The sequence below is a fragment of the Citrus sinensis genome, chromosome 9 (genome assembly GCF_022201045.2).
Source record: "Citrus sinensis cultivar Valencia sweet orange chromosome 9, DVS_A1.0, whole genome shotgun sequence".
In the NCBI taxonomy this organism is placed as follows: Eukaryota; Viridiplantae; Streptophyta; class Magnoliopsida; order Sapindales; family Rutaceae; genus Citrus; species Citrus sinensis.
The window spans coordinates 3,241,164-3,520,947 of record NC_068564.1 but is presented as its reverse complement, the minus strand read 5'-3'; the positions used below and the strand labels follow the sequence as shown (position 1 = coordinate 3,520,947).

Below are 279,784 nucleotides of genomic sequence, written 5' to 3'. Positions count from 1 at the left end.
AATAAGAGTTATCCTAGTGTAATACTCTAATTGTCCTTATAAGTCATCTTGGCTGTAACAAAAACTTATTGATGATGTTCTAAGCTTAAGTCATCTTCATCGTAATTTAGACAGAACATATCATAAAACGACTGTAGCAGTGGAGAAGGCAAGACAGGAGGCAAATGGCAATGACGATCTTGTCATGTAAGGCCCGATAGATGGTTAGATCCATTGAGCATAAGAGGTGTTTTATTTATCTTATTTGCTAATTTTTGTTAGGAAATTCATAATTGGGTGATCATGATATTGGAACTCTGATCGTTTACCTAAAAGAAACAGTTTTTTTTTTCTTTTTCTCTTTTTTTTGGTTTTTTTTTCAAACCATTTAAATATCTAACTTATTCTTGATTTTTAATATTTCCTCTTAATACCAAAATTCTCCAATAATTTTTCTTTAACAGAAACTGTACCGTGTACTGTGTCACAAAAAAAAAATCAAATTAATTACAAAAGAACGATGACAAAAGAGATGAGAGATGTGATCAACTAAAATTTGAGAGCTTGGATAGCAGGTGAGAAGACGGCAGTCCCCGGCCAACGAAAATTCAACAAATATATGTATGCATGCACGAAGTTTTCCGGTAGCTAGAAAAGAGCTTGAGATCACAATGTTCATACATAGTTAGAGTTAACACTTTCGTACACTATGAGGTTCCTGGGTCTGTTCTCTGTGGCATTAATGCCCGTTTTGTAAGTCCTCTTGGGGCCAAATGCAAGGCAATTTTTGAGCTAGTGCAAGTAAATTAACTTTTTTAATTAAAAAAAATTCTCCATACACATGAGAGATTTTAATGTACCTTTGTTGGTCTAAACTCGCTTAATGCATGCATGATATATATGTATTTATTTTAAAAAATCGCCGTGTAGTTTATAGTAGTATTTAATTAATGTACACATGTTATACGTATATTAACTGGATGTAATCTTTATAATCACTCCATATACATGCAGGCAAATTGCCCAAATTATCAACAGCACCATATATTGAGGCTCTGTACCAATGTGCAATCTCTGGGGCCGTTAGGCGACGAAATTGCGGTTGATTATCAGTGCCACCGACATCTTTCTTACTGCGTGTTCCCAAATGTTTACAGGGCTTTTAAATGTGGTTGGCAAGTTTGATTATTTGGAATGTCGAAATACTTATGTCATTGACAAAGGTAGTTGTATAATCAGCATTTTTTTTAGCCTTTTTTTCTTTATTTTTCAATGAGCATATAAATTTTATTAAATTATATATAGGCCTGAAAAATCTGACGGTGTTATAAGAAATCGTGCTTTTTTGTGTTATGTCATTATTGATTACTCCCACTAAAATCACATGCAATTCTCCATAGAAAATGAATAATCAGTGCATAAAACATTAAAATTATAAGTCCAATGCACCACCAAGCTTTTCAAGACCAATAAATATATTTGATGTGAATTTTTTTACTAATGCATTATACTATAAATCCTAAATTAAAAAATGTTTTTCATTGCAAATAATAGTCTTCTCAACAAATTGTCTTCAAATAAAGGTGAGAATGTAAAACAATAAGAAACTAAAAGCTCGCTTAGTTCCTATATTACGACATCTATGCTCTTTTAGTCCTTGTATTTTTAAAAATATTTCTAAACATTCTTAACGTTAAATTATTGATATGCTTGTTGTTACTTTTTGTTCCTTTTAACTTGCTTTTACAATATTATCCTCTTACAATAATGTTTCTTTTTTTTAGACAAAATAAAAAATTAAATTACCAATTTAACCTCCAAAAAATAAAATAAAAATAATTTATATTAATTTTAGTGGAATCTCACGTATGTAAAAAAAATTAATATTGTAAAAAATCAAATTACCACTTTTTTTGACACTAATAAAAGAAAACTAATATATTAACTTCTCAACCGAGTGTTCCATAAAAATTCATATATATATTCTTTTTGTTTCTTTTTTTTGGGTTAAATTGGTAATTTAATTTTTTATTTTTATTACTATTCTAAAAAAAGAAATATTATTGTAAGAGAGTAATATTATAAAAGCAAACTAACATGAACAAAAAGTAATGACAAAAATGTCAATAATTTAGATGTTTTGAAATATTTTTAAAAAATATAAGAACTGAACAGACCTTTTACTCAAAATATAAGGACTAAGCAAGATTTCACCTCAATAAGGAATGCTATTTTTTTTTCATAATTTTACCATCACCTAATTATTTTCAAATGGGTTCATTGAATAATGTGATAAAACAATCAAATCCAATTCAACAAGATTTGCTAACTTCAAATTAAGACTTTGTTGGAACTCTTGAGAACATTCCTTCAAAAATAGAAAATATTTTATATACTGAGAGTAGAATCAAAATAGATTAAATTTTAAAGATTGATACTCAAATATTCACGATAAATTAAATTGAAATAATGGAAAAAAAAATTGGTGTAGAAAAAACTACCTATCATTACAACTTTCTTTTATCAAATTTCATATGTAATTTTTTGAATTAGAAACAATATTCATTCATTTTCTTTAGGGTAATTTTGTCCATACATACCTTATCACAAGTCTCACACTCTCTATTCCCTTATCCATTAGATATGATTATATATGTAAAAGTTTTAAAATGTACGTACTGTATCAATTTTCTCCAATATCCTAAATGAATTATTTTTATTACAAAATAAATAATCATACCATTTATAGTTAAAAAGTAAAAGTAAAAATTAAATTAAATTAAATTGCAAGATGGAGAGGATAGGAGGAAATTGTATGAACACAATGAAGGTGCTTAACGGTTGAACTATTTAATTCTTTCATTCATTCTTTGTTTAGGGACAGTGGAAAGTGAAATTTACATGAGTGGAAAAAAAAAAACAATTCTGAGAAGATGATAATGTTTTAGAGAACTTATTGAAAATCATTTTCTTCTTTGTTGGGTTCCGAAAAACAATAACTGGAGATAATGCTTCTCTTTGTCATAAAACAATCCTGCAAGGTAAATACAATTTAAAACTACTTATACGTTTTCTCAACATCTGCTGTAATAAGGCCCTTCCATAAATACTTAAAAATTATTTCCTTCCTCATATTCCATTATTTAATTTTATGAGGATGCATTGATTTCATTAATTAATTGAAACTAAAAAGGAAAATAGGTTCGGTAGAAGTTGAAATTCTTGAATAAAATTCAATGAATCATCTAAGAAAAACATTCAAATCAACGACCTTCAAAGATCAAATGAATGTTCATATAGTTGTATACTGAATAGCTTAATAATTTTCATGAAAATTTATGTTAATTAATATTTAAGCTCAAGAGAATAAATAAATAAATAAATGTTGCATCTATATATGAATAGAACATAAAAAAATTCATATACTCATAATTCTTTAAGGGTGCGTTTGGCACACTGTATTGTATTATGTTGTATTACATTATTTTAATGTTGGTGTATTATATTATATTGTATTGCATTAGCATTGTATTATAATAATAATGTATAATGTTTGGTACTATACAGTATTGTAATAATTTTTTGTGATTAATTTAAATTAAATATTATATTATGTTAATATTTATATTATATTAATATATTTAAATTATATAAATATTTTATATTATTATTAATTTTAAATTAATATTATTCAAATTTAAATATTTATTATTAGTTATAATAAATTATAATGTAAAATAAAAATATAATATAATAATATTGAATAATAAATTACATATTTATTAATTTATAATTCTAATGTAAAAATAAAAAAAAATATTATACAATATTATATTAAATTAAAAGTTTTATTATTGTTATTAATACTATTATTATTATTATTACTATTACTATTACTATTATTACTATTACTATTACTATTAGTATTACTATTACTATTACTATTACTATTATTATTACTATTATTATTATTACTATTACTATTACTATTACTATTATTACTATTATTACTATTACTATTACTATTATTATGTCAAAGCAAAAGTCAAAAAGTAAAAGCAAAGTCAAGCGAAAGGGAGGAGAAAAAAAAAAAAACAAGTGGCAGTTGCCGCATTAGTTCACCTTTTTAATGCAATGATGTGTGTGTTGGTTTTGGTGTCAAACATGAGTGTGCATTTATTTAATACAAAACAATATTTTTATGCAGCCTTACGCGGGCCACCAAAACGCGCCCTAAGTGATGAACACTCATAAATTCATCATTAGCAGCTTGTATCAGTTGTTTGATTAAACAAACAAGTAACGACATGTTTAATTGATATGATATTAGTCTCACTTTTTCTTTTAACTCTATTGCATTGAATTTCAACTAAACTTAATTTTTCATATAAAGTTGGCCTTTACCCAAGGGCAAGCCCTTATCTCTTTGTTTTGATGAACCTGACTTTTTAAAATGACTCTCGTGTGTAGTAAGGAGTACTGGTATTGGATTATAGGTGTGTTTGGGAATAAAATACTATAAATTTTAAGCTGCAACAGCTGTAGAGTAAAAAATACAGTTGTAGAGTATAAGTTATAGCTGTGGAGTAGAAGTTGGAAAAAAAATTTAGTTAGCTACCAAAGTCTAGCTACCACTGTTACCAAACACCTTAGTAGCTAGGTTTTGGCAGTCCAGCAACCTCACCACACTTTCAAACAGGCTATATAACAATAAAATATAATCATGCAACTTGTCCCATTGGATAAGTCGATCACTTGATTAAGATTATGACTTGATTGTGTGAACTCTTGCAGAGAAATAAAATTAACAAAAGAATTTTTATTAAAATTATCAAAATCTCTTTGAGACTATAGTTCTATTCATATCTAGATATAAAGTAAATGAGTCCAAATTGTAGTGAAATTGAAATATCTAACTCAAAATAAAAGAAACTTAAAGACTTTATATATTATTATTTATTTGTGTACACCATTGTAAACTTATAAACTAAAGTAACTAATCACTTGTTCAATAAGAATAAGCATAACTTAAAGCCACCAAGGCAGGCAGTTATTATCTCCTCGAGATTTATATATAATATTTAAATGGTAAATTTTATTAATAGCATATCAGTTGGGACAGTAAGTATAGCATTACTTAATAATAAATTTTGATAACTTATCCTTAGAGTTTAATTTTGGATTGCTAAATCCGTAAGAAGGATATTTATTTGAATTCTTGACCATACAAAGATAAATAATCTAGCACAAAGTTAAAAAGAGGATTTTTATTGAAAATTAAATATCGAAATATTAAAAAGATAATAAAGTAATAATCTTATTATGATCTAAATCCCAACCCAGATAAGCAAATGCGTTCAAATTTTAATAAAATTGAAATAATTAATTAACTCAAGTCGGTTTTACTTATTCGATAAGAGTATGTAAGGGCTCTTTTACTCTTCATATATAATTGCAAATTGCAAAAACGAATGACATGATGATTACATAACAGACATATAGACGATATATACAAGACATGTCATCTTGAAGTAAAAATGAACAATAATATATTCAGAGTATGCATCAGCGCGTACTATGTATGACAAGTCATTTACATCTAAATAAAATACGACACATCATACTTGATAAATATAATTAGAAATATATATCAAATATCTAACTTTATCAAAATTTCATCAATTAAATACTATGGTACAAGATTTTTTTTTAAAAAAAAAAACTCCAAGCTACAACCTTTTTAAATATGATGTTTAAGCTATATTACAAAAACAAAGGAGGATGGGAATTGAAAATTGAAAACTAATTCATTGTGAATATGTCATACCTTTAATCTTTTCTTACTAAGCGTCTTGAATGAAATATAAAAACATTTTAATGAAGAAATTTTATGGCTTTTAAAAAAATAGACATTGAAAATAAGACAAGCTTCAAACAATGTGGAAGTGAAAAACTTTTTTTTAACTTATAAATTGTGTTAACTTTGGTTATATATAATGAAAATTCGTAAGTTCTCTTAATGTACATTTTCTCATCAGCTGAATTTTTGTCCAACCTCTAACTTTAGTGAAAAATATCAATTGTTGTGTGTTTACTAATAAGTAATCTAAATGAGTTGGAATCGAAATGAACTACAATCAAAATGGACTGAAATCGAAATATGGAATGTAAATTACAATAAATTATTTCAATGAAGGAAGTTTATAGTTGTTTATAGATATGGGCGAATGAAAAAAATTGAACCATCACTCCTTGGGGAATCATACTCCCCTTTCTAATTCCGAATTTGATGTGCGATTCATCAAAATGAATCTCATTCATTCTCTTATTTCATTAAGTAAACAAAAATTTCATATCAATTATGAATTTTCATTCTCAAATTCAGAAAGTAAACGTAGAATTAATGTTATTTATTTGAAGCGATTAATGGTTGGTATGTTAATTGCATGATCTCTTCTTATTCATTTTTGTTCTTTGATATTTGACTTCATGGACTTTTGCGGTGCCGATTTGACATCCTCATTATCTCTCTTTCTCTATGTAGCTTTTGTCTGGATGTGATTTGATCAAATTTTATTCGGCTTGCGTTGACTGTTGGATGCGCGGTGAATGATGAGGCTGTAGTACAAGCCCAAAAATAGCATATCGGCTCTCAACTATGATAGAGCTCCGGCCCATCTATTCATCTTCGATTGGGCTCATTTTGTGTCCAGCATATGACGTTCTTTTACAGGTGCACTATTTTGTATATCTGGCCCATCTATTCATCTTCAATTTGTATGTATGAGAACACTTGTACTTCTACTAAAATCAGTCCTAAGAGCATCTCCAAAAGACTCTATAAATATTATTTTTTAAATATTCATTTACTTATTTATGTGATAAATAAATGAGTGAAAAAAGATATTGTTCTCCAAAAGACTCTTCAAATATAAATGAATTAATATTATTTTAATTAAATAACTATTTTTTTAAAGGAAAAGTCAATAGTAATTAAAGTATATTTCTCTTTTTCTTAAATAAAAAATAATAAAATATAAATTGAAGAGGGAGAAAGGAACTCTTTAAATTTGAAGAGAGATGATCATTTCTTATTTGAAGAATCTTAATTGAAGTGTCTTTTGGAGCCTTAAATGTTGACATAGCTTTTCAAATAAGTAATAAAATCTTATTTGAAGAGTCTTTTGGTGATGCTCTAATTCAATCTCGTTCCAATAAATCGCTTGAACAAATTCTCTTTCTTTCTTTCTTTTGTTTTTAAATTAATACCTCATTTTAATGAATTTAGGAACGTTAAAAAAAAAAGTGAATTATGTTTTTATCAAAAATAAACTAATAAGACCGAACAGCATCACAGACGAGAAATTGTTTAAAAGAAGAATGAAGAAGACAGAAGCGTTGATGTTTAGGAACGAGCTTCTTGGGATGACGAACACGGTGGCCACACATCTCGTAAAGGGCTCTTCATCGATGGTGCAAAACATCGAGGCTTCTTTTTTGTCAATGGATCTTGGCCTTCTTAGTTACTATCATTATTGTCTAGCTCTCTAATTCAACTTGCTTTGATTCGAAACAAAATTTAAAAAAAAAATTAAAGGAAAAAAAAAACTTGTTTGTCATTGATTCTTTAATGTCAATTTAATTGCTACAGAAACAAATAACTTAGTTTGCTACAGAAATAGAGAAAGAAAAGAGATTATAATTGGAGAGAGAAAAAGATGAGAGAATAAAGATAATGAGTTCTAGAATAAGTGAAAAGAGATTGAATTAGGGGTAATTTTGGAAGAATATAAATGTATAAATTATTTTACTCAATTAATGAGAAATTTTTTAAAAGAGGTGTTTTACCGTGACTTTAGGGGGTGTCAATCGTCCAACTTAATAATTTTTTGAAAATAATATATAAAGAAGATAAAATTTTATTAGCTAATAAATTCATGACCATAAAGACTAAATTCATACAAATATTTAAAATATGAAAAAAAAAAAGAAATTTTGCAATTAACGGAATTTGAGAATAATGATTGATGAGTAAAAATTGAGTTAATCGGCCTTTATGTTGATTAACAATTAATCTTTCTTAATCACTAATTAATATGAAGATTTGATTGATTGTTTTCACTCTATCACAACTCTTTGGATTGATAAACATGAATAATTTGATTGATCGCTGGCTAACAATGTGTGTCGAAAACGCAATATTTTAGCAGTATGAAAGAAGTGCACCTTTTCTTAGCAATTTTCCAACATTATGCATGAATTAATATATTACCCCACCAATCCGGAATCATGATTCATGAGTTTCCTTTTACGTAGGGCTCACTCACTCTTATGGTTACCAGCTGCTTCCTCCTAGCTGTATTGAGCATCCTGGGGATGAACCAAAAGAGAGAATTATTCTTTACAAGTCAGATGCTCACTCAAATATTATAGCCACAGCTATTTGGTAGCTAGCTTTCTATCCGAAGAGCTGACAATGCGCCGGCTGAGAGATTATGGAACTGTTAAATTTAGCATAATTCGTTAGTTATTATTACTAATTAGGCTCAGCTTGTTAATTACTGTTATTGTTCAGCATCTAATTATTAAGCATGCATGCATGCTGAAAGTGATGCCTTTGACCACTTTAATTACTTCCTTCAATTGGAAGATCCAACAAAAAGATGCAAAGCTATTCATAATGCTGTGATAAAGGAGTCTTAAAAGGTAAGCTATAAAGGAACTCGGAGCCTTAATTAAAATTCCACAGCCACCCATGTCCCTCTTTTTCTTTTTTTCTTTTTTTCTTTTTTCCACTCCTTTTTATTAGAAGCAATTAGTCGTTTCCTAGCTACATAGATTGATTAATTAACTTCATTATTCTAATTCACAGCTGCTTTTCAAATGAAGCTCTAATAACTAACTATCAAATGAAAATTGATGGGTGTTTAAGCACCATTAGACGTCAAATGAAAGCTGTTTTGCATCATTTTCGAGCTTATGTATCTTTAAATAAACAATTCGTAAAAAAAATAAAAAATTCAATTAGTACTTCCAAGAATTCGTTTATTTAAACATGTTGATAACTATATTTCTGCACGTAGCAGCACAACTGTCAAACAGCAGAAACAAAACGAATCCTAAATTTGGGTGTACTTTTGCTTCTTAAGGAAGTTTAAAGCCAGAGTCAAATGCATTTAGCTACATAATCCGCATTATATCACTGGTATAATTTGTACTAATTCGCCTCAAATTGACATACTTGATTATCTATAACATGCATGCAAGTTGTAAAAACCTAAATAGATATGTAGTTATAAGGAGTCTTTTTTTTTTTTTATTACATGAGATTATTCTTCAAATTACAATTCATATTACATGAGACTATAACTGATATTTATAAATCAAACTATTATTGGAACCAACTTACATTAATATTAATGAAGTTCTACCTAAATTTTTAATTCTCACAAATATTCGAGAGATGTCTATTCTTTACTCTTGAGTAAAAAAAAAAACTACATTCACTTAATTTTAATTGAAAAAAAAAGTACCCCACAATGTATTTGCTTGGGTTCGAATTTGATAAAGGCCCTATCCCCATCATGGAGCATAAAGTTATTAATGATGCCAATCAGACACCCATGCATGAAAATTCTTTTTTCTTTTCCCCCCTTCTTCTTTTTGCTAGATCGTATTCCAGCCACCCATAGGCCTCTGTACGCCTTTCTTTAATTGTCTCCTTACAAAAGAGATGCTCTTCAATTCGATGTTGACCCCTGTTAGTCGTCCCCAGCAGTACAGTTTCCAACTATTTAAGTAAATCCAGCTAACTGTCAACACTTGCATTCCCCAGTACATAGAAATAATGCATGTCAACATCTGTTTTACGCGTAGCATAACAGTTATTAAATTTTCTCCCTTATATATATATATATCTATATATATATATGGGGATTGTGAGGTTTTAACTTAAGATTTCTTGTATATGTAAGAGATTTATTGGTGAAACTAATTTCTCAATAGATAGATTTAATCAAATAATCACTAAACATAGTGGATTTTTATAATAAAATTTTAAGGGTAAAAGCTCATTTAGTCCCTGTATTTTAAGATTAGTGGGCATTTACTCAATTTAGTCCTCATATTTTTAAAAATACCTCGAAACATCCCTGCTGTTAAAGTATTGATACCCCTACCGTTACTTTTTATTTATTTTGGCTTACTTTTATAATATTACCCTTTTATCATATTTTTTGGACATTGATAAAAAGAAAATAATTAAATTACTAATTTAATCTTAAAAAATAAAAAATTTATATTAATTTTTTTGCAAGCACCATTTGGGTAGTTTGCATACAATTTTTGACAATTAAAAATTAATATAATTTTTTTAGGATTAAATTGGTAATTTAATTATTTTATTTTTATTAATGTCCAAACAAAAAAATTATTATAAAAGAGTAATATTATAAAAGTAAGCCAAAAAAATAAAAAGAAATGGTAGGGGTATCAATACTTTAACGGCAGAGATATTTCGAGGTATTTTTAAAAATACGAGGACTAAATAAACACTAATCTTAAAATATAGGGACTAAATAGGTTTTTACCCAAATTTTAAATTCAAAATTAATATTTTTTCTCTCCTAAAAGACCAAAAAAGCATCTAAGAGTCCATACGAATAATCTAGTAATCTCAACTTATACAGAATTTATTAATTCAAAAATCATCATTCAATCAATGAATGCTAATCACATAACTCCCTTTAAAAATAATAAAAATAATAACATAACACACAACATCTCATTTGAATACACATTTTGGAATAGCTTTGGAATCTGAAGCATTATACATTGTTTATTTAGAAAATGAAGTCAACAATATTGCATGCATAAATTTGCATTTCTTGCAATAGTTTGGTGAAAGAGAGAAACGTTCAGATTGGTGAATCGAATTTCTGTAAGTACTACAAACGAAGACCCAATTAGGAATTATCGCAATGGATTATATATACTAATTAGAATAATGAGTTGTTTTTATATAATTTTGCTCGGTGATTGAAAAGTGAGTCATGCACCATGCATGGCATTTTCCAAAGAAGAGATGCCTTGTCCCTCAGCAAAGTAACTGGGAAAAAGCTGCTTTCATAAAGGGTTGAAGCATGCATTGAATTGATCCTCCAAAGCACTTTTCATATAGAAAAAAAAAATTCTGAAAATTAATATATAGTAAGCCTTATTGTAACACCATGTTGGCTAAGAAATTAAAATTTTTGGCACAACCCCACAAAATCTGATCACTATCATATTTAAAATGCAGCAACGGGAGCTAGGGGCGTGGTCTATAATGGATAGGACTGACCGACTTATTGGCGGACCAAGATCTATAAGCACCTAAAAAGCATCACCAGTAGAATTATAAAATGTTTCATTTTTTTTTTCTTGGATTCATATAAAATGTTCCATTAAAACTTCTTTTTGTGTGATTCTGGTTAATTTATCTGCGTTGTTTAGTTTAAACCAACAAGGAGTGATAGCTTCTCTTTTCTGCCAAAATATGTTGTGAGTTACAGCCACGTAGTTGTGAAACCCTAGATATTCTCAAGTGATCTTGAAAGCACTTTTCATATGTCAAAGCTGAGACTTGTCTTTGTAGAGGAATCTAATCCTTCTATGCAACTCTACTTTGCAATAGAATAATTAATTTAAGTCTTCGGGTTGCGCTCTATAGTTCGAGTTTCGAATACTTGTAGACAAGTTTTCTTATAAATATTTGGAGGTAGATTCATCTCCATCCAAATATTTTTATATGCATTGTTACTTAATTGAGCAGCGTTTATCAGTGGAGATTTTTTTTTTTGTTTTTATAATTTTTGGATTGCATTATCAGCAGTTGATTTAACTTATAGTTGATGGCATGGGTTCATTATTAATCTCTATGTGGTAATGTTAAGGAGTGGTCCTCCACTATAAGGTATATTTTTCTACCCATTGTTGTGTTAATTTGCTATCAAAATTTTATACAAACAAAAAAAGACAAGTTACAATGTTAGATACCATCATTGTCTTCTGTTTATATTTGTTATCCACAAACCCTAAAGGACAAATAGCATCAAGTCATCAATGCATTGGTAACACTAATCTTTCTTTTGTCCTATGTAATGTATATACATTGATTATTCAACTTAGGTCATTACATCAACTAAAAGGATATAGGTGGATTAGATTGCTTGTATATAACTGAATCAAATCAACAGTGAATCCATTTTTCATATGATTTGACTATTCGAGTGTCCCGATCAAAGGGTACCCCGCCTTTGCGAAATACAAGGACCACTTTCTTTTACTTTCCTTCTTAATTTAATTTAAACTTCTGATGAGATATTGAGATTGGAGAAGTGACGAAGTTTAGAAAAAGAAAACAAGTTATGTATACAGCAGTTTTCATTCTTGTTTCAAGAAAATAATAATAGTCAGTTCTTGGGAAGCACCCAATATTGAAATGCTAATTAAATTATTTCAATTCTCACTTGTTGTTAGTAAGGATTCTTAATTTAACGGTATACTATTTTCCTTCACATTCTTGTAAATAGTCAATGTGTGCATATTTCTGTATTAGTGAAGCTATTTAACGTTCTTTCAAATATTTACCACAGATACGATTCGATTTTTTTTAGAGACTCAATAATTTCATCTCTTAAATCATAAGTATATTGGATGGAACCACTAGACTAAAAAGGTAATGGATTTGAGTCCCCATAATGTATTGTGGGAATTTAATTTATTTTCTCAATTTGAGTGAAGACAGTATTCTTCCTTTTGAAATGTGAGTTATAATCTCATATAATATAAGTTATACTCTTAAGTTATAGTCTCACGTAATTAAAAATATATATATATATATATATTGGATGAAAATATATAAACACTTTCTTCATTAAATTTAAACATTAGAAAGATGGAGAAAATTTTCTTCACGATCTGATTTTTTTAAAAATAAATACACATAGTAATTAGTAATTAATATATTAAAATATAAAATATTCAATCTCCACCATATAGAATTTAAAACAAAAAAATAAAATAACTCAGATCACGAAAAAGAAAAGAAATACTAGTTTCTAATCTGAAATTATTTTAAAAAAAAATGGAAGAAGACATGAACTACAAATTCAAAAGAGTAATGATACAGCCACAAACTCTTGTACAAACTTATTCTGTACAAACTGATGTGGCATGATAAGATTGGTTGAATTAAATATCACTTGGCCCACATGATTTGTTTTTATTAATTTATATTTTCATTCAACTAATGAATTAATGTCATGTCAGTTTGTACAAAATAAGTTTGTATAAGAATTTGTGACTGTATCATTACTCAATTAAAAAATAGAATAAAGGAATTCTAAAAGGACATCAGGGCGAGGACAGTAGAGTGGAGGCAGGCAGTCGGCAGTGTCAGGCCTGACACAGCACAAGCTCGGCAGCTTGGGGCTGGATTGGACCCAGCTTTTATTAAAATAAAGGCCGTAAATAGTCCAACTGTTTGCTAATCAAAATCAATTTCAAAGGCCTCGTTGATTTTTTTTTTATATTTTTTGTGTTCCAAATTTGTCTCCGTTACATACACTCGAGTCCACGCAAAGTCATCCTTTGCTCAAAAAATCAACGGCTTCCGATAAACAACTCATCAAACTTACAACGGACGTGTCTGTGATCGGCCGTGGCGTAGAATGAGACTGTATGCATATGATCATGCCCCCCTTTGAATTCGACCTATTTTGAGTATTTTCCTATGCATCTCGCCTCGATGTTTATGCAGCGGAGTATTCAAAATAGACCACGTGGCAACCGTTGCGTCCTTTAACAGATTTATTTGAAGTTTGAAACGGTTCATTGGCTGATTATTTCTCCTCAAATTTTGGGGGAATTATTACAACAATTTTCTCCATTTATTTTAGGGTTGTAATACAGTCCTTGTGGTATCTTACCTCGCAACCTGAGCTGCAAGTAACAAATTAATAAGATTTATATTTAATTTTATCCTTTAAAACTTGAATGAAACTAAATTTATCTGATTAGTAGTTTATAAATCAACTCTTAGGATTTTATCAATCAACTAATAGGATAGTAAAGAAGCGAAAATGTAAGAGGTCAAAGAAATTAAAAAAATAAAAAAATAACACGAGGAATGCGAAAATAAAGTACCGTAAGGGATCAAAATAATTAAATCTTAATTAATGTAACATTTATCTTATAGATGATAGAATATTAATTTTATCTATTATAAAATTTACTATTTAATAGATACATGCCACATTATAGTTAGAAAACTTAAGTTAGAATTCATTCTAAATTCCTAATCATTATAGCTAATGTTTTGGTTGGTTTTGCTTAATAAATAATTAGAGTATTTTTTTATATTTTTAATAAAAAATTTACTAAATCCTTTAAATGAATGGTCTAATCTAGTTTTATATGCTCAAAATCACAGTATAGCTCCAACTATTTATAATTGAATTTTTTTTAATTTTTTACTAAAATTATAAGTAAAGTTCTACTTATAAATCTAAAGATTTTTTAAAAAAAATTAAAAACCTTATTTTGAAGTTAGTTTAGAATTATATTCCTATTTAATTTAATATTAAAAACACTTTCATAGAAGTACGAGCCGACGTGGAGTGAAACTATTAATGGTCAAACTTAAACAACAGTATCCACTTCGCCACCTCCTGAACTAAACCACCCACTAACATGCATCTAGCCTCCATCAAACCCCACGCTGATTCACAAAAGTCATCAAATCCGACGGTCAGGAATCCTCGTAACACGTACCAACAAAGAAAAACAAAAATCATAACAAATTTCTTCTCTTTTTGAGCTTTTCCGTGTAGCTAGCTGAGTACTTGCACACTCCCACTGTAAAAGAGAAGAAGCATGGACATCTCTGCATCTTTGTCTCCTTCTCAGCACTAAGACAAATAAAAGCAATAGCAAGAACCAGCAACTGGAATCATTCTCGATACAAAAACGAAACATGGGTTTCAAGTTTTTCCCCTTTTCTTTGCTTGTATTATTCACTTGGGCTAATGCAGATACAGAGCTAAGGGCACTCATGGACATGAAAGCAGCTTTAGACCCAGAAGAGAGGTACCTGTCTTCATGGACCATCAATGGTGACCCATGTGATGGTTCATTTGAAGGAATAGCATGCAATGAGAAAGGACAGGTGGCTAATATTTCTTTGCAAGGGAAGGGTTTGAATGGGAAGGTATCTCCAGCCATTGCTGGGCTCAAGCATTTGACTGGGTTGTACTTGCATTACAACTCTTTGTATGGGCAGATACCGAGAGAAATAGCTAACTTGACTGAGCTTAGTGATCTCTACTTGAATGTGAACAATCTTTCTGGCGATATTCCTCCTGAGATCGGTTACATGGGTAGCTTGCAAGGTTTGTCCTGATTTTGTTGAATAATTATTTCAGATTTTTTAAATACTTCTCGTGTTGAAAGTGGAATGCGTGCAAAAAGTTCTGAACTCGGTTACTTGTTTCTTGTCTTTGCACGGTCTTAAATATTGCTGTTTAGATACTGAGAAAATATGACTTGACAGTGTTAGATCTCCAGGTTGGGTGTGAAAGTTGTAGAAATTTATATGCTCTGCATTTTACCACTCATTTTTGAACTCCTGCACTAATTTGCTGATTTTTGTTTTCTGCAGACGGATTGAAATTTGCTTTGGATTTTTTGCTTTCTAGTTTTAATTTGTTTTCTTTTCTTTAGTACTATGAAACCAGGCTGTGCTTATTTGGGGTATTTCATATGTTTTGTAGTGTTGCAGCTTTGTTATAACCAGTTAACAGGAAGCATCCCCACACAGCTGGGTTCTTTGAGAAAGCTCAGTGTTCTTGCGCTGCAATCTAATCAACTAACCGGTGCAATCCCTGCGAATTTAGGGGATTTGGGGATGTTAATGAGGTTAGATTTGAGCTTCAATCACCTCTTTGGTTCAATCCCCAGAAAGTTAGCCGATGCTCCTCTACTGGAAGTTCTAGACATTCGAAACAATACTCTATCCGGCAGTGTGCCCCCAGGTAATCATGTTTCTACAACTTAAATTTCTTTATTTTTTTAGTTCTATCTTGGTTAGTAGTCATTTTGATTTGTTATCTTTAATTTTTTGGTTAAAGCTTTGAAGAGACTGAATGAGGGATTCCTGTATGAAAACAATTTGGAGTTATGTGGAGTTGGGTTTTCCGCATTGAAAACTTGCAGTGCTTCAAGTAACATCAACCCCAGTAGACCTGAACCGTATGGAGCAGCCACAACTCATTCCACAAGAAACATCCCTGAGACAGCAAATGTGAATTTGCCTTGCAACCAAACTCAATGTTCAAGTTCATCGAAATCCCATCAAGCATCTGTTGTTGCCGGCATAATTGTGGTTGTCGTAGCATTGTCAGCTATAGGAATCCTGGCCTTCACTCAATATCGTCGCCGAAAGCAGAAACTTGGGAGCTCATTTAATGCTGCTGATAGTCGTCTTAGTACTGATCAGGCCAAGGGGGTCTATCGGAAAAATGGATCTCCTCTTATCAGCCTTGAGTATGGCAATGGATGGGATCCATTGGCGGATGGTAGGAACCTCAATGTGTTTGCCCAAGAAGTCTTCCAGAGCTTTAGGTTCAATCTCGAAGAGGTCGAGACTGCCACTCAGTACTTCTCAGAGGTTAACTTGTTGGGCAAGAGTAACTTTTCAGCTACCTACAAAGGGATTTTAAGAGATGGGTCTGTTGTTGCAATAAAGAGCATCAGTAAAACTAGCTGCAAGTCAGATGAATCAGAGTTTTTGAAGGGACTGAATATCTTGACCTCCTTGATGCATGAGAACATAGTTAGATTAAGAGGATTTTGCTGTTCCAAGGGCAGGGGCGAGTGCTTCCTTGTTTATGACTTTGTTCCCAACGGAAATCTGCTTCACTATCTTGATTTGAAGGATGGTGATGGCCATGTCCTTGAATGGTCAACCAGAGTTTCTATTGTCAAGGGAATTGCCAAAGGTCAGTTTAGCCTTCTAATTATTGTCATTTAAGACTTCCTTTTTCGATTAAGGCTTCTGATTTGCAAGGAAATTTTATATATTTAAATTTTGTTCGTAATAACAATGATACCTTTACATTCAGTTGTGTTCAGGTGGCCTAATTATTTTCTTCTTTTCAACTATTCCTGAGCAGGTATAGCTTATCTTCACAAGCACACAGCAAATAAGCCAGCTCTAGTTCACCAGAACATTTCGGCTGAGAATGTTCTCACTGACCAGCGCTACAATCCATTGCTCTCAGATTCTGGCTTGCAAAACCTCCTTACCAACGACATTGTCTTCTCAGCACTGAAGGCTAGTGCTGCCATGGGTTACCTAGCTCCTGAATACACCACCACTGGTCGATTCACGGAGAAAAGTGATGTTTATGCTTTTGGGGTGCTGGTTTTACAAGTCCTCTCGGGGAAGCGGAAAGTCACTAACTTGGTCCGACTTGGAGCAGAGTCAAACAGGTTCCAAGAATTTATTGACCCAAACCTCCATGGCAGGTTCTTTGAATACGAAGCAGCTAAACTTGCTAGCATTGCTTCACTTTGCACTCATGAGTCTCCTACAGAGCGACCACCCATGGAAGCAATTGTCCAAGAGCTTGGTAACTGTAGTAGTTGTCTCTAATTTCCCGTACTTCACTTCCTCAGCACCATTACCTGAAGAGTTTTCATGTGGGCAAATGACAAGCCAGGGATGAGTGTGGCACTAACTACTCACTAATGATGGACCTTTTATAATTTATTGTATTAACATGTTATGTGCTTTTGTCCTTTGGCCAAGGACTAAGCTCTGTAGTTAATGCCATCGAAACACAAGTTTTCTGTACCCTCAGGATGAGGTTTTCATGGGGGATTATCCTCTGTAATCACTGATATTCGATGAATATTTTATGCAGGGAAGTGGGTTTTCTCTGTGCTTTTATCAATGTGCGTTAACTTGATAAACTAATCACTGTTCAAGTAGTTGTAGACTTCCATTATGTTTATCTCTGCAAATCTTACGAACCTGCACCTACTGGCACTATTTTACATTTTCCGTGCGTTGACTACGTGAATGCCTCAGGAGTATTTAGCAACAATATGATGGAAAGATTAATTATTATCCTCGTTTGCTGTTAGATGATTTAGGCTCCTTTTTATCACATCACTTGTTATACAAGTAAAATGGACACGTTTAGTTTGTTGCATATGAGCCTACGCCAATTGGGAGACACAATTATTTTAATACAAATCCAAATGGATCTTTCTACTAATGTGATCCATTCTGTCACACCAAGTATTTATGATTAGGCTTCTAATCAATGGTCTCTAAGCTGGATTCATTTCTATACCTTGGATTCTAAGCACTGTTCACTGTGAGATGTGATTACAATGATTAAATTCTTAGCTGGCATGTGTTTCTGTTCTCTGCTAGGGCACCAAGTTGAATCGCAAGTTGTAACCTAATTACTATGAAAATGACTAGGTTGGAAAAAAGCACCGTCAGGTTGAATCATTCCAAAGTACGCTAATTGTGCTTCTGTGTGTATTGTTCGGAAGTGGTGCCGGGTGCGCGCTACACAGACTAGCTGCAGGTGCGGCCTCAAATTTGCTTTTGAAGACCCAACCCAACGTTGTTCTGGGCCTGAAGGGTGCCGGGACTGTATATTTGGTTATTGTCCCCCGTCTACGTTGACTTGTTGCCACCAAATGAATGAAATTTCCATTTTGGTATATGGTTTGTCACAATACTCACAAATCCTTCCTTAACGGACACACCATAAAGAGAGATGTTGGGAATAAAAGAATGGCCATGGTTACCTTGAAATTACTTTAAGGTAGAGGACGAATCATAATTATACATGTAAAGTGAGAAATAATAAAAAAATCATTATAACTTTAATCGTATGGTCATAAAAGAGTGTTTCACCTTAGAGCAGTTTTAACATAACCGAACCCTAAAAGAATTTGTTGAAAGTTATAAAACAATTTGTTGGACTTGGCAATGGTCAAGGTGCAGAATCGTCTGCAAGCCAGTACTTTGCACATGCAAAAACCAGTAGTTGTGCATTATTGCCAAGGAAATTAATACAGCTTCATGGATGCTAGATTTAAGAATTATTGAGAGATTTGTAACTCAAGTCTCTATTTTGAAGAAACTTGATTCATAAATCCATGGTTTGTGCCATTTCCTAAGTAGGAATCAATTAGTTGTTTTGTCCTCAATTTGAAGGACATTAACTTGTAGAGTGGGACTATTGGCACACCTCCAAATGCCTCTTAAAACCTCTTTAATTATTTTATGATTTTAACCTTTATTAAAATTACATAATAGAATAATTTCTAATTAAACCCCACTCAAAAGTCGAATAACTTTTTCTTAAAAAAATCTAACATTTTAGAAACTAAATATGTTGCATTTTCCTCTAGTTTTCAGGTGAAAATTTTATCACCGATAACTATAATAGAGAGAGTGAAAACCCATTGTTTTTTTTTCTTTTAAATGAAATAAATTTCGTTGTTGAAATGGAGTTTAATAATAAAAATTAGAGAATGAGGTTTACACAATAAGTTTTAATGAAGGACATTTTTGTCATTGATGGAGGTTAAAAAATTTTTAAAATTTTTTAAAATATTTTAATGGGGTTGATTAAGAAAAGGGGTGTTAAGAGATATTTAGAGGGGTGCTAACCATGTGAAATTATGAATAAAATCTGATACAGTTACATTACCTCTGCTAACTCCAAGTTCTTACTGCACAGAAACTTTATCGCTAAATAATTGACATTTGATTTTACATATTGCATAATTGGTAATGTGTAAAATCTACTTGGTCCTTTAATTCTGAGCTGTTTTAATATCATTAAAACATATGCAGTTAGATTGAGTCTTCTCTCTCGTCTAGGCATTATAAAATATTGAAAATCTCCAGAAAACTCAATCCATCAGGAAAACAGAAGTGGGTGAACTCAATCCATTAATATTTTGTTTTGACTTGATTTTGCAATTTGCTCATATACTTAAACACAATACATATTATCACTCAAAAAATTTAATTCATTACAATATTATAGTGTATATATAGCTTGCTATTTACATTTAGGACTCCAAAATTAAGGCTTTAAATCTTAATACCCTCCAGTGATCTAAATTAGTAGTACTAACCCCATTTGCTCCTTTCAGCCAGCAAGAAAAAGGAGCATTAATTTGCTTTTGTAGAAATTAATCAATCTAAGCTTGAATTTGTTTCCCTTGTGGAAACCTGACTCTGAACACATGCTCTTCACCAGTGCATTTATCAACTTTAACTATCCAGTGACTCTTCTTATTAGCACTTGCTGCTGCTATTCTTGTCACTAGCAGCCCTTCACCTATAGGCAACAGCTGAGACTTAGATCCGCTGGACCGCCATGACCCTTTGCAAAATGCATTGTAGCCAACAACAACAGCACCGTTTGGCTTGTTCCCTGCTTGCACTGCTCTCAGGACACCTTCATGGTTCTCGAGGTTACAATCGATAAGCACAAAATCTGCTTCCCTGAAGTGGCTTAACATTAGACTTTGAGCATCACCAATGACAAACTCGACGTGGGATGCATCAAGGCCCAGGATTTTTTTGGATAATTTGTACTCTTCGACGCTGCGAAGAATGCAAACTACGCGGCCACCGGTTTGATGAGCAGCAGCTGCCAGGCCTAGAGTTGTGGCATTGGCAACATTGGCGCATGCCACAACCATTAGCTGTGCATTGTTGCCAGCAGCTAGTGCTGATATGAACTCTGCTTCATTTGGTTCCTTCGCCTTTTGGCCCTGCACAAAGATCACATAATAAAACAAGTCAGGAAAAAAATTGAAACATATATGTGAAATATTAATATTAATTATCATGAAGATGTGAAATATTACATGATGCTTACCATTTTGAGGGTTTTGAGGTAGGCTTTTGTGGCATTTTCAGCAGACCAGCAAGCCATTTTATTTATTTATTTTTTTGTATTGAATTTGATTTTGAGAGAAGAAGCAAAGTCTTTTTCTTTCAAATTTCAAGCTTATGCCAAATGAATTGATGCCTTTGGTCTAGGCTGATGGAGCTTATATATACTAACAACCTAAGGAGAATAATTATTGAAGAGAGGCCATGTCATAACAAGTGGCTAATAATAATAATAATAATAATAATAATAATGCAAGTACAATAAAAAGACTTCAATTGTTTCGTTTGGGTGGACCATTTTTAATCAATTCTAAATTATTGCACAAATCTAAGAAAATAATTCCATGTTTCCATAGTTTTATTTTCCAATGTATCAGGTTTTCACACAATTTTCAGTTTTTACAAATTGGGGAGAAAAAAAAAAGTAAAAAAGTAAAAACGTAAAATAATTCATAAACATCGTCTGTAATACTCCTCCAATTTCCATCTTTTAACCTTAGATGTTTTAAATTTTAGTGATAAAAGATTTTATTTCAAAAACCCCACCCCCACTTTCCCAAATCTTAACCAATTTCTCAGGTGATTAAAAAAAAGATTAGTTTCATATAAATGGACTGCAAATCTTTCAATTGATCACAAATTAACAAGCTTGAGTAAGTTTCCTGGATAGCAGCTTAATAATTATTAAATCAAATTCAACAGATGATTCATATAATTAAAGGGGCTTGCATGATTCATTAAGGCATCACACAGTTTCCTAAATATTCATCAATGAATTAGCTGTGATGTCCTTTGCTGGAGAGACATTATGTTAAGGAAATATTGAAAAGAAATTATGAGATTCTTAAGGCAAAGCATTAAATTATGTTGATATATTAGGGACAAGCAAAGCAATGGTGAATGGTCCATGTTAACTCTGGCAGCAAAGCAACAAATTTGTGGTTATTATACATGGTTTTGAGATTTAATATTAAAATTAAGCTTAAAAATTGAACAATTTGTTCACTGTCCTTTTATGTACGGGCTGTCCAAGAACTCCAAAAAAAAAAAATATTTAACTTTGATTTAAGTTAAATAGATAATCGAATTAGAATCTTAACCTCTCATGAAGTGTACTGGCAGCTCATCGTCAATTAATTTTTATCCCTTTTATTTCCAAGAGTAACAAGTGTGATAGTTAAGATTTAATTAGTTCTTTAATCACTCAAGATTAAGGGCAGTCTAATAATATTATAGTTTTTAAAATAATTATTATTATATGTGATGTATAAATAATTAGCTGCGAAGTAAATTAGTTAAATGTTTTATATATATATATAATTTATAACTAACTAAATGTTTTTATTTTATTATTTCAATACAATTGATAATAATAATAATAGTAGTAGTAGTAGTAGTAGTAGTCTTCTTCAATTTAACAATTTTATTTCCTGAAGATAATTTTTTATTTTTATAATATATGTGAGGTTATATGTGAACTTGTATTAAGTGCCGGTTTGGAATTACTTTTGATAGACTCAAAAGTGATTTGAAAAGTTAAAAGCTAATTTTGATATTTGGTAAATTTTTTAAAAAAATTATTTTTGTTATAATCACATCTTACAAAGTAGGTAAGGACTAACTTTTCAAAATATGGTTTTAAAAACTACTCATTTACTGCTTTTTAAAATCCACAGTAAGATGGGCAGTTTTTTTAGAAATTAACTTTGATATAGGTTATAAGAATCTTTGTCTTATAGATTGATTCTATGACGCATAATTAATTCTTCCATGAGAAACTTTTTAGCAAAGTTAAAAATTATAATAATAATGTTATAAATCCCAATATTTGAATTTCCAACTTGAATGCTATTGTCAAATATCACTTATCTATTAGATGATGTATTTTACAATTTATAAAATTACTTAAATATTATCCAACGGTGAATGCCAAATCAGTTGAGACTCGAATTTAAAGTTAAATGTTGGGATACCTATCATTGTTCAAATTGTTTATAAAATTTTGGCTATTTTCACAAGTTCCCAACCTTTTATGCTAACTGAATGATGCGTTGTATTTGTCCAAAATCGGCCATATACAGCGATAAGTACAACCATATATACCCAGAAAAATCTGAGAAATTTTTTTCATTATTCACCAATTTTCCACAAAATCAATCAAATCTCTTCAATTCTATTATCTATTACACTTAAGCATTCAAATGAGACAAGAATAACATGTAAAGGAAGCATTTGAAGAATTATTAAGTGATAATTAAGTCATGTAATAATTAAATGCAAGAAATTCCACTAAAATGAGCTGGCTATACCTTTGAATAAAATTAATCTTCTTTGTGCACCCCAAAGGCTGAACACAGATCCAAATCAAGATCAAGCTGTTTCCTTCCCAATCGCAGTGATAACAAATGAAGCCCCATTGAAAATGCTTTTATGTCTGCTTGTCTCTCTGGCAAAACTGACATGCCCCATTTGTCTGATTCTTCAGAAGAGATGATACAAACCCTTTGCAGCAAAATTTGCATAAGCTCTTTAATACAGTCATGGGCCTTGCCTGCAGCATGATCAGTATCTAGCATTTTCTTCACTATTCTATGAACTTATTTTTCATTTTCTTTGGCTGCAGTTGGATTCCAGGAAAGCCGAAAGATAACAAAGGTAACGTGCATGGGAGTCATAAAATTATTAAAAAAAAGTGATGAGAAATGGGGAGTGTGTGATATCAATTAATTAAACGAGTTGTGGCCTCAAGATTCTGAAGAATTTTTAATGCATCCTTTGAAGAAACATGTCTGCATGGGTCGACACTATCAGGTTTTTTTTTTTTTTTTAATTTTAATGGTATTTACGATTGCATGCATACGTGTGTGTATGTGCGCGTGTAGGCTGATTGCAACAGCCAACAGCCCCATACATATTTTTACTGTGGCAATCACTTAAAGGCAAATGCTATGTTACATTTCATGTAACATACACACTCCACAACAACCATATAAATTATGGGCCCTCTCACTTAAAATATTTTAGGATTGCTATGCTGCCACATCATAGCAGTCCCAAAACGAGACTCGAATAATTTTATGGAAAATATTTGGTGAAGAGAAGCACGAGAGAAAGACGAAAGAAATAAAGAAGAAAATGGTAAAGAGAGAGTGAGTGTGTAGAGAGAGAAAAGATAAAATTCTCTCGTCTTTCTCTCGTGCTTCTCTACACCTAGCACTACTCTAATTTTACAAATGCGTACATTCAAAATTATTAAGACAAATCGGTCCAAATTTATCTCTTTATTTGTTTAGGTATTCTCGGTTAGTTTAGATTAAGTCATTATAATTGTGCAAGCGGATTCAGCGCATGTATAATGTACACATTAATTCTATACTTGTTGGGTACGTATTATGTACCTCAGTACTTGTCGCTGCACGAATAATAATGGTTTATATATTTAACTAATTAGCATAGTTTGATACTCTTGCAAAGTTAATACAATAATTAACCATAGGAATACAAACTCGAGTACATAATTCTACACGACGATATAAAGAATTCAATTAAAAAAAGAAGAAGCAGTGGACCAAGACTATGTCTATATTACTATTGGTTTTAAAGAATCGTATTGTTTGATGATGATTGCTTGTCATCACGTGGCACGTGGCGATGCCTTCGGTCAATTGTGACATGCAATGCGTCTAAGGTATTTTTAGAGGATCAAGATTCTCTCATGATCTGATCATATCCTGAGTAAATAATTTTATTTTTGATTGGTAATTAATAAATAAAAAAGTAAAAGAAGTTGAATGTTATCTATACACTATCACTAAATGACACATAACAAAAAATCTTTAAAAATTCAATAAAACTCAGAAAAATGATCATATTCCATTTTTGGAATACCGTATCTCATAATCTGAATATTATTAAATAGTAAAAACTTATAAAATATGATTATTAAAGGTACCCAAACTGTGGGGATATGATTTGGTACCCTCACGGCACCGTAGCCACTGTCAATGCAATGATGCTAATGTTTTGTCTCCCATTTAATTTTCTCTCCTTCGCAACTTCTAACTAGTCTGCTCGGGCTTCAATTCAGGCTTTCTGAGTGGAGCCGCAGAGGCATCTGGGCTCAATCTGTTCGAAATCAACAAGTTGGCATTCAATGGTTTTGAGTTTGAAATTGGGCCTTTTTGGTTCAGTACTTAGGCCCATAGCCCTTGTGCTCAAAGTTTCTCCGATATCCTTGAGATTATTCCAAATCCTTAAAAAATTATGTCATTTTCTACATTATCTTCCGAATCAGAGTAATAACTAATTTTATATTTATCACTCCCATAAATAAATGATATATATCATTTGAGTCTGTTAAATTTCTAGCATTATTGATTCAAACAAAATCTCACAATTTTCATATCATTTTCTAATAACGCCACTTCATATATGCATTTCTACATTTTTAAGAAATCACTCTATATTTTATATTGCCCAATAAGTATATATATCTAATTTGAAAGCACTGCAAAGTGTTTTTTTTTTTAAATAAGGTTATTTACCAAAACTTAAAGAAAGAAAAATAAATTATGTTTTTCCGTTGAAAATCCATTGATCGAATTAAGATCTTATTTGGTATTGAGATGCCATAACTTTTAAACTATAGATGTTGAGGAAAAAAGTTATAATTATAAAATAAAAGTTACTAATTTATAGTAAAGATAATTTTTAAATAATAACTTTGACAAAATTAATAAAAATATGATGAATTTTTTTATTGTACAAATATAAAATCATATAAACTTAACTTTTAAGTTATAACAATTAGTGCTTCTTAAAAAAAAAATACAATGATTAATATTTACTAAACACTTTAATATATTAATTTTTGAGATATAACTATCCAATTTTAATTCTAAACCAATCATAAATAAAGCAAACAAAAGATGAAAATATCCAAGTGTTTGATTTCGTCTAGTCAAAATCCAAATAAAATATAGTGATATGATTCAATGGAAAAAGATTAGACTGATCACACGGTCAGAGAAGTGAGATCAAATTGTGTGATTCGCATATACACACAACACGCGTACTCCTCACCAGCTGACAAGTATTCATCAACGCACACGCATGCGTAAACATCTCCTGCTTCCAGTTCAACCCCATGGTAACCACTTTACGCTCGCACCCCGTCATTATCCATTCGTACATTTAAAAACAAGTGAAAAAAAAAATAACTTCAAAAACGAAAACAAAGAGAAGAAGAAAAAACGAGAGTGAGAGAGACATGGGGAATTCGTTTTGCATGTTGTGTGGGTGCATCGACCAGGCGAGTGTCGGCATCGTCGAGAGGTGGGGCCGGTTCGAGAAGTTGGCTGAACCGGGTCTACACTTTTTCAACCCTTGCGCCGGCCAGTGGCTCGCTGGTATCCTCTCCACCAGGATCAATTCCCTCGATGTCCGTATCGAGACCAAAACCAAGGTATCTTTTTTATTTACTTTTGTTTATCATTTTTTTTTAATTTTGTGCATGTTTACGATTGCTTAAGCCCTAAGTTTCGATCCTGACTTTTATTTTAGTTAATGATATGTCGTTCTTTTATTTTTGCTATGGATTTTGTGAGTAAATTCTTGTTTGTTAGTTTAATTGAAAGATGTGTTTGATGATAAGCGTTCATTAAGGTTAGCCCAAAGTTGATAGAAACTTTAAAGATGAAAGAAAGGTTTGTGGTGGTGTTGATACCATGATGTGCATGATGAGTAATGGTATGTTTGGTTGTGTAAGCATGTACACTTGCGTTCCATATCTTGATTCGTTTATCAATTCTTTCTAGTTGGGTAAAATCCATTTGGAAAGTGATGATTATGACTTTGTTGGCTGTGAGAGGGTAGAGCTGTTTGAAAATGGAGATTTGGATATCACTTAGTTGGAGTGTGCTTAAGATTTAAATTATATGCATAAATTTGGTGTAGTTGTAGACCATGGAAGGCTAGCTTATTTGATGTTTTGCACTTTTTACTTGAATTGCCTTATATCACAAATCGGTCTGGAAGAGCACGTCCAATGCTCCTATCTATTTTGTCAGATACGAGGTATCAAAGCTAAAGAAGCAATTCCGATATTAAGGAATATTTCTACCGTTCCCCTAGGAAGACAGCCCCAACCATGTTTTTCTGTCAGCATGTCCGTGAGTTGAGATGTTGTGGCTTTGTGAGTATTAATACTTGTCGTCCGCTTGCAGGACAATGTCTTTGTGCAACTGCTGTGTTCAATTCAGTACCGGATTGTCAGAGCAAATGCTGATGATGCATTTTATGAGTTGCAGAACCCCAAAGAGCAGATCCAGGCTTATGTGTTTGATGGTATATATTTATATTATTTTTCTAGGCTATAATCATTCTGCTTACTTCTTGGTGTAACTTGTTTTTCTTTTTAGTGGTTCGTGCTCTTGTTCCAAGAATGACATTGGATGAGCTCTTTGAACAAAAAGGCGAAGTTGCTAAGGCTGTTTTGGAGGAACTTGAGAAGGTAAGTGGATTACTATTGTGTAGTATTTTCTGTTAATGTTACCTCCATGTTAATAAAAAGTGCATATTTGTAGCCATTTTTGCCTTCTATTTTACCTTTCATTCCATGAAAATTTGTTGTTTTCTTGTTTTCCTTTACATTGAACTGCTTGTTTACTGTTTTGTTGGGCTTTGATGCTCAGGTTTTCAGGATTTTAAAAATACTGTTTTGATGGCTTGAATCAGTTGAACTTTTTGTGGGTTTCCAGACATCTGTTTCCATATGATAGTAGTTATTCCTTCTCACTAATATCTGTTTTGAGCTTCAGTTATTGGATAATGTTTTTGATAGTCTATGATGAAATCATGGGTCAGGTGATGGGTGCATATGGATATAGCATTGAGCACATATTGATGGTAGACATTATACCTGATCCTGCTGTGCGCAAGGCAATGAATGAGATCAATGCGGGTAATGAACTAATACAAACTATCTTGCTGTTGTAACTGCATTCAGATGTATTTTCTTGTTTTGATATCAGTGGGAATGGGGGGGTTAGCTGCATTTGTAAACTGGATGTGTCAGAGGGCTCATTTCATGCAGTCCCTGAATTTGAGTAGGAGACTGGATGTTGTTTAAAAGGCTAATGTTATGTCCAGTGTTGAAATTGAATTATAAAGAAAATTTGAGCAGTTTGAAATCTCAATTCATGCAACCATTTGCAGTAATTGTATGCCTCATGCACTTGCAGAATGAGGCAGGTACATTTATCATTAAAACCTTGACACTTAGCGTAGATTGTCGTTGAACAACTTTTACCAATAATTCTTGATTCTCTCATTCTGTCAGAGCACAAGATTTCTGTAACTATTGTTGCTAATGACTAGCAATTACGGAAGATATAGTGGTCACAATCATACTTGTATTGTACAATGACTGAACTATTATTATTATTGTTTTTATTACAGCTCAAAGGCTTCAGCTTGCTAGTGTATATAAAGGGGAAGCTGAGAAGATTCTCCAAGTTAAAAGAGCAGAAGCTGAAGCTGAAGCCAAGTACCTTGGTGGCGTAGGTGTGGCCAGGCAACGGCAGGCAATAACAGATGGTTTGCGAGAGAACATTTTGAACTTCTCTCATAAGGTAGAAGGCGCCTCAGCTAAGGAGGTTATGGATCTCATCATGATCACTCAGTACTTTGACACAATCAAGGACCTTGGGAACTCATCAAATAACACAACTGTCTTTCTACCCCATGGTCCTGGTCATGTTCGGGATATCAGCGATCAGATACGCAATGGGCTGATGGAGGCATCTGCTGCTCAAGTAGAGGGTTGAGTGATTTTTACCCGCTATTGTCAATACTCTTGCAGTTCTTTCTACAGCATATGATTGCTTAAGTTGCATTGAATTTACAGAGATGCTGATAATATAGGATGGTATTCATACTTCGTTGTATAGTTGTTTTTCCCTGCCGCCAAGCGCTACGAATAAACAGGATTATAATGTTTTTATTTGGAAATATCTTTTTCATGTTCAATTGTTTCCTTTTGCCTAGTGTTATCTGCAAGGATGGTTTATAGTTTACTTGGCTTTATTTTGCCTTCGTCGTCTTCATCTTCTGCATGTAACATCACAAGAACCTCACTCGATAGATTTCGGTTATGCTTGCACTTTAATTATTCAGTTTCTTCATCTTGAGAAAGAGAGGGAACAAATAGATTTTTCGTTAGAGCTCATAGATTTGTAATGTGGTGTTGAAAGAGAAAAATTGGTTGATTGCAGAAAGATTATAGTCGAAATAATTTCGCAATTGTTCCCAAAAGACAATGCAAAAGGGGGGTCATTGTAAACGAACAAGGGGCCGTCAAAAGCAAAAGTGGGCCAATGGCAAAATCCGCCTGTTTCAATAGATATATTTTTCGGTTCCAATTTGCCAATTCTCTTGCGTTTGTAGAGAAAACCAATCATATCATTAAATAGGAGAAAAAGATAAAACTAGGGGATCATAATTAGATGCTTCTATAATCATCATAAACCATGATTATTTTAATAAGTTATGGGTCCTAGAGTACTTTAAATTTCAAAATTACGTGGTGAACAAAAGTGATTTCGGTGAGACGGGATAATTCAACCTTCAGGTAACGTTGCTATAAGTACTTCTTTTGAAATGGGTAAAATCATAATCATGGTGTAATTTTTTTATACCTAATAAGTAGTTTTCATCAATGAAAATAATTGATTGCTTCGTTTACTTTTCCTTAAGGTGCTTCCCGGAGACATTTCTTAAAAGAATTTGCCATAAAATGGAAATTTCACAAAGCAAACAAGAAATTACTATATTCAGCCGTCTCTTCAAAATATCACTTCTCTATTCTAAACTCTTGCACTTCTGCAGCTTCATCAAAATTAAAGCTTCTCTCATAATTTTTAGCACTTTCTTGCCAATACATCATTCGAAGAACTATTAAAACTGTAAAAGAAATAAAGCAAAAACTGAACAATGAAATGAGAACAGAGAACTAGTCAATATAAGTGGGCCTAAGAGAAAAGGAAAATGATAAACAACAGATAAGGAAGTATGTGGTTGGTATCAAAAAAAAAAAAAATTAATAGCAGGCAGCAATATTCACATATCATTTTTTACTAATGATTCAGCACAATCATAATCTTTCTCAAAAAGTAACTTTTTTTTTTTTTTTCTGTTGATAGTTTTTACTCAATCATCAAACTCGTCATCCCCTCCAGCAACCCAGAAAAGAAATTAAAAAGGGAAAAGAAAGTCCCCAGTACTTTATCATATACATTTAAAAGTCAAACGGTTAGTATTTTATTTCTACACAAAATAATCCCTAACCAATATACTGAAAAAAAGTTGAACACACAAGAACTTCCTTTTTTTTTTTCACCCTGGTGTAATCATTGTCATTTAAAAAAAAAAAAAACCGTATAGTAATTATGATCAGATATGCATTATCTTGTTATGTATACTTTATTCTACTTTGAAATTCCTGATGTAAAAGATTTAGGTACATGATGTGCATGATCTGACATATCTTTAACATAAAGAAAAAGATAGATAGCTTGTTATTTCAAATTAGAAAGTCAGAAAAAAAATTGCAGACGCTAAACAGGGCCAGAAGCAGTAAAGCAAAGCAATTCATTTCAAATTTTTCAACTTACTCCTACAGATCCAGCATGTAGGACTCCAATTTCAAGTACCACCAAGAGCTGTATAAGTGAAAGTTAAAATAGAGATGATGAAAAAGAACATTAATCATAAGGGATCATTGAAAGTGGTAAGATTCTTGTAGAAAGAGAGTCCTGTCCTTACTAATGATTGTACATCCTTCCCTTTAACAATAACATGAGTGGAGTGAGAAATGAAGCCATACCATACCGGTAAAAGAGCTTCCCTTTCTGGTTGGTGAGCAGTCGGCATTACTGCCCCTAACTGACAGAGTCCTGCATTTCTTCACCAAATTGATTAGCAAAGGTAAACCAAAGATAAATACATTCACTCTACCAAAGAGAACCGTAAAAAGTAAGGAGCCCACTGATTTTCACATTTAACTCAACTGCACAAGAAAATTCACTTTTACTGATCACAATGGGTTTCCTATGATAAGTGGAAACGATAGGATATGGTTTTCCGAAGGAAGGAGGAAAAAAAAAAAATACTAAACTACAATTTAGAGATGTGACATGAATCATGATGAGCAAACTAGAGCACAGCCTTGCTACTATGGGAAAAGGACAGTGATTAGCTGCTATATTGTCATGCATTTTTTATTTTATTTCATTTTTCCTTTTCTCCCATTACCTCCAAACTATTGTTAGTGCATCTCTAATTTTGTAGCATGTACTGTAGATTTGACTGTTTTTACCTGTCAGAAACGGCATCTCATGCATTCCATCCCCAAAGTGCTGCGAGTGTTAGGAAAAGAAAAAAGAAAAGAGTCATTACATGTATGTGTCACCTCATTTTTTCTATGTTTTTCTAACTTGTATTTTTTATCTTTGGTGATATTTACACAACATATTCGAAGCATGAATAAACAACAATGCTCACAACATAGTTCAACAACCGGCCTACATCATTTACCAAAACATTATCATTATGGGTTAAATCCATTTTACAGTAAATAAAGGCAAAGAGCTTGGACATAGATAAATGGCTTTACTTTGTAAACACATACACATGACTGCAAGGCATTTGAAAATGTAACTTAAAATTATACCCACCAACCTGCTGAGTTAGGTCAAAAACACTTGCTGAAACGTTGAAACTGCAAAACAATTCAAGGTTGTTGCAGTATGAATATCAGCTATGTGTATGTGCCTCCTCATGGCAATAAGGCTAGTTGCTTTTGCTTTGCTTGATGCTCTTTAGTAATCATGGTACCCTAACTGATAGCTCTCAAATACTTAATTTTCAACTTTGAATCAAAAGTTTGAAAAAAGGTCCCACCAAGAGAGTAGAAACATCCTGATAATTTGCAATGTTAAAAAAGTCACTGGAAATGATGGGTTATAAGCTTTGCAAAAACAAAAAACAAATAGATAAACTGAGGGGAAAGAAGGCCCATTTGCTTTTACTTTCCTTTGACAGGGACAGTTAAAGCACTGAGATGGACATCCACTCCTTATAGTGGGGCTCCACGTATTCAAGAAACAGACACCTTAGGTGATTCATGAGTTAGATAGCAAGAAGTGCTGCTTCTGCAACAAAGATCTTCTCTCGAGTTCTTCCAAGGTTGACTCACGATCAACTCTGATTTCCATTTACCCAACCAGTTCACAGAAACCCTAATCTGCAGCCAAAAAATAAATAAATAAATAAATACTTTCAGATATTTGCCATTTTGTTGTCTTTCTGCGACAACTTCTATCCAGAATCTTATAGTAGTGGCTACTCCAGTCCAAAAGTTAATTGGTCTATCATCTAATCATCAAAATGCAACATGGCATACTCCGAATTTCCTATAGTATTCAACAACAAAATCAAGGATTCCCCAAACATGGAAAGATTCTGTTTCATTTCTTAGTTAACGCTGTTACATCACGGATCATGAAGCAGAACCAGTAGCCATTCAAGCATTAATTCTTTAGAGGGATGTTGGACCCAGAATTTTTAAATGGGTTCTAATTTTTGCAACAGATATGGGGTGTGTCTACAGGTACTGAAATCTTCAAATTCTCAATGGATATCAGAAGATGGCTGATCAGGTGCTAAGACATGAGTGTATCACACTTAAAGTCTGGGAGCCCATAGGCGACAGAGAGAGTCTATGAGAAGAACCAGAAAATCCTTTCTACAGTCAGGCAAGCCAATGGGCAGTGATTCTGTGCCCAAGAAGTATTCATGCATTTAAATGTGAGAATAACACAGCATCAAATGCATATAGAACATCCTCCCAACAAAAAATAAAGGAGTTTTACAATGGACAGTACAAGCGAATCGGTTAAACATCTTGTCTTCTGGTCATCTCAATAGGATTTGTACCAACTAAAAGCCAAAATCTGGGGTACTAATGAGGACCAAAAATGAATTAATACAGCCGGTAAAAACAACAGTAAATTTTCCTATTGGCTAAGATTTCAGAAAATATGGCAAGAGAAGAAGAAAAATATGATTTTAGTCATGGCATAATCAGCCATGCCCTTAATATTTATTGTTGTAAGTTAAGATCTGATAATAACTTAGGTGGGAGTAAATGGAGGTCATAAACTTCAAATAATGGGCAATTATCTTGAAGTTGTGACTATATTTGTTAAAAACTTCCGTCAATGAAGAATATCAATGTTTGGACCATGTTTTGATCCTCTAGAAATAAAGAAAACAAATGGCATCCTATCCACATAATTCTTTCACAGGTCACGATAGCAAAACTGTTGTTTCCTTCAAGTTACATACAACACAGAAATTACTTATGAAATTAATCCGTATATGTCATGGCACCAGTTTAGAATCCTACTTTAAATCAGGATTTGCGGTGCTAATGATATATGGATCCTTGTCTAGGATAATAATTCCAATCCACGTGATGACTACAACATCCAATCATCTATAGCTCCAATTTAGCTACTGTTACCTTTTGGTTTATATCATTCCTTTCCTTTTTCTCTTTCTATTTATCCAAACAATTGGATATGTATTTCTGCCAGTCACCATTTTGGACATTAGAAGTTATAATAAAGTTCAATTCTTTTCAGAATAAACTATGTTAGCAGCTAGTACAAAATTTAAACATCCATGATAAATGCTTATATCATTATTCCATCAATTGTCTGAACAAAGGAAAAATTAGTCATCGATTTATAAATCATAAACAATAAAAATTTCTGAAGAAGGCATCCACAAGCAGTCCGTAAAAGCAGCAGATATGCCAGAAAACATCAGCAAATGATTCATTCTGGTCGCTATTCACAAATAAATATTCATTTTGAGCTTGTAAACACAAAAGCAAAACATCATGATACAATACATATCTAGTAATGCTAGAAGTAGTTAAAACATTCCTCTTTACGTTTCAAGGGCCTGCAGATGTTTATGTTTATAAACAAGAAAGGGTCTCTTCTCCGCGAACCATACTGCAGGAGATCAATCATTCATTCCAATAATGCAGTTCTTCGATTCTAGTATAGAGCGGTTGAATCGCTTCCCTATATATCTATGTCCCAGCATACCTTTCTAAATCTTGGACTATGCAAAAATGGACAAAGAGAAAAGAGTAGTGGCCAAAAGAATTCAGTAAATCCTACAGTTTCAAAAGTTTACAGGAGTTCAAAAGAAAAACATTACATTGATGATGCATCGGCAAAGACTTCATTGAGCATGTCATCTTCGCAGCCTGATGTAGCAAACAGCTCTGCATCCTTTTCTTCCTCATTAGAAAAATCTCGTTTTTCAAGCTTGGCATGAGCTGCAACAAATATCATCTTCTGAGCCCTTTCAAGGCTTGCCCGAGAGTGTCTCTGCACACAGTACCACTTCATAAAGGACCAGTTACACTTAAATCCAAATGAGGTTGCATGAAGGAAAATTAACCTCACTGCAACTTTCCCTAATGACTTGTATTCACTAAGGCAAGTTTCCCAGACAAGCCTACTGCTCTGGGGATTTGCAATTCTCAACTTTCCAGTTATAGGATCTCTCTGTTTGACCTGAACAGCCTGAGCATAGAGGGGGTCAAGCCCTTCGGATCTCCATTTCATGAGCTCCATCAATGCAAAATGAGCTTCTTCCCTAGAAACAAGCCTGGTTATGAGCTTATCCACATCCTTTTCCTGCTCTTCTGTCAAGCATTTGAACGGGGGAAGGTATTTTCCACTGTTGTCCTTTATCAAGTAAAGAGGATCGAGTATAAAGGCAGCTGACCATGCCGGGTGATAATTTTTTCTGAATCTCTTTTCAACTATTTTCTCAACATTTTCTCCCGGAATACTGAATTTGGCACACCAATTCTTCACCTTTGATCTCAGCTCCTCCCAAAGAGGGAGGCATTGTCCAATTAGCGGTCTCTCGGCTTCAATCTCCTGAGTCATCCCTTTTATGAGCTTCACAAGGGAATAAACTGCTTCCAATTCATTCCAAAACACCTCACTTTGAATGATCGCCACAACTTCCCGAGAAACCGGATCATCCATACAACTTACCTTTATCGAATCATCCAACACAGCCATTTGGAGCACACGGGCAGAGCTCCATACATCCTCCAGCATCCCAAACAAATGCACAAAGTTATTTCTGCAGTCACATTTGTTTGAAGGAACTCGAATCAACTCAACATACTCAAGCCCCACCATCTTGTGCTTTCTTAAACTACTCCTAATCTGCGGTTTATTATTTACAAAATTTCCAATCTTCAAACAAGTCTCCCTAACACTCGTAAACACCGGAAGCTCTTTACCAAAATCTTTAAGTAAACGCAAAAACCCTTGAAGTTGACAAGACACATTCACCATCCACTGATTCTGAGTCTCCAAATTTCTCAACGCCTTTGCTTTATACTTATCAGCAACTATCCCTACGCACCTTTGAACACCATTACCACATATTCCCATCACTGTTTCCCAGAAAACATCCTCCGCCAACTTAGACGAAACTGACCCTCCAGTAATCAAAGCCTTCTGGTACACACTAGTCCCATTAGGCAAATTAACCGTAAACTTAACTAGATTATCATCATCACCATCACCACAACAAGTTCTAATCTTCCACCCATCAGAAGCAACTTGAAAAAACATTGCCTCTCTAATTCTAATCTCCGACTCAGTCTTTGCCTCAACAAACTTTCTATCAAGCCTAGCATCTAAAACCTCCTTACGCGACACAACTGGCAACCCCACTTGGCTAAGAAAGGCTCTAAACTTAGGATGATCGAAACTCGAAAACGAGACCGACCCACATGAGTCATAGAACCAATCAGTCAATAACTCAACAGCTGAATCGATTTGGTCCTTGCTTAACACAGGACCAGGCCTGGTTTTAGGACTCTTAAGCTTCTTAACACTATCTTCTAGCATCGCTAGCGCCCCCAAATCTTCTCTCCCGCCAGACAAAACCAAATGTGGCGACTGCGTTGACTCAACTATCGCTAACGAGTTGTTGTTGATGTTGCCCGTTCGTGCTTGTGTTTGGTTCTTACTCCGCTTTCTGTTACCGTTACCGTTGCCGTTATTGGTGACGTGGACTGGCGGCGGGGATGCTGCGAAGGAGGACAGCGGCAACGGAGAGAGGGAATGCGGTTTCAAAACGGCGGCGAAATTGGGGCAGGTGCCGCGTTTGAGGTGCTCGGAGGCGGTCCTCGAAGGGTTGGAGGCGGAGAAAACGGCGTCGCACAAGGAGCATTTGAGCTTGACGGCTTTCGGGAGGTTGGTTTCGGGGTGCTTAACGAGGATCGGTTCTAAGTGCACCCAGTACCACGCGCCTTTGCCTTTAATGGCTTTGGTCCGGACCATCATCAGGCCTTCGTATCGCTTGTTCACGGCCTTCGATGCCACGTCGTCTGTCGTCGCAGTGGCAGTTGTCGCTAGAGATGATGACACGTCAGTTTGTGGTGGCAGGAGTGGCGACGGCGTCGTATTTGCAGAAGCCATTTTTGAGTACTTATGTTTAAAATCTTAATTAACCAAGAAGAAAAAAAAAGAAACAAGGGCAGCGTTTGGATGTGATACTCTTACATGTGATGTGATCAGCCAAACGCGACGTAAGTTGAGTGTGTTCGTAGGGTGTTTGTGGAAATGTTTAGCTTCAGTTGACTGGCATTGAAGGGGAGAAGACACAGAGAGAGAAAGAGAGAGAGAGAGAGTGACAAGGAGGTGTTTGTTTGTTAATGTTTGTGTGTTTTTTTTTTATTTTCTTCTTCGGAAGGAATGAATGTAATTTGCTAATACGTGCAACTCGTGGCTAATTATTATTATTATTATTATATATAATAATAATGTTTTTTTTTTCAACCGTTTGGGGATTGCATCACGTTGAGGTAGTCCTACTATTTATTGTGATAAGTAAATATTATAAAATAAAATAAAATAAAAAAAACATGGGCCTGATGAGACGAGACTAGATCTATCCTCTCTATCTATCTATCTATCTTATGTCTGATTATAATTGAAAGATTCTTGCTTAGACTCCCAGTAAACTCACGCCAGTGTCTCTAATGTGTTAAATGCCTTAAAGGTCTCGTGCCGTGATTATTGCTTATTTTACACTGAAAACGCTAGCTTAACTCTCAACCTTTTTCATTTTTAATTTAATTTAATGAATCAAAAACAACCTATCTAAATAGTTTATTTATTTTTATTAAATTGCATTTCTAGTTGTTGAATTTAATAATTAATATACAAAATTATTATAAAATGAATAATTTTATGTTTTGTATTAAGTAATAATTTATATAAATTATTGAAGCAGATTTTTTTTTATATTTAATCTTAAACCAAATGCAAGTTAAAATAAATTATTAAATAAAAATTTTAATTATTCTTTTCAAGTTTGGTTTAAACTAAGATATCAGAATTAATCCTATCTAAACCCATGAGTCCCAAAATTCTTGGCCTAAGAGTTGGACTAATTTCTTAATGCAGACAGCCAGATGTAGTCTTGGACTAAAATTTAAAAAATTTTGTCCTGAAAATTAATCTACTCCTATCTTTATCTTTATTCCAACAACCAAACGTAGCTTAAAGGCACTTGGGTTATTGATCTTTTACGAGGAATCAAATATCTTTCCTCGTAAATGTGGGTATAAGTAAATATCTCTGTAAAAATTAATAATTTCAACTACATATGATTCATTTGAATGCTCAAATTTAAAGAGATGCTTCAATTTCGAGTAGAAAAAAAGGGATGGGTGCAACATAAGTTAACCCCCCCCCCCTCCCCCCAAAAAAAAAATTGTAATTAAATGTTGTTAAGTGCTACTTGAACTCAAATCTTAACAAGTTTGCAAAGAGTTTGTTAAAAAAAGGAAGAATTAACTGTGACTACACCTCGAATCCGAATTAGTTGGGACCCAATACGGTAGCTGAAAATCGAGTGGTTTAAAAAAAAAAAGAAAAGGAAGAATTGGATTCCAGCAATTCCGAGGAGACAAGACAAAGATGAGGATACCATAATAATATAATCAATTTTGAAAAATATTAAATTTTGAAAAAATAAAAATCATTGGTTATGTAGAAAGTAGAAACGCATTTAGGTGGATTGTCACTAGCTACATGATAAAATGTTCAATAATGATTGCTCCTATTGTACAGAGGGATATGATGAGCACAAATGAGCATGATTGGGTGTAACTATAAGCAATTTTAAAAGCATATTTAACAAGTGCTTTACTGTTTCTTTTGTGATGGTGATGGCTAAATCATACTACACGTTTGGTGGAAGTAGTTGCAAACACAGACTATTGTATCTTAAATTTTTATTATGTGCGAGCATTACTAGCTACTAATCCACACAGGTTCAGGTTTCCTCATAAATCTAATTGATTATTTTCAATTAGGTAAATCAATAATTTAAACCGCAATCAAAGGTAGGACATTTCTCATTCTTATAGGAATTGAAAATAATTGTATCCCCAATTATAGCCCCTCTGAGATGTAAAATATTTATCTAATCTAACATTACCTTACTTAAGAGACTTAATCTCGAACTCAATCAACATTAAGAGTACCCTTTTGTTTAGAATTCTAAAATGAAAAGATAAAAAAATAGGGAGTAGGAAGTCTCTCACATTTCAGATCGCATTGTTTTCCATTGAGTTAATTTTTCATTACCGACAATCTTCAAAATACCTTTAAATTAGAATAAACCTTAACTTACTTTTATCAACACACCATCATTTTTTTTTCTTAAATAAAAATAAAAGGTAATTAAAGTTTACAATAATTAAGAGGATAATTTAAAGATTACTGAAACTTACTTATTTTCTATTCAAAATATCAACTTAAGTTTAGAGCATAACAATTGATTTAACAAATAAGGTTTCGTCTTTAGACGCCCCTCTGCCCTCCAATGCAAACTTTAATATAATTTCAATCCACTTTGGAACTCTTTATCTCTTGCAAGGGTCTTAACTAACAAATAAAGGTTTCACCCCCTCCCTCAGAATGCAAACTTTAATATTAATTTTTACATTCTCAATCCATTCTCGGATTCTTATCTCGTAAAATACATTTCATGTAAGGGGGGGCATATTGGGATTTATAGTCAATATTATGGTAAGATTCGCTCTTTAACTCATTAGTTTAAGCTTTTGAGGGTTCAATTTAACTAAAAATCTCAATGCTTGAGTAAAATTTTCAGCTTATATGTTAGAATTTTATGTCACTACATATTTCAAGCAAATCAAGTTTTTGGACTATATGAACAATTGCAAAATGAATCATTACGCGGACTTGAATTTTATAATTTGATGACTTTTTTTCTTTTTGAGAATATAATTTGATGAAATTAACAAAACATAATGAAAGTTATGATTTATAAACTTGATTATGCGTGTATTAGTGTTGTGAATTTTGATTAAAATATAAATGTTCATAAATGTTCATAGTATCACAACATTAGTGTTGTGAATTTTGATTAAAATATAAATGTTCATGATTTACTAGGATGATGGAGGCAATAATCATCCATGATCTATTTTCATAAAATATGAAAAAAAAATACAAAAATATGAAGTACAGGCCGGTAATATGTGGGGTGGGAAAAAGAGAGAAAAAAAAAAAAGAAAATGAAAAGTCAAAAAGTTGGCGGTTTTGTAAGGATGAGAATTGAGAGGTGATTGGCATTTTCACCTAAAACTTTATAATTAATTTCTGCAAGGTCATTCTCACTTTAATTAATTGGAGGTGAGATTTTCAGTAATGATTCTAAAGTTTGAAAGGTAGAGAAAATTGGACCCATCGGGATTTATATTCTCATTATAGTGACAAAGATTCCCCAACATAATTTTCTCGGAAAATCTTTCATTGATCTCTATCTTAACCTCTCAAATTTGTCAATTAACATTATACCAGATCCCATCATCAACCTGATTTTGATAACTTTAATTGATTGTATAAGTTTCGAGAAAAAAAATCGATTTGATTTTTTTTTTTTTTTTTTTGTGGGGGGTAAAAATATTCAACAATTTCGGCTAGTATATAGATTTTGTTGTAAACGATGGGTTGTTGGTAATGGGATATTAATTAATATAAAATATGTAAAAAAATATAATAAAATTCTATCATCATTAATAATCATCATCATGAGATGAGATTGAAAGAATACAAAAAGGCAATGTAACAACAATAATAATAATAATAATACACGTATTTTGTGCACGTGTTTTAATTGTGCGATGTATGTGTGTATTCCTTGAGCGGCGCGGTAGTTATGGTGGAATCCAACGCAAGTCACATACGAAAAATTAATTAAATTAAATTAGATAGTTGGATTATCTTTTACTCCACCTAAATTTACTTTTAATTAAGTGACTAAAATTAACTTGTGATTTCTTGAGGTAATGATCAGATCATAGTTTATTTATTTGAATAATTGCGCGTTCATTGTTACTTTTGTTAGTTATGATTAATGTTTGAGCTATTAAGACGAGCAAGAATTTTTATTTCAAATAAATTAACATTTTATTTATAATTTTTAATCTCGATTAAATATTTAGTCTACCCAAATGGGGATGACTTCCAATTGAAAGCATACAATTTTGTCGTTTACATTTTTTTCCATCTTATATTTACAAAAAAAAAAAATTTAACCACATCGATTCAGTATTTTTGGACCCACCACGAACTTTGAAAAGAAATTACAGCTTAATTTTCATAATTGTTTCCAAGACAAAATTATGATATGAATGCGCGTTCACTCTCAAATAACAAATGGGCCAGGCCTACCCAAAAATTTTCACCAAAACAACAATGTGAGAGAGCCCATTAGCCTAACTGAAATTATATTTGTGGTCCGTCAAAAAATAAATTATTTAAAATTGTGGGGGTTGTATTTGTTATATTGCTAGATTGCACATGACGTTCAAGGGCAATGTAATTTGTGGACAAGTAGAAAATTATTACACTAGACACCAATTTAACAAACCTTTTTTGAGGGACGTCACGCTTATCGGAGCATGTTCTCTCTATAAAGCCCTTTACAAGTCTAAAGCAAGAGTTCAAAGGTGAAGGGTATTATGGAACAAAAAAAGTGAGAGAGTTCGAGGATGTCTCCTACTTAGTGTCGAAGTATGTGGCGATATCTCCCACGGGGACTATAGTAACAATGATAGGACTGCCATTAGAATTAATATATGTTAGCATGAATCCCACAAGGACCAGCCCAAATCCTTCTTAACAATTACACACCTTGATATAAAAGAGAAAGGATCACACCAAACAAAAGTAAAGCCAACCAATAGAGATAGAAACGACTTTGAAGCCCAATTCGCTCATTCAAAATGAGCCAATTAAAGGATAACACCTATTGTTACTAAAGACAATCTCTTGACCTAAAAATGGATACCCTTACACATACCAATCCCAAAAAGTTTAATGACTTAAGTTAAAAAATTATATCATTTAAAAACTCGTACCTTAGAAGGGGTATAGTTTATTGTAGTTTGCCACGTATCTAAGAAGGATAAAAGATGCTCTTAAAGTATTTCTGTACAAAATGTTAAGTACCTCTCATCACAAAAGAAAATTCTTTTTCACTCTTTCATCCCTTCTCCATATATTTTTTTAAGGGTTTCATAGAATCTTACCTTCCTCTCTATAGTAACCTAACCATCATAATTGACGATGTTTTTTACTTTAATTTCCCTCAAGTCTTTCTCTAAAAACTAAAGAAATCATCCCAACAATAAATCCTTAAATATTTTAAGTAAGATAATGGCTAAATGAGAACAAAACATATTAATCATATTCAAATTCTAGTTTTAACTTTTTATTTAATACTATCTAGCCAAAGAGGAAAAAGAAGAAAAAATCATTTGAAATTAATAATGTTGAAAAAATAGCATAACATGCTATTTTGAGTGGGTCCCACTTAACGAAAGTGAAAAATATTGTGAAATTCGAATTCTACTCCGTTCATACTTCAAAAGTATAATCTTATTTTCTCAAAATGGTGCTTGGATGAATGAGAAATTGTCTCTCAAAGTTCAGCCTTGAAATTGAGAATTTGAAAAGAAATTAGGCTTATCCCACATGGGAAAAAGAAGCCTAGGAATTAATGTTTAAATATAAACACTTAACCATGCATGAGTAAGAATTGTAAGGATAGAGGCTCTTTCCACATGCGCGTGCGCAGGGGGGGTGCAAATCCAAGACCGATTTGGTTGAACTCGTGTGTGCCCGCGCGGCCTGCGTACACGAATGTCGGCCCAAAATCATCCATGCAAGCTTGGCACATTTTAATTTCCTTTTGAATTTTTGTAACAGTTTAATGTTTTGAATTCAAAGAAATTTGAAACAGCTTTTACAATTAATTTGTAGTTGTTATTCACGTTTTTCTTTTATTCAAGTTTGAAATCAATTCATGGCTGTTATAGCAATTGATTAAAACATATTGAATTCGGAAATTCAATACCAAAGCAGCTGTTACATCCTCCCTTGAGTATAAAAAGGCATCTTCACTTCTGTTTTTACACACTCGAAAAAAAAAAAACAAGCGCAGAGCATACTTGCTGTTTGTCCTTCATCCTTTTTCGTTTTTAATGATCGAGTTTATTGGATTGATACCTAGCACATGATAGGTAAGTGTTATCCTTTGAACCTTCCCTTGTAATAGTATAATTACTTTACTAGCTGATCAGTAGACGCGATGTCTTTGAACTGTTCTGCCATTAGTGTAAACGATCATATACTACACATATGTATTTCTCATAACATTGTTGAGTTCTCATGATTATGTTCGTTTTGGCCTTGAACATCTGCCTGGTTCTGCAAGAGTTTCTAAGAGCTGAACCCTTTATAGCTCCATTTGAAGCGGCCCCACTTCTCTCTCACATATGTGATATCTTAATTAAGAGTAACCCGCATTACTCCGCTCGAATTTTCGACACATAAGAATCATTAAGAGCCTAGCTCAACTTTATTCCCCACGGGCATCACTGTTTCATCATAGGAATGGTCAATGAGGTAATCATCTCAAGAGAATGACCCCCACAGTGATCCATCTTTAATCTTTAACAAATAGGTTGTCCAATTGAACCTAGATCTTGGGATCTCCAGTCTACTAGGTTATGTTTTCCTTCGTTATTGACTAATCAATCTATAGGTTTTAATCTCATCCCCCTTGATGATTTTTCTACTAGTTCTCTATTTAACCCTTTGGTTAGCGGATCCGCTATGTTATCTTTTGACCTTACATAGTCAATAGAAATAACTCTAGTAGAAATAAGTTGTCTAATAATATTATGTCTACGACGTATGTGTCTAGACTTACCATTATACATATTACTTTGTGCCCTACCGATAGCTGATTGACTATCGCAATGTATACAAATCGTAGGCACAGGCTTTGGCCATTTTGGAATACCTTCTAAAAAATTGCGTAACCATTCTGCTTCTTCACCACATTTATCTAATGCAATAAATTCAGATTCCATTGTAGATCTAGCAATTACTATCTGTTTAGAAGATCTCCATGATACAGCTGCACTTGCTAGTGTAAACACATAGCCGTTAGTAGATTTTGAATCTTTTACATCTGATATCCAGTTAGCATCACTAAATCCTTCTAATACTTCTGAATACCTAGTATAGTGCAGTCCATAATTACGAGTGTATCAAAGATACCTAAGTACTCTTACGATAGCTTTCCAGTGATCAGTTCCTGGATTACTCGTATATCTACTAAGTTTGCTTATTGTATAAGATAGATCTGGTCTGGTACAATTTGTTAAGTACATCATACTACCTATTATTCTAGCATATTCAACTTGAGAAATACCATCTCCTCTGTTTTTTGATAGATGAATACTAGTATCTAATGGAGTTTTAGACATAGTATTATCATCTTTATTAAATTTTCCAAGAATTTTATCTACATAATGATGTTGACTTAAAATAAGTCCATTAGAAGCCCTTGAAATTTTAATTCCCAAAATGACATTTGCAAGACTCATGTCTTTCATGTCAAACTTAGACTTCAACATATTCTTGCTAGATTTAATCATGTCATCATTACCCCTAACAATGAGCATGTCATCAACATATAAACATAAAATGACTTAGTCATTTTTTGTTTCTTTGACATAAACACATTTGTCACACTCGTTGATCTTAAAGCCACTTGTGATCATCGTATGATCAAATTTCTCATGCCACTATTTTAGTGCTTGTTTCAAGCCATATAATGACTTAACCAATTTACAAACTTTCTTTTCTTGTCCTGGAGCTATAAAACCTTCAGATTGCTCCATGTAGATTTCTTCATCTAAATCTCTATTTAGAAAAGCTGTCTTTACATCCATTTGATGTATCTTGAGATTGCGCAAAGCTGTAATGGCTATTATCATCTGTATGGAATTTATTCTCGTAACAGGAGAATAAGTATCAAAATAATCAAGGTCTTCTCGTTGTCTATAACCTTTAATTACAAGCCTTGCCTTTTACTTATCGATTGATCCATCAGCTTTCATTTTCCTTTTGAAAATCCACTTATACCCCAAAGGTTTACATCCTGGAGGAAGATCTACTAGCTCCCAAATATGATTTTGTAAAATGAATTCAACTTCACTGTTAATGGCTTCTTCCCATAAAGTGCCTTCAGCTGAAGTTACAGCCTCTTTGAAGCTTTGAGGTTCATTTTCTAGCAAATACGTCAAAAAGTCTAGACCAAAAGACTTTTCTATTCTAGCTCTTTTGCTACGTCTAACCTCAATTTCTTGTTCTTCTTCTTCTTCTGGTGCTTGATCATTTTTTTCATTTTCAAGTGTTGTTTCATGAAATTGTTCAAATTCTCTCGATTCCACTCTAGAATTGCAAGGAAACACATGTTCGAAAAACGATGCATTTCTTGATTCTATTATTGTGTTTTTGTGGACATCTAGAATTTTATACTCATGCACCAAAAATCGATATGCACTACTGTTTTGTGCATAACCAATGAAAATGCAGTCAACAGTTTTTGGTCCTATTTTCACTTTTTTATTTAAATGAACCACTACTTTAGCAAGACACCCCCACACTCGTAAGAATTTATATGAAGGTGATCTACCTTTCCATAGCTTATACGGGGTTGTATCTTCTTGCTTTCGGGGTATCTTATTTAATAAATAAGTAGCTGACAAAACAGCTTCTCCCCACATATTCTGGGGTAACCCAGAACTTATCAACATTGCATTCATCATTTCCTTTAAAGTTCGATTCTTTCGTTCTGCAATCCCATTAGATTGAGGTGAATAGGGAGCCGTGACTTGATGTATGATTCCACTTTGTTCACACAGTGACATAAACGGAACAACATACTCACCACCACGGTCACTCCTTAATTTTTTAATTTTTCTATTAAGTTGATTCTCAACTTCATTTTTGTAAAGAATAAACTTATCTAAAGCTTCATCTTTACTTTTCAATAAATATACATAGCAATATTTTGTGCAATCATCTATAAAGATAAGAAAATATTTATTACCACCTCTTATTTGAATGGATTTAAAGTCACAAATATCACTATGTATTAAATCAAGTGGTTCGGTGTTTCTTTGAATTATTTGGAAAGATGACCTAGTTAGTTTTGCCTCAACACAAGTTTCACACTTATGTTTCAAATCAATTTGAAAATTGGGAATATGCTTCATGTTAATTAATTTACGCAAAGAATTAAAATTAACATGTCCTAATTTACCATGCCAAAGATTAGAAGACTCAAGCAAATAAGCAGAAGAAGTAGCTTTATTATTAATTGTTGGTTTCAGAGTCATTACATTGAGCTTAAATAGCCCATCATTAACATAACCCTTTCCCACATACATCCCATTTTTAGACAAAACTACCCTATTTGACTCAAACACCATTCGGAAACCATGTTTGTTTAGCAGTGATCTAGACACCAAGTTCTTCCGAATTTCTGGCACATAAAGCACATTGTTCAGAGTCAGTTCTTTCCCAGACGTCATCTTCAAAATCACCTTCCCTTGACCCTCAATCTCAGACGTAGCCGAATTCCTCATGAATAGCTTCTCTCCATTGTTAATCGCTTCAAATGAAGTGAACAACCCTTTGTCCGAGCAAACATGTCTGGTTGCTCCTATATCAATCCACCATTCTCTTGGATTATAGCCAACCATATTCACTTCTGATACCACTGCAGAGAGGTTTATGTCTTAAACATGTTGAGTGATGTTTTCCACCACATTCGCTTCTCGCTTCTTTTTAGACAATCTACAATCCGAAGCCTTGTGACCCATCTTATCACAATTATAACATTTTCCTTGAAACTTTGTTTGTTTCTTGGAAATTCCTCCTTTTGGGCCCAATTTTTTTTTTTATTTTTCGGTCCATGTTCAATGAAATTTGCCTTTGCCATAGAAATAACCCCTCTTCTTTCTGCATTTCTGTTGTCTTCCTCAATTATGAGCTTAACAACTAGCCCTTCAATATTCATCTATTTTCGTTTATACTTCAAATAGCTCTTGAAATCTTTCCACGCAGGAGGCAAATTTTCAATAATTGCGGCAACTTGAAAAGTTTCACTTAGATGCATCCCTTCCGCAAGGATTTCAGATAATATAATTTGAAGTTCTTGTACTTGACTTATTACAATTTTAGAACCCACTATTTTATAATCTAGGAAGCAACCAACAACAAACTTTTTGGTACCCGCATCCTCGGTTTTATATTTCCGATTAGGCTTGGCAATTTAGCCCGGCCCTAATTTTAGCCCGATTGACCCGACCCTAATTATTAGGGCTTTGGCCCGAATTTTTGGATTTCGGGTCGGGTTTGGGCCACAATTTTAAAGCCCGAACAAATTTAGGGTTAGGGTCGGGCTTAAAGCCAACCCGACCCGACCCGACCCTATTTATAAAAAAAAAATGCTCACATCACACACGTTGCACGCTCACATCAGACATCACAAACAGCTGCATCACACAAGACACAATCACACAACACGCGCACGGCACAACTCTCAAATTCTCAAAAACCCTAAGCCACTAAGCCAGCCACCCAGCCCGCCGCCGAATCAGCCAGCAGCATCGTGACTGTCAACGCACGCCAGCCAATCAGCCGCGTCTCGCCGTCGTGTTGTCTCGTCGTTGTATCTCGCTGTCGTGTCTCACTGTCGCGTTTCTCTCCATCGTGACCCGCCATCGTGAACCGCCATCGTGATCATCCGCGACGCCGCTAGGTGAGTAAGTTGAATTCATGAATTGGCAATTTGTTCTGTAATTATTTCCGACCAATTTGTTATGTAATTACCCATAAAACCAGCAGCCTGCAGCCTTGATCGGTCCTGTTGAACTTTTAAGTTGTAATTATAAATTGTAATTATAATCCAATTCACTGCTTTTTAAGTTGTAATTACATGAATTTTTGTCATTAGATGCATTCCGCTAGATTGAATTTTTATTTTATTTTTGTGGTGATGGAAAGAATTTGTTATAGATTAGTAATTATATATTAATTAACGATTAAAAAGAGTAGTCCAGTGGATGCTATACCAGCTTAGGGATTGATTTCTTTGTACTCACGAATTTAATAATTTGTCCCGCTGTATGTTGTAAATTGATTTCTTTGTACTCACGAATTTTCTTTTCTTTTACTTGAGGCTTGTTGCTGCATTTTTACTTCAAAGTCATGGTACTTTTACATGCCCTTACCCCTTTGTTTCTTGAAGATTCAAAGACGTCTTCAGCTAAAATTTTAACTAGTTTGCAAAAAATTTCTTACTGCATCATGTGAACTAGTCAATTGTTATAAATATAATAAATTTCACATACAGCTCAATTTAATTTATTTATCTAGACATTCAAACACACACACACACAATGGCCAATAAAACTTGTTATATTCATAATGATTATGTAGTTACCATAAATATTATATTTTAATTGCAACTTGTTACACATTTAATTTAGGTCATTATGTCAAATTCACTTGAGAATTCTCATGTTGGCGAAGAGGATACAAATTATGACATTCCTCTTGAAGGGGTCCAAGAAGTTGAAGGAGTTGAAGAGGCATCCCGTGATGATGATGGGGGTAGAACAAAGTAGTAATAAAAAAAAGCGAGGTATGCGAGAACCTTCTTAGGTTTGGGGACACTTTACCAAGGTAACCATTAATGGTGAATTGAAGGCGAAATGGAATCATTCTCAAGCTAAGTTGGTAGCATCCGGTCATAATGGAACCTCACATTTGGATAGACATTTGAAAAAATCATGTAAGGCAAAGGGTGTTCCCTCAGTTCTTGATAGCTTACAAAAAACTCTTAGCGTGACGAGGAAAGATGATGGAACAAGTTGTATTGAGACGAGAGAATTTGATCCAATTTTTGCTCAGCAAAAGATAGCAACCTTAGTTGTAAAGCATGAGCTACCACTTAATTTTGTGGAATATGAGGCATTTAGGGATTTGATGTCTTATGCCAACCCTTTGGTGAAGAATTTGAGTAGAAACACTTTAAAGAGAGATTTTTAAATTGTATCAAACTGAAAAGGCAAAAGCAATGGCTTTGTTGGAGAATAATGATAGTAGGGTGGCAATTACTACAGACATGTGGACTGCGAGTAATCAAAAGAAGGGGTACATGGTTGTTACGGGACATTTTGTGGACAAGTCTTGGCGGTTACAAAGTCGAATTTTAAGGTACTTTTCTTGTTACTTGATATTTATTTAAATTCAATTTAATTAATTCTAAAATTTAATTTTTTGGTAATGAATAGGTTTATATATTTGCAAAATCGATATTATGTTTACTTATTTCTAATTCAATTTAATTAATTCTAAAATTTAAATTTTTGGTGATGAATAGATTCATATATTTGCAAAATCAATATTATGTTTACTTATTTCTAATTCAATTTAATTAATTCTAAAATTTAATTTTTTGGTAATGAATAGGTTTGTATATTTGCAAATCGATATTATGTTTACTTATTTCTAATTCAATTTAATTAATTCTAAAATTTAAATTTTTGGTGATGAATAGATTCATATATTTGCAAAATCGATATTATGTTTACTTATTTCTAATTCAATTTAATTAATTCTAAAATTTAAATTTTTGGTGATGAATAGATTCATATATTTGCAAAATCGATATTATGTTTACTTATTTCTAATTCAATTTAATTAATTCTAAAATTTAAATTTTTGGTGATGAATAGATTCATATATTTGCAAAATCGATATTATGTTTACTTATTTCTAATTCAATTTAATTAATTCTAAAATTTAATTTTTTGGTAATGAATAGGTTTATATATTTGCAAAATCGATATTATGTTTACTTATTTCTAATTCAATTTAATTAATTCTTAAATTTAAATTTTTGGTGATGAGTAGATTCATATATTTGCAAAATCGATATTATGTTTACTTATTTCTAATTCAATTTAATTAATTCTAAAATTTAATTTTTGGGTAATGAATAGGTTTATATATTTGCCGGCTCCACATACCGCTGAATTTCTTTCTGAAGCATTTTTTAAATGTATGTTGGATTGGAATGTGGATAGAAAGATATCGGTTGTAACTTTAGATAATTGTTCCACCAATGATGCTATGGTTGATAGGTTGATGGGATTGATTCCAGTTGATTCTATGTTAATGGGTGGGAATTTTTTTCATATGAGGTGTGTGGCTCATATTTTAAACCTAATTGTGAAGGATGGGATGAAAGTGATTGAGGACTGGATTAAAAAAGATTAGGGATAATGTGGCTTATTGGACGGGCACACCAAAGAGGGTAGAAACTTTTGAAATGGTTGCGCGGCAATTACAAGTTAAGTGTGAGAAAAAGTTGGTACTTGATTGTGTAACTAGATGGAATTCTACATATGTTATGCTTGATGTTGTTGTGAAATATAAAATAGTCCTTTCGAGACTGCAGCAGCGCGACAAACACTACACCTTTTTGCCAACAGATGAGGAATGGGAGATGGCTGAAAAGATGTTGGAATATTTGCTGCCGTTTTACTCTATGACAGAGTTATTTTCAGGTACACAATATCCCACATCTAATCTTTTTTTTCCAATGATATGTGAAATGAGGATTAATTTGGATGAATGGGATCTTTCTAGTGTGCCTATGGTTAGAGAAATGGCTGGTCAAATGATTATGAAATTTGATAAATATTGGGCCCAAATTCATGGGATTTTGGTGATGGCAGTTATTCTTGATCCGAGGTTTAAGATGCAATTGGTTAATTATTATTTTCCACAACTTTATGGTGAGGGTGCTGCAAATGAGATTCAAAGGGTGCGCAATTTAAGTAATGATTTGGTTAAGTTTTATGAAATTAAGAGTGGGAATGTGAGTGATGCGGTTGTTGGTGAATCTTCTTCGGCCGATGTTCGTTTTAATTTTAACTTAGGAACTGGCCGTAAATTTTCTGATATAAAGAAGTTTGAGGCATTTGCAAGCCAAAACAGTGAGACCATTGTATCGAAGTCCGACCTTGAAGGGTATTTAGAAGAGCCTTTAATCAAATCCACTTCGGACTTTGATATTCTGAATTGGTGGAAAGTGAACCAAGGCAAATACCCTATTTTGGCTCAAATGGCTAAGGATATCTTAGCCATTCCCGTGACAACTGTTGCCTCTGAATCGGCATTTAGCACTGGAGGTAGAGTCTTGAACCCACATCGGAGTAGACTTCATCCTATGACATTGGAAGCGCTTATGTGCACTCAACATTGGCTATGGGCAAACTCCAAAGGTATGAATATAAATAATGTACAAAATAATTGGTTTAGTAATAATTTTATAAACTTGAATTATTTTCTCATTTTCTTTTTTTTTATAGGTAAAATTCTCGAAAGTGAAATTTTTAATGGAGAGGAATTTGTGGATGAAGATGAAAGTGGCCCGCAAGTGTTGGAGTAGTTCTTTTTTTTTTAAAAAAAAAAGTTTGGTTATGGAATTGAATTATGAGTTTTTATTTGTATTATTGTATAAGACTTTTTTTTTATGTTGGGTTATGGAATTGATTTGGTTAGAATTGTTGAAAAATTACATTGTGTGTTTTTAATTTAATTGTATTATGTATTTTTAATGTTGGGTTTTGGAATTGATTTGTGTGTGAAATGGTTTTGGAAATGATTGTGGAATTGAGAATTGAATTGTGACTGCATATCAGCCTTATTGTTATTTATGTTTAAGTTAGTCATGTGCTTCTCGTGTGACCTTCAAATTGATTCCATTGTGGAATTTCCATAAGCATCAAAACGGCATAGCATTTTAGTGCTTTGGTGGTTAATTAATTGAGGCATGTGGACAGCACATGAGCAGCTTGGAGCCTTGGACAGCAATCTGGAAATGCAAGCTTAAGCAATCTGGAAATGTAAGTTGCAATCTGGAAATGCAAGCTTAAGCAATCTGGAAATGCAAGTTGCAATCTGGAAATGCAAGCTTAAGCAATCTTGAAATGCAAAGTTGCAATCTTGAAATGCAAAGTTGCAATCTGGAAATGCAAGTTGCAGCTGCATTTCAGCATTTGGAAAATGGTTTAGTTAGGGTCAGGCTTAGCCTGACCTGATGTTGGCCCGATTCGGGTCGGGCCCGACCTGACCCTAAATAGATAGGGCTTTTTTAGGGTCGGACTTTAGTTGTTTTCTTTCCTATGTATACGTTATACAAGGAGTCACTAAGGTCATTCATTACATAATTTTTACACAAAAAATCTGAATAGTGCCATGCATCAATTGCACTTGCAATTTGAATATCTGTTTCACCCTCTTTGGGCTTAGGAGCATCCTCGGTCAAGAACCTCGCAAGGTTCAATGTGGTCAAGTAAAAGAATATCTTTTGCTGCCACCGTTTGAAATTATGGCCATTGAATTTTTCAGGCCTTTCTGCATGATTGGCAGGAATTGCCACAGAGGCTGGTTCTTTCACAACAGTGGGTGCAGCAATGGGGACATATGGAATATCATCAACGATTTCAGTTGTCATCTCAATGATAATTATAAATCGCCTATGTGAGAGAGAAGTGGGGCCGCTTCAAAGGGAGCTATAAAGGGTTCAACTCTTAGAAACTCTTGCAGAACCAGACAGATGTTCAAGGCCAAAACGAACATAATCATGAGAACTCAACAGTGTTAGGAGAAATACCTATGTGTAGTATATGATCGTTTACACTAATGGCAGAACAATTCAAAGACATCGCGTCTACTGATCAGTTAGTAAAGTAATTATACTATTACAAGGGAAGATTCAAAGGATAACACCTACATATCTTGTGCTAGGTATCAATCCAATAAACTCGATCATTAAAAGTCAAAAATAGTTTTGATGTCAAAATTTAGCGGTTTTCCTGTTTTTATTGCCAATTTTCATTCATGTGGGGGATTGTTGAAAAAATAGCATAACATGCTATTTTGAGGGCACATTTTGAGTGGGTCCCACTTAACGAAAGTGGAAAATATTGTGAGATTCGGATTCTACTCCGTTCATACTTCAAAAGTATAATCTTATTTTCTCAAAATGGTGCTTGGGTGAATGAGAAATTGTCTCTTAAAGTTCACCCTTGAAGTTGAGAATTTGAAAGGAAATGAGGCTTATCCCACATGGGAAAAAGAAGCATGGGAATTAGTGTTTAAATATAAACACTTAACCATGCATGAGTAAGAATTATAAGGATAGAGGCTCTCTCCACACGAGTGTGCGCAAGGGGGGTACAAATCCAAGACCGATTTGGTTGAACTCGTGTGCGCCCGCGCATCCTGCGTACACGAATGTCGGCCCAAAATCATCTATGCAAACTTGGCACATTTTAATTTCCTTTTGAATTTTTGTAACAGTTTAATGTTTTGAATTCAAAGAAATTTGAAACAGCTTTTGCAATTAATTTGTAGCTGTTATTCACGTTTTTTTTTATTCAAGTTTGAAATCAATTCATGGCTGTTATAACAATTGATTAAAACATATTGAATTCGGAAATTCAATACCAAAGCAACTGTTACATCCTCCCTTGAGTATAAAAAGGCATATTCACTTCTGTTTTTACACACTCAAAAAAAAAAAAAAACAAGCTTAAAGCATACTTGCTGTTTGTCCTTCATCCTTCTTCGTTTTTCTCTAATTGAGTTTACTGTGGTGGTTCGCCGGAATTTTCAGCCAATGCTTGACTGAAAATTCGTATCCGTTGTATCCTGGGAAGCAGATACCAGCATACCTTAAGCACTCCAAATAGGCGGTAAATCTGTTTTAAGGAGATTGTTTTGTGCAGGCCTCGGTTCCATTGCATTTTCTATTTTTGGTTTCTTCTCTCTTCTGTTACGCTTTCTGTTTCTCATTTGAAACTTTCAGTACCTTGTTTTCGTTGCTTAGCTAATATATAATTTGTTATCTCACTGTTTTGTGTTTTTCTAACAAATAAATATTTCAAACACGCTTGTAAAGATAATATTTTAAAGAAACTATTGTCAACGAGAAAAGACAAAGCATCATCCTTCATTGTCAAAGTAGCATGACAATCGAGAAACAAATAGATTCCAGCAATAGGATAATAAATCCTTCTTAATTTTTTTATTAACCATAAATTAAAAAAAATTATTAACGATAATAAAAAACAAAATTATTTTTTATTTTTTCCTATTATATCGCTCAATGCAATTGATATTTTTTTTTCTAAATTTTATTTAGACACATTTAAAATGCAACTTAAAGGAAAATTACAACAAGAGATGAATTGTCTAGAAAGTTCATGACCCTGTTAGTTTGCACGTCGGGGTGTGAGACTTGTGACACTATGTTCTTCCCCTAAAGCGTGGATAGTAAAAATTCCTACTCGAACTTTGGCTCAATCAACCCAACCCGAATTTAAGGATTATGAGTTAGGTTCGGTCCTAAATATTAGGGATCAATTAAATTCCAATCAAGATTCGGGTCTTATTTGAGTTGATCCAACCCAACCTTAAATTTTGGAAAAAAAAAAAAGACACGAGATTTATTTATATTTATTTTATGATTTATTTAATTATATGGTTGAGACCTTGAGTAATTTTTATATTTATGTTAAATTTTAATATATATGAGCAGTTATGTTCATTTTTTAAATTTTAAATTATTTAAATATAAAAAAATCTTTTAAAAAAATTATGGTCGGGCTCGACAAAGCCTGACCCAATTTGAGGACAAAAAATTTAAGGTTGGGTTTGACTGGTTTTTTTTTTTTTTTAATAGTCGGGCTTTTGTTTAAGTGATCGGGTCGAGCGAAGCCCAAGCCCGAGCCCGATCCATTGGCATCCGCACTCGAAAGTAGCATTGTGGTAACAGGCGTTTTCCATGCTACTACGAGCACCCAAATAAAACCCTACTTTATGTTAGGGTTTATCAGCCAATGCGAGGAGTGGTTTGGGGTTTTAGAGAAAAGCTGTCAATTTTACACCATTCCTGAACCAATTTTCACTGAGAAAAAATGGGTTTTTGGGGTCAGTTTCTCTCTTTAAGTCCCTCTAATTAATTTAATTTATTTCAACATACATTCTTTTATAATAATGATTTCTCTGTTCAACTTGTTTGATTTGTGAGAATTCATAATGGGTATTTTGTAAAACCCAAGTTTAATTTAAATAATTCAACTTTGGTCTTACCTTTTTTTCCCCCAATTAGGGATTGAAGTGAAACCAGGAAAAGCTCATCCTTATCATTCGGACAATGTGCCTGGAAAGCTTCATGTAACTCAGGTATGTTTACTTTGTCACTTGTGTTAGAATGTTACACTTTCAGCTTTTGTTTTTAATTTTTATTTTGGTGTTTATATGCATGCTGCAGTTTTCATAAGATGGGGCTTAAGATATGTATAACAGGGTCTCTGATATTTTTGATATACGGGCAACAATACACTAGATAAAGTTGGATGACGTAGGAGGGTTTATGTGGCCGTGGTTAAGGTTTAGGGTTGTTAGTTTGTCTTAGGTGATACATTATGTGTGTCAGGTTTTTGTGGCTATGTAGATTTTATTAAATGATTTAGACGTTTGATATTCTGTTAAGTTGGATTAACACCCTGATTGTTTCTACATTGTCACTTGAATGCTTATGTTTCTTGAACGTGTTAAAACCTACATTTGGAAACTTTTTGTTTTATGTTGTATTGAATTCAGGCAACCTTAGGCCTTGGTTCATCGACTGAGAAGAGCATACTTCAATGTTCTGTCGGAGATAGAAGCCCAATTTTCTTGTGTTCTTTGTTACCAAATAAGAATGAGTCTTGCCCCTTGAAACTTGAATTTGATGAGGATGATGTGGTGGTCTTCTCAGTAAAGGGTCCACAAAGCATCCATCTTGCTGGCTACTTTGAGGCTGAGAGTGGAGATCACCTTCGAGATGAATATGATTCGTATCCTTTTTAATTAATTAAATTGGAATAATAAATTCTCAAAATTAAAGTATTTGTTTACTTAATCGTAGTTTTCAAATTTGCATCCGTTCCGTGGTATTCTTGTAATCCATTACCTTAATGCAAAGTGATTCTTATGGGGAGGACATTGCAGAGACTGAAACAGATGAGTCATCGGGATTTGATACTGAGGATGAATATGGGGATGACTTCATTGACGACGACGACAATGAAGAATTCTACTCATCTGTTCCCAATAGTGGAGGTAATTTACCATTCTCTCTCTCTTTCTTTTTTCCCCCTCCCTTTTCTTTTGTTGTAAATTTTAACTAATTGGAGCTGGAAGATTCCTTTTGTTGTTATTGATATGGTGTTCAGCCTTTCAACATAATCTAATGATGTTTCAAATGTTAATAAGATCCTAAATGTGCTTTTGTTCTACTTACAAATTTCTTCAAGATGATTGCTGGAGGTAAGTTACTCTACTGAATGTATGGAACTTATGGAGCTTCTTTAACTAAAATATTATAAGTTAAACTGGCAGTATAGAATTCATTGCTTTTTTTTTTCCTTCTTTTGTGTACTAGCAGTTCTCTATTGTTCCATTGTAGCGGTATTTTTAGTTTATTACGTGCGCAATGTTTTTGCCTCATGTATTCATTTTTTAATGTTTGTTTACTGGATTTTTATCATATTGTGGAATATTCTAATGTTTTGATTTGCAATTGCTCGAGTCCCTAATATGTTTGCATTTTGTTTTTTTTTCTTTCTTTTCTGGCAGTTGTAATTGAGGAGATAGAGGATGATAAACCAATGAATGGAAATGATCAACCAAAACGCCTAAAGAAGAAGGATGTATCAAGTGAGTCTGAGCGACAAATTGTTGTCAAGAATGCTACTGGTGTGCCAGAACTTGAAAGTGAAGATGAAGATGGCTTTCCTATATCTACCTCACATAAAAGCAAGGTAACTTCTCGAGAGGCCCAAGTGATGGCAGATGAAGAGAATGGTGAGAAAACTAGTGAAGACTCTGAGAAGAAGAAAGCAAGCAGTGATCAAGATACAGGCAAAAAGAGAAAAGTTAAAAGTGCGGGCCAAGATGGGCAGCAAGAAAGGTGAGATAAGAGGCCATTGAGGGGGAGTATATGTGCAATCAATTCCTAATTATATTGGACTTTCAATTTTGTCATCGGGTTTCCTGTTTGGGTAACTCAGAGGCGTGGTAATTCTGGATTCAGTAAGCAGGGATGCTTGCTGAATACTGGATTAATCATACTGAAGTGGCTTCTAAAATTGATTTCAGGAAAAAGAAGAAGAAGAAGAAACAAAAGGAAAAGGGTGAAGACGAACAAGTTTACAAAGGCATCACTGATGATGAGACCAATGCTGTTTTAGATGGTGAAAATAAGCATGACTTGAAGAGCCAGAATGTGAACCAGATGTGAGATTTGCCATCTTCCATTCTGTAGTATAGTATATTCACGCTTACATGGCGATGTATGAGTAATAGGAATGTGTTCTGACTCCAGTTCTATTTCTGCTCTCATTGTTTTACTATTTGATATCCAAATTGATTGGATGAGATGTTTTCTCCTGCATGAGATTTTTTAGACTTCACCTACTAACACGTTTCAATGTATAGCATGAATAAAATATTGTGGACTTTAAGGTACATACAATATTATTTTCTCTCAGATATGCCCATTCACATTGTTGGTTGGAGATTTATATGTTACATATGTTTATATACTACTGTTGCTCATAATTTACTGGGAATTAAATTGAGCATGAGTGCTTTATGCATAGCAGGGACCTTGACAATAAAGCAGATGATGCACCTGGTGACAATCTCTCTGAGAAGAAAAAGAGGAAAAGGAAGAAGAAGAAGGCCCAGGAAAATGAAGGCAACACAAGAACAGATCAAACTATTTCAGCTGTGAAAGAAAAGAAGGAGCCTGCTTCAGCAACTGAGCAGGTGCAATCTGAAGCTAAATCTTCTCAAGTGAGAACCTTTCCAAATGGATTGGTTATTGAGGAGGTTGCGATGGGCAAACCTGATGGCAAAAGAGCTTCTCCTGGAAAGCAGGTTATTATAAGTTCATCAATTTTCAGATTACTTGACTACCTATGTTCTGACTCAAGTATTTTGTCCCATCGATGATGATATTTTTTCAGTTCTTGCTTTTGTTTGTCTGGGCTCTAAATGTTCCCTTATTTTCATCATGTACTTACAAGCTAACCAATATGAGAACACTAAAAACAGATATGTTGTTGGATAATAGAAGAATCAATATACATAAAATCTAACGAGGTTCGCTGCAATAATTGGAAATTAGCGGACGTACATTGCACTTCTAATTTCTGAATGTGTTGTTTGCTTTCAGGTCAGTGTCCGATACATTGGCAAACTAAAGAAGAATGGAAAAATATTTGACTCTAATGTGGGACGAGCACCCTTTAAGTTCCGCCTTGGTAATGTCTTATCAATACTCTAGAAGGTGGATAGTTTACTTGTTTATTTGTTTATTTAGGTATTTTCTTTCAATCTTGCAGGTGTTGGGGAAGTTATAAAGGGATGGGATGTTGGGGTCAATGGTATTCCCTTCATCTAGACTTTTCTCGTTGTTTGTATTTAAATTACATTTAATGCATTTATGTGCTTTTCTGTTCCAAAATCCTCAGGCATGCGTGTTGGAGACAAACGGAGACTTACAATTCCTCCATCAATGGGGTATGCAAAGTCAATATTTCAGCATATTTAATTTATCATATCCTTTTTATCATCCAACCTTGTTCCTTATTTTGGTGAATCATAAAAGTTACTGCATTTCTTAAGGAATCTTTTGTTTGTCCTTTGTCCTTGATATTTTCAGTGTGGCCAAACTGGGTTTTGTTTTTATTTTTACTTATTCAACTTATTTGGCTAAGTGTTTTTTTTTTTCCCTCTTCTCTGGTTACTTCCAGTTATGGGGCTGAAGGTGCTGGTGGAAAGATACCGCCAAACTCCTGGCTTGTGTTTGACGTGGAGTTGATAGACGTTCGTTGATTGGACTGTTTATGTGTTCCTCATCAGTTTTGGAGTTATTATTTACTGCTAAATGGCCAGTGGACAAGATGGATCCAGGAGTTTTGATGTGTTAAAAAGAGATTATCGGTTTCTTTTTGCAATTGTACAAGTTCACCGTCATCATATGTCCCAATATTGAGTAGTTTGATGTTTGCCATGTGAGAAAAAATTGTGTTTTATCATTGAAAAATTAAAAACGTGTTGAAATAGTGCTATGTTCCCTCAGTTGAAAGAAAGAAATGACAAAAATTTTGGCAACTTAAACATTGTTGCATGCTTTTTGGTCTGCACTTTGATATGTCTCATCTAAAAGTAGATTGCTCGTATTCGTGTTCATATCTAAAAACACTCATAATGAATAACTGGGATTCTAATGGTGGTACTCTAATTTTGGTAAAGCCAAAATTAAGTGCATTTTTTCAACTCTCCTTGTGGGTATTAGATGATGTTGAAGAAAGGTCATACTCATTTCACTGAATAATTGCAGGATCATTGATAAATATGTCATGAGAATTCTGATACGTGAATGTGCAAAAGTGATGCCATGAACAGAATTGTGAGGAACAGGGGCTTTTGTGAATTTGAGTTGCCGTTGATGATCTTACATAAAATTCAGGGGTTATTTTTACTTTCCTCCCCTCAGCTTTGGGCTTTTTGCACTTAGATGGTCAAGATCCATTTATTAGTAAAGACTCCCCTACCGTCAGTTAATTTTGTAGTTGACTGTTAGTTGAATTCAAAAAGACTGAAATACCCCCAATTGGATTTTCAAGACTGAACATGCTATACATTTGGCGCGAAAACTATAACAACCATAATATTACCATTATACCCCTTTAAATTGGGTTATTTACAATTGCATTCAACAAATAAAATGATAATTCTATTTGGGTAATTTTCACTGTTGCAATTTGACCGTTGGATCCCAACGGTCACATTGCCACAGATTTGCCTATTTAAAGGCTTAAATACAGAGCTTTGTTCACAAGCATCTCTACCTCTTCTTAACACTTTGCAAACTCAACTACATTTCTCTCAATCTTTCAATCTCAACAACATGGATTCAGAGGGCTCAAGTGCAGTAACTAACAAGAAGAATAGATATAATAAAGGCAGTATGAAATGGAGGAGTCAAGTTAATGGAAATCTGATCAAGTTCAGGAACTTGAAATGCGATTGCAGAGTACGTGCTGCTATTCGAATTTCAGAGACTGAAGATAATCCAAACAAGCTATTCTACAACTGTCCTTATGATGCCTGTGACTTTTTCCAGTGGTGGTGTCCAGAACCAAGTGATTTCGACAATGGTGCATTCTTTGAAGGTCATAGAAGTTTTACAATAGCACAACAACAAGTGCAGGTAGAACTTGAAGAAATACTAAGTGCCCTGAATGAAGTGAAGATTATACTGAAAAAAACTTATCAAACTCAAAATGTTTGTGACCAAGACTTAAGTGATGTGCATAAACTCACTTCAAAGAAAACCAAACAAGGTGGGGTGATATGTGGGCTGCTGAAGGCTGTGCTCTGTTTGAATGCCTTTTTTTTTTTACTGAGTGTTCTTGTGGTTATTTTCCTGAAGTGATTAACCTAAATTACTAGCATGAATTTTGTAATAAGTTGTACTCTAACTACTGGAATGAGTAATGATAAGATGAAAATTTAATGAACTTGTAATGCTCTATTTTCAGAATGCTTATCTTTGCTAACTAAGTGTATATAATGTGAAGTATCCTGTTTGATTTGAGCATATGGCCTAGTCTTCAATACTGCATTTCCTATGTAATAACTTAACATAAGCATTCTGCACATATAGCTAAAAATTAAAGGGATTACAATACTTTAGTTATAATAATATCTATTAACAGTAGCAAAATTAACTTGTGAGTTAAACTTTAACAGCAACAAGCAAACCAATCCAGAACGAGTGAGAAGAGAATCCATTAATTGCATTCCAGCATTAAAATTCTTAAGCAGTATCATACATAGTTACATTCAAGTAGCTGTCACAAAGCATGAAGCAGTTGAATATAAATAGTTTCTGGTAAACTCATGTATAATTTGCAGGTATTAACCAAGCAAGCTTATCATATTACTTGTCTTTGGCATCACAATAATATCATGTACAAAAAACAAAATAACAAAAGGCTCAAACCTATAGTCAGTCTGAGTAAAAGATGATACACCAGCTCCATTCTTCTGCCCATGACAAGATGTTGTATCATTTGATCCCTTCAAAAAATTAGTTAGTGGGAATAGTCTTGATCTGCTTCTCATGCTGGATGCTATCACTTTAATGGTTTCATTCTTGAGTAACATGTCCTGGCATGAATAAAACAAACACTTACATATGAAAATTAAAAAAAATAGATGATGATTACTAAAATTATTTAAAGAATCGTGAATAAAACTCACCATTGTCATGGACAGTATGCTGAGATAGTGCACTGCAAGCAACCCTTTGAGTTATAGGCTGATTAGAATTAGAAGTGCCTTCACCATTCACAACCTATGCCACACCCATTACATCATAAGCAATTAAATTAATTAAATTTAACTACTAAATGAAAGAGAGATGATAATTAACCTGTTTGCTAGATACTTTTGTTCTTTTGCAGGTTCTCTTGTTATGACCCCAATGCTCACACTTAGAACATTTGACACTTGAACTCCTCTTGAATGTAGCTGGTTCATTAGCTTCTTTCCTCCTCTTGATCTGTGGCCGGCCAACAGACTTGATAATTATAGGTGGCTGCAAATTATCATGTAGAACCAGTGGCCACATCTTCTCATCAGGTAAAGGAAAGTATTGATACTTGTAGGTGTTGATAAAAGCTGGACATTTCAGATAATTATGGATATAATCTTCAATGTTGAGCCTTTTTGCATCAATGGAACAAATACTATGCTTACAAGGTAAGCCGGATATCTGCCATTCCCCACAATTACAAGTTTTTTTACCTAAATCTACTACGAATACTTTACAGAGATCTTCCATCACTTCGAAGGTGTTTTCATGACCAAATATCACTGTTAAACCTCTCGCTGCAGCTCTTGCTTCCACAATCTTTCTCCTAACAAGAGGTGGTAGATGTCCATTCCATTTCTTTGCATCCTCATTCCTTTTATGAATGAGTTTCATAATCTTTCTCCTTATCTCTTCGAGCATCCTAACAATAGGCATGCCTCTAAAACTGTTAATCCAGTTATTGAATGATTCAGTCATGTTATTGGTCACATGATTGCACTTGGTGTGGTTAGGAAAAGTGTGTTTAGCCCAATATACAGTTGGAATGTTCATGAGCCACCGGTGAGCTGCATCGCTGATTTTCTTCAATTCCTCAATGCTTTCACTGAATTCTGAGTAGTTTGGACTTCTACATGCCTTCCAAAAGACCTTTTTCAACAAAGTGCCAGGAAACTTTTGCTTGAAATTGGCATAAATATGCCTACAACAGTATCTTTTGATTGCATTAGGAAACACTCTATCAATTGCATTGATCACTCCTTTTTGTCGATCACTCATGAAACATAGGCCTTGTCCACCATTACAACCAATCTGGTCATATAGCTTTTCCATGAAAAACTCCCAAGAGTAAGTGTTTTCACTCTCTACTACACATAAGGCTAGTGGATATATACCATAATTAGCATCAATCCCAACTGCAGTCAATAAAACTCCTTTATATGGCCCTTTTAGATGGCAGCCATCAACCCCTACAAACTGTCTACAGCCTTCAAAAAAACCTCTCCTACTTGCATCAAGCATCATGAAAAATCTTTTAAATACTGGGTGAGCTGTATCTCCATTCAATTCCCTCTCAATAGCTACTGTGGATCCAGGGTTATACTTTATCAAAGCTTGTTGGTATCTACTCAGTTTGCTGTAACTTTTCTTGTGATCTTGGCCAAGTAACTCAAGTGCTTTTTGTTTTGCTCTGTATAACCTATGCACACTGCACTCAATGCCATACTTTTTCAAAAGCTCAGCTGCTATTAACTTGACACTGACTTCGGGAGTTGACTTGAAGATATGAAGATAAGTGGCTGCAATCCAGGTTGAAGTAGCTTCTCTGTTATCATCATCAATCCCACCACATGTATGAACATCACATAGGGTCTTAATTTGAAATGAGTTGCTGTTCCAGTTTGGACTAGCATGAATTCTCCATGTACATCCTGACTTAGCACATCTAGCTGTCACTCTGGCTTTTTCATTTTTAAGTCTATACAATCTGAAGCCATTTCTGATGGCATATACCCTCAACACCTTCCTAAACTCATAAACATCTACAAACAACTGACCAGGCCGTAGAACAAGGTTATCTCCATCTTGTGTGAACTCAAATCCACCTGAATTGGTGTCATATCTCACACAAGCAGCAATTTCCTCATCAAACGAATCAAATTCATCACCAGTCTCATCACCTGACTGATAATCATCAAGAACATAGTCACTTTCTTCACCATCTGATCTTGCATTCTCTTCATCACTTTCTTCACCATCTGATTTAGAAGTATAAATTGTGTCAGTTGAACCTTTGCCATTTTTCCCAGAATTCTCAGAGCTAAAGTGTACTGTCATATCATCTTCGAGTAAATAACCACTCCGAATACTGAATTGCGTCATATTATTCTCGTTGTTAATTTCTTCAACATCATCTAGTTCATTCCAATTAATTTCAGGATCGGCATTGAGGTTGACAGAAAACTGATTTTCAGGAGTTATCTCAGTCACCTTGCCATCAACTACTGCTTCAACATCATAATGCACAACACTGTAATGCAATAAAACAACATAAATAAATGCTATTAATGTTAAAGAAAAAGCTAAAATTTAGTAAATAGAAAATGCAAAGTGTAGTTGACTGGTAGTAGCACAAAAATGCAGCACATCATCTATTTCAAGCTTATTAAAACTCACTTTAAAAATTACATAATGAATATTACCATATGCTTGCAAATGCATAATCAACCGTAACATAAGCTAAAACCATATGCTTGCAAAATACCCAAAATGGCGTTGGAAAATTTATTCTCGGTTTTATGTTTCATAGTTCCATAAACATTATCAAAGATGTGTCAATGAACAAATAATGAAGCATAAACTTGACATTTACAAACAACTCACCATAATATCAATACGCTCTAAATGGAGCAAAAAAAAAAAGCTTGATTCAAAACTAACCTATAATTAATTTCAACATACCGATTCAAATCTTTCGAGCATCGGTGAAATTCAGAGCGGGACATGATGCGGATTTAGTATTTCTTCTTCACTTCACCCAAATAATAGATACTGCTTTGCTAGAAATTAAAAAAAAATTTGCCTTCTCAACAGAGCTTTCGTCGTCTGAGCTTCATGAAACTCAGCTTCATGAAAGAGAAACGTGCAGTTTCAGAGAAAAGAGAAAAAGTTTTTAAGCTTTGATTTTTTTACAATTTTTTATTTATAGCAATTATCACAAGGCACGATTTTTTTCACAATGATTTGACAATTCACTGGGCTCATGTCAACTAAAATGTGAAAAAGTTAGCTTGTCAAATTAAATTACTAAATTGCCCATAACTAACCATATGAGATTTACCGTTTGCATTCCGTAAGGGGGTTTTTACTAATAAATGAATCTTGGCCATTTAAGTGCAAAAGACCCAAAGCTCAAGGGAGGAAAGTAAAAATAACCCTAAAATTCAGATCAAATCCGGCTCCAATATTAACATTTCTTATCAGCATAATCTGTTCATCATCTTCAAAGATAATCATCCATGAAAGCATGTGGTACTGATTTTCCATCTACCAGAAAAATGCGACCGACATTTGAAGTTGGCTCACGAACATGATGATACATACAACGAAATGTTACGGTTGAGGCATTGCTATAAACGTGTATGTCTATATTAGAATTTCATCTATGAAAACTGTTCCCAGTAAAGCATTCCAACCTCCAAAAACACGTCGAAGTGCCATTGGTCACAGGCAGATAATGGATCCTACTTTAATGCGATGTCAACATTTACCCCTAAATAAGTGCTTCCAATTGCAATTGGTTTGAACAACACCTTATGCTTCGCACTCAAAATACATAAATGTCATGGCTTAGTATGGCTCCACTGGTGCCCTGAACTTTGTCCCAGCATAAATGGCTGCAGGTCCAAGCTCTTCCTCTATCCTGAGGAGCTGCAATTCAGAAAATGATAGTTGAGTATATGACTCCTGGATATTGAGCTCCCATAGATAGAATGCAAGACCAGATTACTATGGTTTTAAGTGCAAAGATGGAGATGAAGAGATGGAGCTCTAAAAATATCTTCTCGAGCAAAGAGCAAGACATTGCTTATACCTGATTGTACTTAGCAAGGCGTTCTGATCTGCAAGGAGCTCCCGTCTTAATTTGGCCCTGTTTCAAACATTAGCAAATATTGGGACAAATTAGCTCGGGCAACAGAAAACTTTAAAATGCCTACAGAAAAACTAAAAACCTTGAAGCCACTTCAAAAGGTAGTTTATGTGAAGAGTAAAGGCTTTTCACACTCTATATCTATTAGCTTACTTCAGGGTACGTTATGTCCTAAGACTCATTTTTAATTAATCCAATGTATTTATAATAATAATAAAAAAAACTTTTCGCAAAATATAAATATAATTTTGAGCATGAACACAACATATTAGAGTAACCCACATGTCCACCCTTGAAAAACCAATCTTGAAAGTGGAGTTTCTGAACCAACCAAATAAATTCAATGATAAAACAAAGAAACACACCCTTGACTTGGAAAGAACACTTACGGTTGCCAACCCAACAGAAAGGTCTGCTATGAAGGTATCCTCAGTTTCACCACTGCATTGAACAAGAGAATCACATAAATAATGAAATGGTATATCCCATTAATTTTTGTGCCAGAAAACAAAACCATGCCATACCTTCTATGGCTTGCCATAACACCCCAACCAGCACGTTTGGACATTTTCACAGCTTCAATACTTTCAGTTACAGAACCAATTTGGTTTACCTTCCCAGTGAGAAATAGGAAGTCAATTGCAGTGATCCAAAAGCTACAGATAAATAAACCTCAAAACATCATGTAGAAAGAAATTCTAGATCCACTTGAGGATGGCAAAGGCTGCTGGTACTACCTTCAATAAAAGAGCATTACAAGTCTTCTCCTTAATAGCCTTCTCCACACGCTGCAGCAACCATAATATTTTATGTTAGATCTCGCAAGACAGCTAATTAGATATTTGTTCCACAGTAAAGAGGTCATCACCTTCGGATTTGTGACAAGGAGGTCATCACCAACTATCTGCACATGCCTTCCAATTTTACCTGTCAGCTCTGCATGGTGCTCCCAGTCATCCTGATCAAATGGATCTTCAATGGACACAATTGGATGGTCAGATATGAATGACCTGTACACATTCTTCAAACCGTCTCCTGATACTTTTTGTGATCCATCATTGTTCTGCATGAAGAAATAGTCATTTTCTCAGCTATTATAAGAAAATCATATATTTCAGCATGCACTAAAAAAAATCAGAAGTAATGTCAAAATTTGCATATCATCGTGCAATAAAAAATGGATATAAACCATTGACAAAAGTAAGATCAATACCTCTTCCTTGAAGTTCAAGTCATAGGTCTTATCCTTGCTGTCATAAAATTCTGAAGCAGCAACATCCATCCCAATCACAATCTGCAAACAACGACAAGAATCAGATAGCAAGCTAGCACCATGTATAGAACAGGTCAAGCAATGCAAGATTTGATTCTGTATATGAGAGGTATAACGAGGAAATCACACTAACCTTCCCAATGTATCCACCTTTTGCTATGGCAGTCTTCAGCAGTTCAAAGCCCTCATAGCTTTCCTGAAAATTAGACATAGTAAGTCTTCAGTCCAGTGTCAACGCACATATAATATTAAAAGGAAATTCCATACTTATCACAAACAATTACTTAGAAAGTAATTGTAACTACTGGTTAAACCAAAAAAAAGAAAAAATAAATAAATAAAACGACCAATTATAAACCTGTATGTTCGGAGCAAAGCCCCCTTCATCACCAACATTTGTGGCATCTTGTCCGTACTTCTTCTTGATCACAGCCTGCAAGAACATACAAGTAGCAACTTTCACATGATATGCGTGAAGATAATGCACCTCAAACAGTAGCACAAAAGTGAAGAAGCGAAAAGAGCGGAACAAACACCTTCAGATGATGGTACACTTCAACACCCATCTTCATTGCTTCCTTGAAAGTAGATGCCCCAATAGGGAGAATCATAAACTCCTAAAGACGAGGGAAAAAAGGAAATTGTAAAAACTTCAATTATAAAAGGGATTTTGACATAGTGACAGAAGTTCTTAGAGCAACATTACCTGCATTGCCAGCTTATTGCCTGCATGTGAACCTCCATTGATGACATTAAAAGCAGGAACAGGCAAGACCAGAGTCTTGTTTCCAGCAAGATTGGCAATGTGCTGCAAGTAAAGAGATAGAAGCTTAATGGATGTCTATAAAATCTGACAAATCAGCCAACCGCTTGCATACCTGGTAAAGAGGGATCTTCTTCACCATAGCACCTGCTTTGCAAACAGCAAGTGACACTGCCAATATAGCATTAGCTCCAAGCTGAATAAATCAAAAGAAGAACAACATGTCATTAATCCTTAAAAAATTGAAACATCACGGAAAGCCATAATCAGGAGAATAATATTGAAAGAATGACATACTTTCTGTTTGCACCAGCCCCATTCATTAACTGTACCGTCAAGCTGTTGCACCATGAAATTGTCAATCTGAGTCTGCTGTGTTGGGTCCTGTATATGCAACAACAACAGCAACATACTAACATAAGCATCGCTAGCTACAATCTAACTATGAATTCTTTAAAGAATATATCAAATGTAGAAGTTTCATAAAATACCTTGCCGACCAAGGCAGGACCAATGATTGAGTTCACATTCTGCACAGCCTGCAAAAAACAAACATAAATAATCTACTTAGGCTGCACAGAGCTTAAGACCGAGAGTTTTTTTTTTTTTTTTTTTAAGCATAAATCAAATACCTTGAGAACACCCCTTCCATGGTAATCCCACCCCCCATCTCTCAACTCTAATGCTTCGTAGATACCTTTTATGATTAAATCAGACAAGCGTAAACAAGAAAACAGCAAGTTATAAATTTATCTGTAAAACAACAGTAGACTTCCCAAGTAATATTTCAATATTTTCATCTCAAGTCGTGGCACTCATCTGTTGGATGATCAATATTGTAACTTACAAAATTACCTATTACTCCTTTCCTCTATAGTTATGGCATTCTACTCAATAATTTATTAAATCTAAAACTGAAAAAGAAAGACCATCGTATGAGTGACTGAATCAGTCACTGATTCATCCATGTTCATTGTCCAATACTAACACAACAGAACAATCAAAACCGTCATCATTATTTATTTAAATACCAGTTGAAGCACCACTTGGGACGGCAGCCCTGGCCAAGGTTCCATCAGAGAGACTCACATCAACCTGTTTAAAAAATTGCCTCGTACATATATATTATTATCATCGTTATCAAAGAATAAAAGAGTACTTGTTTTTTTCTCTTATTTTATGATAGATAAACGATCACATTGGCGAAAAAAGGAATAACACTTACTTCAACGGTGGGATTTCCGCGACTGTCGAAGATCTGACGAGCTTTGACGGCGTTGATCGTCGCCATTTGTTTTCTATTTCTTCGCTGCTTCAACGAGGATTACTAGCGAACTGGCTCGTCTTTGTTTGGAGAGTTGTACATTTAACGAGGTCTAGTGGCAATAGCATGCAAGCGTCCGTCGCCGAGTGATTGAATCTCTGCCGTTCATTTTGGCATTGGGAGGGTCACGTGGATGCTCGTGATTGGCTTTACCTTGTACGCACATAGCGGGCCGCTAGTGGAGCGAAAGTGTAGAAGTTAGAACTGAAGGGATATGCGTGTTAATAAAAGCAATCTCTCCCTTTGCTTGCTTTTTTTCAAAACCTTGAGGGTGAGACGTGTTAATTACCAATTTCAACACTTAAGTGATTAAGTTGGGCTTCTTTGTGGTTTGGGCTTAGTGCTATTATTTGAACACTCATTAAGCCCGATTCGTTTATACACCCCCGATCTCACCCGGCCCGTCAATAGCCTCAATTTTACTCACCCAAGTCTCTTCTTTGTATGGTATCACATTGCAGAGTCATCGTATAGTACGGCGCTGTATGCAATGCAGCTGCTTCAACAGTAAAAAAAAAAACTTGAACAACCGGTATTTTACCGGTTGTTCATCTAATAATTTTTAAAAAATTATTTTTAATGTAAAAAAATAAAATAAACTAAAAAAAGGAAATTTATAAAAAATTAACATTAACAATATTTGAGTGAGAAAAATATTTTTAATTTAAAAGAAAGTTAAAAAAGAGTAAAATATTATATTTCAATTATTTTGGTTAACCATCAATATATTGATAGACATTTCAAATTAATTTCACATGTCTCCTAATTTTTGTTAAACTTTCTCAATAATTGGTTTATTTGTTTTCACTTCTCAATCCACTAGTTTTATGTATAATATTCCTATTAAATTTGTTAAATATGAATATTTTAGGTTAGATTCCAAGTAAATTCATCTCTCATTGAATGAGTTCCTAAATTTGATTACATTTTCTCCCTTTTTGATTTATATGTTTCAACTATTATTCCACAAATTTTGCATTTAATATTTCAATTCACTTGGTAAGTATTCAATTATTTTGGTTAAATACCAAAACTACTTTTTTTTTATTAGATTAGTTCCTGATTTTGGTTAAATTTTTTCATATTTAGGTTCACATATCTCGAATTATTAGTCCACTAGGTTTGTGTTTGATATTCCTACTAAGTTCGTTCAATACCAATATTTTAGTTTAGATTCCAAGTAACTTTTATTTCTCATTGGATAAGTTCCTAATTTTCGTTACATTTTCTCTCTTATTGGTTCAAATATTTCATTTAATTATTCCTCTAGTTTTATGTTAAATATTCCCATTAACTTGGACAGATTCCAATTATTTGGGTTAAGTACCAACTTTACTTTTCATGATTTTATTTGTGGTTAAATAAGTCCCTAATTTTAGTTATATTTTCTCTCTTGTGGGTTTATATATTTCAATTATTATTCCACTAGTTTTGCATTCAATATTCTAATTAACTTAGTAAGATTTCATTTATTTGGGTTAAATACCAAAATAACTTTTTTTATTAAATTAGTTCATGATTTTGGTTAAGATTTTTCATTTATATATTCACATGTTTCAACTTATTAGTCTGCTAATTTTTTATTTGATATTTCTACAAAATTCGTCAAATATCAATATTTTGGGTTAAATTCCATGTAACTTTCATTTTTCTATTGAATGAATTTCTAATTTTCATTATGATTTCTCTCTAATTGGTTCATGTGTTTCAGTTAATTATTCCTCTAGTCTTGTGTTGAGTATTCCCATTAACTTGGTAAGATTTCACTTATTTAAGTTAGGTACAAATTCATTTTTTTGTAATTTTATTGTTGGTTAGGCAAGTCCCTAGTTTGGGTTATACTTTCTCTCATTTGTGTTTGCATGCTTCAGCTATTATTCCATAAGTTTTGCATTCAATATTCTAATTAACTTCGTAAGATTTCAGTTATTTGGGTTAAATACTAAAATTACTTTTTTGGTTAAATTAGTTTCTAATTTTGGTTAAGTCTTTTCATTTATAGGTTCTCATATTTCAACTTATTAGTCACTAGTTTTGTGTTTACCATTCTTACTGAATTCGTTAAAACTAATATTTTAAGTTATATTTCAAGTACTCTTATTAACCGTTGGATGAGTTCCTAATTTTCATTATATTTTCTCTCTCTTATTGGTTCATGTGTTTCAACCAACAATTCCTCTAGTTTTGTGTTGATTATTTCCATTAATTTAGTGAGATTTCAATTATTTGGGTTAGTTACCAAATTTATTATTAATAATTTTGTTTTTGGTTAGGTAAGTCTCTAATTCATGTTATTCTTTCTCACATATGTGTTTATATGTTTCAACTATTATTCCATTAGTTTTGCGTTCAATATTCTAATTAACTTCGTAATATTTCAGTTATTTGGGTTAAACACCAAAAAGTACTTTTTTTTGTTAAATTAATTTCTAATTTTGTTTAAGTTTTTTTATTTATAGGTTTACATGTTTCAACTTATTAGTCACTAGTTTTGTATTTGATGTTCATCCTAAATTCGTTAAGCACTAATATTTTAAGTTAGATTCCAAGTAATTTTCATTTCCTATTGAATAAATTCTTAATTTTCGTTACACTTTCTCTCTTATTGGTTCCTACATTTCAGCTAATTATTCTTCTTGTTTTGTGTTGAATATTCCCATTAACTTAGTGAGATTCCACTTATTTGGGTTAGTTACCAAATTTTTTTTTTGTATTTTTATTTTTAGTTAGGTAAGTTCTTAATTTAGGTTATACTTTCTCATATATGTATTTATATATTTCAGCTATTATTCCACTAGTTTTGCGTTTAGTATTCCAATCAACTTGATAAGATTCCAATTATTTGAGTTAAATACCAAATTTACTTGTTACGAAAAACAATAACATTAACAAGGTGAGTTATTTTGGACCCCTTAGTATTTTAGTAAATATTAACTTACCATATAATATTGTAAAAATCTTTATTACAACCCCTTAATCTTTTCTAATATTTTGGGTCCATAATCTAAGTCCCCTTTTTTTTTTCATTATTTCATGAGATCCATTGAACTTGATTGTATATATAATTGAGCTTTTAGTTTTTATACATATTTAGTCTCATTTAATTATTTTAATTGATTATTTTTAGTAATCATTAAAATGAATTAATGGATTTATTTTCTTCTTTCTCTTTACTTTTTAAAATAATTTCTTTAATTTTTGGAAACTTTGACAGTAAATAAAAAATAACATGTAAGAGTGCATGCGCTTGCTATGCTTCTCAAAAAAGTTATTTTAGAAGTTGCGACAACATAAGTTATAAAAATATTTAAACTTACAAAAATTAAAAATTTCTTAATCTATTTGTATTGAATTATCTTCTTCTTCTTTTTTTTTTCATTTTGCAATCAATTGACTTCATGAGATTTCTTAAACTTAAATTTATTTATACTTAACTTCTGATTTTTGTAAACGTTTTGCCCATTTTAACGTTCAATTAATTATATATATTTATTTTAACTTACAAAATTGAAGTTTATTTAATCTATTTGTGCTGAAACTTATTTATTTATTTAGGATAGCTCATTTTATCATTTCAATTAATTCTAATCATTTATATTTTAAAAAATTCATAAAAAATTAATTCATATAAAATTTTTACCGCTCTATTTTCTTTTCAAAATAGTTTCTTTAGTTTCTCATGACTTCAACAAAAAATTTACGTTATTATAAGTAGTATTATTATTTTATTTGTATTTCTTCTACTACTATTATTTATTTATAATGTTACTACAATTATTATTATTACTATCATGCCTCATGAGATTTATAGTTGAATATAATAAAAATGTATATGTTTGTGTTTAGCGCTATTTTTGTACCCTTTTAGATTACTAAGATATTCTTTAAAAAAATTTGATTATACAATTGATTTCTACAAGTAACAAAACTTAAGGCATTGATTTTTGTTTTTTAGTTAAAACCATTATTTATTCCTTTAGGAGATTTGATCATGAATTTGAATCTATTTATATTGAATTTTCTTTTGCCTTTTCTTTTCTGGGCTCCGTTGACTTCACGAGATTTTTTGAACTTGAATTTATTTAGAGTTAACTTTTGATCATTAAGAACTTTTTGTCCATTTTATCATTCACTTAATTATATTTATTTATCTTTGAACTAAAATAAATCAAGAATTAAGATTTTTTCAATTCAAATTAAAATTTTACCTCTCTATTTTCTTTTCAAATTAGTTTTCTTAGTTTATCATTACTGTAACAAAAAATTTACGTCATTAATTATGAATATTATATTATACTTAAATTATTATCACTATTATTATTTTTTTTTTACTCTTACAATGATCATTATTGCGATCTTACCTCATGAGATTTTTTAACAACATGTTATTTTTAAAATGAGTATCCTTCTTTTTCGTTTTTAAGCATGTATATCATTTGCATAAAAAGTATATATAATGATATATATATATATATATATATATATATAATTTTAAATTTATAAAATAAGTTCTTTAATTTTCAAGATTTAGCTAAAATAATTTTTAGAAGTTTATTATAGCCACTGACATTATGAAAATCTAACACTACAGTAACAACCAACATTTTTTAACATGATTTTACATGTTTAATTAACTTATGTTTTTCAAATGGTCCTTTATTCTTAAATTTGTTGGCATTTATTTACAAATAAAATTATAGTGTCCTATTATTTTGTCCAATGTACTTAAAGATTAATGAAATAAAAAAATTTCAATACAAGACTTTCACTTAAGCAGTTAATGACTATAGTGAACCGATATGTGGACTACTAAAAAGTTAGAATTGTTTTCTTCTTCTTTTCAAAAAAACAAAAAGCTAGAATTGCCAAGGAAGAAGAGCCTAAAACCACTTTTATTGAGAAATTATTTTACAAACTCACAAGAAAATAACTCTTTAAAAACTTTTAATATTAATAAACTAATACAAAATTAAATCAATTTATAACTTTTAACATCAATAAGTTTGATCATACAAAATTAAACTTCATATGTTGCTGCTAATTTGAGATTTAGATTTCATGGGTCTCTGCATTAAAAAAAAAACCAAATGATATTAGAAAAAAGGGCTGCAAAAAAATAAACAATATTCAAATTTCAAATGCATGGTCTAAATTCTAAGGCAGGATCAGTCATATATTATATTAATAGAAAAATTAAAACTTAAAAATAAAATAAACACATAACTACATTCTAATTTTAACAACATATTTTTTTATGAATTTTTTAACAGCAATATTCAGAATATAAAAAATATTATGAAATGGCATACTCATTCTTTGTAACTTTTATGTTTACTTTCATTTAACAACAAATTGATCATGGCGATAAAGATAGAGGAGAATACATCCAACTAAACAAGAATAAAATTTCAGCACTACTGATTCGTGATTGCATGAATAATATAAATTATGAAATAGCATCCGTATGAAAAACTCATAAAAAGCAATAGAAACTAAGCACCTAAAAATAACTGGCAAAAATTTATAAGCATATTAAATTCATTCATGAGTAAAATGCATCCAAAATAAAGCCTTGTTTATTTGTTTATTATAGTTTCGACAATTCTTATAATTTATTAGCATACCCAGACACTGTTCAAGTAGCCAAAATACTTAAAAATGACTAGATTACTAATTACCAAAGCATTTGAAATGTAGGAATATCAATACCACAACAGTTGAAAAACCCACCAAAAAAAAAAGCAACTTAAATCAAGGAATTGGTGCCATCCTGCTAAAATAGAAAAATAAACCATACCTAGAAAGCAAACAATTAAAGCCATTCAATATTTTTACGAAGATGTCTGCTTTGTTGTCTTGAATCACTTTTTGTACTTCCTCCAAGATATTCCATGAGCTAGATACGCCATTTTCCGATTCAGTATCCATCACTACATCAGTTCATGGGCTTATTCCCATCAATATAACCTAAACATTTCACCATTACAAACTTATCATTCTAGAAGCAATGAGACTATTATCAGACTTTTAACTTTCACTTAGCATACAAATTCCCTTACCCATGCAGTCATTCTCAATATGTGCATGTAGCCATCCTCACTTTTCTGGTTTTTAAGAAGCCTTACCAAGCTTTCACAGCTTGAGCAAGTTGTCATTTTTTCATTCTAAGACAATAAATATAGCATGAAGATAAAACTCTTTTTTCATAACTGAACAATGTTAAGATCCACAGTATTTTGTGCAGAAAAAATGATCAAATAATGTCCCTTATCACCTTCATTTTACTCAATTCAATCGTAATTTAATTCAAGTCAATCAATAATTAAGTAAATCCCTAATTGAATTGAAAGAAAAGCCAAAAAGGCAAGACTTATCATATTCGTACAATAGTTTTTACTTTTTCTTTTCAAGTTGGAATAGTTGTAAGATTCAATATGAAATCAAAATACTATCAAACTCAGCATCATAAAAATTCATAAAAAATTAGAATTCAATAGGAAAGTAGAACATGATCAAATTAAGGACCAATATTAGAAGTATTAGAGATTTTAACATCTGAAATGTGCAATTTGATTAAATTTTGCGTTGCAATCCATAGAAATTAAGCAACGACAAACGTTGACAAAAAAACAAAATCCCTAATCTGATAATAGACGTCTAATGTTGATAATAAGTATAGTAAATAAGTTTAGTTTAATCAAATTGAAATTGATTAACAATTATGGCTATTAACAATATAATAAAGTTTAATGTTATAAGATCATTAATCACAAATACCACTAATAGCAATAGATCAAAAATTAACAGTACATATGTAATTGTCCATTTTAAGTATTTATAGAAATTGTTGTGACTTGAAAATAGTGAATAAATGTAACCATAAAAGATAAAGGAATAAATAAAGTAATTAATTTCATATATATATTCGCATGAATTAATTTGCACAAGAGGTTGTTTGTGAGTATTATTTAAACAGCTTATAGAAGATTAGAAACTTTATATTTGTCTACTATACAAATATTTCGTCATAGGGTATATAATAACATATTAATATTAGCAACTATCATTAATAAAAAATAATATTTTACATTTAATTATAATGGACTATCAACAAGATAATTGTTTCATAATTATCCGATAGTTGGATAAAAACTATCTTTAGATTGGTAGGTAGATATTTGAGTCATTTTGCGTATTCTAGGATTGATTTGTTCTAATTATTTGAAAATAAATATGATTAATTATGGATTCAGATATTCAAACTACACTGTACTATAAAAAAAAATTATGATAATTTTTATCTAAAATATAGTTAAATTTATAATGTAATATTAAAATAATTTAATTATTTACAATCAACTTTATTAGCCGATACTTAAATATTATTCCCAGTAGTATAGGGGTCTCATATTTTAAGTATATTTTCATGTTATTAAAAAAATAAAAAAAGTATATTTTCATGTAAAGTTGAGGGGGTCTTTGGTAGCTTTCTAGTTTGATTGGATTAGTTTGATATTTGCTTGAAATAAGGGTAAATATATGATAATTACCTTTAGTATTTTCCCTTATATTTACTTGTATAACCGTTACTCTAGGTGGCCGGTTGTATGCACAAATAAAAATAAATAAAAATAAAAAGCGGCTGTATTATAGCAAAGTTTAGCTAGGGTTTTGCAGAGGTTTTGTTTTCAGTCTTCAGGAGCCGCATCAAAAAGGTGTTAATTTTTTGTTTCCTCGCAATTTCTGCTTTATTTATTTTATACTAATTTCAACTCATTATTTAGTCTAGACCTAAGAGAACAGTTAACGAATATCTTGAGATTTTATTGATAATTATGTTTCTATTCTTTTAATCGGTTTGTCGGGAGCCAAATAGAGAGCTAAATTTCGTCTCTTTCTGGGATAAAAAAATTTAACTCATTTGTCAGTGCAGGATGCTATATGTTTAGGTGAGTTGTTGATATTAGGAGTTTAATGGCTTATGTGCTAATAAATAGATGGATTTTTTCTTAGAAATTTCCCTAAGGAAGCAATGCTAGAGTTGAATAATCTTGAGCTCTTGAGGGTCCAGGTGTTGATATTGTTTCTTTTAATTTTTCTTTTTGACAGGTTTGTTATAATGGGGCTTGCTCGTAAAGAATCAACCTTTTCTGATGAGGATGGATTTGAAGATGAAGATGTGAGTGAGCTCAATGAGGAAGTTTCTGAATCTGAATCAGATTCAGAAGGGGAGGAAGATGTGAAATTGGCCGAGCCTTCAAAACAGGCCGTGTACAACAGAGATGGTCTTGAGGAGAAACTTCAAGATATTAGTTGGCCGGAAAATGCTGGGTGGATACATAAGCTTACCATTGATATTGATCAAGAGCAAGAGGTGGATGTGAATGATGATCTGAAAAGGGAGGCTTCTTTCTATACACAGGCATTAGAGGGGACAAGGCAGGCCTTTGAGAAGCTTCAATCGATGGGGCTGCCTTTTCTTAGACCGGCTGATTATTATGCAGAGATGGTTAAGTCGGATGCTCACATGGAAAAGGTGAAGCGCCGACTTTTGTCTGAGCAGAAAGAGATTGAGGAGGCTGCGGAGAGAAAGAAGGCTAGAGAGGCTAAGAAACTAGCTAAAGAGATTCAGGTCCAAAAGACAAAGGAGAGAGCGAAGCAGAAAAAAGAGGAAATAGAATCTGTTAAGAAGTGGAGGAAGCAGAGGCAACAAAGTGGGTTTGCCGGGGAAGTCGACAAGGGTGAATTGGATTTGGCCTTTGAAGGTGGGAAGTCATTTGAGAGGTCAAATAAGAAGAGACCAGGGGTGTCTCCAGGAGATCGGTCTGGTGGGAAGGCAAGAAAAAGTGGTGGTGGTGATAGTGGAAAGGGAAAAAAGAAGAAGAATAGAGATTTTAGAAATTCCAAGTTTGGCTTTGGAGGGAAGAAAAGTATGAAGAAACAAAACACATCTGATACCACTGATGATTTAAGAGGCTTCAGTAAAGGTGATGGTGCTGGAAATAAGAGAAGGAAGAGGTAATACGGGTTCTGCTTGTTGTAGCCTGTTGGGAAATTTTGGTTCTTTTGGTCTATGTAATCTTTTATGTGCTAGATACTTGCAGTGTTTGTCCTTAAAGGAAAATTGCTAGTTGCTTAATGTTATTCTGTTTGATTAATCTTAGTCAGTCACAATTCTGCCAGTCTGCCAGTCACAATTCTGCCAGTCTAAACTTGGCATTTGATTGTTCTTGCTGGTTATCCGTGCATTTTATTTCAGAATTATTGTTAGATGGAGCTAGCAATTATCCCCTGTTATATTTGGCCGTGCAATGCTGCACTAGCGGTTAACATTGATTAGCCTTCTTTCTTTTTGGCTTCAACTATCATTAGTGTTCTGATTCTTTTGTTTTTTCCTAATAAGCTATCATAATTAGGACAGATTCATATATATAGAGACGCATGGTCACATTTTTTTTTCCTCTTGAGTTAGATTTTGGATGAATGCACATACCCCCTTTCACAAACCTGATCTATTAATCAAATAAAAACCGAATCCATTCGTAATTAAACTGTTGACTCTGTAATTTGTACACGTGGGGTTTAATTTTAGGCTTGTTAATTTGTAACTTTAAGTGTGTTTTTAATATTGGATACTATACACAATATAATGTGCTTCACTGATAAAATTATTATCACTTATCGATGTCAACTCCAGTACTGAGCAATATCTAACTTTAAATTTTTTTATTATTATTATATGAGATTATTGCTCAGATTACAACTTATATTATATGAGACTATAACTGATATTTACAAATCAGACTATTACTAGGATTAACTTACATCAATGCTAATGGAGTTCTGCTCAGATTTTAACCCTCACAAATATTCGAGGGATGTCTATTCTTCACTCATGGGTAAGAAAGAAGACTACCTTCACTCAATTAATTGAGGAAAAAAATACCCCCACAATGCTTTTGTGGGGTTCGAACTACAAGCAGCTTCAAATTTTCATTTCCTTATTGTTGTACCAAACTTTTAGCATCTTTTTTTGTCCAAATATGAACCCGAATAATATTTGACAGAACATTTTTCCAACTTATAGAGCAAATCGACATGAAACACACATCCCATTTATTTTTTAGCAGCTCTTTCTTACAATTTGTGAAACAAAATCAAAAGAAGCGATAGCAACGTCCTCACTTGATTTATTCTTAGCCATTAGATTTTAGGCTACTAATGACAGTAATCAAGTTTTCGGGAAAAAAAAGGAAGAAAAAGTAAAATTAATTAAGAAATGGTTGATGCAATTTGATGACATGTGATGCTTTCGTATGGTACATTAGACTTTTGATTAAATTAATGAAGAGAAAGGTCCACACCAGTTGGCCGGAAGCTTCTTTCATTGCATATGATACATCAAAATGATTAAACAAAGCATATCATATATTATTGACCCATTAGCTTTCACATTACACGTCAATTTTAATTTCAAGCCCCTTGAACTTCTGCTACAAAGAGCTTCCCATGCACACTTTTTTCAACTATATTAATATATAAGGCTCTTTAAAACGCTTAGTGTCATCACATTCTGCTCATAGAGTTCAATTCCACAACCTTTCTTCATATTTCGTCTTTGCAATTTTTTTGAACAGAAAAAATGCTGGATTCAGCAGTGGATTGGATCACAGAAGCTGCTTCTAACTCTATATTCATCTTCTGTTTCTGCAACTTGATCATTGTTATGATTCTCATGGGGTCCAAATACAGCTCGGGCTTTGATCAAGAAAGTGAAGAACATGCCCCGGTGCTGAGCATCAATTCATGTGCATATAGTAACAAACAGGAAACAATCTCTATACATTCATTTGATGGCAACAAAAAGTCAATGGCTGCCCGCGAATTGTCAACTGATCTCCAGGAAGAGCATGCCGATGATCAAGAAGAAGAAAGAAATTTTGAAAATAGTGAAAGCAAAGACGATGATGATGAGTTGAGGAGAAGATTTGAAGAGTTTATTGAGAAGGTTAACAGGGGATGGAAGGAAGAAAAACTGAGGACATATGGTTTAGTCTAAGCATGCATATTTTACACTACCAACTAGGCTTCACTTTTGACCACCCATTTCAGAGACTGTTTGGCTGTTACGCTACTTGTGCAACCCAGATTACTGTATATATGCGATTATGATGTTGCTTTAATGAGAATTATTTGGGTATTTTCACTAATAATTGCTGCAGTCAGGAGTTTTTTTTATTATTATTTTTTTTTCATATAGTCAAAGTCTTGTACTCTTGTTAGTCTATTCAAAAGTGGTTTGGAAGTGCTTTCTGATCTGGTGAAACATCTTTCATATTCTTTTTCAAAAGCTGCAAATGATATATTATTTTAGAGGGCAGTTAGTTGTGTGGAAAATGCAAACACATTTTACAAAGACTATAAGTTTGATATCATTTAAAGTTATAAAGTTGACTTGGGCTCTCGTCCACATGGATAAGGAGGCAAATCGAAGCAACAAACAAGTGGAATAAATGGTCCAAAGGGCATGCTTGGAAGTGGCAGTATATGCTTTTAATCTCTGCTTTGGTTTTCTTTATTTCCAACCAATGGATATGGTTCTTCTGTTCTACATGCTGATGTATATACTTTTCAATTCTCAAGCTCTGGTTTTTCTCTTGGCTGCGTGCATGCTTTTCAATCGACTTTTAAGTACAGCATGTTGCAATGATCCATCTATCATCACCCACTATCCTCTTGCAATTGTCAATATTGTTAATGTCACCCCCGGTTTTGATACTAAAGTATTATAGTTGCAAGTGAAAATGCGAAAAATGGTAATCCAGTTCTTATGAATTTCTCAAAATGGTTAATTCTGAAAACGATCTAGATTGATTGGTCATTCTGGGAAAAGAGTGCTGCAATTTTTCATGATGCTTCAAAACAGTGCAATGCTTCAAGACTCAAAATCATTCATGAATAAAACATCCAGATGAAATCAATTTTTCAGATACAGAGTACCAAAACATCCACCATTAAAACTGAATATTTGAATACAAACTATCAAATCAGCCGAATGACACACCAATTACATGCATTTGAAATGCTACACCAATAAGATAACATTAGGAAATACACGATGACAACAACCAGACTCGGAATGCTCCTACTAATTAGAAGTCCTACCTAAGCCTAAGAAGGGTACAATTCTAGGTTAAAAACAGCATAGCACTAAACCCTATTTGCCCCTAATAGATGGCCGTTGGGGTTTAATTTGGTTTCTGACAAGTCGGGAGAACCTAAACGAAGTCGTGTCTGCAGAAAGACACTGAAGTCACAGCAAGTATACAGACTTGCAACATGATCAACAGGAGACTTCACAGTTCGATTGGCCGGGACCTTTCGAATCATCATCAAGGGAAGATGTTTTATTGTCAAAAGACAAGGTCCTTGAACCGTGCATAGTGTTCAAGGAAGCTGAATTGTCTCCAGGGAAAATCGCAGAAGATGTGACAATTGGCTTTATTCCACTGTATCCCCCCTTGATTTCTTCTGCAGAGAGTACGCTGACAGATATGGGGGTGACAATTGGTGCAAGCTCAGTCCTCTGCTTCTTGTGCTTCTGCTCCAGCTGGTGACCTGGCAGGAAACTTCCCACAACAACCTGACATAATCAAAACAATTCAGAAATGAATACACTTGTAAACCAAGTAATTACAAATGGCAAAAGGCCTAAACATGACTTGAGTGTATAAGAGGCAGGTGTTTGTCTTGTTTGTCATTTACTCATAATATAAGATAATCACTTATTATGATATTGCTATGTAGTGGTTGTTTAATATTTTTACTTAGGTAATATCAAAACAATATTGACAGCATATAATTGAGATATTGGTACCTGCACAGGACCGGCAGCTATCAGAAAGCCAGCCAGTCCTCCCCCTACAACACGACCATCTGGGCCTGCCAAAGAGACACTCATCCCACCAGATCTGCTCTTTGTTCCTCCATTATCAGAGGGCATGTAAGATCCAGACAAGGAAAGTATCTCAAAACGACCCTGAAAAAGGTCGTAACAAAAGAATTGATGATGCCATGAAATAGAGCAGCAGTTATGCTCTTAGAAAGTCAAATATGAAAAGCTGAATGGTCAGAAAGTCAGAAGTAGCATGCTATTGCTCAAACTTAAGAATATGATGCATGTTAGCCGCTATAATTTTACATTCCAAGTCCTTGTTTAATTTTTGTTAAATGTATCACTCACGGGCAGTAAACAGAGAATATTACACAGTTTTTTTTTTTTGATAAAATATTACACACATAGTTGACTGGTGTATATAAAGTACAATTAATTGTTTCTTTTACATATGTTTCATACTTTCATATTGCTTTTATATACAGTAACTACTGACAATCACTTACAGTGATGGCCAAAAACAAAGTCCATGGACCACATATGACACCATAAAGTCTAGAATGTATCTTCTTTAGGGCTTTAGCATGGCCATTTTAACCAAGCACAATTTCTGGTGTTGTATCTTAAGAAAATTCATTGGTCCCTCATATAGCAAAACATTTTCAAAGAAAAGTAATAGGAAAAAGGACCGCACCTCATACGTCAGGGTCCCCCCAGAAGAGGTAGGCTGACGAAGTGTAACGTTTGAAATTGTACCGTTTGCAGAGAGAATGCATATAGCACGAGATCCTTGTTGGGAAAATGACATAACCTTCATTGTAACATCCTATATAACAAAGCTAATAAAATTAAAATCTACAGAAATAGAGAATAAAGAAAACTAAAATAGAAGCTACAAGTCAGTCCTACAAAAATTTTAAAGGAATTTCTCAATCCACAGGATTAATAAAACTTCCTAACTCCAGATATGATACATTATGAAGAAAAAATAGTAATTCGCATGAAATTTCTCTGCTGGAGGCATCCAAGTAAGAAAGCACCCGTCTAATATATATATATATATTGATATATAATCAAATAAAGTTATTACAATAAAGTCACCAGGGATAACCAAAGTGAAAAACTTCTGATTTATCTATAATCATCTACATTTTTGCTGTTTAGAAAACTGGAGCAAATGCAATTTTCTTTTTTTGGGTCTTATTTCCCTTGCATAGAAATAAATACAGCACATACGGCAGCTATTATGCTACTGGTTTCACTACTTGTCATGCTTTCAGCTTTTCTTTCCTAGATAAAAGAGTTCCAAGCAAAGGCCTAACTATCGTGGCCCTCACTCGAAATAAAATGAGAATACGTTTTAGGTCCTCTGCTTCATAGGCAGATCATACGCAAGCAAGTAAACCAGGGTTTTTATGCAAGCTTTAAAAAAAGTGACAGACTGTTACTTTTATTTAAGCTTAATTTTTAAACTAAGATAAGAGAGAGCAAAAGTCAATAAAGGTGTGCTTAAGAACTCCAGTATAGAAGGACAAAGAAACAGGATACAACAGCACAATGATAGTAAGAACCCACTGATTGCACCAACTTTTACTAGACACATAGCTGAAGGCATACCTCGCCAGCATTAACAGTGAGAACATGGGGTGTGAAATTTGCACCAACAAAGTATGCAATTTTCTCACCTGCATAATAATATTTGCAAAAATAAATCAGTATAAGAAAAAGGGAAGAACCACATGTTTGCATTTGCATGATTATCCTTGAAACATACAAATCAAAATTCAAGGTGCCATGCCTGAGATAATTTAACTGTAAAACAAGCAAGCAATCAAACAGAGAACATCGCTCTAGGTACTTACAAGTTTCCGTGAAATGCCTAAGCAAACAGAACAGAACATAAAAATTGACCATCACTGAGCAAATGATTAATTGGTTATTCAATAAAACACTATGATAATATAACAAGAAAACTTATCTGCCCCAACTTTCTTCCCCACAATTTTGACATAATTGAACATTAGCACACAATTAGGTTCTGATGTTTAATCTCTCATAACACAAGTATGCATTTCTCATGCCAAGAAAACGAAGTCTACAGAGTGAGATGGAGAGAAATAGGGAAATTCCACACGAATGTTTTAAAAAATTAAGTTTAATACTACAGAAATGCTGTCACAAGGTTCCTTTTCCCGGCAGCAACTGGATCCATGATTCCCATTCCACCTAAGACATCTTCGTTAACTTCCCATTCTTATATTTGAACAATACAGCAAAGGCAGCCATTGCCAGGATCCTGTTCTAATATTCGACCACGGACTTCTGAAATTCATTCAATTTCTACGTATAAATAGCTGTGTTCTTTTTCATTTTATTTCTCATAGCATATCTCATGCAACTCAAATTGATGATTCTAATAATTCCTTAGAACGGTCAGCTTGTCTAAGAATTATTATAATTAAATTAAGTTAGATTTGGACCAGTCACATCAGCTAATGAGCATATAAAACAGCAGCAACTTTAACAATCCTCCCTTTCTAAAACGACTCTGCAATCCTTCCATCACGAAAGGCAGCAAGACATGTGTTTCAGCCAGAAGAGAGAGATTCCCTCATTTTACAGAATCATCACCAAATCAAACCCCATCTCACAATAACCATTAATTCAAGATATGGGTAAGAATCAGATATAATGGTCCCACTCCAAGATCAAACCCCACAAATATCCTCTTAAAATTCAACTATAAAACTCAAAATCAGAACCAACACCTCACCCCACATAACCAAACAACCACCCACCCCTAGCTTTTCATAACCAACTCCTCGAGATTTTCAATAATTGTACAAAATTTTAACTTAACTTAGTTATAGCAACAGATCATGACATCCAATGCAACAGTAGCATCTAAAACACATATAAACGACAACAATATCTATAACCTCGAATATATTTCAATGAATATATTAAAAAATAATCCCTTTACCTGGGGTTTCATGTTCATACTTATATGACTTCTTTGTGTTATCAACTGGCCGCCCTCTACCCCGTTTCCAAGCGGAATATTCTCCAGTCAGTGGAATCGATGCCGAAATCGGCATGGGTGACAATGCCGTTGTTAATTTCCCATCTGGGCCATACTTTCTAGGCCTTCCTCTCTTCTTCTTCCCCTCAGTGCCTGTGCCTGTCCCCGGGCCCGTAACCAGGGTTGGTACTGCCGTGCTTACCGGTGCCGGAGAAACCTCGGCAGCTGATGTTACAGCCGGCGCCGGAAATGGGACCGGATTTTCAGTTCTAGGAGCCGTTTGGAAGCCATCTGTAGCTTCATTTACTTTTACTGACACCCCTGAAGTTATATTATTCTCTTCTTTTGCCTCCATTCATAGATCAAGAAACTAAAAATCCCAAAAAAATTATCAGCCTCTAAAACCCTTAAAACCCAAGAATTATAAAATACTAAGCATTAAAAAAAAAAAAAGGCTTTTGGTGAGCAAAAACACTAGAACAACTAAGGGTTTATTTTACAACAGTAATTAACCAAAAAAATTTAAACTTTTTTGCAAAAATTAGCTGAAATACAAACTGAAATAATTATACAACATAAATTAAGAGAACCACCTTAAAAATTTTTAAAGAAATTAATACAAAAAAAAAAACTTGTTTGAGACTGAAAGATCACAAAATACAGTTATACATATACAATTCTGTGGCTTAAATCTCCACCATTGTAGAAAATGCACAGAGCTTGAATGTTGACTAAAAATTTGACCAAAAAAAATAATGAACTTGCAAGAAATGAAGAAATTTTTTTGTGAGATTACTGAATTTGTTCAGGAGAGATGAATTTAGGGTTTTGCAGGAAAAGGAGGAGAAATAAATAAAGTAGAAAAAATGGAAAAATAAAATAATAATAATTAATATACATATATGAATTAATTATTGAGGAATTTAATTTATAATTAATATTTTAATTACAAAATTCAAAGTATGAATTTTGGTTAAGAAAATGGTTCACGTCCGTCTTGGAAATTTAATAAAGGTCAATTAATAAATGGGAGAGATGAGAAATTTGAAATAAAAAAATAAAGAAATTTGGGAAAAGAAAAAGCTTTTTTTTTTAATTTTAAAATTGGCAATATATTTGTTTAAAGCAAAAAAGAAATAATTTAAAGCTGTAAAGCTAACGTTAGAGGCATGCCAATTTTCCAACCACTGACACCTTCTTTGTCTTTTCGGTGTAATTAAAGTTGACTATTCACAAATTTAAATTAAATGCCCTTTTATTTTGTAGAATCTACAGTTAATGCCACTTTAATCAGCTCTACGATTACCATTTTTTGTTTCTCTCCCTTTGAGGGGATCAGCTCTCCAATTTAGCACAAGCCAAAACGCACCAAAATCTACTTCTCTGATGAATCTAAAAGAAAAGAAAAAATAATCATAATCTACTTCTCTGAAAAGCACTTCTGCAGCTTCTGCTTTTCTTGTTCTAAAAGACATTATCCTTAAACCCACAAATTCCACAATGGAAAACATTGAAAAGACTGAAACTCTTGACTTATTTGTTCAGATTTTCATTGATTTGTTGTTCAAAGACAAAAATATCAAGTTGCAATTTACAAGTCATCTTGTGTATATTTTATTTTGGTCAATAGTGTTGTTGAATGAAATCAGAGATCCTTTTTCTTTTAAATTAAAAAATAAAAACTCAAACTACGGCTTAGATTGAGACTCTGAATCTAAAATTGTCCGGTCCTATAATCATTTGTTAAATGAAAATTTAGGACGTCAAAAACACTCCTAATAATGCATGAAAGTCATCATCTGAATTGAATACAGTGGAAGAAACCTTTGATTCCCTAAAGCACATTTAAGAGAAAAAATTTCACATCAAGCAGTCAACAACTTGGTCCACGTTCAGAGCTTGTAGACAATGTTCACAAACCGGAAAAAGCCAATTATGATTGACTTATTCCAGACTCAAGATGCAAGAGAAATAAAATCATATATGGGTTCAGCCCTGCAGTAACCAACAATTGATTCAAGTTGACCTAAAGAAACTGAAACAATCAAACTTGTATCAATGGCTTTACGTGAGTTTTCGGTAGCACGAAACCTGCCCTTCTTTCCTCGAATGAGTACTCAATCTCTTCCGCAGTTTCCTCAACTTGAGTAGTGCCATAAGGGATTGGAGCAGATGCATGTGCGGGAGTGATAGCTGTCTGCATTGGCACCGACACTGTTGAAGGTGTTGAGGGAACTGGAATTGGCATTGCCTTCGGAGTCCTGTTCTCTTCATCCACGAGAGTATTTGTCTTTGAAGGAGTAGTAAATGACTCAATAGGTGGAGCTGCTTTCTGCATTGTTGTCTCTCCATGTGAATTCAAATCTTCCAACCAATTAATGATATTAGATTTTGATGATGCAGTGGAAGAGATGGGAGAAAAGGGTTTCCGTATCATTGGTGACTGTGGTTCACAAGCACCTAAGGAGTGTTTTTTTATCGGGAAACCAGCAATGTCCAAACCTCTCCTACCTGCAAAACAGTGGACAGAAATGAGAAAAATAATGGGATCCAAAGAACAGGAAGATCAAAAAGGCTGAAACCAATTTATTTCTTAGGCCATCAGTTATCAGCCGATTTTGAAAATTACTTATCAGTGAATCATACAAGATTCATGAAACCTGGAAGGGATCTCTAGGAATGCCCTACACTAAAGATGTTTGAGCAGTATTTTGCCAAGATCAATACCACCTGAGTTTTTTTCATTTTTTATTTTTTTTCTTTTAAACTAAAGGCTAGTGAGATCTGCTTTTTTTTCTAGTTACTACTATAAAATATAGAAGCATAAAATGTGTGCTTCAATAAGCTGATATGATAGTTCTTTCAGAGAAATAGAATTAGAGATAAAGCATTTGCCAAGTTTGTACGAGGTATAAGGTAAGTGCCTGTAATATTTATAAAAATTTTAGAAGTGATGTTCCAAGAAATTACCAGCTGATAAAGCTGCAAAACCATCATCCATACGGATATTTGTATGGTCATTTTGGAGTATACGGTCAATTTTCTTGACAGTTCGTGGATGTGGAGTAGCTTTTGTGGTAGGTAATTCAGGTTTCGGAGTCTGAAGCATTGCTCCTCCTACAGAAAGTCTTCTATGACTTACACTTCCTGTTGAAACTCTAGGGGCTTTCTTCACACTCTGGGTTTTTGAAGGGCTTGGTTTTGACCCATAAAGAGCTTCTTGCTCCGCTATAAGTTGACCTTGAAGTTTCTTCTGGTCCTAAAAAGACAATTGTAAACAGATCATAATTTGCAAAATATCAACAAAGAAAAGCACCATGGTAATTGGAAAAATAAACACGGTATTAGGTATAGAATGAGTGAAAAGATTCATACTCGCTGCCTACGGCGTTCTTGCTCTTTCTCTTGCCGTAGTATCGTGTACTCTTCAAGCATAGAAAGTAGACGAACCTGAAAAGTGCAAAGGAAAGAGTTCAGATGATTTTGGAGAAGTAACCAAACATTTATACAAGGACAAAATTGGAACCAGTCAGGGATCTAATTCCCAACAAAAATAGAAGAAAAGTACTTACACCATCATATAAGAACTCAACGCCTCTCTCTTTTTCCCATGCAATGGTTTTTGAAGCCAATGCTTCTACCATCCCCGGAAGTTTATTCACCAGTGAACGAGCTTTCTCAGCACGCTTGAGAGTTAGATGGGCACCTTTTCCAGCATTGTATCGGTTATCGTCCTGCATAACCACCACAGGTGAAAAATTAAGCAAAGAAATTAAGATATTATTTAAGAAAATATAAATATAAAGAGATGGTTCTAACTGCCAACCCTGTTATATTCTTCAAGCCAGCACTCCTCTTCACATGCTCCCAACCATTTCTCAACCCTTTCGAGTATTTCTTTCCTGCTAAAAGCTTCCTCTTTAACCTTAGCTATTTGAAGTTCAATCTGTTCAAGCACATTAGCTGTGTCCATGGCTCCTGCGGTCATAGAAATAGACAAATATTCAGTGATCATTTGAGATAAAAGTAAGTTCACTAATGAAGTATATATAAGCGCAGCAGATACCAGACTCGATGGCTTCAATAGCATATTCGATAGAATGATCATTTTCTGGAACCATATGTGTATTTCTGCAGATCTCCTCTAGCTCTAACCTCTTCTTCAGAACAAGCTCTTTCATTTTGCTTGTCTTCAATTCTTCCAACCGAGACACTTCTGTCTCTACCTGAAAAATGTATTTACTACTTTAGCACACCCAAAAGCAAATGCATGCTGACTTTAAAATTACACAAACCAAAAGACCTGAGAAAAGCTTAGAGTAACCAGTTTTCATATGCTAATGACTTACATAACTAATGAAGTCCACAGAGAGAGTGTTGGGTTCAGTTATTTCATGTTCAGAAGCAGCTATATTACAGGTAACACTCTGAAATGCTTGCTGCTCTTCCACAGGAGTATCCATCAAATTCCATAGCTCTAACATAGTAGTTGCAAGATCTTGGAGCTGCCATGGCCCAAAGTTTCATTATGCTCAAAGAGAAAGTAGAGAATTTAAGGACTCATCAGAATAAAATTACCATCATCTTATGGATAGATAATTAAAACTGCTATTTACCTTTTGCATTCTCTGTATCTTAACCTCCCGCAGCTTGTGTATTGCTATAGTCAACCGTTCTATTGCATCATTACTTATACTCATTGATCCTTCATTCTCGCAGAAGCTAGGATGAATATCACTAACTGTGTGCTTGAAATCAATTCCAAGCACTGAGCAAAGAGAACTCAAAGTGTTTAGGTGGTCCTGAACCTGCTTCAGCCTATTGCTCTGCATAGAAAGAATGAAGATCACTAAGTTCAAAATCGTAGAAAGATGACACCTGATGTTTAATCACATAAGAGCACAAATAAAACAGAAGAGAAAGTCGTTTCAACCTTCTCTTTCTGAAGTTCATGGAGCTCTCTGTGAAATTCTTCAAGCTTTCTCAAAGACAAATCTGCATCATCCACGACTGTTTTAGAAGAAATATATACTGTTGACCCAAGGATCTCACTTTTGATCATCTCTATTTGCTCTAATACATCTACAAATTGTTTTTTTCGGTCGGATTTCCTTTTCCGCATTTCCTCCACTTGTGGAAGAATTCTCCTGAGCTCTTCCTTCAAGCTTTCTGCAGTTTGATCAGACTGAAAGTACAGGCCATAGACCATAAGCAAAGAGTTTCAAGTAGGTACTAAACATGCTAAACTTCAGACAAATGTATTTTCAGAAAACCAAAATAGTGAAAAGGGGACTAGAAACTTATCTAAATATCCAAGCAATAACTTCACTGCTTACAAATTGAAATCAAACTTTTAGATTTCGCAGGTCTTTGCTACCTTTACAATTTCTTCTCCCAAATTGCTTTCCAAGTTAATTTAACCTAACTTTTGAAAACTTAACACAAACATAATACCGTGGTTTGCCATTTATTCAAATAAAATCCAGCCAAAATATTCATTCTCACATTTTCGATCTCCAATCAAACCAACAATGGTTGGCATTGAGAATATCATTTCCTAGTTTACATAATGCTTTCACAACTTGCACAGATATTAACTTGAACTCCCAGATATGGTTATCAAAATATGACCAATTTATGTAAATAAAAACTCAACAATTGACTTGACTCCCCATTATTATTTGCAAAATGATCCAATCTAGATGAGATATAATTAAATTCTAACCTGCCTAATATGCACTGGTCGCTCCCCCATAGCAGAGCAGATAGCAGCAAGATCGGCTTCAGAGTCAGCAATTGCCTGCCTCAGCTGTGCTCGACATCGATTGGCTTGATCCACCTTTCTTCTGTATACTTCAAGGCACTCTTGTTCAAGCTCGAGCAACATTTTATCCCTGTCAGTGTCTGTCTCCCCAACTTCATCCCAAATTATCTGATCATCACAGGAAACCAAATTATCAGTTTAAAAAAAAAAATGAAAAGATTATCCCAAAAAGGAAGATTTAAGGCACTTTTTGTCCAAGGGTTCGTGAGTAAATAAGTAACCTGAAGTTCATAAAGAAGTGATCCGCATGTAGTCTCCACTTGCAGCAGCGGATCGTTATGATTAGCCATGTTGTTGAACTATTCTGAACTGTAATAACAATTATCTTAGTAAGGCACATTAAAAAATAATAATAATTTTTTTTAGAAAAAAAATCCTAAATTCCTGAAAACCTAACTAGTAAATATTTGTTCAAATTTATCTTCTTTTCGTCGTATTCGTGATTACTTATTCATCACTTTAATTAACTATAAGCTTAATTAAAAAAAAAAAAACTATAAGCTTACTTCTTTTCTGCACTTTCTCGCCAGCCAAACGGGGGATTGAGATAACAAGAGGAAGAAAGAGAGAGTGGAAATGGAGATCTGAAGATAAATCTGAAGAAAAGAGAATTGCCTGAGCGATTTTGCTTTCAAATTATCTTCTCTTTTTTTTTTTGTTCCCTTAGCAGAAGTGGGATTTTGTTTTTGTGTGTTTGTTTTCCTGAAAATTATTTTCCTTTTTCCCGGAAAATGAGTTTTGTAATGAACTGTGCGAGAAATGAGGTTTGAATTTTTTTGATGCAAAAGAAGTTAAGGGGGAGAGAGAAAGGTAGCCGTTTGGGGAAATATGACCGTTAAACAGCGCTTGTTAAGGATGTGTTTTTAAATGGTGGCGGAGATTTGATTCGCCTGGGACCAATATGGGGCTTCAATTTCAAATTCCTCAGGGGCAAGGTCTCAGATCCTGTGTGTTTGTTTCTATGCTTGTGCTTCGATCTGGCCGTTCATTTTCATTTATGTACGGTACGGACGGTCTATAAATCCGGGATTAATTAATTAGGATAAAGAGGAGGGGGTTTCTATCAAGTACTACTGGGTGTATGGGTACATTTGACTCTACCAATCAAAAATTAAACACGTCACACTTATGGCCATTGGGGACCTTTTCTTTTATTCTTGTGCTGCATGGACGCGCTTTTATGTCTTTATCGTACGTCTGATAGGAAGTTTCGCAAATTGTACAAACAAAAAACAAACTATCATCGGCCGTTTGATGGAAATGAAATTTCGTAAGAAGCGTTATGTTCAAAGGTGATGGGATGTTGGTGTTCGAATATTGATTTTTAAAATTTTACTTATTGTTTCCTCATATTTCAAAGTAATTCAAAAATTTTTAATTTGTTTAACAGGACTTTATCCATTAATTTGTCAAAGTGCATCAATCTCTCATCTTTCCAATAATAGACATTAACCCTTCTACAAAATATTAGAAATAGATAAATAGGATTTTATAATTATTTAAAAATGCATATAGAATAGAGCTGTTTTGAATTTTCCTGCTCTGATATCTCTTCTTTACTTGTATTACAATTATATTCGGTGGATAATTGAATTGAAAATAGAACATTTTAATTCCTCCAAAATATAAGTTTTCACCCACTACTTGGAAATAAGTCACCTGGGGCTGGTTATTTAGCAGCAGAACTTGGTACAACTGTACAAGTAGATGGAAAACAACAGATCATTTCTTTCAAAAAGGCATTGAAATTCAGTAGTAGATTTTACTTTATATTGAAAGTGTCTAGAATTACAGCTACTAGCTGCTGATACCCACCACCCCCAATCTCTTACAACAGACATTTTCTCTACAAATTTTCTGTTCCTATCAAACTGTATACTGAATAAACAAAAAGAATAAGCTCGTGTCATGTCAGGCTAATCATAAACTCAACTTACCCTTCACATGAAATGGACATTTTCCAACCAATACACATCAATCTCATGATAAAGAACTTTGGTTGCCTTCGAACTCTCTCCTTATGATCTCAAGCACAAGTTCATTCCAGGTATCAACTGGTCCCGGCATGCACCAGTGTAAGCAATCTTGTGGTGGAGGCCTTCCATCTGGGCCGCGTTTTGTGATCTTGTTTGGGTCAGGATTTCGATAAGGGCCTGGATGCCCATCATGGCGGTACCCAAAGGCTTCAGTGATATCCATCAACCTCAACTTTGATTTATTCGTTGCCTTCTTGATTGCATTGTTGAAACCTGCCACTTGCTTTTCATGCATTACTTCTGTAAATCCATTTTTCACTAACTCACCAACTGCAAGAGGCTTTTCCTTTCCTGTGCACGAACCACCTGTATTCCATGTGCCACCCTCATAATGATCGGGCGAATAGGAACGCACAATGGTCAGACCTGTGTAATTTGGATGTGTAGCAATAGCAGTCATAATTGTTTCAACAGAGATTCCAAATGCATCGACGTTGTTAACCTTCATGGGCCGAGACTTGTCTGGCCACCATAACTGTCCTCCCACAATCTCATTGTTCAAGATATAGACTGACTGCTTGGCAAACCAGTGGCCCGAAGAAAGAACAATCACGTCAAAAGTCGGTACGAATTCCATGAAGTTCTCATCTGGCGCATCAAGATGGAGCTTGTCAACACCCGCTGGAGTAAAATCAAATGGTTCATTAATTTTTTTTACAAGCCAAGATGACCATATCCGAACAATCGTAACAGACGTTGACTTGAAGTACCATCGTTGCATTCTTCGGTTCCCTCGGTTTTTTGGTACTTCTACCTGAAATTTTCCAATGATCTTTATTTACTTTTTCTGAAGGAACTTGATACCAAATTAACATAATGAGTAATAGAGAAGCAAAGAGAACACTTCCTTTTCAATGAAAATCACGCCACATCCCAATAGGAATTACAATTAACCACAGCGACCTAAAACTAACATGGTAGGCAAACTCTTGTCAGCCTGGAATATGAAAAGGTGAAGAAAATAAGAGAGAAAATTTTTCCACTATATATTTTCCAGGCCCAAAAAAGTAATAAGACGTGAGATTTGATAACAAATACAAAAGACATAGGTTCTCGCAACATTATAGACTAATTGCATATTTTTTGACCAGTTAAATTAACCGCACCGAATTTCAGGTTTCAACTAGGCAGTGGAGATAGGTCTAAGACTCTAACATGAGACTTGCAAGCCTATATGCCATCCACCCAAACTATAATTAGCGTTTATCTTATCGGGCCAGAGATAGGTGAGTGGATGGGAGAATGAACTTTAATATCTGAATTGCTGCCGTAGATGACTACCAGTTGTCTATAAGTCAAGGTGCATACAATCATCAGGGAAAAAAATTGTTTGATAATTTCAGCTCTCTATGTAATTGTTGAGTTTTAGAGTTTGTTAAGTAAAAACACCAAAGGAAAAAATAAATAAAAAAAGAGAGTATATACAGAGCGAATACCATCAAGGCTATAAATCCGTCCGCTAAGCATTAATGCAAAAAAAAACCTCCAGTGAAGTAACTAAAAATATAAGAACATAGCTTCATCTACCACATTGTAATATATAAGTAGATGCGAGTAGATTTGGGGTAAAATTTTGCACACAAAGTAATAACACAGTGAGAATTTTAGATACCTGCCAGAGAAGGCACAACATTGATTCCATCTGATTTCGAGCAACTGAGTCCCCAATGAAAGCTAGTGTCTTCCCCCTCATCAACTCCAGAAATTTCTTACCATCAAATCGAGGGAGGTCGCATTCAGCAGGCCTCCACCGCCAATTCTCATATTCCTTGTCGGGTCTTCCATTTCCTTGGCAGTTCTGCATCTGTGTTATGACAGGACATGTGTTGTTGGTGTACACTGGTCCTGAAGAATCATAAAACCAACTTCCGTGGTATAGATCACAACCTGCAAAAAAACATAATCAAGTTACAGATTAGAGACTCTAGAAAATGAGTATGGAGGATCGGAATTAGACGTTAAAAAGAAATTTATAAGTATGCAAAATTATGAATTCTGCTTCTACTTCAGAAATGATATATTAGTGACTGATCAACTGCATCCATATCTTAATAATGCTTTTCAATTTCTAACTGTATTATTTACTTAGCATGTTATAGTCACTTAATTTATTTCCATCAGTATGTATTATTTACTTAGCATGTTATAGTCACTTAATTTATTTCCATCAGTATACCATCAAGGCTAATCTTATACAGCTTAGCAAGTTGCATCATCAATAAATGCAGAACATTCTTTCAGCTAGTTACACACTCCTAAACCATATTTGGCTGATGATAAGCCACAAAAATGGTAGGCAGATGCAGCATCTCAAGGAAACTTTTCCCTCTTTTGGCTCTCTACTGGAAGAATTTTGTACCCATATAAAGGCAATGATAAAACTGTGCTCGTTAGTCACTTGAGAAGTACATTGTTGTTACATATAATAAGTGTTATGGCAAGTTACCATATTTGAGACTTTACTAAAGAGGTAAACATAATGAATCAATATCCTCATATACAAGTTGTCAGAAAAGAAAGTTTCCAAAATTGAAGCAAATCCAAACACAACTGGAACAATAATCATATCCTAAAAACAAGTAAGATTATCACAATAAGTTCAATAGATATACCTGATGCAACAAAATCAATCTGGGTGTTATTGTTGGAGGGAGGTGGAGAAGGTAAAGCAGGCATTGCCAATTTTGCTAAGTTATTGGTATTGTTCGATCCTATATATATGCTGCCAGAGTTTTCTGATGATCCCAGATGACCTTCTTTCCCAATTTCAACATCTTTTGCATAACTGAAGGCAACGCTACCATTTCTGGCCTCCTCTTCTTTTCTTGAACCAAATGACAAATCAACCGAAGAGCTATTTGACTTCTCGGCATCTTTTAAACTGGACTCCAATGGTAAAACATCGTTATCAATGAAACTCCGATTATTAGGAGAGATAGGAAAATCTAACTTTTTATCAAAACCGGTAAAGTATACACGAACTGTAGAACCAATTGGGCTTGAAACTAAAAGTAGAGAAGCAAAAACCAAGAACATGGCCAGTCCTCCTACTGAAACTAGGATGGACGAAAGTGATCGGGGAAAAGCAGCCATCGGAGAAGGCCCCCTGGGCGAATGTGCTAAAGTCATAGCTTGGTGTTAACTATCTACCACAACCAATCAAACATCCTTATATCAGAATATCTTGCTAAAACTGAAAATCACAAAATATTGATCTCTAAAACGGCAAAATTTCTTCCAGGATTTGGACAAAACCACTAATCTGCAGAGCTTCAATCTTGAAATTATCTTCAAAATTGCATCTCCAGTGAGAAATTCAATGTTGCCTTATCTGGACTTAAGATCAGGTTGTTCAATCTCCTTCAATAAACCTAAGAAAATAATAATAATAATAATAAGTATCACGTGCAATAAACAAATTTAGCAGTAATTTACGGACATTAAAAAGATTACAATTTTGGGAAACAAAAGAGTTACTCATTCACACTAACGACGCGGCAAAAGAGGAGTATTTACGGAAATTTTTTCAATTGCCTTTTATACAAAAATTTTAAAAAAATTAACTTGAGTTTTCATAATCGAAAAATAGGAACATTGTTATCCAGGAACATTGAATAACAGGGAAAAAGAAGAAAAAATATGAAGGTAAAGTTAGATACCGAGATGAAGCTTCCAGAATCTTCAAATTTGTTCAGTTTCGAGTTCGCTCGGTGTGAAATTGAATTACGATTTCGGTCAACGGAGAGAGTCTAAGCTTGCGCCGCGAAATTGGCGAGTGGCGACAACAATGCGTGATATACAAGGAAGGGGGATGGATCTCGGATCGCGAGATAAATTTAAATTAGATAAGACTAATGGCGTTAGGGATTGGCGAATTGGCGAGGGAAGTTTTGTTAAATAAATATTTTCGATATATTTAGGATTTACACAGGCGAGATTTTTCGATTATCGGAGACTGTAACAAGGATTTGGCCTTTTAATCCTCAGAGACAAAGGAAAGAGACGGCCAGAGTAAGTGTGTGTGGTGTGGGAGAGAGAAGGAGTGTGTCTGAGATTACCGGAATGCCCCTGATTTATTACAATGCGTCTGTAATCGGTTTTCTTGTCTTAGAAACACGACAATTAATGCTCAACTAATAACCACTCTAATTGGTTGCGTGTCTGAGTCTCGACTCCATCCACTTTTTTTTTTTTTATTTTGGTAATTTTTTTATAACGTGTTGTAAAAAATATAGTATTCTTTACAGTTGCTTAATTAGGCTGTAATTAATTATTGTTGAAGTAAATAATAGTGTTATATTTCAAAAAGTAAATTTATTTTAGAAGTATTGAACATTATTATGTGTAAAATAATAAAAAAATAAAAAATATTAAAAATTAGCTGAGAAAATGGAAGAAATTAATATTTTTGTTTTTATTATTTGACATTGAATAAATATTATGGGAGAATGTAATAAAAGTTGCTTTAAATAATTGGTAGGTTCGTGATTAAAATATTTCATATATGGAATAAAATTAATTGAAATAAATGGTATCGTAATAATTAATTATCAGACATAAATAGTGGGAGCCAAATAGGGTAATGAAATTAAAACTCATGTACAAAAACGTAATTGTACTTAGTCTGCACTTCACCGTCACACCACCTAAAAGTGGGGTGGGGTCTCACTCTCCCGCACAAAATCAAAAAGCAACATTTAAAGTTACTTATGAACCGTGAAAGTGACGTGGGTAAATTAATTTAATTATTAGCAGGATATTACCGTATGGCCATGGGAGGGCGTGTGAAGAGCAGAAGACAAAAAACGCCAATCGAAAAGGAATCAATCAATGTGCCTGAAAACTCTTATTTTACCTTGCGGTAAAAAAATCAATTATTTAAAAAAATAAAAAAAGGTGAAAAAACATACTTCATTGAGGTTGGGACCGTTTGGACTTTAGCGGCATACTGGTTCCGTCTTCCGTGGGCTTGTCGCCGTACTGAAAAGTGTGCAGCTTTGATTTGGTTTCCAAATTCAAGTGCGGCGGGTGTGGGGTCCACGCGGCAAGGTCACACGGAAATATGGAATGGAGCTGGATTGGGCTGGATTCGCTTTAGCCACTCGGAATACGGCAGAAGCAACCTACGCCGGTAGGGTTTGCTTTTGAATATTAAGTGAGAATTTGAAAGTGTGGAGTGAAAATCAGAGCAGAAGTGTGAAATAAGAATCAAATTTAATTATATGTTTTTTTTTTAAATTTTGAATTAGTAGTGAATTATTTTAAATTATAGTTTTATTTTTATTTAAAGAATTATAATTTTTAATTATAAAATAAATAAAAAAATATTTTTAAAATAAATTATTTATTTTATAATTAATTTTAATCATATAAGTTAATAATAATTATTAATATTCTTAATTATTTTAATTATAACTTGTTTATATTAGGTAAAATAAAAAGAATATTTATTAACCAACATTGTAATTGATAAAATAAAAATTAAAAAATATTCATATATAATGAGGATCAAGGTGGGGGTGGGGGTAGGGTGGAAGTATAAAACTAAATCTCATCCCATTAAGAATTTGGGAATTATTTTTCTCATATTCTCTATCACATTCCCCCAAAAATTATTCAAAATTCACCTCATTTAGGGTAAGGCCTCATGAGACTCTGTTGAGCGGTGTCCCACATTGGCTAGTAAATGAGAGATACTTGCGTTTATAAGAAGGTACGTCACTCCACTTAAAAAACTAATTTGGGGTTTGATACCTATAAATCTTAAACCTAGCCCCCCAACAAGTAGTATTAAAGATAAACCCTAGTAGATAAATTGTGGTGGTGGAACAACTAAGGTGTGTCGGACGAAAGGACAGGAGTCTGACAATGGTTTCATCCGGGGAAAATTATTGAGGTGTGTCCCGTATTGGATAGTAAAGGAGAAATACTTGAGTTTATAAGAAGGGTAAGTCACTTCACCCAATAAGCTAGTTTTTTGAGTTGGATATTTAGAAATCTTATTTTAAGTCCCCTCAACAGGCTCCAAACTCATAGAGGATTTTGCCATTCCAAATACACCTCATTCATGCCAAAATACCTCACTATACCTTGACTTAGTTGACTCCTTACATTTATGCACGTATACTTATAAATATTGAGAAAATATTAAAATATTCTTAAATCATATATTATTACTCAATTTTGTACTAAGTTTCTCAACTTTGTACTCAACCTTTTCGACTTCACACTGGACTTTGCACTTAACTTCTTAGTCTCACACGTACTTGACTTTTTGGACCTTATACTCAACTCAGTAGACTGTTTGATCTCATATTGGACTCACTCAACTCACTCAAGTTACTGGACCAAATAATCAACTTCGTACTCGACTGACTCGACTCGCTTCTAAATTCTCTTAGGTCACTAAAACTAAGGGAAAAAAGAAACCAAAGAAAATAGTCTTAAATCACTACATTCGATGGAGTAGTGTGTGTGTATGAGTTATTTTATGAGTTTATGTTGGCTAGAACTTATCTTTAAAGTGTGAATGAAACGGTGAGACATAATATACTGTCAGAAAGATAGAAGAAATGAGCAATACTGAAGGAGAGATGATTTATTTAACTTTTCTCTCCTCCTTTGGCCGGGTGTATGTAATGAGATATAAATATAAAAATTTCTGGCCAAATAGGATATAAAAAAACAAAAAAAAAAAATTACAAATTACAAATTATAAAAGCGTAGAGGACATGAGAGTTTTCCTTCACATCAAAAGAGATTTGTGCGAGACGAGTGTACTGCCTTATTTGCAAGCGTCTACTACAGTTTCAGTAATACTTACAATGCTTTCTGTGGGAGATTTTGTACATGGACAGTTTCACTTGCATGAAATTTCTTTAAAATTTACTTGTTCCAAGTGTACTGTTACTCATACAATTTTGATTCAATGGTGTTTTGTTTATAGCATTTACATAAAATATTTTGTGTCCCAATAGAATTGACAAATAAAAGGCATTATCACATATTTTTTTTGTATCAATTAGTAATTATTGTCTCTTTCTAAGGCAAGAGGCAAACAAAGTCCTAAGTTATTACTTATCTTTTTTTTTTTCACTTTATCGTGCGATAATTTGAATAAAGCTCGCGCCTAAGTAACCTCAATTGAGAGCTACATCGTAAATTAGCATTATTCTTGATACTTTTATGTCATTTAGTAGACAAAAAAAATTATTAATAATGATAAGTAATACTTAGTAATTTTTTTAAAAAGAGACAAAACATAATTTCACCTACATGTGATTACTTATCTTCTGATCATAATATTATATTAAATTAAAAATCATATTTATTTATTATTATTACAAAGTTAAAAAAAAAAAAAAAAAAAAAAGAACACAAAGAAGCCGTGGGGGGAGCTGGGTACGTTACGTTAGTGATGGGCTGATCTTACAGGCATATTTGGACCTACTTAAGTCTCGCTGGTTCAATAGATTTAGCCCACTAAGCACGATCCCAAAACTCTAAACGTCAAACGTGTCGTTTACATATCTGGGGATGTCCGACATGTCGTCTACCTGCGGAACGTTCAAAATCATTTTTATCAAACTCTTTCAACATCCACATTCCACGGAAGCGTGCATTCCTAATGAACAAAACTCACCGGTAAAATACTAAAAATCTTCTTCCTTGAACTCGAAGCATCGTCTCTTCGACGGACATGGCCGCCAATACGTTCTCATTTCCCGCAAATTTACTTCGTTACTCTCAGTCTTTCGACGCAAAACGCAGTTCAGCTCCTTCGTTTCTTCCGTCGAGTTCTATGTTCGGTAACAAGCTCCTAATTCGACCGCAGTTGAGCTCGAGCCGTTTTGTTACAAAATATCATCGTAGCTCAGCGACGGCGACGGTGTCGTTTAGTCTACCAACAACAGTGCAAGTGTTAATTGCTTTTTTTTTTTTTTAAAGAGTTGGATTAGTTGAGACAGTTCAGTTTGATTTGTAATTTTTCTTTCTTTTTTGGTAATTTCAGAAAACCGGAGACGGCCTCTCCCGATAAAATTCCAAAGTTAGTGAGCTGATTAATTTGTTGAATTATTGATGAATAATTCATAATTGCACGTGATTGAATGATTGACGAGTTGTATGTGTATTGAACAATTGTCCTGTATAGGTGGTCGGCGAGGGCGATAAGGTCATTTGCTATGGCGGAGCTGGAGGCAAGGAAGCTCAAGTATCCTAACACTGGGACTGAAGCGTTTCTAATGGGCATTTTGGTTGAGGGTATGCTGTTTCCGTTGAATTGTTGTATTCTTTTGAGTATTAAGAATTTTGACATCTTTGGAAAGTTTGTTAGAGTTTGTTTTTATATTGGAAATGCGGAAACTTAGATCTAAAGTTGGAGTGAAAATTTTATGATAAAGTACTTCTTGGTGTTTGCTAAAGAAAAGTCTCTCAGCTGGTTTGCTTTAATGTCAAAATCTGCTTCAAATACAGCATCGTTGAAATGGCATATCAATAATTTTGTCATACATGGGCATCATTGGTCAGAGTATTGTCAAAAATGGGTGAAAGAAAATCATTACTTCTGTGTAATCCCCAAAGATCTATTGCTAAAGCAATGCCATGTAATTTAAAAGGAAAAGATAAAAGTGGCTTGAAATAAATTTTCTGTTAGGAAGTTGTATTTTCTGTGAATTTAACGGATGGTCTTGCGTAGTTTTTAACCTTCTGCTTTCAAAATGCTTGGTGGTAACTTTACATTGTCATTTGCAGGAACGAGTACAACGGCTAAGTTTTTGAGGGCTAATGGAATAACACTTTTCAAGGTGCGGGAAGAGACCTTAAACTTACTTGGAAAATCTGATCTGTTCTTTTTCAGCCCTGAGCGCCCTCCATTGACTGAACAAGCTCAAAGGGCTCTTGATTGGGCCTTCAATGAGAAGCTAAAGTCAGGTAGTTTATGCATTTAATATCCCAAACTTGTAGATTTATTGTTTCTTTCTTTTCCTATATGGTTTTACATATGCTACATTCTTTGATTATGTTATAACCAAAAAAGAATTTAAATTAGTTGAATGGGTTAATGTCCATTTTACTTGGTGCGTTACATAAGCTAAAACATTTGATCTGTGGCTGGGGCAGCCATGTGATGCTGTGATGTCAAGTTAATTTGTTCCAAGCAGCAGGGAATGCAAAATCAAGAGCTGGACTGATGCAAGACACTAAATGTGTGCCCTCCCTGTAATAAATTTAATATAAGAATTGAGGTTCCTATCTAGGCAAAGAGCACTGGATCTGGTTGCCTGCCTGACTTATGGGGGATCCTATATGGTCCTGTATTCAATATAGATCATAATTCCTGGTTTTTCTATTCGTTCAGCTCTATTTTCTTTCAGCTCCTTGTTTACATCGCTTACTTCTTCAAGAAATACTTTCTGGGAAATATTTGACAGTTTCTGCTTGATATGAATGAAACTAACATCTAAATCCTTTTAAGTGTTCAATAAACTTATCTTACGATTGCAAGTTTAATATTATTGCAGTGTTCAGTGTGATCTTGATCTTTTCAAAGTTTTTTGAAAGTAAATCTCCAAGTGCTAGTGGAGAAAAGGTTTGTCCTAAGTATGGTTTAAAATAGTTTATTATAAACTATTATAATATCAAGTGAACATTAATATGCATAGCAGTTGAAGCCTACTTGTGCTGAGACTAGTGTTATACCCTTGCATGCACAATCTACACAAGCTGTGAAACACTCCTCCCAATTTTCTCCTACTCATATATGTTTTTTTTTTTCTCTGCCCTGCCTTATGCTTGCCTATGTGTTTGGCCTGGTTAGAATTATAGATTTCAACTATGAAATTACGAGATGAATGTTTTTGAGTGTTCAATCAATCATCTGACTGGGAATCTACAACATTGATTGATCCCTTGCGTCAAATCATTCCAATAAATTCCATATTTTTCTTGCATTAATATTTAACAATTCCACTTTATCAGAAATGGTAAATATGTCAATCCTTTATATGTTTTTTATTGATAGTTTTCTTATTTGGTAACACTTGATGTTTGCAATTCTAATATTTGATAATTAGATATGCAAACATTGATTGATGTACACTGTGTACAACACCTCTCCAACTCTTTGGCGCTTGGCATTTCATTCTAAACCTTTGATTTTTGATTTGTAAATATTTAGAACTGTGTCAGACTGTCAGTTTGGATGTCTTATTACTTCTTTGTGCTTGGAAGTGTATGTGATGGTAATTTTTCTACCGCTGCTTCCTGTACATCTTGTTGACATGGGTATTTGAAATGCAGGTGAGAGTGGGGAAATAACCACAAATCATTTGCTTCTTGGTATTTGGTCAGAAAAAGAATCAGCAGGTCACAAGATTCTGGCCACTTTAGGTTTTAATGATGAGAAAGCCAAAGAAATCGCCAAATCTGTAAGTTCCAGGAGTTATGATTGTTGAAGAACAGCCTTTTCAATCTCACCATTGAAATGTGGTTCCTGTTTACTGCAGATAAATGAAGATACCATTCTGAGCTTTAAGTAGGGATTTCAAAGATTTTCTGATGTGGCACTTTCTGTTGACTTTGATCGTCCTTCAGTTTAGCTTGCAGAAGATGCTTTGTTGTTGGAGCATGATTTTGTCAAAGGAACCTTCCCAACACATTGCAAACATTAATATCAGATGCTTTCTTGAATCAAAACTGGAGATATTCAAAACTTGCTTCTCACTCTGTTGGAGGCATTTTCTGGAATTAGATATCTCGAGAGCTAATTATGCGGGGGAACGGAATTCTCTGTCATTTAATCAAGTTCATTGGCGTTTTCATTAGCCAAGTATTTTTTTTTCCTTTTGTTATTTCTTTTAATTTGCAATCCTCCGAAATTAAAAATGCTTTGAAAATTGCAAAATGCCCTTGTTATTTATTCATAGAAGATTTAATTTGTCAATCACTCAATTGCATTCCGAGGAGTTTCATCATTGTGCCTGAACTTTTTCAGATCGTGAAACTGAAAGTGTAGTGATGTTTGGATAGTAGAAATGAGTCGAAAGCAAGTTAGCTGTTTGCGGACGGGGAATTAAGTTGTTGCTTTTTCGCTTTTGTAAAGACTAAAGAGTACTGCTAAAAATCTCAAATTATATCTTGAGATTTCATCCCGACGTATTACATAATTTGAAATAGACGTTATAATTCTTTGGGAAATTATCATTACACCATTTTTATTTTTCTTTATGTTCATTCAATCACTATAAAATTTTAACATATACTTTGCATCACCTTTCTTTTTATATTTGTATTAACTAGTCACTTTTGTATTAATATTATTAAATAATTTTAATAAAATGATAATTTTACCCCCAAATAAATTAAAAGACTATTTTATCTTATAAAAATTTTTAAAATTAAAAATTATAATCATAAAAATATCTCTAAATTTAATAAATAAATAAATCCCAAATAGAAGTGCTCAACTGATTTTCACTAAATTTAGATTTTACAAAATTTTAATAATTATTTTTATTAAAAATTATAATTTTAAAATTTTTTAATAAAAATAAATGAATTTATTTAAAAATTATAATTTTGTAAAATTTTATTAAAATAACTGAATTTATTTCTTAAAAGAATAAATCCTAAAATTTTAATAATTTAGGGGATTTTTATTAAATCCCAAAATTTTACAATTATTTTTATAATTATAATTTTATATTAAAATAATTTTTATTAAAAATAAAAATTTTAATTTTGGAATTTATTTTTATTAAATTTAGGGATATTTTTATCATTATATATATTTTTTAAAATTTTTTTATAAAATAAAATGGTCTTTTAATTTATTTGGGGGTAAAATTATTATTTTATTAAAATTATTTAATATTGTTAATGTAAAAGTGATTAGTTGATACAAATGTAAAAAGAAGGGTGGTGCAAAGTATATGTTAGAATTTTATAGTGGCTGGATGAATATAAAACAAAATAAAAGTAGTGCAATGATAATTTCCCTAATTCTTTTATCATGACATAACTCTGAATTAAAAATCACCTCTTATTTAATTTATAATATTTATTATATCAATTAACAGAATGCAAAAGTGAAGAGACTTCTTGATTTCAATTCTAAACTATGTAAGTTCCATCATATTTTTATGCTCGATCAAGCATTAACCCACTCCATTTACATTGGTCTTATACGATTTTCTTCTCAATTATAATAATATTTTGTGAAGAAAATTATTTTGTTTTTAATACTAAGCAAGCATTAATCCAAACTCATTTATGATCGTTTGGTTCTTGCAGTCTTATCTTTTCATTTTGACATTTGGGTTTACTTCTTGGTGTCAGGCCAGTAAGCACTTTTTTTTTCTTTAAATTTTGGGTGTCAATAAGCATTTGAGTTTGGTATAAATAGTAAAGAGCCATGAAGTGATTTGTATGACTTAAATGTGTGTTTGAAATTGAGGCTGTGTAATTGTAATTTAAAAGTTATAATATTAAATTAGTTAGTGTTTACACTAGCTACTGTAACTTAAAAATTATGTTAATGTGATTTTTTATTTATATGATAAAAATTTTATTTAAAATTTATATTTATTATATATTATTAATTTTTATTACATAATTATAATTTTTTTTATAATAATTATATTTTAAAAATTATGGCACCTCAACCTCAAATGAAACCTTATACACTTAGTAAAAATAATTGTTGCAGCCAAACCGGGCGATGGACCCATCTCTTGATTTCGCCCGGGTTCGGCTTCGGCAGAATCTTTCTTGTGATTTTTTTTTAATTTAAAATAATGTAGCTGGGTTTTTCAGATTTTTATTTTCTAATGGTAATTTAGTCCTTCCAGTGAATAACTGGTTATATTTATTGTTTTTCGAATTTTCGCTGGTTAACTCAAAATTCAAATTCTGGTCCCCTTTGTAAAAGACCCTCCCAAGATTTTCTTTCAAATAAAGGCAATTTCATTGCGAAGTGATCTGCAATGGAAGTCAACCAGAAGCCACAAATGTATTCGAAAACCGTAGAACAAGCAAATAATAGCGACGGACAATAGTCCTTAAAAGACTTCCAGATCGGAAGTCCTCTCGGCAATGGCAAATTCGGCAGCGTTTTTCTCCTCCGAGAAGTCAAGGTTTCATTTTCATTTTCTCGCCAAACTAATAATTTTTCTTTGTTTTTTTTTTTCAATTATTTATTAATTAATTTAATTGTTGTTGCTGGCTGTAGAGTAGATATCCAGTGGCCTTGAAGATTACATCCAAGGAGCAAATCGAGAAGTAATTCGCAGAGATATAAAGCCTGAAAATCTGTTGCTTGATCACGAGGTATACTTAGTAACCCCTTTTGTTTATTTTCCTAATTTGTTTTTTGTTAGTTTCTTGTAGGGAATTTTAAACTACTTGTATGCGTTTGAAACTTTTGAAAACAACTTTCATTTGGCCAATTTTTGAAATAGTAGGTTCCCATGTAGTGGTTTTGTTGCCATGTGGGGCTGCTAGTCCAAGTTGATGGGTTTCTGGACTTTTTTCGTTTTGGGGAAAAATTCATTCGCAGTCTAAAGTCCCGGGCTAGAAGTGTACATAGAGAAGCTTCGTTTTTGTTCTGTCCTGCTTCTGTTAATTTTCCAAACTTCCTGCACAAATTTGCTGAAGGACAATCTTCTTAAAGAAAATATGTCTTGAGTTCATATAATCATATCAGAACTTCAGAAAAAAACAATTGGCCTGAATCATGTTCCTCAAGTTACAGATTGTCCCTGCTTTTGTTTTATGTTTGCAAGTTTTAGCACAGTGATTATGTGCATGACTTGTGAATTGTCAGAATTGTTGGTCCCTGAAGAAGTAATCTTAAGAGAATTATTGTTAAATTAGAAGTCGCTCATAACCAAGAGAATTATTGTTAAATTAGAAGTCACTCATAACCAAGAGTCACTGTGACAAGGAAGTTTCTAAAAACTCTCAATGTTCTAAACTCGTAATTATAAATGATGCGAAATGCGTATAATAAAGTCTATTTATAGACTATTGATGCTTGTTTATCATACCTTTTTATATGTACATGACTTATTAAATTATAAAGGAAGTTATTTCTCTTCAGGATTAGTCATGTCTTTTAAGAAAGTAAGTATTATTTATTTAAAGTATATTAACTTACTTCAAGAGACATATCCTTTATTAATAATTATGTCTATTAACTGTTATATATATATTAATAACTTTCATCAAGGATGTGGTTCATTTTTTTCTATGTTATGACCTTTAGCTGATGCTGAGCTCCCATCCAATCCTTCATCATGACTTCTTTATCTGTGCAACTCCAAGAGCACGGGCATATGTATGCAAACACACTTATAAGATGCTATTACAGAGCTTTTGAATAGGAAAAGCAGAGAGCTAGTAGGAGTAGGATTTGTCAGTCTCTAATAATTTAATTTTGTTTGTAATTAAGTAGTCTTACAGCTCTCAATACCCTTTTATCTCTTACTGTTATTTGCTTTTGACTTCTTCTTAACAATATAACTGAAGGAGATTCAAAGTCAATAGTGTAGCACATTGACAATCTTTAAAATCACTACTCAAAATCTTAGAACCATCATCAATGTAATTACAGAAATAATGGCCTTTGCTACTATACATGCATGTATTTGATACATGCAAAGTAATAAAGAAATCTTTAATTGTTTGGCTGGCACTTGGAAGTCAAACATTATGAAACAAAACAAGTAAATGGGAGCAGCATTATATTAGGAATATAATTTCTATAAATTCTGATTTATTTATTATTTTAATGTGATGTTTTTATAATTTATATATTATTTTAATATTTCTTTAACTAATTTTCTGTTAATTATATTTTATTATGTTAATTTTCTTGAATTTTATATATATTTTTTTATTGTAGGCTTATATTAGGAATATTCTATTGAAAAAAAGTTTAAAGAGAAAATAATTAAAGAATAATGAACAAAGTTGAAGGTCAAGTAGGAAGTATTAAAAGGAAAAATGTATTAATTAATTCAATGGCAACAGCCTGTGGTTATTTAAAGAAGCAAAAATTCTGAACTAAAGCCTTGGTCAATATAGTAAATTTTTAATTGTGGGTTTAAGTGGCAAGCATGTGCACAAAAGAGAATCTTGCTTTTATTTAATCAAGGGATATTATCATTTTCCCACTAAAGGTATTTTGACACATCATGTTAATACTACGATTTGGTAAAACCATCAGTTTACCACCAAACGTTTAAACTGTTAGCATTTTCTCACCATTCCGTTAAAACTCAATTAATATGTAACGGAAAATTCATAAAAGGTCAATTTTACCCATGGAACGCAAAAGACGATTTTGCCCTTTAAGAAGGAAGAACAACAAATGATGATTTAATTACAAAATTCATAAAAGGTTCATTATATGGTATTTTAAAAGGTCAATTTTACAAAATTCATAAAGGGTAAATTTTGCCTTTTAAGAAGGAAGAACAGCAAATGATGATTTAATTACAAATTCATAAAAGGTTAATTATATGGTTTTGCCCTTTAAGAAGGAAGAACAACAAATGATGATTTAATTACAAAACATAAAAGGTTAATTATATGGTCTTTTAAAAGGTCAATTTTACAAAATTCATAAAAGGTAATTTTTGCCCTTTAAGAAGGAAGAACAACAAATGATGATTTAATTACAAAATTCATAAAATGTTAATTACATGGGCTTTTGTGCTCCAGGGATAAAATTGACCTTTTATGAATTTTCCGTTACATATTAACTGAGTTTTAATAGAATGATGGGAAAATACCAATAGTTTAAACGTTTGGTGGTAAACTGATGGTTTTACCAAACCGTGGTACTGGCATGATGTGTCAAAATATCTTTGGTGAGAAAATGATAATATCCCTTTAATCAATTGAAATCCTTATAAGCTTAGAATCAAAAGAGGCAGCTTGGATTTTTGCTTATAAAAGCACTCGAATTGAAGCATTGAAAAAAAGAGCCGCAAAACCATTAGCAATAATTTGGGGAAGCCGAATTGCAGAGAATAGAAAGACATGGCTTCCAGAGTTTATTTTGTCTCTTATCTTTTGTCAATTGTCTCGTTTGAATATTTTGTTTACGATTCTTTTTACATTTTCATCAACTAATTTATTTTACTATAATTTAATTATGAAGATTTAATTTCATAAATTTGTGTTATTTTTATTTTATTATTCTATGATTATGTCTTCATTATTATGCTTAATGATTTTAAATATTTGGCTAATATCTGAATGATTTGAAGGTACATAATGAGACCGAGAAGACCTTTATGTATTTTTACTCTATGTAATCAATGTCATGAATTGAATGAAAAATATAAATGTGCCAACGTGATTCGTGCATATTATCTAAGAATTTTCATAGAACTTAATGAATCTTTACATATTTAAATTAACATAGAGATGTAGTGGGCTAATATGTGAATGTATTTTTAAAATTACTCAAGAGAGGATATCAAATATATTAGGGAAATTCAATGTCAACATGGATAATAATCTTTGATAGCATAGATGAAGGATTAAACTAGATTGGTTTTAATGAATCAAATGTTTTAGTGTCTAAATCTTTTGATGATTTTTGGTATTGCTTTTATCTTTATTTGATTTTTAGTTATATTATTTTAATTTTTAAAATAATTTCACTAGTTAATAGAATACAAGCTTTGTAGGACGATAATCTATTTTAAATTATATTACTTGTGCCGACTAATACACTTCTAGAATTGAAATGGCTTGCTGCCTACTTAGAACGGTCGACCGATTGCAAACAAACCCCCCGGAGTTAAAGCGGCAAATGGGTAGAAGAAAATGGTAAACCATTTACATTTTATTGCTCTTTGCAATGATAGTGCCTTGCCAGTTCATTTAAAAATGGCTCAATTCAGCCACTTGAGCTTGTAGTCCAGTGGTGAATCATTGCCCTTAGGGCATGTTTGGCACGCGGTAATATATAGGATAAGGACTCTGTATTGCATTAGAATTATACAATCTCGTGTTTGGCAGTTACACCCGCATAAACTAAACCCGACACCCCCCCCCCCCCTCAACGGGTTTATACGGGTTTGCAATAGATCATCCTCCTTCCCTTAACTTTCTCCTTCTTTATGCTCTCTCACGAACACAACGCTCCACACCAGGCCATCGTCCTTCGCCGCGCAACACCCCAGCTCCACCACCACCCCATCCCGCAACACCACTGCCTTCTCTTTTAACTTGCTGACGCACGACACTCGACCACCATGCAATCTTCTATCTCTGCGTGACAGCCAGCTCCGTCACCACCCCACTGTGCAATACCACCGCCATGCTTGCCTTCGCCTCCTGAATCAACGAACTACAACTTTGATTTTTGAAAAGGTCTTTCTCTTTATTTCTTCTCACGATTTCTATAACAAAACAGAGGCTAAATATCACATGTCTCTTTCTCATACTATTCCAAGCTAAATAGTAAAAGCTTCAAGAAGCCGGAGGTTCTCGATTTATTTAATTTCTCTTTATATATTTTTTTTCCAACTGTTAACTTTAATTTTTTATGTAAATGCTTCACAACATGTTAGAATTGCTATTTCTTTGATAATTTGGGGAAATTGAACCCTAACGAAGCAAAGTGAGGGGAAATTTTCTATTGGGTCTTGTCTGAGGAGTGTGTAGGGATTCTTGTGTTGCTGTTGGCTTTCGCTTTGAATTTGATGACTGTGGGTTTTTGTTTTGGCTTTTTGGTTTTTTGGTTTCGTGAGTCGGTGAGTGGAGGGGATTGTAAAGCAAAAACAGAAAGCGCGATAGGAAATGGAGGGAAGGTGTTTCATGGTTGTTCTCACTGACATTTTGTTGTTCTGTTCATGCTTTAATTTTTGTTTGATTTTCGAACATGCTGTAGTTTGAACTTTGATGAACTGAGCTTTGCAAATTAGACACATGTCTCGTCATCGGTTCAACGACGTTCTTTCCCATAGAAATTTGTGTTTTATTGTTGTTGTTGTTGTAAGCTTTTCTTGATTTTGCAGTGAGGCTTGAGGAAAAGAAAAGGAAAAGCAATGTTGATTTCATTCAATGGCATTATTCTAAGACGTAAAAACAAATAATCTGGACCAAATTGAAACCATCATATCACTATTTTCATTAAACACAGGCTTTTTGGTTACCAAATTGAAACAATAAAAGAATGAAAAAGATTTTAAGTTTATGGATTAAGCAATCCTAGAATTTGAATTTACGAAATTAGAAGACCACGGTTGCACGTAGTGGATTTTATTTATGTCTTGATATTATTTAGAGGTTATTTAATTGAATTATTTGCTTCAATCTTCATTTCAAAGGTTATATATTTGGAAAATATTGTAAAAATAAATGTTATACGGACAAAAATTTAAAGTTATAAAGTTTGATTTTTATGAAGAATTATGATATTAAAAAATAATGTTAAATTTCTCAATTTTAAATTTTTGATATTTAGTACCTAAGTATTAATAAATATTTTTTTAAAATATGTAATCAAAATTAATCACTAAAAAATTAATACAGTACAATGCGGCACCAAACATAGTATAACTAAAAATTAATACAATACAGTGTGATGTCAAACACTGTATAACATTATTATAATACAATGCTAATGCAATACAACATAATACAATACACCTGTATTAAAATAATACAATACAACATAATACAATATAGTGTGCCAAACGCACCCTTAAAGTCAAGCATGACTATGAGGGCAATGGTTCGAGTCCCCATATACTCAAACTCCCTTAATTAAGCATAATTGTATAGATATTATTTATAATGTTTTTCTTCCTTGTGAAATGCGAATGGAGTAGAGACATCCCTTCCCGTGAGGGGTATTTGGCTAGACATGTACTTCATAGAATAAAAATATAATAATGTAAGTCCCAGGTATATATATGATTGTAAATATCAGTGCAATGATCTGTTGTCATTTGTAAATATCTCGTGTGTAATACAATAACCTGATGCTTAATCAGTTTTAAAAAAAAACGGCTCAATTCAACTATTTCGTGAGTCCTAGTCACTGTTAAAGGGTTTCTTCTTGCACTTCTATGTTATTCCGTCTCTCTCTCTAACTACGGCTTTTTCTCTCTATCTCACTTAAATCAATCACTTTCTAAGTTTTTATTGCCAATATCAACATCTGCACATTATTTTTCTTCCTTTAAACATCAATTTACCATTTATTAACCACGATTTCATCATCTATATCCCAAAATCCCAAATCTAAACCTTAGGTTTTCTGTTGCATTTTGTTTGTCTAAATTGACTCATACTTGACCCTTTATTGATCAAATTATTTATTCACATTGCTTCGAAACATATTTTCCTTTCTATCTAATTAGTTCATCTTTACCTAATTCATAAAACTTAATGCAATAAAGGATCACAAACTTACAATCATAAAAATCATGCAAATCACGATACAATAAATACGAAACACTTACCATTGATCTTGATGTATGGACCGTTAAACATGAAATAATGTTAACTTGAAATTTACTGCAATAAATATGAAACATAGGATCATAAACCTATAATGATTTAATTAAGTCAATTTAAGTATAATGAACATGAAAGTGATACCATCAAACTTGAAATTACGATCATTAAATATGAAATTAATTTTTTTACTATTATGTACTTTATATTCTTTCTATTTCATTAAATTTAATTAATATTTATGCATATTATAATACTACTACTACTACTACTACTGAGTATTAATGATATATTTACAAGTTTTATTTTTTAATTAAATAAATACTTTTTATTTTTTTACAGATTTACAGATGGATATGGATTTACAAAAGTAAATCCATATCCAATCCAGCGATTGCGGATTATTAAATTTTTAATTTAGTTCAATCCACCAATCCACGGATCAAATTTTTACAAATCAGATTTTTATAGATTAGACGGATTGATCAAATTAGATTAAATTATGAACACCTCTACTTTCACTCTAATTCTTCTCTTTTTTTTTTTTTTCTCATTTCGTTTACCTTTCCATGCTCCCATTTCTTTACCTTTCTTTAATCTAAGCACCACCCAAATGCTTTAATTCTTGAATCAAAATAAAATAAATACCGGATGCTAAAATTCATAAATCATTATGGAGATAATCGAAAGTTGCTTCTCTCTGTTGAGAACTGAAATTTGAGAGAGACAAAAGTGAATTAATGATGTTATGTTTATAACTTTATATGGGGATGAAAGAGCCGTTGCAACGAGGATAGAGGAAGAAATTGACATTTGGACTCCATTCAAAATGTTCCGTTTAAAAATTGATTTTTTTATCATTAAAAAAAAGAAAAAAAGAAAAATCTCAAATAAATGATGCTATTTTTATTTCTGCTAAATTAAGCATTCATTCCACTCATTTACAGCGGTCAAAGTAATAAGATTTTCTTCTTAATTAATATAGATGTAATAATTAATTATTTTATCTTGAAAAAAATCAAATAAATGATGTAATTTTATTTATGCTAAATTATGCATTAATCCACTCCTTTATATTGGTCAAAACAATAAGATTCTCTTCTTAATTAAAAGAATTAAATTTGGGAACAGAAAGAGTTAACTTTTTAAATATATAAATAATAAAGAAATGTAAAATAATTGGAAAAATGGGCATTTATTTTTATTTATTTGTTTCACCCGTAATTATTTTGTGCCCCAAGGACAAAATCACCCTTATTCGCTGCATCAATCGAGTCATCAACATAAGTGAAGAGTTAGAGAAGCATCAGCGTCCTCCCGCCAAACACAAAAACTAGGTTTAAGCTTTCACTCACTTCACACCCAAAACCCCTCGACATTAAAAAACGCTTACTCGCTTTCACATTTCACTCCTCAATTCGAACCTTAAAATTCCTAAAAAATGAGCTTCGCGGCCTACAAAATGATGCACTGGCCGACCGGCATAGCCAATTGCGGGTCGGGTTTCATTACCCACTCACGTGCCGACTACGTGCCCCAAATTCCGTTAATTCAAACCGAAGAACTCGATTCCGAGCTGCCCTCCAAGCGCGGAATCGGCCCCGTTCCTAATCTCGTCGTCACGGCCGCTAACGTTATTGAAATTTATGTAGTTAGGGTTCAAGAAGAGGGCAGTAAAGAGTCCAAAAATTCTGGAGAAACAAAACGCCGCGTTTTAATGGACGGCATCTCCGCTGCTTCCCTCGAGCTCGTTTGCCATTACAGGTTCGTGGCTTTGCTGCTTTGTTTTGTAAAAGCACTTACGAGTGGAGTATGTTAAATTTTGCTGGTTATTTTGACAAATAGACAGAAACAAAAGTTCTGTTGTTTATTTGGGTGTGCTTTTGAATTTGTTTTTGGATTGTTTTGTAGGTTGCATGGTAATGTGGAATCACTAGCGATACTATCCCAAGGAGGGGCTGACAATTCTAGAAGAAGGGATTCCATTATTTTGGCGTTTGAAGATGCAAAAATCTCGGTTCTGGAGTTTGACGATTCAATTCACGGACTTCGTATCACGTAAAGATATCATTACCGGCCTTTCTTGATAGGATAGTTTTGGTTTGCTTCATTACTTACTATCGTTGTATACTTTCACGATTTGTACAGGATATGACATGAAATATATTATAGAAATTTTGTTCACATTGATCATTATTTTGTTGTGTTATTGCAAGTTTGGAATTCGTTTTTCCAATTGAATGGTTTGCTTGTATCATTTCTTGGTGAATAATATAATCAGTTTAATTTTCTAATTCATGCGGCAGTAGAGGAGGCATCACCATGGGCTACCATGTATTAGGAAATTATTTTACCTGTCATTTTACATCAATGTGGTGGTTTTGTTTGAGTGTCAGCCAATCATCAAATCTGTTGAAAGACAAACTAGTGTCCCATTTTTGCGCATGTAGCATTCCTTTTCTTTTAGCCCAATACATACTTCAACTGTTTGATCAGTTTGCAAATTCTTCATCATGCTGTGGCCCAGTCAGAGCGCTTTCTTTTTCGCCTGCATGTATCAGGCAGTCAAAAACTGCAAATGCTGAACATTTGTTTATTACCTGCTCTTCAAATCTTTTTCACAAGGTACCCGTCTTTATTATTCTTACTACCATTCAGGAAGCAAGCTATCTAATTGTTACTAGTGAAAGCTCAATCCAAAATGGTATCTTAACCGCCAATTCTGCTTGACTGGATTGCTAGGATGAATTGGATAACTGAAAGAAAGTATACTGGCACATATTCAGAAATCAAGAACTTAAAAGGAATTTGAGCTTGAGATTTTTTTTCTCTCAGAAAACGCAATAGATTCGGCCATGGTTAAATAAACAAACAGATGTTCCGTCGATTCATAGTATTTCATGGCCGGCTGTATAATATTTACTTTTCAAACGGCCTCTATTGGTGGGCTTTACAGTTCTGCATTCAGAAAGGGGCAGAAGATGAGATGCTGGCTGTAAATTGTGGGAGAAATGTGAAGAGGCTAAAATATTCTTAATTCCAAAGGTTAAACTATATTTTATGGTAACTTATATAACAATAAATTGGAGCAGCTGACATTTGTGCAAGTTCTTTTTGTTTTTTTGGCCTCTTGCTTTTGCAACATAGGAAACATGAGATTTTGATCTAAAATGCATATATTATCTGAAATCTGTGGCTTCTTGGCATATTTATGTTGAACAAGCTTCAGTGTGTCCTATTTCCTAGTAATTTCTATTTTTTATTGATTGGTTTTAAGGTTTGTTTGTCTTGAGTTGGTATACTACTTAGTTTCCTAAGTAATGCTTCCTAGATGCTTTTCTCAAATAGATAGGCTATCCTCTATAAACTATTTTACTGCATGAGAATTATGCGCATGGTGCAATATGATCTCCCTTTTGTTATACTCTTGCTTTCTCTTTGATGATAGTTTATTTGCATGTATTGGTTGATAATATTTATTTATATTCTTATCCCAAAAGAAAAATATATAATAATGATACTTGTTCATAGATGTTGATCTCCTTTTTCAGCTCTATGCACTGTTTTGAGAGTCCAGAGTGGCTTCATTTGAAAAGAGGTAGAGAATCATTTGCAAGAGGCCCGTTGGTAAAGGTTGATCCTCAAGGCAGGTGCGGCGGCGTTCTTGTTTATGGATTGCAAATGATAATTCTAAAGGCTTCTCAGGTCTCTTTTTTCTCCTGTATATCTTTAAATAGTTGTAGCTATGTATCTCTTTAAGGAAAAATGTCTATGAGACACAGATATCAAAATCCTGACTTCACTTTCATACAATCTTCTTCCTCAACTGATCAAACATTTTTACAGGAATAAAGTATCTCATAATGTGCCTAGATATTATTTAGATGAATCATATTACACTAAAGAGCTTGTGAGACAATTCTTAGAAAATTATAGTTGAGATTGACTTTTGCGAAAATAATGAATGTTGAGAGAACTGAATTGAGCATCACGAGTATTTGTATATTGTCAGGTGGCTTAGGACTGACCTCTTGGTAGCAGCTAAAAACTTTTCAAGGAGATCATTCTTTATCTGTCCAAGAGGATCATCCTCTATTCTTTCTTGAAGAACCCATTGAATCTCACTGTTAAGAAGCGGCCTGTTTCTTTCAGGAAAATTCCTAATTTTTTTCGCTGATGCATAGTCTTATTGTAATTTACTGCATCTCGGGTATCTGATTAGTCAGTCATAGGGATGGTCTGCTACCGGTGTGGATATAACTGAAGCAGGATTGCAGCTAGAATAAAGTGACCCATATTCGTTATTAATAAATTAATGCTAGATGCATTGTTCAATTGAAGATTTAGCGATAGAAGTCAGAGTGCTGGTTTCTTACCCCTACATATCTGATGATGAATTACACAGAAGTTTTAGAAAATGTCAATGTGCTAGATGCACCGAATGTTCCTCTCTTGTATTGCCAAAACAGCAAAGGCTCCACTCATTTAATGGACAATTGAATCTTTTAATTTTTTGGGCTTAAACGTTTTATGCGTAGATTACTTAAAGGTTTTAGGCTTTGTCTATTTATTTATTTTGACTATTAGAAAACTTGTTTGTCAGGGTGGATCTGGTTTGGTTGGAGATGAAGATACTTTTGGTTCAGGAGGTGGATTTTCTGCTCGCATAGAATCATCTCATGTCATCAACTTAAGAGATTTGGACATGAAGCATGTAAAAGACTTCATATTTGTACATGGTGAGTGTGTCTAACTTATATATATTATTGATTCGTGTCACAATGGCGCATGAATATGATAATGAGTAAATGAATATGTATGTATGCATGTTATTTATATATGTTATCTGTAGATTTTTGTTTCGAGTACGAGAGTTACAGTGGATGCAGGATATCAACTGCATATAAGTGTATGATCTTTTCAATTTTACGATGCAAACATCCAATATAAATCAAATAGCAAATTTGAGAGCTGAAAATAAAGGTAATCTGCTTTGAGCCATTTCAAAGTTATGTGATTCTTAATTTATTGTCGTAATAAAATAGAAAGTCCAGTCTTCCATGAAAACTATACATATACAGAGTCTAGGTTTTTGGACACGACAGTGACATAGTGATTCTGGCTGTCCAAGATAAATTTTGATCTTTTCCCCTCCTTTTTTGTTTTTCTTTTGGCTTTTTGGTCATTAGCTGGTTACACTTGGTCATGTATAAATCTATATACTAGGTTTAGTTAGTTTTGTTGGTCAACTTAAGCCGGTCTTAATTTGTTCTAGTTGTGGCTAGCAAGTAAATTTGATCGGAAGTTTGATTGGTTCTTAGTCTAGGTAATTCTGAAAAAGAATGTAATTTCATTTTTTTGGCAAATGCAGAATGAGTTAATATTTCTGAATTCTGTTACAAGCTCCTTGGATGTGTTATTAATCATTTTTTGATTTGATGCTTGTTGTTTCACAAATAGTATTGGTATTGCTTTAATCTTTATAATCACTTGATGCTTGTTCTTATCTTTTTAGCTCTCTCGCCTTGTCTTTTTGGGTTTTCTGTTCAAGTTTCTGCTTTAAACTACTCTTTGACTCTTCTTCCTCTGTTTCAAGTTGCTGTACCTGCCCCAAGTCATAAAACTTTCTGATCTACAAACCAGTCTTCTTATTTTCCTGTGTGTTTGATGCTGTTACAGATATTTGCCATAAGTTTGTTAATCTATCAGGTCTGGTTAATTTCTGGTTCTTTATGGTTCTTAAACTGAAAGTATTTGAGGATGTGAGCATCTTAATTTTAATGTGATAGAATATAAGGACTTATCTGAGTTAGTGATTAAAATATTATTATTGGGTTTTACATTTAAGTTTGGCTTTTAGGTCAAACGATCCTTTAACGTAGTATTAAAGCCAGTTTGATCAAGTGGTTGTGTTTTCAAACCCCTAATTTAATTAAATCGTAATAAGTTGTGTTTGTGGTTGTTGTAATGTTTCATGTTGTCGTTATTTTATGTATGTGCCTTGCACGTGAGGGGGGGTGTTAGTGCTTAATTTTAAACATGATTCTTAGGGCTTTACCAGTAAGTTTAAGCTTTTGGGTGAAGAATTTGGTTCTCCATTCTTTGACTTCTGTGCTTGGAATGATGTGCTTAATTTTAATCACTTTCCTGGTGGTGTAATTAAAATATCTAGCTGAAGGGTGCTTTTCATATTAATTTGTGGAGTAGTGATAGACATCCCAAGTTTTTTAATCTTAAATTTGATCCCAAATGATGTGGCATTAATTGAGTGGTTGGTAATTCTTTACAAGATTCAAGTGAAATAATTGTATTATCTCACCAACCAATTGATGAATGCCACATCATTTGGGATAAAAAATTTTGGATGTGTAGCACTACTCTAATTTGTAAATTAATGGTTTTAAATGAAGTTTTATAGTTCAAAAAGTAAAAACTATACCGTTTACACTGATTGGCTCTTGCCTTTCAGCTTCTTAATTGGAGCTTGGCCACTTTCTGATATTATATAATCTGCAGGTTATATTGAGCCTGTGATGGTCATACTTCATGAGCGAGAGCTTACTTGGGCTGGGCGAGTCTCATGGAAGCACCATACTTGTATGATTTCTGCATTAAGTATCAGTACAACTTTAAAGCAGCATCCTCTTATATGGTCAGCCATGGTATGTTCTGATTTGGATTTAATCTATCTGTAAGAATGCTAAATATCTTAAAAGTCGCAATTTAGAATGCTAAATATCTTAAAAGTCACAATTTCAATATCTACGGTTGATCTGACTATTCTTTAACACTGCAGCTGAATAGGACTAAATCAACTTAGAAGTTACAATTATATTTGTTATCTCTGGAGACTTAGTGTTACTCTAATATCCATAATATATCTAGTAATGTCCTTTAGAACATTGAGACTGTGATAATGCCCATAAAGATTGCTCTAATGTAAACGGTAGTAAGTTTATGCAACAAGACTGCGCCATAAAGGGTTCACAGCTGAATACGACAATGTTCACATTTTGTCTCAAAACATTAATGTTTTTCATCCTCTACCTTCCACATCTACGATAACAAAATTTTAGCTCTCTTGTGGTGAAATGTTGAAATTTATTGTATTCTTGGTGCTGAAGATATTGATGAACATTAGGCTATGCCTTATGGTCCTCAAATTAGCCAATATATGGCATTGTTGTAGTCAAAAGATGTACTTTCGTTTACATTCTAACAGCATTTTGACTTGCCAGAATCTCCCTCATGATGCTTACAAGCTACTTGCAGTGCCATCTCCAATTGGTGGTGTTCTTGTGGTTGGTGCAAACACAATTCACTATCATAGTCAGGTATACTCAATTTGTTTTCCTCTTTTGTTATTCTTTTGGGGTTTTCATTGACTGATGTATTGCTGCAGTCTTCGCAAATTCATCTATATGCTTAATAACATTTTAGTTTCTCGTTTTGTGCAGTCAGCTTCATGTGCATTGGCTTTAAATAATTATGCCGTTTCTCTTGATAGCAGGTCATGAATCTATCCTCTTTTTTTGCCACCCCATTACAAATTAGTTAAAATTTTTGTTGTTGGTTTATAATAATAGACTATTTGCATGCGACTTGTGCTTTTATTTGAGATTGGAACTTTTAGGAAACCAGGATCTTCATGTTAGTGTACTTTAATTTTGTTTAGTTATAACCTGTTGCTCAGGATCCAAGGGTTGTTTTCATATACGGATTTTTAAAAAAATCTCTAATTCTTCATTTCCCTTGTATGGGAAGAAGTAATTGTCTAAATTTTGATTTGGAGCTCCTTTAGTGCAGTTGCATTCTTATTTCTATTCATGTTGTTTTATTTTTTAATTTCATTTCAGTCAAGAGCTGCCAAGATCAAGTTTCAGTGTGGAACTTGATGCTGCCCATGCTACTTGGTTGCAAAATGACGTGGCGTTGCTGTCAACAAAAACTGGAGATTTAGTACTTCTGACCGTTGTTTATGATGGCCGGTAGGAATTTGCCTTTTTCAATTCAAATGGTTCATATTTTAAGTTTCTATAAGCTACAATACAAGTAATGGTATTGTGATTAGGTGATACTTTTATACATTGGAATTATGTAATATGATAGTTGTTTGGTAGCATGTAAAAAGGCAGATATTCTTCTGATTGTATTCATGTAAGCAATTATGTATCATATTGTATAGTTCGTATTATTTGTTTCTTTCTCTTTGAAGGGTTGTGCAGAGACTTGATCTTTCCAAGACCAATCCTTCTGTACTTACTTCGGTTAGTTGTATCCACTGGACCCCTCTTACTGATTTATTTTTGGTTTGAATCTGTCTAGACTATTGGTTTACTTTTGGTGCTAATCTATAAGTTTTTTGAAAATTTACTGAACTTACAGGACATTACAACTATTGGAAATTCATTATTCTTTTTGGGTAGTCGGTTGGGAGACAGTCTGCTTGTGCAATTTACTTGTGGATCGGGCACCTCAATGTTGTCATCAGGTCCGAAGGAAGAGGTGTGTGGAAGTCGTCAACTTCAGTTTGCTACTTGCTGTGATGGAATTCATATTAATGGGGCTTTAGAAATTTCTGATCTTTCTTCGGCTGCAATAAATATTTTTGACATTTTAATTTTTACGCTATTTGAGTTGATTATGTATTTCATCTTGCTACCTTCAATTTTTCAGTTGACAGGTCATGAAAGTTAACATGTCTTTGCTCATCAAAACAATTGCTTTTATACCAACAATGGTTCATTGGAAGAAATGCTCATTATTCTCTTTCTAATTTGTTTGATATATATATATATATATATTGTTTATTCTTAAAAATTTATATGGGACTAATTTCTGCTGTTTTCACTTCATCAGTTTGGAGATATTGAAGCTGATGCTCCTTCAACGAAGAGATTGCGGAGGTCTTCTTCTGATGCCTTGCAAGATATGGTTAATGGTGAAGAGCTTTCTTTATACGGTTCAGCGTCAAATAACACGGAATCAGCACAGGTTATTTACTGTCCTCAAGATTTTTGAACTTTTCTCAGTACTTCTTGGTAGGAAACAAAGAATTCTGTCAAAAAGAAAGGGAAGATAGAAAGGTGAAGCAGCGGTCCACAAGTGTAACAAAAGAAACCCTTAGCTACCTACCAACTATACAAAACCAAATCAGCATATTTATACCCCAAAATACTATACCAGTCCAGTAACTTGCGAAAGCTAAAGGAACGCCAATAACAAAATTAACATTTTTGTTTAGTATTTTTTAGTTGAAATATTTATAATTAAGCAATGGTGGCTGTACAATTCTAGTCGAGGAGAATACTCTTACAACTTATCAGCTGCTGCAGAATTTAGCTGCAGAAATTTTCAAAACTCAAAAGTCTGTTTTCCTCTTTTCAATTGTGATCTCCTGTATACCATCATTCTTTATTCCAATTAATTAACTGTGTTAAGCCCTTGGGTTTGTGTTTCTGAACCTTGCATCATTAATGTATTTGAGCCTCTTGCAACTAAATAGCTTTGTGTAGGGATTAATTAACCCTTTATGATTTTAATCATGTATAATAATATACTGCCTTGACGCTTATTGCTGCTTTATATTTCTGTCGTTCACTGAAACTTACTGATTAGTAATTGTTCTGAAATTTGCTTGTCTAATTGGTTTGAAAAGTTGCTGTTTTTTCATGGCCTTTCTTTATGATTGTCTAGTATTTTGCCCAAGGACAGGGTGATAAGAAAACATAATTGTAAACTTCTTTCTCAAAAAAAGTTAAGTAGATTGTTAATATTTAAGTTGCAAGTATCTTTAATGATAATTGGTTGAGTTGCAAATATCTTTAGTGCTGGCATTTATTATGAAGAGGTGTTTTCTTTTTTAATCTTCTTATCGGAATAGACACTTAATCTATTAATCTACCATATAGTTTTGAAGTTTATTTTCACCCCAATTATGTTATTTTCTTCCCTTGTGACTGCAGAAAACTTTCTCTTTTGCTGTGAGGGATTCATTGGTTAACATTGGACCTTTGAAGGACTTCTCTTATGGCCTGAGAATAAATGCTGATGCTAGTGCAACTGGAATTTCCAAACAAAGTAATTATGAACTGGTTAGTTCTGCAAGCCCAGTTTTGACTCTTTTGGATCTGCATAATCAAAGGAAAGGAGCATAGAAGAATGAACTGCTGCATGCTTCAACTTGAACAAGTTTCCTTGGCATCTTTTTGCTAGTTTTAGTGGTTTTTATATGCTTGCTTGCTGTTGCTTAGACCTGCTGTTAGCCTGCTTTTTGGATTTCATTTTAGTCAATTTATGTTCATGGGACCATTATATCACAGTTCAAGAACTTGGATTACTTTCTGCAGTTTCTTTTTTTATGTTTTGGTTTGGTTTTGGTCCATTGGTACTATTTTCTCAATAACTGATATTTTGTCTCTTGTGTTATTTGACAGGTTTGCTGCTCTGGCCATGGAAAAAATGGTGCTCTGTGTGTACTTCGGCAGTCTATTCGCCCAGAAATGATTACTGAGGTTTGTCCATAGGCTGTCTATATACTTTTGACTATTATCATAAAAGTCAATCAATCTTTTTATATTATCACTGCTATGCCCTTTGTTAAATTGCAAGATAAGCACAACAAAAAGTCTCAAATTTGTTTGATAGGAAGGGTTGTAGTAATTGTGGAACTTTCTAGAACATCGTGCCTCTTTTAAGGGTACTTAGTTTTGGGACTGAGGGGGTGTGGATCGTGATAATAGAGAAGGGTTGAGGAGGGAATTGTAAGCGTCTATCAAAGCAGCCAGTTTCACGCCATCTTTTACTGTTTTTTTTTTGGCTAAGAAACAAAGATTAAATATAACTATAAGAAATATGTACAAGGATTAGGAGGATTACAAATCCACAAAAAAGGACGAGAAGTCCCAATATAAACAGAACACTTAGAAACTGCAAAGATAAAATATCCCAAAACCCTAAAAAACTAGCTCACTAAGAGTGCATCCCTGTTAAGATATAGAAACGCCATCTTTTACTGTTGAACACAATTAACATAATGCACGTAGGCAATCACATGCATTCCTTGGGCATTGTCACATATTACTAGTGAGTTGTAATGGTCAAGAAAGGATAATATGCGTACTATATTTTCTTAACAAAAATTTTATTTAGCAAGAACATTTTCACACAAGGCTGCCCTGACAAGGTACTTTACCACCCTTATAAAAGGTTATCCTTTTTCTGCCCCAATGTCCTAAATTGACCTAGTCTGATTTTGAGGGTCATTTATCTGGTGAGGTGGTTTAAGGAAATGGATAACTGTACTGAATTGCCCTTAGTCATTTGTAGTCATGGAGATGTATGAATTCTTTTGTTAGTGGCATTTGTTGATATACGTACAGATTTTCAAATCCACACATTGTAAATCTATAGTGCTCTTAAAAGCAGTAAGAGTCTGATTGTGCTTGAATGGATCTATCATTGTGTGAGAATACCTTTTCACTGTGCAGGTTGAACTCCCGGGTTGCAAAGGAATTTGGACTGTTTACCACAAGAGTTCTCGGGGTCATAATGCTGATTCTTCTAGAATGGCTGCTTACGATGATGAGTATCATGCATATTTAATTATAAGCTTGGAGGCTAGAACAATGGTAAGCTAGTTTTTTTCTTTTTGTTTAAGTGAATATGAATTTGTCTAAAAATTTTCTAGATTTTTTGTTGGTAGAAGTAGATGCTTTTCAGTGGTATATAAACTTTTAGTTAGGCCATGGTGGGTTAACCAAGCAAAAAAATTTCTAAAAATTTGCGCACAACAGGCAAGCCCAATAAGCATTTTAGTGCGTGTAACCATCATTCCTCTTTATTTTTTATTTTTTATTATCAATGATGAATTCCAGTTTTTCAGTTTATTTTTACAAGAGGAAGCAGGGAGAAAAAGTCTGCAATTTACTTCGTTATAGTTTAAAGAGTGTTTTTGGTACTCTGATGAGTTAACTTTTTGGAATTAATTGTGTTTCTTCATGGTACTAAAGTGTGTTTGACTGAAGTTTTATTGTTTATAATTTTGATAAGCCTACCAGGGTATTTATAGGTGTTTGGAAGCTGTAATTCCATTTATCAAATTTGGCTTTGCTGGCAAGGCATTAAGTGCTACTGTTGTCTCCTTTTTATTTAGCTTAAACTTTTCAGCTTTTTATTAGTCGTTTTGTGTAACCATTGCTCTGTGGTTAGGTACTTGAAACAGCTGATCTTTTAACAGAAGTCACTGAAAGTGTGGACTATTTTGTGCAAGGCAGAACAATTGCTGCTGGTAATTTGTTTGGAAGGTGAGCATATATAAAAATTTTTCTTTGGCAAAATTTTCTTATTTTCATGGCTGTGGTTGGTATTTCTACGAGGACATCTAATCATCTTTTTTATTTTTTTAATATATATATGTGTGTGTGTGTTTTCGTACATATTCATTTCATTTCATTTGGCCAGAAATTTCTGTAGATTAAGGAGAAGAATATGAGTTTAATAGATTTAACATATTGATCCTTGGTTATTCTCCTGGATATTAATCCTAATTATAATTTTAGTTGTTGCTTAATTAGTGTCTAAGGAGCTTCAAGATTCATCTTTTTTCTTCATTCATTTAAACTGGATGGGGTTTTGAGATAGGGAGTTATAGCTGTTTCTAGCCTTGAATAGGGCTGATTGGGTATACTTTCGTATAACACAAATAGTCTTAGTTTTTTGTTTCCTTAGTGGACAGCTGGCCACTCTGTTTTAAATCTTCATCGTTGATATATTTTTGAGTTTCTTGTTTTGAAAGAAAAAAGGGGAAATGGGGGTGTGGCTTTAACTAAATAGGGATTGGATGCAAAAGACTCAGTAGATGTTGGGTTTTTTAAGATATTTTTGATCTTTTGTAGAGTTTTGTTGTTTCCTTCTTTTGGAACTTCTTGTCCTTGTTTTTGTGGATTTTTTCCCCTCAATATTGTCTCTCTTGGGTGGTTTAATATATGTTCTTCATCTGTTTCTTAGCAACTTTCACATTGGTTTGGAGGCTATTTTAGGTGCTGTCATGTTTCAATAAGGATAGCTGCATGATTTAATCATTCAGTAGGGAATAGAACTCAGAGTCATTTGCTTCTTGCTTATCTTCTTTTTTCTTTTTAGGCGTCGAGTTATTCAGGTCTTTGAACGTGGTGCTCGGATTTTGGATGGCTCTTATATGACTCAAGATTTAAGCTTTGGTCCTTCGAACTCTGAATCCGGTTCTGGTTCAGAGAATTCCACTGTGTTGTCTGTTTCAATTGCTGATCCATATGTGTTGCTAGGAATGAGTGATGGAAGTATTCGGCTTCTTGTTGGAGGTATGCTTTCTTCCTTACTACTTAATAGCATCTCCAAATAATTTTTTGTGTGTTGTTGATAAACATTTTCTATTTACAGTTATTTTATTTTTTACACTATTATTTCGCAAAATTCTTGAAAATGCAATATTGGTATTCTAAATGGAGTCTAGACTTTGTGAACTCAATTCTTTTTCTAGAAAAAATATATGTAGTGTTTCTATCAGTATGGGTTTTTTTTTTTTTTCTGGGCTAAGAAACAAAAGATTGTATTAAAGAACTATATGAGATATGTACAAGGATTGTTGGGACTACAACTCCGCAAAAATAAGGACGAGGAGTCTCATCCAAAACAAAACACCCACCTAACTACAAAGACCAAAAATAATCCAAAACCCAAAAACAACACAGCTAACTAAGAATGCATCCTTTCTTAGGATACAGAGGCTTCCCAATTAAGCAAAATAAAAAAGAAAGAGATATCTTTGAATTCAGCAGTAGTAGATGCCCGTAGGGAAGTCCAGAACTTCGCTTTGTCCCATAGGTGTGAAGTATAGCTTAAATGTCAGTAGCCAGATTTATTTTGGGAAGTTATACCCCCACACCCATTGACTCCTACTCTCCCACACCCATTGACTCCTACTCTTACTCATAGCTAATCCTTGTAAAGTTAGGTAAATAGCTCGTCTACCTGCATTAAATTACATGACACCAGTAGGCTTGCATGGCAACTTAGCAGAATATTTGTATAGGAGTTAAGTTTTAGAGGGTTGAGGTTTTTGGTGTCATAACTCTTAAAGTAGCACTATATCTTGATTCTTTGTACATTTTTGTTGGAATTTTGATATCGTTTCAGTTTTACACTATTCTTCCTTCAAAGTTTTAAGCACTGGTTGAGGTTTTGAAAATGTAAGTCAAAAGAAAAGTTACTCACTTTGATCGTTGCTGGCTTGTGGATAGCTTCAAGGACACATCATTGAATAATTCATTATTCGTAGATATATATACAATTTGAGTATATGTTCTTCATGCATGATGCATAAATGTTTCTATGATGAATATGTCCATTGTCCCACATGCTACTTTTCTCTGAGTTTTTTTTTCCTTTTTTCTTTTTTGTTTGTATACTGTTGGTTCTTGATCTGGGATTTTAACCAGACTCATTGTGAACGTTGAATTACAGATCCTTCTACTTGCACTGTTTCTGTACAGACTCCTGCAGCCATTGAAAGCTCAAAGAAGCCAGTTTCTGCCTGTACACTGTATCATGACAAAGGACCAGAACCATGGCTTCGGAAGACAAGTACTGATGCATGGCTTTCTACTGGTGTTGGGGAGGCCATCGATGGTGCTGATGGTGGGCCTCTTGATCAGGGAGATATATACAGTGTTGTTTGTTATGAGAGTGGTGCCTTAGAAATATTCGATGTGCCAAATTTTAATTGTGTTTTTACTGTGGATAAATTTGTGTCTGGAAGGACTCACATTGTTGATACCTATATGCGGGAAGCTCTGAAAGATTCTGAGACAGAGATTAACAGTAGTTCTGAAGAGGGAACTGGCCAAGGAAGGAAAGAAAATATCCATAGCATGAAGGTTGTTGAGTTAGCCATGCAAAGGTGGTCTGCACATCATAGTCGTCCATTTCTTTTTGCCATATTAACCGATGGGACAATCCTTTGTTACCAAGCTTACCTGTTTGAAGGTCCAGAGAATACTTCTAAGAGTGATGATCCTGTCTCTACCTCACGTTCTCTCAGTGTTAGCAATGTTAGTGCTTCTAGGCTTAGGAATCTGAGATTTTCTCGCACCCCACTGGATGCATACACAAGGGAGGAGACACCTCATGGAGCCCCATGCCAAAGAATTACCATTTTCAAAAATATTAGTGGTCATCAAGGATTTTTTCTTTCTGGGTCAAGACCATGTTGGTGTATGGTTTTCAGAGAGCGGCTTCGAGTTCATCCACAGGTTAGAAATAGAGTTTCTGACTTATCAGAATTTCTTCTGTGGCCTATATTATCGGACTCTTTTATTTCTCCTTTGCAATGGTGATTTCAATTTAGTGTTTTAATAAAATAAATATTGGTTGATAGTGAATTTTTGAGTGCTTCTAAATATTAGTTTGTTTGATTAGACACTCGTAACTTCTTTCTTTTAATCAATATGCTCATTTTTTCTCTTAGTCGAAAATTTTGTCTTTGATTATACATTTTATTCCCATTTTTTAAACCTGGATATGACCATACACAACGAGACATTTACATGAAGTCTTTCTTCACTGCAGCTGTCCTGGATCTTGTTTCTTTTTCATTTTTCTGAATCTTGGTTTTATTTTCTTTCTTGTTATTCTTTGTTAGGTCTTTTTCATATGTAGAAGGATGCGGTGGTTTTCATTTTCAGTAAAATGTTCCTATTTCTAGTTTCGTTCTGGAAAGGCTTTGAAGTTTGACTGTGGCTTGGTTTCTGTTATTAGTTTAGTTTAGAACAGACAGTAGTTCCTCTATATTGTGACAACTTAATTGATGCTACTTGATTTACTTATTTTATATGCTCTTGTATCTCTGGATTTTGATTTTGATTTTTGTCATTTTCTCCCTTTTTGGGCTGGCAGCATCTTTTCTTCAAGTCCTTCTATTGCAACCATGCTTGGTTAATCTACCATTCTGTACTTTATGCTGTCAAGATAATTGATTGCAAAATTCACTGTTCTCTTGCAATGATTGTTGAAGACCATGTACTCAAAAGTCATTATTAAATTGCTTCTAACTTGCCCAACAACATTTTGTCCTTAATGGTCACTGAGGTTTAATATTTATGGTATTTAATATGTTACTTTATCATACAAGCAAGTGTGCTTTTTGTCTCATTACATTTTCTCTATGGGTGTGTGTTTATTTTTGCAGCTATGTGATGGATCTATCGTGGCCTTCACTGTTCTTCATAATGTGAATTGTAATCATGGTTTCATATATGTTACATCTCAGGTCAGACTTTAACATGTATTTATTTGGCTGTTTTTGTCTATGTTGTGGGATGAGGCTATGGCATTATGGCTTATCATTATTTTGAATTTTAAATTTTCAGGGCATTTTAAAGATCTGCCAATTGCCATCTGGATCAACTTATGACAACTATTGGCCAGTGCAAAAAGTGGTCTTTTTCTTATATTTTTAAAAGCTCTAATTCTATATGGATCAAATTCATTCAGAAATAATGGTTTCAATATTGATGAAATTTTATGTTTTGGTTAGATTCCATTGAAAGCCACTCCACATCAAATCACTTACTTTGCTGAGAAGAATTTGTACCCTCTAATTGTTTCAGTTCCTGTGAGTACATTCTATCTTCGGCAGAATTTATTCTTTCTTGTCTTTTGAATAAAACTAATGAAATCTTCAGCATCCAGTCAGGGACAACTGAAATAAAAAGTGGTATATCCATGTAGTTAACCTATGTGCTTTGGATTATGATGTGTGCACTTGTTCTTTGTAATCTACAATTTTCCTTGGCATCGTCGCTGTGCAGTTAGTTGTCTTCCTTGACTTGTACATAATTTAATAAATACTTTTATTGCTTGCTTAATCTGTATACACCATAATTTTCCAAGATCATTTTTAATTGAGTTGTTGATGTTTTGGTTATAAAGTTTATCAATATCTTGATTTCTTCTAGTAGTTGCTGCAGTGGTTAAGCAATTTTTCTAAATTCACCATTTACTGCATTTGGCTATTTTTTCCCCTCCTCTCTCTCTCGCACTCTCTAATGCATTCTTTTGATTGAAGATTAGTTATATGCATAGTTCATATGTTGTCATCTGTCAAATTTTTACCTTTAAGTTTTAGTTTGGATGGATAACATCGTTCCTTACAGCTCAAAAGTGGAACAAACTATTTTATTACTTGTAAAAGGGATGGACAATAGTGTGGTAAGATGATGTTTATGTGGAAAGGATATGACCGAGAACTTAGCAACTTGGAGCTACGAGGGTTCATGTGATTCCTAATAATTTTTTCCCCTGCAAAATAATCTGGAGTGGTGATATCTGTGCTGCATATGACTTTTGCAGGTTCTTAAGCCCCTAAATCAAGTTCTTTCATTGCTGATTGACCAAGAAGTTGGCCATCAGATTGACAATCACAATTTAAGTTCTGTTGATCTCCATCGAACTTACACTGTAGAGGAGTATGAGGTTCGAATTCTAGAACCTGATAGGGCTGGTGGCCCTTGGCAAACAAGGGCTACAATCCCAATGCAAAGTTCTGAAAATGCGCTAACTGTGCGAGTGGTCACACTGTTTGTAAGTTCACTCTTTTGTCTATGTATCAATTTTCCTGTGTTACAGTCTAGCCTTCCTTGTTATTGCTTCTAGGACAGGTGGAATGGCAGAGAGGAAATTGATATAACATAACATTTTGCAGAAATAGTAATAACTGCTTTCATATGTAGTATTTGAAGTGCATTCTTTCTAATTTTAGTGTTTTATTTTTTAACTTCACATGTGGGAAATATTTTTCAATAAAGGCCTTGAAAGACAATAAAGAGATCAGTTGATGTCAATATTCAAATGTGTAAATATTCCAATTCATGGAGAGTGACGAAAAATTGAAACATTCTATAGAAGCCCTTGGAAAGCTGTATTGAAAGAGTATCCTAATTTTCTTAATCACATTGCCTTAGAAATGGGAGATGGGAAGGATAATGTTTCTGGGAGGACAAAAGGAGGGGTGATTTTTTGTGTGGGAAATTCCCCCATTTGTACATATTATGCCTTTCTAGGAATTTTTCAATTTTTTCCAGCATAGCTTTTTTGTCACTTTCCATGAATTGGAATGGGAAGTTCAATTTTAAAAGAAATTTGAATGATAGAGAGGCTGAAGAACTTGCAACACTGATGCTGAGTATTGAAAATTCCAGTATTGATGAACTGAAAGAGACAAAAGGATATGCAAGCTAGAAGCCTAGAGATAGTATACTTGCAAATCATATTTTGAGAAGTTGTGTGATATCTGTTGGAAGAGGTTTCACCCTTCAAAATGTTCGGAAGGCTTGTATCCCTCCTAAAATCCAAGTTTTCTTGTGGGCTTTGGCACAAGGAAAACTGAATACTGGAGAAGTGATTCAAAGAAAGTTTCCTAATACTTGTCTCTCCCCTTCTTGGTGTGTGTTGTGCAAGAAAAGTGCTGAAACTTCTAATCATCTTTTTCTTTATTGTCTTGTGGCTTCAAAGTTGTGGAATAGGTTGTGCAAAGAGGCCAATATGTTGTGGGTCATATCTGGTTCTTGCGACTGTCTTCTTATGGAGAATTCCTTTGCTTTTGGTAAAGGAATGAAGACTAAATCTCTTTGGAAAAGTGTAGTGGACGCATTGTTTTGGGTGATGTGGTAGGAATGAAAGAAATGTTAGTATTTTTGAAGGGAAAAGCGTGGATAATATTGAAGAATTGTGGGATAGAGTCCATCTTCTTGCTTTGCTTTGGGCTTCAGTATCTAAGGAGTTCCAGGATTCATCTTTTTCTTCATTCATCTAAATTGGGAGGGGGTTTTAAGCTAGGATTTTAAAAGTTGGAATAGCATTGTATAGGGGTGGTTGTGTATACTTTCGTATAGCACTAAATGCTTATCTTTTTTGCTTACTTAATGGACGACTGGTCCACTCTCTATTTTGATTTTTCTCCATTAATACATATATATATTGGAGACACACAATAGCTTCGAGAAGAATAATTAGCGGATTATTAAACATAAAATTAGGGTTTTAAAATTGTCTCTGGATTACTTAATTCTAGTCCTATGATTATATGTCAGCAACAGGAGCCCAAGCTCCCACTTAGGTCAGATTCATTTGATCAAAAGGACTTCAACTTGCCAAGCAGATTTGGGGTTTAGTGATAGTGTGCTTGAAGCAGAATACAAGTGAAATAAAATTGGAATTTGATTATTTCTGGTCGCTTCCCTGTCTTGTTATGGTTTAAGTAGTCGCATTTATTTTGTGGTTTTTGAGCCATATAGGCTTTGGCATTCTGGCACAGGGGCCCTCAATTGGTCCTTTCTCTCTTCTCTTTTACCAGTGAGTGGTGAGTTTCCTTTTTCTTTAGGTGGGTACCTCGTGGATTCAGAGTTTGTTTGGGAAGTGCCAATTTGTAATTGATGCGGAGTATGAGTTGTTTATTGTTGACAAATGGGGAATAGAGACTGATTTACTTTTTTGTCTTTCATTTCGGAATACAATCTCAAAAGAGGATATTGAGATTAGTGTCTGATACTCCCTCTTCTGTGTTGTATTTCAGAACACAACCACGAAAGAGAATGACACACTGTTGGCTATTGGAACTGCTTATGTCCAAGGGGAGGATGTTGCTGCAAGAGGACGTGTACTTTTGTTTTCTACTGGAAGAAATGCTGATAATCCTCAGAATTTGGTACTTTCTGGGTCATATGGTCCTCTATTTTCTTCAGTTCAGATTGATTTTGCTTCACATTTTTTTGCCATATGCTCGAACAGTTTTGTTTTTGTTTTCATTTTCTCAGATCCCTCTTTATAATTGGTAATGTCTAGTTGTTGCATTATTAATAAAATCATAAGCTTTTCAGGTAACAGAGGTTTATTCAAAGGAATTGAAGGGTGCTATATCTGCTTTAGCCTCTCTTCAAGGTCATCTGTTAATAGCTTCTGGTCCAAAAATTATTCTACACAAGTGGACTGGTACTGAGTTGAATGGAATCGCTTTCTATGATGCTCCACCATTATATGTTGTGAGCTTAAATATTGTAAGTTTTGTTTCCTTAACACTGACATCTCACTTAAATGTCTGTTTCAAGTTAACAGAGAATACTTGACAATTTGTAATTTTTTTAGTTCTTCTTCTGGTATGAGTTATTTGATTTTAAAAAAAAATGTTGTATGGTTTAACAGTTATGTACATCACCACCACCATTGTATTACTATTACTATTCTTATCATTGTTGATGTAGTTTTTGCAAGAGCTTAGTACTATTGTTTCAGCCTTTATCTATTAGTGTAAGTTTTCACATTAAGTTCATTCTTAATACAGTATCAGAAGTAATTTTACTAAGTGGTCTTGTGTTCAAAGCTCCCATGTGATCACAATTGTATTTGTATTGGCTTTTGTTTCTGCATTGTTTTAATTTGTGTCTGGGCTTAATTCTGTTGACCAGTCAGTCACTCAGTTGAAGTCCAGTTATGCACATGAAGAGACATATTTTTGACTATCATTTCAGCCCTTATTCATTAGCTTAAGCTTTTTGGTTCGTACTGGGTTACGCCTGAAATTCCATGAGGGCCAGTTAGAAGAACTTTGTATTAGCTGTTCTAGTTTGAAGATGCTTGAATGGTGGCAAGAATTTGGGTTGCCGTGTAAAGGGGGCAATGCATCAAGTTAGTTTGCGAAATGCAAGTTCACATCAGAGAAGCAAGATAGCAAACATAAGTCATCCTTCAGAATGTTCAAGAATGCCTTTATTTCCTGCTGCTGTTTTCTGTGAACATTGCATGTTTATTCTCTCTCAAACACAAATGATGACATTTGGTATGCATGTTGGGATCTGATCTTGTTGTAAATGTTCTCCTAGCAATTTTAAAATGCTAAACTATATTGGCATTCTTACTATAACCAGTTGAGTAACATACTTTGCGTGGTACAATAGGAATTTGTTTAATGTTCCTATAGTGTTTGATTAATTTGTCCACTGTAAGCTTGTTGGCCTAAGATAGTCATATATTTAATTATTGTTATGAACTTTTGCTGGCACTGAATTACCTTCTTTTGATTTAATTCATGGTTGTCCGGTATGCTTATTGCAAGCTGATATCTATCTTGGTTGGAGGGTGAAATGTTCTGCATGCTTACACATGTACTTGAAACTTTCTGGAATCTCCCCACATAAAAATGCATATTTTTTTGATTAACTGGATGTTTATTTATTTGCTTGCTTCAATGTAATAAACGGTGTTTGTCAATGCTTTTCTTTTATGATCTCATCTAATATATTGACCTAAACACTGATGCAGGTCAAGAATTTTATCCTCCTTGGTGACATTCATAAAAGCATATACTTCCTTAGTTGGAAGGAACAAGGAGCTCAACTTAACTTATTGGCCAAAGATTTTGGCTCTCTTGATTGTTTTGCAACAGAGTTTTTGATAGATGGAAGCACACTGAGTCTCGTGGTTTCAGATGAGCAAAAGAATATTCAGGTTGGTTGCTTCATCCTGAATTATTATTATTTTCACACTTCATTTTCAGCCTGATTTAGGTTGACAACATTATATGCCTGCGATAGAATTTCATACTTTCATACTCCAACATGTTCTGATATTTATAGAGCTTAATACTATTGCTCGGCTCTACACCCATACTGCTAGTTTAAGCTTTAAGGTCACACGGTAATTTAACATGTTACCAAGAGTCAATTTGACCAAGAGGAAGTTTGTTAATTCTGTAAGGTCTTGTGTTTGAATCTCCCATGCGATTTCATGTATATTTGTTTTTGTATCATGTCTTTGTCTTCTGTCTCTTTGGGCTTGGTTCACGTTTTGGTCCAAATAAGAAACCCTTTTGGTGTTGGTCTTGGTCTGCACAGTTGAATGTGAGGCAGATTGTTAGTGCTTAATATTACAATATTGATTGGGCCCTTAATTAATAATTTAAGCTTTTAGTAGTGTTGAACGCTTAACATAAACCATTTTGGCTTTTGATGGAAAGAATGGTGCAGTTACAAAATGTGATTATATTTGTTTTGATTCTTTATTGACTCATCTTTGAATCCTTTGTATGTGGTTGAGACAGATTTTCTATTATGCACCAAAGATGTCTGAGAGTTGGAAGGGACAAAAGCTTCTTTCAAGGGCTGAATTTCATGTTGGTGCTCATGTTACAAAATTCTTGCGGCTGCAGATGCTTGCAACTTCATCTGATCGAACTGGTGCTGCTCCGGGATCTGATAAAACAAATCGCTTTGCTTTGTTGTTTGGTACCCTGGATGGCAGTATTGGTTGTATTGCACCTCTTGATGAACTTACATTCCGTAGGTTGCAGTCCCTTCAGAAAAAGCTTGTCGATTCCGTTCCCCATGTTGCTGGCTTAAATCCAAGATCTTTCCGCCAGTTCCATTCAAATGGAAAGGCTCATCGGCCTGGTCCTGACAGCATTGTTGACTGTGAACTGCTTAGCCAGTAAGTTGCATCATTTTATAGACCTTATCAACCACGGAGTCGTGGTTTGAAATCTTGATAACCATAAGATCCTATCATATACATTATATATTGATAAGAGCCATGAATTTAATAGGATTTCATATTTAGAGAACCTTATAAGAAATTTCAGGATACTGGTTGGATATCTGTATGATCTCATGATCTCAGCGGCAGGATCCTTTATGATTTCCAAGTGTTTTTATAGTTTCTCTTATCTTCTCTACCGTGGATCTGAATGTAGGCAGTAGAGGGACCCCTGATTCTCTAATTTGAGCCTTGCTGCAACTGATCGGCTTTTAAATATTCTGCTGTTTTTTTGTTGTGTTATTGCATTTTAGTTCCAAATAAATGCAAAATGTTCCCTTACATGGGGCTGATTCACTTTTTTATGCTGCAGCATTCTTGGTGTTATAAGCAATCTTATGGTATGTACATGTTTTCCTCTCTGCAGTTATGAGATGCTTCCATTGGAGGAACAACTTGAAATTGCTCACCAGACTGGAACAACTCGTTCACAAATTCTTTCAAATTTAAATGACCTTGCTCTAGGAACTAGCTTCTTGTGAGTGTAGCTTATGTCTGAAAGGAGCTTCTGAGGATCTCTGAAAAGCAATGCACAAAATGTTTGGCCAAGTTACAATTCCACTCTCTGGTCTAACAATCGCGTGCATGATTGTACGATCACAATGTTTGTGTTTGCTTCATTGTTTTTAGTCTTACTATGATAGCCGATGGGGTAGTCTTGTTAAGTGCTGGGGACTAGAGACTAGATTCATGTAAAGTGGTCTGCCAATTTCCATAATTTTTCTTAACATGTTGTATTAACATCGTAAAGAAACAATATCAACCTTGCTATTTGCTACTCATCTTACTTTCAACTTTCATAAACTAATGTTTGATAGAAAAACAATCAGAAACAACCTTGTAGCAGTTGCTTCAAGGACTTACTGTTTTTCCCCCCTTTTTTTCTAGATAAATTGGATCCAATTACTTGACATGATGATATGCAAAGTTTTGGAGATAATGTAATCATTAAACGATTAGAATCTTAGATAATTGTCCAACATTTCTTGATGAGTTGCGTGTTCCTTGTACGACTTAAATCATTACAATGATGAAGTGGTTACACTTTTTTTCATGACAGATTAACATTGAAATTATTTTATACACTTTTTCAGCTCATTAAAAAGGGTAATATTTCTTCCTCTTCCCTTTTTTAACACCCCCCCAAGCATCAAAATCTTATTAGCAAAGTTGTTTTAATCCTGCTCATCTGAAATTATTAGCAAGTGTTGAAAGAGGTGAAAATGGAACATCCTTTCTCAAATAGAGCAAAAAGCTACAGCTTGAACCAAAGGGAAAAAAATGAGCATGTTAGAAAAACCATGTGCCTGACCCCCTTGTGATGTGAATTTACTTTTTACTGTTTTGTTCGTTGTTTTCGCCTTAGTAAATATATATTTTTGTCACTTACCAGAAAGTCCAAAACGAAAAGGGACAAAAAAGGCACGTAGAGTGGATGGGCTGGGGCTGGGGCTGGGCCTGAGACACGTGCATGGTTTAATGAATAATTTGGTCTACCACGAAGGTACAATGATGATGACACACGTGCGCATAGAGTTCATTAATTAGGGCAAAATGGGATGGCATGAGCATTGGCCGTGGCATATCATCTTAAGATGTTTCTAAAGTGTTCGTTTTGGGACCATTTTCGCTTGGTATGTCTTGGAAAAGTGGGACATAACTCTTTCATTTGTAATGAATGTGAAGACCCCATTGTTTCATCACTCATGCGCAATTTCATCACCTAATATTTCTTTTAAAAGAATTATAATTTGCATGTAGATCAAAGTCCTTTTTGAAAAAGCACTGTTTTCAAGTGGGATCTTACTAATGCACACTTGTTAGTAAGTAAGGTCCCCATCAAGGTGAGATAAGAGGGCAAAATGAGTGTATGTGTGTGAGTGTGCTTAATGCTTTGACATGAAAACTAAAGAGAGCCTTTCATTTCTTCTCTTCAAATTCAAATGCTTTCAAAGTCTTCATATGGGGTCCAAAAACAGTGTATGTCTCAGTTCCAATACTTTGCAATTTACAGGACTTTCTCTTTCGGCCAAGTGCTGTGTTTTAGAGTAGTCATTAGTCCCACCAATTAAATTCAATTCTTTTTCCTTCTATATTTTCTTCTTTTGTTTTCTTTTTCTTTTTCTTTTTCTTCAAGACGGAGTAGTGAAGGAAAAATGGTCAATGCATGTGTCCCCAGCTAATGTAACCCACTCCCATTAATTCAATAGTGAATGTAGGTATTTTCTTGAGAAACCTTTTTCTGTGACAGTCTTCAAATTCAAAGGGTGTCATTGTCTTGAGCTTAATTATGATTTATGATACATAAATGAGTTGACTATTTATCGTTTATATATATATGCATAGTGCATGAATTTTGATGGCATGCAAAATAATTTTTAATGCAATTGAAAGGATGGAGTTTGACCTTTTAGACCACAAATTGTTTACTCCCTTTTTGAGTTGTTCTTGAAGGGGAAAAAAGTAATTAAGTCATCTTTGAGTAAGAAGTTTTCTGATTTTAATAGTTCAAACGATCTACCAAGTAATGAAGCAGATTTTTGATCGATTTTGTTATCGTGTCATGAGAAGACTTCAGTATAAAGAGGAAACGTTTAAATTTTGTAAGTGTTCATCATGTTTTTCCAAATCATTTTTGTCGTTAACAGAATATTTTATTGATGATAATCTTGCTTAGAAAATTGTATATATAGTTTTCTTAGTTGGGAAAGATTTTTGGTAGTTACTCTTGCTTTGTCATAAATTGCATGTTATACCACCAATTTTGAGTACATGATGCTTAACATAATGATTGCACTTGTTGGACTGACCAAAATCATATGTGGAATGGAAGGTCTAACAAAAAATATCGGTTAGTTTGACTCTACAACATGATGGCAACCTCTCCTCAAAGACCATCCATGATTAAGCTCGCAAATCATTCATGTCTTCACTACATTTAATTTCATGCCTTGAATATACATATATAGTTATATATATACAAGCAATATGCAATATAAAATTTATAACCACAATTAATCTTAGATTCCACAATTAATTTATCTATAAACATATACATAGAATTGATCTCATGAACAACATCGTTTATTTCATGGTATATAACTACACAAGTAGTCTGATTCTGTAGCGAGCACCTCTCAAATAAATTAAAACTATGAATTAAGAAATAATATGGCGTGGAAGTATAACTCACATATGAACAATAATAACCAAATCAATTACGTAAGAATTTTGCAATATGGCTCAACCCGACTGAATGTTTGTATGCGATCCTTGATCAGAAGTTATTAATAATGCATTTCTATGTATAAAAAGTCTGAACAATCCAATTTTGACATTCTATTTCAAATTTTAGAAAGTTAAAAACATGTTCTAATTAAAGAAAAAACAAGAAAACTTTAGATTCATGATAATATGACACTTTCTAGACAGAATCCATGACATTGAAATTGCTCTCTATTACGAAGATGAAAGTGGAGAAGGCTGTGTCGAGCAAGAAGTAGCATCATCACCAACAAACGCAACACACGCACACAATTTTAAATGGATGATTGCATCGGCATCGCAATATATATATGATACCAATTACATATCATTATAGTTTATATGCGTGCATGTGATCCTCTTACTTTGTTACTGTAAACTTGTAGCTTTTTTCCCCTCCCTAAAGGTAATTAAACTTGCAGTTTCTTCATCATGATTATTATTATTATTATTATTATTTCCTTAAGTTACCGGAGTTCGTGGCAGCGTGGGAGTTTTATTTCCAACATGCATGACATTTGCTGAATGCTGTTTGCTAATTGCTCCGCATGGACCAAACACATCATTAATCATTTTCCCATATCTCTTTTTGCTCTTCCTTTTTAGTCTAATAATAGAAATATATACACTGCGTTTAACCCAACCATTTGTATGTTAATGTTCACTTATTACAAGATGAAGCACGTTGTGGGATATATGTTTCAGTTGATCGATGTGTATGCTCTAACTTAATAATGTATTAATGATATTGATTTGATTTAACAATTTTTTAAAGCACAGACATCTGCATATAATAAATTGTGAAATTTGAGCAAATTAGAGTTCGTGAATTTGAGTCAATGTAGCTACTAACAAGTTAGTTATTAATAACCAGCTCAAATATTTATTATATAAATTAGGAGTTTGTGCACCCGAAGACTATTCATTTGATGGTATTGAATCTGTTTGTTTCACAACAATTTTGATATAATTACCGATTTGTATCTCTTATTCTATCTAATTACTTTCTCAATTATTCCAGTAATTTCATTTTCTTCCCTTCTTTTTTTTTTTATCTTGCACCAAACTCAGTACCTCTAGCATCTTCATCTTTTACAGTCACAATTCATTAATCATATTGCATGTATACATACCACGTTACAGCAATGTCAATATATATGTTATTTACTTTTTTTCGATCGAGTGTCCATAGATACAAATGATTCTTTATACTATTACCAATGTAGCACTAATCTAATAAACTAATCCAAGATAATGCCATAATTTTGTATAATTTAAACTGACCAATAGGAAGTAGAATGGCTGAATTGAAACATGGTCGGTCTGGTGGTAAACCTAAGAATCTTCTTAGAGTTAAGGGGAGTGAGTGGTGGTACATTGTATTGAACAATCCTTTTTTTTTTTTTTCAATGCCATATTGTCAATTCTTATTCTTTAATCTCAAATCCAAATTTTTTTATTTTTCTCTGAATCCAATCTCAAATATCCAATCTAGCATTTGCTTTCTTTACACTATCTATTACTTGTTTGACTTCAACACCTGCATTAATGTCAACAAAATCCCATTTAGAATCACGAAAGTAGATGTTTATTTAGATGTCACTACATCTATGCAATGTTGGAATTTGGCCACTCAAAATACGACAAGTTTTACTCCAAATTTTAGCATGTCAACTTGGTTAAATATTTTGTGGTTGGCTTCCTTTCCCAATTCTTGAAGAGCTCTTCATTGGAACAAGCATTTTTTTATATTCGATCGATTTAATCTTATCATTCAGTGCTGCAAATCCCACTGCTTCAGGGAATTGCAAACATCATCTGCATAAGATACATATAAAAAGGTAACTACATATTTGTTTTAATTATCAAATGTTTTTTTTTTAAATTACGGAAATTTTTTCATTTTGTGTGTATTGTAACACATAAACATCATTCATTGTAATGGAATATGTACCACATTTAATATAGGAAAATTATAAAAACTCCCTTTTGTTTGTTAAATTTAGCTCTTTTACCCCTAATGTTTTCAAACTCATCAAAATTCCTATACTATTGAAAAAAGAAAAAAATCCATTGGTAACATCTGTGATTATTATTTTTTTTCTTTTTTTTTATGGTTATATATTTAGAGTTTATCATGATCCCCGTAATAAAGTGGAATAAGAAGAGTCCTTTTACAGCCTTTGCCTCTTGTTTTCATTTACTGATTTACTCATGTGAAAGGGCCAAAAAAGAAGAAACAAATTAAAGGAGATAAAATTTATTATTCTTTGTGAGTGAGTGTGTGTGTGACAGGAGAGACCTGAGGAATAAACAGACAAATTAAAACAAGTGTGTGACAGAGAGAAAGATGAAGAAATGTAAATGAGTAAACGCATATGGGATTAAAAGTTGGGGATGCACATTTATCAATACTCATATGGAGATGTAGGATGGCTGCCTATTCATTTTCCGACAATTAAACAAGCATATGCTTCGTTGCCCTTCCATTTGCAGGCAAAAAGCTAACCCAAAGCTGGTAAAAATATATAAATATGTATTAAGAAGTTTACACGATCCAGTATGCATGTAAAAACAAAGAAAAAAGATTAAAGATTAAAAATAATAATAATAATAATAATTAAATAAGTAACTCTCTCTAGCTGATCATACCAATTTCGGATAAATGTCAAATCTCATTTTCTCTCTTTTGAGCATTTGATGACCCCAATGACCAAAAATAATTTCACCAAACCAACAACACCATCCCCACTAACCATGTGAATGTCAATGAGTAAAGTATTGTGTCATTTTCTTTATTCTCCCACCATCTAACCAAACACGCAAAACCAATATTATCTTTATCTTTATTTAGTTTTTGAGTCTTTTTTTTTTTTTTCTTCCTAATTTTGTTCCCCTCATTCTAATTGCATGATTTTATAGGCTTTGTCCACAATCATCACTCACCTCGTGTCCCATTTAGTCAACCCAATTGCATGGTCAACTTAAACCGCATTGTTCGCTTTGAATGAAGGGCCAACCCATTGATGATGGTATTGTATTGTGCATGCAGCCATTTAATCTGATTACTTTTTTTTCCATACGATATGATTTCCTTAATTTCATTTTCTTTTAAATATATTCTTTTGGCACTGTTTTAATTAAATCAAAGATTTTATATATTTTCATCCTTGTTTGTTTGTTTTCTTCGGCGCATTTTCAATTTAATGTGTTCTGAATGCTGTAATGCACCACTTGCCAAAGATTGACTAAGAGCAGAGAATGCCTTTAAGAATAGCCACTAGAAAAAGTTGTGGTCTGAGTGCATTCTCGGGTACACTGCAGCGTTTAGAGTTGACAAATTGCATGAATATTTTTACGAATAAACAAATTAATTCATTTTGGTCTTAAATTAATCTGAAAAAAAAAACTGTATGATTGAATGAATATGCCTTGAGTATAGATTCAACCAAGTTAATTCTTAAAATACAGTTTGCATTCATGTAGACTTAATTTGAATGTATTCATTTTGATACCATAAATAATTAAGCTCTCAAAATATGATATTTGGGGAATTGAAGGATCTTCTATTTTGAATTTTCAAGTCACGCAAATTATATATATATATATATGCATGCATGCCTTGATATTTTGGGGCTCATTTTCAGTCACTGAGAGCTTGCATTGCATGTGCCAATATAAATAAGACCAAGTCCCCTTTTGAGGTTCTAAAATTTTCATTATTAATCACCTTTCTTTATGATGATCAAAATCCTAATTATCTCTCACTTTTTCTTTTTCCTATTCCCATGCAAATGCTTAAATGAAATCCCCATCTTTTCACCTTGGATGCTCATACCAAACGCATCTTTAGAAAAAAAAAAAAAAAAAAAGATTTGTATTTTTTGAAATGACATGTGTTAATAATTTGTTACATCAAATAAAAAAATTAAGAAACAGCCAAATAAATTGTTCAGTAATAAAGGATACATATAAAAAGAATTTGTAAAAGTAAGATTATTTTTAATTGAATCATGTATAATACAACATAAGAAATTCCATTAAATTAGGATTAAAGATTTTTATTTAGAATTCTACTATTAAGCTCAATCATTAAGTTCATGAACTCAACCATATATTCATCAAAATTCTACAGTAAAATTAAAAAGATCTCCTTGTCTTTTTTTTACTACATCGATCCCATACTAAAGTTCTAAAGCCAACCAATAATATACATACTAATCACAAACATGATGCTAATTGTTGAACATCAAAATTCAAAAAGAACATGCCAATAATGACAAGGCCCCTTGCCGTCACAGTTGAAAGAAACCGCATCTAAGAAAAAGCGTTTCTCGGCATCCAAACAAACAACTAGAAAAGTTTTCTTTTACCGACTGAGATAATATTGATTTATAAAAAAAGAAACAAAAGATTTTCTCCACAAATCAATAATTCCAATCGCATTTTCGGCGTCTGCATCTCCAACCAGAGAAGACAAATCAAATTTCTGCTTAAATCATTCTCCACGCTCCACCACAGCATGTGTATGTATCAAATATCAACAGATCCTTATTTTTTCTAATTTTTTCCATTTAGGCTCTTAATGTTTTTATAATACTCCATTACATCCCTGTGTTAAAACATGGGAAAAGAAATACAGTGTTTAAATTCTCCTTTATTGTGGGGACTAATTATCCAGATGTAAAGTAGAGAATAATTAACTAAACTTTAATGAGAACAAATATATATATAACTGAAATATTTCTGATAATTTTATAAATATATATATAATAGCTAATTGGGTGATTACTTCAAAATTTAGAGGCTAAAGAAACATCATTTGTCTATCAAAAGATTGCTGCGATTTTGTTTGTTATATAAGTCACATGTAATCTTTAATGACAAAGTTTGAATATTAGAGTTGCATAAAACACCAAAAACCTAATTGGGGTTAGTTTAAAAATTAGACATTTTATAGTAAAAAATAAGAAACAATAAGGAGCTAAGTGTTATTCTCCGTTTTAATAATACAATTTTTCTCTCTCTGGGTTTGAGCTTTGGTTGTGTTTTTCTCAAATGTATAATATAATGCTGAGCTCTCAACATCCCACGAGCCTCCATTATCCTTATCTCTGCAATTTCCATTCTTCAATTATTCATTATAATTTCTCTTTAGATCTTGATTCCTAATACTACCCATTTCTTCATATTTTTGCACTTTACAGTCATCAATATCATTCATCACATACTGATCCGCACTCAATATGGCTCTCGAAACTTGGTTAATAAAAGTTAAATCCGCAATATCAAGCAGCTTCGATTCTGTACCAAAACCAAAACTCTCAGTAATATCAAATAACAAGAAATCAAACGTCGGCGTTTTAGCCTTTGAAGTCGCCGGCATCATGTCCAAGTTGCTTCACCAGTGGCAAGCACTCTCCGACAAAAACATCATCCGGTTGCGCAACGACTCCATATCTCTGGAAGGCGTCAGGAAAATCGTCTCAAACGACGAGTCGTTTCTTCTCGGCCTTGCATGTGCTGAGCTCGCAGAAAATATAAGGCTCGTCGCAAAGGCTGTCTCCAGTTTAAGCAAGCGATGTGAGGATTCGAATCTGAGGTCCTTTGATCGTTCGTTCGAAGAGTTTGCCAACTCGGGACACGATTCTTTCTCTTGGGTTTTGAGCTCCAAGGACATGGAAGCCAAGAACAAGAAGATGGACAGATACGTCACCGTCACGGCAACGTTGTATAAAGAGATGGAGGAGCTATCAGTCTTAGAGAATGCCTTGAAGAAAACTTTACAGTGCAATGAATACGAAGCGTCTGTTAAGGAACAGAAGATTCTTGATCTTCAGCAGAAGGTAATCTGGCAAAGACAGGAAGTGAAGTATCTTAAAGAAAGATCCCTATGGAATCGAAGCTTCGATACCGTTGTTTCCATTCTTACAAGGCACGTCTTCACTGTGTTAGCAAGAATCAAGCTTGTGTTTGGGATTGGTCATCATGGGTATCCGGCTTATTTGCCCCGGAGCCTCTCAGCCTCGGCCACGGTTCATCCTACTGAAAACCCTAATTCTTGCAATGGCTTTGTATCTGGCCCCATCATGATCAAGAGCTCTGATGGGTTTTTCGAGTCGAACTCAAAGATTCTAAAGCCCCCCGCGACTACTCTAGGTGCCGCGGCTTTGTCTTTGCATTATTCGAATTTGATTATCATAATTGAGAAGATGATCAAGTCACCTCAATTGGTTGGTGTTGATGCTAGGGATGATTTGTATGCAATGCTACCGCGTAGCATACGATCGTCGCTTAGGGCTAGACTGAAGGGAGTTGGGTTCTCGGCGAGTGATCCGGTGCTCGCCGGAGAGTGGAGGAATGCTTTGGGGAGGATCTTGAGTTGGTTGTCACCGTTGGCGCATAATATGATAAAATGGCAAAGTGAGAGGAGCTTTGAGCAGCAAAATTTGTTACCAAAAACTAACGTGCTCCTTTTGCAGACACTATATTTTGCAAATAAAGAGAAGACTGAAGCTGCCATTACTGAGTTGTTGGTGGGGCTGAACTACATTTGGAGATTTGAAAGAGAGATGACTGCTAAGGCCTTGTTTGAATGTGCCAACTTGAATGGGTTGTTGAATTTCCAAAATTCCAGCTAAGGATATATCAAGAGATATTATGGTGATCATCGATCTTTTTTGTTTTTTTTTTAATTTTGTTTCTGAAATTAAGGGTAATTATTATTATTATCATGGTTGAGTTTAGATTGAACTGAAGTTTCAGATCTTTGAGAGAGAGGGTTGTTTATTGGTTCATCACACACCCTAAGGTGTATATGATAATAATATAGAGATGTATGTATGTACGTACGTAAATGATATGATATGAATCGGGTAATTTAAGTTTTTCTTAATATTCCAACTAATGCATTGTCTTTCAATCATTATATTACTCATCATCGTCATGTGAAAATATTCCTCTTAACTTTGGCTATTAATTAATGCAATAAATTATATAGCGGCACCATTGTTTTCCAGATTCAGTTTGGTTAGTTTCAATTGCAGCAAATCAATTGATTATGCCATCTCAAAGCCATTTGATCTATAACAAATAGGATCGAGCAGCTGAAATGAGATTGGAAGTGGGTCCTAAGTCCTAATTCCACCACCTAAGATCGATATATTTGTAATCTATCTAGCTGAAGGAATTTTGTTTCGGTAAATAATCATTGATCGCAACTAATTAAAAAGACTACGACACCCAACTCCTTTGCTAAATAAGATGCTACAAAGCTAGGAGTTGAGCTGTTATTTTCATGATATATAAATAAGCCTAATCTGGCCTTTAATTAATCATATATACATATATTTGTGTTAAATAATTATTGAGTGCCTATATGCGTACACAAGTTAATTCGATATCGCATTAACCATCTGTTGTCTCTTTATAAGGAGATTCTGTGAGCAGAACAACGCAAGGGCTAGTAGGTTTTTAACATATCTTCAAGGAATTATTGTTATAATTCAAGTTGCTTTTGATTTTTTCTCTTTGGTTGATATTTTTAAATTGGGTAGTACAGCTCATGGCTTGGGTGCCTTATTAGGACACATATTTCTCACTTTTGTCTCCTTTTAAGGGCCCTTATAATTAGGACCATATATCCTCTCTATAAACAAGTTGATGTCTTATAATATCTAAATATTGTTAGTTAAAGAGAAGAGAAAGATGGCATCCCATCTTATGGTAGCTGAAAAAGGCAAAGCAAACACAAGCCCTGTCCGTACCGTTTTCTGTACATGTAAAATTCGATACGAATTGATCAAATCTACAGAAATGCAATGGATGTATGAGTTGTGGGTGGAACCAAAGTCCCAAGATTTTTTAATTCTAAAAATAATGCTGCCTCAATAGACAAACTATTTTTCTTTGTTTTTGCATACCCTGATAAGATTGAGTGTCGACTTTGTAATTATATTTTGCTCCTAATCAACTAATAATTATAAGATTGCGGACTTTGTTTCGGAATTTCACTCTTAAATAAGTACAAAAATCAATAAACTTAGATTATCGGACTCATAAAATTAACATCCCTTAGAGGCAGGAACCTTCAAATAATTATCACTTAAATAATTAAGTTTCAAAAGCCAAGAATCAAAAGGCGAAATCATCCTTTAGAGTCTTTTAATGCTTCAAATAGTGCCATCCACATCCAGCAGCCCGGAGACACAATTAATAATCATACAAGTGGATCCAAAAAGAACATTAATAATACATAAACTCCCGTTCTAGGGAAAATAAAAAAGGAAGGAAAATATACATTTACAAATATTAAAATTGTCATGGTGTAGCTATTGTCCAATAGATACACACACACACACACAAGGGGAAAGACCAACACAAGACACACACATTCAAGTATATGACTAATACTTGACAATGGATGAAACTGCACGTTCAAGTGTAAAGCCATCCGCATGCAAATTAAATGACTCATAATTATTGAAATCAGATTCTGCCCTCCAATTTATCAGCCCTGATGAGAGGATCATCCTCGACCAAGGTTTCACGATCAAACTTCTTGAAATCGAACGTGCATGCGTGCTCTTTAGGGTACCTATGCGTCCCACAATACAAGTGCCCGCAGCGGCACTTCAACTCTATCGAACCAACTTTCTTGTCGCAGATTTCGCATCTTTTTTCCAATGCACTTGTTGTCTTCCCTGAAGAACATTCGACAGCAGCGCTATCAATTGTTGTTCTTTCGGAGGATGAACATGAAGGTGATTGCAGTGACCGAGGATCGAAGACAAGTATTGAAGGGTTCGGTTGCATGAGCTTCAGAGGTCTTTTCACGACACCGTCTGTAACTTGTTCTTCAAGAAAATCATTGTAGCACTTTGAGCACATACTTTTGTGCTCTTTAGTTCCATAAAAGCCACAGCCTTTTGCGCAGAGAGGTGGAGTCATGTTGTTGTTGGTGTAATCACTTAATTGTCACTTGCGTGTATGATTAAGATTATTAATTAATTGATAGATGGATACGTACGTGGTATATGAGGTTTGTTGCAATATATATATAAGAGTGATTTTTTTTTTTTTTTGCCTGGTCTTGATTAGGATTAAAAGTGCCAGTCGCACCAGGGACAACAAGTTCTAGAACCAAAGTAAAGGATTACATAAATTATCCCTAAATGAAGAGGGAGATTTTGAAGACTTCTTATCCGAATCAAACAATGGCTGGTTTTCTCATCGGAGAGGGAAATTTTGAAGAATATTATATACTCCGAATAAGAACAATGGGCAGGACTTTTAACTGAAGGAAAACACTTAAAATTTAAGCGATGAATTAATTACTTTAATGAAGAAATTTTTTGGAAATTAATCTATTCGTTAGCATTTACCAAAGTTCAAAAAACAAAAAGCAAAAAATTTTTGATTTTAGTTGCATTGTGCCTCACTCATGATCTTGGACCTAAAAGTAAATGTATCCCCTGAATCAAAATTAATGACAGGATGAGATTATTTGAATTGATAAATTTACTCATTAAATTCATTTTTTTAATAAACCCACTATTGCAATTAAAGTATGAGTAATGATATAGCCACAAACTCTTATACAAACTTATTTTGTACAAACTGATGTGGCATGATAAGATTGGTTAAATTAAATATCACTTGGCCCATATGATTTGTTTTTATTATTTTATATTTTCATTCAACCAATGAATTAATGTCACGTCAGTTTGTACAAAATAAATTTGTACAAGATTTTGTGGATGTATCATTACTCTTAAAGTATTAGATTTTTACTCTATATACCCTATAAAATTTCAAAAATAATCTCAATTAAAATATTTTTCTTTATTCTTTAAAAAAAAAAGTAATCCTTTCTCTCACTTCATACATATCCCAATTTGTTTTGAAAAGAATTAAAAGAGTAATATTAAAGCCTAATTGGGGGTCTGCCTCTTGCTGTTTTGCTTCAAACTTCTATAGCTTTATAGAAAGTTTTTAAATATAAAAATAATGTCGATAGTAATATTTCTCCGGAATGTATCGTATTGGATTTTGTTTTGATTCCATTGAATAATAGTGTTCTAGTTAGTAATTAACCGGCATACGAGAACCCAACTGATGCAATATTTCTTCTTTGTCCTATTTTTTGATTACCGAGATTTGAAGTTTACGTAAAGAAGAAGAGAAGCAAAGAGAGCAACATCATTAAATCGAAAACTAATTACTTTTCTTTGTTTTGGGATCTGAAAAAATTCGTCTCTGTAAGCTTTGCCACATTTGTTTTTCCCATTTTTAGTCTTAGAGTTTTTGTGTTCGGACATTTAAATGTTGACAATTGGGAAATTGTAAGATCGTAAAAGAGAAGAGATTAAGTGATAAATATATATATATGTAGGAAACAAACAGTTTATATGTTTTATCATAAAAATGGGTGCAAAATTATAATTTTTATTTGTTTATATAAATTTTTTTGTCCTTGAATGCCATTTTATTTAAAGATAAATTAGTAATTAAAAAATTTATTCACTGGTGGGTTTAGAGAGTAAACTTATGAGTTCAAATAATCTTACCCTTAATAACATCTTGCTTCCATTGCAAGAGTTAAACCGATTGAGTTATCCTTTAATGATAAAAAAATTTCAAAAATTTAGATTACTTTAGCCGAGCAAAATCGTCTGTATTTTGCACGGGCAAGCCAAACACTTGTGCTAATCAAAATGGGCAAAATTCGATTAATTTCATCGCATAAAAATAAAAAAGAAAACATTTTTGCCCCATCTTTCTTTTAACATACTTCCATAAACAACAAGAGGGGTGAAGGTTTGGAGGAGATTAATTTTTTTAATATTTTATTCAATCGTTGAATTTTATTTTTTCTATGAAATTACATTAATTTTATCATATGTTTTTTTTTTTAATTCAATCATTAAATTCTGTTTTTCTATGAAATTAAATCAGTGTGATTAGATTTTGATACCAATATGGCATAGTTCTCCATGACAATTAAGAGTTTTGACTTTGCAATTACATATAACAAACAATCTACTTGTGCTCTTTTTTTGTTCCTGATGTTGTCACTAGATTAATTTGACAACATTGTCACTTGTGCTCTTCAATCTACTTGTGCAGAAGCAGCAGAAGCAGAGGACTGAGCTTGCACCAATTGTCACTCCCATATCTGTCAGCGTACTCTCTGCAGAAGAAATCAAGGGGGGATACCGTGGAATAAAGCCAATTGTCACATCTTCCGCGATTTTCCCTGGAGGCAATTCAGCTTCCTTGAACCCCATGCAGGGCTCAAGGACCTTGTCTTTTGACAATAAAACATCTTCCCTTGATGATGATTCGAAAGGTCCTCCCGGCCAATCGAACTGCGAAGTCTCCTGTTGATCATATTGCAAATCCGTATGCTTGCTGTGACTTCAGTGTCTTTCTGCAGACACGACTTCGTTTAGGTTCTCTCGACCTTGTCAGAAACCAAATTAAACCCCAACGGCCATCTATTAGGGGCAAATAGGGTTTAGTGTTATGCTGGTTTTAACCTAGAATTGTACCCTTCTTAGGCTTAGGTAGGACTTCTAATTAGTAGGAGCATTCCGAGTCTGGTTTTTGTCATCGTGTATTTCCTAATATTGTCTTATTGGTGTAGCATTTCAAATGCATGTAATTGGTGTGTCATTCGGCCGATTTGATAGTTTGTATTCAAATATTCAGTTTTAAGTGGATGTTTTGGTACTCTTGTATCTGAAAATTTGATTTCATCTGGATGTTTTATTCATGAATGATTTTGAGTCTTGAAGCATTGCACTGTTTTCAAGCATCATGAAAAATTGCAGCACTCTTTCCCCACAATGACCAATCAATCCAGATCGTTTTCAGAATTAACCATTTTGAGAAATTTATAAGAACTGGATTACCATTTTGCGCATTTTCACTTGCAACTATAATATTTTAGTATCAAAACCAGGGGTGATATAAACAATATTGACAATTGCAAGAGGATAGAGGGTGATAATAGATGGATCAATGCAACTTGCTTTACTTAAAAAGTGGATTGAAAAGCATCAGCACGCAGCCAAGTGCAAAAGGAAAACACAGAGCTTAAGAATTGAAAAGTATATCCATCAGCATGTAGAACAGAAGAACCATATCCATTGGTTGGAAATAAAGAAAACCAAAGCAGAGATTAAAAGCATACACTGCTACTTCCAAGCATAAAAGATACTGCTACTGTTAGAGCAGCATTGCACGGCTTAATATAACAGGGGATAATTGCTAGCTCCACCTAACAATAATTCTGAAATAAAATGCACGAATAACCAGCAAGAACAATCAAATGTCAAGTTTAGACTGGCAGGATTGTGACTGGCTAAGATTAATCAAACAGAGTAACATTAAGCAACTAGCAATTTTCCTTTAAGGACAAACACTGCAAGTATCTAGTGCATAAAACATTACATAGACCAAAAGAACCAAAATTTCCCAACAGGCTACAACAAGCAGAACCTGTATTACCTCTTCCTTCTCTTATTTCCAACACCATCACCTTTACTGAAGCCTCTTAAATCATCAGTGGTATCAGTTGTGTTTTGTTTCTTCATACTTTTCTTCCCTCCAAAGCCAAACTTGGAATTTCTAAAGTCTCTATTCTTCTTCCTTTTTCCCTTTCCACCATCACCACCACCACTTTTTCTTGCCTTCCCACCAGACCGATCTCCTGGAGACACCCCTGGTCTCTTCTTATTTGACCTGTCAAATGACTTCCCACCTTCAAAGGCCAAATCCAATTCACCATTGTCGACTTCCCCAGCAAACCCACTTTGTTGCCTCTGCTTCCTCCACTTCTTAACAGATTCTATTTCCTCTTTTTTCTGCTTCACTCTCTCCTTTGTCTTTTGGACCTGAATCTCTTTAGCTAGTTTCTTAGCCTCTCTAGCCTTCTTTCTCTCCTCAGCCTCCTCAATCTCTTTCTGCTCAGACAAAAGTAGGCACTTCACCTTTTCCATGTGAGCATCTGACTTAACCATCTCTGCATAATAATCAGCCGGTCTAAGAAAAGGCAGCCCCATCGATTGAAGCTTCTCAAAGGCCTGCCTTGTCCCCTCTAATGCCTGTGTATAGAAAGAAGCCTCCCTTTTCAGATCATCATTCACATCCACCTCTTGCTCTTGATCAATATCAATGGTAAGCTTATGTATCCACCCAGCATTTTCCGGCCAACCAATATCTTGAAGCTTCTCCTCAAGACCATCTCTGTTGTACACGGCCTGTTTTGAAGGCTCGGCCAATTTCACATCCTCCTATCCTTCTGAATCTGATTCAGATTCAGTAACTTCCTCATTGAGGTCACTCAAATCTTCATCTTCAAATCCATCCTCATCAGAAAAGGTTGATTCTTTATGAGGAAGCCCCATTACAACAAACCTGTCAAAAAGAAAAATTAAAAAGAAACAACATCAACATCCAGACTCTCACGAGCTCAAGATAATTCAACTCTAGCATTACTTCCTTTGGGAAATTTCCAAGAAAAAAATACATCCATTTATTAGTATACAATCGATTAAACTCCTAGGATCAACAACTAAGCTAAATAGATAGCATCATGCACTCACAAATGAGTTAAATTTGTAATCCCAGAGAGAGAACCGATTAAAGGGGAGCCTACGGAGCGGTTAAAATATAGGAGAGGGGTAGGGATCAGGGACGGGAAGACTTGCTTTTGTTGTTCCTATTCCTTATCATATTACCTATTATATTATCTTTTTTAGGAGTTTGTGGATTGAGAATACTCCTGCTCACCTTCCAGCCCCTTTAATATTGAAACATAACTATCAAGAAAATCTCAAGATATTCGTTAACTGTTCCTTAAGGTCCAGACTAAATAATGAATTGAAAATAATATAAAATAAATTAAGCAGAAATTGCGAGAAAAAAAAAACCTTTTTTATGCGGCTTCTGAAGACGTGCCAATTGCGCCCGGTACACCTCCATACTTTAAAAATTATCTCAATATTCTAAAATTTATTTTTGCCAAAATTTTCATCGATATCCTTTAAAGACTGATAGGAAATTACTAAGCTATTCTCATTTTAAAACATTTCAACTCAACGGACAGCTTCCTCTCCCTTCTCTACTGAAGCAAACAAACACTCATCTGCTGCAATTCCCTCCATTATCAAACTCAAACAAACAAACACTGCAATTCCCTCACCGGCATCACCTCTACCGAAACAAACATTCATTCTCCATACATGGTAAATCGAACTTCAACACGAGCAAACTAAGCCTGAGAAAGGGAAGCTGCCACAACTGAAAAAGTGAAGCATAGTTCGTCACTACATAATCGCCGGAGAGAGTTGAACATTTACTGTAAAATTGTCAGAATATAACTAGTTGAGACAAGTAATTCCATGTAATTAGTTTTCTTACTAATATTCAAGGGAAAAAAACAAAAAGTTAGGGTTTTATATTGAAAAAATAGATTAATTAGTTGTGGGTCTCTCATAACATGTTCGAAAACAAATTTCTAGTTGTTTTGCTGCATGCAAATTGTGAAAAATTAATGGATTGTGCTTATTATAATTTTGTTATGTAACACAAGATTTGGTCGTATAAGGTTATGTAAGATTCAAGGTTGTGTATTACACGACCTTCATGTATTGCACGATTACACGATCTTCATGTATTGCACGATTACACGACCTTTATGTATTACACGTTTACACGACCTTCATGTATTGCATGTTTATACGACTTTCATGTATTATACAATTACACGATCTTCTTGTATTACACAATTACACGACCTTAAATTCCACATTTTATTTTTTGTCAATAGAATCTACACATTACATTTAGTTTAATTAGACTCACAATAAATTGGAATGGTGCATATACATTTACCTGGTGAAATGTCATTAGTTAGAGAGATTCTTAATTTCAAATTATAAGCCATGTTAAGTCATGATATGTCTAGTTATGAGTGGAAATATTTTATCATTGCGAATGGTGTTCTTATGTGTATAACATTACGTTAATTTTCTATAGTTGATATTTTTTTTTCTTAATTGATTTCATGGATTAATTATATGTAGGCATTCCTCATGTATGCTTGTATGCTTGGCCAGAGGAAGAAAGCACTTTGAAGATAAAAAAAAAGCTTTTTAAATGGTTGTAATATGTTTAATTACGACTTTAAAATTACACGAATTTTTCCATTAATCATTAGATTAATTTAGTTCTTTAAAGACTTAATTTGTGCTAAGAATTTATATTTGCTGCTATGCAGAAAATGTCAATGAAAATTATTAAAAAAAAAAGTGAAATTAAATTGGAATCTAAAAAAATTCCATATCATCATTGGTTTGAATTGTAACTGGTGGCATAGGATCAGATGTCTTAAGTTTGAACTTCATTGTGATTTCGAATTCTGAAGTATCTATATCAATAACTTCAGCTATCTTCTCCACCAATTCGGCATATGTTGTCGATCGTGGTATCATTATCCCTTTAGCCTTGGAACCTTTGAACTTATACTCGTCATTTTGCTCAATCCATTCACCATTAAAGAGAATAGGCACACGTACCAAAACCATTTCTGATGATACAATAAAAACAATAATATCAAATTTCATATACAAGTAAGTACACGACCTACACGACTATAATACTTACACGACTTACGCGACTTACATGACTTACACGACTATATTTCTTACATGACCTACACGACTTACACGACTTACACGACTATATTTCTTACATGACCTACACGACTTACACGACTATATTACTTACACGACCTACATGACTAACTATATGACGTACACAGTATCAAGAGAATGCACGGCGCAAAATATTTTCGCTATAAATAAGTTATATTGCTGAAAAAATAATTAAACAACCTACATTACATATATTTCTACATATAAGAAAAAATGGTGAAAATAAAACATTGTAATATGAGGAAAATTTCTAAATTTTTCTCAAAATTAAAAAATTTAAAACCCAACAACATTAACATACCTTATTGAGTTGTTTAATAAGCAATGCACCTTTAAAGAAAGAGTGAGTGTTAAAGAAATGAATACATAATTGTATTTGTGTAAGAAGTTATGAGAGATTTTGAGAGATTCTAAGAGATTTTGAAAGAATCGGCAGCAAAAATAGAGTTGGGTGAAAGAAATGAGGAAATGAATATGAAGACAATTCATTGAATGAATTTGATGCATTCATTAAGGGTATTTCTGACTTTACTCGCATTTGTTAGGGTATCCATGAAAACTAAAAAAGGAAGGGATATTTCAATAATTTTGAAACTATTAAAGGGTATTTAATTAAAAACCCCGATGAAGACTGCAACCCTCTGTAAAACCCTAGCTAGCTTTGCAAGATGTATCAAGATGGTTCTTCGGTGAGTAAAAACTAGACAATCGGCGGCCCGGTGCGGGTAAGACCCGGTGAGTATAGGCGAATCAGGCTTAGTCCATGGTCCAAGTAGAGCACTAAGCCCAAACTACATGGAAGCCCAACTCAATTTCAAGTTTTTTAACATATTTTCAAGGAATTATTGATATAATTCAAGTTGCTTATGATTTTAGTTTTAAAAAAAAAATTCAATCAAAATTAATGACAGGATGAGATTATTTAAACCCATATTTTTTTTACTTATCAAACCTATTTTTTTTTAATAAACCCACTATTGAAATTCAAGTACTAGATTTTTACTCTATACACCCTATAAAATCTCAAAAATAATCTCAACTAAAATATTTTTCTTTATTTGTAAAAAAAAAATGGTGATACTTTCTCTCACTTTATACATATTTGAAAAGAATTAAAAGTGTAATATTAAAGCCTAAATTGGGATCTGTCTTGCTGTTTTGATTCAAAATTCTATAGCTTTATAGAAAGTTTTTAAATATAAAAATAATGTTGATAGTTGCTACATTTTTTCTTTTTCTTTTTTCCCATTTTTAGTCTTAGAGTTTTTTTGTTAGGACATTTAAATGTTGACAATTGGAAAATTGTAAGATCGTAAAAGAGAAGAGATCAAGTGATAAATATGTATGTAGGAAACAAGCAGTTTATATGTTTTATTATAAAAATGGGTGCAAAATTATAGTTTTTATTTGTTTATATAAATTCTCTTGTCCTTGGATGTAATTTTATTTAAGAGGAAATTAGTAAATTAAAAATTTTGTTCACCGATGGATTTAGAGAATAAATTTGTGGGTTCAAATAATCTTACCCCTAATAATTTTATCTTTAAAATAAAAAATAAAAAAACAACAACAACATTTTTGTCCCATCTTTCTTTTACCATACTTCCATAAACAACAAGAAGGGTGGAGGTTTGGAGGAGATTTAATTTTCTTATATTTTATTCAATCATTAAATTTTATTTTTTCTATGAAATTACAGGAATTTTCTCCTTTTTTTCTAATTCAATCATTAAATTCTGTTTTTCTATGAAATTTAATGAGTGTGATTAGATTCTGATACCAATACGTCATATTTCTCCATGACAATTATAGATTGACTTTGCAATATATACATAACAAACAATCTACTTGTGCTCTTGAAAAAAGTATTTAGCCAATCTTAAACTAGCATGATCTGCACTTTGAAAATACAAATTTCTTTGATTTATTAGTTGATTCATACAATTTAATTAACATGGTACGTACATTTGATGCCTGAAAACCATTTACTTAAGTATTGATTTGATTGAAAATTCATTTTCGTACGAACTATTGAGATTAGATTCTGCCCTCCAGTTTATCTGCCCGGATGAGAGGATTATCCTTGACCAACATTTCACGATCGAACTTCTTGAAATCAAACGTGCATGCGTGCTCTTTAGGGTACCTGTGCGTCCCGCAATACAAGTGCCCGCAGCGGCATCTAAACTCTATCAATCCAACTTTCTTGTTGCAGATTTCACATCTTCTTTTGACACTCGAACCTGCACCAGACTCAATAGTACTCGTTGTTTGATTACTAGCACGAGAATCAACAGCATTGCTAGTATTAGTTGTCTTGGCGGCTGAAATAATCCACTGCGGCGGCCAAGATTTGTCGAGAACTGAAGGGTTTGGTGCATTTGTTGGGCCGATAGATTTTTTCGCCGCGTCCAATAACTTGGATGACTTCGCAATGAGTTCTGCTTTCAAATAGTCATCGTAGCACTTGGAGCACATGTTTTTGTTTTCTTTAGAGCCATAAAACCCACAGCCCTTCATGCACATAGTTACGTTGTTACGATCCATCGATCTTTCTTCTTCTGCTTCGTGAATTAAGGAGAGCAAAACTTTTTCTCAGCAAAGGAGTTTTTTCTGTGTTTCTGTAGATGATTTTGATGGGCGATCATCGTATGTTTACAGGTAATATATAGAGAACCCTTTTTTACCTCATCTGCATTGGATTTCAAGTCCAAGTAGGATTAAGAAGTAACGTGTCCTAAATGAAGTGGGAAATATCAGATTTTAAAACTCTTAGTTAAGTTTAGGAAATGACCTTCTAAAACTAAAGACTCGACATCCTAAATCATTTAGGAAATTGAAATTTCATCAACATAAATGAGAGAAATCAATTATGACGTTTGAGAATTGACCATGTTATATTTTGACACTTGTAAAGATGTGGGACAACCGACTTTTGCCTTATATCCGGCTAATGCACAAGAAAAGGCTTCACCAAACCCGCTCAACAATCGCGCCCTTAAAGTGTTAACCTCTCTGTTCCTATAATAGACATTGAGAGGAGAGCAGGTAGGCCTAATTTTCTCAGACACAAAAATGATAGTCGTTAACAAACTCCTCTAACCCACTTTCTTAACCTATTATATAAATGAATGAGCAGTAATAGAACAATGCACAAGGAATTATAGCTTTAGTTCCAGAATGGCTGAGATGGACACGGAACTTCCAAAAAGAAAGCATGTCAGGCAACCGCCTGCAGTCCCTTTTCTTTGGGAGCAGAAGCCAGGAATACCTAAAAAGGACTGGAAACCAGAGGATTCTTCAGTTAGTCCAATTGTAGTAACTCCTCCAGTCAAGCTCATTGCCTCCATACCTTTTGATTGGGAGGAAAAGCCTGGAACACCATTACCCAGTTTCTCACAGCCAGCAGTACTTCCAAACCCACCAGAAAAGCTCTTAGCTTCGCCACCGCCGCCTCCAATGTACTCCCAAGGCTATTATGGCATTTTCAACAATGATGAGGCCAGTGATGATGATCATGACAAGCAAAATGATTCATTTGATTTCGATACAGATGATTCATTCAGCTCCGCTCCCTCTCTCCTTGCAAACTGCCTTGTACCATCGGTAGCTATTTCCTCTGCTGTTCCAGTGCAGAGATCTCTCTCGAGTGACACCACAACTGATGAACTGGAGATCCCTTCATCACCAGCTTCGGAAGCAGAAAGTAGTACAAGCAGCTATGAAACTGGCACTTCAAGCCTTGTGGGGGCTTCTTTCTTGGAATGCCTCTTTCCACTACTCCCACCCAAAACCAGTTTCCTTGAAAAGGCGAGGTACACTGAGAGGGACACTGTTATTGATACTCCAGAAGTTAAAAGCAAGGATTTTGACTGTGAAAGTAATAGTACTGTCGTTATTAGGAGGCCAACAACACTTGGAGAACTGATAATGATGAGTCGCAGGAGGAGTAACCAAAGAAACGCTGTTCAAATGAGAAAACAGAACCTGTCAATGGTAAATCCCCAACTCTTGCCTCTTTTTTACCATCACTAGGACTGCATTTCCTCTTAGGCTACAGGAGAACTGGGAAGTATGTAGAAGAAAAAGCTATTCAACAAAGAAATGAGAGCGAAAATAACATATTTATTTCCTTTTGACACTATCATGGAAACAAAATTCATATTTCTAACCATATTTTGCACAATAAAACTCACAAACAACTTTATTCTTGCCTGAATGCAACTATAACAGGAATTTGAGAAGAGGCCTTTTGGATGCTGTGCCTTTGGGAGTAGCATCAAAATGTTTGAAGGATTGCAAAGGAAGAAACAACAGCTGATACTGAAATTTTTACAGGAGTAAAAGCCCAATCGCCCATGTGGTTCAAAATCACCCAGCAATCCATGCCTGCCATTAAACTCTTCCAAATCATTCTAGTTTTCTATTTCCATCATTGATGTACATGATTTAACAAATCCCATAATGTAAGCTCAATGCTAAATCCTTCAAGAGTTCCAAGAGAACTGAACTAGACCTTTGTTCAATTAAGAAGCAGTCCATGTCCCCATAATTTTCCCAAAACATTAATGAGGGCAATAATCTTACATATGAAATTCCTCTCAGCATTTATTTACAAGTTTCAGCAACTTTTTGGATCCTTTCAATGACTAAAGGGATATCCTCGTGGGTTAAAGAAGTAAAACAACACCGGAACCATCCCGGTTCTATACAGTGGCAGGCCGAGCCAGGAGTAACATTGATCTTAGCAATGTTCAAGAGCTTATCCCATAATTCAAGTTCCCCTTTCTCACTGTAAGAGGGGATTAGTCCACTCATATCAGCCCAGCAATATAAGCCAGCACTGCTCTCTGAGCACCTGATTCCTAATTGTTTCAAACCTGCCACAAATGAATCATACAGTTTCTTTATCCTTCTTTTATTGGTCTCTAAATATTCCTGGATGAACTTTGTATCTGAGAGCATGGAAATTAGGAGCCTCTGAGTGGGGGCTGAAATAGAACAAAATCTTGTTAATTTTTTGGCAGCGGCCAAAACACTCTCATTATAGGAATAGATAACCCCGGTCCTAAATCCCGGAAGAGAGAGGTCTTTTGACAACCCGTATATTATATGAACTCTATCCTTGTCAACTTCTTCTGCCTCCAGAATTTCTGCCACGCTCACAAACTCTTCATTTCCAAAGATGGACCCCCCATATATTTCATCAGAAATTACATGGATGTTCTTCTCTCTCGCAAAGTCCAAAAGCTCATAGAGTGTTTCCCGTGGAATTATATTGCCAACAGGATTCGCTGGGTTGCAGATGAGAATTCCACGAACTTTCACCCCACGTTTTCTTGCCTGATTGAACGCTTGATCAAGGGCAGTTATACTAAAAGCGAAGTTATCAGTGCTGCGACAGTGTACAGGAATTAGCTCCACTCCCGTTCGAAATCTGATATCCCTATCAAAACTGGAAATTGTTTGTTATTAACTTTTGATACCCAAACAAAATGAATTTCATCAGTTCAAAGGTTTGAAATGATTGATAATCACCCAGGATAATAAGGCGAGGGAACAAGCAATGCGTTCCCATGATCTGCCAAGCAGAAGCATAGTATCTCAACCGCAGGAGTTGCACCAGCAGTTAATACTATCTGAGAGGGGTCAAATGAGACAGCTTGCCCCAAGACCTGAGACATGAAACCCGCCATAGCCTGCAGCAGTGCAGCAGAAATATATATTTAAGAAAGCACAGACAAAATGTAATCATTTTAGACAATCAGCTGTTTTTGCACTTATAATTGAATGCAACAGTCATAATAGCACAGGACATATGACATCCTTCAGAATCAGAAGCAGTTAAAGCAATTTGATTTCAATGGACTCCAATGACACAAAAACCAAGATCAGTAATTCAAAATAGCAAAAAGTTACTATATTGATAAAACTTTTCGAAGTATAATCTCAACATTTTGCATTATTTGTATGCTAAAGGCTCAAAAATGAGTTCATTATCCCATTTACTATACAGTCTTGGATGCATGGTTGTTGTCTTCTACTCTACTTCCAACAATGTGGCAAGGCTAATGCGGAGGTTCATGGGGAAGCATTACACAGTTTAGTAAGCAAACTCTAAAATTTTAATGGCGTTATTCACGTAAACTAAGCTGCCTTTAACTCAATAAACTCAACACTTTGTAAAGGCAGTACACTAGATTCTCAATTTACAATCACAAGTGTATCACAAAGTAAACGGCACTTACTAGTTACTAATTATGTAAAATAAAATAGAGAGATATAATAAAATTACCACTTTAAGCTCCATCATTCCATCAAACGGCTGGTAGGTCGTAATCCCACTGATACTCAAATCATCACCGTCCCGTCCCATTATAGAATCACTCAAGTTCTCCGACACCCATTTCTCAATCAAATCCAAACACGACTAAAACCAATAAAACAAAATTAAATAAATAAACGATTTACACGAAAAATGCAAATAAATAAATACAAAAATGAAAACGAATAGCTTAAGTTTAAATTAACTGTGTTCTCGGCCAATCCAAGCTGAATAATCCCATTCGGATTATTGATTTTATCATAGGGATCGTCCCGAAACTTGTTCAACCCGATATAATACGGAGAATCGTCCGGCTTCGCAATCGAGCTCCCCCGGGCCGATATCCGAACCGGACCGAGCGATCCACGCGACGACAAAGTAGACCGCGAGGAAGTTCTAGGGAGTCCAGCGAGGTTGGAGGATGAGGTGGAGGGGGAGGGAGGGTTTGGAGAACGGTGGCGTTTCAAGTAAAACTGGAGGAGGTAGAAGAGCGCGCAGGGGATTAGAGAGCCCAAGATAAGGCCGCCCCTGCCTTGGACTACGCCTTGTAAGGGCACTATCAGTCTCATGGCTGTGGCAGTGGTCGGCTTGCGGTGCTCGGGTTCCGTGGTCCGATGGGATTGGGTCATGTGTTGGGTTGGTCCGGCCCGATTGAACTTGACGCACCTCGGGTGATCCGCCCTCCGTGTAGAGAGAAGAATGACATGAATGAGATAGGGTGGCTGTTGGCGATTCGGATTTTTTGGTCTGGTGGTTTGGTGAGAGACAGTGGTTTAAAAACCTAATAAGAAAATATTTTATTTGGAAGAGACTTAAGAGTGTGTTTAGTTAGAACCGTTCGCGTCGCTAGAAGAAATGGAAGATTAGATAGGAGTGGGGCTCTGCGGCCGAGTTTAATTCATTTGTCCTCATTAGTGATTGGGTCCATGATATCAACGCCTGTGAAGCAAAGATACAAAAAGTTTCATAAGAGTCACGATGTGTTATAATTAATAATTATCATCTTTTTTTTTCCCAAATCGGAAAACCAAAGTTCTTTTTTAAATTTCAAACTGTCCTTATTAAAGTTTGTATATAGTTTGTTGATAAGGGAATTGTTCAGTTGGTTTTACCCTGTGCGTTCACTATGCGGTATCAAAATAGGTTAGAATTTGAATGGACATGAATCAGAATAGGCTGTAATGGAGATGGAGGATGTGAATCAGAATCAAAACAGACATTATTCTCATTGATAAGTTTACTCTATTTTGAAATCGGAATCGGAATAATTTACATTGTTTTAAATTACTAAAAAGTTCTAATTTAATTATTATCATAATTATTATTTTGTATTTTAATAATTATAATATTATTATTAATTATTGCTAATAATCATATTATTATTAACACTAATATATTAATTAATTATAATACTTTTTTATCATTATCGTCATCATCAATCATAATAATAATCCATTTCAAACATTATAATAATAGTATTAAAAAAATCATGATGGTCATTAATGAAATACTCTATTTCCAATAATAATAACAACAACAACAACAACAATAATAATAATTAAAATCGAAATCATCATCAACAACAACAACAAATCATTATTGTCTGCGTCGTCATCATCATTAGATCGGAATTATGTCTATTGGAGACGAAATTAGAGACTAAACCAAGACAAAATCAAGATGCCCCAAGGGAGGCAAAACTAGCAACCAACTGCCACTCCACGGCTGTAGACCTGCAATGACGAAGATGATGGTTGATTTGGTAGTGATGACGGTGATAAAGATAGTGAGGTTTGGCTGCGATGGTACAGCTAGCCAGCTAAATGGAGTTCAATGCGAGGAGTTTATCTTAGGGATTTGCTGCCTTTTCTTTTTTATTTTTGCTATTAATATTTTTCAATTCAAATGAGAGCATTTTTGAAATATTACAATTTTAAGGGGGAAAAATGGTTAGTACTAGGAATCAGTCTTACATTCGCAAATTAGGGTGGCTCCCACGATTTTGATTATGATTCTCGCCTTTATTTTGTGAAGAAAAAATTGTCAATAATTCCGATTTCCCAACCCAAAATGTAAATGCACCATATTGTTTTGGATATTTTCTTATATCAAAACAACTACGTCCTTAATATCATAGTTAGAAAAATTTGTGTAGAAATGAACAATAATTAAAAAAAAAGAGAGAGTATAAAGCCATTTGATATTTTCTATTAAGCTCTCAATTTATGTTTCCATCAAATATTAAGCTCACATTAGATGACTTAAATATTAAACGCATATTAGATGATATTATTGCCTGGCTGCCTATAGTAGACAGCCCATCCTCTAGCGCGTAAGATTATAAACTTTGGAGCAATGAAAGTTACCTAAAATTATAAATAGCTCCCAATTTAGGGAAATTTGTAACCTACCCCCAAATAAATTGACATTTTGCACCGCGTCCCCAACAAATTTGACTTGTTGCACTGCGCACCCAAAAAAATTGACATTTTTGCACCACGCCCCCAATTCCGTTATTTTCTTAGTTAAGTTTAACGGCTCCGTTTAACTTTTGATTGAATGACAAAAATACCCCTCTATGTAAAAAAACAAAATTTTTAGCTCATTTAATTTTTTAAGGTTTTTTTTTCAATTGCAATAAAAAAAACAATTCTTCTTACATGTTCATTGTCACCACTATTATTTTTTCTTTATTTTTTTAAAGATTTTTTTTTCAATTTTAATAAAAAAAATTCTTGTTACATGTACATTTGTCACCACTATTATTTTCCTTTAATTTTTTTAAAGATCTTTATTTCAATTGCAATAAAAAAAATTTCTTGTTACACGTACATTGTCACCACTATTATTTTTTCTTTAATTTTTTAAAGATTTTTATTTCAATTTTAATAAAAAAAATTCTTGTTACATGTACATTTATCACCACTATTATTTTCCTTTAATGTTTTAAAGATTTTTATTTTAATTGTAATAAAAAAATTTCTTGTTACATGTATATTGTCACTACTATTATTTTTTCTTTAATTTTTTAAAGATTTTTATTTTAATTACAATAAAGAGAATTCCCATTAAAATTAATTTAAGGAATAAACTTCCAATTTTACCCCTCCACCGTTAAACTTAACTGAGAAAATAACGGAATTGGGGGCGTGGTGCAAAAATGTTAATTTTTTTGGGTGCGCAGTGCAACAAGTCAAATTTGTTGGGGACGCGGTGCAAAATGTCAATTTATTTGGGGTTAGGTTACAAATTTCCCCCCAATTTAATCATTTCTGTAAGATTGTCAATAATATAATGCGCACATCTATCTTTCAATCACTTTTTTTTGGGGGGGGGGGGGGGGGGGGATAAGATTTTTGGTTCAACGTGCTGAAACCGCCGTATGCACAAAAATTCTATAATAATTAATAAGCGCCCATCCAACTGCCCATCAAGAGAACATAGAATTCTGGGTTAGGCCCAACTAATGAATACACTGGCCCATTGTGATACGCGAATTCAATTGTCGTTCAGGACGACAAGCAGTGAGTCAAGTTGTGAAATCGCTTTCATTCGCATCATCCGTTGACTGACTCGTCACTTTCTTTATCTGGAATAATTATGTTACAAAGTTCCAACCCTAGCCTCTTAATTTAACATTTTCTTTAGTAAAGGTAGACAAAGAAAGAAACTAGAAAGTGGAGTCATACTAAGTTTAATCATAGACATTAGTTATCGCTATTTTTTGCAAAAAAAGAACAATGATGATTCTATGATTGGTAAAATATTATGAGAAAGAAGTGGGTAATAATGGCACTTTTTTTTCTTTATGGTCCCAAAGAAAGAGATGATAAATTGGTGATTCACTATTGCTTTAATGTTATAAAGTTATAATTAGGGTTTCACATAAATCGAGATCCATTCCATTTTATAAAAAAAAATTTGAGATTTATTAAGTGTTTGCCATGCAATTGTCTAACAACGAACGTTTTCTTGAAGTTATTTATACATGTTGTACGTTAAAGTGACACTGGTTCAAATAATTGGAGTATTAAATCTTTTTGAGAATAGAAGTTGTTGAAGATACATGGATAAGGCTCGCTCACTAAAAGAATTTTTCCATCCGAGAAGTTAGGGGTGGACACGATTCGGTCCGATTTAGTTCAGATCGAAATTAAGCAGAATCGATTTAAATCAGTTATTTTATAAAAAAAGATCAAATAAGAACCGAACTCAATAAAAACCAAACATAAATAGATCTTTTCGGATCGGTTCGGTTCGGTTTTTTTGGTTTTGGGCCTATTAGGCGTATTTTGAATTTTTAAATTTTTAGTCCATTAGGCCTTATGAATGTAATAATTTTTTTCAACAATTAATTTATCATAATTTCATTAAAAATATTAACAATAAATACAAAGTATTCAAAACACATTTTATCACTAATTTATGAAATTATAACATATATATACTCGTAATCGTGTGTGTGCATGTCTATTTTAGTTATCTTATGCAACCAATTAAAATTTAACACGTGTCTATTTAAATAAAATTATAAGAATAATATGATTTTTCGGTTCGATTTTTCGGTTCAGCTGAGTGAACCGAATACCAAACCTGCATTTTAATTTTTTTTACAAATCATATATTTCGATTGTTTTTTAAAATTAAAATCGATTCGACAATTCGGATCAATTCGATTCGATTTTCTCTAGTGCACGATTTTTTTGCCCACCCCTACGAGAAGTAGTGGTTTTCACGACACAAAATCACAAATTGCAGTGAGCAGTCAGCTGTCATCACTCCACCACCTTGGCGCTTGATTTTTGAATTCGCAACGCATGCACAAGACTACAAGAGGAGCGTGCTTGCAAAAGGACAATAATGTCCTTGGCCACCAAAGCATGCATGCATTCGCTGAGGATACCACCGTAAATTCCTGCCTGCCGATTCTCGGACTTCTTATGCAGGATTTTGTTTGCCCGCTGACAAAAGTAACCCTCTGCGTTTTTTTTCGCAGTGGCGGACCAGTTTCTAGAGAAAAAGACAAATCAATACTACCAAGTGTGTGAGCCCGTAATTGCAACTCAAAGTGACTCTTTTGTCTATTTTCTTATTAGGTTTAAATTTCGAAAATATGCGTCTTGTGTAGTTTTGGCATATAGCCTCTGCTGTCATCCATGACCGTGAGGAGCCTTTGGATCAAACTTGGCTGTAAATCGTACGGATTTTATTTGGATTAGACTTCAGGGGGCCTAGCCTAGCTTATATCTCATCGAAATAACCACAAAATATTGTTTTATTCTCAGCCTGTGATTCCATAATTCAAACGTAACTTTTCTTCAAAAATTTAAAAAAATCTGAAAAAATGTTACTTTCCATAATTTTATTATAATTTAAAAGAAGTTGTTAGAGTTATTATAGAAAATTTCCACTTGTTCTACACTTAAATATCTAGAAAAAAATCAATCCAAAAATAGATAAGGAAAGAAATAGTTTTTACGATAGAGACAGATTATTGATCAATGAACAAATTGTATTGTTGTGTTCTTAAAATAGCGTACTTTTTTTTTTTGGAAATACTGATATATTACAATTATAATTTTATTAATAATCAGGTAATAATTGAGATTTTATTTCATGATTCCAGTATGGTATAGCCCGATCAGTTAATATTAGGGGAAAAATTATTTTACTCCCAAAGTGGAAGGTTAAATAAATCTCTATCAGAGGAAAAATTATTATTGGGACTCAGAATTCATGTGTTCAAAGTTATTTCAGAATTCATGTGTTCAAAGTTATTGGACGCATGAGTCTATTGGGTAATAACAGACTTATTTTAACACTTTATTATAAATTCGACTTACAAATTCATTCAAACAAACTAGCGTGGCACACTATGTGTTAGAAGGATTAAAATTTTTGTTCTACCAAATAGCAATAAAACAACATTTATTTTAAATTATTAAAAAAAATTATCCGCCGGAAATTTAAAATAGTATCAGTTGTGGGACCCACCAGTTGAAACGAGAAAAAAAAATTGAGTTGCTCTCTTCAAAACTATATAAAGGACATCTTCAACGCTCTGCCTGCGTTCGTTTTCATTCTCTCCTTTTTCATTTCTTGCCACGAAAATCTCGCCGTTCTCTTCGATAATTTAAAAACAACTCTTCTGTCTCTCCTTTTCTGACTCTTTTGTCTCCAGCAATTAGCGTTCTAAAATCCAAATAATTAATTAAACAAATCTGTTGCAACCTTCGAATAGAAAAGAGAGAGAAAAAAAAAAAAACAAGTAATGGAATTTTGAAGCGCATGCTTGCAACTTTCTCTCTCATTTTTACGATAAAATCTTCGAGCGAGAGAAAGTGCACGATACAAGGAAAAAAAAAAATGTTTTTGTGTTATGTTAGACACGTGGCGGTTTAGTAATGGATGAAGAAATGGAGGAGCTCGTGTTGACGGCGGAGCCGATCGTGGCGGCAGAATTTGAAGTTGATTTTGATTACGAGTTTGACGCACCTCAATATCACGATTTTACCCTTACGGAAACGCCGGCTAAGGCCAGAGAAAACGAGCTCTGGTTTGATTCCGCTGCAAGCTATCCACCTTCGCGTAAGCAAAACACAGCAAAAGCATTCAAAATTTATCGTTTCATTTTTGCTGATTCGTTTGTTATTTAGATTATTTCATTTTCTGAATGGCGTTTATTTCAGCCTTTATTTTGAAGTTCAACTGGAGATATGATTTCCCTGCGGATACTGCAAGCGTTTCTTGTGATTCCAGAGGAGGAAGCACGAGTTCTATTGGTAATGTCTCATATTTTGAGACCGATTCTGAAGCTTTCGACATTTATCAAATTAATAGAGGTATTTTTTATTTTATTTTTTTTAATCAATGAGATACATTTACAAAGATGACGCTTTTTTATTGCTTATTTTTATAATGTAAAAGGATATGGTTGTGCAATTATGATATTTAAATTTCTATGTGGCAGCAAGTGACTGATAATAGTTTATTAAGGATTGTCCCATCGTTTTTTTTTTAAAGCAAATTATTTAACAGCCTTATTCACATGTATATATGCATCTTCTAAACCTGAGTCACAATAAACAAAATGATCTGATTTTTACCTAATATAAGCGATAGCCAGTGTTGTAGACTTCGTAGTGTTCCTCAATATCTGTTTTCTTTGTACATTTTATTCTAGGGCCAGAATTTTGTGGTGACATGGATCAAGATGTTTCAAAATCCAAAACCAAGTCTTTTGCGAAGTCATCTATACAGAGGAGTTCGACTCTGATGAAACCCACGGCAAGTTATTTGGCCAAATACAATCAACTTCAAGAATTTCATTTCAACCATTTTTTGAGGTAGTGTTGATTATTTTTTAAGTAGTACCTTTTGTTTGATGACACTAGCAGATTTCGCATGAAGATTAAAGAAATAAAAAAAATAAAAAGCAGTTATTATTATTATTATTATTTTGGTACTAGTACAGAGCTGTGAAGTATTGATTGTTTTAATCTTACAAAGAAAAGTTGCTAAGTTCTCTATATGTATATGCAGTATATTCACATTTGACAGTTTTTATAGTTTTGAAAGTTTTTTGGTAATTTGATTTCTTTATTTAGTTTGGCTTTGTTTCCTTATCTCTGAGGTTATGCTTAACATCTTTAGGTCTCAAAAGATAGTCAAATCTGAAAAGAGTTCACTGAATTCGTCTACAATTGAAAACATCGCTACCAAAAGACAGAAGCTGGAAGCTGGTTTCTTACCGAAGGTGCACTAATTTAGGTCTTCAATTTATCAGTATTCTTCGGTGGATTATTGACAAAAGTTTAATATCTTGAACAATGAGTTTGAGCTTATAAAATGGTGAATTAGACTTCCTTTGAAACTGACAGATAATATGCTGAGACATCAAGTTGACTGAAACTATGATTTAGGCCTGTAATTGGTATATATTGGTTCAAATGCCTGCTTAAGATTTCATGAAAGATTCAAAAGGAGAACACTATGCCTAGTAAGATTTTAAGAGTTGGGATTTCAAGAACTTTATTTACTCTGGTATATTTCAGCAAATTAGATATATTTAAGAAAACTAAGACCACTTCTTGTTATGGTTTGGTTTGGCTTTAGTATGATTACATACTTGTAATACGTTGCTATACTCGTACCATTCTCTAGAGATGCTGGCTTTGTTCACTTTCTTTGTAGACTCTTGCTTTTTAAGATCTATAGGTTCATGCAAGTTCTCATATAGATTGCTGGTTCTTTTACTGCTGTTTTACTTGAAAACAATAACTTTTATGTAGTTTGTTGTCAAGTCAGACAGGAGTTTTTAAAAGTGTTTCTGCATTTGCAAAGCAGGTTTCTCATCTAAAGCATCAAACTCATTTTCTACACAAAGTTCCAGTAAAGGTAATATGTACTATTTAGGAAGTGGATGTCACATAAATATCGTAGTTAGGTGCAGAATTTTTCTTTTTGTTAAAAGTATAAATTTTTAAACTACTTGATGTTGCAGGTTGGGTTCCTTGAAATAAACTCGGTGAATTGTAGATCTAAAGTTACTATTCCTAGAGAACCTAATCTGGAAACAGCACATAGGGCTCAAAGACATAGGTAATATTCACTTCCTCTCCTTTTTATGTTGACATTTGTTGTCATACATCTGTAAGGTTACCAGGCTTTGCCTCTTGTGCAATTGTTTATGTCGTATTTTCTGGATTTCAGGGCTAAGGCTAAGGTTGATGCAGAGTCAGATGAACATGCAAAATCAAATGCATGCAACTTTAAAGCACGCCCATTGAACAGAAAAGTACATACTTTCAATAAATAAGATCCAAGTTTTATTGAATTTCATAGGAACCATGAACTTCAAAAGAAATTGCCCTTATATTTAAGTTAGTATATGTTATCTTTTTCAATAACTTTTTTGGGCTTGGCAGATTCTTGAAGCTCCTTTACCACATCCCTCCAAAAAGAGCACGCCACAGCCTACTGAGTTTCAAGTAATTCTTAACATGTTTGAATCTTCTTGTTCATCTTGTGATATGAGCATTTTCTTGGACGGATTTAGTGAGATAAGCTTGCTGCATATCTTAGGTTTAACACAAATTGCCTTCACTGCTCTGCAGGAGTTTCAACTGCGAACATCCGAGAGGGCTAGACAACACGCATGTAATAATGTAGGTTATGAAAAGTTTACTTCACAGATTGTCATATTGTTAATATCATGCATAGTTTTAGTAATAAACATTGCAATTTCTTATTTGTGCCCATGCTAATATAATAGTAGGAATAGAATGTGCCTTGATGGTGGAAAGCTAATGCTCTCCTCATTGCAGGTGGCAACCATGCATAACCACAATGCTATCTCCCAAAGTGAAACTAAAGACTCCAGAAGGTAATGATGTCTTGAGTTTTTCTCATACGATCGAAGTTAAACATTGAAAGATTCCTTTTTACCAATTAATACTCTCATGTTTCTAGAGCATTCTGCATTGCTCATGGTTTTTAGCTTGATCTTACTTGGTGTATTGGTCTAGGAATTTTAACTTCCTTTTGCTCATGTGATATGCAATCGCACAATTGTTTTTTAACTTCTCCATCTTTATCAGGACATTAAATTTTCATTTTATCTTTTTCACAAATGCAAGGGGGAGCCTCAACTTTCATATATTTTAAGTAGTTTTCATCTTTACCATTTCTTGTAATCTTTGATATACTGACCTATAATTAATGAATTTACATTCTGTTGAATATGATTACTTTCTAACATGGTTATTCTCGTTGAACAGGCCAAACTCTGTTGATGCCCTAAAGGAGGAGAAATGTGGAGTTAAAAAAATTAAAGCAAACCCTCTCAATAAGAAGGTGCTGTTAATATTATGTTTGGACCTTATAATTGAGATCGTTTTTGCACAGATTCTCAGTGTGTGGCCACATTATTTCCTTGACACAGATTTCTTCTGGTAAAGGAGATCCCGGCGTCTTTCGAAATATCAGACAAGATACTGCTGCCTCAATGGTAGTTTACAATGGTTCCTTTATTCTCAGTTTGGATATGTTACTCATTGCCTTGCAGGAAAATTTTTCTCTGTTAACCCATGCTCGTATTTCCTGCCAGGATAGCAATATGTTACTCATTGCCTTGCAGGAAAATTTTTCTCTGTTAACCCATGCTCGTATTTCCTGCCAGGATAGCAATTTTCCAATGAATAAGGGATCTTTGAATGAGCCACCAATTGACCTATTTAGAAAGGTAAGATGCGATCTAGTTCTTCTGTACTTGTTGGTAATGAGTCTAAAATTGGAGCTCACCGGTGATTTCTCATTTTCTTACTTAAGTTTGGATATATTTTTCACAATCCTCTTCATGACTTGGTATGCAGCTCTCCTTGGCATCTGAAGTCCATAACAACTTAAAATCTCAGTCAAAAATGCCTTTGGTTTGTAAGGTTAGTGTAAACGATAATTTTAGCTTTGAATCTTTTAATGAAAGTTTGTATCTTTTTATTTTTATTAATATACTAGTGCTTTCATTGATTGAATAAGGAATCAAAAGAGAATGCACCACAATCATTCCTTCTTGAACATGAGGTATACTACTATGTTCCATATATCTATTGATATAATATGTAAAACAATTCCTAGTCAATTACTGCAAAAACTTGCATCCTAAATAAATCTAGTATTATGGTTCAGGTTTTGATTTGTTGTTAGTCCTCTTACCACGATAATCGCAGTCTCATAACATCCAATTTTGCAGATGAAGGTGTTCAAAGAGAAATCTCAGAAGTTTGGTAGGAATCAGTATCAGTGTGGGAGTGAATCAAGTGAAAGTAGGATTACCGAAGGTGGATCACGGTTCAACATCAACAGGTATCACTATTTCTGAATTTATTTGATGCGAAATGCCAGCTGATCCTTTTCTCCAAATTCTGACTTTTCTTTTAGCTTTAGAACTTGACTAAGAAAATTATCAGGTACAACAATTTTTATATTTATACTGCAATAAGCTGCTGATTCCATCTCCACAATTTCCTGTTAAAAGTTAAAACTTCGACACAATATATTTGTATACATTTCATTGAGACACAATATTTTTGATGATTCTTGTCACAGGAATTTGGATATACGCTGAGAACAGAGCCGAAAAGCTTTCATTTTTTGAAATGAGACAATTTTTTCGAATGAAGCTAGTCTTAAATCTACAATCTAATGCGAAAAGAAAATTTTGTTTTATATCGATAATGTAAAGGAAATAAAATGTCCTTTGGACAAAAATTTTGGAGAGCAGCAATGTACATAAGTATAAATTATAGTTGGCATGTTTCTTCTGTTTCTTGTATATACCAGGGAAATTGTAATGGTGGGTTCAGGTTAAGCGAAAAGTGTTGATTCAGTTTTTACCTTCTTGTTCTTTGTTGAAGGGTTTCATTTTGTCTGATGGTTCCTGTTTCAGCGAGTTGTTCGAATTTGTTTATACAATTCTCACACGTGTTACGTTTCCATGTGAGGTTACACAATGTTGTAGGCACAATATCATTTTGCATCAAAACGTCGTATAAGTTGGTGACCGTAATAATGGAGGAAAATATAAAGGAAAGTGAAAAGCGACTGGTAAGGTAGAGATTGAGTTTTTTTTTTTTTTTTTAAATATATAAGGAGGTGGAGATAAATGAATCTCATCATTTTATGGTAAAAAAAATGTAACTTTTCTCCTTAAAATTGGAGTAGTTGGCATATGCTCCACATATACTAATTGCAAAAGCATTTTCAAATTATTATTTAATAAGTTCACACCAGACATAAAACAATCCAAGAAAGCTATTTTACAATTTTGAGGGGTTTTTAGTTCGGTTCCGTACGCAAAAATAAACCAAACCAAAATCGTTTTGGTTTGCTCTCGTTTTTCATTCAATTGATTAAATAGATCGATTTTTTTTTTCTTGATTTGAAAAGCAAACTGAGCTATTAGTTCGGCTTAATTTTTGGGGGGTTCGCCGTTTTTTGGCCCAGTCCTAGCCATGAGGGTAAACAATTTTTAGGTAAAGCTTATATAAAGATTAAAAATAGGTAAAAAAAATTTAGTTAGATTATGAGGGTCCACTTAATCTGATAGTCATTTATTTAAGAATTTGCTTTCTCAAATCTAGATTTTTAAATGAAATTTTCATGTGGATTTGTTGCTGCACTATATGATGTTATAGTATTTTGGCTCAATTAACTATTATATCATACGGTCTAATAACAAATTCATATCAAATATGTATTTAAGCATCGAGACTTAAGAAATTATACGTAAATAGAGAGAGAGTCTCTAATAAAGATAATAAGATATCCTTATTTTAATTAAAAAAAATGCTACTAAAATACAAAAAACATATATGGTAAAGTAAAAAGCTATCAATATGCTAACAAAAAAATATAGTAACTAATGTATTGAAATTTAGTTTTCTTGTATTTTTGTGGTATTCTCGTTTTAATAAAAGGAGGATGTTTTCATTAAATAATAATAATAATAATAATAATAAAATAGCCATTTTTTTAGCACGAGTGCTTGTATTATTTAAGATTTGGGATTTCACAATTGCATCAAATATTTTTATACCACTGTAAAATAAATTTTGATGCTATTGTGAAATCTCAAATCCCTATTTTAAATATATTGTTGATGCTGAAATCTGGTCGCCTTTTAACCGATCAGATTGGTTCACCAACGCTTGTATTGACAAAGGAATAGAGATTGCAATCCACCAGCTTCAGCAATTTCTCGAGCTCCTAGGACCCAAATCACCCTTCTTCTTCCTTCTAAGCCTGCGTTCACAGAAACAAATCAGAGACGCCGATGGTTTTTCCGGCGTAAATCTTCCGATACTTAAGTCAGTACAAGGTGTTTACGAGAAAACTATATGATTTTTGTTGTACAGATTAGTTGCAATATTCTCAATACGAAATGTATCAAGGATTCAGATATAAGAATTTATGATATTAATTTAGCAAAGTTTCCCCTTTTTCTCTCAATTTTTGTGTCCCTTTTTTCATCGATTTCTTGGCCTTCAATAGGCAATCATTCTACGTTTTCTGAGTATTCTTTATGCCCCTCATTTTCGGGTGATGATGGATCTTCATGGGTCTCCAACCACCGAATCGTGGGTAAACGTGGGGCGTCATGTTCTCCCCAGCGGTTTGGAGCATGGCGGAATTGTCGTGAGTTCGTGAGATCGTGTCCTATAGACTGATGAATACCTGGTCGGTATGTACATTTGATCGATAATCGTTTCTAGTCGGCATATACTTCATACATGATGTATTACCAGGAATCTGCCCGTGCCATTCAGCTGGGGAGATTTGTCCCAGGGTGAGGAACGAGGAGATAGTTGAGCTAATACTTTTCATTACTCAACATATACTACAATGCGAGCGTGTGTATTTCTTGTGTTTTAATATATCTTCTTACTATAACAACTTAAGGAATTGTGTGTGTGTGTGTGTGTGTAATTTTCTTATTGGCAATTCGAATAGCAAAACCGATCAGTTTTTGAATTAAAAAAATATAAATGCCCAAATCTCCGCCACTGTCCAAAAAAAACCCAACCTCTGTGTCACAACCCTCCCAAGCTCCTAGCTAGCCTGCCACCAATCGTCATCAGTCATCGCTCAACTCCATCGCGCGCCATTAGCATCAATAACGCCGCCCCATTTTTGCATCTTAATAACACCTGTGGTTGAATAAATTTCGAAACCGTGCATTCGAACACAACAAGCATGACTTGGACGACCAAAATAGCAATGGAGTTGCTTTCTTTAAAGTTTTAACAGAAAAACAGACGACATGTCGTATATTACACAATAACCAGATGACATTTCGTAAAAAATGCATGCGAGGCGGCACTCTGTACGACGTCGTATCTGTCTTAAAAAATAATTTTTTTACTTCGTTGAAAATTAAATTTTCAATTGAATATGCTAGAAGACAATATAATATTGGGAAAATTTCAAATCATTTCATATAAGTCCAGAAATTAAATATATATTTACACACGTTGATCAGTAGCATATGTGGTGGAACCACAAATACTACACAGAGGTAGGCTGAATAAATTAATAGCAGTGAGTTTACATATGTTTATTTGTTGCGTTTGTTAAGATCTGAGTACTTAAAATATTACCACGAAGCAAACAATACTAATATTTGAAATTACCCCTTTCATCAGTGAGATAAATGAAGAGATGATGGAAAAATTGAAATTTGTAAAGCTAACATATTCTGTCCATAAATTCATGGTAACATAATTCACCTCACTAAAAACTTAAACGTAATATCCGAATACGAGTTAGTAATGCTAGAGAACTTGGCCTGTAACCCACAAGCATTCATAAGGAACCATTCAACAAAAGATTTTTAGTACTTCAAACTAAATTCCTAAGCTAGTCAGTCCAGAATGTACAAAAATTAGTGATAAGCACAATTATACATCTTCTCTCTTCAAGGAACAACATCAGAGACTAATTTTATCCTTCAACTTCCTGGCTGTTAATTCAAAACAAAAGGAGACTAGCAATTTAAAGGGTGTTCTTAGATATAACTTCTCCAAACCTAACAAACCACCGAGCATCAGTCGAATTGTCATCATGCTCAACACGCTGCTGCCGTTCTCTGTCGACCACAAATTTGGTGTAATAGTCGATTGGTTTTGGAGCGGCCAGAGAAAGTTTTGCGGGTGGAGCTGGAAGAAGGGAAACCAGAACTCTAGCTACTTCCTGCATGGTTGGTCTTTCTGAAGGGTAGCGCTTTGTGCAGAGCAGAGCAAGCTGGAAGGTCTTTCTCACAACGCTTAAATCCACGCATGTCACTGAAACCTCTGGGTCAACAGCCTCCATCACTGTGTTGTCATCAGCCTTGGACATTATCTGAAAACACAAAATACACACGCAGACCGTTCAACTCAAGAGTTAAGTTGCTTAATAGCAAACTTAATGTAAAATGCTTAAATTTAGTGACAATTCAATGTCCCACACAGCAACCCAGGATTTTCCACTTTGACAACATATTTTAACTCACAGGATCAATGAAAATTAGACCTTTATAATTCAGGGCATTAGATGCATACCAGTTGATGCAAGTTAGACTCGTTATCCACAGCCTTCTTCCCAGTCAGAATTTCAAGAAGTACAATACCAAAGCTATAAACATCTGATTTTTCATTGAGACGAGAGGTATGGGCATACTCAGGATCAATGTAACCAATCGTTCCTAGAACAAAAGTTGAGGCATGAGGCATTGCAGTCGGTATGCATCTTGCAATCCCAAAGTCAGAGAGATGAGCGTCAAAATTCTCATCTATCAGGATATTTGATGATTTCACATCCCTGTGAATGATCCGGGGGTTGCAATCATGATGAAGATAAGCAAGTCCTTGTGCAGCTCCAACTGCAATCTTCAGGCGAGTTTCCCAGTCAAGTTTTACTTTCTTGGATGGTCCTGTAATACAACACTTGTCTTCTTCAGAAACAAAAATAAAAATAAAAATATATAAATACATATATATAGTAAGATAAATAATTCCCCAAGTAAATATTCAATATAGGAAAAATGAGCATATCATCAACTTTCATCTAGTAATAACACCTATATGGTACAGGCAAGATAACTGACCATGAAGGAGATCCCACAGAGAACCATTCACCATGTAGTCATAGAACAGGAGATTTCCATATGGAGACAAAGCATAACCATGCAAGCTCACAATATTTCTGTGTCTAATGCTGCCAATGGTTTCAAGTTCAGTCTCAAACTCTCTCAAGTTGTGAGGATACTGATTGTAAAGTTTCTTAACTGCTATTGGTCGGGAATTCTTCAGTGCACATTTGTAAACAGTACTAGATGCACCGTAGCCAACAATATACTTCTCACTCAAATTCTCAGTGCTTCTCATTATATCATCAAAGGTGTGAATAGCCATATCCATGTGCAGAATCACAAGCTTGGGTGGTCCTGGGTAGAAAGGAAACCAACCTTGAGGATTTGAAGATACAAATGTTGCAAGTAAATACTAAAGCAAAGACATACCTAGCATAGATTTTCTGGAACCAGTAATTAATTGCTGCCTTTGTTGGTTGGATTTATACACAGCAATTGCAGCCATCACTAACAATGTGATGAAGCCTACCACCATACAAACGACAGCAGTTCGAGAGAACATAACTGGAAAACAAGATAGCTCATTGGGTAAGCAAAGAGTTCTAAATTTGATCCCATCAATGATTGTATACACAAAACATGGATCTATCATAAAATAACAAAAGATTACAGAAAGATTAAGTTTAAATACCTCTGGCCTTTGTCACTGAAGGACCACATATTGATCCTACCCAATTTCCACACAGTAGTGGATTTCCAATGAAGCTGGTGCAAATATGAATAATCAATACAAAAATCAAAATTCCAAAAGCTATGAACTAATGTTTTTGCATACCTATTTGATGAAAATCGTGAGAAGTTTCTGATTGGGGGTATAATCCCTGATAAGTTGTTGTAGGACACATTCCTGAAATTCATTAAATTTAGTAGTTTGCAAGACTTCATAACAAACAAGAATTTCTTTTAAGATCATAGAAAGGGTAATGTCTTACAAATTAGATAGACTGAAACAATTGCTAAGCTGATCTGGGATCCCACCTTGCAAATTGTTGTTGTTCAAAATCCTGACATAAATTTTCATCTCACATTTTATATCTGCTTGATAAATAAATACACAACAAAAGTACTGCTTCAACCACATGGGAAAAAGACCATGAACTTACAGAGAAATGACATTTTGCAGTTGACCCAGTTCTGCAGGAATGCTACCAGACAGTTGGTTGAATGACATGTCACTAAAAAACAGAGGAGAAGAAAGATTAAAAAAACAGAGGTTACTCCATTCCATACAGCTGTAGATTTATCAAAGTAAATTAGCTCACATTGTTTGTATGCTTCTAAGGTTTCCGAATTCTGCAGGTAACAGCCCATTCAGATGATTCCTGCTCAAATTTCTGGGCAAGTGGAAACTATATTAACTGATGCACTAATGTAAATCAAACAGAATGAACCCACATTGAACCATGCTTGGGTTGAAGGATTACAAAGTGAGAAGGTGCTCCAGATCACCAATTGAAGCAGGAACAGATCCAGAAAAATTATTAACTGAGAGATCCCTGAACCATAGAACAAACATAAGCACCTAAAACTGGAAAATAATAATAGACAAAACACATCATGGCATGAAACTCACAGCGTGTCAAGATTAATAATTCGTCCAAGCTCAGTGGGTACCTTGCCTTTGAAGTTGTTCCTTGAAAGGTTTCTGAATATCAACTATATTAGTATAGGAAAACAGGTTTTCATGCAATAGATATTGTAACTAAAAAGAATTCTCTAAACTGAATGATCAAAACGTACAAGTCAGTCAGACTCCCCAGATTCCGAAAACTAGATGGGATAGCCCCGCTTAAGCGATTACCATGCACATTGCTGTGAAATAAAATCAAGAATCACAATCAAATTAACTGAAATGAGACGCAACATTATTAAAAACACACACAAGGGATTCAGTTGTATTCAGAATATTGGAATCTTACAACTGATTCAATGCTGTACAGGAACTGATATTATGTGGAATGGGCCCTTCCAGATTATTATCTGCAAGATTCCTGAATCATAAAGGACAAACTGATAAGAAACATGAAATGAAAAATAAAACTACACAGACAAAACAGCAGAGACTCACAATTCAAACAACTGCTCTAGCTTCCCAAGTTCTGCAGGAATTGTTCCAACAAGTTGATTATTTTGTAATTGCCTACGTGAAAGTAATTATCTTATCAACAGCATGAACTGTGCATATATATACTAAGTTTTGGGAAATGGAAAATAGCTCACAAGTAGCTCAGTTTAGACATATTGCCAAGCTCTGGGGGAATTGGTCCAGTCAGCTTATTGCCATGGAGATATCTGGCACAGAAGAAAAATTTAAAAACAATAAAGAATCAAGACATAAAACATATTAAAGAACAATAATATTAACGTTTTATGTGATCAAAACTAACAGTTTTCCAGTGTATGACAAATTGCCAAGTATGGGAGGGATTGGTCCAACAAGCTCATTCTCACTTAAATCCCTGAAAAGTAAAAGAAACATAAACACAAAAGTCAAGACACATGCTATAAATGTATCCAAAGTCTAGAGTCTGGGCGACAAAGAACGCATGTACTTACAACACGGCTAGAGCCTGCATAAGGCCAATGACCTCTGGAATTTTACCCGTTAGCTTATTTCCTTGAAGTGATCTACAAAACATCAGGTGTCAATTACAAAAAATATATGATAATTGTAAAAGTTTCATATGTAAAGCTCTATGTTTAATAAGAAAAATAAATTGAAGTGGAAAAAGCTCACAGTGTTGCCACTTGAAGGAATCCAATATTGTATGGTATCTCTCCAGTGATCTGATTGTAAGATATGTCCCTGAAGTTCCCCACGATCAGAAAGTTGATTAACACAGAAAAATGTAAGCACAAAATTCAGTGCAGTGTACGGTAGTTGACATACAATATTTCAAAGCTTGTACAGTTGCCAATGCTGTCGGGGATTGTTCCAGTTAGATTATTGCCTCTTACATCACTGAAATCAATAAAAACAACTAATATCATTCATATGTAATTATATGTGTTGAACGGAAAAACCCAATTTTTATATACATTGACTGGAAAAAAACTGACTACTCACAAATACCACAAGCCGGTTAATTGACACATGTCAGGAGACAGCATTCCAGTCAATGCATTTCCCCTTAGCCCACTGTAAACACAACACCAATCACAAAATGTGAAATCCTATGCTTCAAGAAAATGTGTAAACGTAGATGTCAGTAGGCAAAAACTTAAAAATGTATGAACTCTCAATGGCTCCGTCGAAAGTTCCATAAAACTATAGTACATTGTAACGGGAGGGAACACAATGTTCAAATGCCTAACAGACTAATATATCTTTATAACTTACAGGTATTGCAGCACTTCATTCCAGTATATTAGCCTTGGAATCTCACCAGTGAGCTGGTTTCGAGCAAGATCACTACAAACATAAACATTCAAATGCAATTGAAATTATTAAAAACGATAAATATCTCAAAAGAAGTAACATCATATCTGATATCACGACTAAATTGGTAAATCAGGCATCTCATCAGTTAAGTGCAAACTCACAGTGTCTTCAGATTAGGAATCTGAGTTAAGGTGGATGGAATTGGACCGGTAAGCTGATTGTTTTTCAAATTCCTGCATTGCGTTAATGGATATGCACACATTAATTTACCATGTAACTCCAATATGGACATATTGAAACAAGTCAAATGATCAGAGACATTATATAACAAAAATAGCGCTTACAAGAACTCAAGTTGCTTCAATTTTGACATAGAAAAGGGAATGTCTCCATATAGACTATTGTCAGACAATTCTCTGCATTATGCAAAAGGAGATCCCATTATGAATCAAAGTTCTCATAAACACTAATATGCACGTTAACAAGAAGGAAAAATGGATTTAAAACTTTTACATATGGACAAGAGAGCCACAGTTTCCAATTTCATCTGGGATCTGGCCAGTTAACTTATTCCCCTGAAAATCTCTGCCAACATCGCAAAGATTAAAAAAAACAAATCAATTACAAACTACATTGGGAACATAATAAAAGGGTTTGGTAAGAAAATAAAAGGGCGCATACATGGACTGCAAATTTCTTAAATCTCCAATGGATGGCGAAATCTCTCCACCCAGATTCAAGCTTGACAGGTTCCTACAAGCAACCAGTACCCATTCATTGCATTGCACTTCATTGCATTTTATATAAAAAAAAAAAGTAACTTAAAACAGAACAAAACATACAAAGAAACAACAGAGAGGCTGCTGTTATCGCAAAAGACACCACGCCATGAACAGAAATCAGAGTTGTGCACATCGTCCCAGTCCAGTAACACATTCGCCAGGTTACTGAATGAAGCTTTAATCGCCATCAACGCTTTCCCTACAACAACCCCAGCATTATTTTAATATTCTCCAAACACCTAAATATCTCCTTTTATCTTATTAACACAAGAAGCACTCAAAACAACAAAAACGAACTTCAGTTCCTTTTAACAAAAGAAGCTTCATGCATTTGAATAACGCTAAAAACAAACAAAACCTTCATCATCATTGAGTGGAGCGGCGGATGAACAAAGAAGCAAAAACACCGCCATTATGAAACTAAAAGAAAGCTCTCTCTTCTCTCTTTGTAAGAGAACTCCCATTTTCATTTTTTTCCCCTAAAGAAAGCTCAAAGCATAGAGACCTTTTTTTTTTTTTTTGCACGAGTTATGAGTTACGTTCAAGTAGAAAAAAAACTCTTCTTCTTAAGTTTGGTTTGCTGAGAGGGGAAGAGAGAGAGAGAAAGAAGAGAGGAGGAGAGTAAAGGAACAGGCGTTTAGCGTGAGGTGCAAGGTAGACTGAGCAATAGCTGTTATGAAGAGAGAGGGAGTGACAGTAACTGGGAGAGAGAGAAGCAAGTAAGCAAGAGACAACTGACACGAGAGGAGATATTACTCTAAACGGCGGTGAAGCGACGTTAGTAGCTGACCTTATTTTCTTAGGCTTTTTGGGGGAGTCTTTTAGGCCTTTTGACTGATTGATTGAATCATTCATTTCCTCATTTTTTTAAAGGTTTTGGGCTCAGCGGCCGTCATTCCGATCATGCATATGTAGTACCGTGTCCCAATGTTGTTTCGTTTTCGGACAGCTCTCGTTAGGCGTCTTTGTGAACCGAAGAGTTCTCATTCTCTACGACGCGCGCCAATTCGCTGCGCGTGTCTCGTGGAAGGACCATAACGGTTCGGCACTGTCGCAAATGGACAATCCATTTTTTCTAATAAAATGAATTCCATTTTATTAATAATATTGTTATATTTACGTAATTGAGATATTTAATTTATATTTTAACAGGTGTAATAAATAATGTACAATTATTTGATTAGTTTGAATAATAGATAATTATTAAATTTTATTATTTTTAATTAAATAATAATATTTATTAATAACACAATTATTATCAACTGAGAGTTGTGTTTAATTAACGTTGTAGATGAGACGTTAGTTTTTTATGAAGATTATGATATTGTATAACATTTATACTAAAAGAATTTTAAATTTCTATAATTTAAGACTTTTATTTAGTATTTTTACATACCAATAAATATTATTTTTTAAGTATATAATTTAAATTAATTACAAAAAAATTAATGTAGTATAGTGCAATATCAAACATAATATAATTAAAAATTACTATCATATAATATAATATTAAATATTATATAATTTTATTATAATATAATATTAATACAATATAATATAACGTGTTAAAAGCATCTTAAGGCGTCAATATTTGAGTTAATTTTTATGTGTATTTGGAATGACACACAATGCTATGTTGAATCAAATACAAACCGAATTCAATTAATGACGGCACGACAATTCCCTCTTTATTTCATCGAGGGAGGGTGTGAGTTTGGTTGCACGCGATGGACGGGCGAGTGGAGTGAGAGAGTTGTCCTTCGATTGTGAATTTGTGATCTGGGAACAACTAACGGTCTGTTTGGTTGATCCGGTGGTTGTCAAAAGACCAAAAAGCTAATTCCACGCTACTTTTTTTGCTATGGGCAAATCTTTTCTGAGAACTTTTTTTTTTTTTTCTTTAATTTTTTGTCTCCAATAACTTATGGTTTTTGTGAAGCTCTTAATATCTGTTCTATTATTGACAAAGGAACAACTGAAAGTGCAAGGACCAAACTTTTCTCACACGAAAGACCAAAACTCGGCAACCATCCGGTTAGAGTTTTAATGGAGATGGACAATGCATTAGGTTTCCGCAATAAATCGTTACATTAAAATTTTTCAAAAAGCAAAAAAGTAAAAAGTTTTATAGCATTTAATCAAAGGTTTTAGTGGAATAATTTGTAAGTAATATTTGTATAAATTCAAGTAATTTTCTTTAATTGATGATCGAAGTTTAAATATTCAGAAATATGGGACTACATCATTAACTTAGGAAATTAGCTCGTTTAAAAAAAATTTATTACCTTAGTATTTTTACTTCATGAAAACACTCTAGTTTCGATAATTTTTGGATATAAAGTAAAGGGGCCGAGATCAATCAAAAGATAAAATAAATAAATTGTCTTTAAAAAAAAATTTTAAATTGAAGGGTCCCCTCAGCATTAAGTTTGGTCAATAATTTCTCACACTAATTTTCAATAATTAAATACACCACAACAATAATACAAACTCTAAGAAGCCTCTAAAATCAGCTAAGGCACGTCACGTGATACATGCTAGCACACGACAAACATCTTAAATAGCACTGCATTTCTAAATAATAAAATAATTATTACGATATAATAATAATAATTAATAAATAGAAAGTGTTTGGAAGAGCAGACCAGAAATCAGAAGCAGCAATTCTGCTTCTGCTTCTGCTTCCGCTGCAACAATCGTATAAAGCTGTCCGTGCATGCTCTGCTTCTATTTTTGTTCCATTTACTTGTTTTTTTCTTTACCATTTTTAATAATTATAATTAATAAAACTTGAGCTTCCTTTAAATTTTTATATTAATAATTATTTACGGGTTTATTGAATTACGATAGCGAGTGATCGGGAGTGGGACCCACTGAACGCTTTTTTGGTTCAAATATCGAGATAAATCCCCAGCCGTCAGATTTCTGATCTTGGATTTTGTCGGTTCCCAAAGACAAAACAACAGGCAATTGTCCGTTGAGTTGGATAAGATAACTTCTGACGAACGTGTGTGTATTTACTCAAATACCCTCACCTTTTGTGGTGGGATAAATTGGGCCGGCGACCCTAAAAAATTATCAGAGAGATTTTTATTTTATTTTATTTTATTTTATTTTTTTGAAATCTGTTATACACAGATATTACTGATATTACATCAGACATTACAATTAATATTTACAATCATACTATATAACTGGGACCACCATCATATATTGACACACTAAAATATATACTCAGATATTTTAAACTCTCTCTGATACTCGAGGGGTCCTTGCTCCACTCATATTTCGTAAAGGAGAGACTGTCTCCACTCAATTAATTAATAATTAAAAAAGAACTGAAACTAATTTCTATAATACTCTTATGGAAGCTCGAACACTTGCACTCAACATTGATTCAAGAATCAATCTTTCCACGCAGTAAATGTAAAGGCGGCAAATCCTAAATGGATCCTTGAGCTGATACTAACCCGACCGGATCTTTTGATTCACATATGGATTCTTTAAACTGCTTCACGTTCATCTTAATTTTGTACCACGTCTTACATTTAATTGTTTATTGCTCTTTATGAGGAAGAGGTGATGGTAAATTCAGCTTTGTGGCACTAGACGTTTAATAGGTCAAGTTGCATTTTCTTTTTTTAAGTTTATTTAGATTTTATTTAAAAGAATTTCATTAATTATTTTATAAATATTAATTACTGTAATTAAATTAATTTTATTTTATCAACACATGAAAAAATTATTATATACTATTAATTTTTATTTATAATTATTTATTTTTTTTATAGTAATCATAACGCAAGAGTATCTCTAAAAAAATTTTTAAATAAAATTTTATTATTTATTTAAAAAATCACATCAGTATTTGAAACTTCAAAAGACGTTCCAATTGAAATTTGTTCAAATAAGAAATTATTCTTTCTCTTCAATTAATGCAGTTTTCATTCTTCTTAAAAATTATTTATTTGTATAAAATAATATTAACTTATTTCTATTTGAAGAATTTTTTAAAGAATAATATATTTTTTCACTCATCTTTTTATTAAATATATAAGTAAATAGATATTTATAGAGTAAAATTAGTAGAACATTTTGAATATATTTTAAGTTACAACATCTCATTAAATCTCAATAAAATTAAATCTATACGTAACATATATAAAAAAAAAAACTTCTTTATCATAAAATCCCTATGACAAAAAGGGGAAATTATTTCACCACTAGAATCTAGGGATCGTACAAAAATTTTGAGAATTTTTTTAGATAATGACTTCTTAATTAATAGAGATGAAGACATCATTCAAATAATAATAACAAAAAATAAAAAAGAAAAATTTCCATAACACAAGCAAAACAGTTGAGATGTTAAATAGAAGGGATCCCAGATGTAAAACGGTTCGTTGGAGAGAATAAACGAAAACGATTGTAAGTAGAAACCAAACCACCGTGAGTTTTGTTTTTCACTAATAATTTTTCTATGATGAACGAAAAATTAAATTTTGACTAAATCAAGCTCCTAAAACAAATCCCTTTAAAAAAACACATTACGAAAATTAATTAAATAAATAAATAAAACACTGATGATGATAGCATGTTCCCAAAACGAAACCCACAATAAAATCCTTTCGGTGATTTAGGCAGCCGAGGCAGGAACCAGACGACCATCGCATCAAGAACCCATAACCCACGTGGCAAGATCTGACGGGGCCTATTAGTACTGGTAGCTACTACTAGGCCTCAAGACAGTGACAGGCAGACTCGTTTGGGACAGCATTGTCCAACAATAAAGCAATAGGCAGCCGGCTGTTAATCCGCCGGTTGACGCCGTCAGCATTACTACGGCGTGATCCTATACGGGTCCCATGCCCCTCTAGGACCCTACGGTGGGTCCCACCTAAGAAGACAACGCATTTAGTGTTGGGTTTTTCAAAAAGTTGCGATTGATGCGATGAGATTTTGCTTTTTAGAGAGAGAGGGAGAGGGAGAGGGAGAGAGTACTGGAAATAGTATTAGTAGTGCTTTTTGATTTGAAATATTAAAAAATAAAAGGACAGATATAATTTTGTAATATTTTATAATTGTATTATAAATTAAATGGGTCTGGACGCTGGTTGGTTTGTAATGATTGAGTGGGTCATGGTCTCATTTTTTTTTTTAATTTCTAAAACGTTTGCCACGTGGTGTATACGGTTTCTGTTTGAGTGTCTTCAGTCTTCTTAGTTATTTTCAGCTCAATGCCACAAACTCCCCGGGGAGATGCCATGCTGGCAATTAGACCCGGCAAAATAGATTATCGGGCCGTATTTGTATCGTATCAGTTTTATATCGTGTCAAATTTAGGTCGATTTAAATCCGACTCATTTAATAATTATGTCAGAATATTGAGACCTAAATTCGACACAAAAAAATAATCGAGTTACCCAATAACCCGCTTAATATCTATATATTGAACAAAAGTTACATCAAATATTTACACACTATCATACATACATATATATATATATACATACATACATAATTTATCGACATTACAAATATACATATCTACCAATATATTACACATTTACAATTTTGAAGTTTTAATTATATATATATATATGATATTATGTATCAATATTATAAAATATACATGTCTATCAATTTTTACACATTTACACTATTGAAGCTCTAAATATATTTAAAATTTTATAAATAAAACACCAGCTGTGTTTATATTCACCTTTTAAAGAATAAAAAAAAGAAAATCATTTCTAATATTTGAGTTTTAATGATTAAAATATGTAAATTATTTTAAAATAAAAATATAATCGGGTCATTGATCGGGTAAATATGTCAAGAATTTTAACCTTAACCCGATACGAAAAAAAATCGTGTTGACCCAAATCTGATCCATTTAATAATCGTGTTAAATTTGACGACCCATACCCATTTATTTATGTCGTGTTCGTGTCGGATAATCAGGTCGTGTTAAATTTTACCAGCTGGCAATAGTATTGCTTAATGGTGCCTAAATTATCAAAAATGGTACAAACTAAAATTGCGAAATATGGTATAGCTAGGAAATTTTAAAAAATAAAAGTGAAAATCTTAATGCCCCGTGAACGAGAATATAAAATATTAAATTGCCAACCGGCTTTATATTTTTGTGTCTGTACATTCGGGTACTAATTATGCGTACCCAAAATAATCTCGAAAAATATTTTAAAAAATGCTTATGAAGTAGAATTTGCGAGTACTTAGAACAATATTAAAATCAACAACCACTCCTTGTACTGTATAAAATATTAAGAAATTATATCAGGATTTTATAATGTAAGGGGTCAACTAAACTAGTCAAATACACATGGTCAAAGAGTCAACAGAAAGAACCGAGACTTGATACGCGAGCACTGTAGGCTGGACAGAAAACATGAATGGAAAAGGGAACAGAAATCGCGAGACCCAAGAGAATTAAAGAGCAATTGATTATACACATCATAGGACCCGTGATGGCTATCCTATTCCTCCTCCTATAATCTTTGCTGTTTGCTTTTATTTTTCTTTTCACTTACAAATAAATTGGTTGGGCTTTATGTGCGACAGACAAATACTATGCATGATACATTGATATCCACGTCCTTAGTATTACACGTATGATGAGTAAAGAAAATTCCGGCTTATATCCTCACAAGCCCAGGCATTGTATCCTTGAAAACACTGTTTATATTCCTCTTTACTGTTACTAAACCCAAATTGTAATTCTCAAAAATCTGGACTGGCGAGTCCCGACCTCAATGAATTTGATCCAAAGTTCATTACAAAAAGCAACTGCCAAATTTTCTTGCATAAGATACTCCAAAGGCAAGAAAAGAGCGGCAATTTGTTGAAGTAAAAAAAAAAAAAAAAACCATCAATCTTGAAGTAATACTTTGGACAACTTACAATGGTTGAACCATTTCCGAAAGTTGATAGTGAGAAAGGGAACCTACACTCAAGGAGCTTGAGATGGAGAGTATTAATACAATTCTCTCAGATTCTATGAAGCTATAAAGCCTAATGGCGTGCCATGAGTAAGGGAGAATGGTCGCAGTTATATAAACACAATACAAAATCCAAACTGATTCATCATGGAAGATAATTCATCCAACGGTTTTATCCATTGTAAACTGCAGACGCTATCATCAGAAAAAAGAGTTACAAAAAGTGCTATTAAACAGTTATTCAAATAAGATGATAACATATCAAACAAAAATTTAGGGTTACAAGAAAACAAACTCCTCACTGCATCTACTACTCAGGAGTCAGGATGATAGATTAGCATCATGCCATCCCTTGGTGCATGGTGGAATGCCCATGAATTCATCAAATTCCTTCACATGAATGTCACAACACTTCCACTGCAAAAATCATATATCACACACAGAGGTTGGCATCAATTCCAAAAGCAATAAAGAAGAGATTAGATAAAATGAATGGCAAAACAACACATTTAGACAAGAATCGCACCCCTCTCATCCGATCATGAAAAACAGCAGGTCCAGGATGATAACTGCATGCAGTCTCATGATTATCCTTTTCTTTGAAAGTTTTGCCACATCCCTTATTTTTGCAGATTTGAGGCTCGTTAATACCAATTTTCTTCTTCACTGGAACAGGAGGCACCTCAGCAGCTACATTACTTCCAGCAGGTACAGCTGGGGCATAATTGGTCTGTTCTTTGGCTTGTGAACCTATGTAGAACATGCAAGAATTCAGTTCAAAGACCAATGAAGATGTTAAGGGGAAAAAGGACACACTTCAAACAACAAAGTGCTTCAGCAAGATAGGAACAAAAGATAGACACAGAGAAACAATCTAGCAAAGACAAACCTGCTGGCATCTCCTAGAACAATACAAAGAGAACTAGAACATTCCAAATGCACTGTTACAAAGATGAACCTCAGAAAAGTAAAAGCCCCATGACAAAGCAAAACCTAGTACACAATACAACTAACCTTTCCCATTTCTCAAGCACTAGTAATATAAAAGGCACATGATCCACTATGGTCTTTGTATTTACAAAAACCAGAAGAGACGTGGAGGTAGAGAAATAGCTCTATTTAGCTTTTTGCTTAACCGTATACTATGATAAACAAATTGGAATTATTCCACATTCATTGAATCCAAAAAGGAAGACATGAACAATGCAGAGTCTCTATATACATAAAGCATAAAAATTTGGGTACCGTGATCAGAGCAAAAGAAACCCTGTCGACATCTTGAGCAAAGTTCTTTCGATGGAGTGCTGGACCCAAGAGTTGTTGAAGGAGCAGGAGCTGGAGCTGGAGTTTTTGAAGTAGCGACCGGCTTAGTTAACACTGGTTTCTCAGTTGTGTGTTTACCTGTCTTACATCTTCATTTATGGAACAAAATTTTGAGCAACTAATGTAAACAGAAACTTTGCAAAAAATTACTGACTAGAAGTTACTGGTCGTAATCCAAGTAGACTTACATCCAGACCACATGGGAACAATCATGGAAGTGCAATAAAATTTACATCCATATTTTGCATAGTTGGCCAAGCTTACCAAGGCCAACATGTTTTAAACTGTTTTAAGAGCAATGTACTCAATTTAGAAAAATACTGACAGATCATTGCTTCTAAATTAACAGAAAAATGATTTGGAAGCAGCTTCAGCTGAAAGGATGCAAAATTAAGAGTTAAGAGAAAATATAAACACACAATCACATCCAACTTAGCAACTTCAGAAAAAATCCCAAATTGTATTTTCATTGTGAACAACAACATAAGCAAGAAGCAGATTGCCTAAAATCTGATACACCTGAAATATCAATCCAACAGTATTAAATTTTTTAGAAATGAAATTTAACCAGTAAGGCATTTATATTTCATTCAGAGATGAGCAAAATCTGAACAGGCAATGTGATAAGTGAACATGTTCAACAACAAAATTCTGGGTCATGTACTTCAGCAATCAATGCTTAGCTGAATATGTAAGTGATAAAATTCATAACTAACATGTAGTTTTCAAGTACACTGCTATCATAGGCACCATGCGAGGTGATCATCACCAGGAGTGGACTGCTCAAATGCCTGAATTCTATGGGTTATATAGTCCACTGCTAGCATAGCCAAGAAAAGTATCAATAATAAAGGAACAAGTTCCACAAGGAAACATGATAGGCAGTTACCCTGGAATTTCCAAAAATAAGCTGAAATCATGACTCCTCCTCTTGCAACAACTCCACTCCTTCATTCCATCATGAAATATGGGCTGAAATTACAATTGAAAATTAACATGCTCAGAAAGTTTATAAAGAAAAAAATGAAAATAGAATTATTCTTTTCAAAAGAAACAAAGTCTGACTTACTCCCTGATCATTTATAATCAAATCCGATAAGGTAAAACCGAAGCCCAACGATGCAAAACAAAAACACAATCAGTACAACAAACAAAAATATAATCATATTTCACAAATTATAAAAAGATTGAAGAAAGCAACACACCACACACCAAATTGATTTCACACGATCAGCAACTTAGTTGTGCTAAACGAATTTTCAGAATTCTACTAAATAATTAGTCTTCACTTGAAGAGTATTTTTGTAACTGAATCATTTCTCAACACTGAAAGCTTTGGCAAACACCTACTTTTATAGCTGAGAGTTAGTTGATGCAATTCAAATTAGCAACAGCTGTGGATTAAATCCAAAAAAAAAAAAAACATAAATATATCTAAACTGGAGGTTTAAGTTCTGTACATACATTGTTTTTATTGATCACAGCATCAATGTATCAATCACATACAAATTTCATCAGTTAATACGTTGAAGTTTGAAACTACCCGTCCTCAGCAATCTCAATTCATTAACAAATGGAAGAAAGAGAAGGAAAAGAAATTAGCATACCGAATCATGGAAAGTGCAGGAACCTTCGGGATTGTCGTCCTCGGTGAAGGTGGCGTTGCAGCCAATTCGCTGGCATCGAAGACGCTTCAAAGCGTCGTCGTTCTGACTCGCCATTCTTTTGGATTTCGCGCGTTCAAGAGGTAAGTAAGGTAAGCGTTTCGTAGAGGAAGAGTGGAAGACTTTGCAAGGACTCGATTGGTCTGCAATGTAAAGACAACGAAGATTCGTCCTTTGTCCTTGCTCTCGAGTTTTTTTCTTATACTTCAGTGCTGCGTTTTGATTCACATTGTGATGGAATAATTTTGATTCGGTCGACGTGTCCCCATCTTTGACGGTCCATTATAATCTCGGTCGCTTAAACACGATCATACCGGCTTCTGCGTCGGGTCCTCTGCGAAAATAGCAGATAGGCCCCTAAAATTTTGCTCAATCTCAGTTATACCACAATGTTTTCAAAATGAACATTCAAACCCCTCTTCATAATTTTCTTTTTAAAAAAAGATCCTTTTCATTTTGGGCTAGTATTATTGGTATTTTTTTTTTCTAAATAAATAAAGCAATAGAAAATCGGATAAAATTTCATCGATACACTTCTCAAACTTTAATAGGTTTAAGGTTTGAAAGCGTACACATCCATTTTCTTCAATTTCATGATTTTATCGAGTAAGGTATAGGGTTTACAACCAAGACTCAGAGAATTCCACAATGAACTGCTTAAAAATGAGAAGGTTCTATGCATTGTAAAATGTTACTTCAGTTGAGAACATTTCTCATCATGTTTCATAAACAAGGCTATCTCACATCCATTATCATCTACAGCTTTCTTTCCGAGGAACAAATCAATAACATTTTTATGTGCGTTTCAAAACGAGTGGTATATCGTGAGTGGCTTACAACATGCCAACCGACTAGCATGAGCAGGGTTATGGGCCGATAATTTTGTATTTACAGTATCCAAAAACATTAGAGAACGTGTGTATGTACATCTAAACTATGTGCTGAGTTACAGTGGAACTGGAGTCTTGACCTGTAATCCAAATGCTCAAAAATGGAACTGGTAATGGCACCACACCCTGATTTTAGAAATTGCTGATATCAAAATCGTAGTCCCCGATGAGCCTGCAGTAATGAATTGTCACAATATTCTGTTATGCACTCCAACCAGGGCTGCTGGCCTTCCCAATAAATTTAAATAATACAACAGATTTAGCATGTTTTCAAGACAAGAAAGTTTTTTCATAAACAAAAAGTAAAGCATCAGAACTAAAATAGTCCTGGGAAGATATTCAATGTTCCTAAAGATTTCTAGCACTTCAAAGCCTGAGAAATGTTGATCGCAGATTTCATTCTAATAGCTGTCCATTTCAAGTGAATCTTCGACAATGGGCAAAGACCTTTCTGGTCTGTAGCAATAATGTAATAAAGAATGGATACACTGTTCTTTTGGATCTATATTTATAATAATGTATCCCTGTTGATGACAGAGCATCTTATATGCCCCGTAACTTCCTAATGCTTAGAATTTGCTAAATGCTAAAATGCTTAAAAGCATGTATTCTGCCCATGCACAAGCAATATCACCCCAGCTTCGTGCTTAAATGCCTACCTCTGTGTGTGTGTGTGTGTGAGAGAGAGAGAGAGAGAGAGAGAAACCTCAGATCTCGGTGTGCCTTCTGACGGGAACCAATGCAAAAGTATACCCAAGTTCATCACATTTGGTATCAATTTGAACAGAAGAGGAGTTGTAACCTGTAGATTATCTTTCGCTAGCATCAACGGCATTCGTTTTAATTATAAAAGAACTGTAAAGCTTCCAATGCAGTTTCTATATCATAAGCTTACCAGACTGAGAGCTGTAGTTCCAAGAAGAAGAAGATACATCTTTCCCTAAATTATCAATCAAGTTCAATTCAATAGCAAGAACAAAAACATTAGTTGTGATGATGATAATATTTTTAAAAAGACATGACTTAAACAACTATTAGACAAGGGCTAAGGTATAAATCAAGCATCAGAACGAGAGACTGATGTCACCTCAACAAGATGAAGATTTGAGGCTCGACTTAGAAGAACAAAAGCAAATTCTCCAATTTGAGCAAGTGACACTCCAACCTGCATCATATATATGCACATATATATAACAGATCCAGAAGATCAGAAAACTTTATCTAAAATAAGAATTCTATTCCATAAGCTTAGGAAGCCAACTTACAAGAAATGATGTCCTCATGCTATAACCAAACAGCTTAGTAACTATAGTACCAACAGCTGTCTTAACAATGATAACCAGAATAACAGATGCAAGCAAAATGTCCACATGATTCCATAGAAAATGTACATGTATGAGCATTCCAATACTGGAGAGGAAAAGAGCCGCAAACAGGTTACGAATTGGCTCCACCTACAGCATAGAATAACCTCAACTTCAGGAGATATTGATTAGGATATTCTACAACAGTGCAAATGACTAAAATTTTCAAGTGACAACCAGAGCAATGCAAAATCTTCAATTTTCTTCAGCCACTTAATAGGAAAAAGGGGCACAAATAAAAGGAATTGTTCATTAAGATCTGGAAAGATGAAACAAATTAAGATAAAATAAAAGGAATAAAAAATTTCCAACAGATGCATTGGAACTTAAAATAGCATAACAACCCTTTTCTGGAAAGTGGAAACAACTCTGTATAAGTCAGGATTTTTAATAAAATGCATTCTTCATCCACAAAATAAAAATAAAATCTAAGTGGAGGAATTATCACTAGCACAGAAAAGTACCTGATCTAAAGTATGTTTAGCAAAGTCAGTGGTAGATATCATCACTCCAGCCATGAATGAACCCAGCTCAAGACTGAGGCCCAGCTTATCACTGCACTGAAAAGAAACTCCAAAGGTATTACATTGTCCAAGCGGATGATCACTTAACAGCATAAAAGAATATCATGCAGTGCAGAAACAGTAAATTAACAAAGCAGAAAACAGAACCCATTATCAATTGCCAGCAAGGTGTATTAACCTTGACAAAACAGGTAATTATGTATTGCACTTACCCAAGCAGATAATAAGCAAAAAGCTACAGCAGCAAGCTGATAAAGCTCATTTGTCTGGACAGGCGAAAAGAAATCAAAATGAGCTAATAAAGGACAAGAAATTTATCAAAGTCAAGGCACAAAAACAAAATATATGTACAAAACTCACTTGAGATGACAGCTGTATCATGAGCTTTAGAAAGCGGGGAACAAAAGACCAGGATAAAATAGATGTAACAGTGAGATAAATGGACAAAACCAGCAGCCTGAAGTTAATAAAAGAAAAATGTCACTAATCAACAAATAATGTTTGCACAAGGGCACTGGTCAACAACAGCAAGGAAACATTGTTGAAAAAGAAAAGGAGAACAACAAGAGCAATCACATTAAAATCTAAATTTAAAGAGCTCAAATGAACTTACAACTTCCCCATTGAAACCATTCCTTGCAGAAGGCCACTGTTACCACCCAAGACTGGGAGCAGAGCAAATAGTAACCCAACAGCACAATCCTGAAATAACACAAGGTCAAGAAACGGCTAAATATGCTTCAAAAACTGAATCCTACTAGTCCATGTCATAAATTGTAAGCGGAATATCATTAATATAGTTTTTAAACAGCACCTGTAAAATAAGTGTTCCAATTGTAACTTGACCATGAAGAGCATTATTGCTGTTCTGTTCTACCAAAAATTTCACCACCTAGCACAGGTAACAGGAAAAGTATGAACCAGATAGAAATCCACTAGCGGAAGCCAAGATGAAAAGAGGAATTCTATTGCCAAAAAAATGGTGTAGAAGAATACCACTGCAGTTGATGACATTGATAAGAAGGAACCAACAAATACTCCCTCTGACAATTTGGCTCCACATAACTGCAGCATAAGCAAATAGTCCAAGTTTAACATCAATTTTGACAAGAAACACAACATACAGAAATTGTAACAAAAACCAAATCAGAGGCTAAGCAACATACTGCAGCCGTTATGCCACACAAGAACATAAATATTGCAATTTGTAGTAGCCCTCCAAGAACAGCGACATGTCCCACTGCTTTTAACTGCATTGATGATGAATTATTGAATTGGAACAGATTTTATGAACAAAGAAGGAAAATGTTGTCAATAGTTATCATACACTTTCCAAGCACAGAATGATGTACCTTTGTCAAAGAAAACTCTAGCCCCAAAGCAAAAAGAAGGAAGACAACACCAAATTGTGCAAAAGTTTCGACCTGTGATGAATGAAACAAAAAGGAACTTGTTACCTGGAATAATGATCGCAAAATAAACAGAAGAACAAATACACCAAAAGAATCTCTACCAGATAATAACTAATAGTAGTTTACTGAATATCTACCAATTCACCTAGGCTTAATGAGCTAAATGAAAAACTTTTCATCAGAAAGTTAATATCATAATGAGGGATTGATAGTTAAAAAACTGGAAAAGTTAAAGAGGAACATACTGTTTTTCGAGGCCAGGTTTTCTTCAAAATCTCTTGATGTGAAAGTTCTCAGCTTTCACAACAAAAAACTAAATTTTGCAGTGAAGTATTGTGGGACCGATTACCATAGGTTTTATCAAACCAGAACTAAAGCAGTACCGCAACCATTCTCGAATTAGTTTATTCATTCAGCATTATATCACCTTTATGCATCCTTTTATATTCATCCGGTCTACTTCCAAGAAAATCCTGTCAAAATAGCCTATGAACTAAGTGTCCCCGTACACATTACCAACTGGCCATTATTTATTTGTTTATTTTCTTTAGCAGTAACTAGAATAACTATAGCTAGAAGAAGAAATAATCAGAGTGCCAATGCATAAACTACAGAATATACATTCTACACCAAGAATTGATTAACTGAACTATTTACAATAGCATACCTGTACCAATTCGCTAATGAATTTCAGGCCCCCTGGTCCAATAATCGAACCAGCAAGAAGGTAGCCCACAATAACCTACCATGTGAATCCATAACTATATAAGAATCCCAAAGCGTCCATCATTCAAATCACTTAATATTGCTGAGTGCGAACCACCGTAAAAAGTAAATGATCATTCAGTGCAAACAAGTATATCATATATGCAGAAAACAAACATGTAATATTACAAACCGGTTGTCCCAAACATGAAAAGATGATTCCACCAATAGCAGCAGAAACTATGACAACTACCAAATCTGAAATTAATCTGCAGCAAGAGTGGAAAAACTATTAAGCATAAATCACAGGCGGCATGCGAGTCAGTACTCAAGGAGAACTTAGAAGTATGCAAAAACTTAATTGCTTTTAAATCATAATTACACCACTGTCAAGTAGCAAGACCCTAGAGATATTGTCTAATATTAATATGAAGATAAAGAGATTCGGACCTCAAATCTACTTGAAGAACTGGATACTTGGATTTCTTGTTTGACATCACAAACACATTATCCTACGTTAAGTAGGAAAAACAGGTCAACTCTGTCTAATTAAAGAATCTGTCCAAAGTTTCCGCACAAAAAATCAATTGCAAACATTCACCACACCTTCTTGTCAATCAAGGTCATTTCATCATCAGAATCCTCTTGATCTGAGAAAAAGACATCTTGAAACTGAAATGGCCGTGTACCACTGACCAAGATATATACAAGGTTTAAAAAAATGTCAGTTTGGTAACAGAAGAAACGTAATCTCTGATTTCAATATATTTAACATATATTGTCCCAAAGAATTCATTTTGAAACACAACAGATTTTATACATTCCCATACTTCGCTTCTTGAGTATCATTTCTCTTCATCTTCTCATGAGTGATTTTTGCTACAGTCTCCAGTACTGCCTGAAAATCATAATCATGACGCAACATTGACATACATAGAAGTGAACAGTGGAGGAACAGAGTTATATAACTAGGAAAATTACTTCTAAAACAAGAAATAACCAAATTTATCATATGACAATCACTGGTAAAAAACTGCCTGTTAAAGGTACATTTTTAGTTACCAAATGTGATTAGCCAAAAACATTTAAATGACATGTAAGTAATCCCAATTCTCTTTTACTGAAAATGTAAGGTGCATCACCAGCTGTATTGTATTTCTTTACATACCAGTAACCCAGATAGAAAACAAGATTTCAGTTTCTTTAATTAACTCCTAAAAGCTTAATAACAGAAGTTATGCCAGCTCAACAAAACTCTAATCACCAATTATTCATTTAAAAAAAAAAATGATTTCGGAGGTTCAATCCAATAGCCTTAAGTGAAGAAGCAAACTGACTTGTTGATCTGCTACGCTGCTGTTGAAGCTGCTCCCGTCAGATCCTAGTGAGAGCAGAAAGTATGACTAAATATTAAGCACAAAACATTGAAGTAGCTAATGAGGCACCAATGAATACATGCAAGCATGTGGAACAGTCACAGTTTCTTATGCAATCAATAACTGAAAACATTAAAAGAAAAAGCATAGGACATGGCAAGTATCACCAGTCCAGGATTCAAATCTGAAGCATATACTATCAACCTCAAAGAGCACTTGAAAAAGAATGTTAAGCACAAGATATTCTATTTTCAATCTAATACAAAATATACTGGCATCAATAGAAGTCAAAACTACAACCACCGTCCTGAAATTTATTATGCAACTTGATATGGACTCAACAGGAATTTAAAACTTCCAAAAATCTAAGTAACCCAAAAAATAGATACATGTTTTCTTTTCACATACAATTTAACTAGCATGGTGCAATTGAATGTGACTTTAACACATATTAGGGGCTACATCCAGTAGTCAGATTAAAATTTATCCATAGCATAATAGAGCCAGAATGAACAGAATACCATAGCAAATGCCAAAACAAGAACAATGAAACAAAAGACAACTTCAGAAAAGAAATGATAAAATGTGAGAAAGTGAAACTTTAAACAAGAGAATGAATTAGGTGACAGAATCATCCATTCACTAATACAAAGTGACTCTCAGCCACGTTAAAACAATAGATCCAATTACAACGGTTCTATTCTCTAAGTAATGCTGCTATTCCACTACTCTCTAAAGTTTAACTATCCACTTCATGCTAGGGTCGACCGTATAACTAGTGATGGAAATCATAAAACAAATTTAATCTTAAAATTTTAGTTCTTGATGAAGAGCATAACAACTTGCTTCCAACTCCTCCCTTGCCTATCCCCATCCCCACTATGTATAATACCTCCTAGTAAACTTGGATCCCAATACAGATTATCAGCAGTGTCACCCCCAATAACTTACCACCAAAAATATGCAATGTATGCTGTCTTCTTTTTACTCTTCTTCACTTCAACTTCTCACCTCGAACAACTCCAAATTTTCATATATTTAACGGTTTCATAATCAACTTCAGCCCTTCCAAATTTATAATGTAGCTAACCATCATTCCAATGATGTCTGTTCAAGCTGTTGTATTCAAATAGTCATCAATTGGTGGAAGCTTTCCTAGAACTTGAAAGAGTATCAAGAAGGTCTAAAAATTGCATTACAGTGGAGCTAATTATATAATTAAGCCTGATACCCACATTTGTTGCCTCTGCTATTGAAAAATCATTACAAAACTAATCAAAATCAAATCTTTATAAAAAAATCTACTAATATTACAGCACAAATCATAAAATTCAGCATCAAAAAAAAGAAAAGAAAAGAGAAATTAAGAAACGCAAACGAAGCCGAACCTGAAGACTGTTCGTTATCGGGAAACTCTTTCTCGAGAACCCTGTCGAACATTTTGGCTATACTGCCGTCTCCGGAATCCTCCTCCGTCGTATTAACCAAATTACCGTAAAACCTCTGGCGGGTCTCCTTATCAGATCTCGCGGACATGCATATCCGCGAATAAACCAAAACCAGGACAAGGACAAGGCAATACCCGATCCCAAACACAGCGCCACCTCCGCTACCACCACGTCTCGCCATCGGTTGCAGAAACCTCTCTCTGTCTAGAGTGCGGGGTTTCTTTGGATCGAAGACGTGTACGCGGTTTTTGCTATTTTAACTGTCAAAGGCAGGGCGGGATCGCGCGTGATATTAAAATGAAAAATATGTTTATGATGTGATGGTGATTAGTTACGAATGAAATTGATTTATTAACATCATTTCTTTTTTTCCTTTTTTTTAATTAAATAAACCTTTTTTTTTGGTGAATTAAGAAACGCGTTTATTTTTGTGCTGGAGTTGTTGTTAAGTGACATCATAATTGTTCATTAGTTAGGCTGCAATAATTGTCATTCCTTCGTTGGTTAATTTCAAAAAAAAATTTCATTTGTTGGCTGTCCTCCGAGCTCGTGATAGGAAGATGCTCCCAGTATTGTAGGAACGTAACGTCTAATTTAGTACGACCAACGCGAGGAGAATTAACGAACTAGTCCCTCTCGTTCCAAAAATGACAATTAAGTCTATAGGTTTACCGATTGTCTCAAATTCATCACTACGTTTGTTTTTTATAGTCAATCGATAATGAAACATAACCAAAAGAAGGAGGTCTCTACACAACACAAAGAAGTGGGTTTTTAAAAAGAAAATACACAAATTAATGGAAAATTGTTGGAAAATAGAATCAATTGCGATCAAATATATTCAGGGATGGAGTCGAAAAATTTGTTCAAATGGACATGTTCAACATATTATACAATTTCATCTCTTAATGTAGCTCAATTGACTATGAATATGTTTTACGTCCGCAGCCATTTGAGTTCAAATAACAATAAATAGTAAAGATTGGTATTTATTAAGTGAGATTTCACATTCTCAATCCAAAACCCTTCAAAAAAAGTAAAATACAATTTCAAAAAAAAAAATCAAATAGTCAACAAGATATGGCATTTTAACTATAATATTCATTGATTTATTTCTACATCGAGAATTCAAATATTGAACTATTAGTAAGCATAATCAATTTTTGAAATAGTCAACAAGATATGTTCATGATATTTAAAACGCAGATGAAACACTTTCACAAATTCAAATAAAGTAAGGTCTGATTTCAAATTATTGTTGAAAAGTTTTCCAAAACCAGCTGGAACGGTGCCTCAATTGATCTTATACCAGCTCCGCTGTGAGTATATGTATATGGGTTGATAACATACATTAGATCCCAAGTAAACAATAATTCGAAACTACACAAAATTTGTAAAAAATATATCTCCAATAATATAACATTTCATAAAATTATGATAAAATGAAGTAATATATTATTTGTGTAAAAACATTACAAGACACTTCATGGACGAGAATTTATTTTAGAATAATAATATTTTGGACGGCATTTCGCATTTCTCCAAAGTCAAAAATAGTTATTAACCCAATAATTTATCACAATTCAGTGTTTTTAAACTTCCGAACGTAACCTTAATACTATTGGGCTTTGTGTCAAGCCCAAATTTTTCTGTTTTTTCACCCCCTTCCTCCAAATGTGTTCTAATAACACGGACGACGTGTCAGAGGCGGCGTCCACCCAAGTGTGGCTATAATAAGTTCACACTGCAAGCGAGCCAACAACCAAGCGTGTGCTGGCCACAGGTTGATTCTATGCACTCAGCTTTTTCTCTCCGCCTTATCAATCACATATTTTTTCAGAGCGTATCAATCCGTGCGTTTCAATGGCGTCGATTGCGATGAGTTGTTCGGCGGCTGTGCCTGGATTCCGTTTCAACAAATCGCCAATGGCGGCGGGTGTAGTTACGGCGAGGCCGAGGCGCGTGGTGGTGGTGAGAGCGGAAGGTCAGGGGATCAATTTGGATATCAGGAAGACGGAGGAGAAGGTTGTTGACTCTGTCGTGGTAACCGAGCTCTCCAAGCCCCTCACCGCGTATTGCAGGTACTTTAATTTGGTTCTGTTTCGTAATTTAAATACCAGATTAATTTAGAGACGCCTTTTTTTTTTTTCAAATTATTGTTGTTATTTGTTATTATTTACAGGATGTGTTCGGAATAGGAAATTGGTTTATGAGATAATTGTTAGAGAACCACAAATAGAAATAGAAATTACTTGAGAGCGTTTGGACTTGGGGAATTTGAATAGAAAATTACAAATAGAAATAGGAAGTACTCTTCTGAAAGAGAAAAAAAAAAAAAAAAGTTAAACGCTAGAGCTCTTTCTGCTCCGAAGTGCTTTCTATATAAAATATACATATATAGTAGAAAATTAAATGTTATCAACTTACCTACTAGGACTAACTTACATACCCAGATTTTTAATCCTCACTAATATTCGAGGCATGAAAATACGCACTTGTGGGGGGTGCTTGTGATAACTTACCTACTAAGATCAACTTATATCAATACTTATGGAGTTCGACTCAGATTTTTAACCATCACTAATATTCGAGAGATGAAAATACTCCACATTGCGCTTGTGGGGTTACTTGTGGGGGTTCGCTGCCCTCTAAGTAATAATCTTATTTGTAAATATCAGTTCTAATCTCATACAATATGAGTTATAGTTTAAGTAATAGTCTCGTGTAATTAAAAAAAAAAATAACTTTTGATGTCGAGGTTTTGATCATTTGGGTTTGTATGATTGTTTTGAGTGTAGATGCTGGAGGTCAGGGACGTTCCCCCTGTGCGATGGAAGCCACGTAAAGCACAACAAAGCTACTGGGGATAATGTTGGGCCTTTGCTGTTGAAAAAGCAGTGATTATGTTATGTATTTTCATTTTCCCTTGGTGCCATTTGTTCCTGAACTTGAGAACTGAAACACTTTTGAGAGTTGATTGCATGAATAATGAGTTTTCTGTCATTAGTTGACCAAAACTTTGGTCGCAATAGAATGCTAGGAATAATAGCCTAGGCGATGTTAGATTAAAGAGAGAAACAGTATTGGGCCTTGGGTATTGTTGGGCCTTTCAACAATTAACCAAGAATGCTGGTGCTTGTTGTAAATCGCGATGGATTTCATCAAAATAATGCTCTCCCATTGTCTTCTTTATTGTTCTTCCCATTATCTTTTTTTTATAATTAATAATTGTGAATAACTCCACCTTCTAATGCCTATATATACCCTTTCTTTGCTAATGAATTAATACAATTCAATTTGTCGTTCAAGGCATTTTGCTTGTTTTCTTCGATCTTCATTTGAGTATTCTTTACTTAGATATCATCATTAAATAATTGATTACATACAATCCCTTTAAATTATAACATTCATTATCTCCAAATTTATAACAGTGCTATTATTATTAGATGCACTATAATACAGCATATACTATATGACGAACTTCATTTTTAACAAGTTTAACCGCCCACCGACTCATTACAATTCTATACGCACTCGTTTGCTCGAATGAAAAAAAAAAAAAAAAAAAAAACTTCTCTCTTTTATGAATGAAGGGGACGTTGAAAACTTGTGAGTTTGATAAAGAACAAAATTAAGTAATGAAAATTACAACCGTGGCTTATTGGGCGTTTGACATTAATGAAAATCAAAGCTGATGCTTGGTTGACATTTGATTCGTCAACTTTTGATCCCCCCACCGTGCGGCAAGGGAAAATGATTATGCAAATCGATATCTATATATATAAGCTAATGGTAGAGCTTGTGCTTGGCCGCCAAGTGAATTGAATGAATATGACTTTTCGCGTGGTGTTCTTTTTAAATTTTAATTTTGGCATGTGCAGATGTGAATCGATAGCATATGAGTTTATACGAGTGGCATATTGTAATGGACTTACTGCTATTTTTACTGCCAAGCGATCCCAGCTTAGTAGGTCATCATTTCTTGTGTGCTTGCTGATCCCACCCCCACAATTGTTGAAGTTTTCATTTATGTCCGCTCGTCGTGATAGAATGTGTACACTGTTGTAAACGTTGAGTATCGGCAACCAAAAAATAAATAAAAACCTTGTCAGCGCACTGGAAAAATTAGTGGTGCATTTGTTTCCTATAAATCTGAACATGTAAGAATCAAACGAGTTATAATCGAAATAAGTTAAAAGAGAACCTTGTACAAACAACACTTTGTAAATATACATTTGTCCTGATCATTCAGATTCTTTATCACCCTTGATTTATTGTAGCCCGCCCTATATTACAACTATACATATACCCTCTTAGAATCTGACATTGAAATTTTGACAAGAAACCATTTTGAAGCAAGAAAAACTTGATAAAAACTTGGCTTATTACCCCGTCAAGCATCTGATAATCTTCTTAAAGCAAAGCCCCACCACCCATTTATTCCAAAGATGCATTTGTAATGGGTTGAATCAAAATAAATTGGAATTAAAATAAAGAATAAGAATTAGAAGAAATTATTTTCTTGAACTATAGGAATCAAAATCTTGAGTCTATATAGGTGGAAGTCATTTTCCCCTATAAGTTTCTCTACATCAAGCTTAGGCGTTACCATTCTTAGACCAAGAATTCATGGAATGACTCTGATACCAATTAGTTGAACCAAAAACTTATTTAAAGGCTGTCAAGAGTGATAAGTCCATCTAATCAAGATGCATGTTATTCACAGCAATAAGTGCCAATAGAATTCTTAAAGAGGAGTGTTTAACCACCGGAGAAAATACCTTAGTGAAATCAATTCTCTTATTTTAAGTAAAACCTTTGGCTACAAGCCTTGCTTTGAATCTCTGTGTCTCAACACCCAATATTCCCTCTTTAATTCTATAAATCCACTTACAGCTTATTACTTTTTTGTTTGTTGGTTTCTTAATCAGATCTCATGTATGATTCTTTATTAAAGATTATGCTTGACTTAGAATTTCTAGGTATCCAACCCAAAAAACTAGTTTATTGAGTGGAGTGACTTATTCTCCTTATAAACCCAAGTATCTCCTCTTTACTAGCTAATGTAGGACACATCTCAACAGCTAGAATGTAAAGAAACTCGTGTGATTTGTGTTCTGGTGATTTGTGATTGATCTAACTTGATTAATGTTTTCCCAAAGGTTTAGGAGTCTCGTTTTGCTGCCATAACTTTAAACTGAGTGCTTTGTTTTTGCTATTAATAATGTCTGCATTATGTTTTACATACTGAGGTTACTTGCTGTGTTTATTTAAGTTCTGTTTTACATCAGTACATGTTCTTGTGAATCTCTCTTTCATCTAGAAATTTCTACTCAGGACAATTAATGTTTGGGCATTATTATTCCATTTATCTAACCAAACTTGTTGTGTTTATTTAAAATCTGAGCAGAGCTCCATAAGCATTACTATAAGTTGGTCCCAGTAATAGTTTGATTTGTAAATATTAGTTATAATCTTATGTAATATGAGTTGTAGTTTGAGTAATAATCTCATATAATCAACAAAAAAAAAAGATAATAGTTCTAGAGAACGTGTATTTTTTAATATAAATTTTGTTAAGTAAATTATTAATGTATTTCAACTGTATGAATTTATAGACTTCTCAAAATCCCGGGTTGTATTAGACCATGATACATTTTAAAGAACACGCACATGAAAAATCATGTGCATAAAGAGAGACTGATGATGAATTAATTGAAGCATAATTATCAATTTGTCAAACCTCAACAATCAACAAATGAGCTTATAAAGCCATCTTTTTTTCTAGGCTGTCATTTTTGTTTTTACATCGAAATCTAATTGCTTCTGTATCCACTTACCCATTAAACTCTAGAATGTTTGATACTAGAAATAATCCAACTGTACTCCAAAGTCCAAAAATAAATGTTGTCAATTAATCCCATACTAAAAAAATTTAATAAAATAAAGTTCTAATCAATGCCCTTCGCTGTTTTAGAGCATGCTTTTTTTTTTTTATTTCTTATTTCCGTCTCGGGCGCTTGTGCTGCTGGGAAATTAAGCTACCAAGCACATGTTAAGTGTGACAGAGGCTTCTAGTAGTTGAGATATGCACATCACTACATGTGATGTGTTAGTGTTGGAACTCGCAAGCTCTTATTGTGGACGTTCTCATTTTTATCAACATGATGATCATATTATGCTCATGATTTGCTTGCTATTAAAGGAGTAAAATTTTACCGTACTATTTTTGAATTAATATGTTTAAGACAGGCGAAAAAAAAAAAAAAACCCATCTGTAGTTCTGTACGTATTTTATGATTTTATGTCAAATTAATATTTTATTCATTTCATCCCAAATGCCATTGGATTCTTTAGTGTCGGTGTTACAGCTTTAATGCATCAAATTTAGGAACTTTAATGTAAAACAATTATGATTGCTAACGTTGGCCCAGTCCACACGTTGCGAGTAACACAAGGTCAAATCCAACCTTGGGAGTTCTCAAATCGCAATTGCCCTTTCTTTTCTTTTAATTTGGTTTGTGGGAAATGACTGTTATAGGGTAAGGTTTAGGAAAATGAATAAAAAATATCTCAACGTTTTCGAAAAAATATTTACAATTCTATTTTTTTTTAGTAGATTCTATTTGTTTTATTAAAAATACATTTTTATTTTATAATTATTATTATATCCCTCTACCAAATAAGTCAATAGGTTATTAACCTTTGATGAAATTGATGAGATTGGTGGCTAGTTGACTTTTATCATAAACATCCTCTTCAGAGCCACTTCATCGAAGCTATTGTCGGTTCGTCGAACAAGAAACCGGTTCTACCAAAGCACGCATAATTAATTAATTAATCTCTAATAAACACTTATTAAACACGTAATTTTTGTTAAAAGAAAAAAAAAGTGACATAAGAAATGATTCACATATAGTCAAGTTAGTATTAATTTTTTTAAAAAAAATCCTCTCATGATCTATGTCTTCTGAGTTTTTCAATATTTTTTTTATGTGTATTTTAGTGATAGTGTATGGATAAGATTTAACTCTTTTTATTTTTTTTATTTATTAACTATCAATTAATAAATGAATTATTTACTTAGAATATAATCAGATTATGAAAGAATCTTAATCTAATTTTTTTAAGATTAACATATTAAATTAAATTGGTATGAGCCAAAAGTTGACAATAAAGAGTAAACCAAATTGCCGCCACACTCAAATAAATCCTCCGATCCGTTATTTGTACATAAAATTACTCGTGGGGGCGGTATGTTTCAGCAATCGGGTTTTAACCACTTCTGATGTTTTGCAAATGTGGGTCCAATAGAATCATACTCCATATGATTCCGCCAAGTGTCTAATTGTATTCCAAAATTTCAAACGTGATAATTTTTCCTTTTTGCCCTTTTTTTTCTTAACTCAAGTTTGTCGGCGGCGGGTGCCCAAAGCTTTTGTTTCCTTGGGCCTCAACTGACCCTTACGACCGGACCACGTGAGCCCGAAAGTTTATCGCTTTACTTTCCTCTTATCATTACAGCTATTAGCTAACCGTATCGGGCGCCACTTCTCCGTCTTCACTACATTTTAATAATGAGCATGACATTCTCAAAAAAAAAAATAATAATAATGAGCATGACGTCCGCTGGCATTACACGACACCGTTTCGTACTAGCAGCGACAAAATTAACAGGTGTCAATCCCACTGTCATGGGCCCACGCGTCGCGCTACACGTGGCGGCGCTACGGCACGTGGTCAACTTTTTAAATTAGACCCTTGTTTAGAAATTTGAAAAATATTCCTGAACTCCGAATCTAGTAATTGAAAAATCGATTCGCCGAAAACTGTGGCTTATTGTGATTGGTTGGTATTAATAAATTAGTACAAGAGCGTCAAGGGGTACCACGACTAGCGGCAAACTATTATTCCATTTTCTTTCTTGAATAATCCCGCTTTTAGCATTATATTAAAAAATTTAAATATATAATTAGAAATATTATTAATTATTAATGGATTTAATCACCCAATTATGGAATTGAGAATTGGACAAATTTAGATCTAAATTTATAATTGTAACCCAAAAATGAAGAGTGTTAATTCTACTTCCATAATTAGCTGAAATAATTCTTTCCATTCTCTATCACTACAAATTTAGCCTGGCGAGTGGCGAACGATATACAAAATTATAAATAGGAACGCCCCGACCAATCAGGCAATTATGCAGGGAGTCGAACTTTCAGTGGGTACCCACATCGAAGCAAAAGCACCGTTACATTTTGAGAGTGCAACACTTTGTCGGTCGTTCAGTCCGACGGCTAAAACTCACCCACGTGTCGATCCTTCACCCCCCCGTTCCTCCTTGCTTCGCCAACAATAAAGTACGCAATCCTTAATTTCTCAAAGCCAAGCGAAAAACACTAACCGAGAAATCACTCGTCTCTTTCTCTGCGCTTCTACTTTCCTTTCACTGGAGGGAAAAAATATATTCCCATTTGTTTCCGATAAACCGGCACCGGAGTTATCAGACGGCTATTTTCTGATGCTTCCATATTCCAAGCTTCCGTCGCCGGACCCGCCTCCGAAAAAATCAAAATTTCCCGAGTTAGATCCAAAGAGCTCGTTAAATGGACTGATTTATCCAACTCTCTCGCTTCAAAGCCCACGCTCATGGCTGCTCCTCGTCATCCTCTTGCTCCAGGTAATTTTCGTCCTCGTGCTCCGCTCCGTCTCCATGTCATTCTCCACTAGCCACGTGGCGCCCCAACAGTCCCACCCCGAAATATCGGCCTCCGTCCCTCGCGTATCGGACCAATGCGAGTTGGGTAAAATCTACGTCTACGATCTCCCTAAAGCTCTCAACGAAGATTTATTACAAAATTGCCACGAGCTGAACCCGTGGGGTTCTCGCTGCGACATGCTGTTAAACGACGGGTTCGGCAGACAGGCGAGTGCGTTAAACGGCGTCGTACCGGAGAATTTAGTCCCGGCTTGGCACTGGACTGATCAGTTCGTTCTGGAAATCATTTTTCACAGAAGGATTTTGAACCACAGGTGTCGGACGTTGGAGCCAGAATCTGCTGCGGCGTTTTACATACCGTTTTACGTTGGACTCGCGGTGGGGAAATACCTGTGGTCTGATTCGAGCGCCAAGGCGCGCGATATGCACTGCGATTTGATGTTAAAGTGGGTCCAGGATCAACCGTATTGGAACCGATCGGACGGGTGGGATCATTTCACGGCCATGGGGAGGATCACGTGGGATTTTCGGCGGTCGAAGGACGAAGACTGGGGGTCCAGCTGCATCTACAAGAAAGCTATGAGGAACATCACCCGCCTCCTCATCGAACGAAACCCGTGGGACTACTTCGACGTCGGTGTGCCTTACCCCACGGGATTCCACCCCCGATCCGAGTCCGACGTCACCCAGTGGCAGGACTACGTCCGCAGCCGCAATCGCTCGTCCCTCTACTGCTTCGCTGGGGCCACGCGGATGGTCAAGAACGACTTCCGGTCGATGCTGCTGAGTCACTGCAAGAACGAGTCGGGCTCGTGCCGGGTCGTGGACTGCGAGGGGACCCGGTGCATGAACGGCACGTCGGCGATCCTCGAAACGTTCTTGGACTCGGTGTTTTGCTTGCAGCCGAGGGGGGACAGCTTCACGCGGAGGTCGATATTTGACTGCATGGTGGCCGGTTCGATCCCGGTTTTTTTCTGGAAGCGGTCGGCCTATTTCCAGTACGCTTGGTTTTTGCCCGATGAGCCCGGGAGTTACTCGGTTTTTATAGACCGGAACGAGGTGAGGAATGGGACCAAGTCGATAAAAGCAGTGCTGGAGAGTTACTCACAAGAGGAAGTGAAGAGAATGAGAGATAAAGTAATTGATTATATACCAAAGTTTATTTACGCCAAATCCAGAGAAGGTTTAGGGACAATCAAAGATGCATTTGATGTTGCAATTGATGGGGTGTTACGGAGAATCAAGGAGCAACAAGAGTTGGGATTTAAGTGGTAGATCATGGACCGTCGGCTTATGTGTATTCTGTACATATTTTTTCACTACAGATAATTAATGTTACCATATAGATGTAATTTTTTTGTTTTTTTTTTTGTTTTTTGGATCGATGAGAGTTCTGCGATATACGTTTGCCCTGGCAACTGGGTGGGTGGGTGGGTGGCCGGCCTTATCAGAGTGAAGGACCACTGCTCCATTATTCTTTTGGATGTCGTGTATATTATCATTTTTGTGGCGCCTTACATTACTTACATGGATGTGCCATGAACTGGGTTCCCTTTTGTTTCCTTGAAATTGATTTTTGTTATCAATACAATGTTCATTGCCGAATAAATTATTGATGAAGTTTTAATTTATTTCTTTTTGTTTGATGACTCGCGGACATCTTGGAAACTAAGCTTGTATGCGTTTTCTTTCATGATGATTAAGAGAGCAGATGGTGAATAGATATATATATATATATATATATATTTTTTTTTTTTTTTTATCACGAAGTATTATGGGAAGGGCCTCAACTGTGGTAAGTACCTTTAAGCTCGTAACACAATTCATATTAGAAGTCTCCGCTCAAACAGAGAGTCACATATTCTCCCAACAAAGGTGAATAGATAGTTAAATGCAGAAGAAGGAAGCACACCAGAATTTGAAAGCCGTGGTCTTTTATTTTTACCAACGTAAACCTGATTATAATACATTTAACAACGTACAGTTATATTATATTCAACAACATTCGACTAACGCATGTTGTTAAAGTTATATTGTCTTAACCTGATTGTTGTTGTTATTATTATTGTTTTTGCACAATATGACAAATATTGTAATAAATAACAGTAATTAAAATAACAAATTAAGGGTATTTTAGTAACTTAAAATAATTTATTTTAATTTCAAAATAAAATAAATACATCAACGCTAATACGACTCATTCTGATTTTGGTAAGTATTTCCTAATTCAATAAATAAATACTCCATAAAAAAGAAAAGAAAGGGGGGGGTTTGTATCCTCTTTCATTTTACATTTCTAATCATTCCACCTTGTTGTTTTCCCATTGGACGATCAAGTTTGACATCATGTTTTAGTTGTTTTATACTGCAAATTGCCAGTAAATATCAAACACCAACAACCGCATCATTGTCCTCGCAACTAGGTTTAAACTGTTATCTAAACCATTTTTAAATCAAAGTTTTGTCTTAGGGGAAGAAAAAAATAGTGAAATGGGTTTGCTGGTTTGATGATCTCATTGATTAATTTAGAGGAACATGGCAAAGTGACGATGGTGGGCCTTAAAAGCCGAAAGAAATCTCCATATTTTGCTACTTTCCTCTTGCAGATGGAGGCAAGAGCATGCCCAATTACAAATATACAGAGTTAATTAGGAAAGCAACAAAAACTAATCACTTCCTTGTCAATGGCACCTTATTTCTCAATTTCTTTTATGTCAGTGTCTGTAGTTTTTAGGAGAGTGACTGGGTGAGGGTGAGAGTGGTGAAGTGCAACAACATATGTAAGTAAGAGTAGGCCTTCCTCATTTGTCATTTCAAACCATGTCAAGAGTTGAATCATTCCCACCCCTTCACAAAGGGTGAGGCTATTTGAACCCACTAATTTACTTAATAAATCCACTTTTAAAAAATAATTTTTTATTATTAAAATACCCCTAAATTAAATTACAGTTATGGACACTAGAATATAATTTTTTAAAAAAACACAATTTTTACTCTTTAAACCCATTTTTATATTCAACATAATTTTATAGAACCCTAATTAAATTTTCATTAAACCCTAATCAATCAAGAGGTGAGATTCTTCTCTCAAGCCATATATATTGTTAAATAGGCACATGTGAGTTGATTCAGAGTAACAAAATTAATTGTTATTGATTTGATGGATATTGATTTTATGGAGGATTAATTGTTTAATTGTTATGATTCGTTTGGGAATGACCCCTCACTCAAAATTGTTTAATTACTATAGATGATTAAATTTTCAGTTAATAATCAATTATTGTTTTTTCCCAAATTCTGAAAAAATTATTTTTTCTCAAATTCCTCATATTAGATTTTCATACCATCATACAAGATTTTTCTCACTACTATAATATAACTCAGAAAAATAATTTCATGATGACAACTATTTTCTCCATTTAGAATGTTTTGATTCATTTGTCCTTGAACGAGGGCCATTCACTCAAAATTGATTATAAAATTTCTAATCTAATGAGTTTATAAATGAATATTATGGGTTTAATGAGTAAAATCACTATTATTATAAAAATTGGGTTTAGAAAGGGCATATTAGGTATTTTAGTGGGTTTACTGAGTAAAATTTAAAATTTTAAAATTTAAAGATGAGTTTATTTAGTAAATAAGTTTATTGAGTAAATTGGTGAGTTCAAATAGCCTCACCCCTTCACAAACCTCTTAAAATTCTTTTAATTATTTTACGATTTTAACGTTTATTAAATTTGCATAACCGCAGACAATTGTCTTGCGCTGAAAGCTCTCCACTTCACCATCTTGATTTCTGTTAGACAAACCGCATCGTGTGATCAAGACGATGAATGCGACAATTGAAGAATGAGATGTCGATATCGAATTCGGCATGACGACATCCCATCTCCATATTAAGATGACAGTGTGCAGATAATCTTTGAGAGGGGCCACTGGCTGCGTCTTTTAGTGAAATCCCAATTGATTGTTATTAGTTTTTACTGATGAGATGTAAGTCATGTCTTCACATTCATTTTCAAGTGTACTGATGAGGTTGAACAATTTAATTGTGATAAATAAATAAAAAATGAATAATTTTAGAATATATATGGTGTATTAAAACTAATTAATACATATATAACATGTGTAATTGAGTTTAATATTCCTCATTATTTGCATGATAATTTATAAAATAAATACATATATGTCATGATATTATTTAGTTATTATATGGGTAATATGGTAGATGTATTTTAAAATTTCTATTAAAAAAAAAAGAAATTTTAAGACGCATTTAAAAGAGTGCCAACAGGTCAAGTCATTATGTCATTGACAAACAATCTAATCACTATCGGCGTGTTTTTTTTTTTTATTACATGAGACTAATGCTCAAACTACAACTCATATTACATGAGACTATAATTGATATTTACAAATCAGACTATTACTGGGACCAACTTACATCAATGCTAATGGAGCTCTGCCCAGATTTTAACCATCACAAATATTCGAGGGATATCTACTCCTCACTCTTGGATAAAGAAATAGACTATCTTCACTCAATTTTTAATTGAAGAATGAAATACCCTCACAATGCATTTGTGGAGATTCGAACTGCTGCCCTCCAGCTTAGAGGGCAGCAACCCTGACCACTCGGGCCAAGGCCGAGTGGCTCTATGGGCGTGTTCGCAACCCGCATAACATCAGACTCATGTTTGGGCAATTGGGCTGCAGTAGCTGCAACATTGTGGTGTATATTCAAACTCGAGTGTGACTGTTAAATTAACTTTCTTTCTATTTTTATTTTTCATGTATTATAACAAATAAAAATAAATTTATGATTAATTTTAAATTATTTAATATTATATTTTTTATTTTATATTAATTATATAAATATATAATTAAATATTACATTGTTTAATTATATTATAATAATTAATATAAAGATTAAATATTATAAAATATTTTAGTGTAACTGATAATAAATAGTTAAATATTAATAAATTTAAATAATATAAATTTAAAATTAATACTAATATAAATAATGATATAATTACATATACTACAATACATATTGTACTAAACATGATATTGCATTATAACTTAATACATCTAATGGTGGGTTTACTAATTAATAATTAGTAATTGGCTAGAATCGAAATGGAGGAGTGAAAATCAAAATAAAATTATTTATTTTAGCTGTAGAAATCGGGATAGGAATGAGCTGTATTGTGTTAATTTTATCTTGAAATTATAATAAATTGTTTTAGATTACTAAAATGGTTTTAGTTTATGATTAACATTATTTTTATCATTTATTATAATGATTATCATTATTATTATTATTCAAGAAAATTTGTTAATACTAATAATAATAGACTTAATAGTTACAGTTGTTGTTGTTGTTGTTGTTGTTGTTATGTCTATATTCTCTCTTTTGTCCTTTTTTCCCTCTTTTTCTCCTTCTCTTTTTTCTTTCTTTTTTATTTTTCTTTTCTTTATTATTTCTTTTCTTCTTCGTCTATTCTTATTTTCTTAATTTTCAAACTCATTTTTCTTTTTCTCTTATTTTTTGTTACTTCTTCTTCTTCTTCTTCTTCTTTTTTGTTTCGTTTTTATTTTTTCCTCTTCTTTATCATTTCTTATTGTTCTCCATTTGGTCTTCAAATCAACAAGTGAAAGACACCGACAATGCTACATGATGATCGATGCGCAATTCCTACTTGCCGCGTGATGAGATCTTAGTTTTGGTTAATGTGATTTTCAATTTTTTTTTGTATTTTTTATTTTTATTATCTAAAAAGAGAATAAAATTGCAACAATGTAATTTGGGATATTTTTTAGAGTTTTGGGAACGTGAGTACTTTAAACTCTCTCTAATATTTAAAAGGTGCCTACTCTACTCATATTTTGTAAAAGAGGGACTGTTTTCAGTCAATTAGTTGATAATTGAGAGAGTACTGAAACTAACCTCCATAATATTCTTATGAAAGTTTAAACACTTACACTCGATATTGTAAGTGGAAGTTTCTTCTATTGGACCAAAAGTCTATTGGTTAATGTAATATACCTTAATACAACACAATAGTATGTCAAACATATCGTATAAGACAAAAATCTGATGTAAAAGGCTGATGTGGCCCAGATAAGTCTGGACTCTCGGGCAGCACAAAGGGCCCAAATAGACCCATAAAACCTTAACCTCAAATAAATCAAGTTGATAGTAACTCTTTACACTCACATCCCCTGAAGACAGTTTCATCTTTGTCGTCTCCTTAACGGCATCTTGGCTTCACGTCTGTAAATACAACTCGTTTGCCAATTGAATGTTGTTTCCCTTACTTCTTACCTACAGTGAAAGGGTTATTTCGATTTCAATAAATTGTTTTTGTTGCACATAATTCCTTGGTTTAAAATTTGAATGTATGTCAAGATTGGCTTCTTTCACCATAAATATATTTTCTGACAACTGCAGAGCTTGTTTAATTCAGGGCCGGATTCCCCTTGGGACTACTGAAAAAAAAAAAATCTTTTAATAGTTAATTTAATTATCCTCAAATTTTTAATAAATTTTTCTTAAATCCCCAATAATTTATATTCAAGTCCCTAATACATATCTACACTTAAATTCTCACACTCCAAATTTTTAAAACAAATCAAAAGAAATGGACTTTACAAACTAAAATCAAGCCCAGAAACATAACATTAATTAAATTTTTAAACATAAATATTAGTATTAGTGTAGAGAGAGCATTTTCAGCCATGAATATTTTGAAGAATCGGTTACTAAGCCAAATAAGAGAGCAATTGATGAATGATAGTTTGGTTGTTATATAGAAAAATACTTATTTAATAATATTGATAATGAAGTTGTAATGAAACGTTATCAATATATGAAAACTCGTAAAGGACAATTGTAAACATCTTTTGAAGTATGAAAATTTTTTCAAATTTATATATTTATTATTTTTAAAATTTTTTTATATTATTATTGAATAAACCCCCAGTCAATCAATATACTGACACTGCCCCTGTCTTATAATTTAGAACAAAGAAAGCATACAAGATGACATGCTTTCGATGTTATTGCAGTCTTAATACCCTCTCTAAATAAAAAAGATAAAATAAAAAATCTTTCTCAGTCTCTCTACCATACGCTGGGTTCATTGAGAAAAAAATGGTACGGGGGTATTTGTGGCATTAAAGTTGGTGTAACCAGTATGTGAGTGGCCATTTTTTTTTTTCTTGGAGATAGTAAAGCATAACTAGTATGTGAGTGGCTTTGATTTTTATTCTTTAATGCTTGTAATTAAAAAGTGGGGTTATAAGAACAGTAGTGGGGTGGCAGTAGCACATTCTATTAAATATCCACGTAGTCCTCAGCGGCGTCAGCACTACAGCTTTTGCCCATGCAATATTTGCCCGAATCCTCTCCTCGGCAGGCAAACGCAAAACTCTAACCTAGCCCTTCTGAAACGAGGCGTTTTAGTGTTTTACTCGAAAATTTGACTGGACAAAGTAGCAACCTTGAATGATCCGCATATTATTTGAAGAGGTTCTGATCTAATCATCTAATGCGCGCTGTCACGCATTGTGTGCAACGATGCGTATGATGAATTTTCATTAAATAACAACAAAATATAAAATTGAAATTTGAATATATAAAATTTTTTATAACACATTTACAATTGTTCTCTATGCGATTTCATATTTTGAAAACGTTGTGCAATAGACTTATTATCAACATTATTAAATACATATTTTTCTACATAAACAATCAAATTATTATTCATCCATTCATCTCTCATCCGATTCCGAAGTTCATTCTTCACAAATTTCATTGCTGAAAATGTTCTCTCTATTATAGTTATAGAAACTGAAAGAACGAGACTTTTTTGATAATTTAATAGAGATTATTTAAAAATTTATTAATTTTCTTTTAAACAATTTTTTTTTTTCAGTGGGGCTTGAGCCCCCACTAGTCCTACACTACATCCGCCCCTGATTCCATACTTACACGAGATTAATGTATTATTTAATACCTTCTAATACAATATAATCCATTACAAACCAATACAGACTACTACAATCCCATCTACCACACACCACCTTAGTGTTTTACTTGCCAAATTTTGTTGGATAACGCGCATAGTCATGCACTATGTGCAATGATACATATGATGAATATTTACTAATAAAGTTATGTGTCCACGATTCAAAGTAAGTGTCTTCTTCTCAGCCAAGTTGGAAACCCCCTCCTGAAGGTTGGTTTAAAATGAATGTGGATGCAGCAATCAAGTCAAAAAAGATCAATATGGTTGATTGGAATCGCCATCACGAACCACAATGGAGAGTTCGTAGCTGCTGCTGTAGCATCTGCGGAAGCTAGAGCAGCAAATTGGCGACTAGAAATTGCAGGAGATGCTGCATGTATTCCACTGATTGGTGAATCAGATTGCCAAGAAGTGATGAACCTAATCACGGAAAAGAAGAGCAGCAAGATGGAGATTGTTTGGACCATTTCTGAGGCCTTCAAATTAAGAATATATAATGCTATAAATATTTCGACATAAGCCTAGAAGTTGTAGCTCATGCTTCAGTTCAGTTAGTCTAGCTTCAAAGGTTGTTGAACCCGTTGTTTGGCTGGGGACTTGCTCGCCCTATCTTTTGTACTCAACCACCAGTCTTCACATTTTTATTACTAAAAAAGAAGGAAAATAAATATAGTATTATTTATTTATTTATTTTTAATGCAAGGATAGAAAATGGAATCATAACTAGGGCTCAAACCACTTCCTTCCACGTGGAGGGACGTGGTGTGTGACACGTGACGGAATTGCCGCGGCTCAAATATTTGGATTTCGAAAAGATGGCGCAGAGATCCCCGCTCCCCACCCACCTCAAATCAATCGTCTCTTTATTTCATAAGCTTTTATTTATGTTGAAAAACGTGAAATGCATTTACTCTTTCTCCGTTGATTTCCTGACTAGAAATAAACAAAATATGTATTTAATAAAGGGAGCCCTTAAAGTTATATGTAATGTAATTTACACCCATAAATAATAGGTAATGTGAGGTTCATCTATTATTTGTGAGTGGTACATGTAACTTAGTATTTATTTTTGATAATAAAACATTACATGAAAAAATCGCTTTAGTTATTTTATACATGATTCTTTCATTAAAAAAAAAATTAATGATTATGAAAATAATATTATTTTATTATTTTATATATTCACAATAATTGAATTTTCATCAAATCAATTGTGAAAGAATTATGTATCTTACGTAATTATGTAAGATAACAACCTCGAAAAATCTATTATCATATGTTCATGTCCATCTCGATGACTCAACATGGGCGTTCGTAGGAGCAACGTAAAAGATTAGTTGATAGGGAATCAAGAGAAAATTTGGAAGGATAAGATTAAGAACATAGAAGCCGTTGTCATGGCTGAAAAGGCAGAAAATTAGAGATTTTTCATGTCCTTTTTTGCAATTAAAGTTAATTAAATCTGATGCGTTTGGGTTTGGAGTTCTCGCCAAATGGGCTCAACTCGTTGGCGCCTTTTCTTTTCACTTTCGGCAAAGGTTTCGTGAGAGACAGTGAAGGATAAGGGTTAAGGAGAAAAAACTTCATTAAATCGGCGTCATTTGTGTAATAAATAATATTTTAGTTGGTTAATTAGTCAAAACCCCAAGAGCTCCACGTGTGTGGAAATTGGAATGCAAACATTGAAGGCTCTCAAACTTATAAAGAAGAAGACCGTCGAAGAGTTGAAAACCTTAGAAGACGGATCTGCCCCTAGACAGACCTCAGAGTTAAACTCCCATTTTCCTTTTGTTGTTTTTTTTTGGGGTTTTTATTCAACACAGTATTTTTTACACCGCACGATTCACCTACTCAGCATATCACAGTCCTTCACTCCCATTGAGGAGCCTATATTTAACAAGCCTCCTGGAGGAGGAAAAAAGAAAAATCCATCGAACGAAGTAACCAAAACAGGAACTGAAAATGAAAATAAAATTGGCAGCTCACTTTCTGCTGCTGTTGGCCTTCAGTGCGTTCATGCTCTCGGAGGCCGAAACGCAGCTGAAACCTCACGCTATTGAATCGTTTACCGTCAATTATATTCAGGTACGAGTATGGTTATTATTATTATTATTTGTGAACTTGGTATATTCCGTTGTATGTATTATGTTTGATAATTGTTTTATTTTTATTTTTGAACCAAAAATAGAAGTTCGGGAACTGCACGTACCTGGTGGTTATAAAAACTAGCTGCGACTCAAAAAACTTTACTCGTGATAGGATCAGCATCGCTTTTGGTGATGCTTATGGCAATCAGGTTTGCTTCTTTTTTTTTTTTTTTTAGAACATATATATTTTATTTGATTTCAGGTTTAGGCCAGAAAAGTAGTTTTTATGTTTTTCTATTTTTTCTTTTGAGAAATTTTTTTTATGTTTTTAACCAGTTCGTTACTGTTATGATGCATATATAATTTTTTGAGAACGAAGTCAAAATAATTCATCCATGGGTTTCGTATAAAAAGTTGGCTTTCAAATTAAAGCACAAGGGCTTTTTAATATTAAAAGAACAAAAATTAAGCACAACCCTAAAACGGGCTCGCAGAGTTTGTGTGTGGGCTGTCGCAGACTCCCAGATGATATGTTACAAAATTTATGGGGGTTGTATTCGAGCGCTGTCTTATGTATCGATCATAGGTGTTTTTCAAAGCAATTGCTTCTTGATGAAGGGCTTGTGCTTTAATTTGAGTTTATAGAAGTAATTGTGCTGCTAATTAGGTCAGTTACTCTGCTAGTACGCGCATGCTTCTTGAATATTTTCGAGAGCTTTATCCAGAAATATATTTAAAGCTAACATCTTAGTGGAGTTTGATGTTGATTTTTTTCTTCTATGGTAATAATTAATATTGTTGAAACAATGATAAATCAGATTTATGCACCGAGACTGGACGATCCGTTCACCAAGACATTCCAAAGTTGTTCGTCCGATGGGTTCCAGATTGACGGACCATGTGCAACCGATATCTGTTATGTGTATTTGCACCGATCAGGACTTGATGGTTGGGAACCAGAGAGTGTGAAGATTATCAGTCCAAATTCGAGCCCTGTCACATATGACTTCAACACCTCCGCTCCCAATGAGGATTGGTACGGAGTCAATTTGTGCCAGATACATCCTCCTCCTTCTCCATTTGAACCTTCGCCTCCTTTTCCATTTAAACCTCCGCCTTCTCCTCCATCTTCTTCGCATCAGCATCGCGTTCCCGGATTGTTCAGGCTCGTAATGATTCTGGGATCCATCCTGAGTGCTCTGTTGTAAGCGCCCTTGATGGTTTGTTTGGTTTTATGTATGTGATTCTGGGATAGTCCTAAGTGTTTATGTTATGTCCTTGCAACTACTATCTGCCGTTATTTTGTCTGCGGCAGGCACGATTGGTGCAATAATATGTCATGTTGTTATTAGTTGTAATAGAATATTTATCCATGTCTGCCGGATATTTTGTAAGCTTTATAATAGTTGTGAACCGTGCTTTTGCAGCTATTAATTAACTAATGTTGTTTTGTTATTAACTACTCTTTGCATAGCCCCTTCAAGATGGGTTTCATTTCAGGATCAAGATTCTCTTTTGATTTGATTATATTTTGGGATAAAATTATGTTGCAACTGTGGTATGCTACTACGGTTGTTTTCAGTCGGTAGATGTACAGTTATATAGTTACATTAGTTGGATTTAATAATTGAAAATAATTGTAGTATTATATTATAGTTGTAGCATAGTTGGACCCTAATTGCATGATTGATAGTTTATAAAAAAAAAAAAATTAAATCTTCTTCATTCACTACCACTAAAAGACACATTGAAAGAAGATTTTAAAAAATTCATAAGAAATCAGATGAAGAAATGATCATTTTCTTTCGTTTCATGGCTTTGCCTTAAACGCAATTGAGAGTGGCCTTGGGCTCTTGGACATTTTATTTAAGAAAGGTGCTGGAATTAATGGTGTTACCGGAGGCGTCGCTAAAAGCAATCGGCTATAATTTACTTGGTTGTTGTTTCGCAGCAAAGCTCGTGTTTCTTGATGTGTCGTCTGTGTGGCCGTTGATTTCAATTCTCGATTACGTGTCATCTCTGTTCAGTTGAGTGAGCTTTTTCTTTTTTGGTCCCCATTGCCTACAGCCACGAATTTGAAAAACGTAAGACATGTCGTCATGTAGACAAATTTGAACGGTGACGGTGTAGTAGTGGAGCCGATTGAGACACGATATCGACTGATTAAACTTACTTTATATGGGAATCTTGTGAAATTTTTAATTATGATTTTTTAGGGTGACGACAACTTAATTCATTTTTCTATAGATGCATGAGTTGGTTTTGAATCTTAGTGCTTTTGATTTTTACATAAAATTATATTATCTCAACTAAATAGTATATACAGATTACAAATGTTATAAGAATATACTTTTAAGTGTTGTGAGATGTTTTCATTACTAATTTACTAGTACTAACTTCTTTTTTTCCTAAAAGATAAATTAATTAGCGTCCAAAATATTATTGTAAGAATATTATTATAAAAATTAAGGAAAAGTAATTTTTTAAAAGATAAATTAATTAATGTTAAGAATATTATTATAAAGATATTAATATGAAAAAAATAACATAATTAATTGTAAAGACATTTTAAAGTGTTGTTAAAAATATAAGTGTTTTGGGGTATAAAAAATAGTTACTTGAGTTCGAGGAGAAAGTTATTTGGTCACATGTGCAAGCGCGACCAACGTTCTGTTAGGAGAATAGAATCAGGTCGCATGGCTTTGGTTAATATCTCATATTGTTGAGCTTCATTTGGAAGCTCATCCGTAACGTATATGCACGCTCTGCTTTAATGTTTAAAGCACAATCAGGCATTATAATGGTTGCTCAACAACTAGATAAACTGATATATTAACTCTTAGATTCAAGTGGCATACTCAATTTGGTAACGACCACGCAGTAAAGAATGAACAATAACGCGCGACATGCATAGTTCTCTATAAGAACTGGGGGAGACCCAGAAAATGGATTTTTTTTGGGGTTTTGATTAAAAAAATAGAATTCTAGAAAAAATACAAAATACTTAAAATCACAAGTGTGACATTATTATTTTCCTTACAAAGAAAAACCTGATTGCTGACTTGAGCGTTGGAAGGGTTTTACTAGAAAAAATACGGCGTCCCTGACAGTTTTCTGTTGTTGCAGATCAAAGGAAATGTCAGTACAATTCAAATTCCACTACAGTATCAAGCGACAAATGCCCCATCAAAATAAATTAAAGTGTTGGCGAGACAATTTGGTCGCCGACCGAATTACGGCATCAACAATAAAAATTAAATAAGAACTTAAGTTAAAATATAGAAATTAAATAAAGAGTTATCCTAAGTTTAGATATCAAATTTACTACGGATCTTTGATGGAGAAAGTTACCAAAAGAAACAAAAAGTCCAAATTTTTGTTTTCAAAAGATAGTGCACCTAGATTGACCCTTATATACTAGAAGAAAGAGATGGGATTGATTATCCTTCACACAAGCTTCAAGATAATTCTTTTTAACCAAAAAAAAAATTTGTAAAAGGGATTAAGATGCGTACAATACATTTTTTTCCCCCAAAATTGCGTAAAATACTTGATGGAAACATGCAAGGCAGTGGAGTGAAACTCAATCGAGACACGGAGTCAGTTAATTTGATAGTATGGTTCACCATTGTCGACGTCTGCATGTTTTGTCAAAGAATGACTCCCAACCGTTTTCCAACAGAAAAACGGGTGTAGTTGGCACTATTGGTTATTAATTATTTATTATTTTACATTTTCTAATTGAATATTTTATCAGCTTCCACGTGTGGGTAAGTATGGTAGAATATCATTGAGGCTCTTTTTTTTTTTAAAAAAAAAGTATATGCACCCAATTTCGCTTGAGTATCTAATTTAACCAACCAATTGTGGACCATGATAGCCTAGTCTTCTTGATGTTACAGCCATTAAATTGCCAATCGGTGCAAGCGGTTTTTTTTTTTTTAAATAGTAAATGATTTCATTTCCAGTAAAACACTATAATTATAATAAAATTTCGATCTTTATTGGGACCTCTTCGATCCACACTCGAGGTGTTGAAATGAAAAAAATCATTTTTTTTCTAAAGCATGGGCCACTAAGTTATAAGACCTAAAAGTATAAGCCATTTGATATTGATTATTTTGTTCTATCATAACTCTAATATCATAAAGTATCCAATCTAACTCTTCTCTACTAGAAGTACCATTGAGAATAAAGTTGACAACATTCTTGGAATCAAACCCTATAAGAAGAGGAGAAAGAGCAACATCCACTGCCAACTTTATTCCTTCTAAAATCACTGAAGCTTCCGTAATTTCTACATCTCCTAAGCAAGGTTTCTTTGATGTTGCAGCAGCCATTACGGCTCCTTGATAATCTCTGAGAATCGGTGCAAGCGGTTTTGGCTCTAAATGCTTGCTGGTCTTCTAGAATCTCATACTTAATTAACTAGAGAAGTGGATAGACCTTCACTACCAAAGGGTCACACTACCTCCTCCTTCGAAGTTCATTTCTCTAGGATAATTATACTTGATTTTTTTTTCTAGGGAAAGATTCATTGGGATAAAAACCCAAGCAGAAGAAATAGAATTTAATAACTCATAATGTAGTGCCTAACGTGCTCCGATTGTGATGTGATTATGTAAAGCACAGAGTTATAATCATGGACCAACTTGAAATATTACACTAGAAACTACTTCCATTTGGGTGAGATATTATGCTCTTTAAGCAATAATTTCGTATCAGTTCAAACAATAACCTTGATTGTGTTACTGAGTCTCATGGCTTTTAGATAAGTTATTGAGGTATATGGCTTGTAGATAAATCACCGATGAAGAATAATTTTCACCGAAAAATACTATAGGCTTCAAATTCAGACTTTTGATGGATTTGCCATCTTCAATTGATCTTTAGGGGTTTTGGAATCTTCAAATGCATGGCTTTATATGTGTGTAAGAATATTCAAATTCTGTCTTCATTCTGTTGGGTTTTCCTTGCAATATTAGTAACAAATAAATTTAAATAAAAAAAACACACAATAACTAGCCTCATTTTTTTTAATGTAGAAGATCCAAATTAATATGACAATGATAGAGAATACGTATAATTAAATAAACTAGTAAAATAAAGAGTAGGGGATAAGATACTTTCTATACCCGAGCAATAATCATATTGATAACATGTTATAATGTTGATGAATTTGGGTAGGAAGCATTTAACAATTTTAATAGATAATATAGATGATATAGAGATAAGGGGGCTGTGTCATATAAATACAAAGCATTTTTCTCCCACGCTTAATTACGGTTGCGTTTGGAATTGAGGTTATTCAGTTGTAACTTAAAAGTAATAACACTAAAGTGTTTGGTAAATATTAACTGCTATAATTTGTAAGCTATATTGATATGATTTTTCTCTTGTATAATGAAAATTTTATTATATATTTAATAATTTTATCAAAATAATTATTTAAAATTTATATTTACTATATATTATTAACTTTTATTTAATAGTTATAAAATTTTTTTCACAGCAACTATAACTTAAAAATTACAACACCTCAATCCCAAACGGATCCGTTGTCCAATTTCAATTCCTGTCTCACTGGAATAATAAGCTTAATTAAGTGCTCAGCTCCTTAGCTTTATATCATATAGCCCCCTTATCTCTGTATCATATATATTATGCATTAAAATTATTAATATATTCCCTACCCAGATTTCTCTCAGATTTGATCGTGCGATCTTCAAAGTCAAAAACTTTTAAAAAAAGAAAATAGTCCGCGTACCTAAACTCAATTTTTCTATGGGTGAATCTGACCCGTAGGAAAAATAGTACAAACATCTATTATGATAACGATACATTTGAGGACGATGGCCAAATATTTTATTTTGGTGAAGATAAGGTTATATATATTTTAGTGGGACTATTGTCATGAATTTTTAATCTATTTAAGATCTTGCAAATTAAAATATCAAATAAAAAACAAACAAACAATAAAATCAATCATATAATATAAGAATTTGCATGAAAAAATCATATATTAAAAAAAACTATAGCTACAAAGAACAATGAGAGAAAAATCTATTATGTGAAAAATTATTATAATCAATTTAATATTTTTCTCACATACAAAATACTAATAATATCCTATCTTTCAATAGATCTACCATTTTTCTTATACTAAAAACTGTTTATTTACAGAGAAATTGAGTGATTTACAAGTGAACCCAACTTCTACATTTATAGTGATTATTTATTGTACAAGTAATATTCATTTTCTTAGAAGAATTATATTCAGTCATTGAATAAGTTAAGTACTAAAACGAAAAGACTCATTAAATAATATTTTACTTCTCATTTGAAGTAGCCACATTATTAATAAATGTTTAAAAAATTATACAAAAGAGATTTTTCAAGTTAGATTGTCATTCTCTCTTCTCAATATTAAAGAGTGACTTTTATTTTCAATTAATATTATATTATTTTTTATCTCATTATTATTAAAAAAATAAGTACTATAATTACTATTATTATTATTTTGGTTGAGAAAATAATTTAATTAAAATAATATTAATTTATTTTTATTTAAAGAGTTTTTTAAAGGATGTCATATTTTGTTAGGTAAATAAATAAGTATTTAAAAAATAAAATTGAAATAGTTTTGGCTAACGCTCAGTTGCTTATAGAACATGGCCGGCCGGCCACTACTCACACAGTGAAAATAGTTAAAAGACAGATTTGCCCTTAAGAGCGATGGAACGTCGGGGATTTGTAAATTTCCCAAAAAACACAGGCTTGCTAACTTTTTATTCACCCCACACGATTCAACTATCCGCAGGCTGCGGCAACATTAGCATATTTTAACAAGGTTTCTGGGGAATTGAATAAAAAATTAACAGGAAAAAAGAAAAAAAAATCGAAAATCGAAAATGAAAATCGCAGCTCCCATTCTGCTTCTGTTGGCCTTTGCGTTCACGCTATCTGAAGCCGAAACGACGAGCTTGCAGCTGAAGCCTCGAGCTTTCGAGTCCTTTAACGTTAGTTATATTCAGGTACCGTAGTTATTATTTTATCTCTCTCTCTTTTTTTAATAAATTTATTATTTTTTGAGTAGTTGTTGATAATCGTTTAATTTTTTAACCAAAAAATAGAACCTAGGGAGCTGTTCTTACAAGGTGGTCATAACTACCAGCTGTTCCTCAAGCAAGTACACTCGCGATCAGATCAGTATTGCTTTTGGAGATGCTTACGGCAATCAGGTTTTCAATTTTATTTTTTAAATTTAAAAGTATCTTTTAATTTCTTCAGTTTTTAAATCAGTGTTTTTGTCCTTTTTTTTTTTAATGGTGATTCTGGATTTCATTTTTAGGAAGGAAATTGATAATTAGATTTTTGTTTGCTTAAATGGAAAGTGATGACCAGTGATGTAGAAATTTTTATGTATTTAACTGTAGGCTTTTTAATTTCATTTTATTTTTGAGAGCAGAGCAGAGAAAGTATATTAGGGTAAAGTTCAGTTGGCTGGAGTTAATAAATGCATGGATGTAAGATCAGTTTGGGTTTGAATTGCAGTGGTTTTAGTCAACAATTGCTGTGAAATTGAATCACTTGTCGTTAAGTTATAAAGTTGGCGATTAGCAGTTGAGTAAACTTCAGTTGTGCCTTTTAAATTAAGTTCAAGCACAACAACCAGAAATGGGCTCGTAGTCTTAGTCTTTGCATTGGGTTCTTTTCATTTGAGATCCTGTTCCTGGGCGAAATGCTTTTGTGCTCTTGAAGGAGATATTTGTTTATTTCAGCTTAACACTATAATACAAGTAGACCACAATGCCTAATTGAAAATGTTTTGTTCGGACCCAGAATAGTCTCAAACTTGTAAACCATCGTTGCGGTGGGGGGCACCTCCTTAGCTCCTTGCCTTCTTCTCATGATTGATGGTTTGAGTGTCCCAGTTTGTTGTGCTAGTGTTTTCTTTGAATTTCCTGAGTTCACTTTGAAGTATGCTTGGCCAGAGCACATATCAAACTTCTTATGAAAGTTGAACTAATTTAAGGGATTTTGAGTGGAATTCTCGTAACCTATTAGTAGATGTGTTGTTGCTCCATATTAAATACAACAGAAAGCAATTCTTTATGTAATGCATTCATTTTGTTTCTAAAGGTCAGGTTTATCTAGAAATATAAAACTACACTATTCTTATAGTCAAATGTGGATTACTAATATATTTGAAACATTTGTAATCAGATTTATGCACCAAGACTTGATGATCCGTCTACCGATGCATTTGAAAGTTGCTCCTCTGATACATTTGAGATAAGAGGACCATGTGCGTATCAAATCTGTTATGTGTATTTGTATCGAACTGGACCGGATGGTTGGAAACCAGAGAGTGTGAAGATTTATGGTGCTAATTCGAGAGCTGTCTCATTTTACTACAACACCTTTATTCCCAGTGATATCTGGTATGGATTCAATCTGTGCCGAAGTGCTTCTTCTGCACATCAACAACATGTACCCAGATGGTCTGTGTATGTGATTCTGGGACTCCTCTTATGTGCTCTGTTGTAAGCTCCCAGATGTTTAGCGTTCGTGATTATAGGACTTGTCCAAAGTGCTCCACTGTGATCTCTCAATCATCATTTGCTGTTGTTTGTGTATCATACAATTACATATAATCTGCATTTTGTTAGTTATAGTCAGATGTAATCCAGGTCTATTATGAATTATCACTTGGATTATTTTGTGAGAGAACAGAGCACTCATTAAATACTACTCTAGAAGGTGTTACCAGATGCTTTTGTGAGAACCGTTTCTCAGAGCACTCTATAAAAATTTGGGATCATTGAACAGTATATTTTACTGACTTGACTGTTGCTCTGCAGTAAATTAAAAGCTCGTAAATCGCTGACCCTTCTTATTCCTTAAAGTCTCGTGTGATAGTTGATTTTAATTCTTGATGTATCATCTCTAATCAGTTGGGCGAGCTTGCAAATTTGGGAAGGTTCTCCTTTGTTGCCCATTGGCGCAAGCCACTGGACACTTGACTTTGCTGTGAATGTTGACAAATCGAGCGGGCAGGGAATTAGTCAATTGAGACAAGAAATAAAACTAAACTTATTTGGTTCGGAGAATATGTTCACTATCATGAGAGCATCTCTAAAAGATTTTTTAAATAAAATTTTATTAAATACTTCAAAAGACACGTTAATTTACATTTTTCAGATATGATTTATTTATCACTTTTCAATATTACTTAGTGATTTTCTCCCTCTTTTATTAATATTTTATTATTATTTATTGAAAAGATAAGAGTGCAATAATTATTATTTATGTTTCCTTTCAAAAATATAACAGCAATTCAATTTAATAGTGGAAAGATTTGATTAAAATAATGTTAATTTATTCTTATTTGATGAGTCTTTTGGAGGAAATTGTATTTTTCCACCCACTTATTTGTCACATCAGTAAGCAAATTGATATTTGAAGAGTAAAATCTAAAAAGTCTTTTGGAGATGCTCTGAGCACCATTAATTTGGGGGTTTTTAATTAAATACCCTTTAATAGTTGTAAAATTATTTAAATATCCCTTTTTTCACAAAAACCCTAACAAATATGTATGAAATCTAAAATGTGAATGCATGAAATCTACTCCTTTTCACTGTCTTCTTAGTTCTTAAATTCAAATCTCTTCTTACTGAAATTCTCTCAAAATCTCTTATAACCTCTTACACAAATACAACTATGTATTCACTTCTTTTTTTTTGAATAATTTTCATTGACATTTTCTACATAGCAACAAATATAAATTCTTATAACAAATTAAGTCTTTAAAGAACTAAATTATTCTAATGAATAATGAACAAAGTCGTGTAATACATGGAGGTTGTGTAATCGCGTAATATATGAAGTCGTGTAATACATGAAGGTTTTGCAATACATGAAGTTGTGTAATATATGAAGGCGTGAAAGTCCTGTAATACATGATTCAAGATCACGTAATAATACAAAAAGTCATGCCATATACGACTGAGGATTGTGTATTACATGAGTGTATTACACGACCTTAAATCATGTGTTACATGATCTTACACAATCAAATCATATGTTACATGACCTTACACAACCGAATTATCATCGGTACAATCCATCAATTTTTCACCATTTACATGGAACAAAAAACTAGAAATTTGTATGTTATGAGAGACTTACAACTAATTTAATTTATTTTTACAATATAAGATCCTAAATTTTTTATTTTTCTTTAAATAAAAAAAAAATTAATTACAAGGAATTACTTTCCTAAAGTAGTTAGGTTCCAACAATTTTGCAGCAAAAAATCAATTTTCGTCGCCAATTGTGCAGTAACAAACCAAGCTTCTCTTTTTCAGTTGCAGCAGCTTCCCCTTTTGATGTCTAGTTCAACATGTATGAGTGTTTGTTTGAGTCATGTTATGTTTGATTTGTGTAAGTGTTTTAAGATGATGATAGTTTAGTAATTTCATGTGAGTTTTTAGAGGATATTCATGAAAATTTTGGTAAATTCTATTTTTAGGGTATAGAAATAATTTTAAAAGTATGAAGGTGTATCTGCTGCAATTACCTCCATAATTTTCTCTATGTTATCGTTACTTTTGTATGTTTTGACGATTTTTCTTTTTCTGTAAATATGAAAGTTACTTGATTGTTGGTTTACTTAATGGCTGTTAAAGACCAATTCCAAATCTTATGTGGTATTATTGACAATAGTTAAAAGTTGGGGCATCGGAATAATTGTTTCACCACGAATAACAAGTGCTTTTATGCTGTGACATCAGCTCCGAGTACAACCGCTTTTGGAAGCAAAAAGTGTTAAAATCTAACGGTAGATATCAAAACAAAATAGGGTTTCATATCTGACGGTTGAGAATCTCTCCTCTGTTAAACCATAAAAGCAGAAACCCTAAACTCTTTGCCTCCTCTTTCTCTCCTGCTCCCGCAACTCATTGCCACATCAAATTTGTAGCAGGAGACGCCCTCTGCTGTTTCTTTGTATCTCATTTTAATTTTTGTAACTTAACATAACCATTCATGCCTTCGATCGCTTTGTTTGACGGAAAAGAAGTGAAAGACGAGAAGAAGATGAATAAGAAAATGGCTCTCAAGGACTTCGAAGAAACGGAGGCGGCGTTAACTGAGAAGAGTTCGGATAAGAAGAAGAGCAAGAAGAAGGAGAGTAGTAAGAAGCGGAAGGAATCGGAGATTGAGGAGGAGGAAGAGAGAAGCGAAACGAGCTCGGAGTTAGGCGAGCCGGTGAATTTGAAATCGGAGAAGGAGAAAAAGAAGAAGAAGAAAGCGAAAGTTGAGCCTGAGGCTGGAGTGGAAGAGCAGGAGAGGGGTGAAAGCGAACATCCGAATGCGGTTTCGAGGTTTAGAATATCGGTGCCATTAAGGGAAAAGCTCAAGTCCAAGGGGATTGAGTCTTTGTTTCCTATTCAAGCTATGACTTTTGATATGGTTCTTGATGGCTCTGATTTAGTCGGACGTGCACGGACCGGTCAGGTATAATAACTAAATTTTGTGTAATTTGTTAATTTTGATTAGCTAGTGTAAGCAAGTAATTGTTTAGTTGTGTTATTAATGGTAAAATTAGAAGAATTATTGAGTTTTTAGGTAAAAATTAAATCATATTTCAATTTTTTCTGTAGTAGCAAATATCTGTTCGATCAAATACTTTTTACCTGAATATGATTGTATATTTAGCCGTGTTTTGAACCGTGCAGGGTAAAACTTTAGCCTTTGTGTTGCCAATTTTAGAGTCTCTAACGAATGGGCCAACAAAAGCGTCCAAGAAGACTGGATATGGCAGGGCTCCAAGTGTTTTGGTACTTTTGCCTACTAGGGAATTGGCCAAACAGGTATGAAATAGGAGTTATAAAAAAGTTTATTCATTTTTTTTTTGGTTGGTTTGTCTGGTGACATTTTGTTTTTGGGTTTGTTTTAGGTTCATGAGGACTTTGATGTCTATGGCGGGGCAGTGGGACTGACCTCATGTTGCTTATATGGAGGAGCTCCTTATCATGCTCAGGAGTTTAAATTAAAGAAAGGGATTGATGTAGTCATTGGAACCCCTGGACGTATTAAGGTTAGCCATTTACAAAAAATTTCAGTGCTAGAAAATAGAATTTTGACATGACCTGTTGTATTAGTTATGGATTTCCTGAATAAGTATGTCAAAGTTGGGGTATTTTGATTGATCATGTGGTTGTCAACTGAAATTTACATATGGTACAGGATCACATTGAGAGGGGCAATATTGACTTGAGTTCATTGAAGTTTCGGGTCCTTGATGAGGCTGATGAGATGCTTAGGATGGGTTTCGTTGAAGATGTTGAACTTATTCTGGGTTTGTATTCTTGATATAGAGTACGCGGAGTTCCCATATACTGGTTTTCATAAGGCAATTTTCATGGTCTTTAATTGAAATATGCAGGTAAAGTCGAGGATGCTAATAAAGTTCAGACACTTCTCTTCAGTGCCACCTTGCCAAGCTGGGTGAAGCATGTGTGTTTCCCAATTTTGATTCTGGATTATTCCTTTCCTGATTATATGTTAGATCTTCTCAAATTCTAAAAGTAGTTCTGTAATTTACATGTCATGACTATCTCCTTTCTCTGTATAACTGAACCCTTCGTCTTCCATTTTCAGATTTCCACCAAGTTTCTTAAATCAGACAAGAAAACCATAGATCTTGTTGGCAATGAGAAAATGAAGGCTAGTACCAATGTCCGGCATATTGTTCTTCCTTGTTCTAGTTCAGCGAGATCTCAAGTCATTCCTGATATCATTCGTTGTTATAGCAGGTCAGTTGTTTCTAGTTCTCAGTTACTGTTTAATAATAAGCATGATTGATTGTTGCTCTTCACAGTTTATTATTTCATTTTGCCTTAGCAATTGTGTGATTCTTCTGATTCAGTGGAGGCCGAACTATTATTTTCACCGAGACAAAGGAAAGTGCTTCTCAGCTTGCTGACTTGCTGCCTGGTGCACGGGCTTTACATGGGGACATACAGCAGTCTCAACGTGAGGTAAGTTGTTCAGCAGGATTCTTCTTTTTTTGACATGTTATGATGAAAGCAAAGGGTCAATCAGTTTTTGAGCTTATATACCGTCTCTGCTCTGGCAACATATATTTTCAGCACATTCAAAGAAAACAATGCTTGATGAGCCATCCAATGCTCAGTCTTTCAAAATTTTGCAGTAATCTCTCATTTGAAAAACTGTAGTTTTTGACAAGTTGCTTTAATCATGACTCATGAATGGAAGCATGGTGGCTGCTGAATTGTTTATTTTAGCTAGTTTGCTATCAAGTTGAAATGATTGAAAGAAACTATCATTTTCTGTTTATGAGAATCTTGTACACTAAAAATATTTGCTAAAGAACAAAATCACTTGATGTTTTTGTTTTGATTTTTAATAATCAATCGTGACAACTTTATTGAATTTGTGATCTTGCAGGTGACACTTGCTGGGTTCAGGTCAGGAAAGTTCATGACATTAGTTGCCACAAATGTGGCGGCACGGGGTTTGGACATTAATGATGTGCAGTTAATTATTCAGGTTTGTTTGCATGTATTTTTGGGAGGCTTTATGTAATGTCTTTTTCCGGTATATACTTAAACAGACCTTTGTTTTTAGTGTGAGCCTCCTCGTGATGTAGAAGCCTATATACATCGATCTGGACGTACTGGAAGAGCAGGTATGAAAATGTGCATTTATTTCCTGTTTTAAATGCACACTGTTTCACGGAATGCTGAGGTGCTTTTTTTTTTCAATTTCCCACCCCCAACCCCCAGGCAATACTGGAGTTGCTGTAATGCTTTATGATCCTAGAAAGTCAAGTGTATCTAAGATAGAAAGAGAATCTGGTGTGAAATTTGAGCACATATCTGCTCCACAGCCAGCTGATATTGCCAAGGCTGCAGGTGTGGAAGCTGCTGAAACAATAACCCAAGTTTCTGATAGGTATACTTGCTATGTCAGTTCTTTAATATGCTTAAGTGCTGTAGGTTCCATGGGTCATTAATACATATGAATTGATTGCAGTGTAATTCCCGCTTTCAAGTCCGCTGCTGAGGAGCTGTTGAATAATTCTGGTCTATCAGCAGCAGAGCTGCTTGCAAAAGCACTAGCCAAGGCTGTAGTAAGTGCTTTTCTTTTTTCTTCTTCCTCGAATTCATTATCACTAACGTCAGGCACAATGTGCTTTTTTCGGCTGACATCTGAATTTTGTATATTCTGAGCACTTCTTTCCTTATTCACAGGGTTATACTGAGATAAAGAGTAGATCACTTCTTAGTTCTTTGGAGGATCATGTTACAGTGGTTCTTGAAGCAGGAAAGCCCATCTACACACCATCGTGAGTTCCTAAATTGTTTCTCAGTTTTTTATTATATTTGATGTCAACATATTTAAAACATTATGAACCCTACCACTTGATTCATATGGATCTTTTATGGTGAAGCATATAAATTGATCTAGTTAGAGGATTATACATTTCTCTGGTTTAACCTTCCAAAACTGGATGTTGCTTTGTGATGTCTGGAATTGGTGATTGGCTGATTATGGGCTGGTGTTCATAGATTGATATTTTTCCCTTATGACCATCGTGTTCTTAGACATTTTGTGCTTCTATCATGAACATTTGGGAAACATGGCCTTGCTTCTCCAGAGATATTGGATTCCTCCTCTTGCTAATCTTTGATTGCTGATTGATTTGAAGGAATTGTATATGCATACTTGTGAAATAATTTGTTCTGCGCTTTGTTAGTGGAAATATAATTTTTCTCAGTTTGGGTGCCTATGGCTTTTTTGTACACTGTTTTACTTTGTGAGTTGAGCCATAACATTTATTTTTTAATGGCATCTGACATTTTATAATATCATGAATTATATTGCAGCTTTGCTTTTGGTGTCTTGAGAAGATTCTTGCCTGAGGAAAAAGTAGAGTTAGTGAAGGGTATGGCTCTGACCGCTGATGGAAATGGTGCGGTTTTTGATGTACCAGTGGCAGATTTGGACTTGTTTCGATCTGGTACCTGACTGTTTTATAATTTGTTCACGAGTTATTAAACATATTCATGTAATTCTTTGTGGTGTTTCCTCAACCTGGTTCCTCGTTTACTCTCAAAGAGAGTATTTTCTTGATCATGGTTTTGATTGTGCTATTCTCGTGAAATTGCTTAAGTTTTCTTCTTTTATTTCAATTTTTCCTTTTGTCGCAGGTGCGGACAATGCTGCTAACGTCAGCTTGGAAGTGTTGAAACAATTGCCACCCTTGCAAGAAAGGGAACAGTCAAGAGGAAGATTTGGTGGTGGTGGTCGTAGTGGCTTTGGTGGAAGAGGTGGTAACAGGTTTTCAGGTGGCAGAGGTGGTGGATTTTCTGATAGGAGAAATGATAGGTTCTCCGGTGGGTTTAGAGGTAGTAAGGGTCGTGGTGGTGGCAACAGATGGTGAAGGACTTCAGCTGCCACGAATCTTATTCTGTTCAGTGACAGAAGTATTTATGGTATAGGCAAATTAATTTTCTGATAATGAAGAAAATATATGGGGCTGTATCCATGGATTTCATCCCTAGATTGGCTCGATATAGTATTTTTGCCCCCCTTTTTTTCCTCCATTTATTTTTAGGGTTAGGCCAATATTTGTTCAGGTTCTCGGGGTTTATAACTACTCCCCATGATCCTTAAATTTTGATGATATTGTAAGAAGACGATTACTGATTTCTTCTAATTTAAGCAGAAAAAATTAGTGCATTCTTGTTTTTGTTGTAATCAGAAGGAGCCGAGTGGTTGTGAAAGTTTGGTCCAAAATTTCTGCCATTCGAAAAATCAAAATTTGCTCAAATTGTATTGTTTTTGAGTGATGTAAACAGACCTCCTTGGATATCTCCGATAACGTTTTTGGCTGCTTACCATTTACCATTATTTATTTATTTATTTGTATATTGCTATTTTCAAATAAGCAAGAACCCGAGGGAAACAAAACAGCAGTTGTGGAAGTAAAATGATGTAGTTCCAGCGGCCATTCATGTTATGTTGCTGAGGGGACGCCACTATGTGCTGTACAATTTAGTTAATCTAATCATAGCGAGTGATACCACACGTAGTAGTGTTCATTTGCCTGGTGGTCGTATAATCATCACATATGCAAGACCAATTCTATTCCAATATTAATATTATATTCAGGTCAGCAATGCTACATATATTATTGTATTGTGCAATTTTGTAAATAAGAGGAAAATTGATTTTGTTATTATAAGGTCTAATTCGGCGCCCATACAATCACCAATGTGCACCATTTTGCTTTATAAAATGACAAGATTTTACCTGCATATTTTTATCATTTATAATTTAATTAATGAGTAATGATACAGCCACAAACTCTTGTACAAACTGATGTGACATGATAAGATTGGTTGAATTAAAAATCACTTAGCCCACATGATTTATTTTTATTAATTTATATTTTCATTCAACCAATGAATTAAATGCCACGTCAGTTTATACAAAATAAGTTTGTACAAGAGTTTGTGGCTATATCATTACTCTTAATTAATAAGGTTTTATCTTTCTATCACCCAATAATGGTTTAGTTATACATACACCATTCTCTCTCTCTCTCTCCCATTTTTTTTTTTTTTTAAGCAAATAGTTTAAGTTTAAATTGATGCCTCACTTTTGACTCTTGTGACACATTCACCCTTAACTGCCTTAGCATTTCTTGCGCACCAATTCAATGACATGCATGCCCCCATTTCACATGAAGAGATCCGATTCAATAGCCGACCCGGAAAAGACCCGACCGAACCCACCTGTCGACACAAAAACAGTCCCATCGTTTCCCTCATCTAGACACGTCTACTCTATTCTACACTAAACTCTCCTACATCTCTTCCCTCAAGCATTACTTGATTCTTAATTGCATCGTGCATGTTTATTAGTAATCACACGCATGGCTTATTACAGAAGAGCAAAAGCCGCTCTCGATGCCTTTCGCAATCTTTCTTCGAAGGCTGTTCCTAAATCTCCGGTCCAAGAATCTTGCTCAAGAGTTTACTCAAATGGGTCCGCAAATTCAGCTAAGTTTTCTTCTGGGTTTTATTCATATTCTTGTATTTCTCAAAGACTAAGAAATAGTTATTGTAATCCAAATTTTAACACTGCTAAGAGATATTACTATGTAGATCGTTACCATGTACAACATTTTAGGCCACGCGGACCAAGAAAATGGTTACAGAATCCAAGAACTGTGTTTATTGTTGTGGTTATAGGTTCTGGGGCTTTTATCACTTTGTATTTGGGGAATCTAGAGACCGTACCGTACACTAAACGAACCCATTTTGTGCTTTTGTCCAAAGCTGTGGAGAGACAGCTTGGTGAGTCTCAGTTTCAGCAAATGAAAGCTGCTTTTAAGGGCAAAATATTGCCTGCGATACACCCGGATAGTGTGAGGGTTAGATTGATAGCGAAGGACATAATTGAGGCTTTGCAAAGGGGGTTGAAGCATGAGACTGTTTGGAGTGATATGGGGTATGCATCTACTGAGACTGATTTTGTAAATGAGGGGAGAGCAGCTCGTGATACATTAAGGGCGTTGAGTGAGAATAGTGAAAGGGGAAAGACTGAGGGGAAATGGCATCAGGAAGATGAGATTCTTGATGATAAGTGGGTTCAGCAGAGTAGGAAGAAGGGACAAGAGAAGGGGTTACAGTCGGCAACTTCTCATTTGGATGGATTGAATTGGGAGGTTTTGGTCGTGAATGAGCCTGTTATTAATGCTTTTTGCCTACCTGGTGGAAAGATTGTGGTCTTCACAGGGTTGCTAGAGCATTTTAGAACTGATGCGGAGATAGCAACCATTATTGGTCATGAGGTATAGATATATTACTGGATTTATACTAGATTGATAAGGATGCGTTCATGGTTTATGCCTGATTTTCTAATTAGGTTGCGCATGCTGTGGCCCGACATGCAGCCGAGGGGATTACAAAGAATCTGTGGTTTGCCATTTTACAGCTGATTCTGTATCAATTCGTTATGCCTGATGTTGTCAACACAATGTCAACTCTTTTCTTGAGGCTTCCTTTCTCTCGCAAGTGTGTTTCTTTGTTTATTCTCTCGAACAGTTTTTGGAATTTGTGGGCATGTTTGCTTGTTTTTGTGATATGATGATGTTTAAAAATTACAATTAGGCTTGCGCTGTCTATTGATTAACGCTGTCAATCTTGTTGAGAAAATGGCTGTATAGGAACCTAGTGGATTAGCATGACACATTCTTTTTACCAGTATTTTTTATTCTTTTTGTTTCACTTATGTCTGGCGGCAATGAATATGCGTCAGCATTCATCCAGTGCTCTTATTACCACTTACCCAAAAACCCAAAAAAGATAAAAAAGATTACCCAAAAAAAAAAGGTTTTAGAACTTCTGATGCGATAACATTATGATAGGAATTTCTCACATCTCAACTGTCATTTGGCATATTATCTTACCTGATCTGGGGAAAACCTTCTGTCTTAATTAGCTTATGGATGATTTGCATCAGAAGAAGGGTTCTTCCAGGGAGTATCCCTTTTTTTTCATGGGGATTTTTATGGTTCTGTCTATAGAAAGGAGTAAAATGTTTTTAAGGAGTAGAAGTGCATCCTTAGACTGCTGCGGGAAGAATTAGTTCTCTTGTAGCTTTTTGATGCTTGGGATTCTACAGTTTATAGAACAAGGATCTAACAATGATTTACAGTAATAGTATGCAAATATGTTTAGATAACTGTTAACCTTGGCTGTGTCAAATTCTTCCTCTAGTCTATTTCTAATATCTCACACAAATATTAAGTAGAACTGGACTGTAAGACTTCTGTGAGTCTCATACTGGAATTTACTGCTTCTTTTGTTATTTTCCTGAAGCTTGTTGTGAACATTTATCACGGTGTTCTGCTCTGTAACAGTCATCTGTTTATGTTCCATTTGTAGGTTTGGATTGTGATTCTTATATTTATTTAAGTACCATTTGGAGCTGAAAGCTTGCCAGGTCATAAACACTAAAAACTGGAAGAGTTTTTGATAATTTACCCTCGGCCATGATTATAAAAAGAAGAAGCTATTAAACTGTTGTGAGTGGTCAACATAGGACCCTTCTGAAATGTCCTTGAAACTATTCAAGAAACATATTGCTGAAACAAAGTTTTCATAGCTTGAGTAAAACTTGACTTCAACCAAGCTGATCCTTGGTAAGATTATCAAGTTGCATAGAGTTCAAAAAACTTGCTCTTGAACTCAAGACTAGGATGTAACCTTTTTCTCTAATTTTTCTAGAAAAAGTTATTGTGATATATATATATATATATATATATATATAAAGGCATACGACCACTACACTACACTAAAGCTCCTGGGTGAATACTCTGGAGGTCTGAGTTTGTTCCCAAAAAGTAAATGAGTTTAACATTGAGTTCAAGCTAGGTTCCTCTGTTAGGTGAATTGATCAGAATCAAAATCTTGTCGAGCTTGAACACAAATAGTTGAGAGCTTGGTTTATTTATATCCCAATTTTGTTTGTAGTTGATCAATCCCATTAATAGTAAATCCATAGCCCTAAGAGACTTCCTCTAGTATACCAACATTTAGTTGAGAGTAAAACAGGCAATCTTCCAGTTCTTAAGTACTCTGCCTTCAATAAAAAAAAAAGTACTCTGCCTAGTCTTGCTTTTTTATTCTCTGGGTGAAATATAATTTTCTTCAACTCATTATCTTGCTGGGAGTCATTGATTCACTCGATCTGCTTTGAGCACTCATTCAGTCCGCTGAACCTTATGTACTTGTTTGCCTGTAAAACCTTAGAGTAGTCGTCTGACATTGTGCTCTATGCTGTCCAGTAGGTCTAATTTAGTTGCACTCATTTTGTAAGATCTATTTCTGGATGGAGCACTGATATTTGAACCCCATCAAGACAAAAAAGGGGATACTGTTCATACTATAGTATCACTATAGCACATAGAATGGTAGCACTGTTCAAACAACAGTTCCATCATTTCTGTCATGATAGTGTTTTGTTGGTGGCCAATATCATTTTTCATTCTGGATGAGGAACATCCCTCTGTTCAAACAAATTCTGCAAATGTTAATTTTTTAATTCCCTTTTTTTATGAAGATGCTTTTGAGATGGTTTCTTTTCATTCTATTGAACATTTATCTCTATTACTCTACATCCTCTTACTTTAGTTTTGTGACTTTACTCAACTTTGTGATGTACTTACTTACATTGTTGAAACTGACTAGTTTGTGTTCAACACACAGACCAAGATGGCAAGATGCATTTGAAGATCTTTTGTCTTGCAAGTGCTGACTCAGTATTATCTACTGTCTTATCTGATAGGATGGAAATGGAAGCAGATTATATAGGGCTGCTTTTGATCGCGTCCTCTGGCTATGATCCTCGTGTGGCGCCTAAAGTTTACGAGAAGTTGGGTCAAATTGCAGGCGATTCAAAGCTAAGAGATTATCTTTCTACCCATCCATCTGGAAAGAAGAGAGCTCAGTTACTGGCCCAAGCTAAAGTCATGGAAGAAGCACTCGCCATCTACAGGGAAGTGAAAGCAGGATATGGGATTGAAGGTTTTCTTTAGGGCACCACAAACCACACGTGCTCTGAAGCCGTGTTCTCCCCCAATCACCGTTTTCACAGAATTTTCTTTTTCGTTGAACCTTTTGATTTGCTAGTTTTTGGGTTGTGCCCATCACATGGTCAAGAAATTTACGATGATGTTTTCTAGCCATGGATAATGATGCATGCCATTGACCATGGACCTTCGACATGTCACACATATATATAATTACGAGAAATATTCGATCAAAGGGGTTATTCATATAATCTAAGAACATATAATGTAATTATGTCTCAAGTCTGACTACGTCTTAAACAAAATGCTTGCAATATGCTGCAAATCCAGGGAGCAATCACTGAATCATCATTCTACATCCATGAGCAGAATTTACGATAAACAGTCACTCGTCAACATCTCTTGCATTTTGAACTAACAATAACTGAAATGAAACCAATATAATTGGACTAAGTGCTTGATTTGCAGCATTCTTAAGTTACATGACAAGAACAATAAATTGATCAACTTTTGAAAATTTGATGAAAAATAAACAAATCAAGTATATTATTAACAGGAAAAAAATACTGTCTCTAATATATTGAAATTATAAATTTGTCATGTAGTTAGGCGTTCACGCTAGCAATCTCTAAATTTTTGAATTTTTTTTTTAAAATAAGGTAAAAATTAAAAACTTTTCCGGATGTGACTAAATTTATTTTTCAAGGCAAGCCCCCAATTTTATTGACATCTATATGGTAATTTGCAACAGAGCTATATTCTTTTTGTGAAATAACAAAAAGAAGTCGGCTTCTCATGGTTCACTTAATCCGTCGCCAGTGTCAATGTCCAAGAAACTTCAAATGGTCAGTTATTCATTGTTGAATTCTCCCGCCAAAGTTTCACCTCCTAACAAAGAATCCACTAAGCTTATTCTCAGAAATGCAATCGATGAATGCAAGAACATGAGAGAGCTAAAAGAGATACATACCCAAATCATAAAATCTCCATGTCTACAAACAAACGATCACCATTCCCTCATTACCCGCCTCCTCTTCTTTTGCGCCTTATCTGTTTCTGGCTCTCTAAGCTACGCCACCAATGTTTTTAGTCACATAAAAAGGTCTGATCTTTATACATATAACATCATGATCAGAGCCAATGCGTGTAAATCCAGTGAAACAAATGATACCCATTCGGGTAAATGTCTGAAACTGTACAAGCAAATGCTTTGCACTGGCATTTCACCTGATTGCCTCACGTTTCCATTTCTTTTAAAAGAATGTACTAAGAGGCTTGATGGTCTTGTAGGAGCTAGTGTTTACGGCCAAGTTGTTAAATTTGGAGTGTGTGATGATGTTTTTGTGCAAAATTCTGTAATAAGTTTGTTCATGGCTTGTGGGTTTGTGACTAGTGCAAGGATGTTGTTTGATGAAATGTCGAATAGAGATGTGGTTTCTTGGAATGCCATGATTATTGGCTATTTGAGAAGTGGGGATCTCGATGTCGCATTGGATTTGTTCAGGAGGATGAAGAAGAGAAATATTTTTTCTTGGAATTCGATTATTACGGGGTTTGTTCAAGGCGGCAGGGCAAGGGAGGCATTGGAACTTTTTCAAGAAATGCAAAGTTCAAGTGTTGAGGAAATGGTTAAACCAGATAAGATTACTATTGCTAGTGTACTTTCGGCTTGTGCTTATCTTGGTGCTATTGATCATGGAAAATGGGTGCATGGTTACTTGAGGAGAAGTGGACTTGATTGTGACGTGGTTATTGGCACAGCGTTGGTTGATATGTATGGTAAATGTGGTTGTGTGGAAAGAGCTTATGGAGTCTTTAAGGAAATGCCTAAGAAGGATACCTTGGCATGGACAGCAATGATTTCTGTGTTTGCGCTTAATGGGTATGGCAAGGAGGCTTTTGATACTTTTAGGGAGATGGAAGCAGAAGGGGTGAGGCCGAACCACGTGACATTTGTTGGGCTCTTGTCGGCTTGTGCTCATTCTGGTTTAGTAGAGAAAGGTCGCTGGTGTTTTGTCATGATGAGGCATGTTTACTTGGTGGAACCACATGTCTACCACTATGCTTGCATGATCGACATTCTTAGCCGAGCTGGTCTCTTTAGTGAGGCAGAGCGGCTTATAAGAAGCATGCCAATGGAGCCAGATGTGTTTGTTTGGGGTGCATTGCTTGGGGGCTGTCAAATGCACGGAAATGTGGAGTTAGGCGAAAAGGTAGCTCAATATTTAATTGATTTGGATCCTCTAAACCATGCTTTCTATGTGAACTTGTGTGATATGTATGCCAAAGCTGGTAGATTTGATGATGTAAAGAAAACTAGAAACTTAATGAAAGAAAGAGGAATTAGAAAGGAAGTCCCTGGCTGTAGCTCGGTCGAAGTAGATGGGGTTGTTCATGAATTTTCGATGAAAGGGTCGCCTAAGGTTGTGAAAGAGGAGCTTGTGTTGATCTTGAATGGATTAAGTAAAATTATGAAGAATGGAGGTTTTGGGCAGTATATCAGAGGGTTATCGATGGAGGCACAGGTTTCATGATGAGGTTGCTGATCTTCCAGCAAATTGTTAACTTATTTTTGAACTGGGAACCATCAATTATCTATGAATGTTCTCAATCTTTCTACGTAAACCTTTGAGCATATACCTGAGAGGAATTTCTTTTTTGGAAGAAATCTCAAAAGGATTTGTGGAGTTTTTTCTTATTCTCTTTGACGACATCAGGTAAACGTAAGACTCAAAATTCAGAGATCATATACAAACAACCATTCTTGTTACAAGTTTACATTAGAAGCACTCAATCTAGCTGGGAAATTCTGTAAATCAAGATTTTGTAGAAGTTATTACATTTTTTAAAATTATCTTAATTTTCTAGTCCCAAAGATTCTATCCTATATTTGTCAAATATTAAGTGTGAAATATGTATCTATTAAATGCATGGACTAAAATTTAATTGTTCACTCTAAATACATGTACTGATATAAGATCCATATGTGCTGCCTAATCAACAGATTTCGTGTTCATGCCCTTGATAGTCCAAATATATCATTAATCACTCTGACCTGTGCTATCTTCCAAATGGTAATTATAATATATCTGATTGTTTACAGTTTGATCCCTTAATGGGTGCAAATCAACTGTTTATATTAATGAATTCCTTCGTCAATATCAATCACTTTCATTTGTTTGAATACTATTTACATCTCAAAACATAACTAATAGAATAAAATCAAATAATCAAACATCAGCTGAGGATGCACGCTATGCTGAAAACCAACTTCTATAGGTAATGCCAAGCGGAAGAAAAGCTTTTATAGAATATTATGCTGAAACTGCAATTCATCGACGGTCCCAATGAGCAAATTTTGAGTATATGGCATTTTCGAGTATATCCCATGTGTCCACTTATATCTTTATGCTAACGATGCTTTCTATAAGAAATTAAAACCTACAACTCTTACTAAAAATCAGTTTCTAGATCATAAGTAGAATGTTTTCTACTATGGGTGCTCTCCTTTTTGCTTCTCCCATGATTTTCTTGCTTTGGGGATTATTTGTTTCAGCCTCTATTGTTTCAATCATGTTTGGGGTTCTAATCTTCTTGGTGGCACTATTCACTTTTAAATATCTATTATTTTACATAAAAGAATTGATCTCTGAGGATCAACGGCCTCCAGTTGCAGGTCTAATGTTAAATCTGCTCATACACTTTTCTAGACTTTTTGATTACCAAACGTCACTTGCTAAGAAGTATCGTACTTTTCGTTTACTTCAACCATCCTGTAGTGAAATTTTCACTACCGATCCAGTTAATATTGAACATATTCTAAAAACTAACTTCTCTAATTATGGAAAGGTAATAAAATTCCATGAGCTCACTAAAATTTCTTTGCTGTTTCAAAAATGAAAAATGGCTTTACTAGTCAGTTGATTTTGAAATTTGGATGTCATGATATTTCAGGGCGACTATAACTGGAATTTGATGAGAGATCTCTTCGGTGATGGGATATTTGCGGTGGATGGAGATAAATGGCGCCACCAAAGGAAGCTTGCAAGTTATGAATTCTCAACAAAAATCCTGAGAGATTTCAGTTCTGCTGTTTTTCGAGCTAATGCTGAAAAGTTAACTTCAAAATTTTCTGTTGCAGCAGCAGCAAAACAGGCTATAGATATGCAGGTTTCTATTTTACTAGAATTGATATCTTTGTGCTTGTTATATAGTTGATTGGGTGGTTTCAAAGATGTACTTCTAAATAGAAATATATTGACAACTTTCTGAAGTTTAATGACTGCAGTTCATGAAAATTAAGGAAACCATTTTTAAAGAAGTTCTAGAATGAAGAGCTAACTGCTCCTTATTAGAAGTTATGAGGTGTTGTCATCATACTCTGACGAAGATGAAATATGCTGAAATGAAATACATCACTACTTGGATCTTCAAACTCAGTATTCCTTGAATTTGATTTCGAGCCCACCTGAAGTTTATACAACTCACACTCGCTAGTGGATTTACTTTTCCTTGAATTTTGCAGGATGTGCTGTTGAAGTCCAGTCTAGATTCAATATTTAAGGTCGGGTCTGGAGTCGAGTTAAATTCTCTATCTGGTTCGGATGATTTTGGAAATCAGTTCACGAAGGCCTTTGATGACTCCAACTTTATTGTGTACTGCCGATACGTTGATGTATTCTGGGAACTCAAACGGTATCTCAACATTGGCATGGAAGCCTCCCTCAAGCGAAACATCAAACTCATTGACAGCTTCATTTTTGAACTGATTCGTTGCAAGAGGGAGCAGATGAAAAATGTAGAGCTTGATGTGAGTAATTTTTTCTTGAATACTGATGCATTTTTCTATATTTAGTACATATTTTCTGAAAATTTTCTGCAGAGCAGAGGGGAAAAGAAGATATACTATCAAGGTTTTTGCTGGAGAGTGAGAAGGACCCAGAAAGCATGACTGATAAATATTTGAGAGACATCACTCTCAATTTCATCATAGCAGGTAAAGATACGACTGCGAACACACTGACTTGGTTCTTTTACATGCTCTGTAAACATCCTTTGATTCAAGAGAAGGCTGCACTGGATGTGAGAGAAGCAACTGAAGCTCAGGGCAACTTATGTGCTGATGAATTTGCAAAGTTGGTGACTGAAGCTGCCTTGGAGAAGATGCACTATCTTCATGCCGCTCTGAGTGAAACACTCAGATTGTATCCAGCTGTTCCTGTGGTATTTTCTCGTGTCACTAACAACTATTTTATTTTCACCGAGCCTAATCTCCTTTGGTCACCAGCAGCTACTATATGTAGGCACAAAGGACTTATGGTCCTTCCATGACCTTTAACTTTTTCCTCCTAAACACAAAAGATATAACTGCTAAGCTTCATGTATGAATCCCAGCTTTTACTATGATTATACATCATGTACAAATCTCAAATGCCTCCCTCAATGTAATAACTTTCTCATTGATCAACCAACGAAAAAAAAAAAAGGGAACACAAAGTAGCAAACCCCTCGACCCAAGAAATGTGAGAGTGAAACGGGAGTGGGTGCGGGGTAGTGCTAGGCATTAGCTCTTGAAACTGTTTGCCAATGTTATTCTAATGACTTGTAAAAAGCAGAAGTGTTTACCCTTTCCTCTTATAAGAACCCCAATTAAAACTCATTGCAGGATGGAAAAAATGCAGCAGAAGATGATATTCTCCCCGATGGTTTCAAAGTTAAGAAAGGGGACGGCGTGAACTACATGACCTACGCCATGGGTAGGATGACCTACATTTGGGGTGAGGACGCAGAGGAATTCCGCCCAGAAAGATGGCTTGTTAATGGCGTTTTCCGATCAGAAAGTCCTTATAAGTTTGCCGCATTTCAGGTCTATATATATATGACATTTTTTCCATCTAAATTTACAATCGCCTGATTCATCTTACTCAATGGCTCTTTTGTTCTATTATAGGCCGGCCCTCGAATTTGCCCTGGAAAGGAATTTGCTTACAGGCAAATGAAAATCTTGGCAGCTGTTCTCCTCCAATTCTTCAGATTCAAACTTGTGGATGAGACTAAGGAAGCTACTTACAGAACCATGTTCACACTTCACGTGGATAAAGGGCTCCATCTATATGCTTATCCAAGATAGAAACTTTGGATTATTTATTAAAAAATGTGAAAGGAATATTTAAGATAGTAGTCTTTTAAAATTATATATATTTTTCTGGTTTGAGTTGTGTTACTCGTGATAGAAATTTTAATAGAATCAAATCCAAATTTAAACTGGAATAAAGAATTCAAAAACTGCATGGTTTATTTTGGATATAAGTTTTGGAATATAAATTTAACTTTTACAATTTGTCAGTTTTGCATGTGTCAATTTTTTTTGGCTTGGCCACTTCATTATCATATTATTATTACGAAAAAAAAAAAAATTACTCCCAAGGCATTTCGGGAGAGAAACGAGTACTACTAATGTAATTGCAACATCGGAAATTTCAATTGCAGTTATGCTTTATCACTTTATGCTTTTTGTGAACTTTTTATTACATAAGACAAACAGATCATATAACATCAGAACATGGGCGTGGCCCTCCAGCACATGCAAACAGAAGAGAAAAGGGTTCATGTAGAAGCCACACGTGATTCAAGTTAATGACTGCCGATTTGGGTGCCAATAAGGGTCAAAATGCAAGCCAATTGAAGAAATTAAAGGCACTGCCCTCGATTCCTTTATTTTGATCCTCACAACGTGCCCATCTATCACTCCATTTTCAAGCCTGTGAAGTTTCTTGTGCCCCACTGTGGTTCCTTCTGCCACTAACTTACCATCCACAAAAATTTCATGCCGTTTGATTCTTTGACCAAGCCCAATTGCCTCTTGAATCCTGATCACATTGAATCTCAGCCCTTCATCCGCTGCCCTAATTTCAATCCAGTGGTCATCACTTATTCCATCACCATCTCTTGGAGCCCAATATGTCCGCAGATGATCATCATCTAGCACATTTTCGGGTCCAAAGCCACCACCTTTGCCTGCTCTTTGGCTACTAGCTTTCACAAAGCAATTTTCAGCTAAATTTTTAGAAAATATTGTGTCGATTGCTGTTCCAAATTCTCTCAGTCTCTGAACATCAGTTTCGGATATCAGCCCGGTTGTATTGGGCGGCACATTGAGCAGCATCACACAATTTCTTCCCACCGAGTTATAGTAAATCTCAAGAAGCTCACTCAATTTCTTGGGTGTTTCGGATTTATGCCAAAACCACCCCTTTCTAATTGAAACGTCACATTCTGCTGGCAACCAATCTGTCCCTTTCGCATCGCCAGTGCTTAGATAGCTGCAAAATTATTAATAAAGCTGTTTAATTAGTTCCCAATCAGCTCAGCCGACCCGAAAAAGTGCTCATTTTTTTAACTTTTGTTTCACGTGCACACTCAACCAATTGAGATAACAACAAAAAATAAAGCCACTTTACGAATTTTCGCTTCTAGTGTTGACAATTGTAGTACATAGCCAATGAGGTATAGAAATTGTGATCCACTAATCAACCCGATGGTGGGTTCAAATAGAATTCATTAGTGGGATGTATATTTTTGTTCAAAGTATAGAATATGAGCATAATGTAATATTGTTTAGTATAGGACTCCAAATCTTACAATAGAAAATCTTATCCCTTTAAGTTTTTGTTTTTAATTCTCAACTAATAATAATATTACATTAAAACCAAGAGTGCCAGGAGCGAAAAATTTAAGAATATAACGTAACAAGAGAGAAGATTGTTAACTTATTTTTTGAGGAGTTTCGGATGATAATATTTGTTGAAAATTACTGTCAATATTTTACTATAAACCTTTTGAAACGCACCGATTTTGCTACTAATAATTCACAACCAAAAGCGATAAGTAAACCACTATGTAAATTTCAATAGACACCGACACCACGCAAAAGTTCATGTGAAGACAATGGCTTTAATAGAAGCACTCACTCAACAATGCTTCCATTTCCGATTGACAGTGAAGTTCGATTTATCGTGGACCAGCAAGTGCTTCCGGCGAAGCCCTTTTCATTACCAACCCATCTAACGTCGGGACCGGCGTCGGAGAAAATGTTAATTGAGCTCTGCAGCTCCTTCACCATCGCAAACCAATCTGTAAAATAATATGACATGTTTGGCGCATTTGAACCTTTTGCTCCATCAAACCAAATCTCCCTCACATCCCCATATCTTTACAACAAAAAAAAAAAAAAAAAAAATCATGTGTCAATTAAATTACATAACAACAAGTGAATTAATTAATTAACCATCTTTTTTTTTTAATGATACATACCTTGTGAGCAATTCTTGCAACTGAGCTAAATAATATTCATTGTATTGCAAGTCATGACCATATCTTGGATCATGGCGATCCCAGGGTGATAAATACAACCCCACATCGACTCCACGGGCTTTAGCCGCATTGACAAGCTCTTGCACGACGTCGCCGCGTCCATGTTTCCAGGGACTATGAGTCACAGAATGCTCAGTAAATTTCGAAGGCCAAAGGCAAAAACCATCGTGGTGTTTTGCTGTCAGAATCATCAGCGAAACCCCAGCTTCAGCCGCTGTGTTAACCCACTGGTTTGCATCTAGCCCCAAGGGATTGAATATCTCAGGATTTTCATTGCCGGTTCCCCATTCTGAGTCAGTGAATGTGTTCACTCCGAAATGAAGAAACATTATCAGCTCCCTTTGCTGCCATTTGAGTTGTGAAAATGAAGGAAGTGGTGACAGAGGCAATGGTGGTGTTGGTACTTGTTGGCGTTTTGAACTTGCTAAATTTGTGAGTTGAAACAATATTGTTATTAAGCACACAAAACAACATAGCTTCGGCATATTAATCCCCTGGGGTTATTGTTTTAAGCTGAATCTTCTTCTGGTTTGTCTATCTTATATGTTAATGAATGATTGAGAGAAACAAAAGAGATGGGTTTGAATGATAAGATAGGGGACCAAACAAAGAAGGGTGGTAGATTCTTTGAACGTAACCAAGCCAAAAGAGAAACAAAAGCTGACAATGCGTTATCTTTTTATTCGAATTTTGTTTGATTCTTTTCTTTTTTTGGTTTTTCAATTGTTTTGCTGTGGCGATGATTCACGAGTTGGCAATTAATTGTGTATTACCTCTAATAATCCCCTCAGGTTTTCGTGTGAAGTGCATAATATATATATTGTAAGTCAAGCGTTAGAAATGAAAATTTTAAGGGACGAGTAAAAAAAGTACCGTAGGAGTAAAACAAAACATTTGAAAATTTTTTCACGGAAGAATTAAAAAGCCAGCATTTTAGTTGCAATCAGTATCAATTTGGGCCGTCTATGGCATGGAGGAGCTGTAATAATTTTAACAAAAATAGTAAAAATATTTTAAAATAAAAATTAATTAATTTATAATAAATATAATTTTTAAACAACAGTTTTGATAAAAATAATACAGATATTTTATATTTTTAATTATATAAATGGTAAATCAAATCAACTTAAATTTATAATTAATAATTACTAAACACTTTAATATTATAACTTTTTAATTACAATTGTTCAATTTTAATATCAAACAGACCCTTCATATATATGGTTTCTAATTTCTATTAGAAGTTGAGTAATGCACACGCACACATCTGTCTGGGATTATCTTTCAAGAAATCAATATTTTAATAGATATCATATCTGTGGAATCTGTCTGAAGTAATAATATATTAAAGAAGAATAAGCCTTGCCTGTTCATTCCGTTAACAATATTCACCTTAATAGAAAGTCTACTTATTCAATCTGATCCCTTCTTTAGCTTATTTATTCAAATTATATATATTCTCAAACAGTTGCGTCATGCTTGAGGTTCTCGTTCCCAAGTTACTAATTTTACAATAATATCAGGGATTTGAATAGTTGAGTCTTAATTTGAATTTGAATTATTATGCATTATTTATTTATTAGATAGTGAATTTTATATGGTAAAATTAATATTCTACCATTCAATAACTGAATGTTACATCAGTTAAGACTTGATCATTGGAATTCTTAACATTATTCTTATTTTATATGCAAATAAATTATTGGAACAACAATATATGATTGAAGATTCTTTGTTAACTCACTCTAGTTTCAAATCTTAGACAACTGTCAAGATGAATTATATTTTACAAGTCCTATTGGGTTTTTTAAAATAATATTTTCAAACTAAATAAAAAAAATCCCAACAAAAACAAACAAAAAATTTGAACCAAATTCATATTTCACTGATGTAGCCAAGTTATATAGAAATGGAAGAGTGATGTTATACTTGCTTAGTTTATATTATAATTGATGCGTCACTTATAAAAATTTCATCATTTGTATTAAAAATGATAAATGCATTATCACTTGAGCCAATCATGTAGTGACATATCATTTGTCACATCAGTTGGGATACAATCTAAGTATCTTAAATAGGTAAGCATAGCATTTATAAAAAAGAAATTACAATAGTTAATTGTGCAATAAAGTACAATTTCTGAAGCAATTTTATTTTATTTTTGAAAGATAAAGCAATTTTATTTAGTTGCTTATCTAAATTCAAATTCTAAAAAGATACAAAGGTAAAAAACTAATCTAAGCTATTCATCCCTCTATCTTTTTTAGAAATAAACATAAAAGAAATTGATAAGAGGTTAACTAAGAAAACAAAGTCTGTTCAATTAGAATTTTTAAAAGATACTATCTTTGCTTTCACACTAGGACACTTGCTTATTTACAATAACTGTGTGTATACTTAAACAAAGAGTAATTCAGAGACATTGTTTTATTGTTCGTTGCTTTGCAAGTAAGAGAGGGGAAATTAGGTTTTGGTTTGGGTTGTTCGAGTTTAGATGGTTGGATTGGAGAATTGAACCCAATTAAGTTCAAAACGTGATCTCAAACTAAATCAAACCAAAATTAATTTGGTTCGATTTGGTTTGAGTTCGCTTTTCAAATTTATTCATTTTGAAAATTTAGGTCTAAATTTTGTATTAGGTTCAATTCGGGTTACAATAGTTTATTTTTCCCACATCCGCTAGCAAACATCTAAAATTCCGAAAGTCTCAAATCCCAGCCCAAATCAATATAAAATAAAAGCAAATATCAACTACTAATCATCCTCAACATTTCAACAAGCCTTTTTAAAAAGTTTAAGCTTAATAAAACATAAAATAAATAAATAATGATTACAATAAAGCCACTAAGGTTACATCTCCAAATGACAAACATGATTAATAATCCATCTCCACCAACATATATCTAGATGACAAATATGTAAGTTTAATAATCTATCTTCACTAGCATAACACTCAAGACAACAGTTCTAGATCACTAATAATTAACCACCACCAATCGAGCATCAATGGATAAGTAATAATTGACATTGAGTTGAATCACTTAATATGCCTTAACAAGGTGTAATATTCTCAATATGACTATACGAGTACTACCATTCTGCACTCAATACGCCTAATAATGTGTAATCCCAATACTAGTATACTAGTACTACCTGATAACTCTATGAAATGAGAGTTATCATGATACTTTTATACTTGAATCATTATTACTTAGAGAGTAAATAATATGTTTTTATTGCATTTTAGTTTTATTTTGCATGAATAATCATTTTAGTTTATTTTTAACAAATTGCATTATTTTAGAATAATTTTGTGTGCTTAGATTGTGTGCATAATTGTAGGTGATTGGAAGCTCAAATTTCAACGAAGGAATGCTATTGCAATAGGCTTGCAAAAGATGAAAAAGAACTTAATTACAGAAGAATTGAAACAAATATGGAACTATGCAATTGTTGTAGCCGTTGCTGTAGTAATGTTGCTGTAACAACCAATGCTGTAGCAATCCTAGAACAACGATAGAGAAAATTTTGCTCGAGATACTCAGAATATTGTGAGCCTTAGGCTTCAGTTTACCCTAATTTTCATTTATAAAAAGAGCACACATCATAAAGAAAATGAGGAGCCGTCACCCAAATGGAAAAACCAGAAAGAAACAAAAGAAAAACAGAATTTAAGAGAGAGATTGAGAGCTGCAGAAGAGGAGAATTTGCATAAATCAATCGGGAACTCAATCCTTCTTATTATTCTCTTATTTTATTGTTTATCTTTTAGTTATGAGGATGTGTTTGATGGCTGAAACTTTGTTCTTTATTTTTCTTTTCAAACCATGAACTAAATTTATTTGTGATTGAGTGATAAACAATCTTGATGGTTTATTGATTGAATATATGTGTTGTTGCATGTTTGCTATAACATTTTGTTTTGATAGTATTTATTTCTATTTATTATTTCGGTTGATCACCCATTTAATGATATTAGTTAAGAAAGAGTCACAAAAGTGCCTATCTTAGTGGAACATATAAGAGTAATACTTGGTTTTAGATTGAGTTTCCTAGGTTGAGTTTAACTCGAGTCCAAAAGGGTTATGCTTAATTTAAAATTAGTGATGAACTAGACATAGAGATTCACTTTGTAGGGTAATTAGAACTTAAGCGTGTAATGCTATATCTTATGTTGGCATAACAATTGATTACTATTAGGCTGCATATGGATATAAGATATCCAACATGCGACAACTGAGGATACATAAAGATTCTGCCCAATGCTGTAGCAGATACTGTAGCAACCGAGTCAAACATTAGAAAAATTGTCAAAATCATTAAGTGAGTTTAATCACTCAACTACTCATTTATTATTGATTGCATCTTTGTGTTTGATTTAAGATTTCATTTGTTGTATTTTTAATTAAGTTAGTTTATTAGTTTCTTTAATTATTTTATTTTAATTTAATTTAATCTAAACTACACTATTAGAATTGTTGTAGCAAATCCAATAACATCAATCCCTGTGGAGACGATTTTGAATACTCATCATTATATTACTTGTTATGTACACTTACACATTGACACCAATAACATTAGAATTTATACCAACACTATCATTATGCACTATGATTTTGCCTAAATGTTTTAAGTAGCGTTTACATTTTAGATTGGAGTGGAAATCTTAAAATTGGGAGTGTGGAATAAGAGTGAGAGTAAGTTATTTACTTACACTGGAATAGAAGCATAGAATGGAGATTAGAATCCAATTTATTTGTTTATTTTGTCTTAAATTGTGAGTAAATAGTTTCAAATTATAATTTTACCCTTATTTAAAGAATTGTAGTTTTTAATTATAAAGTTAATAAACATATATTTGATGAATAAATATTTACTTTATTATATTTGTAAATTTATAATAATTATTAATATTCTAAATTATATATATCATAATTTTTTATTAATTTTAATTTTAAATATGTAAATTAAAAATTATTGATAAGGGCAACATAAATGAAACATTTCTACTATTAACATAGTACAAAATTAATATTTTCTTAGAATAAACTATTTAATAATATTATTAATTATTAATATTAAATTAATATAATAATATTATATTTTCAAATAAAGATAGTATATAGTAATATTATTAATTCTCTATTAATATGATAATATTATTTTTAAGTAATTTTAACTTAGAATCGAACCAAATTTTTATTTAGTTAAATATAATAATATTATCTAAATAAATATAATATTATTTATTTTATTTTATTAAATATAATTATATTAAAAAATATAATATTATTTATTTTATTTAATATAATATAATTATATTAAATTTATTATTATATAAAATAATAAAATAATAATATTATTTAGTACAAAATTAATATTTTCTTAGAATAAAATATTTATTATAATTATTAATATTAAATAAATATAATACTATTATTTTTAAATAAATATTATAATGTTATATTTTCAAATAAAATAGTATATAGTAATATTATTAATTTTTTATTAATATAATAATATTATTTTTAAGTAATTTTAACTTAGAATCAATGCAAATTATTATTTAGTTAAATATAATAATATTAAATTTAATAAAAGGAGGGTAAAAATCCACTCCCACCTCCCCCCATGGGAGTCCCACTTTCACTCCCCACTCTAAAAGTAGGTGGAGTCCACGTAGTGAGATTCCTAATCCTCCCTTAAAATGTGCAAGTAAACACTAAAGTGGAAGAAATCTACACTTCTCACTTCCACTCTAGAAAGTAAACACAACATTAATTGATTCTTATTATTGATCCAATCAATTCTTATTCTTGCAACACAAAATCTTCATATTGGAGCACTTGGATGGTCGAATTGTGTCGACTTACAAAGCTCTACATGAAACAAAAAAACCTTAAAGTAAAAAACTCTTAGAGTAAATAACAAAGTCCTAAAAATAAATAACTAAGTAATCATAAATATTCGTACCTTCTACAAGAGAATCCATAAACTCATTTTCCTCAACTAACACCTAAAGGTTAGTTGTTGCATACATGAAAAGTGAAGATCGCAACCAATTTTGTGTTAATGTTAATGCTTCCACCATGTCAAGAGTCATAGAACTCTTATATTCATATACAACACAACCTCTCATACTAAAGACGAACTCAGATACAATAGTAGATATTGGAGTGGCAAGCACATCTCTTGCTATTTGCGATAAAATTAGGCGTTTTGAACTATTAACCTTCTACCAAAGCAAAATATCAAATGGAGCACCCAATCAACAATGAATTAAGTGCTTGATACTCAACCGACTCCATCAAATAAAAGTTTAACTCATTTGACGATTCTATATGATCTCTAGTGACAACAACCATTTCCATATATTTTTTGAAGACTGAGTCCTCATATACCTCATATTCTTCATCCACAAAAGTTAGCCCACTACTAGCACTACCACCAATAGTTACACTTGAAAATGCACTTGGTTTTAAGTGCCGAGCACTGTAAGCTTCAAAAAGCTTAACCCAATCCGAATGCCACCCCTAATTGCAAGAATTAATTATGCCTTGCTTAATTAAGAAGAGTTGAGTGAGAATCCCCACAAAATGTCTAAGATGGCCACCAATGTTAAAAAATGGGCTTTCTGAAAATTGAGCCCATTAGCCTACTAATGGCTTAAGGCCTCAATTTGTTTGCCTCAACAGAGAACACCTTTCATATGCCTTAAGCAAAATTTCCTAGTATCCTTGCTTTCACTCTTAGTCTTGGGTCACCTAATTGTGATTCACAAGAGGTAATCTCTATCCTTGCTTTCACTCTTGGTCTTGGATCACCTAATTATGATTCACAAGAGCTAATCTCTATGTAGTGGAAAAAGATTTATACAGTTGAAGTTGAATTTAAAAGACATTGTTAATTTTCTCTTTTGTAGTGCAAGAATTGATAGTGCTTTGCTTGGGAACCGCCAACGTATGTCCAAGTTGAGCAATCTATGAAATATATTAAAAATGGGTACAATTTGATTTGTCTTTCTAAAGATGCAGCATCACTAATGTTGCCCAAAGGCTTGGCTAATACAAAGTCTCGTTGATACCCCAAATAGAGAACTGAAAGTTAACTTGCTAAACCAGGCTGCTGGAAAATGTGATGTGCAATTGCACCCTAATATATGGATCCTCCTATGTAACATGCCACACTTTTTTTTTTTTAATTTTTGGGTTAATTACACTGCAATCCCTGTTTTATTCTAAAATTAAAAAAAAATCAGATAATCCTAAATTTTGACTCATTAGTCCTACTTATTTTGATTTTTTTAAACTTAAATCAAAAGGTGAGGATATTTTTTAATAATTAATTCACACACCCACCATCAAGTTTTAAAAAGAAAATTTACTCCATATACTTACGTAAATGTCAAATACATTCTTGATAAGACTAATTTTTTATTTGTACTAAATAAATTAATTAAAATGATATAAAAAATGATTGAATTCTTTACATGCCCACTAGTTTCAACTCCATATCTCTAGCAAATAGCAACTAAATTCTATCATTAACTCAAAATTATTGAACATGAGATGTGAAAAAGGTTCTCAAATAAATGTGGAGTATGAAAAAGGTTCTCAAATAAGTGTGGAGTATAAAATGGCTTGACCTCCAAGTTCTTATTAAAAGCTTCTAAACTTATTCCTCAAGCTCATAGATATAAGAACAAACTACGAGCAAGTTGCCACCACCCCCCTCTCACTTTTAGATACGTTCTTATTAAACAATAAAAAAATTATTAATTGGTAAATAAATATAGTTTTATTGCATATTGAAATTATTTACTGTATATTGAATAAATATTATTAAAAAATATCAACAACAAATTAAGAACTAGAGATCAAATTCATACTCATATTTATTATAAAATATGGTTGTAATTAATACGTGGTTTTACTATATATTAAATTAATTAATTAATAAGAAAGAATATTAATTTAAATATAAGAATAAATCAATTTATCGGTGAAATTATCCAGGTCATTTGGCACGATATATTGTATTGCATTAGTTACATTGTATTACAGTGTGTGTCATTAAGGTGTATTAAACTATAATACAATATCATATTTGATGCAACATGAACTGTAGTATATGTAATAAAATTTTATATAATTGTTTAGATTACTATTAATTTTAAATTAATATTATTCAAATTTATTGATATTTAAGTATTTATTATTTGTTATAGTAAATATTTAAAAATAATTAATTTTTATATACCAATTATTATAATATAATTAAATAACATAATATTTTTATTTATATATATTATTTAAGTATTTATTATTAGTTATATTAAATTGTTAACTAATAATCAATTTTATATATAAATTACTATAATAGATTTAAACAATGTAATATTATGTTGTAATATTTTATTTTTATATAATATTTAAGTATTTATTATTAGTTATATTAGCTTATTAAATAATTATCAATTTTTACTTATTAAATGTTATAATATAATTAAGTAATACATTATTTAATTATATTTTTAATATAATTAAATTTTTAAATATTATTGAATACTAAATTGTAAATTGATGGACTTATGTGTCAATGTTTTAAACTTTGTTAGTTTTGTAATTTTGCAGCAAACAATAGGGAGTATAATATTAATAACCCAACACAAGCATCTTAACCATTACACTTGTTTTAAATTAAATCTAACGGTGGATTAGGAAAAGACAAAAGAGTGTGGTATGTTACTACAGTAGTAACATAGCTGCACCCCTCATATATATATATATATATAGAACTGCAGCACCAAGAATTATCCTTAAATTTTTTCATTTTACGAGGAAAAACCGTCAAAGCAGGCAGGGTTGAAACTCTCTACACACCGTTCCATAACTTGGTCTCAACTAACTCTATTTATGTCAGTCAATAGTATTGGTAACTTACGCTCTCAAAATAGGCTTGAGCTTATGTCATAAAATTTATGATCTGTATTGCGAAGTCCAAATTTTATAGCAACTTATTAATTTCTCAGAGTCATCGTTGAAAATTTCCTTCCTCTGACAAATATAAAGAGTATGACTGACCATGCCTTGCTTTTAATGAGTATTTATTATCACCGGCATAGTTACCGAGTACCATCTGCCAAACACTGTTTACTGCGTTAATAACATGTGGTTCTCTGAATTAATCTTTATGTTTTATCAAATAACTGCATACTTTATCCATTTGCGTCAACTAAGTCCCTCATTCGTTTATTAGGGTTAATTGACATATTTGATACAAATAGATAAACTATTTCTTTGTTTACAAAAATATAAAAATTTAGGGATTCCAATGTTATTGTCTGTACCCTTCACTTTCAACTCCATTTAAACCTTCTCAGAGACACTCCCAGACCCACTGCATGTCAGCATCTCTTCTCTCTAGCTTTGGCAATATGCTATCTGATCACTTGCATTCAACTCTTTATGAAACCCTAAAATTTCTATTTCTTATTCTTGTAACTGCCATTGAAGCATTCTTGATCCATCAACGCTTCAAACCCATTTGCCATTTCTTCTATTTCACTTGTCTTGCAATTATTTTGCTTCTCCAATTCTACCTTTCAAAGCCTTCAGTAACATACCTGGTGGACTTCTCATGTTACAAGCCACCATGCTTCTGCAGAGTCCCTTTCTCCTCATTTCTTGAAAACTCCTCATTGGTAGAAACTTTCGACAGCGAAAGCATGGCTTTCATGTCCAAAGTTCTCACTTGCTCAGGACAAAGTGAAGAGACTTATCTCCCTCCAGCATTACAATACATTCCTCCAAAAACCAATCAGCAAGAATCCATCAAAGAAGCTCAAATGGTCCTCTTCCCAGTCATCGAAAATCTCCTCTCCAAGGTTCAGATCTCACCTCAAGATATTGACATCCTCATAATAAACTGTAGTGGCTTTTGCCCTTCGCCCTCACTTTCATCCATTATCATCAATAAATACTCCATGAAGAGTGACATCAAGAACTTTAACCTCTCCGGCATGGGCTGCAGTGCAAGTGCACTTGCCATCGACATGGCTCAAGCCCTTCTCAAAACCCAAAAAGACTCCGATGCCCTTGTCCTCAGCACTGAAATATTATCCACCGGTTGGTACTCGGGTAACGAGAAGCCTAAGTTGCTCCTCAACTGCCTCTTCAGAATGGGCAGTGTAGCAGTTTTGTTAACAAACAAAAAACAAGCAAAAAGATCATCAAAATACAAAGTTGTTCGCACTGTGAGAACCAATAAAGCCTTTGATGACAAGGCTTATAATTCCGGAATGCGCGAAGAGGACTCTAATGGGAAACTTGGGGTAACACTCAACAGGGATTTGCTGCAAATCGCCGGAGAAACTCTTAGAGCAAATATAACAATTTTGGGTTTTAAAATTTTGCCCTTTAGAGAGTTATTTTGGCTTGGTGTTTCAGTTATAAAGAAGGGGTTTATTAAAAATTCTTGTGATGTTTATGTGCCAAATTTTAAGGCCGCGGTGCAACATTTTTGCCTGCCGGTTTCGGGAAGGCCGGTGATTAGAGAGATAGCGAAGAATCTGAAGCTCGGGGAGAGGGACATTGAAGCTGCTCTGATGACATTGCACAGATTTGGAAACCAGTCATCTTCTTCATTGTGGTATGAGTTAGCTTACATGGAGGCTAAAGAGAGAGTGAAGAAAGGTGACAGAGTTTGGCTAATTGGAGCCGGGACTGGGAGCAAGTGCGGTAGCGTCGTTTTGCAGTGTTTGAGACCCATTGTTGGGGAATCTAACAAGGGCCCATGGGCTGGTTGTGTCGAAGAGTATCCAGTCATGAATTCATGATGCATCATCAAAGAAAGTTTCCATCTTGCTGTGGATTCATTGCTGCTGATTGCTTGTTTTCTTATAATTATTGTAGAGAAATACAATAAAATATTATTCATTTCATGAAAAGCTGGTATTATTTTTCAATAAATGGATATCTATTGTGTCTCTTTTGAATTGTTTAGAGTCCAGCTACGTTGCGGATCAGTTACACAATTATTTGGTGGACACGTTAGATGATTAAAAAATGAACGAAATTTAAGAAAATTTAATCATCCAATAATATCCACGCTATAGAATTTAATACTCCTCAAATATTATAGTCACAATCAATTATTTATTTAAAGGGGTTATAAGAGAATAAGAACATGATAATCATATATCATATATTAATCCATGTAAGCTGTAGCTATTTTTCTTATTTTAGTAAAGAAAAAACACATTTTGTTTTTATCTATTTGTTGGATGGACAGGTCGCCCATGATAGGCTGACCCGATCCGACCCAAGTTTGGTAACTGCCAAGCAGTTACCCTACACGTTGATTTATGGGAGTTTAGAAGGAATTTTGATTTTTGAATCAGCTTCCCTAACCGTTGTTTAAATTAAAACAAAGTATAATATAGCATTTTAATCTATCGAAGGCAGAGACTTCTCCTATTTCTTCATTAATTTCTTTCAGATTCATATACAAAAGAACATAGAACAACCCATTAAAAAAAGGGCATTTACACTGTGGTATAGAGGAGAATTTCCATTTGTGATTTCTTTCCGACCATTGGCGTAATCCAACACTTGAATATTTTGCTGCTTAATTTCTTGGAAAAAGGTATAGCTTCTTGAATTCCTTTTATTTTTCCTTCATTGGTATCAAAGCTTTCTATTGTGTTGGATTCGTGCATATGGTTGAATTTATTTCATGAAAAAGCATGAATATCACATGTTAATTGAAATTTATGGAATGTGTGATCTGGTGGCTGTTGATTTTATGTTCTTAGTGCTTAAATTAATGCATAAATTATAGAATTGATAGACAGAAAAAAGGGCCTAGGGTTTAGGTTGCGTGAACCTTAAGAAATCATGAAACCCGAAATTTCATTTGCTCGTATCTTTTGGTCTAGGTAACTTGACATTGTGTGTAATATATCATTGGAAAGATCTTTTTGAGAGCTTTCCAATGATATGTGGTTAAAAACGAAAATAAAATGAGAAAGTTATAACCAAAACAAGAATCTGGTCGGATTAGGGTTACAGAAGTCAGAAACCCTAATTTTTGGAGAAGATGATGAATAGTGCCAGAATTAGTTTCTCAGTGATTTCGACTTATTCTGACCTCTGATTGAAAATATAAGGCCACCATTGGACTAGGACGAAAAATTGAGTCAGATGGTGCTCGACCTGACATCATTAGAGCTGCTCAAGGCGACGCATGAGGATGCACACGGCATTGTAGCACACTGTAGTGAAACTGTAGCGGATTGTAGCGCATTGTAGCACACACTGTAGCATGCATGAAGAGCATGCAACTACCTTTGTGCGTGGTAGCGTTGGAATAATAAGAATCTTTGGAGATAACTGTTGTGAAAATTTTAATATACTCGCAAGCGCACGAATTTAGAAATAGAATAGTGGTAACGAAGTCGATCCCATAGGGATTGTTATAAATTGGAAAGTCTAATTTAAATCTAAAATTAATATTAATCCTAACCTAGTTGAGCAATTTGAATTTTTAAAAGAAATTAAACTTATTAAATTAAGAAAACAAATAAAGTAAATGAGAAATCAATAAGACAAAAATTACCAAGGTTTCGGAATCCACCACTATTCAATTAGTAATTATCTAAATATTAATTAATCCCCAATTTTAGAGTGACAACTCGAAATCAATTTATGTCATCTCATGGATATAACAATTGAGCCCAAGTAATTAAATCTAATGGAGGTTCTTTTTCTGCTTAATAATATGACTTCTAAGCATCCCATGTAAATATATTGAACAACAAAGAGTCAAAATTTTCCTAAGCACTCTATGTAAACAATTTAATGAAAGACATAGAATCAAAGATAATTATGTATAAACTTTATAAATCCAAGTATAGATTTAATCGAATATTAATCCTAACAATCAATAATGAATGACATAATTGATGAAAAGATTTTAATAACATCCAATTAATCATGTGAAATAAAAACCATAATCATTCAAGAACATATATAGGGAATTAAATAAATAAAAAGATAATTATTTCATTGAATAGGGTTTCATCCTTAACCTCAGTGTAAGAAAATTAGCTAGACATACTTGAATAGAGAGCAACACAAGAAATAAAATCAGCCATGAAAGCCGAACTGTTGCTGCTGCTGAATACTCTCTCCCAGCCTTGTGTCTGCACCTCTTTTCTTTTTCCTGGAAGCTACTCTCTTGCCTTTATATAATGTTACTGGCTTGCTTAATCCTTATTGGATTCTAATTGCATTAATTCTTCACAACTTATTATAAGTCAAAGGCATCCACCAACTTACAAATCCCACTCACCGAGCCCTTTTAAAATTATTTCCTTATTAAACTTTGAAAGCTAGCCACACGTTAGACCACAAAAGCAAAAGGCCAATTAATGACTTCTTCTTTTAATGCCCAACATATGCACTCCAAATTGCCAAATCTTTGCTTTCCAAATGCATGCCCATCGTTCATCTTTTGAAGGGATTGACTTCCAATTTTAGTCTTTTTGACTTCCAAATTTGAACTTCCTCATGCCCTTTTTATTCTTAATCTTCAATTAATTCCATATTCAACAAGTAATTCAATTAATTAAAAATAACAAATAAAAATAACTAGCAATTAAATAATTAAGGGTAAAATATGTATATAAATTATGCTCATCAATAACTAAGACTCGTCACTTTTTTCTGTATCACCAACTATCTAATCTTCAAGGAACACAACATCTCTATTTCTAATTAATTTTCTTGCCACTGGATCCTATAATTTGTACTCAAATTCTTCATGCACATAGCCTAAGAAAATGCATTTCTTGGCTTTATCATCAAGCTTCGATCTCTCAGCCTTAGGAACGTGAACATATGCTCTGCCACTAAACACTTTCAAGTGTTTATAAGAAACATCTTTCTCGGTCCAAATTCTTTCAGGTACATCGCCATCTAATGGAGCTGAAGGAGAAATGTTAATCAAGTCAAATGCAGTACGCATAGCCTCTGCCATAAAGACTTAGAAAGCTTAGCATTAGAAAGCATACACCTAACCCTCTCTTTAATAGTTCTATTCATCTTTTCTGCAACACCATTCTGCTGCAGGGTACTTGGTACAGTCTTCTCAAGTCTGATTCCATGGGATTTGGAATACTGCTTTAATGGTCCCTTGTGCTCACCATTATTATCTGCCCTAACACATTTTAATTTTCTTATTGTACCATTTTCAACATAAACATGGAAGAATTTAAATATATCAAGCACTTGGTCTTTAGATTTTAAAGCCCACACTTTTCTAAAACAATCATCAATAAAAGTCACAAAGTAAAATACACTTCCTATTAATCTACTTTGCATCATACAAACATTAGTGTGAATCAAATCAAGTATTTGTAATTTTCTAGATGAAAAAAATCTTTTAAAAGATACTCTGTGTGTCTTTCTAGCTAAACAATGAACACAAGTCTTCCTTTGAGGTTATCATTGTTTTGTTGGTGGGAATTTCTGCTTTGGCTTCTCCCCCGCCTTTCTTGCTTTTCTGAAACAAGTGCATCTAACTTAGAGGGAACTACTTTAACACTCTTTCTTCTGGATTCTTCATTTTACAGTCTATCTATAATCATATCTAAGGTTAATTTCTCGTTCGACGCTGAATTATTCACTAACACCACTAATATCTCCCAACTGTCAGGTAAAGAATTAAGCAATAAGAATGTTGTAACTCATCATCTCAAATAATTTTCATATTAGTCAACTGATCAACTAAGCCCTAAAACTCACTAGTGTGCTCAGTTATATTGGGCCCCCCTTATATTTTAAGTTAACAAGCCTTTTTATCAGATTGGCTTTATTTTGTGCTGTTGGCTGCTCACAAATCGTCTTTAATTTCCTCCAAAAAATATCATCTCTAGATTTCTTCGCTACATGGTGGTACACACTCCGATCAATCCATGATCTAATAGTACCATTGCCTTCTGGTTTAATTGAGTCCATTTCTTATCATCTAAATCGGCGGGTTTAGCTTCTTCGCCCTCAATGGGCTTATGTAAGTTTTTCATGTGTAACAAATCTTCCATCATAGACTTCCAAATACCATAATTTCCTGACTTTAATTTAATCATGCATGCCAAAGATTCCTCCATCTCAACCACACAAGTAATTAAACACATAACCTGGAAGCTCTGATATTATTATGTTGGGAAAAGAATTACCACAAGTAGCTATAAATTAAGTAGAAACAAAATTCTTTCTTTCTTTGTGTGATTAAAATAAGATGTGTGCCACAAATAAATAGGCAGAAAAATAAACTAACAAAATCCAAAGCAAAAATCGATTACAAAAGACACATATTTTTACGTGAAAAACCCAAAGCGGGAAAAATTACGGGACCATAGTCCAATACAATCTTCCTCTATTTTAATGCGATTATAGCATAAATTCTTCTTTAGATAATACTAGAAGCTAACAACATCAAGAATCTCAGTATTCTTAGCTTACGGTAGCAACTTAATAACTGTCTTTTTAATAAGTGAGTATTTTAAATAATAGCTAAAAAGAGGATAAAATAAAAGATTGTAGAGGGTGGTGCCGTGAACTTACCCTCAAAATTTGAGGAAAAATAGAGTTAACTTTACCTTCTAATTGTCCAATCAAAGATTAAAATCACTATTCCCAAATTAGAACCTCCATTGTCTTTTTTCTCTCTCTCTCGCCATTTCTTTTGCCCCGCCTTTTTTTTCCAATTCGGGCTGCAATTTGCTTTTATAGGTAAATTTCATGGTAATTTTCATCCAAGTCCGAAACTTAATATTAATTACACATCAAGCAACTTTTTTTGAACTTTGGGCTTTTGGACCCTAAAATGAGATGGACCCAACAATATGAGAGTATGTTGTCAGGTCATGACCGACTTTCTTACACGAGTGGTTGCCTCAATTATTCTGGGAGCAAGCTCAGATGAGACAAGTAGAATAATGAAATAATATATTTGTTTAAGAGCCAAATAAGAGAGGCTATTCTATAAATTTTGTTGCCTTGATTAGAGTCAAGATGTGGTTGTAAACAATATTTCTCATAGATCGACTATAATGTACCCTACCATCATAGAGACCTAATTAAAGGCAGATGTGAGATCTTATTTTGACGCTGAAAGAAAGTGTTCATTTTAAGAACTCAGGTTATACGCTGTAGAAGAACAACTAGACTAAAATCTGTACAATGAATTAAAATAATGAGATATACGCCCTAAAATAGAAGATTTATTATAACGCATGTATCATACCACGCGTACTTGGTGACCAAAATAGAAAATGAGAGAATCTTCCTTCTTCATCATTGTGTAAGTTCTATATGACTTTTTATAAGTCAATTTTCGTATCCCTATGACTATCAACTATGTTTCTGAGATCTCAGGCTGGTGTCTGTTACTTTAGCATGTTATCTATGACCTTAACATGATTTGGTCTATGAAACATGACTAGGAAAATGACTATTCTGGATTGATGGATATGAGTGTGATGAGAAGATTTAATTTTTTCCTTTTATGTGATTTGGTCGACCAATTGTGTAATATATTTGGGATATTAGAATTGTGAATACATATAGAGATTGTGCAATTTTGGCATACCAAGGGGATTTAGTCTGTTTGAGTATTAAAGCAAATTAAATATGGGATATAATGAACGTATGTTGAAATTCTCTTGCATAAGATTGCAATTGAGACATCTCTTGCCTGGGTAAGCAATTGAGATATGATTTTTGGCTACCCGAATGGGTCTTTGGATATGTTCATGGTTACACGGTATATTTGTATGTATGATCAAATATATGTGGTTGTTCATTATTTTTTCGTTCTATACTCTACTGTATTAATGTTATCATATCATGCGTGAGTGGGAGATATTAGATAGACGGGTCGCCCATGATGGGTTGACCTGATCCGACCCAAGGATGGTAACTGGCAAATAGTTACCATATACGTTGGTTTATGGGAGTTTAGAGGGAATTTGATTTTGAATTAACTTCCTCAACGTTGTTTAAATAAAAAAATGTAATATAACATTTTAATCTATCAAAAGGAGAGACTTCTCTTACTTCTTCCTCAATTTCTTCTCTGATTCAATATATAAAAGAACATAAAACAACCCATTAAAAAGAGGGCATTTATAATGTGGTATAGAGGAGGATTTCTATATGTGATTTCTTTCCAACCATTGGCGGGATCCAACACTCGAATATTCCACTGCTTAATTTCATGGAAAAAAGTATGGCTTCTTAAATTCCTTTTATTTTTCCTTCATTATTTGTGTAGGTAACTTTTAGTACAATTTTTTGTATCTTGATTTCTTTTTTTTCTTATTTATTTTTTAATCATCAAATTTTGTTAATGAGAGCACTTTTTTAACATCTTATAATTTTTAAAAGGAAAAGCCTCGCATTACAACGAAAAATAAAAATAGCAAATGCAAGATGTAATTAGGGATGGCAAATTGGTCCATCTAAATTGGATGTCCATATATCCAGTCCAATTGGATTGGTTAATATTCATCCAAAATATTTTTGATATGGATACGAATATGGATAGATTTTAAAATATCCAATTAGATATTAGATGGATATGGATATTTGATGGATATTCAAAATCCAATCATTACTCCATTTACCCCATTTTAAGTTAAAAATATATTTTATAAAATTAAAATAAAAAAATAAAAAAAATGTCATGACGCATGAGAGATTATCGATTTAACAAACCCTAAGATTATCGCTAGCCGTGATCGCTACCCAGCTGCTCATTACTCGCCGGCTGCTCATTGCTCACAGGCTGCTAATTGCTCACCGCTCATTGCTTTTCTTCTCTGTTCTCTTTATTACTAAGGAAAGGGAACAAGTAGAGACAAACCTGCAACTCAAATCTCTCTCTTTTGACATCTTTGTATGTAACTCAAATCTCTCTCTTTTTCTTCACCGACACACTCCGAATTTTGTTTGATTCATCGCCTCTGATCTTGTTTTAATTTGTCCTAATTTTATAAAATAAACCCATATCTATATAAAATAAATTTATCCTAATTTTATAATAAAATTTAGTTGCCACTTGTAATTGAATGGGTCTAGAAATGCATTAATGTAAATGTCAATGTTCGCATACAATTTGAGGCTATTTGCAAAACTGATTTTTTTTTTGTATAAGCATTTTCTTTTCTTATTTTGTTATTATCATTTCTTGTCTATGTATTTTTGGATTTTATGAATTCTATTGAAATTTTAAATTTTTGAAATTAAAATTGCAATTTGGGTGATGTGAAAGCTTATACATGTCATGCCAATTGGCTGCTTTGGTACATAATTTCTTTCATTCCTGACCAGTCAACCAACATTGCAACTGGGCAAGGGAAAAAAAAGAAAAACATTATTGTAATTTTTTTTTAATTTTATGTTTCAGTAGTGTTTTAATTTCCATATCTCTTTTCAGTGCAATTATAACATTTGTGAATATGTGTTTGATCATGACTGATGTATATCTCAACGACTGATTATTCATACCATCATTGATAAGTCTGTTGAAATAAAATTGCGAGTTAAAATGATTCAAGCATGTTTAGGATTTAAGAATTGCTTGGTTCTAATTTCTAAATAAGATAATCTTTATGAATTTATTTTAGACACACACACACACACACACACATACAAAATATGGGTTTTGCTCATTTTATGGACTACGATAAATTAGCTTATGTTAAGTGAATTTATCTGTTTTTTATGATTGTAAGCTTGATTTCAATCTCATTGCAATGTTTGCTTATGTTTAATATACGATTGTAATCCGTCTGTCATGATTGCAAGAAATAGAGAGAATCCTACAAAATATAATATTCTGTAAACTAATATGTTAATTTTTTTAAGGTTAATTATGTTTGATCTTGATCTGGATCATGTTGTTTAATTAAACCCTCAAACCACAAGTAATGCTAATGCTGAAAATCCACAAACTCATTCAACTAGTAGGGGTACAAAACGAAACTCAGAAGGACAGTCTGGAAGCCCATTGAGACAAACTTTGAGAGCTTGGGACCATTTCACAAGGAGAATAATTAATGGAGAAATGAAAGCAGTATGTAATCATTGTGGCAAAGGTTTTGTTGGATAGCAATCAAGTGGAACTTCTCATTTACTAAACCATATTGACAGGTGTCCTAAACGGATACAAGAATCAGCTCTAGCTCCAGCTCCAGCTTCTAGACCTAGCCAAGCATCTAAGGTCTACAAGAAAAAAGATGTTGAAACTTCAACAATTTCAGCATTTGATCCCACTGCATTTGATAAAGCACTTGCTAGACAGAAAATAGCAAGAATGATAATTATGCATGAGCTTCCTTTTAGGTTTGTTGAGTATGAAGGGTTTAGGGATTTGATGAGTTTTGTTCAGCCTTTGCTCTGTAAAATTTGTAGGAATGCTGTTAAAAAAGAAGTTTTTAAGCTGTTTGATTTCGAAAAGGCTAAGACAATGACCTTGTTGGAGGATATTACTACGAAACTTTCCATTACTACGAATATGTGGACATCTAGCAATTAAAAAAAGAGGTATATGGTCGTGACGACGCATTTTATTGGCAATTCATAGACTTTACAAAATCAGATCTTAAGGTACCGATTTAAAATTTTAATAAATTTTTTATATTTTATTATATGTACTTTATTTTTTATTTTCATTTGTAATTTTTTTTATTCTTTTTGAATTATTTAGATTTATATATGTGCCTTCTCCACACACTGCTGAAGCACTTTCGAATGAATTGGCTAAGTGTCTGTTGGATTGGAATGTGTATCGAAGGTTATCTACAATAATTGTTGATAATTGTTCCATTAATGATGCTACGATTCCACTTTTGTTGGCTAAGTTTCCTTCTGGTTCATTATTATTAAATGGAAAATTGATGCATATGAGATGTTGTGCTCTCATTTTAAATTTAATTGTTAAGGATGGGTTAGATGCGATAGGTGATGGGATTGAAAAAGTTAGAAATAGTGTTAATTATTTGACATCATCACCTAAAAGGATAGAGTTGTTTGAAGATACGGCTAACCGCCAATTGAAGTTGAATTGTTCTAAGAGTTTAGTGTTTGATTGTAAAACTAGGTGGAATTCAACATATTTGATGTTTGAAATTGCTTTGATTTATAAAGATGTTTTTACTTGTCTGAAGCATTGTGATAACCAATATAAGCACTTGCCTATTGAAGTGGAGTGGGAGTTGGCAAGAGTAGTATGTGAGCATTTGAAGCCCTTCTATACCATGACAGAAATGTTTTCTCGCACTAAATACCCAACAACTAACTTATTTTTTTTCCAATAATTTGTGAAATTAGATTATCATTGAATGCTTGGCTTAATTCTTCATGTGATGTGATAAAAAAGTATGGCGAAAAGTATGTTAGAAAGGTTTGGAAAATATTATGATGAAATCTATAGTGTGATGGTTGATGTTGTTGTATTGGATCCTAGATAAAAAATGATTCTAATGGATTATTTCTTTCCTCAGATTAGTGGTAGTGATGCATCAACTCATATTGATAGAATCCATACTCTTTGTTCTGGCTTATACACAAAATATGAAAAAAAAAGAGTATGGTTGGATCGACTTTGGCTGAAGGATTTGGTGAGTCTAGTGTTGTTTGTAATTCTAGTTCTAGTTCAATTGTGATGGGCATGTGGGATGTGAAAAAATTTAATGCATTCAAAAGCCAACATATTTGTAAACAAGTTAAGTTAGAGTTAGATACTTGGAAGAGGAGGATAAGACTACTCTAGATTTCGATACTTGGAAGATAGATATCTTATATTGTCTGAGATTGCTAGAGATTTGCTGGCTGTTTCGGTCTCTATAGTTGCTTTTGAGTCTGCTTTTAGTGCGGGTGGTTGATTTTTAAGCCCATATCGTATTAGACTTCATCTGAGTACATTAGAGACCTTAATGCGTAGTTATAATTGGATATGGGCTCAATTGAAAAGTATCAAATTCAGCTCACTTTTGCACTTTATTTTGTTTTGATCTTTATATTTTACAAGTTTTTTTTTAAATGGGTGGAATTCCTAGAGATAAGATAAGGTGATGAATGGAGAAGTGACTGATAATGATGATGAAGAGGAGATTAATGATGCGTTAGAAGAATGAACTTTTTGTATTTAGTTTGAAATTAATTTGTAATTTCATATTATAATTTCTTTTGGTGAATTCATAGTTTTGATACTTGTCATTAAAGATGTTTATTATTTCTGATTTGATTTTGGAATCTAATATTGCTTTTAACTATTCTATATTATTATTTTTTATTTCATATTTTTTGTATTATTTTTTATATAATAAAAATTAAATATCTATGGATATCCATATCTATATAGATAAAATTCATATGCATATCCAATATTAATGTCCATCATGAATAAATATAGATTTGTACTTAGAAAGATATTATCCATTTATAATTGGATATTTGTCATCCCTAAATGTAATAATATGATGAGGTTGCTATGTTACAGAATCTGTAAGATACACACCCAATGAGAAGAGCACACATATCTTGAGCGGAGAGAAAAGCCAGCAAATGGGTGTGTACGGGGGATGGCTAAAGCTGAATCTGTAAGTTATAGAATCCGTAACTTAGCCAGCTCCATATGATCAATAGCATTAATGTTAATGCCAGTTTGACAAGAACAGAATTTTGATATAATGTGTTAAAAACTTAAAAGACTAAATATGCCACTTTGTCGCAATTTGTTAACTTTATTGGCATTTTTTAGTTTTCATTGAAATAAAATGTTACTTTTTTACCCTGCTTGGTTGCATTTTGCATGTAAACAGGGAAAAATTTGGCGTTTTCATACATATGTGTCAGAATTCTGCGAGCTTCTTTCTCTCAAAGTATCAAACTCATGTATCGACTATCGCGTGTATACGTTGAATTTGGTTGGACATGATGGCAGATAATTTCTTCTTTTTTCTTTTGTTATAATATTAGTAACACAACGCAAGGGTCCTGCTTGTTACCCACGGGTTTTGGCATCATTTTTTTTTTTATCTTTTTCAAATCCACCATTAAATTTAACCTAAAAGTTGTATAACAGTTTAAATGACTTATTAGGTTATTAACATTAAATGTCTCTGTTGTTTATGCAAAATAAAAAAATAAAAGTTTCAAAATTTTGACATATAAGTCCATAATATTTTAAATTTGTTCACACTATTGAATTAGGTTTCCAATTAAATGACTTATTCTTACATTTATTAATATATATTTACATTAATACATTCTCTTATTAATTAATAAATAAATAAATTTAATATATAGTTGAACGTTGTATATTATTTACTAACCATAATTGACGATAAATATGTGTATGATTTTTTTAATTTAACATAATGGCAACTAATTTTCTCTCACCCACGTGAGTAGGGTTCAAACATTATGCTTTCTTTTTTTTTTTTTCTCTAAAACAAGAGATTTTACTATTTCAAATAGATGGAATGTACAAAATATGAAAATAAATTTAATTTCATAGTCTATATAATTAATGTTTTATTATTTTCTTGTAACATAATATTTATTTAACACACTATCAATTATTTGATTATGTAGAAAAAATATATTCATTTACTACTAATAATAAAGTGTTAGTTTATCAATTCGTAAAATCATTTTTGTTCATTTGAACAAGGATTTTGTATTTTTGGTTGAGTTTTTTCCTTAAATAAAAAGAATAAATTTAATTGCACACTTAAATAAATTAACTTTTGTTATTCCACCCTAGCATTTTAAATAGTCATTAGGACACATTCATACAATTAAGATATTTTATTAACTTAATTAAAGAAGGGTAAAAAAAAAAAATCTAAACAGTTACTCTATTTGAAAGTAATTGAAATATTTCTTTATTAATTTTTTGAATTAAAAATAAGACTAATAATTTTGTTTTATTATTCTAATTCTATATTGAAAATAATTTTAATTACCTTTTATTATTAATCATTTCAGGAAATTAAATAAAAAAAGAATTTTTATGTAAATACATTAATTAGTTTTTCATATTATAAAATGCATAGTGATTTATAATAAAAATTAAATACCCATACTTACTCTTAGATATCCATATTCATATTGAATAATTATGTATTTACACATGAATGGTTAATAACTATAATCATCTGGATTTTGCCATCTCTAATTGACAAGGATATATGATCAATTAAATAATTGTGTCAAGCTTGCCACTCAAATATATATTTTTTTGTGTTATATTCTTGTCAGATTAATGGCTAAGTGTTGGAAAAAAGCACCATGGCCATGACCAATTTTTTTATTTTTTATTTTTTAATTTGGTGGTGAAATGGATTTTTTTTCCCCTTCAATTCTAGCAAATTATGCATTCACTTCTCTACATATATTGCAATACAAAAAAAAAAAAATTTATATTGTCCAAATTGACAAGTCTACGATGTCAGAGTATTGTGTTCATGTCTACATTTTTGAAAGGTGCTTCTAAAATAGATTGTGGCTTCCAGAAGCATCACTGCAATTGAAAATTTTTAGGTGTAGGACTAATGTGTAAAAATATAAAACTTTTTAGCTTTTTTATTTTTTAATAAATAAATGGCCTCCACTATAATTGACCTAGAAAAAGACAAAAAGGGAATAGGAAACCATATCGCAACATAGTTTTGGCCCACAAGTATACAATTGAAATTTTGTTGAAGTTTATTTTGATATGAGTGACGATAGAATTATAAAATTTTATGTAAATTTATTAGGTTCGACTATATTTGAACTGCTACAGTACTATTTCATAATCATACGATTAAAATTATAACATACTTTTTATTATTTATTACTTTACGTGTGTGGTTATGATTCATACTTTATCTTGGAGCAGCTCTAAGATAATCATGGCCAAATTAAGTTTATATAAATTGACGTGACATAAATTTATTGATTCGATAAAGATATAAAATAATAAAAATAAATCAATTAGATTAATAAATATGTAATCCAATCAATTTAATTATCATATCAACTTATATAAAATAAGTATGTATAAGAGTAATTCAGTCTGAAAATTGGTTCTCTAAAAAAAGAGTGTAGAAATATACTCCTAAATTAAGAAAAATTCTATTTTCATAATTACATGAAAAGACATAAATTCCTGATCTCAAGAATGAATCAAGCAGATATTAAAGAATTGTTATGAGAGACTAATTTAGACTACGCGTGAAAAATTTGTGGACCTAAATGTCACTTTCTCAAACTAGAAGTAGTAAATTGACAATGAACGCCAAAGGCGTCGTGGTTGAGTTATTCGACATGCTCATTTCTCATCTTAAATGTGGCTGGGTAAGAATTGATGGGCCGGAATCCAGATGGTATTATTTCTCAACTTTCATTTTAATTTTGCAAAAATTAAAAAAACTGAAAAAAACGTGTTTGATAGGCCATTGGTATGGTAACAGTAATATTTTTGTCTCCCATGAAAACAAATAATATTCATTTTTTAATCTAGCAAAAAAAATTGTAAACCATTATAAATAAAATCATCGCCCTTCACTTTATCAATTTCGATTGTTCACTACTACTATTTATTCACAACATAATTGCCTTTGCAGTCAGTGGGGTCGTACAAATATCAATGCGCTCTTGCTTTCTCTGCCACTTTTTTTCTCTATTTTATGCGTAAATAATAATATATAGAATAGCTATTGTTACCAAAACAAGCTTTGGAACAAGAGAATACTGTTTCATGGTTGGATAATATTTCAGACAATCTGTTGTACCTATTCTCTGATTTTGATAAATGAAAAATTCAGTTTCATTTAAAAAAAAAAATAATAGAACAACTATTAGTGGGCTCGACAACAATTACATATAACATAAACTTTTTCATTCCTCTTTTAATGTCTTATATTTTAGACAAATAATCAAATATTTTGTAAATATATTTTATTTTTAAATTTCAAGTGCGATTTTAGTTTACCATTACTCTTATGTCATAAAATAAATAAAAAAACATTATTTACAAAATAATATCAAAGGTACCCTCATTTCCTTTAATTTTTTATATTGGGCTCTTGCACTAGGTTTTAATTATGTATTTCTTTGGGCTTATTATTATTGGGTTTTAATTGTGATTTTATTTGGACTTATATTCTCATTTGTACATATTTACATATTATATTCTCATTTTGTACATATTTGCATATAATATTAACAGAAAGGATAAGGTTATTTTAACTTAAAGGTGATATGCAAAATCTTTTACAATGCTGTAAAATATACATTTATGCCTTAGCATGACTCAAATTTTAAGTATACATAATTAATTAATAATGTAAAAATTCTATCTCAGATTAATTAAACTCTTATAAACAGAGGATTTTCTTTTATATAGAAGAAAATGAGCATAGGACTTTAATTTGGTTATCAAGTGAGTTTTAAAGTCATTACAAGCAGCTAGAACAAAAAATAAATAAATAAAAACAAAACGTACTAAATATATACTTATTGAGTTAGGTTATTTCAACTTAAATTTTTACACAAATTTCAAGTAATTAATTGAATGAAATTTAATAGTGGCTGAATTGAAATCATTATATGCTATACTTTGACTTCTAATATCTATCTGATATCAATAGCTCAAAATAAATTTGTGCTGTAAATTTAATTAAAAAAAATTAAAGTTGAAATAACCACTCCCCCTTATAAATATAATGATTGCAAAATAGTGATCTTAGTGACTGCGGGGATCATGAAATTGATTCCATTATGATTTTTTTTTTCTTTATTTTAGTTAAGGGTGGGCACGGTTCGGTTCGGATCAGTTCGGATCGACATTAAGCAGAATCAATTTAAATCAATTATTTTATAAAAGGAATCCAATAAGAACCAAACTCAATAAAAGCCAAACATAAATGGATCTTTTCGGATCCGATTGGTTCGGTTCGATTTTTTCGGTTCTTGACTATTTTGAATTTCCAAATTTTTAGTTCATTAGGCCTTATGAATGTAATAATTTTTTTCAACAATTAGTTTATCCTAATTTCATTACAAATATTTACAATAAATACAAAGTATTCAAAACACATTTTATCACTAATACCTTACTAACTACTAATAAGGTACTTACAAAATATGAAATATTAAGATTTCAAAATATATAACCAAACTCCAATACTCCATTTAAATAAACATAATGTTGTAAAGACTATTAAAAATAACAACAATTACAACTTAATAACGGTGGAAGAAGGTGTTGCACGGTGAGCACAAGCTGTTCTTGGGTGGGTGATTTGATTTCGATTTTGATTTTAGCGTTTAGGGTTTGTTTTGGGTGCAGAAATTGTAACATATATATATAGTCGTAATTGTGTGTGTGCATGCCTATTTTAGTTATTTTATGTAATCAATTAAAATTTAACACGTGTCGATTTAAATAAATCCCAAAAATAATTCGGTTTTTCAGTTCAGCTGAGTGAACCAAAAACCGAGCCTGCATTTCGATTTTTTTACAAATCATATATTTTGGTTATTTTTTAAAACTAAAATCGATCCGAACGGAACGGTTCGGTTTGGTTCAATTTTTTTCTAGAATTAGGTTTTTTCTCAGTCCTAATTTTAGCAAATAATTTTATTTTCAATCTTGCTAGTACGTGGACGTATCTCGAACACACCAGTAGCTTTCCGCTGTACTTTATTGAAATTGAAATCAACGACGGGTGAAATAAATATTATTTAAAGCTGTTCGCCTGGGGATTGTATAAATCCCATGCTTGTTATCGGCACATTCACTGATTCACGTGCAGTGTCGACGGTGCCGTTGTCTATATGTAAAATTAATTAATTGCAGATTTGTTTTCCCAGATGCAATCTTTTTTTTTTCTAAATTGATTTATAAGTACGCAACACAAACAGGGAGCAACAAATAAAAACTAGATCTTGCAATCTTCAAGTCAATTACTTAGTTTCCTCTGAGATGGCGACGGCAGCTGAATCATCATACAGGGTGAGGGTTGTTGATGAAAGCCATGTTGGCCCCCCGCGGGGCTCAGTGTCCCCAACAACTATTCCTCTCACTTTTCTGGACATGGTATGGATTTCTATAGGTCCCATGCAGCGTATCTTCTTCTATGAATTCCCCGACATCAGCACTCCTCATTTCACGCAAAATATATACCCCAATCTCAAGCACTCACTTTCCCTCACTCTCCGGCATTTCTTCCCCTTTGCTGCCAATCTTACTTGTCCTCCGCCGCCGAATCACCCTTACATCTCGTACAAGGAAGGCGACTCCGTTCTGGTCTCCGTTGCTGAATCCGACTACGATTTTGACCATCTTACAGCTAACCAAGCCCGAGATAATAATGCGTTTCATCAGTCACTTGTTCCGAAACTGCCTACCCCAAGTTTGCTGTCCAAGGAAACGCACGCGGTGCCTACTATGGCCGTACAATTCACCGTCTTTCCAAATTCAGGCTTTTCAATCGGGATCGCCTTCAACCACGTGGCAGCCGATGGAAGAAGTTTGAATCATTTTGTGAAATCTTGGGCGTCCATGTCCGTTACCCATCGGTTAGGAGACTTGCCTTGCCACGACAAGGATTTGGTCGAGGACCCAGATGGAATCGCTTCCATCTACTTGAATGATTGGCGTAATTTTTTGAAGAATTGTTCGGCTCCTTCCTCTGCCGATAGTGGTAATGGTGTTACTCCTCCTGCAGTTGTTCCTCAAGAAAAGGTCCGTCTCACGTTGGTTCTCGGACGTGCGGAGATTGAGAAACTGAAACAATTGGTGGTCGCTGCCACTCAAACTCAGAGCGAGCCAGCAGCGGCACGCATATCTACATATGTGGTAACTTGCGCTTTCGTTTGGGTTCTTTGGATGAAGATACAAGAGAGCAAGGAAGGTACTACTGGTGGCCACTTGGACGATGACACGCTTTCCCACTTCATAGCACCAGCAGACTGCAGAGGACGACTTGGGCTTCCATTTCCACCAACATATTTTGGCAACTGCCTAGCACAAATATCTGGGTCAGCTAAGCGAAGTGAGCTAATGGGGAGTAATGGGATTGTTGTTGCAGCCAAAGCAATTGGAAGAGCTATTTGTAAACTGAAGAAAGGTCCGCTAACAGGGGCTGAAAATTCGTTGTCCCATTTTATAGAAAAACTTAAAACGCCGAGTCTGTTAGTTACGGTTGCTGGCTCGCCAAAATTTCGCGTGTATGATACAGATTTCGGGTGGGGCAAACCGAAGAAAAGTGAGGTGGGTCACATTGGGCATGGATCTTTCTCTCTTAACGAATGCAGAGATGAAGAAGGTGGGGTTGAAATTGGCTTAGTAATTGGTCGACAACAATTGGACTTCTTCAATGCCATTATTGAGCATGCAAGGGCTGAATATTCAATGATCGGTTAGCAGTACTGAGCTGATGATCGGATTCCCATCCGATCCGACTCTCGTAGACTACCGCAAATTGGGATTAAATTGTTAGATTGCATTTTTAATGATCCAGTATGTTAAGTGGGTAGTGATTACATTTAACGTTCTAAGTTGTAACGTGCACTACTCACTCGCGTTAATTTTGTGATAATTTCCTCCAGAAATATATAATAACTTGCATAATTGCAGGCAATAATAGGCCCACTACAGAATACAATTCAAATATAGATTAGTTACAAGGTTGATGAGTAATACTAAAGAGAGAGAAAATTGAGAGAAAGATAAGAGAATTTTGCTCTCTCTCTACCTAACTCACTCTTTTTCTTCATTTTCAATACACTTTTCCTCAAATTCATCAAGAGCCCACGGGTCCCAGAACTCGCGGGAATGTCGCCATCCCTTCATCTGATGGAAAGTTCTCATAAACAAATGTTTCTTTATTTATTTATTTTTATAAAAGAAATTTCAGTGTGAATGTTTTTTGAACGTTTCCAATCGTCATGATTAGTCAAGTTCTACTGGAGTCCTCTCCTGAGGTTTTCTCTAAAAACTAAAAGGATGAAGGGGTGAAGAGAGTTGTCATAACTCTGGATTTAGTTTCTCTTTCATGAGTTTTTCTTCTGAGTCCAATAGCATTAATGCTGTTGAATTAAAACTTAGTTAATGTAGCCCAGTCGTAGGAGCTAACAGTTCGTAAACTTTTACTGAGGTTGGTGAGCACTTATTGGGGTTGAGCTCCTTGAAGATCAATGGATACTGAAGAATTAATAAAGCGATGCAGATCTATCCGATTAAGTGAAGAAGAGGAAGGAAAAGTAACCTTTAAGAGGGGAATGAAGACAAAAGGGGAAAAAATATTGAATGGTTGTCTGGTGGGAAAAATACTTCTCTCCAGAGAAGTAAGGATAGAAAGACTGCGGTCAGCAATGCAGCAGGTGTGGAAGACAAGCTGGGAAATAAAAATTGAAAACCTTGGTGATAATGTCTTTATGTTTAAATTCGGATCGAATGAAGACAAACGGAGAATTCTAGCAGGGGGACCATGGCATTTTGATAGGGCGCTTATCGTTCTCATGGAGCCGTTTGGGATTGGAGATGTTAAGAAGCAGGATTTTAGCCATGAATCCTTTTGGGTACAATTACACGATGTGCCAATCATGTGTATGGAAAAAGAAACGGTTGCAGAATTAGGAGGAGCTATTGGAAAGGTAGAAGAAGTTGAAACCGATTCTTCTGGGGAGTGTATAGGCAAGTTTTTGAGAATGAGGATTTCAATAGATATCACCAAGCCTTTAAAAAAGTTAGTAGTTCTGAAAAATATGGAGAATGAGAGGGAAGATGCAGAAAGAAATAAAGAAGAAGACATCCCAATGCTGGTATACTATGAAAGGCTCCCTGACTTTTGTTTTTGTTGCGGCCGCATTGGGCACCAGTACAGGGAATGTGCTTATTATAAGTCTCAATCAAAGGATGAACTCGCCTATGGCCCATGGCTTAAAGCAACTACATCAGCTGAAATGCTGAAACAAAGTAGAGGCAAGGAGAGATGAGAAACAAAACCTGGTCAACCAATCACAAAAGTTCAAGATCAAGTAAGCACAGATTTGATGCATATAGCAATAAGGGAGAAACAACAAGATCCAATGGAGAAAGAGGTAACAGAGAGCTTGCAACAAACCCGAATGGATCCGGAAAAAGACAAGGGTCAAGGGGTAGTTGTAGATCATTTAATGCATAGAGCTACTGAACCTAGATGGTCAGAGGCTAGCTATTCAGCCGCAGAAAGGCCAGTGGTCAACATCACAAGTCATGGGGAAGAGGCAAAAAGGGCGGGAAAGAAGACTGAAGAAGGAAAAAAGTAGGAATCAAAACTTCAAGGTGACGCTTTAAAGGAAAAAAATGATTTTTGAAAACAAAAAAGAGTTGATTGAGGGGCCGGAAATGAATTGGAGCAATAACAAGCAAAACGAAATTATGGGCTCTCAACACAAAGAAGTATACATGGGCCAAGTGGAATTAGAAGCTGAGGATGGAGTTAATGAGCCATATGCAAATAAGTGTAAGCCCATAAGGAGAAAATGGAAGTCTCAAGCCTGCAATTTAGAAGAAAAAGAGAAAAACAAAGAGGGACAAGTTGTAATGAAAAGGCCAGCAAGTCCTCAAAATTGGTACAACCCAAATTCCAAAAGATTGAAAGAAAGTAGCCCAAAAAATATCGCCCTTTCCCAACGATTTCCAAACCAACTCCCAATAGCAACTCAGCTACAACTTGAGAATGAAGAAGGTGAAGCTATGGAGGAATCACCATTTATTGTTGATGAACTATCGACGGTGGCTGGAAATCAGCCCCTCCGATAGCCATGAAGATCATAAGCTGGAACGTTCGTGGTTTGGGGAAAAACTGAACGTTCCGAGAAGCTCAGGAGGTAATCCGTGAGCATAAACCCTAAATTTTATTTCTTTGTGAAACAAAAATGACAGTGCAACAAATGAAGAAAAAGAGTGAGCAGTTTTGTTTCCCAAGCTGCTTTGCTGTCGGTAGAGAAGGAATGGGTGGTGGCCTAGCTATGCTTTGGTGATATAAAGTCATACAGCTTCCATCATGTTGACGCGGTTGTGCACAGTGAGAATGGGAGCTTGTGGAGATGTATGGGCATTTATGGGCATCCAGAAGCAGTTCAGAAACGGAACACGTGGAAGTTATTGAAAAGTTTAGCAGATCTTTCCTCTTTACCATAGCTCTGTTTTGGGGACTTCAATGAAGTCCTAAACACAAATGAAAAAAATAGGACGTAAATAGAGGAATGTAAGCATGATAACTGATTTTAGAGAAGCTCTCAGAGAGTGTAATTTGAGGGACGTGGGGTGCACTGGGTATCCGTTTACTTGGTCAAATATGAGGTTTGGGGTAGATTTTATTGAAGAATGATTGAATAGATTTTTATGCAACAAGGGTTGGGGTAACTATTTTCAGGAAAAAGCAGCTCTGAATTTAGTTTCCTGGTGCTCTGATCACCACCCAATTTTAATGGAAGTACTCGAAAAAGGAAAAGAGGGGAGATTTTTCAAGAGAACTTTTCACAGAGCTCATTATGAAGACTTTTGGAGTTCCTACGAGAAATGTAAGGAGATCGTTAAGCACAAATGGAAGGACACTAGCTGTTGGAGTAAGGGAAACCCTGTGGATTTGTTTAAATAGAAATCGAAGGAAGCTTTGGCTGATCTGCAGTTGTGGAGCGATAATGAATTCAAGGGCAGGCAAAAGAAGTTAAAGCGGCTGAAAGACAAGCTGAAGATGATCAGAGAAGATTTCAGTCATCATGAGAGTGGTGATGAAATCAGAAAAATGGAAAGGCAGATTGATAACATCTTGTTGGATGAAGAAATTTATTGGAAGCAAATATCGAGAGCGGATTGGCTGCGAGAGGGGGACAAGAACACAAAATTCTTTCATTCCAAAGCCTCAGCGAGAAAAAGGAAGAACATAATAGTGGGGCTCGAGGATGAGCGAGGAATCTGGAATGAAAAACCTGAGGATGTCCAAAGTATGTTTTGTGAATACTTCACCAGCATCTTTACCACAACCGATCCTTCTCTAGCCCATCTGAATACAGCCTTAACAGACTTGCCTCAATGAGTAACAGATGAGATGAATATGTCCCTAGGGCAGAAGTTTACTAAGGAGGAGATCTCAACCGCCCTTGCTCAGATGTGCCCCACCAAAGCACCAGGTCCCGATGGTCTTCCAATAGCCTTTTTCCAAAAGTACTGGAGTTCAGTTAAGGAAGGAGTGATAACAACCTGCTTGCACATTCTCAATGAGGGAGGTAGTGTTGCCCCTTTAAATCATACTTATATTGCTTTAATTCCAAAAGTGGGTAATCCTAGAAAGGTGACTGAATTTAGACCCATTAGCCTGTGCAATGTTATATATAGGATTGTGGCAAAAGTCTTGGCTAATAAACTGAAACAAGTTCTGGATGAGATCATTTCACCCAACCAAAGTGCTTTCGTCCCAAATCGGTTGATCACTGATAATGTAATCATAGGCTATGAATGTCTTAATAAAATTAGGCAAAGTAGGGGAAAAAGAAATGGAGTAGTTGCCTTAAAGTTAGACATTAGCAAAGCTTATGATAGAATGAAGTGGTGTTTTGTGGTAAAGGCAATGCAGCAGCTAGGCTTTTTTGCAAAGTGGGTGAATCTTATTATGAATTGCATTTCTACAATGAGTTTTTCTGTGCTTATCAATGGCGTGCCTACCCGACTAATATATCCTCAAAGAGGGTTAAGACAAGGCTGCCCTTTATCACCTTATCTTTTTATCATTTGTGCAGAGGCCTTTTCGAATTTGATAATTCAAGCAGAGAGACGCAAGTAAATCCAGGGCCTGAGTTTCAGCAAGAACTTGTCTGTTTCCCATCTTCTATTTGCCGATGAAAGCCTGATCTTCGTAAGGGAGTCTCTTGAAGATTGCAGAAATTTAAAAAAGATATTTGATGTGTATGCAGTGGCTTCGGGTCAGATCTTCAATTATCAAAAGTCCTCAATGTTTTTCAGCAGCTCAACAAATCAGAGGCGGATGAAGGAGATCAAAAACATCTTTAACCTAAGTATTGTCTCCAGGCATGAGAAGTATCTTGGTTTGCCCTCCATGGTGGGGAGAAAGAAGATCAGTTTCTTTAACAATATCAAATTGAGAGTCCTAAGCAAGCTGTCCAGCTGGAAAAGTAAATTATTTTCTTGCGGGGGAAAAGAAGTGCTGATCAAAGCAATAGCTCAAGTTGTACCTGCTTATGCAATGAGTGTCTTCAAAGTGTCTTTGAGTATTTGCAAAGACATCCAAAAAGCCATAGCTAGATTCTGGTGGGGAGGTTCAGAAAAGCACAAAAGCATCAATTAGGCAAGATGGGAAAGATTGTGTTGTGCCAAGAAGATAGGAGGGTTGGGCTTTAGAGAATTTTCCAGCTTTAATCAAGCTCTAATCGTGAAGCAAGGTTGGAGGGTCCTGTAAAATCCAGAGATTTTGCTGTCAAAGATTCTAAAAGCAAGGTACTTCAAGCATTCTAATTTTATGGAAGCAAAGCTCAGTTCAAAGCCTTTATTCGTGTGGAGAAGCATATTGTGGGGTAGACAAGTTCTTTGCAAAGGCTCAAAATGGAGAATTGGAGATGGAGAGAAAGTGTACATTTTATAAAAGCAATTAGATTCCAAAGCCGAAAACTTTAAAACCAGGCTCCCTTCAAACGCTTCCTCCTTGTGCTGCAGTAGCTGAGTTGATCAGAAACCAATAATGGAAGGAAGAGGTTATTGCTCAGCATTTCATGAAGGATGAGGCTTCAACAATTCTAAGCATTCTGCTGCTAAAGTCCCCTCAGTCGGACCAACTTATATGGCATTATGACAAGCATGGTAATTACTCAGTCAAAAGCGGGTACCAAATTGCTTTGAAGCTGAAATTCTCTGAGACAGCAAGTAGCTCAGACAATTTCAAAACTCACTGGGATATCATTTGGGCTAAGGAAATTCCTGAAAAGATTAAGGTATTCATGTAGAGAGCTGCTCAAAATTTGTTGCCCACTGCCCATAACCTTTGGCAGAGAAAGACCATTAAAGAGCCTATGTGCTGGAGATGTCAGAAGGAAAATGAAGACATATTTCATACATTGATGAGGTGTAAACATACTGATAAGGTGTGGAAGCTAACTAATTATTATCAGCATATCAAATGTCTGGCTCGGCAGAATATGTTAAGTGTTCTCCAGGAGCTAGCAACAAATAAAAGAAAGGAAGATGTAGAGATGATAATTGTGTTATGCTGGTCTATTTGGTATTCTAGGAATATTCTCATTTTCAAAGGAAAGCGTGAAGATCCTCATTTATCAGTGGCAAGAGTTATAGGGATTCTGGATTCATATAGGAGAGTTAAAACTCCAGCTGATCAGACAATTCCCAGAGATCAGAGCTGTAACCAGCAAGCATGGACACCCCCCCCAAATGGGTGGTTTAAAGTGAAAGTTGATGCTGCCATCAAGCTTTCAGACCAAACAGCAGGCCTAGGTGTGATTATCAGAGACTATGGGGGCAAAGTAGTAGCAGCTGCAGTTCAGAAGGTCAGTTTCAGAGGAGATGTGGCATTCATGGAAGCTGCTGCAGTTAATCTAGGCATTCAAGTAGGGGTGTCAAAAAAACCCGCCCAGACCGGATCCGGCCCGGACCCGGCCAATCCGGTCCGGGCAAAACCCGGACCGCATATATAGAAAAAGCGGATCCGGGTTTCAAAAATTAAAACCCGGACATATCCGGGCACGGTCCGGGTTCAGCACCGAAAAGCTGAAACCCGGACCCGGACCCGTTTTCCCAATTAAAAAAAAAAAACTAAAACCAAATACCCAAACCGGCAAACCCAAATCGCAAA

At 33.7% G+C, this 279,784-nt stretch overlaps 34 protein-coding genes, 1 long non-coding RNA gene and 1 pseudogene across 60 annotated transcripts; 21 read left to right on the top strand and 15 right to left on the bottom strand.

Annotated features, from left to right (window-relative positions):
• Nucleotides 1-14,757: 14,757 nt before the first annotated feature.
• Nucleotides 14,758-17,971, top strand: LOC102620222 (somatic embryogenesis receptor kinase 1). The gene is made up of 4 exons (XM_006490178.4): nucleotides 14,758-15,410; nucleotides 15,792-16,052; nucleotides 16,149-17,018; nucleotides 17,193-17,971. The coding sequence occupies exons 1-4, from the start codon at nucleotides 14,996-14,998 to the stop codon at nucleotides 17,672-17,674; spliced, it is 2,028 nt and encodes a 675-aa protein (XP_006490241.2). The 5' UTR covers nucleotides 14,758-14,995; the 3' UTR covers nucleotides 17,675-17,971.
• A 2,026-nt stretch (nucleotides 17,972-19,997) lies between these two features.
• Nucleotides 19,998-21,074, bottom strand: LOC102620509 (hypothetical protein). The gene is made up of 2 exons (XM_006490179.3): nucleotides 20,946-21,074; nucleotides 19,998-20,838 (listed from the first exon to the last, which is right to left on the bottom strand). Exons 1-2 carry the CDS (start codon nucleotides 21,000-21,002, stop codon nucleotides 20,260-20,262), a joined length of 636 nt encoding a protein of 211 aa, XP_006490242.2. The 5' UTR covers nucleotides 21,003-21,074; the 3' UTR covers nucleotides 19,998-20,259.
• A 5,079-nt stretch (nucleotides 21,075-26,153) lies between these two features.
• LOC102620775 (hypersensitive-induced response protein 4) lies at nucleotides 26,154-28,990 on the top strand. The gene is made up of 5 exons (XM_006490180.3): nucleotides 26,154-26,426; nucleotides 27,187-27,307; nucleotides 27,382-27,473; nucleotides 27,827-27,923; nucleotides 28,421-28,990. Exons 1-5 carry the CDS (start codon nucleotides 26,232-26,234, stop codon nucleotides 28,786-28,788), a joined length of 873 nt encoding a protein of 290 aa, XP_006490243.2. The 5' UTR covers nucleotides 26,154-26,231; the 3' UTR covers nucleotides 28,789-28,990.
• Nucleotides 28,991-29,775: 785 nt separating this feature from the next.
• On the bottom strand, nucleotides 29,776-36,817 carry LOC102621245 (uncharacterized). Of its 17 annotated transcripts, none has more exons than XR_008051647.1 (6): nucleotides 34,256-36,817; nucleotides 31,700-32,264; nucleotides 31,338-31,377; nucleotides 30,846-31,028; nucleotides 30,634-30,681; nucleotides 29,776-29,946 (listed from the first exon to the last, which is right to left on the bottom strand). XR_008051647.1 is itself a non-coding variant. In XM_006490182.4 (1 exon), exon 1 carries the CDS (start codon nucleotides 36,550-36,552, stop codon nucleotides 34,252-34,254), a length of 2,301 nt encoding a protein of 766 aa, XP_006490245.2. In that variant the 5' UTR covers nucleotides 36,553-36,817; the 3' UTR covers nucleotides 33,838-34,251. The 17 variants fall into 17 exon arrangements, 1 of the variants encoding a protein (XP_006490245.2); XR_008051649.1 differs by having other exon boundaries at nucleotides 29,776-29,923; XR_008051648.1 differs by having other exon boundaries at nucleotides 30,851-31,028.
• Nucleotides 36,818-54,385: 17,568 nt separating this feature from the next.
• LOC102621921 (peptidyl-prolyl cis-trans isomerase FKBP53) lies at nucleotides 54,386-58,791 on the top strand. Its single transcript, XM_052434391.1, has 11 exons — nucleotides 54,386-54,549; nucleotides 54,731-54,804; nucleotides 55,225-55,460; nucleotides 55,589-55,725; nucleotides 56,242-56,575; nucleotides 56,764-56,901; nucleotides 57,270-57,546; nucleotides 57,845-57,932; nucleotides 58,014-58,055; nucleotides 58,143-58,191; nucleotides 58,425-58,791. Exons 1-11 carry the CDS (start codon nucleotides 54,537-54,539, stop codon nucleotides 58,504-58,506), a joined length of 1,470 nt encoding a protein of 489 aa, XP_052290351.1. The 5' UTR covers nucleotides 54,386-54,536; the 3' UTR covers nucleotides 58,507-58,791.
• Nucleotides 58,792-60,453: 1,662 nt separating this feature from the next.
• On the bottom strand, nucleotides 60,454-63,908 carry LOC112497627 (uncharacterized). The gene is made up of 4 exons (XM_052433138.1): nucleotides 63,737-63,908; nucleotides 61,115-63,305; nucleotides 60,943-61,036; nucleotides 60,454-60,849 (listed from the first exon to the last, which is right to left on the bottom strand). Exons 1-4 carry the CDS (start codon nucleotides 63,778-63,780, stop codon nucleotides 60,830-60,832), a joined length of 2,349 nt encoding a protein of 782 aa, XP_052289098.1. The 5' UTR covers nucleotides 63,781-63,908; the 3' UTR covers nucleotides 60,454-60,829.
• A 404-nt stretch (nucleotides 63,909-64,312) lies between these two features.
• On the bottom strand, nucleotides 64,313-68,348 carry LOC102622213 (enolase-like). Its single transcript, XM_006490185.4, has 17 exons — nucleotides 68,187-68,348; nucleotides 67,993-68,056; nucleotides 67,594-67,658; nucleotides 67,453-67,500; nucleotides 67,259-67,345; nucleotides 67,077-67,157; nucleotides 66,905-67,006; nucleotides 66,735-66,815; nucleotides 66,557-66,631; nucleotides 66,332-66,394; nucleotides 66,139-66,219; nucleotides 65,794-65,988; nucleotides 65,663-65,713; nucleotides 65,450-65,538; nucleotides 65,315-65,366; nucleotides 64,869-64,925; nucleotides 64,313-64,705 (listed from the first exon to the last, which is right to left on the bottom strand). The coding sequence occupies exons 1-17, from the start codon at nucleotides 68,250-68,252 to the stop codon at nucleotides 64,625-64,627; spliced, it is 1,338 nt and encodes a 445-aa protein (XP_006490248.2). The 5' UTR covers nucleotides 68,253-68,348; the 3' UTR covers nucleotides 64,313-64,624.
• A 7,530-nt stretch (nucleotides 68,349-75,878) lies between these two features.
• Nucleotides 75,879-77,467, top strand: LOC102622504 (probable rRNA-processing protein EBP2 homolog). Its single transcript, XM_006490186.4, has 2 exons — nucleotides 75,879-76,000; nucleotides 76,395-77,467. Exon 2 carries the CDS (start codon nucleotides 76,405-76,407, stop codon nucleotides 77,305-77,307), a length of 903 nt encoding a protein of 300 aa, XP_006490249.2. The 5' UTR covers nucleotides 75,879-76,000; nucleotides 76,395-76,404; the 3' UTR covers nucleotides 77,308-77,467.
• A 723-nt stretch (nucleotides 77,468-78,190) lies between these two features.
• Nucleotides 78,191-79,606, top strand: LOC112495610 (uncharacterized). Its single transcript, XM_025092228.2, has one exon. The coding sequence runs from the start codon at nucleotides 78,928-78,930 to the stop codon at nucleotides 79,342-79,344; it is 417 nt and encodes a 138-aa protein (XP_024947996.2). The 5' UTR covers nucleotides 78,191-78,927; the 3' UTR covers nucleotides 79,345-79,606.
• Nucleotides 79,607-80,236: 630 nt separating this feature from the next.
• On the bottom strand, nucleotides 80,237-85,189 carry LOC102622810 (AT-hook motif nuclear-localized protein 3). The gene is made up of 5 exons (XM_006490187.4): nucleotides 84,164-85,189; nucleotides 82,798-82,865; nucleotides 81,875-82,006; nucleotides 81,163-81,324; nucleotides 80,237-80,928 (listed from the first exon to the last, which is right to left on the bottom strand). Exons 1-5 carry the CDS (start codon nucleotides 84,555-84,557, stop codon nucleotides 80,629-80,631), a joined length of 1,056 nt encoding a protein of 351 aa, XP_006490250.2. The 5' UTR covers nucleotides 84,558-85,189; the 3' UTR covers nucleotides 80,237-80,628.
• Nucleotides 85,190-85,984: 795 nt separating this feature from the next.
• Nucleotides 85,985-90,934, bottom strand: LOC102623115 (65-kDa microtubule-associated protein 3). Of its 2 annotated transcripts, none has more exons than XM_006490188.4 (12): nucleotides 90,533-90,934; nucleotides 90,248-90,335; nucleotides 89,928-90,134; nucleotides 89,136-89,387; nucleotides 88,819-89,028; nucleotides 88,552-88,707; nucleotides 88,269-88,428; nucleotides 88,029-88,180; nucleotides 87,775-87,936; nucleotides 87,578-87,652; nucleotides 87,173-87,461; nucleotides 85,985-86,713 (listed from the first exon to the last, which is right to left on the bottom strand). In XM_006490188.4, the coding sequence occupies exons 2-12, from the start codon at nucleotides 90,314-90,316 to the stop codon at nucleotides 86,247-86,249; spliced, it is 2,199 nt and encodes a 732-aa protein (XP_006490251.2). In that variant the 5' UTR covers nucleotides 90,317-90,335; nucleotides 90,533-90,934; the 3' UTR covers nucleotides 85,985-86,246. The 2 variants fall into 2 exon arrangements, with proteins under 2 accessions (XP_006490251.2, XP_052289036.1); XM_052433076.1 differs by having other exon boundaries at nucleotides 90,248-90,338; nucleotides 90,626-90,934.
• Nucleotides 90,935-91,774: 840 nt separating this feature from the next.
• On the bottom strand, nucleotides 91,775-96,111 carry LOC102623598 (protein YLS7). 2 transcript variants are annotated; one of them, XM_006490190.4, is made up of 4 exons: nucleotides 95,722-96,111; nucleotides 94,675-95,433; nucleotides 93,675-93,949; nucleotides 91,775-92,816 (listed from the first exon to the last, which is right to left on the bottom strand). In XM_006490190.4, exons 2-4 carry the CDS (start codon nucleotides 95,189-95,191, stop codon nucleotides 92,007-92,009), a joined length of 1,602 nt encoding a protein of 533 aa, XP_006490253.2. In that variant the 5' UTR covers nucleotides 95,192-95,433; nucleotides 95,722-96,111; the 3' UTR covers nucleotides 91,775-92,006. The 2 variants fall into 2 exon arrangements, with proteins under 2 accessions (XP_006490253.2, XP_052289832.1); XM_052433872.1 differs by lacking the exon at nucleotides 95,722-96,111 and adding an exon at nucleotides 95,540-95,676.
• Nucleotides 96,112-99,653: 3,542 nt separating this feature from the next.
• On the top strand, nucleotides 99,654-103,007 carry LOC102623890 (ATP-dependent Clp protease ATP-binding subunit CLPT1, chloroplastic). Its single transcript, XM_006490191.4, has 6 exons — nucleotides 99,654-99,976; nucleotides 100,074-100,109; nucleotides 100,215-100,324; nucleotides 100,817-100,996; nucleotides 102,365-102,492; nucleotides 102,571-103,007. Exons 1-6 carry the CDS (start codon nucleotides 99,762-99,764, stop codon nucleotides 102,601-102,603), a joined length of 702 nt encoding a protein of 233 aa, XP_006490254.2. The 5' UTR covers nucleotides 99,654-99,761; the 3' UTR covers nucleotides 102,604-103,007.
• Nucleotides 103,008-104,783: 1,776 nt separating this feature from the next.
• Nucleotides 104,784-106,779, top strand: LOC112495608 (uncharacterized). Its single transcript, XR_003061958.2, has 3 exons — nucleotides 104,784-105,198; nucleotides 105,294-105,391; nucleotides 106,329-106,779. It is a non-coding gene; the product is annotated as an uncharacterized LOC112495608 (long non-coding RNA).
• A 6,039-nt stretch (nucleotides 106,780-112,818) lies between these two features.
• Nucleotides 112,819-135,023, top strand: LOC102624179 (cleavage and polyadenylation specificity factor subunit 1). Of its 2 annotated transcripts, none has more exons than XM_006490193.4 (26): nucleotides 112,819-113,311; nucleotides 113,459-113,605; nucleotides 115,099-115,252; nucleotides 116,151-116,286; nucleotides 118,064-118,209; nucleotides 118,786-118,881; nucleotides 119,005-119,057; nucleotides 119,404-119,535; nucleotides 119,763-119,814; nucleotides 119,933-120,052; nucleotides 120,407-120,541; nucleotides 121,513-121,641; nucleotides 121,984-122,061; nucleotides 123,037-123,177; nucleotides 123,758-123,852; nucleotides 124,691-124,887; nucleotides 126,050-126,837; nucleotides 127,773-127,853; nucleotides 127,954-128,019; nucleotides 128,121-128,198; nucleotides 128,936-129,166; nucleotides 131,157-131,288; nucleotides 131,461-131,637; nucleotides 132,899-133,084; nucleotides 133,677-134,062; nucleotides 134,535-135,023. In XM_006490193.4, the coding sequence occupies exons 1-26, from the start codon at nucleotides 112,989-112,991 to the stop codon at nucleotides 134,647-134,649; spliced, it is 4,374 nt and encodes a 1,457-aa protein (XP_006490256.2). In that variant the 5' UTR covers nucleotides 112,819-112,988; the 3' UTR covers nucleotides 134,650-135,023. The 2 variants fall into 2 exon arrangements, with proteins under 2 accessions (XP_006490256.2, XP_006490255.2); XM_006490192.4 differs by having other exon boundaries at nucleotides 127,954-128,022.
• A 7,461-nt stretch (nucleotides 135,024-142,484) lies between these two features.
• LOC102624656 (hypothetical protein) lies at nucleotides 142,485-144,321 on the top strand. The gene has a single exon (XM_006490194.4). The coding sequence runs from the start codon at nucleotides 142,678-142,680 to the stop codon at nucleotides 144,070-144,072; it is 1,395 nt and encodes a 464-aa protein (XP_006490257.1). The 5' UTR covers nucleotides 142,485-142,677; the 3' UTR covers nucleotides 144,073-144,321.
• A 1,597-nt stretch (nucleotides 144,322-145,918) lies between these two features.
• Nucleotides 145,919-146,380, bottom strand: LOC127899718 (zinc finger A20 and AN1 domain-containing stress-associated protein 10-like). The gene has a single exon (XM_052433430.1). It carries the CDS (start codon nucleotides 146,378-146,380, stop codon nucleotides 145,919-145,921), a length of 462 nt encoding a protein of 153 aa, XP_052289390.1.
• Nucleotides 146,381-149,635: 3,255 nt separating this feature from the next.
• LOC102627804 (probable rRNA-processing protein EBP2 homolog) lies at nucleotides 149,636-151,244 on the bottom strand (annotated as a pseudogene).
• Nucleotides 151,245-155,157: 3,913 nt separating this feature from the next.
• On the bottom strand, nucleotides 155,158-156,210 carry LOC102628097 (zinc finger A20 and AN1 domain-containing stress-associated protein 1). The gene has a single exon (XM_006490392.4). It carries the CDS (start codon nucleotides 155,698-155,700, stop codon nucleotides 155,191-155,193), a length of 510 nt encoding a protein of 169 aa, XP_006490455.2. The 5' UTR covers nucleotides 155,701-156,210; the 3' UTR covers nucleotides 155,158-155,190.
• LOC102625222 (uncharacterized) lies at nucleotides 156,208-157,188 on the top strand. Its single transcript, XM_025102514.2, has one exon. It carries the CDS (start codon nucleotides 156,334-156,336, stop codon nucleotides 157,186-157,188), a length of 855 nt encoding a protein of 284 aa, XP_024958282.2. The 5' UTR covers nucleotides 156,208-156,333.
• A 70-nt stretch (nucleotides 157,189-157,258) lies between these two features.
• LOC102624941 (probable aminotransferase ACS12) lies at nucleotides 157,259-160,340 on the bottom strand. The gene is made up of 4 exons (XM_006490195.4): nucleotides 159,685-160,340; nucleotides 159,449-159,583; nucleotides 158,692-158,852; nucleotides 157,259-158,608 (listed from the first exon to the last, which is right to left on the bottom strand). The coding sequence occupies exons 1-4, from the start codon at nucleotides 160,105-160,107 to the stop codon at nucleotides 157,762-157,764; spliced, it is 1,566 nt and encodes a 521-aa protein (XP_006490258.2). The 5' UTR covers nucleotides 160,108-160,340; the 3' UTR covers nucleotides 157,259-157,761.
• Nucleotides 160,341-165,558: 5,218 nt separating this feature from the next.
• LOC102625497 (protein TPX2) lies at nucleotides 165,559-170,965 on the top strand. 5 transcript variants are annotated; one of them, XR_008052097.1, is made up of 17 exons: nucleotides 165,559-166,066; nucleotides 166,168-166,320; nucleotides 166,662-166,824; nucleotides 167,132-167,234; nucleotides 167,825-167,875; nucleotides 167,982-168,079; nucleotides 168,191-168,275; nucleotides 168,406-168,468; nucleotides 168,595-168,645; nucleotides 168,805-168,863; nucleotides 169,258-169,333; nucleotides 169,422-169,487; nucleotides 169,587-169,721; nucleotides 169,852-169,917; nucleotides 170,025-170,059; nucleotides 170,229-170,341; nucleotides 170,585-170,965. XR_008052097.1 is itself a non-coding variant. In XM_006490197.4 (17 exons), the coding sequence occupies exons 1-17, from the start codon at nucleotides 165,883-165,885 to the stop codon at nucleotides 170,601-170,603; spliced, it is 1,530 nt and encodes a 509-aa protein (XP_006490260.2). In that variant the 5' UTR covers nucleotides 165,559-165,882; the 3' UTR covers nucleotides 170,604-170,947. The 5 variants fall into 5 exon arrangements, 3 of the variants coding, with proteins under 3 accessions (XP_006490260.2, XP_052290483.1, XP_052290482.1); XR_008052098.1 differs by having other exon boundaries at nucleotides 169,659-169,721; nucleotides 170,585-170,957; XM_006490197.4 differs by having other exon boundaries at nucleotides 170,015-170,059; nucleotides 170,585-170,947.
• A 2,736-nt stretch (nucleotides 170,966-173,701) lies between these two features.
• On the bottom strand, nucleotides 173,702-180,156 carry LOC102625969 (LRR receptor-like serine/threonine-protein kinase ERL2). Its single transcript, XM_006490199.4, has 27 exons — nucleotides 179,689-180,156; nucleotides 179,391-179,529; nucleotides 179,230-179,301; nucleotides 179,062-179,133; nucleotides 178,893-178,964; nucleotides 178,710-178,781; nucleotides 178,507-178,578; nucleotides 178,234-178,305; nucleotides 178,057-178,128; nucleotides 177,904-177,972; nucleotides 177,723-177,794; nucleotides 177,554-177,625; nucleotides 177,387-177,458; nucleotides 177,235-177,306; nucleotides 177,086-177,157; nucleotides 176,907-176,978; nucleotides 176,740-176,811; nucleotides 176,591-176,662; nucleotides 176,429-176,500; nucleotides 176,270-176,341; nucleotides 176,099-176,170; nucleotides 175,942-176,013; nucleotides 175,798-175,871; nucleotides 175,536-175,670; nucleotides 175,122-175,460; nucleotides 174,577-174,947; nucleotides 173,702-174,376 (listed from the first exon to the last, which is right to left on the bottom strand). The coding sequence occupies exons 1-27, from the start codon at nucleotides 179,798-179,800 to the stop codon at nucleotides 174,029-174,031; spliced, it is 2,955 nt and encodes a 984-aa protein (XP_006490262.3). The 5' UTR covers nucleotides 179,801-180,156; the 3' UTR covers nucleotides 173,702-174,028.
• Nucleotides 180,157-185,198: 5,042 nt separating this feature from the next.
• Nucleotides 185,199-224,680, top strand: LOC102627717 (embryo-specific protein ATS3B-like). The gene is made up of 4 exons (XM_006490205.4): nucleotides 185,199-185,204; nucleotides 222,741-222,880; nucleotides 222,980-223,087; nucleotides 224,073-224,680. Exons 2-4 carry the CDS (start codon nucleotides 222,758-222,760, stop codon nucleotides 224,394-224,396), a joined length of 555 nt encoding a protein of 184 aa, XP_006490268.2. The 5' UTR covers nucleotides 185,199-185,204; nucleotides 222,741-222,757; the 3' UTR covers nucleotides 224,397-224,680.
• On the bottom strand, nucleotides 186,451-189,505 carry LOC102626257 (cysteine and histidine-rich domain-containing protein RAR1). The gene is made up of 5 exons (XM_015533991.3): nucleotides 189,223-189,505; nucleotides 188,505-188,587; nucleotides 187,538-187,704; nucleotides 186,819-187,042; nucleotides 186,451-186,709 (listed from the first exon to the last, which is right to left on the bottom strand). Exons 1-5 carry the CDS (start codon nucleotides 189,334-189,336, stop codon nucleotides 186,614-186,616), a joined length of 684 nt encoding a protein of 227 aa, XP_015389477.1. The 5' UTR covers nucleotides 189,337-189,505; the 3' UTR covers nucleotides 186,451-186,613.
• Nucleotides 189,929-197,346, bottom strand: LOC102626554 (K(+) efflux antiporter 5). Of its 2 annotated transcripts, XM_006490201.4 has the most exons (20): nucleotides 196,939-197,346; nucleotides 195,512-195,555; nucleotides 195,005-195,072; nucleotides 194,781-194,865; nucleotides 194,625-194,686; nucleotides 194,368-194,443; nucleotides 194,137-194,211; nucleotides 193,410-193,481; nucleotides 193,224-193,307; nucleotides 193,054-193,122; nucleotides 192,872-192,949; nucleotides 192,671-192,759; nucleotides 192,418-192,514; nucleotides 192,270-192,323; nucleotides 191,998-192,093; nucleotides 191,435-191,623; nucleotides 191,257-191,334; nucleotides 191,065-191,109; nucleotides 190,876-190,971; nucleotides 189,929-190,341 (listed from the first exon to the last, which is right to left on the bottom strand). In XM_006490201.4, exons 1-20 carry the CDS (start codon nucleotides 197,177-197,179, stop codon nucleotides 190,318-190,320), a joined length of 1,722 nt encoding a protein of 573 aa, XP_006490264.1. In that variant the 5' UTR covers nucleotides 197,180-197,346; the 3' UTR covers nucleotides 189,929-190,317. The 2 variants fall into 2 exon arrangements, with proteins under 2 accessions (XP_006490264.1, XP_024958500.1); XM_025102732.2 differs by lacking the exon at nucleotides 196,939-197,346 and having other exon boundaries at nucleotides 194,995-195,072; nucleotides 195,512-195,544.
• On the top strand, nucleotides 198,684-200,190 carry LOC102626849 (CDGSH iron-sulfur domain-containing protein NEET). Its single transcript, XM_006490202.4, has 2 exons — nucleotides 198,684-199,079; nucleotides 199,797-200,190. The coding sequence occupies exons 1-2, from the start codon at nucleotides 198,862-198,864 to the stop codon at nucleotides 199,897-199,899; spliced, it is 321 nt and encodes a 106-aa protein (XP_006490265.2). The 5' UTR covers nucleotides 198,684-198,861; the 3' UTR covers nucleotides 199,900-200,190.
• Nucleotides 205,110-207,351, top strand: LOC102627118 (xyloglucan galactosyltransferase XLT2). The gene has a single exon (XM_006490203.4). The coding sequence runs from the start codon at nucleotides 205,523-205,525 to the stop codon at nucleotides 206,993-206,995; it is 1,473 nt and encodes a 490-aa protein (XP_006490266.2). The 5' UTR covers nucleotides 205,110-205,522; the 3' UTR covers nucleotides 206,996-207,351.
• On the top strand, nucleotides 215,551-217,305 carry LOC102627411 (embryo-specific protein ATS3B-like). The gene is made up of 3 exons (XM_006490204.3): nucleotides 215,551-215,844; nucleotides 215,948-216,055; nucleotides 216,665-217,305. Exons 1-3 carry the CDS (start codon nucleotides 215,722-215,724, stop codon nucleotides 217,052-217,054), a joined length of 621 nt encoding a protein of 206 aa, XP_006490267.2. The 5' UTR covers nucleotides 215,551-215,721; the 3' UTR covers nucleotides 217,055-217,305.
• A 2,085-nt stretch (nucleotides 224,681-226,765) lies between the features above and the next one.
• LOC102628005 (DEAD-box ATP-dependent RNA helicase 7) lies at nucleotides 226,766-231,638 on the top strand. The gene is made up of 14 exons (XM_006490206.4): nucleotides 226,766-227,366; nucleotides 227,588-227,722; nucleotides 227,809-227,949; nucleotides 228,099-228,210; nucleotides 228,298-228,368; nucleotides 228,513-228,667; nucleotides 228,781-228,892; nucleotides 229,323-229,424; nucleotides 229,503-229,563; nucleotides 229,661-229,829; nucleotides 229,911-230,007; nucleotides 230,129-230,223; nucleotides 230,765-230,898; nucleotides 231,089-231,638. The coding sequence occupies exons 1-14, from the start codon at nucleotides 226,896-226,898 to the stop codon at nucleotides 231,319-231,321; spliced, it is 2,088 nt and encodes a 695-aa protein (XP_006490269.2). The 5' UTR covers nucleotides 226,766-226,895; the 3' UTR covers nucleotides 231,322-231,638.
• A 989-nt stretch (nucleotides 231,639-232,627) lies between these two features.
• On the top strand, nucleotides 232,628-236,716 carry LOC102628298 (uncharacterized). Its single transcript, XM_006490207.4, has 3 exons — nucleotides 232,628-233,739; nucleotides 233,814-233,962; nucleotides 236,238-236,716. Exons 1-3 carry the CDS (start codon nucleotides 232,819-232,821, stop codon nucleotides 236,485-236,487), a joined length of 1,320 nt encoding a protein of 439 aa, XP_006490270.1. The 5' UTR covers nucleotides 232,628-232,818; the 3' UTR covers nucleotides 236,488-236,716.
• A 403-nt stretch (nucleotides 236,717-237,119) lies between these two features.
• On the top strand, nucleotides 237,120-239,422 carry LOC102628593 (pentatricopeptide repeat-containing protein At5g66520). The gene has a single exon (XM_006490208.4). It carries the CDS (start codon nucleotides 237,306-237,308, stop codon nucleotides 239,013-239,015), a length of 1,710 nt encoding a protein of 569 aa, XP_006490271.1. The 5' UTR covers nucleotides 237,120-237,305; the 3' UTR covers nucleotides 239,016-239,422.
• A 249-nt stretch (nucleotides 239,423-239,671) lies between these two features.
• On the top strand, nucleotides 239,672-242,704 carry LOC102628879 (cytochrome P450 704C1-like). Of its 2 annotated transcripts, none has more exons than XM_025092271.2 (6): nucleotides 239,672-239,760; nucleotides 240,436-240,651; nucleotides 241,007-241,291; nucleotides 241,369-241,704; nucleotides 242,147-242,347; nucleotides 242,432-242,704. In XM_025092271.2, the coding sequence occupies exons 2-6, from the start codon at nucleotides 240,457-240,459 to the stop codon at nucleotides 242,609-242,611; spliced, it is 1,197 nt and encodes a 398-aa protein (XP_024948039.2). In that variant the 5' UTR covers nucleotides 239,672-239,760; nucleotides 240,436-240,456; the 3' UTR covers nucleotides 242,612-242,704. The 2 variants fall into 2 exon arrangements, with proteins under 2 accessions (XP_024948039.2, XP_006490272.3); XM_006490209.3 differs by lacking the exon at nucleotides 239,672-239,760 and adding an exon at nucleotides 239,789-240,330.
• Nucleotides 242,705-242,956: 252 nt separating this feature from the next.
• Nucleotides 242,957-245,628, bottom strand: LOC102624549 (alpha-L-fucosidase 1-like). Its single transcript, XM_006468745.4, has 3 exons — nucleotides 244,795-245,628; nucleotides 244,452-244,691; nucleotides 242,957-243,803 (listed from the first exon to the last, which is right to left on the bottom strand). The coding sequence occupies exons 1-3, from the start codon at nucleotides 245,337-245,339 to the stop codon at nucleotides 243,110-243,112; spliced, it is 1,479 nt and encodes a 492-aa protein (XP_006468808.2). The 5' UTR covers nucleotides 245,340-245,628; the 3' UTR covers nucleotides 242,957-243,109.
• Nucleotides 245,629-254,238: 8,610 nt separating this feature from the next.
• Nucleotides 254,239-255,841, top strand: LOC102628384 (3-ketoacyl-CoA synthase 5). Its single transcript, XM_006490393.3, has one exon. It carries the CDS (start codon nucleotides 254,258-254,260, stop codon nucleotides 255,689-255,691), a length of 1,434 nt encoding a protein of 477 aa, XP_006490456.2. The 5' UTR covers nucleotides 254,239-254,257; the 3' UTR covers nucleotides 255,692-255,841.
• A 16,058-nt stretch (nucleotides 255,842-271,899) lies between these two features.
• Nucleotides 271,900-273,342, top strand: LOC102629630 (coumaroyl-CoA:anthocyanidin 3-O-glucoside-6''-O-coumaroyltransferase 1-like). The gene has a single exon (XM_006490212.4). The coding sequence runs from the start codon at nucleotides 271,900-271,902 to the stop codon at nucleotides 273,340-273,342; it is 1,443 nt and encodes a 480-aa protein (XP_006490275.2).
• Nucleotides 273,343-279,784: the final 6,442 nt, after the last annotated feature.

What these genes read in the sequence shown, in the direction of transcription:
- LOC102620222 (XM_006490178.4), top strand. Translation starts at nt 14,996, where the DNA reads ATGGGTTTCAAGTTTTTCCCCTTTTCTTTGCTTGTATTATTCACTTGG. An exon ending in TTACATGGGTAGCTTGCAAG is followed by an intron (nt 15,411 to 15,791) that starts GTTTGTCCTGAT and finishes TATGTTTTGTAG; the next exon opens with TGTTGCAGCTTTGTTATAAC. An exon ending in ATCCGGCAGTGTGCCCCCAG is followed by an intron (nt 16,053 to 16,148) that starts GTAATCATGTTT and finishes TTTTGGTTAAAG; the next exon opens with CTTTGAAGAGACTGAATGAG.
- LOC102620509 (XM_006490179.3), bottom strand. Translation starts at nt 21,002, where the DNA reads ATGGCTTGCTGGTCTGCTGAAAATGCCACAAAAGCCTACCTCAAAACC. An exon ending in ACCTCAAAACCCTCAAAATG is followed by an intron (nt 20,839 to 20,945) that starts GTAAGCATCATG and finishes ATCTTTGTGCAG; the next exon opens with GGCCAAAAGGCGAAGGAACC.
- LOC102620775 (XM_006490180.3), top strand. Translation starts at nt 26,232, where the DNA reads ATGGGGAATTCGTTTTGCATGTTGTGTGGGTGCATCGACCAGGCGAGT. An exon ending in CCAGGCTTATGTGTTTGATG is followed by an intron (nt 27,308 to 27,381) that starts GTATATATTTAT and finishes TTTTCTTTTTAG; the next exon opens with TGGTTCGTGCTCTTGTTCCA. An exon ending in AATGAATGAGATCAATGCGG is followed by an intron (nt 27,924 to 28,420) that starts GTAATGAACTAA and finishes TTTTTATTACAG; the next exon opens with CTCAAAGGCTTCAGCTTGCT.
- LOC102621245 (XM_006490182.4), bottom strand. Translation starts at nt 36,552, where the DNA reads ATGGCTTCTGCAAATACGACGCCGTCGCCACTCCTGCCACCACAAACT.
- LOC102621921 (XM_052434391.1), top strand. An exon ending in ATCTGTTCCCAATAGTGGAG is followed by an intron (nt 55,726 to 56,241) that starts GTAATTTACCAT and finishes CTTTTCTGGCAG; the next exon opens with TTGTAATTGAGGAGATAGAG. An exon ending in ACCCTTTAAGTTCCGCCTTG is followed by an intron (nt 57,933 to 58,013) that starts GTAATGTCTTAT and finishes TCAATCTTGCAG; the next exon opens with GTGTTGGGGAAGTTATAAAG.
- LOC112497627 (XM_052433138.1), bottom strand. Translation starts at nt 63,780, where the DNA reads ATGTCCCGCTCTGAATTTCACCGATGCTCGAAAGATTTGAATCG. An exon ending in TGCTCGAAAGATTTGAATCG is followed by an intron (nt 63,306 to 63,736) that starts GTATGTTGAAAT and finishes ATTGCATTACAG; the next exon opens with TGTTGTGCATTATGATGTTG. An exon ending in GCATACTGTCCATGACAATG is followed by an intron (nt 60,850 to 60,942) that starts GTGAGTTTTATT and finishes TATTCATGCCAG; the next exon opens with GACATGTTACTCAAGAATGA.
- LOC102622213 (XM_006490185.4), bottom strand. Translation starts at nt 68,252, where the DNA reads ATGGCGACGATCAACGCCGTCAAAGCTCGTCAGATCTTCGACAGTCGC. An exon ending in ATGGAAGGGGTGTTCTCAAG is followed by an intron (nt 67,501 to 67,593) that starts GTATTTGATTTA and finishes TGTTTTTTGCAG; the next exon opens with GCTGTGCAGAATGTGAACTC. An exon ending in AAGGTGGATACATTGGGAAG is followed by an intron (nt 66,220 to 66,331) that starts GTTAGTGTGATT and finishes CGTTGTTTGCAG; the next exon opens with ATTGTGATTGGGATGGATGT.
- LOC102622504 (XM_006490186.4), top strand. Translation starts at nt 76,405, where the DNA reads ATGGGGCTTGCTCGTAAAGAATCAACCTTTTCTGATGAGGATGGATTT.
- LOC112495610 (XM_025092228.2), top strand. Translation starts at nt 78,928, where the DNA reads ATGCTGGATTCAGCAGTGGATTGGATCACAGAAGCTGCTTCTAACTCT.
- LOC102622810 (XM_006490187.4), bottom strand. Translation starts at nt 84,557, where the DNA reads ATGGAGGCAAAAGAAGAGAATAATATAACTTCAGGGGTGTCAGTAAAA. An exon ending in TCACTGTTAATGCTGGCGAG is followed by an intron (nt 82,007 to 82,797) that starts GTATGCCTTCAG and finishes TTTGTTATATAG; the next exon opens with GATGTTACAATGAAGGTTAT. An exon ending in GGGGGACCCTGACGTATGAG is followed by an intron (nt 81,325 to 81,874) that starts GTGCGGTCCTTT and finishes GACCTTTTTCAG; the next exon opens with GGTCGTTTTGAGATACTTTC.
- LOC102623115 (XM_006490188.4), bottom strand. Translation starts at nt 90,316, where the DNA reads ATGGCTAATCATAACGATCCGCTGCTGCAAGTGGAGACTACATGCGGA. An exon ending in GACCAGTGCATATTAGGCAG is followed by an intron (nt 89,388 to 89,927) that starts GTTAGAATTTAA and finishes CTGTACTTTCAG; the next exon opens with TCTGATCAAACTGCAGAAAG. An exon ending in TTGAGTTCTTATATGATGGT is followed by an intron (nt 87,653 to 87,774) that starts GTAAGTACTTTT and finishes TGCACTTTTCAG; the next exon opens with GTTCGTCTACTTTCTATGCT.
- LOC102623598 (XM_006490190.4), bottom strand. Translation starts at nt 95,191, where the DNA reads ATGACTTTAGCACATTCGCCCAGGGGGCCTTCTCCGATGGCTGCTTTT. An exon ending in GATTGATTTTGTTGCATCAG is followed by an intron (nt 93,950 to 94,674) that starts GTATATCTATTG and finishes GTTTTTTTGCAG; the next exon opens with GTTGTGATCTATACCACGGA. An exon ending in TGTTGTGCCTTCTCTGGCAG is followed by an intron (nt 92,817 to 93,674) that starts GTATCTAAAATT and finishes GGAAAATTTCAG; the next exon opens with GTAGAAGTACCAAAAAACCG.
- LOC102623890 (XM_006490191.4), top strand. Translation starts at nt 99,762, where the DNA reads ATGGCCGCCAATACGTTCTCATTTCCCGCAAATTTACTTCGTTACTCT. An exon ending in TTTAGTCTACCAACAACAGT is followed by an intron (nt 99,977 to 100,073) that starts GCAAGTGTTAAT and finishes TGGTAATTTCAG; the next exon opens with AAAACCGGAGACGGCCTCTC. An exon ending in CCAAAGAAATCGCCAAATCT is followed by an intron (nt 102,493 to 102,570) that starts GTAAGTTCCAGG and finishes TGTTTACTGCAG; the next exon opens with ATAAATGAAGATACCATTCT.
- LOC102624179 (XM_006490192.4), top strand. Translation starts at nt 112,989, where the DNA reads ATGAGCTTCGCGGCCTACAAAATGATGCACTGGCCGACCGGCATAGCC. An exon ending in TAATTCTAAAGGCTTCTCAG is followed by an intron (nt 115,253 to 116,150) that starts GTCTCTTTTTTC and finishes CTTGTTTGTCAG; the next exon opens with GGTGGATCTGGTTTGGTTGG. An exon ending in ACCGTTGTTTATGATGGCCG is followed by an intron (nt 119,536 to 119,762) that starts GTAGGAATTTGC and finishes TTCTCTTTGAAG; the next exon opens with GGTTGTGCAGAGACTTGATC.
- LOC102624656 (XM_006490194.4), top strand. Translation starts at nt 142,678, where the DNA reads ATGGCTCTCGAAACTTGGTTAATAAAAGTTAAATCCGCAATATCAAGC.
- LOC127899718 (XM_052433430.1), bottom strand. Translation starts at nt 146,380, where the DNA reads ATGACTCCACCTCTCTGCGCAAAAGGCTGTGGCTTTTATGGAACTAAA.
- LOC102628097 (XM_006490392.4), bottom strand. Translation starts at nt 155,700, where the DNA reads ATGGATCGTAACAACGTAACTATGTGCATGAAGGGCTGTGGGTTTTAT.
- LOC102625222 (XM_025102514.2), top strand. Translation starts at nt 156,334, where the DNA reads ATGGCTGAGATGGACACGGAACTTCCAAAAAGAAAGCATGTCAGGCAA.
- LOC102624941 (XM_006490195.4), bottom strand. Translation starts at nt 160,107, where the DNA reads ATGACCCAATCCCATCGGACCACGGAACCCGAGCACCGCAAGCCGACC. An exon ending in TTGGATTGGCCGAGAACACA is followed by an intron (nt 159,584 to 159,684) that starts GTTAATTTAAAC and finishes TATTGGTTTTAG; the next exon opens with TCGTGTTTGGATTTGATTGA. An exon ending in GAATGATGGAGCTTAAAGTG is followed by an intron (nt 158,853 to 159,448) that starts GTAATTTTATTA and finishes GCACTGCTGCAG; the next exon opens with GCTATGGCGGGTTTCATGTC.
- LOC102625497 (XM_006490197.4), top strand. Translation starts at nt 165,883, where the DNA reads ATGGATGAAGAAATGGAGGAGCTCGTGTTGACGGCGGAGCCGATCGTG. An exon ending in CATAGGGCTCAAAGACATAG is followed by an intron (nt 168,080 to 168,190) that starts GTAATATTCACT and finishes TCTGGATTTCAG; the next exon opens with GGCTAAGGCTAAGGTTGATG. An exon ending in AAGATACTGCTGCCTCAATG is followed by an intron (nt 169,488 to 169,586) that starts GTAGTTTACAAT and finishes ATTTCCTGCCAG; the next exon opens with GATAGCAATATGTTACTCAT.
- LOC102625969 (XM_006490199.4), bottom strand. Translation starts at nt 179,800, where the DNA reads ATGAAAATGGGAGTTCTCTTACAAAGAGAGAAGAGAGAGCTTTCTTTT. An exon ending in ATTCCTAATCTGAAGACACT is followed by an intron (nt 178,579 to 178,709) that starts GTGAGTTTGCAC and finishes TTATGTTTGTAG; the next exon opens with TGATCTTGCTCGAAACCAGC. An exon ending in TGTTTCAGTCTATCTAATTT is followed by an intron (nt 176,014 to 176,098) that starts GTAAGACATTAC and finishes AATGAATTTCAG; the next exon opens with GAATGTGTCCTACAACAACT.
- LOC102626257 (XM_015533991.3), bottom strand. Translation starts at nt 189,336, where the DNA reads ATGGCGAGTCAGAACGACGACGCTTTGAAGCGTCTTCGATGCCAGCGA. An exon ending in TTTCTTTTGCTCTGATCACG is followed by an intron (nt 187,043 to 187,537) that starts GTACCCAAATTT and finishes TGTTCTACATAG; the next exon opens with GTTCACAAGCCAAAGAACAG. An exon ending in TTCATGATCGGATGAGAGGG is followed by an intron (nt 186,710 to 186,818) that starts GTGCGATTCTTG and finishes TGATTTTTGCAG; the next exon opens with TGGAAGTGTTGTGACATTCA.
- LOC102626554 (XM_006490201.4), bottom strand. Translation starts at nt 197,179, where the DNA reads ATGGCGAGACGTGGTGGTAGCGGAGGTGGCGCTGTGTTTGGGATCGGG. An exon ending in TAGAGTTTTCTTTGACAAAG is followed by an intron (nt 193,308 to 193,409) that starts GTACATCATTCT and finishes TCATCAATGCAG; the next exon opens with TTAAAAGCAGTGGGACATGT. An exon ending in TGTGTGGCATAACGGCTGCA is followed by an intron (nt 193,123 to 193,223) that starts GTATGTTGCTTA and finishes CTTATGCTGCAG; the next exon opens with TTATGTGGAGCCAAATTGTC.
- LOC102626849 (XM_006490202.4), top strand. Translation starts at nt 198,862, where the DNA reads ATGGCGTCGATTGCGATGAGTTGTTCGGCGGCTGTGCCTGGATTCCGT. An exon ending in CCCCTCACCGCGTATTGCAG is followed by an intron (nt 199,080 to 199,796) that starts GTACTTTAATTT and finishes TTTTGAGTGTAG; the next exon opens with ATGCTGGAGGTCAGGGACGT.
- LOC102627118 (XM_006490203.4), top strand. Translation starts at nt 205,523, where the DNA reads ATGCTTCCATATTCCAAGCTTCCGTCGCCGGACCCGCCTCCGAAAAAA.
- LOC102627411 (XM_006490204.3), top strand. Translation starts at nt 215,722, where the DNA reads ATGAAAATAAAATTGGCAGCTCACTTTCTGCTGCTGTTGGCCTTCAGT. An exon ending in TTACCGTCAATTATATTCAG is followed by an intron (nt 215,845 to 215,947) that starts GTACGAGTATGG and finishes AACCAAAAATAG; the next exon opens with AAGTTCGGGAACTGCACGTA. An exon ending in GTGATGCTTATGGCAATCAG is followed by an intron (nt 216,056 to 216,664) that starts GTTTGCTTCTTT and finishes ATGATAAATCAG; the next exon opens with ATTTATGCACCGAGACTGGA.
- LOC102627717 (XM_006490205.4), top strand. Translation starts at nt 222,758, where the DNA reads ATGAAAATCGCAGCTCCCATTCTGCTTCTGTTGGCCTTTGCGTTCACG. An exon ending in TTAACGTTAGTTATATTCAG is followed by an intron (nt 222,881 to 222,979) that starts GTACCGTAGTTA and finishes ACCAAAAAATAG; the next exon opens with AACCTAGGGAGCTGTTCTTA. An exon ending in GAGATGCTTACGGCAATCAG is followed by an intron (nt 223,088 to 224,072) that starts GTTTTCAATTTT and finishes ATTTGTAATCAG; the next exon opens with ATTTATGCACCAAGACTTGA.
- LOC102628005 (XM_006490206.4), top strand. Translation starts at nt 226,896, where the DNA reads ATGCCTTCGATCGCTTTGTTTGACGGAAAAGAAGTGAAAGACGAGAAG. An exon ending in TGGACGTACTGGAAGAGCAG is followed by an intron (nt 229,564 to 229,660) that starts GTATGAAAATGT and finishes CCCAACCCCCAG; the next exon opens with GCAATACTGGAGTTGCTGTA. An exon ending in ATAACCCAAGTTTCTGATAG is followed by an intron (nt 229,830 to 229,910) that starts GTATACTTGCTA and finishes AATTGATTGCAG; the next exon opens with TGTAATTCCCGCTTTCAAGT.
- LOC102628298 (XM_006490207.4), top strand. Translation starts at nt 232,819, where the DNA reads ATGGCTTATTACAGAAGAGCAAAAGCCGCTCTCGATGCCTTTCGCAAT. An exon ending in CAACCATTATTGGTCATGAG is followed by an intron (nt 233,740 to 233,813) that starts GTATAGATATAT and finishes TTTTCTAATTAG; the next exon opens with GTTGCGCATGCTGTGGCCCG. An exon ending in AGGCTTCCTTTCTCTCGCAA is followed by an intron (nt 233,963 to 236,237) that starts GTGTGTTTCTTT and finishes CTTATCTGATAG; the next exon opens with GATGGAAATGGAAGCAGATT.
- LOC102628593 (XM_006490208.4), top strand. Translation starts at nt 237,306, where the DNA reads ATGTCCAAGAAACTTCAAATGGTCAGTTATTCATTGTTGAATTCTCCC.
- LOC102628879 (XM_006490209.3), top strand. Translation starts at nt 239,965, where the DNA reads ATGTTTTCTACTATGGGTGCTCTCCTTTTTGCTTCTCCCATGATTTTC. An exon ending in ACTTCTCTAATTATGGAAAG is followed by an intron (nt 240,331 to 240,435) that starts GTAATAAAATTC and finishes ATGATATTTCAG; the next exon opens with GGCGACTATAACTGGAATTT. An exon ending in TGAAAAATGTAGAGCTTGAT is followed by an intron (nt 241,292 to 241,368) that starts GTGAGTAATTTT and finishes TCTGCAGAGCAG; the next exon opens with AGGGGAAAAGAAGATATACT.
- LOC102624549 (XM_006468745.4), bottom strand. Translation starts at nt 245,339, where the DNA reads ATGCCGAAGCTATGTTGTTTTGTGTGCTTAATAACAATATTGTTTCAA. An exon ending in TTGCAAGAATTGCTCACAAG is followed by an intron (nt 244,692 to 244,794) that starts GTATGTATCATT and finishes TTTGTTGTAAAG; the next exon opens with ATATGGGGATGTGAGGGAGA. An exon ending in GGAAATGGAAGCATTGTTGA is followed by an intron (nt 243,804 to 244,451) that starts GTGAGTGCTTCT and finishes ATAATTTTGCAG; the next exon opens with CTATCTAAGCACTGGCGATG.
- LOC102628384 (XM_006490393.3), top strand. Translation starts at nt 254,258, where the DNA reads ATGTCAGCATCTCTTCTCTCTAGCTTTGGCAATATGCTATCTGATCAC.
- LOC102629630 (XM_006490212.4), top strand. Translation starts at nt 271,900, where the DNA reads ATGGCGACGGCAGCTGAATCATCATACAGGGTGAGGGTTGTTGATGAA.